The following is a 288358-nucleotide window of genomic DNA, read 5'->3' on the forward strand; positions in this document are numbered from 1 at the left end:
CATTGGTGTCAGTGGGAGGAATAGTGCCCCATCATTGATGTCAGTGGGAGGAATAGTGCCCCATCATTGATGTCAGGGAAAGGAATGGTACCCCATCATTGGTGTCAGTGAAAGGAATGGTACCCCATCATTGGTGTCAGTGGAAGGAATAGTACCCCATCATTATTGTTAGTGGGAGGAATAGTACCCCATCATTATTGTTAGTGGGAGGAATAGTGCCCCATCATTGGTGTCAGTGGGAGGAATAGTGCCCCATCATTGGTGTCAGTGGGAGGAATAGTGCCCCATCATTGGTGTCAGTGAGAGGAATAGTGCCCCATCATTGGTGTCAGTGAGAGGAATAGTACCCCATCATTGGGAGGAATAGTGCCCCGTCATTGGTGTCAGTGGGAGAAATAGTGCCCCATCATTGGTGTCAATGGGAGGAATAGTACCCCATCATTGGTATCAGTGGGAGGAATAGTGCCCCGTCATTGGTGTCAGTGGGAGGAATAGTGTCCCATTATTGGTGTCAGTGGGAGGAATAGTGTCCATCATTGGTGTCCGTGAAAGGAATGGTACCCCATCATTGGTGTCAGTGGGAGGAATAGTGCCCCATCATTGGTGTCAGTGGGAGAAATAGTGTCCCATCATTGGTGTCAGTGGGAGAAATAGTGTCCCATCATTGGTGTCAGTGGGGGGAATTGTACCCCAAGGGCCAGATAACGGCAAGCAAAGGGCCGCAGTTTGGAGACCGCTGAGTTTAAGGGATTGTTGAGTTACCTGGCCTGGGAATCCAAGCTTCTGACCACGAATGGGTTAGTGTAGAAAGGATAGGACCCATTCCTGCACCCATTTCTCCAGGAAGCCCCCGCAGGTAGATACCGAGAAATGTGATCCATAATTGCCCCCGATGTATTTTTTCTATATAATGATGTGGATGAAATGACGTAATCGGATTGTCTTTCCCTTCCAGCACGAGCGGGAGCAGATAATGACCACCAACGTGTGGCTTACTCAGGTAAACCCCTCATTGTAAATCATTCTGAATTATTTGAACCGTCTCCGCAGATGCCCGCCATGTACCGGTCGCCTCCCGCGGCCCAGAAAAGGTGAGCACGGGACGCAGCGGGGGATAGCGCCTGTGCTGCCGCTCCCTGAGGACAACCCGTCTCCTGCTTTGTCTCCATTATATAATTGCCCTTCACTGCTGCAAGGTGACCTGTCCCGGTAATTCTCCCAGCGCTGCAATGAAGGCAGCACCGCTCGATGCGTTTCATCTCTCTAGTCTTTTTTTTCCAGCGACGCAGACAATTCCTTCGTAATCTGATTTAAGAGGATTTGTAATCCCTTTTGTACTTCGTAATGTTTGAAAAAAGATAAAGGTTTTCATGTTATCAATAGTCGTGGGGGTGGGGGGGAGGGGGGGCCCGTCTGAAGTCTGTGATGTGGAGGATTAGGACCCATTCCTAGATCTACATTCTTCTAACCAGCTTCTTCTCCTCCAAAGGAGAAATGAACGGTGTGCTCTATAGAGGAGATTCAGTTCACAGAAATTACTTTGGTGTCACTGAGACAGGAAGTAAGGGTGCCCAAACTGGGGTAAAAATCTAGGGGTCTCCAAACCTTGTAAACAAAGGGCAAGTTTACTGTCCTTCAAAGTTTATGGGGGCCGGACTGTGAGTAGACTGCGAGTAGAAATTGTCCTGGCATCAGTGTGAGTAAACAATACGGCTTTGGTATTGGGGGAGGAATAGCGCTCCATCACTGGTGTCAGTGGGAGGAATAGTGCCCCATCATTGGTGTCAGTGGGAGGAATAGTGCCCCGCCATTGGTGTCAGTGGGAGGAATAGTGCCCCATCATTGGTGTCAGTGGGAGGAATCGTGCCCCATCATTGGTGTCAGTGGGAGGAATAGTGCCCCATCATTGGTGTCAGTGGGAGGAATAGTGCCCCATCATTGGTGTGGGTGGGAGGAATAGTGCCCCATTATTGGTGTCAGTGGGAGGAACAGTGCCCCATCATTGGTGTCAGTAGGAGGAACAGTGCCCCATCATTGGTGTCAGTGGGAGGAATAGTGCCCCATCATTGGTGTCAGTGGGAGGAATAGTACCCCATCATTGGTGTCAGTGGAAGGAATAGTGTCCCATCATTTGTATCAGTGAGAGAAATAGTGTCAGATCATTGGTGTCAGTGGGAGGAATATAGCCCCATCATTGGTGTCAGTGGGAGGAATAATGCCCTATCATTGTTTTCAGTGAGAGGGATAGTGCCCCATCATTGGTGTCAGTGGGAGGAACAGTGCCCCATCATTGGTGTCCGTAGGAAGAACAGTGCCCCATCATTGGTGTCAGTGGGAGGAACAGTGCCCCATCATTGGTGTCAGTGGGAGGAACAGTGCCCCATCATTGATGTCAGTGGGAGGAACAGTGCCCCATCATTGGTGTCAGTGGGAGGAATAGTGTCCCATCCTTTGTGTCAATGAGAGAAATAATGCCCCATCATTGGTGTCTGTGAGAGGAATAATGCCCCATCATTGGTGTCAGTTGGTGGTACAGTGCAACATCATTGCTGTCAGTAGGAGGAATAGTGCTCTATGGTTGGTGTCAGTGAGAGGAATAGTGCCCCATCATTGGTGTCAGTAGCAGGAATAATGCCCCATCATTGGTGTCAGTAGCAGGAATAATGCCCCATCATTGGTGTCAGTAGGAGGAATAGTGCCCCATCATTGGTGTCAGGGAGAAGAATAGTGCCCCATCATTGGTGTCAGGGAGAAGAATAGTGCCCCATCATTGGTGTAAGTGGGAGGAATAGTTCCCCATCATTGGTGTCAGGGAGAAGAATAGTGCCCCATCATTGGTGTCAGGGAGAAGAATAGTGCCCCATCATTGGTGTAAGTGAGAGGAATAGTGCCCCATCATTGGTGTCAGTGGGAGGAATAGTGCCCCATCATTGGTGTCAGGGAGAAGAATAGTGCCCATCATTGGTATCAGTGGGAGGAATAGTGCCCCATCATTGGTGTCAGTGGGAGGAATAGTGCCCCATCATTGGTGTCAGTGGGAGGAATAGTACCCCATCATTGGTGTCAGGGAGAAGAATAGTGCCCCATCATTGGTGTTAGTGGGAGGAATAGTGCCCCATCATTGGTGTTAGTGGGAGGAATAGTACCCCAAGAGCCAGAGAAAGGCAAGCAAAGGGCCACAGTTTGGAGACCACTGGTCTAAATCATGGTGGTGCTGTTGGATCCAAACTTTGTTGGTTGGAAGACAATTTTGTACTTACCATGGTGCTGATGTTCCATGACTCGTTCACCATTCACACATAGCTGAGGTTTCAGTTAGATGTTTTTCGCTGTGCTCTAGTTACTGACTCTTGAGATTGGTGTCTTAGAAGGATAAAGACCGTAGAGGTGTCCACCTTTTCTGACACTAACATTGCCCTTCTCAAGGTCTCTTTCCCATCATTGGTTCATACCAATTTCCAAGCCCACGCATGCTCCAACAATTGACCATTATGTAAGATGACTTGGTAGGTTTGAACTATCCAGAACAGCTGTCCATAATACATGCCCAGTTCATATGGACTTGACAAGGTTCCTCAAAATGGTGACATTGAACTGTTTTTTTACTTTAGGAATGGGAGGACTACCGGTTGACGTGGAACCCCTCCGAGTTTGACAACATGAAGAAAGTGCGTCTACCCTCCAAGCACATCTGGTTACCGGATGTCGTGCTCTACAACAAGTAAGTGCGCCTTCTGCAGAGTCATACCTTACAGGGCAACTGAGAAGAACCCACAGGAAGAAGCCGTACATCTACCAAACAAATGTTTTTAACTTTTTAAGCTGAATGACCATGAATGTTTCGCCATGGTTTGCCAGCTGTATGACCATGAATGTTTCTGCATGGTATGCCATCTGTATGACCATGAATGTTTCTACATGGTATGCCATCTGTATGACCATGAATGTTTCTACATGGTATGCCATCTGTATGACCATGAATGTTTCTCCATGGTATGCCATCTGTATGACCATGAATGTTTCTACATGGTATGCCATCTGTATGACCATGAATGTTTATCCATGGTATGCCATCTGTATGACCATGAATGTTTATCCATGGTATGCCATCTGTATGACCATGAATGTTTCTACATGGAATGCCATCTGTATGACCATGAATGTTTCTACATGGTATGCCATCTGTATGACCATGAATGTTTCTCCATGGTATGCCATCTGTATGACCATGAATGTTTCTCCATGGTATTCCATCTGTATGACCATGAATGTTTATCCATGGTATGCCATCTGTATGACCATGAATGTTTCTGCATGGTATGCCATCTGTATGACCATGAATGTTTCTGCATGGTATGCCATCTGTATGACCATGAATGTTTCTGCATGGTATGCCATCTGTATGACCATGAATGTTTCTTCATGGTATGTCGTCTGTATGACCATGAATGTTTCTCCATGATATGCCATCTGTATGACCATGAATGTTTCTTCATGATATGCCATCTGTATGACCATGAATGTTTCTTCATGGTATGTCGTCTGTATGACCATGAATGTTTCTCCATGATATGCCATCTGTATGACCATGAATGTTTCTCCATGGTATGCCATCTGTATGACCATGAATGTTTCTCCATTGTATGTCAGCTGTATGACCATGAATGTTTCTCCATGGTATGCCATCTGTATGACCATGAATGTTTTGCCATTTGCATGACCATGAATGTTTCTCCATGGTATGTCAGCTGTATGACCATTAATGTTTCTCCATGGTATGTCAGCTGTATGACCATGAAGGTTTCTCTATGGTATTCCAGCTGTATGACCATGAATGTTTCTGCATGGTATGCCATCTGTATGACCATGAATGTTTATCCATGGTATGCCATCTGTATGACCATGAATGTTTCTTCATGGTATGTCATCTGTATGACCATTAATGTTTCTCCATGATATGCCATCTGTATGACCATGAATGTTTCTTCATGATATGCCATCTGTATGACCATGAATGTTTCTTCATGGTATGTCGTCTGTATGACCATGAATGTTTCTCCATGATATGCCATCTGTATGACCATGAATGTTTCTCCATGGTATGCCATCTGTATGACCATGAATGTTTCTCCATTGTATGTCAGCTGTATGACCATGAATGTTTCTCCATGGTATGCCATCTGTATGACCATGAATGTTTTGCCATTTGCATGACCATGAATGTTTCTCCATGGTATGTCAGCTGTATGACCATTAATGTTTCTCCAAGGTATGCCAGCTGTATGACCATGAAGGTTTCTCTATGGTATTCCAGCTGTATGACCATGAATGTTTCTGCATGGTATGCCATCTGTATGACCATGAATGTTTATCCATGGTATGCCATCTGTATGACCATGAATGTTTCTTCATGATATGCCATCTGTATGACCATGAATGTTTCTTCATGGTATGTCGTCTGTATGACCATGAATGTTTCTCCATGATATGCCATCTGTATGACCATGAATGTTTCTCCATGGTATGCCATCTGTATGACCATGAATGTTTCTCCATTGTATGTCAGCTGTATGACCATGAATGTTTCTCCATGGTATGCCATCTGTATGACCATGAATGTTTTGCCATTTGCATGACCATGAATGTTTCTCCATGGTATGTCAGCTGTATGACCATTAATGTTTCTCCAAGGTATGCCAGCTGTATGACCATGAAGGTTTCTCTATGGTATTCCAGCTGTATGACCATTAATTTTTCTCCATGGTATGTCAGCTGTATGACCATGAAGGTTTCTCTATGGTATTCCAGCTGTATGACCAGTAATGTTTCGCCATGTTTTGCCAGTTGCATGACCATGAACCTTTCTGCATGGTATGCCATCTGTATGACCATGAATGTTTCTACATGGTATGTCAGCTGTATGACCATGAATGTTTCTCCATGGTATGCCATCTGTATGACCGTGAATGTTTCTCCATTGTATGCCATCTGTATTACCATGAATGTTTCTACATGGTATGTCAGCTGTTTGACCATGAATGTTTCTCCATGGTATGTCAGCTGTATGACCATGAATGTTTCTCCAAGGTATGCTAGCAGTATGACCATGAATGTTTCTCCAAGGTATGCCAGCTGTATGACCATGAATGTTTCGCCATGGTTTGCCAGCTGTATGATCATGAATGTTTTGCCATGGTTTGCCAGCTGTATGACCATGAATGTTTCTACATGGTATGCCAGCTGTATGACCATGAATGTTTCTACATGGTATTCCAGCTGTATGACCATGAATGTTTCGCCATGTTTTGCCAGTTGCATGACCATGAACCTTTCTGCATGGTATGCCATCTGTATGACCATGAATGTTTCTCCATTGTATGTCATCTGTATTACCATGAATGTTTCTCCATGGTATGCCAGCTGTTTGACAAAAACGTTTTTCCATGGTATGCCAACTGTTTGACCATGAATGTTTCTCCATGGTATGCCATCTGTATGACCATGAATGTTTCTCCATGGTATGCCATCTGTATGACCATGAATGTTTCTCCATGGTATGCCATCTGTATGACCATGAATTTTTCTCCATGGTATGCCATCTGTATGACCATGAATGTTTCTCCATGTTATGCCATCTGTATGACCATGTTTCTGCAGGGTATGCCAGCTGTTTGACAAAAATGTTTTTCCATGGTATGCCAGCTGTTTGACCATGGATATTTCTCCAGGGTATGCTAGCAGTATGACCATGAATGTTTCTCCAAAGTATGCCAGCTGTATGACCATGAAGGTTTCTCCAGGGTATGCTAGCAGTATGACCATGAATGTTTCTCCGAGGTATGCCAGCTGTATGACCATGAATGTTTCTCCGAGGTATGCCAGCTGTATGACCATGAATGTTTCTCCATGGTATGCCAGCTGTATGACCATGAATGTTTCCCCATGGTATGCCAGTGGTATGCTCATGAAAGTTTCTCCATGGTATGCCAGTGGTATGATCATGAATCTTTCTCCATGGTATGCCAGCAGTAGGTCCATGAACGTTTCTCTAAGGTATGCCAACTGTATGACCATGAATGTTTCTCCATGGTATGCCAGCTGTATGATGATGCTTCAGCCTGACACAAAGATCTTCACAATGTCTAGAATTAAGATAAATACTTTTTGGAAGGATTAGGATAGAAGTTGGAATGGTTTTAATGTCAAAGAGAAATTCAATTTAGGACAGTGAGATTGGAGTTCTGGTTGACTGGGCTGGCATAGTGTTCATTGCTCTTTGCAGGTAACCAACTCTTGCTCTAACCTCTTCTCTTTCTCGGCAGTGCCGATGGCATGTACGAGGTGTCCTTCTACTCCAACGCGGTTGTGTCATATGATGGAAGCATCTTTTGGTTGCCTCCAGCCATCTACAAGAGCGCCTGTAAAATAGAAGTCAAGCACTTCCCTTTCGACCAGCAGAATTGCACCATGAAATTTCGCTCGTGGACTTACGATCGGACTGAGATTGACCTGGTGTTAAAGAGTGATGTGGCTAGTCTAGACGACTTCACACCTAGTGGTGAATGGGATATTATCGCACTTCCAGGGAGGAGGAATGAGAATCCAGATGACCCCTCCTATGTAGATATTACCTATGACTTTATCATCCGCCGCAAACCTCTGTTCTACACCATAAATCTCATTATTCCGTGTATTCTGATCACGTCACTGGCTATCCTCGTCTTCTATCTGCCCTCAGACTGTGGAGAGAAGATGACTTTGTGCATCTCTGTCTTGCTGGCTCTCACTGTCTTCTTGCTGCTGATTTCCAAGATTGTGCCACCCACCTCGCTTGATGTGCCGCTAGTCGGCAAGTACTTGATGTTCACCATGGTTCTGGTGACCTTCTCCATCGTGACCAGCGTCTGTGTGTTAAACGTGCACCACAGATCCCCCACCACGCACACAATGCCACCGTGGGTCAAGGTGGTGTTTCTAGACAAACTGCCCACTTTGCTGTTCATGAAGCAGCCCCGGCAGAACTGTGCCCGCCAGAGGCTGCGTAAACAGAGGCAGAACCAAGAGAGAGCCACGGGGAGCTTCTTCCTCCGAGACAGCGCCAAATCTTGCACCTGCTATGTGAATCAGGCCACGGTGAAGAAATACGGGGGGCAGCTCCCCGATTTACCTGAGGGGGTCAACGGCTTCCGGGATCGGCAGGGGAAAGTGCGACAGTGTCTCTGTGGCCTGGAGGAGGCGGTGGAAGGGGTGCGCTTCATCGCAGATCACATGAAGAGCGAGGATGATGACCAGAGCGTAAGTAGATCCTTATGGTGGCGCTCTTAAATTTTGGGTAGAATGAGGAGTGGTTTAGCCCCAAAATGAAACCTTACTGTGTTCCCCGATATCAGCATGATAAGCTCCCCCAAGCTTGGCCCACTACCAGGGCCAGAACTCTGCTGTGGCCTGGACTTCCTGTTTCCTGACCTGTCCTGTATGTACAGTGTCACTGCCCCTTAGTGGATTTTCCACAGCATGCATTGGGTCTTTTGGAGTCTCCACCCATTAATTTGAATTCGAATAAACACAGATAGCCCGAAAGCAAACATCTTCTGTTATGCTCTTTCCCCTTATGTATGTCAATCCAAAAATGTTTCCTTTTTTTTTTTTGATAGAGTGGGGAAGGATTAGAACCCATGGCAAGTTTTTACTGATGTATAGGTAAAAATCAGGTGCGCTAACCCAAGATATGTGTATTAAAACATACAAAATTATGTGTTGGTGAAATCAACAAAAGATAGAAAATTAATTGGTTGGTGCATTCATATAAATTAATGACAAGTGCAAATCAAAAAAACTCAGTCCAGTGAAACACCAGTGGGTGTCAAACAATAATGTCCAAAAATGCTGATAAATAGTCCAAAAGGTGATTCCAAAATTCCATGCTACACACACAAAAAAAATCTGGAGGGTGCAAGCCTTGTGATAGGATAGTTCAGCGTCCCACCACCAGCTTAGCCTTTTACCAAAGAATAGAAGTTTTAAGGGCATGTAAAGATATCACTGCTCCGGAGATCATGCAGCTGCAGAGAGATTCCAAGAAACTCAGGTGACACTCTTACACACGGGTAGTACCTGGACTCTTACCAGACAAAGCAGAGATATAAGCCTGGAACTGTCACGTGTAGTGGTCCTGCAAGGAATCGCTGAGCGCTTGATGGCTGATGTGACCTCGGGTGTCAAGGGGGGCCATTTACGTTATTCATTGTAAATCAGTCTAGTCTGATGGAAACTCTCCAACCCAGCAAGGAAGACAAGTCACCTGATTTTTACCTATACATTCTACTATTTTTCACTCTAAGGTAGCAGCATACCCGATTTGAATCAGCGCACTTTTCTACACACCCCAAGTTTTTACTGATATCTGGGAAATTATAAAGAGATTTACCCTTACTTCCTGTCTTGCTGACTGTTTTAGCAGACAGGAAGTAAGGGGAACTCTCCAACAGAATCACAGATAGAAATAAATATGTCTTTTATAGAGTTCAGAAAGGCTAAAACCCCTGTAAAAAAAATTGTGGAACAGCCCCTAGATTAAAGTTAAGGTTCTAAGGTCAGAGTTATGGCTTAGGGTCAGAGTTAGGGTCAAAGTTAGGGCTTTAGAATCAAAATCAGAATTTTAGTGGCAGACTTAGGGTCTTAGGGAAAGAATTAGGGTTTTAGGATCAGAGTTAGGGCTCTTTTGTCAGAGTTTGGGTTTAAGAGTAAGGGTTTTAGGGTAAGAGTTAGAGTAGGGGGTTTGAGGATCAGAGTTAGGGTTTGAGGATCAGAGTTAGGGTTTGAGGATCAGAGTTAGAGTTTTAGAGTCAGAGTTAGGGTTTTAGAGTCAGAGTTAGGGTTTGAGGATCAGAGTTAGGACTTTAGGGTCAGAGTTAGGGCTTTAGGATCAGATTTAGGGCTTGAAGAGTAAGGCGCTTTAGGATCAAAGTTAGGACTCTAGAATCAGAGTTTTTGAGTTAAGAGTATTAGGATCAGAATTAAGGCTTTAGGATCAGAGGTAGCGCTTTAGAGACAGAGTTAGGGTTTTACAATCAGAATATGGGGCTTTATGATCAGAATTCGGGTTTTAGCGGCTGAGTTTGGGGTTTAGGGTCATAGTACAGTATAAGGCATTATGATCAGAATAAGGGTCTTTCGGATCAGAGTTAGGACTCTAGAGTCAGAATTAGGGATTTTTAGGGTCAGAGTTTGGGGTTTTAGAGTAAGATTTAGGGCTTTAGGATTAGATTTAGGGTTTTAGGATCAGAATTGGGGTTTTAGGATCAGCGTTAGGGCTTTAGGGTCAGAGTTAGCATTATAGAGACTGTTAGGGTTTTAGGATCAGAGTAAGGGACTTTAGGATTAGAATTAGGGTTTTAGATTCAGAATTAGGGCTTTAGGATCAGAGTTAGCATTTTAGAAACAGAGTTAGGGTTTTACAATAAGAGTATGTGGCTTTATGATCAGAAAAAGGGGCCTTTGGATCAGCATTAGGGTTTTAGGATCGGAGTTGGGGCTTTAGGAACAGAGTTGGGGCTTTAGGAACAGAGTTGGGGCTTTAGGATCAAGAGTTGGGGCTTTAGGATCAAGAGTTGGGGCTTTAGGATCAAGAGTTGGGGCTTTAGGATCAAGAGTTGGGGCTTTAGGGTCATAGTATGAGGCTTCAGGATCAGTTGGGGCTCTAGAGTCTAAATGAGGGTTTTAGGGCCAGAGTTACGGTTTTAGTATCAAAGTCAGGGTTTTGGGGGCCAAAGTTTGGTGCTTTAGTGACAAAGGTAGGATTTTACCATAAGACATACGTCTTTAGGGTCAGAGTTAGTGCTCTACTCCAAACCCTAAAAATGCAGCTTATTGCTGTTCTGGCTTAGAGGTGGCTTTGACGTAATAATGTAGCTCTAAATATAGCCATTTGTGAAAAATAATGTAGATCAGAACTTCAGAGGAATACAAAAACTGAAAATTCATTTACAACTCCTGACTTTGTTTGCACCTTGCAGGTAAGCGAGGACTGGAAGTATGTTGCCATGGTGATCGACCGCCTTTTCCTCTGGATCTTCATATTCGTCTGCGTTTTTGGGACGATCGGCATGTTCCTGCAGCCCCTCTTCCAGAACTACACCACAAACACTTTACTACAACTGAATCACGCTGCCCCCACCACCAACTAAGGTTGGCTGGGGGGGGGGGGGGGGGGCTTGTGAGCAAACACCATGCTGCAACCTTAACGTTACTGAACTTTAGTAGGACGAGGAAAGAAAAACATGGATGCCCTTCCAGCTAAAACTCTGTTGAGGTAACTTTTACGGAACCCGGGATTGGGCAAGAGGTCCCCCCTCAAAGCCACCACGCAATGATCGAGACCCAGCCAAGATCTTGAGAACAGACCCTTGCGCATTTAACTTCACGGCAAAAGAGGCGGCTTTGGAAAGCGCAAAGAGGTCATCTAAAAGGGGGAAATCACCACTTTTTTTTTTTTTCAAGCAATAAAAGCACGACAGAATAGCTGTATCCAAAGCCATGAGGTCTCCACATGTACAACGGGGGGTGGGGGGATCCCGAAATTTCATCTAGTTTTGAATATCATCCCCCTGGGTGGTGTAGAGAGAGCAGACCTCACCCAATGGCGACTTGTGTTATGACCGTGAACACAAAGTATTTATTAATATGCACTGAACTATATAGGAATGTGTCCTGTAAAAGATTTATTATGCAGATTTTATTATTTACTTGAGCTTCTATTCCCCCCTCCCCTCCCCCCAGTTTTATTTGTGTCCACCTTCACAGTTGCAATTAGGAATATTTTTGCACCAATTGTATTTTAAGATTAAAAAAAAAAAGGTCGAAAAAAAAAGTGTGCTTGCAGGCTGGCCCAACTCTCACCCACGCACTTACGCTGAGCGAGATATATCCCGCCTAACCTCATTATTTTTGGCATGTCATGCCATCAGGAATGCCAGGACTAGGATGGAATTGTAGCTATATTCCAAGGACTGTAAATTTTTATTTTTAAGATGAACTTTTTTTTTTTTTTTAGACGAGAAGCACAACGCTGTGCCCTATATAATAACTGTCTTACACTCCTTTATGAATCGACGCCTAATGTCTCTCCTAGCACCAACTCTCAGGGGTCGGGCATACACTGTTCACTGCTGGTTCTCATAAAATGAAAAAAAAAAAAAAAGATTTGTATCAAAAAAAAAAAAAAATTGTCACGATGCGTTTCTTTGTTACTCATTGGCCGAAATTTACAAAAATAATAAAACGGGTACACGTTGTTAGCTCAAATCTCGTCAGGAGGCAATTTACAAGATGATATACGGCCCTTTAGTTGCTAACCCCCCCTGGATAGTGAATTCCCTCTCTCCAGCTGGGAGATGCGAGGACACAACGTACTCAAACAAGGTGTAGACACATCTGATTTTATTTAAGTTTAGCTCATATTTAAGGCAAGTTTGAGCGGGAAAAACTGCCTTAAACTGATTACAATTCATCGGTCAAATTAACAATAGAGCATATCTCACAGAAACAGTACATGAAAAGGTTTTTGTGTTCCCTATACACCTGTGTATGTGTGGGGTGTCGTGTGTTGGAGATTGTGTTTGTGGGAGAGCCGCTCTGTCTGTGTTCAGCTGTCATGTGTTAATGTAAGCAATTGTCAAATGTGTTTAGGTGGTGTCAGTAACCTCTATGCGCAGACTTAACTTTGTCAAGTGTCTAAATGAATGAATGAAAAGGTGTTTGACATGTAAACTCCTATCAATGTCTTGTCATCTAAATGCAAAATATGGCTGTCTGATGTCCAAGGTGTATGAATGAGGTGTGTCAAATGGCTCGTTAATGACATTAGCAAGGGCCCACATTCCATCATAGAATGGGCCCTAGCTGAAATGTAATATTTTAGTAAGGAACGTTGATACACTCTTTCACACGTTTGGAGGTAGATAGTATATGGGGAAAATAATAATTTGATCCTCTGCAGATTGTGTAAGTTTGCCCACTTACAAAGAAATGGCGGGTCTATAATTTTTATCATAGGTGTATTTTATATGATAGAGACAGAATATCAACCAAAAATCCAGAAAAAAAAAAAAACGATACAAATGTTATAAATTTATTTTTACAATTTTATTGATAGTTTGTTCAGTTAGTAAAAACTGGATTTTTGTCTTACTGTAAAGCTCCATGTCTTCTTAGACCCTTGGGCTGCTCTCTCTTCGGGAGTAGGACTAGACGTAAACAATTTTGGCTATGCCCCTGGAGCTCCATGTCTTCTTAGACCCTTGGGCTGCTCTCTCTTCGGGAGTAGGACTAGGCGTAAACAATTTTGGCTATGCCCCTGGAGCTCCATGTCTTCTTAGACCCTTGGGCTGCTCTCTCTTTGGGAGTAGGACTAGGCGGAAACAATTTTGGCTATGCCCCTGGAGCTCCATGTCTTCTTAGACCCTTGGGCTGCTCTCTCTTCGGGAGTAGGACTAGGCGTAAACAATTTTGGCTATGCCCCTGGAGCTCCATGTCTTCTTAGACCTTTGGGCTGCTCTCTCTTCGGGAGTAGGACTAGGCGGAAACAATTTTGGCTATGCCCCCGAGGCAGTCCCAGGGGGTATACCAACACTTCCTGCTATAGGACTTCAGTTTTTTCTGCCTAGGCGGTGACTGAGTCGATTCGGAAATTCGATTGTTTGTGCAGGCCTATTCTATTAAGGGTCAGGTTCCTCCTTTCCCTGTCAAAGCACATTCTACGAGGGCCCTTAGTGCCTCCGTCATCAGGCGTCGGTGGTTCAGGTGTTTAAGGCGGCTACGGTTTTAGTGCCTAAAGTCCGGACAGAAAAATGATGTCCCCATCACCAGCAGTCTTGTGAAATAATCGCACACCCCACCAAAAAATGTTTCCAACAGAGGTTGCTTACCAGACTTCCATTGGCATGGAGCATGTAGAGATGTAGAGAAAAACACAAGGGGAGGGGGGGGGAGGGAATCAGCTGTGTGTAATACGATAATTCGTCCTGCTCCTCTCTCCACTCCTCAGAATACCATAGTGTTGGAATGAGATGCCATTTACCACTTCCAGCCTTCTCAATGGCTCGCTCACTGGGGCCACAAACTTCAAGATAGCAGTCCTCCTCCGCTTTTTTGCCAAGCAGACCACGGCTTGGTGGCCATCAGCTGTGTCTCCTTGCTGCAGGGTTCTGCTAGATTTGTGACTCCATTTCATATGTGGTGTTTGGCTTCTCTGTTCACCTACCCTCTGGGACTGCCTCAGGGGCGTTGCCAAAATTGTTTCCGCCTAGTCCTGAAGAGGGTTTCTGCAACTACTAAAGCCCCGTACACACGCACCGATTGTTGGCCGCAAATTTTCGGCCAACGTCCGATCGGCCTATTGTCGGCTTGTTAGTATTATGCTTCCGACAACCGACTGCGACTTTTCGGCCGAACAAAATCTGGTGTGCATGCTATAAAATTTTTGTTGGCCTTGTTGGCCGTCACCAGAAAGGCCGATTGTTCGTCAGTCAGTACAGATTTTGGCCGACAAAAGTCAGATGAGCAAGACTGGGCATGCTCAGAGAAGAAAAAACACACGAAAAGTAGACAAGAACATGACATCACTTCTGTAGTTGGTTGTTGTTGGCCGACAAAATTTGTGTGCAGTCTAGAGCACATTTCAACCAACACAACAACACTGGACAAAAGACGGCCGATCATTCGGCCGACAATCGGTGCGTGTGTACGAGGCATTAGTCATGTTTTGCTTGAGAAAGTAGTACTTGTTCCCCAAGCAAAACATGACTTAGTAGTTGCAGAAACCCTTGTTGGCAAGCACAGAGGTAAGACGTTTCTTGTAGTCGGTGACCAGGTTTGCACACCTCTCAGGAGGGATTTTCAGTCCACACTTCTTTACAGATCTTCTCTAAATCCTTAAGGTTTCTTGGCAACTCCAAGTTACAGCTCCCTCCATACATTTTTTTTTTTTTTTATATAGGATTAAGCACTGAAGTCTGGCTAGGCCACTCCATGACCCTAATGTCCTTCTTGAGCGACTCTTTTGGTATATTTTGGCCTATTGTCATGCTGAAAGACCCATACATGACCCATCTTCAGTGTTTTGGCTGAGGAAAGAAGGTTCTCATCCAAGATTTTACAATACATGGCCCCATCCATTGGCCCCTCAATGCAGCAGTTGGCCTGTACCTTTAGCAGAGAAACAGCCCCAAAGCATTATGTTTCCACCTCCGTGCTTGACTGTAGGGGTGGTGTTCTTAGAGTCATAGTCAGCATTTTTCTTTCTCCAAATACGGTGAGTCGAGTTAATGCCAAAGAGCTCAATTTTGGTCTCGTCTGACCACAGCACTTTCTCCCAATCCTTCCCTGAATGATTTAGATGTTCATTGGCAAACTTCAGATGGGCCTGTACATGTGCCTTCTTGAGGAGGGGGACCTTGCGGGTGCTGCAGGATTTCAATCCATGGCGGGGTATTGTGTTACCAATGGTTTGTTTGTTGGCTGTGGACCCAAATGCCTTGAGATCATTCACAAGCTCCTCCCGTGTAGTTATGGGCTGATCCCTCACTTTTCTCATGATCATCCTTACCCCATGAGGTGAAATCTTGCATGGAGCTCCAGACCGAGGGCCATTGATGGTCATTTTGTATTTCTTCCATTTGCAAATAATCGTGCCAACAGTTGTCCCTCACAAAAAAGCTTCTTGCTGATGGTCTTGTAGCCCATTCCAGCCTTGTGTAGGTCTACGATCTTGTCCCGGATATCCCTTGACAGCTCTTTGGTCTGCCCATGATGGTGAGGTTTGAATGGAGGAAAGAGATTCTGTGGACAGGAGCCTTTTATACACATAACAAGTTGTCGTTAGGAGCGCCTTCCTCAATTTACAGGACTAATCAATGTACCACATGAACACATGCTATAGCCAGTGTGTGGAAGCCAGAATTACTGTTGGTTTGTAGGGGACATCCAAGAAACCTTAAGGATTTATAGATCTGTAAAGAAATGTGGACCAAAAATCCCTCCTGAGATTTGTGCAAACCTGGTCTCTTTCTTTCTTTGTAAGTGGGCAAACTTACAAAATCTGCAGGGGATCAAATCATTATTTTCCCCACTGTAGAGGGTAAACATCAATCAAAGCAACCAATCCCCTCCTTAAATTTGAGGACAGGGCATTTGTGGGTGGGGCTTAGTCCAATTTGTCCATGGCTGGATTGGTGAAATCACTTCACTGGAACTCCTGGGTTCCTCCAAACGTTGATCGGGGTTCCTTGAGCTGTGGGTAATTGATGGAGCTTGCATTGTTCTACGACCAACACCACTTGGCACAATCAATGGCGTGACACCAATGATCTTTTTAACTATCTCTAAGGGGGCATTTTAAGGGTTCCTCTAAGGCAGGGTTTTTTTTAAGTCCATTTGATTTCAGGCTGAATCAGCATTATGGTTGCTCTCAAAGGGCTGGCTGTATCTGTAAGAGCACCCCCCCCCCTTATATCAGGTTTCAAGTGCCCCCCTACCTTCAGAAATCAAGAATCCCCCCCCAATCTCCCTTTCTTTAAAGTTCACCTCTCTTTCCCTGTGCTGCTGCTGAAAGTGCAGGGTTTGAAGGAGGACCAGAGTCAGCTGCTGGATGCTGAGACCAGGGGAGGTGGAGACAAGGGGAAGCAGAAAGTTCAGGGTCTGGAGAAGGACCCGAGGAGGGCTGGAGTCTACTGAATGCTAAGAGCAGGGTATGTGAAGACGAAAGTCAGCTTCTGGAGTCTCCTAAGACCAGGGGAGGTGGAGATCGGGGGTGAGGATGCCACGGCTGCACAGAGAAGCGCAAGATCTGTAGGAGGAATTCTAGCTGCCGTTTTCTGAGACAAGCTTCTCCGTGGCTGCATAGATAAGCGCAGGATCTGGTGGGGGAGTTCTGTCCTCTTCTCTGCTGTCAACTGCTGAGACAAATGGGAGTGTTGACAAGGGGGGAGGGAGGGTTTGGCAGCTGCAGAAGTGCGAGGGCCACCTGAAATGTGTTGGACACACTTGCACAAAGGTAAAAATATTGAGAAAGGCTACTTTAAAATGAGCTCTGTGGGGAATGAGCCATGGAATTTAGTATCATGGGGTTCCTACTTTGTTATGACTAGTTCAGTTTAAGTGCGATCATACTTGGTTATTATTTACAAATAAGCTCCACCCACTACAGTCAAACCCACCTTATAGAGCGGTGTCTTTCCTATAGACATTTCATGTGGCCCTCGCACCTCTCCTGCCGCAGCGACACCCCTCCGCCTCCATCTTGTCTCAGCAGTCAGTAGCAGGAAGGACAGAACTCCTGCAGAACCTGCGCCTCTCTGTGCAGCAGTACCCTCTTTGCCTCCCGTGGCAGAGAGGGTCCTCAGCTCCTATCTCAGCAGTTGGCCGCAGAAAGGGGGATAGAACCTCTCCTACAGAACCTGCGTGCCTCTGTGCAGCTGCAGCACCCCCTCATGCCTGCCTCCCCTGCTCTCGGCATTCAGCAAACTCCGGCAGCTGACTCCAGCCCTCCTCCAGAATCTGCATTTTATGCTTCCCAGCTCCACACCTAGATTCTTCCTGGCAGCAATACATGGTAAGCGGGTGCACGGTGATATAAGCGAGGGTGGGCAACTCTTGACTTCTGATTAAGGTGGGACAGAGTGCTCTGGCCATCTAGTCCAGGGATCCTAAAACTACGGCTCTCCAGCTGTTGTGGAAGTACACTTCTCATGAGGCATTGTAAAACTCTGACATTCACAGGCATGATGGGAATTGCAGCTCCTGAACAACTGGAGGGCCATAGTTTGAAGACCCCTGATATATATAGTCTTACAAATACCACTGGCCCTTTGAGGGCAACAATACTGCTAATATGGCCTGCAATGAAATGTAGTTTTACAGCCCCGTTGATGAGAAAACACATCACAAGGCTTTGCTTGTTTTGTTGGAAGCCAGCTCCCAGATTCAGACGGGCACCATGGAGAAAGCATCATTCTGAGTATTTTCCTATAGTGGATTCCCCCCCCCCCACATGTGCCACTCTTCCATTGGAGATTTTCACATTATTTACTATATGGAGGGGGGTGACGCCACTATTTGTCTTTGTAAGGGCAGTTGGCTGAGTTGGGAATTCTCCTGAAGCTTCTTCAATTGCTTGGAGGCCTCAAGAAGCCCACGTGGTTCAACATGCAGCTGGAGACATTCAAGACATGGCCAAAATCTAATGTAAGCTTACTAGAAGCTTCTGTGGAAGGCTTGGCCAGTGCCCAGCACATAAATCAGTATGCCCCATTAGCGGACAGCAGGAAGAAGAGTGGCTCCATTATTGATGTCACTGTTCAGAACATTGATTCACCATGGACCAGGCTTCCCTAATGACCATTTCAGCAGGGTTGAGTGGTCACTTGCCTTTCTATAGGGTTCCATGTCCCATACTGTTCCTTCAGAGGGATGGAGGACATCACAGCTGGAACTTTACAGGCACTATTAACACTCATTGTAAAAGGTTTCAGGAAGCGCTGAAATATGTTTAATAGTCCAGAACCAAATAAGGTTCAGTCATTGAGCCTGCTGAAGCCTTCCTACGTACATAGCTAACTGGGAGGAGGTTTTCAGCAGTTTTTGTCCATGCCAAGGGACACTCATGGTCTGCATATGAGAACATGTAGGCTGCTTGGCTTCCTCCAATATTTTGGAGTGGTACACTGCAAACCACTCTTCAAAGCAGCCATTCTTAACCAGGGTTCCTTCAGATGTAGCTAATTGCCCTCTCGTTTGATGGTTCCTGCATAGTTCCAGGGTCAACAGCGCTTGGCAAAGCCATCTGCCTGACACCAGTGCTCTTTTCAGCTGGGCCAGTAGCAGCAGGAGCAGTCCCGGCCCCACTGGACCAGCAGGAGCAGTCCCGGCCCCACTGGACCAGCAGGGAATAGGAATAGGTTTTAGCAGGGTGGTTTCCCCAAGACCTGCAGAGAACCCTCCCCCTCATCCCTGTGCACACTAAATCCTAGGACTCAGGAGCTCCTCTGCAGCTGTTGGTATGATGCTCTTGTGCTGTGCAGTTTGATCAGGTCTGCACACACATTTAATGTACATCTGGGTACTTGCCTTGTACTGTTCATATGTAGGCAAAGCTGAATGTGTTATGGCCACAGCCTGTCCCCTGCCCTGGATTTCAGTGCTTTCAACCTCAGAGGATCATCATCACATGGGGGCATTACCAATGCAAATACAGCCTGGCTGGGAACACCCACTCCTCCAGACTAACACCCCCCCCCCCCCTCATTTGACATATGCATAACTCCTCCCACTGTTTGCATCAGCGCTGAGGGCTCTTGAGGGGAGTACTGAGGCAGAATGCAGTGATGGTTCCCAGGAGCCCAAATACAGCGGCGGGGGGGGGGGGGGGTCCCCAAACGCCAGGCACAGCAGGGGTTGGCAATGGGCAGAGGAAGCCAGCACAACCTGCACTATCACCCTCAGACCACCCGCTCTCATCCTATCACAACTACTCCCTTTCCCTCTCGTGGTCACAAAGGAGAGGGAGGAAAGCTGGGATGGGGCCAAGATCTAAGAGCCCTGGTGAGACCCAGGCTGCAAACCCCCAACCTGCCCTGCCACCCTCGATCCAGCCGAAGACACCCGCTCCCCTTCACCTGGCACCACTACTTTCTTTCCTCTCTGCGGTCACAGAGGGAGAGGAAGAAAGTGGGGCTAGGGACAGGATCTAATAGCACTGGTGAGACCCCAGGCTGCAAAACCCCCAACCTGCACTGCCATTCTCCCAGCACCACTACTCCCTAGGAGGGAAGAGGAGGGAAGAGGAGGGAAGAGGAGGGAAGAGGAGCGAAGAGGAGCGAAGAGGAGGGAAGAGGAGGGAAGAGGAGGGAAGAGGAGGGAAGAGGAGGGAAGAGGAGGGAAGAGGAGGGAAGAGGAGGGAAGAGGAGGGAAGAAAGTTGGGCTGGGGACAGGCTCTAATAGCACTGGGGAGACCCACCCAGTGGGAGGGCACACACACTCCTCCCTTCCCTCTCAGTCACAAAGAAGGGGAGGGAGAGGAAGGAAAGCTGGGTCGAGGACAGGATCTGATAGCACTGGTGGGACCCAGGCTACAAACCCCTCAACCTGCACTGCCATCCACCAACCACCATAGGGAACATGCTCCCCTTCTAGCACCACTACTACCTTCCCTCTCGTGGTTGGTCAGAGGAGGAGAAGTGGAGGGAGGAAAGCCAGGCTGGGGACAGGATCTAATAGCACTGCTGAGACCCAGGTTGCAAATCCACAACTTGCATTGCTACCCTCCCAACTACCAGAGGGTACCCACTCCTCCCCTTCATGACTACAGTGAGGAAAGGAAGTAGTGGTGCTAGAAGGGGAATGGGTACCCTCTGGTAGTTGGAGGGTAGCAATGCAGGTTTGGATTTGCAGCCTGGGTCTCAGCAGTGCTATTAGATCCTGTCCCTGGCCTGGCTTTCTTCCCTCCCCTTTGTGGCCACAGAGAGGAAAGGGAGGGAAGAAAGCCAGGCCAGGGACAGGATCCAAAAGAACTGGCGAGACCCAGGTTGCAAACCCCCCAATCTACACTGCCACCCTCTGACCACCAGAAGGTACTCACTCCCCTTCTCCTAGGGCCACTACTTCCTTCCCTTTCATGTTCACAAAGGGGAGGGAGGAAAGCCAGGCTGGGGACAGGATCTGAAACATTGGTGAGACCCAGGCTGCAAACCCCCAATCTGCACTGCAACCCTTGACCATCAGAGGATACCCACTCCCCTTCTAGCACCAATACTTCCTTCCCTTTCGTGGTCAAGAAGGGAGGAAAACCAGGCTGGGGACAGGATCTAAAAGAACGCGAGACCCAGGTTGCAAACCCCTAATCTGCACTGCCACCCTCTGACCAGAGGGTACCCACTCCTTTCCTTGTGCTACTACTCCCTTCCCTTTCATGGTCACAAAGGGGAGGGAGGAAAGTCAGGCTGGGGACAGGATCTAATAGAACTGGTGAGACCCAGGCTGCAAACCACCAATCTGCACGGCCACCCTTGACCATCAGAGGGTATCCACTCCTAGCGCCACTACTTGCTTCCCTTTTGTGGTCACGAAGAGGAGGGAGGAAACCCAGGCTGGGGACAGGATCTAAAAGAACAGGTGGGACCCAGGCTGCAAACCACCAATCTGCACTGCCACCATTGACCATCAGAGGGTACACACTACCCTTCTAGCGCCACTACTTCCTTCCCTTTCATGGTCACGAAGAGGGAGGAAACCCAGGCTGGGGACAGGATCCAATGGAACTGGTGAGACCCAGGCTGCAAACCCCAACCTGCATTGCTACCCTTGACCATCAGAGGGTACCCACTCCCCTTCTAGCGCCACTACTTCCTTCACTTTCGTGGTCACGAAGGGGAGGGAGGAAACCCAGGCTGGGGATAGGATCTAAAAGAACAGGTGGGACCCAGGCTGTAAACCCCTAATCTGCACTGCCAACCTTGACCATCAGAGGGTACCCACTCCCCTTCTAGCGCCACTACTTCCTTCACTTTCATGGTCACAAAGGGGAGGGAGGAAAGTCAGGCTGGGGACAGGATCTAAAAAGAACAGGTGGGACCCAGGCTGCAAATCCCTAATCTGCACTGCCACCCTCAGACCAGAGGGTACCCACTCCTAGCGCCACTACTACCTTCCCTTTCATGGTCACAAAGGGGAGGAAAGCCAGGCTGGGGACAGGATCCAATAAGAACTGGTGAGACCCAGGCTGCAAACCCCTAATCTGCACTGCCACCTTTGAACATCAGAGGGTACCCACTACCCTTCTAGTGCCACTACTCCCTTTCATGGTCATGAAGGGGAGGGGGGGGGAGCCAGGCAGGGGACAGGATCTGATAAGCATTGGTGAGACCCCCAATGCTGCAAACCCCCAATCTGCACTGCCACCCTCTGACCACCAGTGGGTACCCACTCCTAGCGCCAATACTTCCTTCCCTTTTGTGATCACAAAGGGGAGGGAGGAAAGCCAGGCTGGGGACAGGATCTAATAGCAATAGTGAGACCCCAGGCTGCAATCCACTAATCTGCCCTGCCACCCTCCGACCACTATAGGGCACCAGCTCCCCCTACTCCCCCCCCCCCCCAGCAATGAAAAAAAAAAAAACAAACAAAAAAAAACAAAGGAAAAAATAAAAAAACACAAGCAGAATAAAACAAGCTATTAAAAAGGACCACAAAAGACCTTTAAGTAGATGAAAGTTTCTTTATTCTGTCACTTTAACTTATATACCAGCACAGACCTTCATTGTCACACACTGTACAAAGATCAGACACAGCGCAGGTTTGGTCGTCACTTAAAGAGCCACAATCAGATCGGGCGCCCCCCAGAGGGTGGGGGGGGGGGGGGAAATAAAATAACAGTGACCGAGCGGAGGAACCATCGGACTTCAGGATCAAAAAAATAAAATGGTCATGCACTCCATAGTCTACGACACGAGATTAAAGTCGATACGCAAAGCGGCTGTGACAGCTGAACTGCGATGACTGCGGCATCGTTAAAGTGATTTTTTTTTTATTTCTTTAGAAAAACAAGGAAAACAACTTTTGAAATCAGAAAAAAATGACAAAATTGAAAATCGCTCAAAATTTACGGAATGTGAAAAAAAAATTTCTATCACACTGCCTGTCAATGTCCGGCTGTCGTCTGACTTAAAAAAAAGTTTTCTACAGCAGAAATTAAATCAGCATTTACAGGGGGGACAGGAGCGGTCAGACATGCACTGGCTACAAATAAAAAGGCTTTTCTAAACCACAAAACATCAAAAATGCAAAAAATTAAGAAATAAAATAAAACCCTACTATATAAAAATAGTCTTGCACTAACATAAAAGCCGAGTCTGCCTCATGATTTGCAGCAAACCAGAATCTGCCAAGAGCGTCCCGGGGAGGGGGGGGGGGCAACAATAAGCTGCACCAGAGGAAAGGGGGGGAGGGGGGGTTGGCTAAGGAGGAGCCATTGGCTGTAGGAGGACTCTGCTGCCAGCGATTGGGTACGGTTAAGGCACGCTCGGCCTGTGGTTTTCTATTGCTTTAAAGAGGCTCTGTCACGAAGCAAGACACCTGTGTGAACAGGCTGCGGCGGAAGCAGTAGTTCCCTGACTTAAAAGGACTACTGCTTCTGCGGAGCCTTTGCCACACAGGCCTTTTGCTTTGTGGACAGTCCCTTTAAAAAAAGAAGGGATTACCTAAATCAAAGGCTGCCGCCTTTATCATTTATTGTAAAAGCATTAAAAGACTCATGGAGTCAAGACTGGCATAGCGGGATAAGGAAGAGTACAGCGGTGCCCTCAGAGCCACTCCTGGGTCCCATATTTTTTATTTATATATATATATTTTTTTTTAAGAGACCACACTGAGTAGGGAGATGAGGAATAGGTGTGACAAGACGCCAGGGCTGCAGGAATGACAGCTTGGCAGCCAGCGACCGCCCCACAACCGCCTGGCAGCCAGCGACCGCCCCACAACCGCCTGGCAGCCAGCGACCGCCCCACAACCGCCTGGCAGCCAACGACCGCCCCACACCCGCCTGGCAGCCAACGACCGCCCCACACCCGCCTGGCAGCCAACGACCGCCCCACAACCGCCTGGCAGCCAACGACCGCCCCACAACCGCCTGGCAGCCAACGACCGCCCCACAACCGCCTGGCAGCCAACGACCGCCCCACAACCGCCTGGCAGCCAACGACCGCCCCACAACCGCCTGGCAGCCAACGACCGCCCCACAACCGCCTGGCAGCCAACGACCGCCCCACAACCGCCTGGCAGCCAACAACTGCCTAACAGCCAACGCCTGCTTGGCAACCAACGACCACCCCCGGCCCCTGGCAGCCTACGACCGCCTGTCAGCCAACCACCTCACAACCAACTGGCAGCCAATAACTGCCTGGCAGCCAAGGACCACCCACGACCGCTTGGCAGCCAAGGACTGCCCCACAACCACCTGGCAGCCAATAACTGCCTAGCAGCCAACGGCCACCCCACAACCGCCTGGCAGCCAACGACCGCCCCACAACCGCCTGGCAGCCAACGACCGCCCCACAACCGCCTGGCAGCCAACGACCGCCCCACTACCACCTAGCAGCCAACGACCGCCCCACTACCACCTAGCAGCCAACGACCGCCTAACAGCCAACGCCCGCTTGGCAACCAACGACCACCCCCGACCTCTGGCAGCCTACGACCGCCTGTCAGCCAACCACCTCACAACCAACTGGCAGCCAAGGACCACCCACGACCGCTTGGCAGCCAATGACCGCCCCACAACCACCTGGCAGGAAATGACCGCCCCACAACCACCTGGCAGCCAATGACCGCCCCACAACCACCTGGCAGCCAACGAATGCCCCACAACTGCCTGGCAGCCAACAACCACCTCACAACCACCTGGCAGCCAATAACTGCCTAACAGCCTAATAGCCAACGCCCGCTTGGCAACCAACGACCACCCCCGGCCCCTGGCAGCCCATGACCGCCTGTCAGCCAACCACCACACCACAGCCACTTGGCAGCCAACACATCACGACCGCTTGGCAGCAAACGACCACCCCCGAGCCCCTGGCAGCCAACAACCACCCCACAGCCCCCCTGGCAGCCAACGACCGCTCCCTGACCGGTTCTCTTTGGGTTCAATGTCAGATGAGAAAACATGGAGAAACATAGGTTGAATTTCAATCTGCAACAAGAAAACTGCGACTATGATCTGCGCACATTTATACAGCACCCATGCAAGTGGCTATGAGTAACGACCGCTTCGCAGCCGACCGCCCCACGACCGCATGGCAGCCAATGACCGCCTCGCGATAGGTTCTCTTTGGGTTCAATGTTAGATGAGACAACATGGAGAAAACATAGGATGAGTTGCAATCTGCGACTATGGTCTGCACACATTTATACAGCACCCAAGCATGTGGCTATGAGTAACACAAAAATAAAAAAAAATGCAGAGGATGCTGCTTCCAAGCCCTAGATCAGGTCTCTCACGCACACAAAAGAAGCCGGTACTAAAAACCCCAGTGAGGGGGGGATGGGGTTGGTCTTATGCCCCACCAAGAACACGAGTCCAGAAAGGAGAAAAAAAGCCACCTGCACCTCTGGAAACAAACATTCAAAAGCTGGCAACTTTATTATTCCAGCCAAGAGTGCACATCTGGGACCTCCTTCGTTGACGATTTTCTCCCACAGCTCTGGGTTAAATCAAATAGGGACTCTTGTCTGTCCAGAATAAAGTTGCCAGCATTTGAACCTAACTGCAGCTGGCCTTTTTTCCTGCCTAGGCTGACAAAGCGATGTACAGGAACAATTTTGAAAATAAAAGCAACGTACAAATGGAGACTAAAGCCTTTTAAAGTAGACCGCCCAGTCAGGAAATGGGGGAGAAAATGCTTCCTGTAAAAGGGTGACAACAGTGAAGGCAGCCGTACTAATTCTCCACGGCGTTGTCACCCCAACGGTGGCCTCAGCCTCGTTTCAGCTTGGGCCCTATGGGATATGTAGTGTGGGTTCCCTTTCAAACCCTTTTTTTAACCCCAATACTTACCTTCAACTCTTGGGGTCTCACCGACTTGATAACTTCATTACCATCAGCCAGTGGCAGGGGGTGGGGCATTGTACTAGAACTGCTGCGAGGCCAGCAAGTGTGATAGCTCGCCGCCTAGAGGGAGGGTGTGTACATGACAGGCCAGGTTCACAAGAAAAGGGCAGAAAGACATTGTGTCGCTCCGCCGGTGCTGAACAGGAGGGAGCAGGGGCGTGGCTTGCTGGTGCTGTGTGTCTATGAATGCACACAGCCCGGTTTGGGAGCACATGCACAAGTGCCACCTTAGCATCCTGCTTGCCAAGGAAGCACCTGGAAGATGGAGGGTAAAAAGGTGTTAAAATAGAGCACCCTTTAGTATCACTTTAAAGCCGAATTTCAGGAATTCAGCCAATTTGTAAATGGCAGAGACACCATAGGTCCAACAAGGTACCTGCAACCTCCTGGACTTCTCTATTTACATCTGACAGGTTTATGGCTCTGCCAGAGGTCTTACTCAGGGCTGTCAGATGAGAAGCACACAGAGCAGGCTATGCCCACAAATCACCTCTGCTACCCATTCGCAGAAGCCTTTGTATTATGCGAACACAATTACAAAGGCTTCCGTTATTGGGCGGGAATGCATACCAGCGGGGTCGACTCTACTGCTGGATGAGTTCACATAATATAAAGGCTGCTGTGACTGGGCAAGTTGGATGCGTAGCAGTGGCACTGACTACTGTTGGAAGATGCCAAGATCAGAAAGTCCAGCGTGGGGCTCCCAAAGCACACAAAGCAACTATTCCCCAGCTTCCCATTAACAGAAGTCTTTGCATTAACAAATTACAAAGGCTTTGGGGATGTGGCGGTAATGCATTGCAATGGCGTCAACTCCTCTGGACGATGCAGAGACTAGAAAGTCAAGCGTACAGCTCCCGAACCACATAAAGCAGCTATACTCACGGATCCTCTCTGCTGCCCATTCAGAGAAGCCTTTGTATTTTGTGAATGAGTTCACATAATACAAAAGGGTTCCGTTACTGGGCAAGGAAGGGGGGGTGCATAACAGTGGCGTCTACACTACTGTTGGAAGATGTCGAGACCAGAAAGTCCAGCGTGGGGCTCCCAAACACCACAAAGCAGCTATACCTGCGGCTCCCCGTTCAAAGAAGCTTTTGTATTTTGTGAATGAGTTCACATAATACAAAGGCTTCTGTGATTGAATGGGGAAGTGCCGCTGCTATGCATTCACGCTCAATCACAGAAGCCTTTGTATTATGTGAACTCATTCACAAAATACAAAAGCTTCTTTGAATGGGGAAGTGCCGCTGCTATGCATTCACGCTCAAAGAAGCTTTTGTATTTTGTGAATGAGTTCACATAATACAAAGGCTTCTGTGATTGAGCGTGAATGCATAGCAGCGGCACTTCCTAATGCTGGACGATGCAGACTGGAAAGTTCAGCTTGGGGCTCCTGAACCACACAGAGCAGCTATACCCACCGCTCCCCCTCTGCTGCCCATTCAGAGAAGCCTTTGTATGTTGTAAATTAGTTCACATAATACAAAGGGTTCTGTGATTGGGCAGGCGGAATAATTGCAGTGGTGTCTACTCTACTGTTAGAAGATGCCGAGACCAGAAAGCCCCGTGCAGGGCTCCCAGGACTACAGCGATACCTCTATAAAAATGTCAGATGTAAATAGTCCAATAGAGGTCATGCATCTCAAAAAGACACTCATAAAAAAGGACCTGAATTCCTGTAGTTCAGCTTTAAACATATCCCATCTATGCGTGCCGACTGCCTCACCTCAGCAGCTGGCAGCAGAGTGGAGGACAGAACTCCTTGTACAGATGATCCTGTACCTCGGTGCAGCTGCAGCACTCCCTAATCTTCGCCTGCTTCCCCCCCCCCCCAGTCTCAGGCAGCGGACTCCCACCCAAATCTGGTCGTCCTCTGGACCCTGCACTTTCTGCTTCCCAGCTTCTTCCTGGCAGCAGGTAAGTGGGGCACACTGATGTAAGGGAGGTTTGAGGACTCTTGACTTCTGATTGTAGGGCGGGCCTCAACATCTGATGTAAAGGGGTGTGTCTTTGGACATCTAGTCTGTCAAATACTATTGTCTGAGGACAAACCTAATGCTGAAATTGAGTGACCCCCCCCCCCCCCGCTCTACAGACTACTCCAGGGACCTCTTGGGATACCGAGGTTGACAGGGACTTGGGGTCCCAGCACCCCCCACTAATGTCTACAAATTTGGAGAAAAAAAAGTTGCAAAATCAGAAAAATAACACAAAGCACCCCCGTGTTTTTCGCAGCCCAAGAACCGCTTTATTTATGGACAGGGGGTCAAAGATCAAAATCGATGAAGTCAGTTTAAAAAAAAATAAAGAAAAATAAAAAATGTCGCACAAACAAAATCAATTCGATCCAAACTACATTACAACAAGTTAATGAAAATGGCTTTGTGCGTGATGAAACATTTAACAGACATTATTAAAACCAAAAAAACTAAGACTCGGAGGAGGATGGGCGGGTCAGTCGGGGATATCGAAGTTGATGCTGGTTTTTTTCCCCCTCCTACGGGAGCCTGGCAGAATCCAATCACCCCCCCCCCCTTGTTTCAGTGCAGACTTGTGACATTCCATTACAAAAAACAAACAAAAAATAAAAATAAACCCAGAACAGGTTTTTCCGGCTCGTTACATCGCGTTTAAGTTAAAACTCTTCTCTTCTTGTGGTTTGCTGATCCAGTTCCCGTAGCCCATGTCTCGTAGGGCTCTGAAGAACAGTCCTTTGACTGATTGGTAGGTGGTGGCGGCGGCCTTGATGTCGCTGTAGGAGGCAAACTCTAGGAGGTCTTGGCGATCGCGCAGCGAGCAAAGTTCTTTGAACAGGTTGAACATGTGGAGTTTGGAGACGCGGGAGACGTCCAGTTTCCCCCTATGGAAAAGAGATGGGTTAAATGGCAGAAGTCCCATGGTGGGGCCCATTTAGGCATCTATAGCAAACAGACAGACAATGCTTCTACCTCCTCTCTGCAATGTGCTGGCGGTCAGGCTGATGGGGAACTGTAAGCCCAACGGATGGAAGGTCAGGCTGATGGGGCACCGTAAGCCCAACCGCATTCAAGGTCAGGCTGATGGGGCACTATAAGCCCAACCGCATTCAAGGTCAGGCTGATGGGGCACCGTAAGCCCAACCGCATTCAAGGTCAGGCTGATGGGGCACCGTAAGCCCAACCGCATTCAAGGTCAGGCTGATGGGGCACCGTAAGCCCAACCGCATTCAAGGTCAGGCTGATGGGGCACCGTAAGCCCAACCGCATTCAAGGTCAGGCTGATGGGGCACCGTAAGCCCAACCGCATTCAAGGTCAGGCTGATGGGGCACCGTAAGCCCAACCGCATTCAAGGTCAGGCTGATGGGGCACCGTAAGCCCAACCGCATTCAAGGTCAGGCTGATGGGGCACCGTAAGCCCAACCGCATTCAAGGTCAGGCTGATGGGGCACCGTAAGCCCAACCGCATTCAAGGTCAGGCTGATGGGGCACCGTAAGCCCAACCGCATTCAAGGTCAGGCTGATGGGGCACCGTAAGCCCAACCGCATTCAAGGTCAGGCTGATGGGCCACCGTAAGCCCAAAGCATGGAAGGTCAGGCTGATGGGCCACCGTAAGCCCAAAGCATGGAAGGTCAGGCTGATGGGCCACCATAAGCCCAACGCATGGAAGGTCAGGCTGATGAGCCGTTGTAAGCCCAACGCATGGAAGGTCAGGCTGATGGCTACTGTAAGCCCCAATACATGAACGTTCCTATAGAAAAGCCAGCACCTCGGTACAATCCACAGATATCCTTTATTCATGGAGGATGGTACCAAAAAAGCCACACAGGGCAACACGTTTCAGACAAGTTTCCCAGCCTTGACTAAGGCCCAGCGGCCGAAACACGTTGACCTTTATAAATGGAGACCAGTACATAAAGTGTACACAGGGCAACGCGTTTCAGACACCTTTCCCAGCCATGACTAAGGCCTAGCAGATGAAACGTGTTGTCATTTATTCATGGAGACTGCATTTCAGCTACTAGGCCCTAGTCGTGGCTGTAAAACCCATCTGAAATGCGTTAGCCTTCCATTTTATGCACTGGTCCCCATGAATAAAGGTTAACGCATTTCGGCTGCTAGGCCGTAGTCATGGCTGGGAAACTCATCTAAAAACTTTATTCCTTTAATCATGGAGAACACAATACAGTGGACGGCCAGCGCGGCGCAGGCCAGTGGACGGCCGGCAAGTGGTTAAGGGAGATGAGGAAAAAATGGGATTTTTTTTTGTACTCGTCTTAAAATCCCTTCCTCTGCGTTCATTGAAGGACACAGCTTTTCTTCGTGACAGATGGGTTTTGATGTCACCACCTACAGGTGCAGGACGCGCACGGTGCTGCCAAACTAAAAGTATGCACAGGGGGCGTGGCCAAACATCCCCAATCGACAAACAAGTCATGAAGAATGGCTGTGTCCTTCAATAAAGAGAAGAGGGAGGATTATCGCTTTTGCAAATGCTCTCGATTTTATTACAGAGGATAGAGACAGGAAGACCTTTGTCTGGCTTATTAATGGCTGGCAGGCGACAGTCTTGTACATAATCGCATCAATGGAGTCCTTGAGAGACAAGTGCTGTGGGTGGTAGAGAGCCGACCTTGAGAGACATAGAAAGAGCGCACACATCTAGCGCAATGTTAACCACTTGACGACCAGTAAATTGCTAGACTCCAAGTGGTTATACTGGGATGATATGCAGCTGCAGGCATCACCTTGATACTTGGTTTTTAGAGAGGCCGGTCGAATCTCTTGTAAAAGCAATCCAAGAGGTTAACTAGCCCCTGGATTATATTGAGGACCATGAGGAGGGAGCACTTCTCTATATGGCCTCTGCTTTAAAAAAAAAAAAAAAAAAATTGGTAAAATATATAATTTTTAGGGGTTCCAATTATTTTCTAGCAAAAAAAATAGATTTTAAACGTGAAAAAAAAAAGCCTGCAGCTTAAGTGGTTAAACACTTCACAACCGCTCTATAACAGATTTACGGCTACAGGGCGGCCGCTCTGTGCAGAAAACATATTGGCCCAAATTGAAGAATTTTATTTATTTATTTTTTTAAATTGGATGTGTTTTAAAGCCGAAAGTAAAAATAATTTTCAAAATAGTCGGTCTTCCTTGTTTATAGCACATAAAATAAATGCAGAGGTTATCAAATACCGCCAAAAGAACGCTCCATGTGTGGGGAAAAGATACCAATTTTCATTTGTGTACAGTGTTGCATGACCGATCAATTGTCAAAGTAACGCAGTGCCATATAGCAAAAAATGGAGTTAATCTTCTGGAGGTCAAGTGGATAACGGATCCCGTCTGGATGCAATGCCTCCCATAAACGGATCCCGTCTGGATGCAACGCCTCCCATAAACGGATCCCGTCTGGATGCAACGCCTCCCATAAACGGATCCCGTCTGGATGCAACGCCTCCCATAAACGGATCCCGTCTGGAGGCAATGCATCCCATAAACGGATCCTGTATGTATACGTATCCTATAAACGGATCCTGTATGTATATAATGCATCTTTCTCCTCATTCAGAAAAGGAAAAAAAAAACAAAACATGGGTGGGCTGCACCAGTGGCTGATCACCGTAATAGCCAATCAGAGGCTATCACAGGGAATAGGAACTTGGCAGTCCCAGTTTCAGATTAGTACGGGACCCGGGGCTCTCAGTGAGAGCAGCCTCATGGTAGACCACCCACTTCATTGAGGCCATATATAGGTGTACAGGCAGCACCAAGGGGTTATAACAAGCACTCCTTGTGATCCTATAAAAGCCTCTGCAAGGAGGGCCGGTGCTAGAGGAGCATCTCTCTTACCCGATGGTCTTTCCTGTGTGGAATTGATGAGCTATCGGTCTATCATTTCAGAAGGAGAACTGACCTCACAATTGGATTCGGCTTTGATCACTTACCCTTCTACTTTTCCTTTTGTTCCGTCCAAAACTTCGACCTCTTCATCAGCCAGACACCAGTTCACGCTGGTCTCCTTAGTCTTCCCAGTCTGCCGCTGGGAATCGTATACACTGACACGACCGACCTGAAGAGGCGAAAGGTGTTAGAGGGGTGAGGACCCAATATGTGACCTGAACAAAGAACTCTGACCTTAAAATGTACGGTACCCTAAATACATTTTTTTTTCCCCTTCTGTGCTCACATGTGTATTTTAAGTACTTCTTCCATCTGAAGTTCCTGGTTGATCCTGCCAGTCACCTTTCTTCCTTGGTCTAAACTGACCACACAAAGTACAGAAACTGATCGGTGTTAGGTGGTCAGTTTTTATTCTTTGGCTGACCATTCAGGGGTACAGGCCACTGCAGACAGCATACCTTGACTGGGCATTTGTTCAGCCATCATGTCCTCCATCCCGTCAAAGCCTGCATCCCGCCCCCATCCCATCATGCCTCTCAGCCCCTCCCGCCCCCATCCCAGCATGCCTCTTGGCCCCTCCCGTCCCAACCCATCCCAGCATGCCCCTCCCGTCCCAACCCATTCCAGCATGCCCCTCGGCCCCTCCCGTCCCAACCCATCCCAGCATGCCTCTGGGCCCCTCCCGTCCCAGCATGCCTCTCGGCCCCTCCCGCCCCCGTCCCAGCATGCCTCTCGGCCCCTCCCGCCCCCATCCCAGCATGCCTCTCGGCCCCTCCCGCCCCCATCCCAGCATGCCTCTCGGCCCCTCCCGCCCCCATCCCAGCATGCCTCTCGGCCCCTCCCGCCCCCATCCCAGCATGCCTCTCGGCCCCTCCCGCCCCCATCCCAGCATGCCTCTCGGCCCCTCCCGCCCCCATCCCAGCATGCCTCTCGGCCCCTCCTGCCCCAACCCATCCCAGCATGCCTCTCGGCCCCTCCCGTCCCAACCCATCCCAGCATGCCCCTCGGCCCCTCCCGTCCCAACCCATCCCAGCATGCCCCTCGGCCCCTCCCATCCCAGCATGCCCCTTGGCCCCTCCCCATCCCAGCATGCCTCTCGGCCCCTCCCATCCCAGCATGCCTCTCGGCCCCTCCCATCCCAGCATGCCTTTCGGCCCCTCCCGTCCCAACCCATCCCAGCATGCCTCTCAGCCCCTCCCGCCCCCCCATCATGCCTCTCGGTGCTACCCCTTCTGTCCAATCACAGTCTGAATTGACCATGCCCCTGTCCAATCACAGCCCGCCTCTTGGCCACACCCATCCAAACACAGCATGCCTCTTGACCATGCTCCCAGCCAATCACAGCCTGCCTCTTGACCATGCTCCGGGCCAATCACAGCCTGCCTCCTAAACACGGCTGAACAGACTATAGAATACAGGCATGCTTTGTGTCTGCACAGTGTCCTGTAACCCCCCCCCCCCCGAAGAGATGAACAGCCCCAATAATTATTTTTTTTACAAAATTAAAAAAGATAGATAATTTCTGAAACCAAGCAAAAGCCATTGTGTTGCTGGCATAGGTTGAGGTGTCTAACACTGAATGTTCACAACTACATTAGCCCCGAGACTGACCTCTGGATGGTTGACAAGGTAGAGGTCTGGCAACTCTTGCTGGAAACTATCTCCGTCCCGCGACATCCGGCAGCAGATCGCTCGAGTCAGGTGTCCTTTGCTGAACAGGTAACCTGCAACACAAATTATACATTAAAGATGGTGGATGGAGAGCTGGGACCAGGAAAAATAATGTAATTTATATCAGCTTCTCTGAAATAATAAAGGATTAATATATATAAATAATACGTGAAAGGTGAAGAGTTGGGACGGTGCAATATCATACCGAGAGTGACGGAGCCGAGATAGACGGGCTCGATGAAATGTGACAGGACGCCCCCCTGGAGGCCGAGAACATTCCAGCGCAGAATCTTATCGCTGCAAGACATGGTGCGAAGCCTCTCACCGTGCTGAATACCGTCCCAGGTAGGAACAATATCGCTGGACTCCACAGGAATCGTACCCTCACCTGCCAAACAGAAATTATAGTGAGTGCCTTCAGTGTCTGAGGATGTACTAACCTCTAACCCCACGACTGTTCCATCTCTTATGGATATAAGCAAGCTCCTGCTGTGCCCATTATGAGGGGTTCCCACCATCCCTATGCTGAGTTCCCGGGTCTGTACACCCACTGTGCCCATTATGAGGGGTTACCACCATCCCTGTACTGAGTTCCCGGGTCTGTACACCCGCTGTGCTCATTATGAGGGGTTCCCCCATCCCTATGCTAAGTTCCCGGGTCTGTACACCCGCTGTGCCCATTATGAGGAGTTTCCACCATCCCTGTGCTGAGTTCCCGGGTCTGTACACGCGCTGCGCCCATTATGAGGAGTTCCCCCATCCCTATGCTAAGTTCCCGGGTCTGTACACCCGCTGTGCCCATTATGAGGAGTTTCCACCATCCCTGTGCTGAGTTCCTGGGTCTGTACACGCGCTGCGCCCATTATGAGGAGTTCCCCCATCCCTATGCTAAGTTCCCGGGTCTGTACACCCGCTGTACCCATTATGAGGGGTTCCCCCATCCTTGTGCTGAGCTCCCGGGTCTGTACACCCGCTGTGCCCATTATGAGGGGTTCCCCCATCCTTGTGCTGAGCTCCCGGGTCTGTACACCCGCTGTGCCCATTATGAGGGGTTCCCACCATCCTTCAGCCTTGAACCCCAGCAGTACCTGACATATCACTTCTGAGTGATGCGAGATGACAGAACAGCACTATTTGTAACTAAACTTTCCGGAAAGTTCTGCTCCCACCATGAAACGGTTGATATGGGAATAGTTACCATTCTCCACTTTGGTGCGCAGTTTTCCTTGCTTGGGGTTCTCGAATAGCGGGTAGTGCTGCTTGTCTCCCTCCTGACACGGCTGGTCACTGCAGGACTTGTCAAAGAGCGCCCCATCTCCGCAGGGAGCCGTACTGCAAGGAATAGAGAAGTTGGAATCAGAAGAAAAAGAAAACCCTCAGCTCCCATTGGCTACGTGTCACCATATAGCATGGTAACCTATTCCATCCTTGAAACTCCATTGGTTTACATTCTGCAAGTCATGGATGAATGGATTTATTGAGTCACCACCCGCAGCTGATCAGCGACACCCCGCAGAGCAGAAAACCTTCATTTGTACTTCTGTCCTCCTAATTTTGGTTACCGTTATGCATTTTTTTTTTTTTTACAGCCGATGGTCGGCTCGCTCGTAAAAGCAATCCTAGTAGCCAACTAGACCGCTTGATCTCTCCATAAAGAGTACCTGTCACTGCCTATTGATCTCTCCATAAAGAGTACCTGTCACTGCCTACTGATCTCTCCGTAAAGAGTACCTGTCACTGCCTATTGATCTCTCCATAAAGAGTACCCGTCACTGCCTATTGATCTCAGATCTCTCCATAAAGAGTACCCGTCACTGCCTACTGATCTCTCCATAAAGAGTACCCGTCACTGCCTACTGATCTCTCCATAAAGAGTACTCGTCACTGCCTATTGATCTCTCCATAAAGAGTACCTGTCACTGCCTATTGATCTCTCCATAAAGAGTACCTGTCACTGCCTATTGATCTCTCCATAAAGAGTACCTGTCACTGCCTATTGATCTCTCCATAAAGAGTACCTGTCACTGCCTATTGATCTCACAAGGATGTTTACATTCCCTGTGACAGCAATAAATTAAAAAAAAAAAAAAAAAGCAGATTTTTACATGTAAACAAAAAGTGAGAAAAGGTTGGGTATTCAGACTTCTGTTGCCTTTTAACCACTTCAATACAGGGCAGTTACACCCCCTTCCTGCCCAGGCCAATTTTCAGCTTTTACCGCTGTTGCATTTTGAATGACAATTGTGCGGTCATGCAACACTGGACCTAAACCAAATTTGTGTCATTTTATTTCCCACAATTAGAGATTTCTTTTGGTGGCATTTGATCACCGCCAAGGTTTTTCTTTTTTTTCTACACAAATAAAAAGACCGAAAAGTTTGAAAAAATGTAATAAATTCAGAATTAGAAAGGCTATTATCAGCACCCTGGTCACTCACCTGATGTAGAGGTGGAAGGTGATGCCGGGGCGGATGCGCAGTAGTTCCTCGGATTCCTCGAATATGTTGCTTTCTGGTGTGTCGGGATTGTACTTCATCAGCTGGTCATACAAGAACCTGCAGAGACAGAACACTGATTGAGCGGAGACCTACTGGAGCCCCACGCGCCACCCCCCCAGACAGGGACGCGCCCCCCTTTCCCAGACAGGGACACAACCCCCGCCCCCCTTTCCCAGACAGGGACACAACCCCCCCCCCTTTCCCAGACAGGGACACAACCCCCCCCCCCCCTTTCCCAGACAGGGACACAACCCCCCCCCCCTTTCCCAGACAGGGACACAACCCCCCCCCCCTTTCCCAGACAGGGACACAACCCCCCCCCCCTTTCCCAGACAGGGACACAACCCCCCCCCCCTTTCCCAGACAGGGACACAACCCCCCCCCCCCTTTCCCAGACAGGGACACAACCCCCCCCCCCCTTTCCCAGACAGGGACACAACCCCCCCCCCCCTTTCCCAGACAGGGACACAACCCCCCCCCCCCTTTCCCAGACAGGGACACAACCCCCCCCCCCCTTTCCCAGACAGGGACACAACCCCCCCCCCCCCTTTCCCAGACAGGGACACAACCCCCCCCCTTTCCCAGACAGGGACACAACCCCCCCCCCCTTTCCCAGACAGGGACACAGCCCCCCCCCCCTTTCCCAGACAGGGACACAACCCCCCCCCTTTCCCAGACAGGCACGCAACCCCCGCCCCCCTTTCCCAGACAGGCACGCAACCCCCGCCCCCCCTTTCCTAGACAGGCACGCAACCCCCACCCCCCCTTTCCCAGACAGGGACACAACCCCCGCCCCTTTCCCAGACAGGGACACAACCCCCGCCCCTTTCCCAGACAGGGACACAACCCCCGCCCCTTTCCCAGACAGGGAACAAGAAATGATAAGTAACCATAATAAATGGAGACCAATCTGACCAGGTGAGGCGATGGGACTGTCAATATCTGGAACTTTGACAAATGAAGAACTGCAAGTGTCAGCGTGCCTACCGATCGGTCTACTCACCGTATAAAGCCTCTGCGGGCAATGATCTCCGCATGGCAGTCGTTGACAGTCTCCCCGTGCAGGCTCAGCTCCTCCCCCTTTACACAACGGTTACCTGGGAGAACATCACCCATTAGAAAAAAAGGGCCACCATTTGTCTCTACAGATTAAATTTAATGTGGAGAGTCGTCTACTTACCGGTGCCAATGCTCACCACCGTGCCCAGGTCATCGCTGTTCTTCTTCATGATTATGGCCGCCAAGATTTTCCTTCCAAGGAGACTATTATGGATTCGGGCTGTCAGGCTGTTGAACTTTTGATGGCTCAGCATGGCAATCTGATCATGGAGCGTGCTGCCGCCAACTGGGAGCTAGAAGCAAGAATAGACGATATTGCTCAACATCCGAGGCAAAAATAATTGCGCATTTGTAAAGATCAACAGAATATGGCCAACATGGTGGTCCGAAGCGGCTACGCAAAGCTCTGGCGACTTTGCCTCCAACCCCACACCAAGGAGTTCACCGAACCAGTCTAGATTCTCACCTCCGATATTGTGTCACCCTCTCTAATGGCTTTTTCTGCCTCTCCAATAAGGACCCTCAGAGCGGCGTCGGCTGCCTCCGCTTTTGCCAGTTTCTTATTGGATGCGGTCACCGCTGGGAACCACCGACCACCAACTTTGGCTTGGAACACAAACCTGTTGAAAGAAAAAAAAAAAAAAAAAAAAAAATTTAGACAAGGGGCTCCAAACGTACTAAAGAAGGGGCCAATTTACTGTCCTTCAGACTATAGAGGGGGCCAGTGGGAGTAAAAAAAAAAAATGTACTGGTGACCCCCCCCCCCCCCCCATAGAATTGGTGACAGTGGGAGTAAAAAAAAATGTACTAGTGACCCCCCCCCCCCATAGAATTGGTGACAGTGGGAGTAAAAAAAATGTACTGGTGTACATGGTAACTATGTAAGACAAGGGGCTCTAAACTTACTAACCAAGGGACCAATTTACTGTCCTTCAGACTTTAGGGGGGCTAGTGGGAGTAAAAAAAATGTACTGGTGACCCCCCCCCCCCCGGTGCCAGTGGGAGGGAATGGCGCCACTCCAGTATTGGTGTCCCCCCAAAGCGTCGATGCCAGTGGAAGGGAATTTCACCACCCCCCCCCAAGCATTGGTGCCAGTGGGAAGGGAAGAAAAGGAATGGCGACATGCCTTCACCCCAGCATTGGTGCCAGTGGGAAGGGAAGGAATGGTGACGCGCCCCCCCCCAGCATTGGTGCTAGTAGGAAGGGAAGAAAGGGAATGGCGACATGCCTCCCCCCCCCAGCATTGGTGCCAGTGGGAAGGGAAGGAATGGTGACGCGCGCCCCCCCCAGCATTGGTGCTAGTGGGAAGGGAAGAAAGGGAATGGCGACATGCCTCCCCCCCAGCATTGGTGCCAGTGGGAAGGGAAGGGAAGGAAGGGTGACGTCCCACCAACCAGCATTGGTGCCAGTGGGAAGGGGAGTAAAGGAATGGCGACATGCCTCCCCCCCAGCATTGGTGCCAGTGGGAAGGGAAGGAATGGTGACGCGCACCCCCCCCCCCCCCCCAGCATTGGTGCTAGTGGGAAGGGAAGAAAGGGAATGGCGACATGCCTCCCCCCCAGCATTGGTGCTAGTGGGAAGGGAAGAAAGGGAATGGCGACATGCCTCCCCCCCAGCATTGGTGCCAGTGGGAAGGGAAGGAACGGTGACGTCCCACCAACCAGCATTGGTGCCAGTGGGAAGGGGAGTAAAGGAATGGCGACATGCCTCCCCCCCAGCATTGGTGCCAGTGGGAAGGGGAGGAAAGGAATGGTGATATGCCCCCCCCCCCCCAAGCAAGCAATGGTGCCAGTGTGAAAGGAAGAAATGCTGATGCCCCCTCGAGATTGGTGCAATTGAGTATTGGCGCCCCCCCCCCCCCCAGCACTGGTGCCAGTGTGAAGGAATGGCGCTTAAAGGGCTGATAAAGCCAATCCGGCATCCGTATTGAGGGATCAATTTTACAGCCTCTCATTAGCAAATTCCATACAAATTACTTTTTGTATTCTCTAAGTAAAGGGTGAAACCAAAGAGGAGGGTGCTCAGAGGTGAGTGGAGGGCAGAGACAAGAGGGTCAATCAGGGGGGGGGGGGGGGGGGGGGGGGAGTAATTATATACAATGTATATATATTTTGGTGTATATTTTAGTACACATAATTAGTGATGAACTTACTTGGGGTCGTGTGGCGGACCGGTCTGGCTGACCATTTTAAATTCAGCAGCAAAACCCTTGGCGCGGGAATACTCCAGAAGGCCGCTGACAGGGTTGGCGTTAAGATACTTGATTAAATCGCCAACCCCAGAGGCCTGAGCCATCTTGATATCGTCCATGGAAAGTTCTGGCACCGTTGGATATTCCACAGCGGGCACATCAGGGGCAGGGGGTTCCACCTTCGCCAAAAAGAAGAAAAAAAAAAGTGCCATATTAGACTACGGAATCTCTGCACCCAACGAACATTCAATGGTAATAAAAAGTGACAACGGATCTCTATTTTACCTTCTCAGTGACAAGGGCGTTCTCAGCGAGGAGCTGCTTTACCGCTGACTCGGCAGCCAGCTGCTTGGCCATTTTCTTACTGTTAGCGACCACCGATGGGAAGGACTGGTCACCCATTCTAACGCAGTATGTGAACCTGGGAAATATACAAAAATATAAGTGATGCACATGTGGGGGGGGGGGGGGGGGGTTAGGGATAATGTGGTCAGGGATAATGTGGTCAGGGATAATGTGGTCAGGGATAATGTGGTCAGGGATAATGTGGTCAGGGATAATGTGGTCAGGGATAATGTGGTCAGGGATAATGTGGTCAGGGATAATGTGGTCAGGGATAATGTGGTCCATATCAGATGTAGGATCATTCTATATACTACATAACGGAGGGCTGCCTAGCTGCTGTGATTGTAAGGAATATAGTAACAGTCAGGTTGAAAAAACACACGAGTCCATCTGGCTCAACCAATAAAACACAACCATACAATCCCATATACACAATCCTATACCCGGCGGGGGGTGGGGGAGATTATACAATCCCATATACACAATCCTATACCCGGCGGGGGGTGGGGGAGATTATACAATCCCATATACACAATCCTATACCCGGCGGGGGGTGGGGGAGATTATACAATCTCATACACAATCCTATACCCAGCGGGGGAGATTATACAATCCCATATACACAATCCTATACCCGCAGTTGATCCAGAGGAAGACGAAAAACCCCCAGCAAAGCATGATCCAATTTACTAAAACAGGGGGAAAAAAAATTTCCTTCCTGATCTCCAATGAGGCAATCAGATATTCCCTGGATCAACTTTACCTATAAATATTAGTCCCCAGTTATATTTTGTACACCCAGGAAAGAATCCAGGCCTGTTTCTAAAGCAATCTACTGAGCTGGCCTGAACCGCCTCTGGAGGGAGTCTATTCCACATTTTCACAGCTCTTACTGTGAAGAAACCTTTCCGTATTTGGAGATGAAATCTCTTGTCCTCCAGACATAAAGAGCGCCCCCTTGTACTCTGATGACCTTAAAGTGAATAATTCAACACCAAGTTCACTATATGGACCCCTTATGTACCCGCTCCCACCTCAAATCGCCATGCCCCCCCCCCCCCCCCAGTCCTCTGGGACACATCACAGGTCCCAGAAGTTTACAAGACCATTCAACAAGAAGCAGCGCGATTCGTCTCCGCACAGTAGGAAACCGGCTTTGAAGCCGCAAGGCTTCCCGTTTCCCTTACTTCAGATGGCGGTGCCCGCATCCAAAGCAGATCAAAGAATCGGCTCTGATGAGGACATCGCTGGATCCAAGGACAGGTAGGTGTCCTTACACTAAACGACAGCAACTACAGTATTTGTAGCTGCTGACTTAATTATTTCGGGGGAGCCTGGAGCTTTAAATACAGTGCTCATTGGCTGAATAGTAGAACATCTCTCCCCCCCCCCCCCCATTCCCCTTCACAACACTCCCCCCTTCTCCTCATCCCCCTTCACAACACTCCTTCTCCACATACCCCATCACAACACTCCTTCTCCACAACGCTCCCCCCTTGTCCACATCACAACACTCCCCCCCCCCCCCGTCCACATCCCCATTCCCCTTCACAACGCTCCCCCCCCCTTGTCCACATCCCCATTCCCCTTCACAACACTCCTCCACATCCCCATTCCCCTTCACAACACTCCTCCACATCCCCATTCCCCTCCACATCCCCATTCCCCTCAACACTCCCCCCTTCTCTACATCCCCATTCCCCTTCACAACACTCCCCCCCCCCCACTCTCTACATTCCCCTTCACAACACTCCCCCCCCCAACCCCCTACATCCCCATTCCCCTTCACAACGCCCCCCCCCCCTTGTCCACATGCCCATTCACAACGCTCCTCCTACTCTACATCCCCATTCCCCTTCACAACACTCCTCCACATCCCCATTCTCCTTCACAACACTCCTCCACATCCCCATTCCCCTTCACAACACTCCCCCCTTCTCTACATCCCCATTCCCCTTCACAACGCTCCCCCTTCTCTACATCCCCATTCCCCTTCACAACACTCCCCCCTTCTCCACATCCCCATTCCCCTTCACAACACTCCTCCACATCCCCATTCCCCTTCACAACACTCCCCCTTCTCTACATCCCCATTCCCCTTCACAACGCTCCCCCCTTCTCTACATCCCCATTCCCCTTCACAACACTCCCCCCTTCTCCACATCCCCATTCCCCTTCACAACACTCCCCCCTTCTCTACATCCCCATTCCCCTTCACAATGCTCCCGCCCTCTCTACATCCCCATTCCCCTTCACAACGCCCCCTCTCCACATCCCCATTCCCCTTCACAACGCTCCCCCCCCTTCTCCACATCCCCATTCCCCTTCACAACACTCCCCCCTTCTCCACATCCCCATTCCCCTTCACAACACTCCCCCCTTCTCTACATCCCCATTCCCCTTCACAACGCTCCCGCCCTTTCTACATCCCCATTCCCCTTCACAACGCCCCCTCTCCACATCCCCATTCCCCTTCACAACGCTCCCCCCCTTCTCCACAACACTTTCTCCACATCCCTCCTTCTCCACATCCCCATTCACAACACCCCCCCCCTTCTCCACATCCCCATTCACAACGCTCCCCCCTTCCCCTTCACAACACTCCCACCCTCTCTACATCCCCATTCCCCTTCACAACACTCCTCCACATCCCCCTTCACAACGCTCCCCCCCTTCTCCACATCCCCATTCACAACGCTTCCCCCATTCCCCTTCACAACACCCCCTCTCCACATCCTCATTCACCTTCACAACGCTCCCCCCCCCTTCTCCACATCCCCATTCCCCTTCACAACGCCCCCTCCTCTCTACATCCCCATTCACAACACTCCCCCCCTTCCCAACATCCACATCACCCCCCCTTCTCCACATCCCCATTCCCCTTCACAACACTCCCCCATTCACCTTCACAACTCTCCCCTTCTCCACATGCCCATATCCAATGTGGAGAGGTTCTGTAGTTCAGTAGGGGAGAACTCAAGACGAGGCTGACGGTGGGGAAACATGGGTCACTTACTTGAGGTCATGAGAGGGTCCTTCTTGGCTCAGCAGTTGGAATTCACATAGGTTGCGCGTCTTCTGGCTGTGCTCCATAAGAACGCTGATCGGGCTCTTCCCTCCAACTATAGATGGCTGCTGAACATTCTTTTGCTAGAGAGCAAGGAAAAAAAAAAAAAAAAAAAAACGTTGACATGCAAAGCGGTACAATTCTTAGTATTTGGGTATAAAGAAGACAACATTCGGAAGGGGAGGGGCGCTTTTATTGGGGATATGAGAGACTTCCAACCTTTGCTCAGCAGATTTTATGGCGTTGGACTATGAAAGGAGAAGGGTTTATAATAGTGGAAGGTGGAGGTCTGCATAGCATGCACAACAAAGAAGTGAAACCGAACGCTCACCACTTCCTCCTGGCTTTCTGGGACGGCGGCCATGCGCTCGGCAAGGACCTCTGCTTCTGTCCCGCCTTGCTCCTCTCGAAGGAGAATGCGCAAGGCGAGGGAGGCGGCTTCTTTCTTGGCGGCTTTCTTGCTAGGGGCCTCGGCTGCAGGAAAGCGCCGGCTGTCGATCACTGTCTGGATCTTGAACCTGATTGTACAACAGATTAAAAGGTACATTAGAAAACGAGCTGGCGGCTTCAGCAATACACTTCATGGCCCCACCCAAGTCTACCTCCTGCCCAATCACAGAAGCCTTTGTATTTGTGAATTCATTCACAGAATAAAAAGGCTTCTCTGAATGGGACGCTGATGCTTCAGGTCTAAGCATCTTCAACATTAGAGCTTTAACTTTCCTGAGGAAAATGTTGCAGCAAGCTCCCTCCACTGCTGACCCCACATAGCACTTAGGCCCCCTTTCACACTCGTATGACCTGAAAGTCATGAGACTTTGCAACTACTTGAAGTAATGCCTGAGTAATCTTGGGGTTTATGTACCTCAAGTCGCATCAAAGTCTGACCAAAGTAGTGCAGGGACTACCTTGAAGTCACACAAAATATAAACGGTACTTCTTGGACATCGTGGAGTAAGACTTTGCAGTCCCAAATCGCACAAGTGTGAAAGGGGCCTTAGCTATGTGATCTGCACACAAGGATCAGCGTTTGCACTAGCTGCTCTACCTTCAGAGATCACGTGACAAGCAGCCTAGGCTTTTGGCCTTGATAAGTAGGGGGGGGGGGGTGGACCAGTAACTGGGTGGGATCCCCGCTAACATTCCTCCTCCCCAGGCCCACTTTCTGGACAGGAACTAAGCTAAACATGAGTTGAACTTAAGTAATGCCTTCAAATTGGGCTTCTGACAGGGGAGGAGCAGAGAAGCCACAAAGCATGGAAGAAAAGGGTTTTCTTCAAGGTTCAATTCTGTTTCATTGGAGAGGCTAATACAGGTACCCACACGTGCCCGCTCCTGAGCCCCACTCGGTTACTAGAACACTGATGCCATCTGCACCATAGCAACACACTGAGTAGCAGGGGCTTCCTGCATCCTAGCAACAAATAAAGACTATATGAGGAAGGGGGGGTGGACCAGGGTCAGGGTAACTGGGTGGGATCCCTTCTAACATGCCTCCACCCCTAGGCCAACTCCCTGGACAGGTACACTAAGCTTTACATGAGCTGAACTTTAGTAATGCCTACAAATCGGGCTGTCGCCAGGGAAGGAAAAGAGAAGCTGCAAAACAAGGAAGAAGGGTTTTCTTCAAAGTTCAATTCTATTTCACTGGAGAGGCTAATACAGGTACTCATGCGTGCTTGCTCCCAAGCCCCACTGTGTCTCCCATAAGACACAGAGCGGGGCTCCTCCCTGCTCCCTATATAAAGTAACGTTGGCTTTTTTTTGGTCTTTGCAAAGACAAATGCTGAGCCTTACCTGGGATCATGAGATGGTCCGCTCTGTTCTAACAGCACAAATTCGCATTGCTCTGAGAAGAAGTGGGTGAACTCCAGCAGCCCGCTCACCGGGTTCTTCCCCTGGCATGCTTGCAGCTTCTCCAATCGTGAGACTTGTTTTGTAGGCTCCCGGTACTGTGGCACCGGCAGGCTGAGGGAGTCAGTGCTGAGGCAGTTCTCGTCCATCGTGTTTACAAGCTCTCCAACCTCGTCGCCGGTCCACCTCCCGTTCTCGTAATCGTCGAAGCTGCTCTCCTTCATCCGCTTCGCAGGCGGCCCTTCCAGGTTCATCTCTGTCTCCACATTCATCTCCGTCTTCACATCTTCCTCCTTCGGTGTGACGTTGGTGGCATCCGGTGCCGCCCCCTGCTGCCCGTTTTCAACATTAACCGGCGCGGCCAGCTCAGTCTTTACTTTCACTTCCTCTTCACGAATTTCAGCCCCCCGCTTCTTAATGAACATCCTCTCCCGCTTCTTGTCTGTGAGCGACCATTTGACGGGATTACCCTGGCGGGAGACTTCCCCTTCCTTCTCCAGGGTGTTGAGCAGCTGGTTGACCTCAGTGATCTTGGGGACGCCTATGCTCTTCCGGATGGTGGCCGGCGTGGAGGCCGGAGACTGGAGCAAGAACTCGCAGATTTTCTCGCGGTTGTTGGCCATAATTTCAGCTGAGGTTTCGGACTCTGAACACGCAGAGGATTCCTCTTCCAAACGCGGTGCCTGGCGGGATGCGTGTGCTTGTTGTGCAGGCGGTTGCTCTGGGCGGCGATGGTGGGACACAAGCCTCCACAACGGTGGCTTCTCGCCTTCTTTGCACACAAGGTTACTATTTTCTAGTCTGTACAGATGGTGATTGATTAATTTTTTCTCGACTCTTAGGTGCCTGGCTAAGTCTCTTGCAGAGTGGCAGTTTCCCTCACCAAGCTCTTTGAAGCTTCTGACCAATCGGTCTACAAAAGGGTCGCCTGACAAGGAAAGCTGGTCAAACTGGTGGGCCAGATAATGGGTTTTCTGAGCGGAGCCCCCAGGAGATGGACGAGTGGGACGGGGTGGAGGGGGGTGGTGATGAAATAGCGGAGGTCTTTGGGGGTGCTTGAAGGCGGCGTGCTGCCTTGGCGGAGTCCGGTAAGAGTTCCAGGTAGGGGGGCAAAAAGGGATTTCCGGTTGACTGCCGAGCAGAAACTCTCGCTGTGCTCTGTGGAAGGCTTGCTGTTGTTCCTGTGTGAGGAAAGGGTTATTTAAAGAGACAAAATTAGCGGTGTGGTTGAAGCCATGGCTTTTGTGCACTTGACTAGCATGTCGCCCTCGGTACGACGTTGCACTCATTGCCAGACATGCAGAAAGAAATGGAAAAAAGGAGCGATGGGGAGCCCTCCTCTCATACAGCAGGCGAGCAGTGGCCCTGTCAAGACAAAACACACAAGGGACTGACAATCCACGGCACAATCCACAAGAGGCAGCACTACTCCATGCAAACTCTACTTCTCTTATATAAAAGGATAGATTATATATATATATATATATATATATATATATATATATATATATATATATATATATATATATATATATATATTAGGGCTGCCACGACACGGCGACTACAAAAAAATCGTCGGCGTTCGTGAAAGGCGTCGACGCGTGACGTCACACGCCCCCTGGCCGGACGCAGCGCCGCTTGAAGCATTGGCGGCCAGGTGAAACCCCCCCCCCCCCCCAAGCTCCGTCCACACCGATGTCTGAGACAAGAGGTGAGCGCTGACCGTCTCCAGCACCCCTGTACTCCGCCACAGCTTCCTTGGCAACACATTCGCCATCCTCCCCGATCACCCAGCTACTTAGAGATGTCACATGTGCGGCGCTACACCGGCTTGTGCTGTACTGTGGTGGCTTGTAATGGTCTGTACTGGGAGGGGGGGCTTACTGAGGGGTCTGTACTATGTGGGAGGGCTTACTGAGGGGTCTGTACTATGTGGGGGGGCTTACTGAGGGGTCTGTACTATGTGGGGGGGCTTACTGAGGGGTCTGTACTATGTGGGGGGGCTTACTGAGGGGTCTGTACTATGTGGGGGGGCTTACTGAGGGGTCTGTACTATGTGGGGGGGCTTACTGAGGGGTCTGCACTGGGAGGGGGGCTTACTGAGGGGTCTGCACTAGGTGGGAGGGCTTAGTGTGGGGTCTGTACTGGGAGGGGCTTACTGAGGGGTCTGCACTGGGAGGGGGGCTTACTAAGGGGTCTGTACTAGGTGGGAGGGCTTACTGAGGGGTCTGCACTGGGAGGGGGGCTTACTGAGGGGTCTGCACTGGGAGGGGGGCTTACTGAGGGGTCTGCACTGGGAGGGGGGGCTTACTGAGGGGTCTGCACTGGGAGGGGGGGCTTACTGAGGGGTCTGCACTGGGAGGGGGGGCTTACTGAGGGGTCTGCACTGGGAGGGGGGGCTTACTGAGGGGTCTGCACTGGGAGGGGGGGCTTACTGAGGGGTCTGCACTGGGAGGGGGGGCTTACTGAGGGGTCTGCACTGGGAGGGGGTCTGCACTGGGAGGGGGGCTTACTGAGGGGTCTGCACTGGGAGGGGGGCTTACTGAGGGGTCTGCACTGGGAGGGGGGCTTACTGAGGGGTCTGCACTGGGAGGGGGGGCTTACTGAGGGGTCTGCACTGGGAGGGGGGCTTACTGAGGGGTCTGCACTGGGAGGGGGGCTTACTGAGGGGTCTGTATTACAGGATTAATTAGCTAATCAAAAAAACTTGAGATAGATTAGTCGACAGACAAATTAATCGTTAGTTGCAGCCCTTATATATATATATATATATATATATATATATATATATATATATATATATATATATATATATATATATATATATAAACATTCTAACAGCCTAAAGCAGAGGTAGGCAACCTCAACACTCCAGCTGTAGTGAAAACTACATGTCCCATCATGCCTCTGCCTCGGAGAGTCATGCTTATGGCTGCGAGTCTTTCAATGCCTCATGGGACTTGTAGTTTCCCCACAGCCGGGGTGCTGAGATTGCCTACCCCTGGCATAAAATATAGTTTACCAATCATTTTATGTATTTTATTATCTGGTGGACGCTGTTGTACCAGTAATAGTACAGTTGAACCTAAACCACGAAAAACAATAAATTTGCCATTTAACCAGTTTTACTGCTTCAGGATAGCAGCGTTACGCAGGATCCCGTATAACCCTCCCAGCCTTCACTGCTACTGAAAATTCAGCCATGTATACAGGAGGCGCCCATACTGGGTAAGAAGAGTTCTCCAATGAAATCTATTGGGAAAGTGACAGGTGCTCTTTAACTACTTCTACACCGGGCCTATTTCTCACACTTGTTGTTAACCACTTGCCAACTGCCGCACGACTATTTACTGCGGCAGTCAGCCCCTCACAGGCAAAGCGACGTCGCTAGCCTGTGAGGCTCTAGGGAGCGGGCGAACTCCGCCGGAGGCGTGCTCCTGCTCGGTCACGGACCCCCCGCGTGCGTGCCCAGCGGACCCCATGTCTGCCGGGCACTCGCGATCGTCCGTTACACCGGGAGAAAGGCAGGCGGCTGATGTAAACAAAGCCGCCTGTCATTCTCCCCTGTGTAAGAATGGAGATCATACGGTTCTGCTATGTAGGACCGTTGATCATTGTTCTTACACATCAAGCCACAACCAATCACAGTAAGAAGCACGCCCCTAGGGACACTTAACCCCTCCCTCTCAAAAAAAAGTTAACCCCTTCACTGCCAGTGTCATTTTTACAGTAACAGTGCATATATATAGCACTGATTACTGCAGTAATGTCACTGGAAACCCCAAAAGTGTCAAAAATGTCAGTCAAGGGTCCGATCTGTCCGCCACAATGTCGCAAAAAAAAAAAAAAACGCAGATCGCCGCCATTACTCGTTAAAAAAAAATACAAAAATGACAAAAATCTTTCTCTTTGTTAGTAAACGCAATAACTTTTTATAATAAAAATTTTATAGCCTGCACACCAGATTTTATTCGGCCGAAAAGTCGGAGTCGGTTGTCGAAAGCATTATACTAACAAGCCGAAAATGGGCCGATCGGACGTTGGCCGAAAATTCACAGCCAACTATCGATGCGTGTGTACGAGGCTTTAGTTAGTAAACGCAATAACTTTTGCGCAAACCAATCAAAATACACTTTCTGCGTTTTTTTTTTTTTTTTTTTACCAAACATAGGTAGCATAAAACAAATTGGCCTAAAATGTTAAAAATTTAGATTTTTAAATTTTTTTGGGAATTTCATATACAAAAAAATGAAAAATATTGTTATTTTTGCAAAAATTACGCTCTTTTTTTTGTTTCTAGCGCATGATCATTTTTTATTCGTTATAACATTTTTTTTAATTTATTTTTTATTAACCACCCTTCATGGCCAGTCCATTTTTTTTTTTGGACTGGCCATGAAGGGTGGTTAATAAAAATAAAAAAATAAAAAAAAATGTTATAACGAAGAAAAAAAAAAAAATCAAATACCACCAAAAGAAAGCTCTGTTTGTGGGGGGGGGGAAAAAAAAAGGACGTCAAATTTGTTTAGGTACAGCGTCGCACGACCGCGCAATTAACCGTTAAAGTCACGCAGTGCCGAATTGCAAAATAGGACCTGGTCAGGAAGAAAGGGGAAAATCTTCCAGGGCTTAAGTGGTTAAAGAGGGTTTTAAACCTCAATTTAAAAAAAAAAAAATTTATATATATATATTTATATATATATATATATATATATATATATATATATATATATATATATATAAAACATGATGAAAGAAAAAGCAGAATGAGCTAGTATTGATCCCAAATAAAAAAAATTTGTTTATCAAAAAATTGCCGGTCTTGTTTAAAGGGCAAAAAAAAAAAAAAAATTAAATAAAAAATAAAATAAAAAAAATTAAATAAAAAAAAAAAAGACGCAGAGGTGATCAAATACCACCGAAAGAAAGCTCTGTTTGTGGGGGGGGGGGGGGGGGGGGGACGACATAAATTTTATTTGGGTACAGCGTCGCGCACACAATTTTCAGTTAAAGTAATGCAGTTGCATATAAGGAAAAAAAAAAAAAATGGCCTGGTCATGAAGGTTGGTTAATAAAAAATAAATAAAAACGCAGTTGCATATAAGAAAAAATAAAAAATGGACTGGCCATGAAGGGTGGTTAATAAAAATAAATTAAAAAAAAAATGTTATAAGGAAGAAAAAAAAAAAAAAAAAGAGCATTGCCACTGCTAATTCGTTTTTAGAAGGCCGCCATCCTCCGATATCGTCACAGAGATGGAATTTTACAAATTAGAGGTGAAAAGTGTAAATAAGCAACAAATATATTAAAAAATTCTATATAAAATTATAATATAGATATATAAATATAAACAAAAAATAGTAGAAGTAAAGCCGGCTGGTATTCCAGGCCGGGGGCTGAACAGGTGAGTATTCAGGGACAGCGGCGTCCAATTCTTACCTGGAAGCAGGTGAGAGTGCGGCCGGATGGGGTCCTGAGCAGCATAGGTGGGGTTAGCGGGGGTGGGGGAAGCAGAGAGATGGGGGGGGGGGGTCGGTGTCAGAGAGGAGAAAGCCGGAGAAGTTTTTAGGAGATTTCCTGGCTGTGATGAATCTCAAGTTTCAGTTTCCTTTCTCGTTCAGCCCCCTCCCTCCTGAATGAGCCAAGCTTGTGAAACAAAGCTGAAGGGAGGCGGACCTCTGAGGGCCTGTGCCCAATCCTGACCTGACAAGGGGGCGGGGTCACTGGGCACAGACGATGAATGAAGCAATACACACAGAGATTGACGTGAGCTGCAGAAAGTCCTGATTTCTGTTTCCAGCCGAGCGTCTCAAACTGCTAAGATCAGCGATTTAACCCATGAGTGGTGCTGACACGAGCCGGCGCGGATCTCCAGGCGACAAACCGACTAATGTGCAGAGACAACCGGCAGCCAAGAGTCCTGACATAATCTGAAAGCTACGGCATTGCTGGGGATTGTAGTCCCTCAACTGTCATACAGAAGTTTGCTGCTTTTCCTATATGCATAACAGCAGGAGCCACTGCTTACATCAACGGCCCTGTGATGGCCTTTATCTGGCCCCTGGGGCACCATTCCTTCCACTGACCCAAAAGATAGGGCACCGATTACTCCCACTGGCCCCCTCCACTGCCCAAGAATGCAGCAGCCCCCCTCAATTCACCCCCCCTCTGCTCAAGGGCGCTTGCAGCCCCCTCAACTCGCCCCCCCCCTCTGCCCAAGAGTGCTTGCAGCCCCCTCAACTCACCCCCCCCCCTCGGCCCAAGAGCGCGGAAACCCCTCAGCTCGGCCCAAGAGCGCGGAAACCCCTCAGCTCGGCCCAAGAGCGCGGAAACCCCTCAGCTCGGCCCAAGAGCGCGGAAACCCCTCAGCTCGGCCCAAGAGCGCGGAAACCCCTCAGCTCGGCCCCCTCGGCCCAAGAGCGCGGAAACCCCTCAGCTCGACCCCCTCGGCCCAAGAGCGCGGAAACCCCTCAGCTCGGCCCCCGAGCGCGGAAACCCCTCGGCTCGGCCCCCTCGGCCCAAGAGCGCGGCAACCCCTCAGCTCGGCCCTCTCTCCTTGGCCCAAGAGCTCGGCAACCCCTCAGCTCGGCCCTCTCTCCTCGGCCCTCTCTCCTCGGCCCAAGAGCGCGGCAACCACTCAGCTCGGCCCTCTCTCCTCGGCCCAAGAGCGCGGCAACCCCTCAGCTCGGCCCTCTCTCCTCGGCCCAAGAGCGCGGCAACCCCTCAGCTCGGCCCTCTCTCCTCGGCCCAAGAGCGCGGCAACCCCTCAGCTCGGCCCTCTCTCCTCGGCCCAAGAGCGCGGCAACCCCTCAGCTCGGCCCTCTCTCCTCGGCCCAAGAGCTCGGCAACCCCTCAGCTCGGCCCTCTCTCCTCGGCCCAAGAGCGCGGCAACCCCTCAGCTCGGCCCTCTCTCCTCGGCCCAAGAGCGCGGCAACCCCTCAGCTCGGCCCTCTCTCCTCGGCCCAAGAGCTCGGCAACCCCTCAGCTCGGCCCTCTCTCCTCGGCCCAAGAGCGCGGCCACCCCTCAGCTCGGCCCTCTCTCCTCGGCCCAAGAGCGCGGCAACCCCTCAGCTCGGCCCCCTCAACTCGGCCCAAGAACGCAGCCCCCCTCAACTCGGCCCAAGAACGCAGCCCCCCTCAACTCGGCCCAAGAACGCAGCCCCCCTCAACTCGGCCCTCTCCTCTGCCCAAGAGAGCAGCCCCCTCAGCCCAAGAGCGCAGTAGCAACCCCTCAACTCACCCCCCCTTCGCCCAGGAACGCAGAAGCAACACCTCAACTCACCCCCCCCTGCACCCCAGACTCTGGATAACACACCCCAGAGACGGGTAAGGTGTACCCACACAGGGCACTGCATTGGAGGCATGCAGACATTTGAATAGAATTCAGAAAGACTGGGCAGTATGGTCAGACAAACCCCCAGGGTCTGTGGGCTCCTGAACAATTCAGGGACCCCCCCACCATAAACCTCACACAAATATTCTATTTAAAGTAAATCTTGCAGGAAAATGTAAGTTCTGCTGATCTAGGAAACCTCAAAAAAGTGTAAACACCCCCCCCCCCCCCCCCTTTACACCCCACTTTCTGCTGCTCATGCATAGGCAGGGCTGGAGTCTCCTTATGAGGTTTTGGATCCTCAACTTTCCCGGAATCCCGCTCCCAACTGATAGACCACCACACCGTGTCCTCCACCGCTCCCCACTGATAGACCACCACACCGTGTCCTCCACCGCTCCCCACTGATAGACCACCACACCGTGTCCTCCACCGCTCCCCACTGATAGACCACCACACCGTGTCCTCCACCGCTCCCCACTGATAGACCACCACACCGTGTCCTCCACCGCTCCCCACTGATAGACCACCACACCGTGTCCTCCACCGCTCCCCACTGATAGACCACCACACCGAGTCCTCCACCGCTCCCCACTGATAGATCACCACACAGTGTCCTCCACCGCTCCCCACTGATAGACCACCACACCGTGTCCTCCACCGCTCCCCACTGATAGACCACCACACCGTGTCCTCCACCGCTCCCCACTGATAGACCACCACGCCGTGTCCTCCACCGCTCCCCACTGATAGACCACCACACCGTGTCCTCCACCGCTCCCAACTGATAGACCACCACACCGTGTCCTCCACCGCTCCCCACTGATAGACCACCACACCGTGTCCTCCACCGCTCCCCACTGATAGACCACCACGCCGTGTCCTCCACCGCTCCCCACTGATAGACCACCACACCGTGTCCTCCACCGCTCCCAACTGATAGACCACCACACCGTGTCCTCCACCGCTCCCCACTGATAGACCACCACACCGTGTCCTCCACCGCTCCCAACTGATTGACCACCACACCGTGTCCTCCACCGCTCCCCAGTGATAGACCACCACACCGTGTCCTCCACCGCTCCCCACTGATAGACCACCACACCGTGTCCTCCACCGCTCCCCACTGATAGACCACCACACCGTGTCCTCCACCGCTCCCCACTGATAGACCACCACACCGTGTCCTCCACCGCTCCCCACTGATAGACCACCACACCGTGTCCTCCACCGCTCCCCACTGATAGACCACCACAACGTGTCCTCCCCCACTCCCCACTGATACACCACCACACCGTGTCCTCCACCGCTCCCCACTGATAGACCACCACACCGTGTCCTCCACCGCTCCCCACTGATAGACCACCACAACGTGTCCTCCACCTCTCCCCACTGATACACCACCACACCGTGTCCTCCACCGCTCCCCACTGATAGACCACCACACCGTGTCCTCCACCGCTCCCCACTGATAGACCACCACACCGTGTCCTCCACCGCTCCCCACTGAGACCACCACACCGTGTCCTCCACCGCTCCCCACTGATAGACCGCCACACCGTGTCCTCCACCGCTCCCCACTGATACACCACCACACAGAGTCCTCCATATCTCCTCTTACAACCCTACCACTCCTCCGTGGATAGACCTTCAAAACCATGTTCTCCACATCGCATAAAACCCCCCTAAAAGACCAACAACACGTCTTCACACAAGAGGGACCGCCAACGCTCCAGGGTGCCATCACTTCACATGAGGGGACCCTGCAACCTACCACAGGGCCACACTTCATACAAGAGGCACCCCCATCGCTCCACGCAAGAGGGGACCCTGCAACCTAATTGCTACCACAGGGCCACACTCCATACAAGAGGGACCCCCATCGCTCCACACAAGAGGGAACTACCCCCCCCATCGCTCCACGGGGCCACACTTCACAGAAGAGGGAACTACCCCCCCCCCCCACATCGCTCCACACAAGAGGGAACTACCCCCCCACATCGCTCCACGGGGCCACACTTCACACAAGAGGGAACTACCCCCCCCCACATCGCTCCACACTTCACACAAGAGGGAACTACCCCCCCACATCACTCCACGGGGCCACACTTCACACAAGAGGGAACTACCCCCCCCCACATCGCTCCACACTTCACACAAGAGGGAACTACCCCCCCCCATCGCTCCACGGGGCCACACTTCACACAAGAGGGAACTACCCCCCCCCCACATCGCTCCACACTTCACACAAGAGGGAACTACCCCCCCCCCCCCCCATCGCTCCACGGGGCCACACTTCACACAAGAGGGAACTACCCCCCCCACATCGCTCCACACTTCACACAAGAGGGAACTACCCCCACATCGCTCCACACTTCACACAAGAGGGAACTACCCCCCATCACTCCACGGGGCCACACTTCACGCAAGAGGGAACTACCCCCCCATCGCTCCACGGGGCCACACTTCACGCAAGAGGGAACTACCCCCCCCCATCGCTCCACGGGGCCACACTTCACGCAAGAGGGAACTACCCCCCCCCCATCGCTCCACGGGGCCACACTTCACGCAAGAGGGAACTACCCCCCCCCCCATCGCTCCACGGGGCCACACTTCACGCAAGAGGGAACTACCCCCCCCCCCATCGCTCCACGGGGCCACACTTCACGCAAGAGGGAACTACCCCCCCATCGCTTCACGGGGCCACACTTCACGCAAGAGGGAACTACCCCCCCATCGCTTCACTGGGCCACACTTCACGCAAGAGGGAACTACCCCCCCCCATTTCTTCACGGGGCCACACTTCACACAAGAGGGAACTACCCCCCCATCGCTCCACGGGGCCACACTTTATGCAAGGAAGGACAACCCCCCCATCACTCACCCAAGAGGGGACTACCCCCCCCCATCACACAAAGACCCCCCATCGCTCCATAGGGCCACACATCATACAAGGAAGGGGCCACATAACACATTGTACATAGAATAGACTGCAGATACCATACATACAAACAAATCAGGACACACAGGACAGGGACTCAGGGGCCACATGATGCAGGAGGGGCCCCATACAATACAGACAGTCCCAGGGGCCTCCTCCTGTACAATGGGCCCCATATAGGGCAGAGAGGCCCCATATAATACAGACAGTCCCAGGGGCCTCCATATAGGGCAGAGGGGCCCCATATAATACAGACAGTCCCAGGGGCCCCATATAGGGCAGAGGGGCCCCATATAATACAGACAGTCCCAGGGGCCTCCATATAGGGCAGAGGGGCCCCATATAATACAGACAGTCCCAGGGGCCCCATATAGGGCAGAGGGGCCCCATATAATACAGACAGTCCCAGGGGCCCCATATAGGGCAGAGGGGCCCCATATAATACAGACAGTCCCAGGGGCCTCCTCCTGTACAATGGGCCCCATATAGGGCAGAGGGGCCCCATATAATACAGACAGTCCCAGGGGCCCCCTCCTGTACAATGGGCCCCATATAGGGCAGAGGGGCCCCACATACAATAGGAGATCCCACTACCACATGGGCCCTATAGAAGGGGCCCCAGGTGACCCGTATGAAGGGCCACACATCATACAGGAGAAGGCCTCATGGCTGCAGGGCCCCCAGCCGGCACAATGGGAGTGACTGACAATGGCGGAGTAATGAGGGGACCCCTCTACCGCACACACAGCCCGGCAGGAGGAGGACTCCGGGGGGGAGGGGAGTCTCCCTCCTCCATACACACCGACACAAACCGACTCACCGACCCCGTGATGGCAGCGGCCGGCAGACCTCAGCAGCTCCGACTCACGACCCGCACAGCTTCCGCTCGAAGAGTTTCCGCTTCCGGGGCACTCCCGCCTGAAGACAGCGCGCCACTGGACCGCCAATGACATCACACGCCCGGGGGTCAGGAACGTGGAGGGATGGGCGGGACTAGCGGGGAACGACGGAGATCATTGGACATGCGAGCGAGAGAAAGTGGCCGCTAGAGGAGAAGGCGGGAATTGCAGGGGACCGGAGCTTATTAGAGATAAAGATGGGAGAGGGCGGCCACTACAGGAGGGAGGTGAGTACTGCAGAACAATTGGGGGGGGGGGGTCAAGGGACAAAGGCGGGAAAAGGCGGCCACTAGAGGTTGGAGCGGCAAGAGCAGAGGAGCGCAAATTAATAAGGGGAGTGAGGGCGGCCACTAGAGGAGGAGACAGGAACTACAGGAACATTTCTCCTCATCACCCCTGTGTGTCACATTCATTGGTTTCCCCTCATCTCCCCCCTGTGTGTCACATTTATTAGTGTCCCCTCATCTCCCCCCTGTGTGTCACATTTATTAGTGTCCCCTCCTCTCCCCTCTGTGTGTCACATTTATTAATGTCCCCTCATCTCCTCTCTGTGTGTCACATTTATTAGTGTCCCCTCATCTCCCCTTGTGTGTCACATTTATTAGCGTCCCCTCATCTCCTCTCTGTGTGTCACATTTATTAGTGTCCCCTCCTCTCCTCCCTGTGTCACATTTATTAGTGTCCCCTCCTCTCCTCCCTGTGTCACATTTATTAGTGTCCCCTCATCTCCCCTTGTGTGTCACATTTATTAGTGTCCCCTCATCTCCCCTTGTGTGTCACATTTATTAGTGTCCCCTCCTCCCCCTGTGTGTCACATTTATCAGTGTCCCCTCATCTCCTCCCTGTGTGTCACATTTATTAGTGTCCCCTCATCTCCCCTTGTGTGTCACATTTATTAGTGTCCCCTCATCTCCCCCTGTGTGTCACATTCATTAGTGTCCCCTCATCTCCCCTTGTGTGTCACATTTATTAGTGTCCCCTCATCTCCCCCCTGTGTGTCACATTTATCAGTGTCCCCTCATCTCCTCTCTGTGTGTCACATTTATCAGTGTCCCCTCATCTCCCCCTGTGTGTCACATTCATTAGTGTCCCCTCATCTCCCCTTGTGTGTCACATTTATTAGTGTCCCCTCATCTCCCCCCTGTGTGTCACATTTATCAGTGTCCCCTCATCTCCCCCTGTGTGTCACATTCATTAGTGTCCCCTCATCTCCTCCCTGTGTGTCACATTTATTAGTGTCCCCTCCTCTCCTCCCTGTGTCACATTTATTAGTGTCCCCTCCTCTCCTCCCTGTGTCACATTTATTAGTGTCCCCTCATCTCCCCTTGTGTGTCACATTTATTAGTGTCCCCTCATCTCCCCCCTGTGTGTCACATTTATTAGTGTCCCCTCATCTTCCCTTGTGTGTCACATTTATTAGTGTCCCCTCATCTCCCCCCTGTGTGTCACATTTATCAGTGTCCCCTCATCTCCCCCTGTGTGTCACATTTATCAGTGTCCCCTCATCTCCTCCCTGTGTGTCACATTTATTAGTGTCCCCTCATCTCCCCTTGTGTGTCACATTTATTAGTGTCCCCTCATCTCCCCTTGTGTGTCACATTTATCAGTGTCCCCTCATCTCCTCCCTGTGTGTCACATTTATTAGTGTCCCCTCATCTCCCCTTGTGTGTCACATTTATTAGTGTCCCCTCATCTCCCCCTGTGTGTCACATTCATTAGTGTCCCCTCATCTCCCCTTGTGTGTCACATTTATTAGTGTCCCCTCATCTCCCCCCTGTGTGTCACATTTATCAGTGTCCCCTCATCTCCCCCTGTGTGTCACATTCATTAGTGTCCCCTCATCTCCTCCCTGTGTGTCACATTTATCAGTGTCCCCTCATCTCCCCCTGTGTGTCACATTCATTAGTGTCCCCTCATCTCCTCTCTGTGTGTCACATTTATCAGTGTCCCCTCATCTCCCCCTGTGTGTCACATTCATTAGTGTCCCCTCATCTCCCCTTGTGTGTCACATTTATTAGTGTCCCCTCATCTCCCCCCTGTGTGTCACATTTATCAGTGTCCCCTCATCTCCCCCTGTGTGTCACATTCATTAGTGTCCCCTCATCTCCTCCCTGTGTGTCACATTTATTAGTGTCCCCTCATCTCCTCTCTGTGTGTCACATTTATCAGTGTCCCCTCATCTCCCCCTTGTGTGTCACATTTGTTAGTTTCCCCTCATCTCCCCCCTGTGTGTCACATTTATTGGTTTCCCCTCATCTCTCCCTGTGTGTCACATTCATTAATGTCCCCTCATCTCCCCTCTGTGTGTCACATTCATTAGTGTCCCCTCATCTCCTCCCTGTGTGTCACATTTATTAGTGTCCCCTCATCTCTCCCTGTGTGTCACATTTATTAGTGTCCCCTCATCCTCCCCCCTGTGTGTTAGATTTATTAGTGTCCCCTCATCTCTCCCTGTGTGTCACATTTATTAGTGTCCCCTCATCCTCCCCATGTGTGTTACATTTATTAGTGTCCCCTCATCTCTCCCTGTGTGTCACATTTATTAGTGTCCCCTCATCCTCCCCCCTGTGTGTTAGATTTATTAGTGTCCCCTCATCTCTCCCTGTGTGTCACATTTATCAGTGTCCCCTAATCTCCCCCCCCCGTGTGTCACATTTATTAGTGTCCCCTAATCTCTCCCTGTGTGTCACATTTATTAGTGTCCCCTCATCTCCCCCCCCCTGTGTGTCACATTTATTAGTGTCCCCTAATCTCTCCCTGTGTGTCACATTTATTAGTGTCCCCTCATCTCCCCCCCCCCTGTGTGTCACATTTATCAGTGTCCCCTCATCTCCCCCCCCCTGTGTGTCACATTTATTAGTGTCCCCTCATCTCCCCCCCCCTGTGTGTCACATTTATTAGTGTCCCCTAATCTCTCCCTGTGTGTCACATTTATTAGTGTCCCCTCATCTCCCCCCCTGTGTGTCACATTTATTAGTGTCCCCTAATCTCTCCCTGTGTGTCACATTTATTAGTGTCCCCTCATCTCCCCCCCTGTGTGTAACATTTATTAGTGTCCCCTAATCTCTCCCTATGTGTCACATTTATTAGTGTCCCCTCATCTCCTCTCTGTGTGTCACATTCATTAGTGTCCCCTCATCTCCCCCCCTGTGTGTAACATTTATTAGTGTCCCCTAATCTCTCCCTGTGTGTCACATTTATTAGTGTCCCCTCATCTCCTCTCTGTGTGTCACATTTATTAGTGTCCCCTCATCTCCCCTTGTGTGTCACATTTATTAGTGTCCCCTTATCTCCCCCTTGTGTGTCACATTTATTAGTGTCCCCTAATCTCCCCCTGTGTGTCACATTTATTAGTGTCCCCTCATTCCCCCCCCCCCCCTGTGTGTCACATTTGTTAGTTTCCCCTCATCTCCCCCCTGTGTGTCACATTCATTAGTGTCCCCTCATCCTCCCCCCTGTGTGTTACATTTATTAGTGTCCCCTCATCTCTCCCTGTGTGTCACATTTATTAGTGTCCCCTTATCCTCCCCTTGTGTGTCACATTTATTAATGTCCCCTCATTTCCCTATCTCTCCTGTGCACTTCCGTGACCCCATAGAATCCGGTCTCCAGTGACTTCAGTGACCCTGAACAGCTCCATGACACCCCGGGCTCCAGGCACCATCAGGTACCCCTCCTGTATCTCATGGACTGTGTCTCTCAGTGGATATAGACTGCGGTCCGTCAGTCCTTGTCAGTCAAACTCTTTGACATTCAGCTCTTGCAGGTGTCTCGGATATCTGTGTCCCCCGTCACATGCCGTGGCTCCATCCCCTGACCCCCTACACCCCTGCTGTGTCCTGAGGTGAGTAAGGTGTCAGAGGACAGATTCACGGCACATGGAGGGGGGGGGGACACAGATATTGGAGACACCCGCCAGAGTCTGTAGTGGTCTCATCACTGGAAGGGAGGGGAGAGGCCAGACATCTCTCCAGAGAGCACCCCGCAGGGTCACTGGGAGGGCACTTCCTGTGCAATCTCTGCTTCCTGTAGCATCAATCACTCTTCTCCGAGACAACTCTCCTCACTTGGCATGAAGGGGGAGGGGGGGTGTCACTAGGATGCAGGCGTCCCCTGCTGCAGGGGCATCCTTGGTTGCTAGGACGCAGGCGGACAACCCCACATCATAACAACCAATGACAACTGTATGGCCGGCCACCCGTTTTCTTCCAACCAAGCATGCTACAGTAGGTGCCAGAGGTCACCTGTCCCTAGCAACCAGCAACGTCATATATGAGGAGTCTTCTGCATGCTTGGTTGCTAGGACGCAGGCAGACAATCCCACACTATGATAACCAATGACACTGTATGGCCCAGCCACCTGTTTCCTTCCAACCAAGCATGCTAGGTGCCAGAGGCCACCTGCATCCTATGAACCATCAACATCAGATAGAAGGAGTCCCCTGCATTCTTGGTTGCTGGGACGCAGGCGGACAACTTCACACCATAACAACTAATGAAACTGTATGGCCCGGCCACCTGTTTCTTTGCAACCAAGCATGCTTATTGGTCACTAGGATGCAGGTGACCCCTGTCACACAGCATCCTTGGTTGCTAGGACGGAGGTGGACAACCCAGCACCATAACAACCAATGACACTGTGCGGCCTGGCCACCTACTGCCTTGCAACTAAGCATGCTAGGTTCCAGAGACCACCTGCACCTTAGCAACCAGCAACGTCAGATAGAAGGAGTGCACTGCATCCTTGGTTGCTAGGATCCAGACGGACAACCCCACCCCATAACAACCAATGACACTGTATGGCCCAGCCACCTGTTTCTTTGCAACTAAGCATTCTTGGAGCCAGAGGCCACCTGTACCCCAGCAACCAGCAATGTCAGATAGTTGTTTGCCAGAACCCATCATAACAACCAATGATGCTGTGTGCCAGGGGCCACCTGAGTCCTAGCAACTAAGAGTCCACCTGCATCCTAGCCGGTGCTGGGACAAGGTCATCTAGAGCCCAGGGGAAACGTACCAAACGGTGCCCCCCCCCCAACATGTATGAGCATTATGTGTCAGCAAAACTCCCCCCCCCCCCCACAAAAAAAATTGAGCACTAATCTGCATGCTTACCCTCTAAGCATAAATTCCCCCTCCTCCCAGGACAAACCCGACCCTTGCTAAAATCCGCTTCCCAGAACAAATCTCTGCCCCCTCCCCCACCCCATACCCCTTCCTAGCTCAAATAATTTCTCTCCTCAAATCCCCACAGCATAACATCCCCCCCCCCCCAAAAAAAAATCACTTCTCCTAGCACAATTCCTCTACCCCTCAAATTTCTCCCCAAGTACACATCCCCCCTCCTAGCGCAACCTGTCCCCCAAACCCCACTTCTAGCACAAATCGCCCCTGATCAACCCTACAAACACACATTTCCCATTCACCCCCCAAAAAATGTCCCCTCCTAGCACAAATTCCCTCCCCCCTCTTCCATATCACCTCTTCTAGCATAAACCTCCCAAATCCCCCCTTCTAGCACAAATCCTCCCACCCCATCCCTCCTCCCCACACAAATCCCCCAAAATCACTACTCCTAGTGCCCCATCCCCATCAAAATGTCCCTCCTAGAACAATTATTACCTCCTGATGCCTCCTAAATTCCCCCTCCCAACACAAATCCCCCCTAATCTCCTTGTGGCCACCTCACGATGTTACGGTACTCAGGGCAGCAACGAATAAAGACAGAGGAAGTAGAACCGGGAAACTGGTTGGGAGCCCTCTAGCTAACACACCCCATTCCCCCTGGACACGCTCATTGAACAGGGGCCAGTGGCAACTGAGCTCAACCTTAGTAGCACCCGCAAATTGGGATTCCATCAGGGGAGGAGCACCCACAAATTGGGCCTCCATCAGGGGATGAGCACCTACAAATTGGGCTTCCATCCAGTAAGGAGCACCAAGAAATTGGGCTTCCATCAGGGGAGGAGCACCCACAAATTGGGCCTCCATCAGGGGAGGAGCACCAACAAATTGGGCCTCCATCAGGGGAGGAGCACCAACAAATTGGGCCTCCATCAGGGGAGGAGCACCAACAAATTGAGCTTTCATCAGGGGAGGAGCACAGAATCCGGAAAACAAAGATTTGACATTTTAGATATGAATGTATGTATTTAATTGAATATTTAATTATTATAAATGATTGAATACTTAGGCCTTGTACTACAACGTACACTCAAGCGAGGGTCATGTTTACCCTTAATGGGGATGCACAGGTATTCCATGCATCCACACATTAGTATCCCCTCGTCTCCCCCCTGTGTGTCACATTCATTAGTATCCCCTCGTCTCCCCCCTGTGTATCACATTCATTAGTGTCCCCTCATCTCTCCCCTGTGTGTCACATTCATTAGTGTCCCCTCATCTCTCCCTGTGTGTCACATTCATTAGTGTCCCCTCGTCTCCCCCTGTGTGTCACATTTTTTAGTGTCCCCTCATCTTCCCCCTGTGTGTCACATTCATTAGTGTCCCCCCCCCGTGTGTCACATTAATTAGTGTCCCCTCATCTCTCTCTGTGTGTCACATTCATTAGTGGTCCCCTCATCTCTCCCTGTGTGTCACATTCATTAGTGTCCCCTCATCTCTCCCTGTGTGTCACATTCATAGTAGTGCCCCCTCATCTCCACCCTGTGTGTCACATTTATTAGTGTCCCCTCATCTCTCCCTGTGTGTCACATTCATACTAGTGTCCCCTCATCTCCCCCCTGTGTGTCACATTCATTAGTGTCCCCTCATTTCTCCCTGTGTGTCACATTTATTAGTGTCCCCTCGTCTCTCCCCTGTGTGTCACATTCATTAGTGTCCCCTCGTCTCCCCCCTGTGTGTCACATTTATTAGTGTCCCCTCATCTCCCCCTGTGTGTCACATTTATTAGTGTCCCCTCATCTCCCCCCCTGTGTGTCACATTTATTAGTGTCCCCTCATCTCCTCTCTGTGTGTCACATTTATTAGTGTCCCCTCATCTCCCCCCCCTGTGTGTCACATTTATTAGTGTCCCCCCATCTCCCCTTGTGTGTCACATTTATTAGTGTCCCCTCATCTCCCCCCCCTGTGTGTCACATTTATTAGTGTCCCCTCATCTCCTCTCTGTGTGTCACATTTATTAGTGTCCCCCCATCTCCCCTTGTGTGTCACATTTATTAGTGTCCCCTCATCTCCCCTTGTGTGTCACATTTATTAGTGTCCCCTCATCTCCCCCTTGTGTGTCACATTTATTAGTGTCCCCTAATCTCCCCCTGTGTGTCACATTTATTAGTGTCCCCTCATTCCCCCCCCCTGTGTGTCACATTTGTTAGTTTCCCCTCATCTCCCCCCTGTGTGTCACATTTATTACTGTCCCCTCATCTCCCCCCTGTGTGTCACATTTATTAGTGTCCCCTCATCTCCTCTCTGTGTGTCACATTTATTAGTGTCCCCTCATCTCCCCTTGTGTGTCACGTGTATTAGTGTCCCCTCATCTCCCCCCCTGTGTGTCACATTCATACTAGTGTCCCCTCATCTCCACCCTGTGTGTCACATTTATTAGTGTCCCCTCATCTCTCCCTGTGTGTCACATTCATACTAGTGTCCCCTCATCTCCCCCCTGTGTGTCACATTCATTAGTGTCCCCTCATTTCTCCCTGTGTGTCACATTTATTAGTGTCCCCTCGTCTCCCCCCTGTGTGTCACATTTATTAGTGTCCCCTCATCTCCCCACTGTGTGTCACATTCATTAGTGTCCCCTCATTCCCCCCCGTGTGTCACATTCATTAGTGTCCCCTCATCTCCACCCCGTGTGTCACATTCATTCCATCAGGAGAGGAGCACCAACAAATTGGGCTTCCATCAGGGGAGGAGCACAGAATCCGGAAAACAAGGATTTTATATTTTAGACATGAATGTATGGACCTGTATTTAATTGAATATTAATATTACATTTTTTAATACTTAGCTAACACACCCCATTCCCCCCGGAAACGCTCATTGAACAGGGGCCAGTGGCAACTGAGCTCAACCTTAGTAGCACCCGCAAATTGGGATTCCATCAGGGGAGGAGCACCCACAAATTGGGCCTCCATCAGGGAAGGAGCACCTACAATTGGGCTTCCATCAGGGGAGGAGTACCAACAAATTGGGCTCCCATCAGGGGAGGAGTACCAACAAATTGGGCCCCCATCAGGGGAGGAGTACCAACAAATTGGGCTCCCATCAGCGGAGGAGCACAGAATCAGGACAACAAGGATTTTATATTTTAGACATGAATGTATGGACCTGTATTTAATTGAATATTAATATTACATTTTTTAATACTTAGGCCTTGTACTACAACGTACACCCATGCGAGGGTCATGTTTACCCTCATAGGGATGCACAGGTGTTCCGTGCATCCATGCACAGGCAGTCCGATTCTTGTTGATTGGGACACAGGGGTGCATAATTACAGCCTTGGCTCCCAATCCGTCCATCGTGCAGGTGTGGGCAAACACGGCCTTCGCACGGGTGTACAATGTGGCACGCATGAACGAGGCCTTATGAGACTTCTTTTTTCAGGAGGAAGACCAATCGCCACCATTGCTCCAGAACATTTTCTCACTCTCTCGATCACTCACACCAATAAAAGGACTCTGAGACAGGTTTTTATTTCATAGCAAATGTAGTATAGTTTATTTACCATGGATAAGAGTGACCGGGCCAGCCAGAGCCAGGCCGTATCACCAGCATTCTGCCTATATAGAAAGAGTAAAAAAGAGCTTGCTTAGTTAAGGATAATCTTTCTTTTCTTTTATTTTTATTTTTTTCTATAAAATATAAAAAAATACGTAGGAGGAAGATTAATATTTAGTAAAATAAAAGGTGACGAAAAAGCCTTCGACACGATTTTGTGGGGAGGACGATGGAGACAGAACATTCTACATTCTTCCGCAAGACAAATATGGCGTTTTTGTTTTGTTCTTGTTTTTTTTTTTTTTTGTTTTGACACGATAAACTCTCTACGCAACAGTCGGAAAATGCGTCCCCAACCGCGTTGGTTGGAGAAATCGCTCTGGACCTGTGAAGAGGAAGCAGAGGTTTATAGAGGATGCAAGGGAATGGCAGATGCCCGGCTGTTGTTGAACTTTATCTCTGCGTTTTTTACTCGACCATATCATACTGTACCTGTCAATACACTTTATCCGCTGTTGGGTCAGCCATCTTGGATGTGCTCAGAAGACTCTCATTCTAGTCCCTATTTTAGACAGAAGCCAATTAACCTACCAGCATGTCTTTGGAGTGTGGAAGGAAACCAGACTACCCAGCGGAAACCCATTCTAGCACAAAAAAAAATATGCAAACCCCATGCAGATAACGTCCTGGCTTGGACTCAAACCGAGGACTCCAGTGGAGCAAAGCTAACCACTAAGCCATTATGCTACCAAAATTCTTCAAGGTGTCTACAAATCCCTTTTAGTGATAAGCTGCTGTAAGAGGACTTTTACCAATAGATGCAGTGAATACATCAAGGTAAGGATGAGTAGGACTAGACAAGGACTGACCAGGACTCATATCGAGGACCCCAGTGGTGCAAGGCTTGCCACTAAGCCACTTTGCTACCCAAATTCTTCAAGGTGTCTACAGATCCCTTGTGTTGATAAGCTATATTGACTTTTACCAATTGATAAAGTGGATAGATCAAGGTAATATTGAGCAAAACTGTGAGTTTTCATTCTCCCAAAATTTCGGAAAACTTTTGCAACTCAAACCAAGAACCCCAGTCGAGCAAGACTAACCACTAAGCTACTTTGCTACCCACGTTCTTCAGTGTGTCTACAGACCCCTTTGTGATGATAAGCTAAGTGGACCTTTACCAACTGATGCAATGGATACATCCAGGGCCGCCATCAGGGGGGTACAGCCCATACACATGTAGGGGGCCCAGGTGTCCTGAGGGGCCCAAAGGAGCGTAGGGTTGCCACCTGTCCTTGCAATACTATTCAATTGTAATCTCCACTGTTTCCTTGCAGACTGGCACTATGTGGGGGGTCCTGCCCCTCACTAGCCCTCACACACAGCTGTAGGCCCCGCCCTCCCCTGTTCTCCTGCTGTTCACGCCTGGACAGAAGGAGGACCTGGGATGAAGGAGGATGTGGGACTGGAGGAGAAGGAGGACATGGGATGAAGGAGGACATGGGACTGGAGAAGAAGGAGGACATGGGATGAAGGAGGACATGGGACTGGAGGAGAAGGAGGACATAAGATGAAGGAGGACATGGGACTGGAGGAGAAGGACATGGGACTGGAGGAGAAGTAGGGCATGGGATGAAGGAGGACATGGGACTGGAGGAGGACATGGGATGTAGGGGGACATGGGACTGGAGGAGAAGGAGGACATGGAATGAAGGAGGACATGGGACTGGAGGAGGGGGAGGACATGGGATGAAGGAGGGCATGGGACTGGTGGAGAAGGAGGACATCAGATCAAGGAGGACATGGGACTGGAGGAGGATGATGACTTGGTAGGTGGGCCCTTGGGAATGTTGGTGGTCAGGCCCGGAGGATGCCCAGCCCTAAAACTCTGTAAGGGGCCCCAACATTTCTGATGGCTGCCCTGGATACATCAAGGAAGGAATGTACATAATTGAGAGTTTTCATTCTCCCAAAATTTTGAAAAAAGTTTGCAACTCAAACCCAAATTGAGGACCTCAGTGGTGCAAGTCTAATAACTAAGCAATTTGGCTACCCAAAGTCTTCAAGGTGTCTACAGATCCCTTACCAATTGATGTGGTGGATACATCAATGTAGGGATTACCAAAATTGTCAGTTTTAATTCTCCCAAATTTTGGCAAAATTTTGTAACTCAAACGCAAACCAAGGACCCCAGTGATGCAAGGCTAACCACTTATCCATTATGCTACCCAAAGTATCTACAAGTCCCTTGTGGTGATAAGCTAAGTGGACTGCTACCAGTTGATGCAATAGATACATCAAGGAAGTAATAAACAGAATTGAGAGGTTTTATTCTCCCAAATTTTTGGAAACATTTTGCAACTCAAACCAAGGACCCCAGTGGTGCAATCCTAACTACTAAGTCATTAGGCTACCTGAAGTCTTTGGTTTCTCTTTCGTTCATTGACGGACACCGCTCCTGATCTTCTTAACGATTGGGTTATACTGCCCTCTACAGGAGTAAGACACTAGGCAGAAAAAAAGTCTGGCTATGCCTATGGGCAGTCCCAGGGGGTAAACTCCCCCTCTCTGCGAGCCCGCCCGCAATTGGCTCTCAAGTCAGTGACAGGCGAGTGACGTATCCATACGTCACTCTGCCTGGCCGGGGCTGACCGCCGCAGTATATAGTCGTGCGGCAGTCGGCAACCGGTTAAAGGCCGGGGACACTTTACCTTGAATCATGGTTGCCTTGTTCAATCTGGAACAAGGCAACGTTCACTGACAAGGGGGCACAAAAAGTGTCCTGGCGGCTGTGGAGATAGCCGGCATTCTAAGGTGGGTAGAACAGTTTGTTCCAGCCCTCTCTGCTGTACACATTCCCGGCGTTGAAAACTGGCAGGCAGATTTCCTCAGATGGCAGGTGTTGGATCAAGGGGGGTGGTCCCTTCATCTGGAGGTGTTTCATCAGTTGTGTCTCCGGTGGGGAATCCCTGAGGTGAATCTGTTGGCGTCTTGGCTCAACAGAAAGGTGCAGAGGTTTTTAGCTCGGTCACAGGATACTCTGGCGGATGCCACAGACGCGCTGGTGGCCTCGTGGAGTCAGTACCATCTGATTTCCCTCCTCTCAAGCTTCAGCTAAGACTTCTATGTATGCAGGATCGAGGCAGAAGGGATTCTGGTCATCTTAGTGGCTTCGGACTGGCCCAGCTGGGCTTGGTACGCCAATCTGGTGTGGCTGGTTGCCGACGTTCCTTGAAAGCTTCCTCTCAGGGAGGATCTGCTGTCCCAAGGACCAATCTTTCATCCTGCTTTACAGTCACTGGCTTTAACAGCTTGAACGCCAGGTGCTGATGGATAGAGGTTTATCTGAGTCGGTGATTCCAACGCTCTTAAAAGCTAGGAAATCTACTTCTAGGAAGATCTATTATCGTACGTGGAAGAAGTAAATTGCACGGTGTGAGTCTCTCGAGGTTCATCCTCGCTCCTTCTGGCTCGGATCTTGACCTTTCTTCAACAAGGGGTTGAGCAGAAATTGGCCTTGAGTACTATCAAGGGTCAGGTGTCAGCCTTAGCAGTCGTATTTCAACAGCCCTTGGCCACATACTTTTCTTCAGGGAGTTAGGCACCTGGCCCCTTCAGTGCAGTCTAGGGTGCCGCCTTGGGATCTCAATTTGGTGCTCTCAATCCTCCAGAAGCCTCCTTTTAAGAATCTTTGGGAAATTCTCCTGCTTATGCTGTCCCAGAAGGTGGCCTTTTTGGTGGCTTTCACCTCTGCGCGCAGGGTGTTGGAATTGTCGGCGTTAACCTGTGGTTCACCATACTTGGTGGTTCACAGTGATAAGGTGGTTCTTCACTCCTGTCCGTCGTTCTTTCTTTCCTCAGGTCGTCTCTGATTTTCATTTGAATTAAAGACATTGTGTTGCCTTCCCTGTGTCCCAGGCCAAAACATCTGAAGGAAATTGCTTTGCATGCCTTGGATGTGGTCCGGGCGATTAGGGTGTACCTGGCAGCTACGGAGTTTTTTAGGAAATCAGATTCACTATTTGTGCTTACGGATGGTCCTCGGAAAGGGTTGTCTGCTTCCTCTGTGACCATTTCCAGATGGATCAGACAGACGGTGATTCAGGCTTATTCCATCAAGGATCAGGTTCCTCCTTTCCCTGTCAAGGCACACTCTGCTTGGGCGCTCAGTGCCTCCTGGGCCTTCCATCATCAGGCGTCAGTGACGTAGGTTTGCAAGGCAGCCAACTGGTCGCCAGTGCATACTTTCACAAAGTTCTATAAAGTGGATGTGTTGGCATCTGCGGATTCTTTCTTTGGCCGCAAGGTTTTGTAGGCTGCTGTTTGGAGGACCTGGTCCTCTTTGAGGGTGTATTGTTTTTTTCAGGTGAGCTCCAGTTGTTTTGGTTGAGCTCCTGTTTACCTGATTGGCTATAGTTAGCCTTAGGATTTTCTTTTTTGCTGTTCCCACCCCTTCATGTTTAACCACTTTACCACCGGAGGATTTTGCTGTCTTACATCCAGGCCAATTTTTGAGATTCGGCACTGCGGACAATTGTGCGGTCGTGCGACGCCGTACCAAAACAAAATTTACGTCCTTTTTTTTCCCATAAATAGAGCTTTCTTTTGGTGGTATTTGATCACCTGTGCGATTTTTACTTTTTGCGCTATAAACAAAAAAAGAGCGTAAATTTTGAAAAAATAACAATATTTTTCACGTTTTTTTATATGAAATTCCCCCCCAAAAATGTAAAAATTAAAATTTTTGGCCAATTTGTTTTCTGCTACATATTTTTGGTAAAAAATATCACAATAAGCGTATTTTGATTGGTTTGCGCAAAAGTTATTGCGTTTACTAACTAAGGGAAAGATTTCTGTCATTTTTGGTGTTTTTTTTTTAACGAGTAATGGCGGCGATCTGCGATTTTTTTTTTTGCGGGACTGCGACATTGCGGCAGACAGATCGGACCCTTGACTAACATTTTTGACACTTTTGGGGGTACCAGTGACATTACTACAGTAATCAGTGCTATAAATATGCACTGTTACTGTAAAAATGACACTGGCAGGGTAGGGGGTTAATTTTATTGGAGAGGGAGGGGTTAATGTATGCTTGGTGCTTACTGACATGTGTGGGGGGAGGTGACTGAGTGACACAGGGACAGATCGCAGGTTCAGCTAAGCTGAACCCTGCAATCTGTCACTGTTTGTCACTTAGGAGATCCGCCCGCTTTGTTTACACAAGCGGGCGGATCTCCACACTCGATTCCCAGACGATCAGGGAAGAGCAGCGGTGATCGCCGCTGCTCTTCCCCTGGCCCGACTCCCGCTGTGACTGAACACAGCGGGAGAGGGCCTCCGGCGGCGCGCACGCGCCGCCCACAAGGGGAGGAGACCAGCGACGTAGTACTACGTCGCTGGACGATAACGAGCCACATTGCTGCAGTAGCAGCAATGTGAGCAGACGTAAAGTGGTTAACACTGCTTTGGGACATCCCAATGGTTAAGAAGATCAGGAGCTGTGTCCATCAATGAACGAAAGAGAAAATGGGATTTTTGACTTAACGTAAAATCCATTTCTCTGATGTTCATTGACGGACACAGCACCCACCCCTCTGTGGAGTTGTAATTCTTCTGACACTGCTTGTAACAAAACTGAGTACCTATAGCAGAGAGAAGGAGTATACCCCCTGGGACTGCCCATAGGCATAGCCAGACCTTTTTTCTGCCTAGTGTCCTACTCCTGTAGGGGGCAGTATAACCCAATGGTTAAGAAGTTCAGGAGCTGTGTCCATCAATGAACATCAGAGAAATAGATTTTTTTTATGTAAGCTTTTGGGACATTTAGGCCAATCTCAACTTCAAGTACCAGCATGAGTTAGGAACAGGTGATATTCCGACCAGGCCTCCTACATTGTACGTGCCTTCTATAGCACTATACAAAGGAAATGCTTTATTTAAAATGCCTGGCTGAGCCTCAGCATAAAAAAGGGGGGCGGAAGGAGAGTCTCGTTTGTCATACCCAACTCTCCTTAACGCAACCTATTGGTAGTTCAACGACAGCCTGGGCGTGCTTTCCATGACCCAAAATAAACCTTTTGCCTTCCCCTTGGAGACAAGCTAGAGTATCCTTTCCTGAATCAGAAAATAAGGCTCGCCAGTATCCTCCAGACTGGCGATCTACTCAATCTATTAAATTTTTAGTGAAAAAAAAAAACTATTTAAAAAAATATCTACTACCTAGTATTGTCCACCTTGTCACCAAAATGGCTATGGAGACCGTCATATTCAAGGCATAGTCTCTTTTCCATCCAGAAAATGGTTGTCCCATTTAAAGGTTGTCCAAGAAATTTTCAAAAACTCAGTATTCCCTGTATACCCAAAAAAAAGGTGTCTTTGCCCCGTTCACCCCCCTTTTTGCCAAAAAGTGCAATTTGCACTCTCAACTTGGATCGCAGCCAAGGTGTCAAAGGGAGCGTAATTCTTCGTTTTGGCCACACGTATGGATAAGGTTGATGCAAAAAATTTTAGAAACACCAACATTTCATCTCCCTGACTTAAAAACAGATCCTAAAACAGACTGACATTAAATCACGCGGGATGGTTTTCGTAACTAAAATCTATGTCTCTGGGCCCCCCCAAGGAGCCAGCTAACGAAGAACGACAAGAGGGAGCTACAGCGGCGGGCGAGTCGTTAAAGCCCGTTCGGCACATTAGGCTAAAAGTCTACTTTACATGGAGGATGGATGACCACAGGATGTTTGGCAACTCAACACTGATACATTATTTTTTATTTATATTTCATAGTAATGCATTCTCGTTCTTTGTGGATAGAGGAGCAGTGAATGGGATCGTAAGCCCGACGCCTAATCAGAGTTGGCGGCATTTGTTTCCTAATGTCTTTGGGTAGGTCAAGAACAGTACTGGATTGAGATGAATAAAGCTACTCCTCTAGGTCTTCCACAGGATTGTAATAAAGGTGCCTTTATTCAAACTTCTGTATTCTAGAGAAATAGCAATAAAATACACCTGTCCTTCATGGAGGAAGCCATTTCGCTTCAGTATTCATGAGAATGCAGTCTATCTATTTACTAGAGACCAGTGACATCACTGAGAATGTAACCTACCCAACAACTAGAGACCAGTGACCTCATCGAGAATGTAACCTACCCAACAACTAGAGACCAGTGACCTCATCGAGAATGTAACCTACCCAACAACTAGAGACCAGTGACATCATTGAGAATGTAACCTACCCAACAACTAGAAACCAGTGACCTCACCGAGAATGCAGCCTATCCAACAACTAGAAACCAGTGACCTCACCGAGAATGCAGCCTATCCAACAACTAGAGACCAGTGACATCACTGAGAATGCAGCCTATCCAGTTACTAGAGACCAGTGACATCACTAAGAAGGCAGCCTATCCAGTTACTAGAGATCAGTGACATCACTGAGAAGGCAGCCTATCCATTCACCAGAGACTGGTGACATCACAGAGAATGCAGCCTATCCATCCACCAGAGACTGGTGACATCACAGAGAATGCAGCCTATCCATCCACCAGAGTCTGGTGACATCACAGAGAATGCAGCCTATCCATCCACCAGAGACTGGTGACATCACAGAGAATGCAGCCTATCTATCCACCAGAGACTGGTGACATCACAGAGAATGCAGTCTATCCATTTACTAGAAACTGATGACATCACTGAAGATGCAGTCTATCCATTTACTAGACACCGGTGATATCACTGGGGATGCAGCCTATCCATTCACTAGAGACTGGTGACATCACTGAGAATGTAGCCTATCCATTCAGAGACTGATGACATCACTGAGGATGCAGCCTATCCATTCACTAGAGACCAGTGACATCACTGAGGATGCGGTGACCAAGGACATCACTGAGAAGACAGCCTATCCATTGACTAGAGACGGGTGACATCACTGAGGATGCAGCCACTGGTGACATTACTGAGAATGCTACCTATTCATTCACTAGTAACCAGTAACATCACTGAGGATGCAGCCTAGCTAGTCACTAGAGACTGGTGACATCTCTGAAGATGCAGCCTATCCTTTTACTAGACACCAGTGACATCACAGAGGATGGAGCACCAATCTATTTATTAAAAGCCAATGACATCACAGAGTAAGCAGCTTATCCATTCACTAGAGACCAGTGACATCACTGAGAATGCAGCCACTGGTGACATTACTGAGAATGCTACCTATTCATTCACTAGTAACCAGTAACATCACTGAGGATGCAGCCTATCTAGTCACTAGAGACTGGTGACATCTCTGAAGATGCAGCCTATCCTTTCACTAGAGACCAGTGACATCACAGAGGATGGAGCACCAATGACATCACTGAGAATGCATCCTATCCATTCACTAGAGACCAGTGACATCACTGAGAAGGCAGGCTATCCATTTCCTAGAGACCAGTGACATCATTGAGGATGCAGCCTTTCCATTCACTAAAGACCAGGGATGTCACTGAAGATGCAGTCTATCCTTTCACTAGACACTAGTGACATCACTGAGAATGCAGCACCAATGACATCACTGAGAATGCAGCCTGTCCATTCCCTAGAGACCAGTGACATCACAGAGAAGGCAGCCTGTCCATTCACCAGAGACTGGTGACATCACAGAGAATGCAGCTTATCCATTCACTAGAGACTGGTGACATCACCGAGGATGCAGCCTTTGCCTTTACTAGAAACTAGTGACATAATTGAGGACGCAGCCTATCTATTCAGAGACTGGTGGCATCACTGAGGATGCAGCCTATCCATTCACTAGAGACTAGTGACATCACTGAGGATGCAGCCACCGGTGACATCACTGAGAAGGCAGCCTATCTATTCACTAGAGACTGGTGACATCACTGAGAAGGCAGTCTATCCATTCACTAGAGACCGGTGACATCACTGAAGATGCAGCCTTTCCATTCACCAGAGACTGGTGACATCACAGATAATGCAGCCTATCCATTCACTAAAGACCAGTGACATCACTGAATATGCAGCCTATCCATTCACTAAAGACCAGTGACATCACTGAGAAGGCAACCTATTCATTCACTAGAGACCAGTGACATCACACAGGATACAGCCTATCCTTTCACTAGAGACCCGTGACATTAGAATCATTTACCAGAGACTGAGCTCACTGAGATTACAGCCTGTCTATTCCCTAGAGAGCAGACATCTGCGCTCTCCTGAATACTGGCCGGCATACAGCATGGCTCTCACCAATACACATATTTGAAAGGTGCACTTAAAGGAGATACAGCATACGTGGCTAAATATTTCACTGCACAACTATAAAGCCCTACAGCACAAAACAGGCAGCTTTATGTATCTGCTTTATTCAGGTTTTATTAAGGAATAAAAAAAAAATGCCCTTAATTGGTGAATTTACCAAAAAAAAAAAAGTCCAAAAGGAAAGTTTAACACTGTGACGTACCATGGTCAGCGTAAGGTCAAAACAAATCCGGCATTGGGTTCTTGTGACTGGAAAGTAGCGGATGCTCTGCACAATATATCAATATATATCTTTCAGGAGGTAGATGGGCCAGAGCAAAGTTCTGCAGATCCGGAGAGGTCAGTGATGGAAAAATCTGCAGAATATATCAATATGTATCTGCCAGTGCGTAGATGGGACAGAGCGATGATCTGCAGATCTCCAGAGAGGCCAATAATGGAATATACTGCAGGTAGCATCAGTAAATATTGAGTATGGATAGAACAGAGGGCATTGATACATTCATCAATGGTAAAAAGTTGGAATTTGCTCCTGGAACATGTTCTGCATGGAGGCACAAATAGCCTCTCCTTGTTGCACAGAAGGCATGCTCCGTTACTGGCAGGTTGGGCAGTTTTTTTAGAGGATCATCAAGGCAATCTCTGAATGGTTGTTTTCACCGCACAGTCATGGTCTTTTTCTCTTTTAAGGTTAAAAAAATAATAATATTAATCAAATCTCCCTGAACTAGTGGTTTAGAAAAATCCCACATGTGTAACTTTACCTAAATCCATAAACTTGGAGGCTAGGCCATCTTAGAATTTCTTCTATCCCCTGCTGATTAGCCCATAAGAGGCAAGGTTTTGGTGAACCAAACTCACATTCAGGAAAGTACGGCTATCAGGTCACTAAGGACACCCATAGTCAGTGCCATTTTCCATTGATGTGACTCATCCAAGTATCGTCTATGCCGGCTTTTCTCAACCCTGGTTAACATAAAGTGACCATGCCAAAAGAACACCTAGCAACCTTTGGAGGAGCCCTTTAGTTCCATGGAACACTGTTTGAGAAAGGCTGGTCTATGGACCTTTGGAGGAACCCTTGAAGGAACCAAACTCACATTCAGGAAAGTACGGGCTATCAGGTCACTAAGGACACCCATAGTCAGTGCCATTTGCCATTGATGTGACCCATCCAAGTATCGTCTATGCCAGCTTTTCTCAACCCTGGTTAACATGAAGTGACCTTGCCAAAAGAACACCTAGCAACCTTTGGAGGAGCCCTTTAGTTCCATGGAACACTGGTTGAGAAAGGCTGGTCTATGGACCTTTGGAGGAACCCTTGAAGGAACCAAACTCACATTCAGGAAAGTATGGGCTATCAGGTCACTAAGGACACCCATAGTCAGTGCCATTTGCCATTGATGTGACCCATCCAAGTATCGTCTATGCCGGCTTTTCTCAACCCTGGTTAACATGAAGTGACCATGCCAAAAGAACACCTAGCAACCTTTGGAGGAGCCCTTTAGTTCCATGGAACACTGTTTGAGAAAGGCTGGTCTATGGACCTTTGGAGGAACCCTTGAAGGAACCAAACTCACATTCAGGAAAGTACGGGCTGTCAGGTCACTAAGGACACCCATAGTCAGTGCCATTTGCCATTGATGTGACCCATCCAAGTATCGTCTATGCCAGCTTTTCTCAACCCTGGTTAACATGAAGTGACCATGCCAAAAGAACACCTAGCAACCTTTGGAGGAGCTCTATAGTTCCATGGAACACAGGTTGAGAAAGGCTGGTCTATGGACCTTTGGAGGAACCCTTGAAGGAACCTTTGGTTCTGCGGAACACTGGTTGAGAAAGGCTGGTCTATGGACCTTTGGAGGAACCCTTGAAGGAACCTTTGGTTCCATAAAACACTGGTTGAGAAAGGCTGGTCTATGGACCTTTGGAGGAACCCTTGAAGGAACCTTTGGTTCTGCGGAACACTGGTTGAGAAAGGCTGGTCTATGGACCTTTGGAGGAACCCTTGAAGGAACCTTTAGTTCTGCGGAACACTGGTTGAGAAAAGCTAGTCTATGCCAATCAAGTCCTGTAGGTTTTAAAATGCACCTGTTTTTAGCAATAAAGATAATGCTCTGAATAGGGTGACCACCTCATCCCTTTAAATCAGAACACACATGAATTACAAAGGTTCTGAGGCTGATATAATGCACATAAGGCACTAAGTGAGTTTAATTACCACCTTAACCACTTAAGCCCCGGAAGATTTTACCCCCTTCCTGACCAGGGCCTATTTTGCGATTCGGCACTGCGTGAATTTAAGGGACAATTGCGCGGTCGTGCGACGCTGTACCTAAACAAATTTGGCGTCCTTTTTTTCCCACAAACAGAGCTTTATTTTGGTGGTATTTGATCACCTGTGCGATTTTTTTTTTGATCATGCGCTATAAACAAAAAAGGAGCGTCAATTTTGCAAAAATAACAATATTTTTAAATTTTTTTATATAAAATTCCCCCAAAAAAATGTAAAAATCTAAATTTTTTAACATTTTAGGCCAATTTGTTTTATGCTACATATGTTTGGTAAAAAAAAAATCGCAAAAAGCGTATTTTGATCGGTTTGAGCAAAAGTTATTGCGTTTACTAACTAAGGGAAAGATTTCTGTCATTTTTGTTGTTTTTTTTTTTAATGAGTAATGGCGGCGATCTGCGATTTTTTTTGCGGGACTGCAACATTGCGGCGGACAGATCGGACCCTTGACTGACATTTTTGACACTTTTGGGGTTACCAGTGACATTACTACAGTAATCAGTGCTATACAGATGCACTGTTACTGTAAAAATGACACTGGCAGGGAAGTTAACTTTATTTGAGAAGGAGTGGTTAAGTGTGTCCCTAGGGGCGTGCTTCTAACTGTGATTGGATTTGGCTTGAGGTGTAAGAACAGAGATCAACGGTCCTACATAGCAGAACCGTATGATCTCAATTCTTACACAGGGGAGAATGACAGGCGGCTGTTTTTACATCAGCCGCCTGCCTTTCTACCGCTGTAACGGACAATCGCGAGTGCCTGGCGGACATCGGGTCCGCCGGGCACACGCGCGGGGGGGTCCGTGAGCGTGCGGAAGCGCGCCTCCAGCGGCGGGTGCTCGCTCTCTAGAGCCTCACAGGCTAGCGACGTCGCTTTGCCTGTGAGGGGCTGACTGCCAACGTAAATAGCCGTTAGGCAGTCGGCAAGAGGTTTTAATCAGCCACAGAGAAAGGGAATACAATAAGACAGCCCTCGAAATTTCCACTCGCCTGCTCGCATTTTGCGAGTGGAATGATGAGGAGGGCGAGTAAGAAATAGGGCTGTAATTAATGTGTGTCCTGGTTTAAAGGGATGAGGTGGCAACCCTAGCTGTGAAAGAGGAGAGTTGGAGAGACAGGCTCTGAAACTTGGTTCATACAATCATCAAGGCTTTAACGTATATTGGAATTTGTAACGTTGAAGGCCTGGCCTACTCTTATACTGTGTGCCTTTATTTCTGTCCATTACTGCAGTAAAACGGCCTACGGTACTGATCATGACTTGTCTGTTTCATAAAGGATCTGATCCTGTAGGGTGCCATGGGCAGTAATCCCCCACATATTTGGATAACTTTGAAATATAAGACGGCATCCTTCCAAAATACTATGAAACCTTCATGATGAAGAACAAGGGCAACGCCCACCTTTCAAACAAGCCTTTGTGCAACGTAACTATTTTTTTTTTTCCATAACTGCAGGTATGATCAATAACAGGAGCATGTGCAACGTTCGGAAGCGCTTACTGACTATTTTGGAGGTTTCGTAAACATGTTGCAAGATTTAGAGTTGAAAGCTTGTTGCCCTTCTACCGTAGAAAATAGGTGACCCTTTCGCTACTTGTACATCAAGATGCAACATCTCTCAATTTATGCCAAGGTACACATGGGCCGAAAACGGTCGTTTTGGCAGGAAACGGCCAACTTTCGACCTGTGTGTGCAGCTGCCTGTTTCCACAGAGGCCGGTCTTGAAAAAGTAATGGCGCCCAATCACAAAGACAAAGGCAGTTCTAACATTTCGCTTTCCCTAAAGACGAGATAACTGCCGGTTGTGGGCCCCCTAGGACATGACACAGTTGTCAGTTATGCCCCTGTTTAGCATTTAGGGAGCTGATAAATATTTGGTTCTATCCTCAACATGGCTGCCCTCATGCTAAGAGGAAAACCACAACAAAAACGTCTCCCCTTTGAAATGGATGAACCAAATTCCTGTTAGGGCATTTGAAAAAAGGAGCAGGTGCTCAGATTTTGATTGTTTGTAGCATAAATGTACAATTATCACATTTTTTTTTTTTTTTTGGCAGTAGGGGTTTTGACAACGGCAGCTCAGAAGCTACAAAGAGAGCTACAGCGTTTATCCGGCAGCAACAAGCCTTGGCTGCAAATACACAGTGATTCCTAAAACACCCCCCCCCCCCTATAATTGTTTGCCAGACCTCTGAGCTGGTAGATACTCTCTATATATCTATATTTTATATATATATATATATTTAATTCTACTATTTGGTTGTTGTTGGTGCAAAAATACATAAAGAAGTGGCGTGTGCTCAAGTCTAACGCAGGTCGATGAACATGGCGCATCGAGAGACCGTTAATTTGCCGCCACCCCCCCAAAGCCTTCGGGACAACGCTGGGATGCCCCTTTTTGCGTGGAATTTGTCTGATACAGCAGTTTTGTTGAGTATAAATGTAGCATTCATATGCAAAGCACAGAATTTCAGAGTGTGAAAGCACAAAGGAGTTCCTATTCTGTTTTTTCGGTAAGCCCCGTTGACGATTTCTTCATCCACGTGGTCAACCACTACTGGATCCTTCTTTTTTTTTTTTTTTGTGAAACTTTTGCGGGGGGCGCACTTGGTTGTGACATTAACCACCTTCAATGTGCAGGCACTTGTTTTATAGATGTCTGGCGGAAGAAGAACAGGTCATGAATTTGAAAGTTTTTTCGAACTTGCCATCAGTGGCATTAGCCCCTATGGAAGTGCCCGGACATTGGAGGGCAGTAGAAGAATGGAAAAAGGGCAACATCAGGAAGATCACAGAATGTGTCAACTGGAGGAAGTAGGGTTGATAACCCTTGTTGTCTCCGCTAAGCATCGCAGGTCACTTGGCAGTGAATGGGTGGACACACCATACCGCTCTTCCAACTTCTCGAAGGTGTTCTGCTCCTTGACCGGTAGCCCGTCACAAGGGCAAGCTGCTTTCCTATGTTAAAGGCTATCCCATGTTAGCTGAGGAATACATGATGTTTTTTTTTCGGAAGCCAGCAGTCCCCGGATCCTCTCCTAAATATTCCTACTGAGGGCACATGTAAGTTTTGGGGGTTCTACCACCCCAGGCCAGTCCTTTCCTCTGCCCACTCAGCAGCTGCTGGAGCTGGTGTGTGGCGTCGGAAAAGACGCCGAACTTATTCCCATGGGGCTGTCAGAGAGAGGGGTTTGTGGCGTTCCCACTGCTACCCCCAGTGCCCGGGATTCCAGGATCACAGAGAGCAGGTGCTGCTGCTGTTGTCGGAGGGTATCCACAATGAGGACAGGAAGAGTGTTGAAGGTGGAAGTGATCTGGTCCAGCTTGGTCTCCAGGCTGCCGATCTGCTTCTCTAAATCCTCGCTGCGGTCGTTCAGTTCCGTTATGAGGTCGTACATCACACTTTGCATCTGCAGAGATTTTGGAACAAGCAACACTGGTCAGTGATTGTTCATAAACCCTAAAGTTTAGAAGAAACATAGTAGGACTGTTTAGTAGAACCTTCCTTATGTGTCAAGGAGAACATTTTCAAAAGTACATTTCTATGGAGTAGTTTTTGCCACCTAACTGTAAGCCTGACCATAAAATGACTAATCACCTCCCCAATTGAATGACTCAATGTGGTGTTTGAATGAAGATTGAGCAAATTAGCAGCTTGAACCTAGTGGAATTCCATTCCACCACCGTCAGCTCTCACCCTCCGCTCCCCACCCTTTACTTGTTAACACAGAAGCCTCCAGAATCTGAAAGAGAACGATCTGCATAGGGCACCCCTAAACTCTGCACTCTGTGCACAGAAAACCCCCAAACTCTGCACTCTGTACATAGCACACTCCTGAACTTTGCTCTCTGTATGTAGCGCACCTCTAAACCCAGCATTCTGTACAAAGCATACCCCTAAACCCTGCAGTCTGTACATAGTACACCCTGAACTCTGTACATGGCGCACCCCTGAACTCTGCACATAGCGCGCGCCTGAACTCTGCACATAGTGTGCCCCTGAACTCTGCACATAGCACATCCCTGAACTCTGCACATAGCGCACCCATGAACGCTGTACATAGCGCACCCCTGAACTCTGCACATAGCGCACCCCTGAACTCTGTACATAGCGCACCCCTGAACTCTGCACTCTGTGCATAGGACACCCCTGGAACTGCACTCTGTGCGTAATGCATGCCTCAACTTTGCACTCTGTATGTAACACACTCCTGAACCCTGCACTCTGTACATAGCGTACTCCTAAACCCTGAAGTCTGTACATAGCACACCCCTGAACTCTACACTCTGTGCATAGGGCACCCCTGAACTCTGCACTCTGTACGTAGCACACCCCTAAACCCTGCACTCTGTATGTAACACACTTCTGAACCCTGCACTCTGCACATAGCACACCCCTGAACTCTGCACTCTGTGCATTGGGCACCCTTGGAACTGCACTCTGTACGTAACACATTCCTAAACTGCACTCTGTACGTAATACACTTCTGAACCCTAAACTCTGTACGGAATGCACTTCTGAACCCTGCACTCTGTACATAATGGACTGCTAAACCCTGCACTCTGTAGATAAATGACTTCTGAACCCTGCACTCTTTACATAATACGCTTCTGAACCTTGCACTCTGTACATAATGCACCTCTGAATCCTGCACTCTGTACACAGCACACCCCTGAACTCTGCACTCTGTGCATAGGGCACCCCTGGAACTGCACTCTGCACGTAACATACTCCTAAACTGCACTCTGTACGTAATGCACTCTTGAACCCTGCAATCTGTACGTAACACACTCCTGAACTCTGTACTCTGTGCATAGCGCACCCCTGATACAACCATACTGCTAATACGGCCAGAAGTGAAATTAAGTTTGACACCCCTGGAGTGACATATTTAAAGTACCTGATATCACATAGAAAGGAAGTGAATGCATATGCGCAATTTCTCTCTGTCAGGCAAATTACGCGAAACAAAAAAAAGTCAAGTGATCCCCGACTCTATGGAGCAAAGCTCCAATCTATTCATAAATGTAATGAGGTATGGGCGCTGCTTAGTCCGCCAGTACCGTGAGCTCAGCCTGCGTGATGACGCCTCCCTAGGGAAGACGTTGACACAGGAAATGGGCAGAATGACGCAAGTGTCCTTCTGCCCAAAGTATACTGCCAATGCTGGACTGAGAAGGAAGTCTGGGACAGCACAGGAACATGAAGGGGGTGGGTAGAAATTGGATTTATTTCTTCAACACAGGAGGAGGGGGGGGGGGGTGGTGAAAGAAAACGATCTATTTAAAAATCTAGACTGAACGCTTGCCTTTCCCCCATCTGATGGTGTCTATGTTTATGATTTAAAAATGGTACGAGAAACATTTGATGGAGAAAGTAGAACTGATAGCTGTAGAGAAGGTTTTGTTCTGCATTTGTCTGGACCAGAAATGCCAAAGCAGGGGAGGACATGGCCAGGGGGCAGGGGGGGGGGGGGCACTCTGATGCTCCATAAAAAGGCTGCACAGCTTCTGCCAGACATGCCTAAAGGATTCCTGGTGAAGAGAAGTAAAAAGTCCCTGCCACTGACCTAATGTGTTTGGGTTGAAGACAAGGACAGAGCACAGGCCTCTCCCCCCAGCATGGCAGAGGCCGGTTCCATGTCCTACTGGCAGGGCAGCCATCAGGGGGAGACAGTCCGTACACATGTAAGGCGCCCATGCGTCCTGAGGGCCCAGCTGCCTGGGCCCTAACCAACTAGACCAAGTTGTTCCTGCTGTAGTATCCAGCAATTGCTAAAGTAGGGTGGCCACGGAGTGAGCCAATGTAGCCCACTTAGTTCCGGCTGCAAGGGGAAAGTGGAGTGATATTATTTGCACTCCGCCTCCCTGCAGGCCAGATGCTGGTTTGGGCGCCATGCCAGTCACCATGCCAGTCCCAGCTCAGCGGGACTGGCATGGCTGTAGCCTGCAGGACTGCTTAGTGCTCACTATGGACTGGTCTGGGGACAATTTGTTAGACGTCACAACGGTAAACTTGATTGATAATGTTGCTGGATGTGGGCCTGTGCTGTGACTGTCTCTTTCCTGAATATATGGGGACGTCTCTGGATTTATTTTATTTATTATTATTATTTATTATTATTTATTTATTTTATTGGATTTATTTTCATATATTAAGTTGTTAGAGTGTTAAAATAAAAGTGGGTGCACTGAAGGACTCGGAGGGATGGCCAGTGGGTGGATTCAGTGGGATAGCCAGTGGGTGGGCCCTGGCGAATTTTGGTGGTCAGGCCCAGAGGGGACCAAGGCTTTAGGTTGTGTAAGGGGCCCCAACATTTCTGATGGCTTCCCTGCCTACTGGAGACTATCCTTCCCCAGCCAGCCCCAACTGAGCTATCCCAGCTCCCCCCAACCGTCCCCTGCTGGCCAGGTCAGGAACCCAGATTGAGCCGGTGAGTAGAGAGTACCTGGAGCGGAGCTTCAGTCTGGAATAGGGGTCAGGAGGAGGCCGGGAAGAGGGAGAGTGGGAGGAGGGGCAAGTCGCTGCACCATGGGCCTCTGGTTTGTTCTTTTCCCCCTGGGCTAAAAGTTGCCGGCAAGCCTCTGTGCCGAAGCAATGGATGATCTCAAAGTTTTCCTTGACACCCGTCCTTAATGGACAATACAGACTTGTGCACAATTACCTTTGAGAGATCCACCAAAGTGTTTGCTTGGTCACTCAACTTTCTTTGTTCCATCTTCACACTCCGTAACCTGCAAAAGATAAAAAAAAATGTTTAAATTCACTCGCTACCTCTACTGGAAGTCTCTTCCAAGTGTCTGCCACTCTTTTGGTAAAATAACACTTTCTAAGCTTAGTTTTGAACTTTCCTCCTGCCAGTTTCAGGTCATGTCCACCATGTTCTTGATCTTAGATTCCTATTGAAAGTACTGCCCTCCTGAACCTTTTTCCCATGTTTTCTCCTAGTTCAGAAATGTCTGGTGACCCAACATGAGCATCTTCCATGATATACTTCTATTTCTCGGTGGAAGGATCCCAAGAACCATCAAAAAAGACCAATGTTCTGGAAGTTTAACCAAGCCTTCCTAACCCAACATGAGCCAACATGTGACCCAAGTGACCCAACATGAGCATCTTCCATGATACTTCTACTTCTCGGTGGAAGGATCCCAAGAAGCATCAAAAAAGACCAATGTTCTGGAAGTTCCACCAAGCTTTCCTAATCCAACATGAGCCAACATGTGACCCAACATGAGCATCTTCCATGATATACTTCTACTTCTCGGTGGAAGGATCCCAAGACACATCAAAAAAGACCAATGTTCTGGAAGTTCCACCAAGCCTTCCTAACCCAACATGAGCCAACATGTGACCCAAGTGACCCAACATGAGCATCTTCCATGATATACTTCTACTTCTCGGTGGAAGGATCCCAAGAAACATCAAAAAAGACCAATGTTCTGGAAGTTCCACCAAGCCTTCCCAACGGTACAGGTGTGAAGTTTGCTTAAAGTATAGTGTGCATGATGTATGTATCTGAAGCCATTTTTTTGGTGGTAGATGGAGTAGTTGACAAGGGTTTTGATTATTGTCTGTGTTCCTGCTGGGGAGATTCGCCTTATTTGTCCTGGAGGAACCTTTCAAAGGGTTGAAACCTCTCAATGGTGAAACTGTCCGACTGGAGACTTCCTCCCTCACGTCCTGTTGTGTCTCTATTTCCTACTCTACCCAGAACTACAAAAAAGTAGTGACGGGACAAGGTCATCTAGAGCCCAGGGCGAACATGCCAAACTGTCCCCCCCGCAAGATGTATAAGCATTATATGGCAGCAAAAATTCCCCCCCCCCCCTAAAAAAAACAAAAATTGGAGACTAATCTGCATGCTTATCCCCAAGAATAAATTCCCCCTCCTTGCAGGACGAACCCACCCCCTTGCTAAAATCCCCCCTCGCAGCACAAATCTTTGCATCTACATCCCCCCTCCTATCTCAAATCCTCACTCTCTCGACAAATCCCCCCTGGACAAATTGACACCCCCAAAAAAATCACCCCTAGCACAAAACCTCTACCCCTGATATTTCCCCTCCCAGTACACGTCTTCTCCCCCCCACTGCAAACCCCCCATTAGCACAAATTGTCCACCCTCCTAGCACAAATCCCCCGCGCCCAAAAAAGATATCCTCCACCATATCACCTCTTCTAGCACAAACCCCTCAAAATGAGCACAAATCCTCCCCCCTCCCAACACAAATCCCCACCCAAATCACAATGCCTAGCATCACCCCCTCCATTTCACCTCCTAGAACAATTGATATCCCCTGCCGCCCCCCAAATTCCCCCTCCCAACACAAATCCCCTCCCGCCGCCAATCTCCTTGTGGTACCCCCCTTCCTCTCATGATACCACAGGGCCCAGGGCAGTCACCCCTCCTGCCCACTCCTTGTCCCGGCCCTGCAAAAAAGGCTTTTGACTATATAACTTTAATGTTTTTTCCTTCTATCGTATAAACATGACAAAGGATTCCTGGATCACTATGGATTAGCTAAAGAGTGGAACCAGCAGTTGTCATCTGCTATCAACCAGACTTTTACTGAAACCTCTAGAGCAGCAGTCTCTGAACTGCAGCCCAGGGGCCAGGTGCAACCCTTTGTTTGCTTTTATCTGGCCCTTTGGGCACTTTTTTATCCACTGATACCAACGATGGGGCAAAATTCCCCCCCTCTGACACCATTGAAGGAGCACAATTCCTGCCAAAGACACCATTGATGGGGCACAATTTCTTCCACTTACACCAATAATGGGGCATAAATCCTCCCAAGGACACCAACAATGGGGCACAATTTCTCCCAATGACACCAACAATGGGGCCCAATGACACCAATGATGGAGCACAACTCCTCCCAAGGACACTATCGATGAGGCACAATTTCTGCAATGACACCAACAATGGGGCCCAATGACACCAATGATAAAGCACAATTCCTCCCACTGACACCAACAATGGGACACAATTCATACCACTGACACCACAAAACGGGGCACAAATCCTCCCAAGGATACCAACAATGTGGCAAACTTCTCCCAATGACACCAACAATGGGGCCCAATGACACCAATGATTGAGCACAACGTCTCCCAAGGACACCAATGATGGGGCACAATTTCTCCCAAGGACACCAACAAAGGTGCACAATGACACCAATGATGGAGCACAAGTCCTCTCACTGACACAAACAATGGGGCACAATTTCTTCCAATGACACCAACAATGGGGCCCAATAACACCAATGATGGAGCACAACTTCTCCCAAGGACACCCAACCATGGGGCACAATTCCTCCCACTGACACTAACAATGGGGCACAATTCCTCTCAAGGACACCAACAATGCGGCCCGATGACACCAATCATGGCGCACAATTCCTCCCAAGGACATCAACGTTGGCGCACAATTTCTCCCAATGACACTAACAATGCGGCCCAATGACACCAATGATAGAGCACAATTCCTCCCACTGACACAAACAATGGGGCACAATTCCTCCCAAGGACACAAACAATGGGGCACAATTCCTCCCAAGGACACAAACAATGGGGCACAATTTCTCACAATGACACCAACAATGGGGCCCAATGACACCAATGATGGAGCACAATTCCTCCCAAGGACACCAACATTGGGGCACAATTTCTCCCACTGACACCAACAATGGGGCACAATTCCTCCCAAGGACACAAACAATGGGGCACAATTCCTCCCAAGGACACCAACATTGGGGCACAATTTCTCCCACTGACACCAACAATGGGGCACAATTCCTCCCAAGGACACAAACAATGGGGCACAATTTCTCCCAATGACACCAACAATGGGGCCCAATGACACCAATGATGGAGCACAATTCCTCCCAAGGACACCAACATTGGGGTACAATTTCTCCCACTGACAAGAACAATGGGGCAAATATACTACCATTAATACAAAACATGGGTCATTATTTTTTCCCACTGACCTCAAGAACTTTTCTACTTCCAATAGCCGCAGTCCGCCCCCCCCCCCCTAAAGTCCGTAGGACAGTAAAATGGCCTTTGCTTAGATGGTTTGAAGACCCCTGCTCTAGGGGAACATGGGGTGGGGGAGGGGAGGAAGTCACTGCTCAGACTCATTCCTTGCAAACTTAGGTTTCAGCTTGAGCTACTGAACTGTATGAACAACTGGCATCTTTCTAGGAAATGGGATAAAGCCCTACTGTTTTGTGAGAGCTTCCTGTCCCTTCTCTAACTCCTCCCCCCCCCCTCTTCCCCAACCGTGCAACCCTATTTTTATGAAAACCTAAGTTACATGTACCTCAAATTCTGAGCTCTCATAGATGGTCAAACAATGTCATAAGCCCTTCTCTTTCTCTCCGCCTCTGTAGTAAAACCAGGTTGTTAACAGAGGTCAATACCTCAAGTTAACATTTACTGTACATACAAAACTGAATAAGTTGTAGGATAGACTGCATGTGGGGTTTTAACCAGACAATGCAAGCCCCAAGGCAGGCAGCTCTTTGGATACACCACAGTGCTTTGGTAATCCTTTCCCACGTATTACATTGGTCTAGTTTATCGGTAAAATGGACATTGCATTGTGGTGTCACATGGAAAAGGTCATTGGTTGTGAAATGTTCTCTACTCACTGATGAATGGCTTGCAGGAACTTCCTCTGGTGCTTGCGGACTTTGGCATGGTCAATCTTCTTTAGTAGTTTGGTGTGCTTGTAAATGAGCCATGTTTCTCGCAGGACATTCGCTGCCGCGTTCTTTATCTGCAAGTTGGGTATAAAATGTTAGAATTTAGGCTTCCCTGTGTACAAGACCTCATCTGCCCCCATCACACTGCACCCCCAGTATTATGTGTACTCCTCCCACATTCATTCCGTTCCCATGTAATTATCATTCCACCAACTCACACATGCTCATTCCTGTTACTCCTCACACATCCTCATTCCTCCCACTCTTTCTACAATGTCATTCCTTTTACTCCTCCTACGCCATCATTCCTCTTATTCCTCACACATGCTTATTTCTCTCATTCCCCCCACAATGTCATTCCTCTCACTCCTCCCACATTGTCATTCCTCTCACTCCTCTCACAATGTAATTCCCCTCACTCCTCCCACATTGTCTTTCCTCTCATTCCTCCCGCAATGTCATTCCCCTCACTCCTCCCACATTGTCATACATCCTACTCCTCCCACGTCATCACTCCTCTCACTCCTCCCACAATGTTATTCCTCTCAATCCTCCTACATCCTCATTCCTCTCACTCCTCCCACAATATAATTCCCCTCACTCCTCCCACATTGTCATTCCTCTCACTCCTCCCGCAATGTCATTCGCCTCACTCCTCCCACATTGTCATATGTCTCACTCCTCCCACGTCATCACTCCTCTCACTCCTCCCACAATGTTATTCCTCTCAATCCTCCTACATCCTCATTCCTCACTCCTCCCACAATGTCATTCCTCTCACTCCTCCCACATTGTCATTGCTCTCACTCCTCCCACATTGTCATTCCTCTCACTCCTCCCGCAATGTCATTCCCCTCACTCCTCCCACATTGTCATATGTCCTACTCCTCCCACATCATCACTCCTCTCACTCCTCCCACAATGTAATTCCCCTCACTCCTCCCACATTGTCATTCCTCTCACTCCTCCCACAATGTCATTCCCCTCACTCCTCCCACATTGTCATATGTCCTACTCCTCCCACGTCATCACTCCTCTCTCTCCTCCCACAATGTTATTCCTCTCAATCCTCCTACATCCCCTTTCCTCTCACTCCTCCCACAATGTCATTCTTCTCACTCCTCCCACAATGTAATTCCCCTCACTCCTCCCACATTGTCATACATCCTACTCCTCCCACGTCATCACTCCTCCCACAATGTTATTCCTCTCAATCCTCCTACATCCTCATTCCTCTCACTCCTCCCACAATGTCATTCCTCTCACTCCTCCCGCAATGTCATTCCCCTCACTCCTCCCACATTGTCATATGTCCTACTCCTCCCACATCATCACTCCTCTCACTCCTCCCACAATGTAATTCCCCTCACTCCTCCCACATTGTCATTCCTCTCACTCCTCCCGCAATGTCATTCCCTTCACTCCTCCCACATTGTCATATGTCCTACTCCTCCCACGTCATCACTCCTCTCACTCCTCCCACAATGTTATTCCTCTCAATCCTCCTACATCCTCATTCCTCTCACTCCTCCCACAATGTCATTCTTCTCACTCCTCCCACAATGTAATTCCCCTCACTCCTCCCACATTGTCTTTCCTCTCATTCCTCCCGCAATGTCATTCCCCTCACTCCTCCCACATTGTCCTACTCCTCCCACGTCATCACTCCTCCCACAATGTTATTCCTCTCAATCCTCCTACATCCTCATTCCTCTCACTCATCCCGCAATGTCATTCCCCTCACTCCTCCCACATTGTCATACGTTACTCCTCCCACGTCATCACTCCTCTCACTCCTCCCACAATGTTATTCCTCTCAATCCTCCTACATCCTCATTCCTCTCACTCCTCCCACAATGTAATTCCCCTCACTCCTCCCACATCATCATTCCTCTTACCCCTCCCACATCTTTGATATCATGTTGTCATTCTTTTAAGCCCACCTCCGTCTATCTGGTAATTTAGTCAGGTACAACAATAATTCATTTGGTAATACGTTTTTTTGTAAAGTAAGCCATTTTTTTTGTAGTCATACTGTACTGGGAAAAGTCACAGATTTGAGTTTCTCAATGGACCCCAAAGAGCCTATCTGTATCTCCCCACCTTTTTCTTCCCCATCACACCAGTCTGGTCCAGACAATAAATACTCGGTATTGGGGAACACATGACATGCTCCCTGCCTTCCCACAGTCAAAGTGATCAATGGCCAGTCCTGAATGCCCAGTCAAGCAATGGCAGGGGTGTTGAGGACCTAACCCTGTGCAAATTTTCACCGCCTCAGCAAGTCAAATCCTATACAGGAATCTTGACTGGAGCATGGTGGAGCCAACTAAATGCTCAGTATGCTCCATGAAGAAATGTTACCCAGTGTGGACAATGTACGAATTCCCTTGAGCTCTAAAGTTCTGTTATGTCCCTGTAGATTCCTAATTCACCCTAAAGGCCGAAGTCATGATAACAGCCATGAGAAACTTGTAGGTGAAGCACCCATCTTCCCAAAAAAGCCTAGAGCTCAAGCTGGAAAGCCAAACCCCTCAGGAGAGGCCAAGATGAGCCCCTTTTATTACTCCATGACCTCATAATACAAAACCATTGGGTTAAAAGAAACCCAAAGAAAGCGATTACTTCAGAGGACCAGGGAGGTTCTGTGGGGTAAATACTTTCTTTGGGTTCCTGATTGTTTTGTATTATGCCTTCTATTATTACCAGGATAGCACCAATATACAATTGTGAGCTAGTGGACATTTGCATAGGGTAGGGTTATATAAGAATATTTTCTTTAACCCTTGACATAACTGGGGGGGTCCTTTACTGTCTACTCCATGACCTCAACATCAAAAGCCAAGATGAAGTCTAGCACCTGTAGACTGTAGATGTAGCCAGGGGCTGACTGGCAACTTTCGGCCCAGGGGGCAAGTACAAACCAGAGGCCATGGTTCATTGACTCGGCCCCCCTCCCACTCTCCCTCTTCCTGGCCTCCTCTTGACCCCCATTCCAAGCTGAAGCTCCGCTCCAGGTACTCTCTACTCACCGGCCAAATGCAGGTTCCCAACCTGGCCAGCAGGAGGTGGTTGGGGGGAGCTGGGACAGCTTGGTTGGGGCTGGTTGGGGAGGAGAGTCCCCAGTAGGGCATGGAAGCGGCCTCTGCTCAGACACGGTTTACACCATCCATGGAGGGGGGGGGCTGCGCTCTGTCCTTGTCTTCAACCCACACTTAGGTCAGTGGCAGGGACTTTTTACTTCTCTTCACCAGGAATCTTTTAGGCATGTCTGTGGCAGAAGCAGTGCAGCCTTTTTATGGGGCATCAGAGCGGCCCAGGGGGCAATTGCCCCCCTGCCCCCTGGCCCAGTCCTCCCCTGGATGTAGCACCCTTCTTCCCAAGCAAAGAAGCAAAGAAGCCTGGAGCTCAAACTGGAAAGCTGAATGCCTCAACGGAGGCCAGAAAAAGTCCCTTTTGTTACTCCAAGAACTCATTAAAAGCAAAAATGAAATCTAGCATCAAGTCCACCCCCCTTTCCTCAAAACCTGAACCTCCAAACCCTCAAATAAATATTGTTCAGCATGAAGGAGCGCCACCACTTTCCAAAGTGGGGGCAACATCTGTTCGCTTTTGTTCTCACTTGGGCAACAAGCATCTCAGATGCTTAGGTGCCCATGGTGGTTTCCGGTATATCTCTGCAGATTCTTAATACAACCATTAGGTCCAAATCTTGATATTGGCCATGGGAGAACTGTAAGTGTAGCCCCCATCTTCCCAAAAAAATAAGTCTGGAGCTCAAGCTGGAAAGCTGAATCCCTCAATGGAGGCCAATAAGAGTCCCTTTTGTTACCCCAAGACCTCATTAAAAGCCAAAATGAAATCTAGCATCAAGTCCACCCCCCCCCCCCCCTTCCTCAAAACCTGAACTTCCAAACCCTCAAATAAATGTTGTTTAGCATGATGGAGCGCCACCAATTTCCAAAGTGGGGGGAACATCTGTTAGCTTTTGTTCTCACTTGGGCAACCAGCATCTCAGATGCTTAGGTGCGCATGGTGGTTTTCAGTATATCCCTGCAGATTCTTAATACAACCATTAGGTCCAAATCTCAATATTGGCCATGGGAGAACTGTAAGTGTAGCCCCCATCTTCCCAAAAAAGAAGTCTGGAACTCAAGCTGGAAAGCTGAATCCCTCAACGGAGGCCAAGAAGAGTCCTTTTGATACTCCAAGACCTCATTAAAAGCCAAATAAAATCTAGCATCAAGTCCACCCCCCCCCCCCCTTCCTCAAAACCTGGACTTCCAAACCCTCAAATAAATATTGTTCAGCATGATGGAGCGTGGCCACCACTTTCTAAAGTGGGGGGAACATCTGTTAGCTTTTGTTCTCACTTGGGCAACCAGCGTCTCAGATGCTTAGGTGCGCATGGTGGTTTCCGGTATATCTCTGCAGATTCTTAATACACCCATTAGGTCCAAATCTTGATATTGGCCATGGGAGAACTGTAAGTGTAGCCCCCATCTTCCCAAGAAAAGAAGCCTGGAGCTCAAGCTGGAAAGCTGAATCCCTCAATGGAGGCCAAGAAGAGTCCCTTTTGTTACTCCATGACCTCAGCATCAAAAGCCATAACTAAGTAAAGCACCAAGTCCACCCCCCAAAACCTGACCCTCCAAACCCTCAAATATTGTTCAGCATAAAGGGGCACCCCCAATTTCCAAAGACGGGGGGGGGGGGGGCCACGACGACATTTGTTAGCTTTTGTTCTCACTTGGGCAACCAGCATCTCAGATTCTTAGGTTCGGGAGATGGTTTCCGGTATATCCCTACAGATTCTAAATACATCCATTAGATCCAACTCCTGATAACTGCCATCTGGGAACTGTAGATGTATATGTAGATTCTTAATACACCCATTAGGTCCAAATCTTGATATTGGCCATGGGAGAACTGTAAGTGTAGCCCCCATCTTCCCAAGAAAAGAAGACTGGAGCTCAAGCTGGAAATCTGAATCCCTCAAAAAGAGGCCAATATGAGTCCCTTTTGTTACTAAATGACCTCTGCATCAAAAGCCATAACGAAGTAAAGCACCAAGTCCACCCCCCAAAACTTGAACCTCAATTAAATATTGTTCAGCATGAAGGGACACCCCCAATTTCCAAAGCGGGGGGGGGGGGGGGTTGCACAACGACATTTGTTAGCTTTTGTTCTCACTTGGGCAACCAGCATCTCAGATTCTTAGGTTCGGGAGATGGTTTCCGGTATATCCCTACAGATTCTAAATACATCCATCAGGTCCAACTCCTGATAACTGCCATCTGGGAACTGTAGATGTATCTACGTAATGTCATACGTCCCATTCCAGCAGGGGGAAATCACTCTGTCTCACATCATCCGTCAGCCTTCTTGATTACAATCGCCTGACATTTCAGCAAAGTCTTCTCAAGAGTTCACTGACTGAGATGAAGACATTGAAGTCAGACGAGTGGAAACTGGTGCATTTCCATGCACCTTGCAATGTTGAGAAAAGGCCGCTTTTAATGGGTATGGGTCACACAAACATGCTGCATGCAGCAGGAACAAAAATCCTGAGTGCTGCATTATGGAGTATTGACCATTTGGCCATTCAGGTCAGCTAAATTGGAATCCTTCAAAAATGCAATTTACTGAAAAGAATGCAACCCACGTCAACGTTTCTGCGCTGCTTCTCTGGTGCGGAGACCTTAAACAGCCAATTAAAGAGTTCATCTATTGGAAGTTACCAAAGATAAATGAGCGCACAGCTTTGAGTTTAAACATATCCATACCACAGCACACTCCTTGTCACACCATACAGCCAAAAGCTTGTGGTCCCCTAATTATAAGCTTGTTGGGTGTCCCATTCCAAAACATGAGCCATAATATACAGTTGTCCCCACCACTGCTTTGTGGCTATAAAATCAAAAAGCTTCTAGGAATTCTTTCCACATAGTTTTGCAGGGTGTCTGTGGGTATTTGTGCCCATTTGTGAGGTCAGGTACTGACCTGGATCACAATCAGCGTCATCCCAAAGATGTTCAGTAGGGTTGAGGTCCGGACTGTGTGCAGGACACTCAAGTTCCTCCACACCAAACTGGTCAAATCATGTCTTTCTGGAGCTGGCTGTACTCTTCTAGGAAGACTTTCCACAAGATGTCAGGTAGTGATGTTGGATGAGACGACCTTTCTCACATATAAGGCCCCACCTTGGGCACCAGTAACAAAAGACCTGGCTCTCAACTGTTGTTTAGTAGGGTTGAGGTCAAGGCTCTGTGCAGGACACTCAAGCTCCTCCACACCAAACTGGTCAAACCATGTCTTTTTGGAGCCTCTCCACACCAAACTGGTCAAACCTTGTCTTTATGGGGAGCCTCTACACCAAGCTGGTCAAACCATGTTTTTAATGAGCTGACTCTGCTCTTCTGGGAATGCTTTCTACAAGATTTTGGAAGGTGTCTGTGAAAATCTGTGCCCATCTGAGAGGTCAGGTTGGATTAAAATACTACCACACAATCGACATTCCAATGCATTCCAGAGTTATTCAGTACCGTTGAGCTCGGCTCTATACAGGGCACTTGAGTTCCTCTACACCAAACTGGTCAAACCATGTCTTTATGGAGACTCTCCACACCAAACTGGTCAAACCATGTCTTTATGGAGACCCTCCACACCAAACTGGTCAAACCATGTCTTTATGGAGACTATCCACACCAAACTGGTCAAACCATGTCTTTATGGAGCTGGCTCTATACTTCTGGGAAAGCTTTCTACATGAGTTTGTAAGGTGTTTGTGAGAATCTGTGCCCATCTGTGAGGTCTGGTACTGTTGGATAAAGAAACCATCTCACAGTCTTCATTCCAATGCATTCCAGAGGTATTTAGTAGGGTTGAGGTCTGGGTCCTGTACAGGGCACTCAAGTTCCTTTACACCAAGATTTTGTAAGGTGTTTGTGGGAATTTGTGCCCATTCGTGAGGTCAGGTAGCGATGTTGAATGAGAAGACCTGGCTCACATTTTGGCCCCACGTTTGGCGCCAATAAAAAAAGACCTGGCTCTCAATGGTTGTTCAGTAGAGTTGAGGTCAGAACTCTGTACAGGACACTCAAGTTCCTCCACACAAAACTGGTCAAACCATGTCTTTATGAAGCTGGCTATACTCTTCTGGGAAGGCTTTTCAAAAGATTTTGGAAGGTGTTTGTGGGAATTTGTGCCTATTTGTGAGGTTAGGTAGTGATTTTGAATGAGAAGACCTGGCTCACATATCAGGCCCCACGTTGGGCACCAATAAAAAAAGACCTGGCTCTCAATGGTTGTTCAGTAGGGTTGAGGTCAGAACTCTGTACAGGACACTCGAGTTTCTCCACACAAAACTGGTCAAACCATGTCTTTATGGAGCTGGATCTGTTCTTCTGGGAAGGCTTTCTACATGATTTTGGAAGGTGTCTGTGAGAATCTGTGCCCATCTGTGAGGTCAGATACTGTTGGATAAAAAGACCTTCTCACAATCGTCATTCCAATGCATTCGAGGACTATTCAGTAGAGTTCAGAATGACTATTCTGATGTAATGCCAATCATCACACCACATGAGAAAGTGACACCGCTCCATCTAGGTATTAAACTCACCAGAAATCTGGCCAAAATGCGCATATCCAACAAACCAGATAAGGAGCTGTGTATGGGTGTATATCCAACAGGGTAGTCAACAGCTCATAGGCATTCCATGAACATCATGCAATGGAAATAGATTGAAGAATACCATAGCGTGATACCGTAACAGCAAATTCATTGTGAGCAGAATATTCTCCACAGTTAAAACTAGCAGATCGTGGTAGCGGAAGATGCCTCAGAGACCGTTTCCGTGTCTCTGCTTGTCATCTCCTGGGTCCGAAACATCACTTCCAGTTAGACGTCAGTAAACAAAGCTAGTTGCCGTGCAGCCACGTCCCGACGCGTTTCGTCATCACAACTTCATCCTGGGATTGCTGATGTCTTTATGGAGCTGGCTATACTTTTCTGGGAAGGCTTTCGAAAAGATTTTGAAAAGCGTTTGTGGGAATTTGTGCCCATTTGTGAGGTCAGGTAGTGATGTCGAATGAGAAGACCTGGCTCACATATCAGGCCCCACATTGGGCACCAATAAGAAAAGACCTGGCTCTCAACTGTTGTTCAGTATTGTTGAGGTCAGGACTCAGTACATGACACTCGAGTTCCTCCACACTAAACTGGTCACATTATGTCTTTATAAGGCTGGCTTTGTACACAGAAGCACTGTCCTGCTGGAACAGAAAAGGGTCTTCACTATACTGCTACCACAAGGTTAGAGGAGCACATTTGTCTACAATGTCTTTGTATGTAGCAGTATTAACAGGGCTCTTCACCGGAGACACCTGAACTCAGTCTTTTGAAGGGGCTCCATTATATTTTTAGCCATACAGCACATCTAAGTGCATGCCCTCCCCTTTACAAAACATTTTTTGTTATACCAGCTCTTACCAGCAGAGGGCATTAGGTTACCAGCCACTGCCGAGGAAGACTATGAGGTCAGTGTTTGACTATTTAACCATTTAAATTACCAGCAATACTTTATCCACCTGCAGGCGGTGGTGTTGGGGTTCCCTATATTTACGAATGACTCATTTTGCACTTGTCTTGGTATTTGCTATTAATATATAAAGGCTATAACAGAGACACCGTGATGGAGAATCTGAGGTGATATCCTCTGCAATTAGTGCTATGCCGTGTGAAAAGTCTAACTATCATTATTAAAGCGTACTTTGGCCTAAAAATACTTTTCTTTTTATATTATTAAAAGGTCAAGCTGCTTCCAAACCAACCCATAGAGTACCTGTGATTTTGCCTGTTTGCCGTGCTGTCCAACCGGGCCAAAGATAAGGCAGAAGAGGGGGGCCACCTCAGGCACCGAGGCAGAAGGTGGGGGGAAATGGGGCACAAAAAGGACAGGACCTACAACCTATGCTGCTGAAATAGCTCATGGGTCATGTTGGGGGGGGGGGGCACACTTTGACCCTTTGTCATGGGTGCTAAAGGATCAGCAGTGCCCAGTTGCTCCATTCCTCCATCTGAACCATTGCAAATTCACAGTACTTTCAGGTATGGGGGTGCATGTGAGCTCCCCTAAACATGCAATGCCCAATCTCCAGCCCCAAACACTGCCATGCGAGGAAGGTGGTGATGTCATCAACCTTGTGTAAGCTCCCCAATCATCCTACATGGAGCTTACATAGAGATTGACTCCTTGGGGGTTTTGGGGTGCACATGAGCTCCTCCAAGCATGTGATACCCACTCACCACTCACCAGCCCTGAACACTGTCCTGGGAGGAAGACGGTGATGTCATTAACCCAATGTAAGCTCCCCCACCATCCTACACAGAAATTGACTCCTTGGGGGCATGGTCGTGTACGTGACCTCTTCCAAGAATGCAATGCCCAATCACCAGCCCTGAACACTGTCCTGTGAGGAAGGTGGTGATGTCATCAACCCAGTGTAAGCTCCCCTATCATCCTACATGGAGCTTACACAGATTCCTTGGGGTTTTGGGGGTGCACACAAGCTCCTTCCAGCTCCATCCTGCCCAGTTATGAGCCCCAAACACTGTTATATGCGGAAAGTGGTGAGGTCATCAACCAAGTGGCAGCTCCCTTACTATCCTACACAGAGATTGACTCCTTGGGGGTTTGGGGTGCACATGAGCTCCTCCCAGCATGCAATTCCCAATCATCAGCCCTGAACACTGTCATCAACCCAGTGTAGGCCCCCCCCCACCATCCTACATGGAGATTACAGCAACTACAACTAAAATATTTCAAATCCCATGCCAGCATCTTGGAGTTTCCAGGGGTGACATCTCAGAGTTCTCAGCTGTGCTCACCTGCCTTTGGGGTTTGACAGAGTTTTCAGCTAGAGTAGTGAGACACCTAAGAGCTCAACAATACCTCATATCGCTTGCAGTGTGCCTGTTTTTTTATTTTAATAAACCCACCCTTTCCCCCTGTTACTCACCCGTTTTGTTAGTTGCGTGTCCATCATGAAGTTATGGACGTGTTTTTCGGCTTTGGTGAGTTCCAGCTTTCGGGCGACGACGGCGACCACTAAGGCAGTACATCCGGCACCCTGGAGGGGGCGACAAACAGTTTAAAAGAATTACTGATTGGTGTAGAAACATTGTCTCCCGTTAATTGTACAAGAAAAGGCCAAAGAATACAAAAACATCGAAATAAAAATATGAGCGAGTGTATGTGATAGACTATGCCGAACCCCAACATACAGATAATACACCGAACCCCAACACACAGATAATACACCGAACCCCAACACACAGATAATACACCGAACCCCAACACACAGATAATACACTGAACCCCAACACACACATAATACACCGAACCCCAACACACAGATAATACACCAAACCCCAACACACAGATAATACACCGAACCCCAACACACACATAATACACCGAACCCCAACACACACATAATACACCAAACCCCAACACACAGATAATACACCGAACCCCAACACACAGATAATACACCGAGCCCCAACACACACACATAATACACCGAACCCCAACACACTTATAATACACCCAACCCCAACACACAGATAATACACCGAACCCCAACACACAGATAATACACTGAACCCCAACACACAGATAATACACTGAACCCCAACACACAGATAATACACCAAACCCCAACACACACATAATACACCGAACCCCAACACACTGATAATACACCCAACCCCAGATAATACACCGAAACCCCAACACACAGATAATACCCCGAACCCCAACACACACATAATACACCGACCCCCAACACAGATAATACACTGAACCCAAACACACAGATAATACACTGAACCCCAACACACAGATAATACACCGAACCCCAACACACAGATAATACACCGAACCCCAACACACAGATAATACACCGAACCCCAACACAGAGATAATACACCGAACCCCAACACACAGATAATACACTGAACCCAAACACACAGATAATACACTGAACCCCAACACACAGATAATACACTGAACCCCAACTTATAGATAATACACCGAACCCCAACACACAGATAATACACCGAACTCTAACACACAGATAATACACCGAGCCCCAACACACAGATAATACACCGAACCCCAACACACAGATAATACACCAAACCCCAACACATAGATAATACACCAAACCCCAACACATATCCTTATCAGTATACCCAGTATCACAGTATAATTGGGATCATAGTATCCGTAGTATCACAGTAGGATTGGGATCATAGTATCCGTAGTATCACAGTATGATTGGGATGATAGTATTCTTAGTATCACAGTATGATTGGGATCATAGTATCCTTAGTATCACAGTATGATTGGGATCATAGTAAAATCCGTAGTATCACTGTATGACTGGGATCATAGTATCCTTAGTATCACAGTATGATTGGGATCATAGTATCCTTAGTATCACAGTATGATTGGGATCATAGTATCCGTAATATCACAGTATGATTGGGATCATAGTATCCTTAGTATCACAGTATGATTGGGATCATAGTAAAATCCGTAGTATCACTGTATGACTGGGATCATAGTATCCTTAGTATCACAGTATGATTGGGATCATAGTATCCTTAGTATCACAGTATGATTGGGATCATAGTATCCGTAATATCACAGTATGATTGGGATCATAGTATCCGTAGTATCACACTATGATTGGGATCGCAGTATCCGTAGTATCACAGTATGATTGGTATGCTCCCCCTGTGTTTCGGCTTCCTCCGGGTACATCCCCGCCCACACACATACTGTCAGGTTAATTGGCATCTGGATGAGCCGGCTGCGGTCTGATTCTCCTGCATGGAGGAAAGGCCTGACAATTCTACATCCGAATTTACATCCAACGGACGCTCTCAGGACGACAGTTCTCCAAATCTACACTGACAGCACTGGCCAACATCTGCACAGAGCAGATCACAAACAGGGCCTGTCCCTCCAAATGAGGGACGGTTGGCGGCTATGTGCATGTGACGGGAGTCACTTTGGTTGGAGGGCCCGTGGAACCTAGCTTACTTTCAAGAGGTTGGGAAATCCCTCTCTCAGCTCCCTAAGCCCCTCTTATGTTTAAGTCACTCTGTGTCTATTAGGGACACAGGGTAACCAAGGAAATGATAGACAGCTACTTAATGGACACTGAGAACATGGTTTGAATTACTTCAAATGGGACAGTAATATTTATCAATCATATATCTCAAGAAATATATGAAGACTATTCCTTGCCTGTTTGATTCTGAACATGTTGATTGAAAGAGCTAACCACATTCCATGTTCTTCAATGTCAGAGATGGACAGTCTGTCACTGGTGGTCTCTTCCTATTGTCTGTGTATTAAGGTGTGATGTGGATTCTGTTAAGCCTGTCTGTCCCATTGTTAGCTGTTAATGAACTCACATATTGTTTCTGTGCAGATGACTAGATAATTAGTTCAGGTTATTTTGATTGCTGTACATAATTTCATGTGCATATGATAATGTAATCAGGCACCTGACCTGGTGGGGTAATTTGTTTAGGAGGGGGATGTCCTCATGTATGTATATATATTGTGTGAGATTGTTCAATAAAGTGGTTGTTGTTTTCAGATACATACAAGCTAATTTCAGGCTAGTTTTGTATGTAGGGCGGCTGGAATATCTGATATCTATGTCCAAGACTGGAGGAAGCCGTATACTGACCGAAGCCCACAAACACAGTGTGGGTCTCAGTTCCATTACAGTGCACATTATTGTTACCGTGGACCCGTCATCAGATATATGTGTCAGAGGAACCCTTCCAGGTAGAGAGATCACAGGACTCCCCCTGAGCCTTCATCTCCTTTTACTCCAGAATGACAGCACCATCTTCGTTTAAGCATCATCCAGGGTCACTACCCACTGAGATGCTAGGTCACGGATCCTGTGAATCCTGGTGCCTGTGTGGTTCTTAGCTGTGTTCCTTGTAGGGACCATAGATACAATTAGAGGGTTGTGGGTAGGCTGTACCCAGCCTGAGCTGCTATTTATCATTTCTGGGCTCTGCAGGCCTTCTCTAAGCTTGATGGGTCAATTAATTCTGCCTGTGGGGCAGTCAATCACTCTTCATGGGATCAGTGATGAAAGGGGGGATGGAGACCCTACGGTAAAGGGGGGTACTGATATAAGGTGCCCCCCTTGTATCAGTGTCCTTACTCCCCTCTTACATCAGTGAAGCCCTTTACTTTAGTGTATTCACTCTGCAGACTCTGGTGTAAAGGGGAGCTCTAATATAAGGGTCCCCCCACATCAAAATTCCCATAATTTCACCTTAAATTAGAGTCAGCAGAGTTCACTCTTACAGTGCAAGGGGAAACTTTGTGAACTCTGAGCTAAAGAGGAACTCTGAAGTAAGGGGGGCATTGGAGACCACCAGAATCTGTAGCATTCCCCTTTACATCATGGTCTGCAGAGTTCCACTTTACACCAGAGTCCACAGCATTCCCCCTTACATCATGGTCCATAGTGTTCCCCTTTACATCAGGGTCTGCAGAGTTCCTCTTTACATCGTGGTCCACAGCGTTCCCCTTTATATCAGGGTCTGCAGGAAACTCTGATGTAACTCTGAATGCCTAGAACGTTGCTCTGAATAACGTTGCTGCTAGGTGCTTAGTAGACCTTTGCCCAGTGGTGCCTCTGGTCCCTATACTTGGACAATGCCTAGAAAGTTGCTATGAATAACGTTGCTGCTAGGCGCTTAGTTCTTAAGTAGACCTTTGCCCGATCCAAGATGGATAGCTGCCCCTTGTTATTGCCAGAGAATGTAAAATAAAAGTGGACAACAAGGCCTGAAAACGGACATAACAGAGGAGCCTTGCCTTCTTCAGTTGGTGACGGCACAAAGCCAAGAGCTAATCTATTCACCAAGCTTGTCTGAAAACCAGCTGGTCAGGTCTATGAAACCCCAACCGTGGGAAGCGAGCGTCTAACAATCTTCCTTTGTCCAAACCGAATGACCTAACCGAGCCTACGGACGTGAAATCATGTCCCTCTCTCTCTTCTGTGTAGAGTTTGGATACTGTTTTGGCACAGAGAAGCTCTACTGGTGGCCTTGATGGTCGCAGAATTCCAGTTCCTCATTAGGGAGATCAACCCTCTCTATTTGTCCTGTTTACCATTATCACCAAGAGCAAAAGTGACAGAAATTCCCAAATGTTGACTTGTCCCCAGAACATCTTCCAATGGGGATGCTAGTTCTGGTGACAACCAGCGATTCCCTCATAAATAGTGCCTAATCATTGGTGTCCCAGAAGAAATAGTGCCCCAATGTTGGTTATCAGAGGGAAGAATGGTGCCTCATTGTTGGTGTTAGTGGAGGGATTAGTCCTTTATATCAGTGGAAGGAATAGTACCCCAAGGGGATAAAGGTAAACAAAGTGCTACATCCGGCCGCGGGCTGCAGTTTGGAGACCACTGGCTTAGACTAACCTTTTTCAAACATTCTACCCTTCAAATAATTTTTAGATCTCGGGGAACCCCTGATAAAACAAACTCATCTGGGGTCAATGGGAAAAAAAATGCCTTTTACAATGGTGGTCAGTGGGAAGAATGCCCCTCTTCCAGTGGTGGTTGCAATGACACCCTTACAGCTAAAAAGATCATTGGCATCGTGTCCTGGTCTGCCAGATGGCTATGGACTATGAAGACACCATCAGATGGGAGGTCAATCAGCCACAGCTCAAGGAACCTCAAGCAGCTTATTGAGCAGGGGTCTCCAAACTATGGCCCAGGGGCTGGATGCGGCCCTTTGCTTATCTTTATCTGGCCCTTTGGGTGCTATTCCATTTGCTGGCTCCTGCAATGGGACATAATTCCTCCCAACGACACCAACAATGGGCCACTATTCCTCCCTCTGACACCAATGATGGGGTACTATTCCTCCCACCGATACCAAAGATGGGGCACTATTCCTCCCATTGACACCAATGATGGGGCACTATTCCTCCCACTGACACCAATGATGGGACACTATTCCTCCCACTGACACCAATGATGGGTCACTATTCCTCCCTCTGACACCAATGATGGGGTACTATTCCTCCCACCGATACCAAAGATGGGGCACTATTCCTCCCATTGACACCAATGATGGGGCACTATTCCTCCCACTGACACCAATGATGGGACACTATTCCTCCCACTGACACCAATGATGGGTCACTATTCCTCCCACTGATACCAATGATGGGGCACTATTCCTCCCACTGACACCAATGATGGGTCACTATTCCTCCCACTGATACCAATGATGGGGTACTATTCCTCCCACTGACACCAATGATGGGGCACTATTCCTCCCTCTGATACCAATGATGGGGTACTATTCCTCCCACTGATACCAATGATGGGGAACTATTCCTCCCATTGACACCAATGATGGGGCACTATTCCTCCCACTGACACCAATGATGGGACACTTTTTCTCCCACTGACACCAATGATGGGTCACTATTCCTCCCACTGACACCAATGATGGGGCACTATTCCTCCCACTGACACCAATGATGGGGCACTATTCCTCCCACTGACACCAATGATGGGGTACTATTCCTCCCACTGACACCAATGATGGGGTACTATTCTTCCCATTGCCAGGGGGAGTCCTCTGACCTCTGTGAGAGGTAATAAATACTTGGAAGGGTTACACTAACACATTACTCAGCATAAACACAAAGAAGTACATTATCTCACAAAAGTGAGTACACCCCTCACATTGTTGTAAATATTTTAACATATCTTTTCATGTGAAGAAATTACACTTTGCTACAATGTAAAGTAGTGAGTGTACAGTTAGCCATTTTCCCTCCCCGGTGTCATGTGACTCGTTAGTGTTACAAGGTCTCAGGTGTGAATGGGGAACAGGTGTGTTAAATTTGGTGTTATCGCTCTCACTCTCTCATACTGGTCACTGGAAGTTCAACATGGCACCTCATGGCAAAGAACTCTCTGAGGATCTGAAAAAAAGAATTGTTGCTCTACATAAAGTTGGCCTAGACTATAAGAAGATTGCCAAAACCCTGAAACTGAGCTGCAGCACGGTGGCCAAGACCATACAGCGGTTTAATAGGACAGGTTCCACTCAGAACAGGCCTCGCCATGGTCCACCAAAGAAGTTGAGCGCCGTGCTCAGCGTCATATCCAGAGGTTGTCTTTGGGAAATAGACGTATGATTGCTGCCAGTATTGCTGCAGAGGTTGAAGGGGTGGGGGGGGCTGTCAGTGCTCTGACCATACGCCGCACACTGCATCAAATTGGTCTGCATGGCTGTCATCCCAGAAGGAAGCCTCTTCTAAAGATGATTGACAAGAAAGCCCACAAAGAGTTTGCTGAAGACAAGCAGACTAAGGACATGGATTACTGGAACCATCTCCTGTGCTCTGATGAGACCAAGATAAACTTATTTGGTGTCAGATGGTGTCAGGTGTGTGTGGGGGCAACCAGGTGAGGAGTACAAAGACAAGTGTGTCTTCCCTACAGTCAGGCATGGTGGTGGGAGTGTCATGGTCTGGGGCTGCATGAGTGCTGCCGGCACTGGGGAGCTACAGATCATTGAGGGAACCATGAATGCCAACATGTACTGTGACATACTGAAGCAGAGCATGATCCCCTCCCTTCAGAGACTGGGCTGCAGGGCAGTATTCCAACATAACGACCCCAAACACCTCCAAGACGACCACTGCCTTGCTAAAGAAGCTGAGGGTAAAGGTGATGGACTGGCCAAGCATGTCTCCAGACCTAAACCCTATTGAGCATCTGTGGGGCATCCTCAAACAGAAGGGGGAGGAGCACAAGGTCTCTAACATCCACCAGCTCTGTGATGTCATCATGGAGGAGGGGAAGAGGACTCCAGTGACAACCTGTGAAGCTCTGGTGAACTCCATGCCCAAGAGGGTTAAGGCAGTGCTGGAAAATAATGGTGGCCACACAAAATATTGACACTTTGGGCCCAATTTCGACATTGTCACTTATAGGGGTGTACTCAATTTTGTTGCCAGCGGTTTAGACATTAATGGCTGTGTGATAAATTATTTTGAGGGGACAGTAAATTTACACTGTTATACAAGCTGTACACTCACTACTTTACATTGTAGCAAAGTCTCATTTCTTCAGTGTTGTCACATGAAAAGATAGAATAAAATATTTACAAAAATTTGAGGGGTGTACTTACTTTTGTGAGATACTTTATATCCGATGACAGGTCTGCTTTAGGAGTAAAAGGAAAAGTCAGAGTCTACATTGTTACAATCTGCTCTACAGATTCGTTGCTGCGCGTCTGACACCTCAACTCTATTCTGTCTTTTCCACTCACTCGACAAGCCAAACATCCATAGATCTGCCGCTGCATTATCATACGCCCTTCTCTATTATAATACGCCCTTCTCTATTATCATACGCCCTTCTCTATTATCATACGCCCTTCTCTATTATCATACGCCCTTCAGGAGGACTTCTAATCCCGATATACGATGTATGCAGAATATCCTGCGAGCATTTATGTAACCAGCTGTGCATTGAAATGGAAAAGGAGCTTACACCACGACCTTTCCATCCTCCCCACATCAAACACAACCAGAGTCCAGTGGCGGCTGGTGCTCAAAATTTTTTGGGGGGGGGGCGCAAACAGAAAAAATGTAATAGGCATTGCTTTGCGGCAAAAAAAGTGGCAAAAAATTGCATGACTTTGACGTCACAAAAGCCTTCAATAATCAAAGTATAGTGTGCCCCCATCAATGCAGAGTTACTACAGTGTGCCCCCTTTCAATGCAGAGTTACTACAGTGTGCCCCCTTTCAATGCAGAGTTACTACAGCGTGCCCCCTTTCAATGCAGAGTTACCACAGCGTGCCCCTATTCAATGCAGAGTTACTAAAGCGTGCCCCCATTCAATGCAGAGTTACCACAGCATGCCCCCATCAATGCAGAGTTACTACAGCGTGCCCCATTCAATGCAGAGTTACTACAGCGTGCCCCCATTCAATGCAGAGTTACTACAGCGTGCCCCCATTCAATGCAGAGTTACTACAGCGTGCCCCCTTTCAATGCAGAGTTACCACAGCGTGCCCTCATTCAATGCAGAGTTACTACAGCATGCCCCCATTCAGTGGGGGCTGGTGCTCAAAATTTTGGGGGGGGGGGGCGCAAACAGAAAAAATGTAATAGGCATTGCTTTGCGGCAGAAAACGTGGTAAAAAATTGAATGACTTTGAAGTCACAAAAGTGTGAAAGGGGCCTTCAGTAATCAAAGTATAGTGTGCCCCCATTCAATGCAGAGTTACCATAGCATGCCCCCATCAATGCAGAGTTACCACAGCGTGCCCCCATTCAATGCAGAGTTACTACAGCATGCCCCCATGCAATGCAGAGTTACTACAGCATGCCCCCTTTCAATGCAGAGTTACTACAGCGTGCCCCCATTCAATGCAGAGTTACCACAGCATGCCCCCATCAATGCAGAGTTACTACAGCATGCCTCCATTCAATGCAGAATTACCACAGCGTGCCCCCATTCAATGCAGAGTTACTACAGCGTGCCCCCATTCAATGCAGAGTTACTACAGCGTGCCCCCATTCAATGCAGAGTTACTACAGCATGCCCCCATTCGATGCAGAGTTACTACAGCATGCCCCCATTCAATGCAAAGTTACTACAGCATGCCCCCATTCAATGCAGAATTACCACAGCGTGCCCCCATTCAATGCAGAGTTACTACAGCGTGCCCCCATTCAATGCAGAGTTACTACAGCATTCCCCCATTCAATGCAGAGTTACTACAGCATGCCCCCATTCAATGCAGAATTACTACAGCATGCCCCCATTCAATGCAGAGTTACTACAGCATGCCCCCATTCAATGCAGAATTACCACAGCGTGCCCCATTCAATGCAGAGTTACTACAGCGTGCCCCCATTCGATGCAGAGTTACTACAGCATGCCCCCATTCAATTCAGAGTTACTACAGCGTGCCCCCATTCAATGCAGAATTACCACAGCGTGCCCCCATTCAATGCAGAGTTACTACAGCATGCCCCATTCAATGCAGAGTTACTACAGCGTGCCCCCATTCAATGCAGAGTTACTACAGCGTGCCTCCATTCGATGCAGAGTTACTACAGCATGCCCCCATTCCATGCAGAGTTACTACAGCATGCCCCCATTCAATGCAGAATTACCACAGCGTGCCCCCATTCAATGCAGAGTTACTACAGCGTGCCCCCATTCAATGCAGAGTTACTACAGCGTTCCCCCTGTCAGGGTCCGGACTGGCGGCAGGTGATGGCACTGGAGGTGGATCCTCTGTGTCAGTGAGGGATTGGCGTGGACCGTACCAGGGGACCGGTTCTAAGTTACTACCGGTTTTCACCAGAGCCCGCCGCAAGGCGGGATGGACTTGCTGCGGCGGTAGCAACCAGGTCGTATCCACCGGTAACGGCTCAACCTCAAAGACAGCTGATTCAGACGCGGTACAGAAGGACAAGGCAAAGGCAAGGTCAGACGGAGCAAAAGGTCAAGGCAGGCGGCAAGGTTCGTAGTCAGGGGCAACAGCAGAAGGTCAGATACACAGGCAGGGAACGATACACCAAAAGCTTTCTCAAGGTACCAAAGGCAACAAGATCCGGCAAGGACAGGAAGGGGAAGTGGGTTTTTATAGCATTTGGAGTGATTGGACCAGGCACCAATTAGTGGTGCACTGGCCCTTTAAATTTCAGACCAGCGGCGCGCGCGCGCCCTAGAGAGCGGGGCCGCGCGCGCCGGGAGGAAACCGAAGGGGAGGTGAGTGGAGTCCGCGGGCGGGAACGTCCCGCCGCGCGGACCGACTGAGTGAGGAGTGCGGGGGAGCGGTGCTCACGGTCGAGGAAGGTGACCGGAGCGCTGCTACCCGCAGCATGCCTCGAGTGCTCCGGGGACGCTGCAGGACCCGGAGCGCTCGGCATGACACCCCCATTCAATGCAGAGTTACTACAGCATGCCCCCATTCAATGCAGAATTACTACAGCATGCCCCCATTCAATGCAGAGTTACTACAGCATGCCCCCATTCAATGCAGAATTACCACAGCGTGCCCCATTCAATGCAGAGTTACTACAGCGTGCCCCCATTCAACGTAGAGTTACTACAGTGTGCCCCTATTCAATGCAGAGTTACTACAGCATGCCCCCATTCAATGCAGAGTTACTACAGCGTGCCCCCATCAATGCAGAGTTACTACAGCGTGCCCCCTTCAATGCAGAGTTACTACAGGGTGCCCCCATTCAATGCAGAGTTACTACAGCATGCCCCCATTCAATGCAGAGTTACTACAGCGTGCCCCCATTCAATGCAGAGTTACTACAGCGTGCCCCCTTCAATGCAGAGTTACTACAGCGTGCCCCCCATTCAATGCAGAATTACCACAGCGTGCCCCCATTCAATGCAGAGTTACTACAGCGTGCAACCCATTCAATGTAGAGTTACTACAGCGTGCCCCCATTCAATGCAGAGTTACTACAGCATGCCCCCATTCAATGCAGAGTTACTACAGCGTGCTCCCATTCAATGCAGAGTTACTACAGCATGCCCCCATTCGATGCAGTTACTACAGCGTGCTCCCATTCAATGCAGAGTTACTACAGCATGCCCCCATTCGATGCAGAGTTACTACAGCATGCCCCCATTCAATGCAGAGTTACTACAGCGTGCCCCCATTCAATGCAGAATTACCACAGCGTGCCCCCATTCAATGCAGAGTTACTACAGCGTGCCCCCATTCAATGCAAAGTTACTACAGCGTGCCCCCATTCAATGCAGAGTTACTACAGCGTGCCCCCATTCGATGCAGAGTTACTACAGCATGCCCCCATTCCATGCAGAGTTACTACAGCATGCCCCCATTCAATGCAGAATTACCACAGCGTGCCCCCATTCAATGCAGAGTTACTACAGCGTGCCCCCATTCAATGCAGAGTTACTACAGCGTTCCCCCATTCAATGCAGAGTTACTACAGCATGCCCCCATTCAATGCAGAATTACTACAGCATGCCCCCATTCAATGCAGAGTTACTACAGCATGCCCCCATTCAATGCAGAATTACCACAGCGTGCCCCATTCAAGCAGAGTTACTACAGCGTGCCCCCATTCAACGTAGAGTTACTACAGTGTGCCCCTATTCAATGCAGAGTTACTACAGCATGCCCCCATTCAATGCAGAGTTAGTACAGCATGCCCCCATCAATGCAGTGACCAGCATGCCGTGCCCCCATCAATGCAGAGAGACTTACCTGCAGCGGCGGATTCTCCTCAGTCCCCCGGCGTCTCCTCGAGTCCTCCCGCCCCCTTCTCGGCCAATGGCATGCGTTCGCCTTTCGGCCAATCAGGAAGTGGGTTTCAGACCCTGATTGGCCAGGAGGAGGATCCGTGTGACAATAGTGAATTTTCATTCGCTATTGTCACACAATGGGTGGGCTCGGGGCGCACTGCTCTGCGCCCGGGCCCACCCTCTTCTGAAGCCTATTAGAGCTTTCTGGCTCTAATCAGGTGACAAAAAAAAATCCCATTGAACTCCATGTGTCTGGCGCCCCGCATGTAGATTAGGGGGCCGGACGCATGGATGGGGGGGGCGGCACCCCTGCGCCCCCAACACACCGGCCGCCACTGCCAGAGTCTGTATTTACACCACTACCTTTCCTTCCTCCCCACACCAAACACTACCAGAGTCTGCATTTACACCACTACCTTTCCTTCCTCCCCACACCAAACACTACTAGAGTCTGTGCTTACATTTCAAATGTGAAACGGAATTAAAGGGTCACTCCAGCTTAACTAAAGGGTCAGTCCACCTTAAGTAAGTAGTCAGTCCACCTGAATAAAAGGGTCAGTCCACCTGAACTAAAGGGTCAGTCCACCTGCATTAAAGAATCAGTCCACCTAAATTAATTGGTCTGTCCACTTTAACTAAAGGGTCAATCCACCTGAACTAAAGGGTCAGTCCACCTGAAGTAAAGGGTCAGTCCACCTTAACTAAGAGGTCAGTCCACCCTAATGAAAGGGTCAGTCCACCTTAAAGTGATAGAGCTAAAGGTGAGCTGAGTCATTGGCCTGTAACATGGGTGACTCAGGCAATTCCTTATCTATGGACTGATAATGGATGCTACCTATGAGAAGACCTTCCCTCCGTCTCTGCTACATCTCCCAATGGGGGGACCCTCCTGTCCTCAGAGTGCCTCCGGAAACCCTTCTCAATTTGAAGCTGATTTCTAATCTGCTCACTTTTGTCTACCTAGGGACAGTCAGTCTGGGGACGGGGAAGAGCTAGATGATGCTGGATGCCCTCCTGCCCGGAAATGAGGCGGGACTGACTTGCTGCAGCTTCTAATGCACATGATGAGAAGCTCGCAGTGTGCAGTGAAATCAGAGGAAGCCGTTTCAGTCTAGGGGGAGGAGCCGATACACCTGGAGGATGGGGGAGTCGGATTAAAGCTGATATTACATATACCCCCCCCCCCTCCAGTGACAGGGCCCATTTATTGGGCTGCGTGGGATTTTCATTTTCAGGCCCAGTGGCAGAGCGTCTCGCGGCACATCTGACCCCCTGAAATCTCTGCTGAATTGTAGGCGCTGCCTGCGTGTGCGGCAACCAGGCGATAAGTAGGTCAGCAATTGGAAGGGTGACAATTCATACAAAATTTATACCACTTCCAATTAAAGGGATGTGAGGAAGGGGGGGTGACTACATCTGAGAGCGATCGGCGCTCACCGTCAGCAGGCACAATGGCCGCATTCACTGGGCCCTTTATAGTGTGATGTGTAATCTTGGCAGCCGGAGCCCTGCAAAGGCACGCACAAAGGGGACCGCGAATAACGGAGAGGAACAGACTGACTGCACAGCCGAACAAAGCGCTATTCTATCCACCGAGAGCCACCAGACGGGGAGGGAGAGACGGAAAATAGGGAAAAATTAAAGGACCTGTACAACAGGTGTACAGACCCAGGAACTCAGCACAGGGATGGTGGGAACCCCTCATAATGGGCACAGCGGATGTACAGACCCAGGAACTCAGCACAGGGATGGTGGGAACCCCTCATAATGGGCACAGGAGGTGTACAGACCCAGGAACTCAGCACAGGGATGGTGGGAACCCCTCATAATGGGCACAGCAGGTGTACAGACCCGGGGACTCAGCACAGGGATGGTGGGAACCCCTCATAATGGGCACAGCAGATGTACAGACCCGGGGACTCAGCACAGGGATGGTGGGAACCCCTCATAATGGGCACAGCGGGTGTACAGACCCGGGAACTCAGCACAGGGATGGTGGGAACTCCTCATAATGGGCACAGCGGGTGTACAGACCCGAGAACTCAGCACAGGGATGGTGGGAACCCCTCATAATGGGCACAGTGGGTGTACAGACCCGAGAACTCAGCACAGGGATGGTGGGAACCCCTCATAATGGGCACAGCGGATGTACAGACCCAGGAACTCAGCACAGGGATGGTGGGAACCCCTCATAATGGGCACAGGAGGTGTACAGACCCAGGAACTCAGCACAGGGATGGTGGGAACCCCTCATAATGGGCACAGCAGGTGTACAGACCCGGGGACTCAGCACAGGGATGGTGGGAACCCCTCATAATGGGCACAGCGGGTGTACAGACCCGGGAACTCAGCACAGGGATGGTGGGAACTCCTCATAATGGGCACAGCGGGTGTACAGACCCGAGAACTCAGCACAGGGATGGTGGGAACCCCTCATAATGGGCACAGCGGGTGTACAGACCCGAGAACTCAGCACAGGGATGGTGGGAACCCCTCATAATGGGCACAGTGGGTGTACAGACCCGGGAACTCAGCACAGGGATGGTGGGAACCCCTCATAATGGGCACAGCGGGTGTACAGACCCAGGAAATCAGCACAGGGATGGGGGGAACCCCTCATAATGGGCACAGCGGGTGTACAGACCCAGGAAATCAGCACAGGGATGGGGGAAACCCCTCATAATGGGCACAGCGGGTGTACAGACCCAGGAACTCAGCACAGGGATGGTGGGAACTCCTCATAATGGGCACAGCGGGTGTACAGACCCGAGAACTCAGCACAGGGATGGTGGGAACCCCTCATAATGGGCACAGCGGGTGTACAGACCCGAGAACTCAGCACAGGGATGGTGGGAACCCCTCATAATGGGCACAGTGGGTGTACAGACCCGGGAACTCAGCACAGGGATGGTGGGAACCCCTCATAATGGGCACAGCGGGTGTACAGACCCAGGAAATCAGCACAGGGATGGGGGGAACCCCTCATAATGGGCACAGCGGGTGTACAGACCCAGGAAATCAGCACAGGGATGGGGGAAACCCCTCATAATGGGCACAGCGGGTGTACAGACCCAGGAACTCAGCACAGGGATGGTGGGAACTCCTCATAATGGGCACAGCGGGTGTACAGACCCGGGAACTCAGCACAGGGATGGTGGGAACCCCTCATAATGGGCACAGCAGGTGTACAGACCCGGGAACTCAGCACAGGGATGGTGGGAACCCCTCATAATGGGCACAACGGGTGTACAGACCCGGGAACTCAGCACAGGGATGGTGGGAACCCCTCATAATGGGCACAGCGGGTGTACAGACTCGGGAACTCAGCACAGGGATGGTGGGAACCCCTCATAATGGGCACAGTGGGTGTACAGACCCGGGAACTCAGCACAGGGATGGTGGGAACCCCTCATAATGGGCACAGCGGGTGTACAGACCCGGGAAATCAGCACAGGGATGGGGGGAACCCCTCATAATGGGCACAGCGGGTGTACAGACCCAGGAAATCAGCACAGGGATGGGGGAAACCCCTCATAATGGGCACAGCGGGTGTACAGACCCAGGAACTCAGCACAGGGATGGTGGGAACTCCTCATAATGGGCACAGCGGGTGTACAGACCCGGGAACTCAGCACAGGGATGGTGGGAACCCCTCATAATGGGCACAGCAGGTGTACAGACCCGGGAACTCAGCACAGGGATGGTGGGAACCCCTCATAATGGGCACAACGGGTGTACAGACCCGGGAACTCAGCACAGGGATGGTGGGAACCCCTCATAATGGGCACAGCGGGTGTACAGACTCGGGAACTCAGCACAGGGATGGTGGGAACCCCTCATAATGGGCACAGCGGGTGTACAGACCCGGGAACTCAGCACAGGGATGGTGGGAAGCCCTCATAATGGGCACAGTGGGTGTACAGACCCGGGAACTCAGCACAGGGATGGTGGGAACCCCTCATAATGGGCACAGCGGGTGTACAGACCCAGGAACTCAGCACAGGGATGGGGGGAACCCCTCATAATGGGCACAGCGGGTGTACAGACCCAGGAAATCAGCACAGGGATGGGGGGAACCCCTCATAATGGGCACAGCGGGTGTACAGACCCGGGAACTCAGCACAGGGATGGTGGGAACCCCTCATAATGGGCACAGCGGGTGTACAGACCCAGGAAATCAGCACAGGGATGGGGGGAACCCCTCATAATGGGCACAGCGGGGGTACAGACCCGGGAACTCAGCACAGGGATGGTGGGAACTCCTCATAATGGGCACAGCGGGTGTAAAGACCCGGGAACTCAGCACAGGGATGGGGGGAACCCCTCATAATGGGCACAGCGTGTGTACAGACCCGGGAACTCCGCACAGGGATGGGGGGAACCCCTCATAATGGGCACAGCGCGTGTACAGAGCCGGGAACTCAGCACAGGGATGGTGGGAACCCCTCATAATGGGCACAGCGTGTGTACAGACCCGGGAACTCAGCACAGGGATGGTGGGAACCCCTCCTAATGGGCACAGCAGGTGTACAGACCCGGGAACTCAGCACAGGGATGGTGGGAACCCCTCATAATGGGCACAGCGTGTGTACAGACCTGGGAACTCAGCACAGGGATGGTGGGAACCCCTCATAATGGGCACAGCAGGTGTACAGACCCGGGAACTCAGCACAGGGATGGTGGGAACCCCTCATAATGGGCACAGCGTGTGTACAGACCCGGGAACTCAGCACAGGGATGGTGGGAACCCCTCATAATGGGCACAGCAGGTGTACAGACCCGGGAACTCAGCACAGGGATGGTGGGAACCCCTCATAATGGGCACAGCGTGTGTACAGACCCGGGAACTCAGCACAGGGATGGTGGGAACCCCTCATAATGGGTGAAATAATGCTGGAAATTTACCATTTTTTACATCTGTTGCACATTTCTCTGAGTTACATTGAATCACTTTGTTGCAACTTATGGCCCCTCCCACTTTTATGATCAGTTTCCACATGGAGACCACCCTGTACAGAGATCTTCCCACCCGAACTGGGATGTGACCGCCAGCAGTCAGTACAGCACCATCATGAGAGAAGCCCCCAGGACAAGACCCCATAATGAGATAATACAAAGTCAAATACCGAAACATAAAGATAAAAGACTAACTAAAAGGCTACAAAGTATTAATCTCAATAAAATGTAAGAGCCCACGGGAAGCCTCCGAGATTATTTCGATTCTTCTGACCCTTGAGGGCGGATTTTATCCTTTTAGAGGCGCCCGGCGGGAGAGGTGGCGCTAATTGTACAGCTTGTGCCAATGGAACAGAAAAAAAACAGCCATTAAGTCCATTTTTTACAATGTGACAAAAGAACTCGAAAAACCTTAAAAAAAAACAAAAAAAAACAGAACATAACGTTCCAGTTCGTACGGGTCGCCGTTCCGCAGGCCGTGCCGTGGCCTACTCAGTCGCCATGGCAACGCAGCTGCGAGGGCCTTACCGCTAAGGGCTCATTACCCAGCAAAACAATAACAGCGTACGGCGGGGAGCCGGGGAGCCACCGGGAGAAGAAAGCTTGAAAGGGAAAACCCCTAAGATGAAATGACTCAGCGAGAAAATGACATTAATTATACAATAAAACGAGGAACGCGGGGCATTTCCGAGGCCCAGAACCGGGCGCCGAACGCACAGAGAGAGAGCAAAACCAGTGAATATGAATTCCGAAAAAAAGACGGAGGAAGAGAAAAAAAATCTGCAGAAATAATTACACTTGGATTCCGCTGAGGAGATAATTGGAGTCCCCGAATTAGAACGAGATATTTTTAATCAACGGGAGGCTGATTATACACCGCCGGTGATGCTGAGGCGGCTAAATCCAAAGAAGAAAAACCTCGGAAAAAATAAAAAAAAGGCGCAGGACGCCGTTCGCAGCAGACGTGGGAACATATTGAGAGACGGAACGATCGGCTGCGCTGGGCAGCTTCTGAATATATATATTTTTTTCATTCTTTTGTTGTTTTTGTTTCCATCGTGTCGAAGAAAACAATAAGCGCTAATTAAGAAAGAGATTTCAGATTTAGCAACGTGTCGGAAAACGGACCGAAAATGTTGGACTTTCCCCAGCAACTAGAAGAGAGGCAAAATGGATGCTCTTTGAAAGTTCTTGAAGCCGGACTTGGCATCTTTGATGGGGCATGGCTTAGGATTTAAGGGCTGTAGGGATAGGGTTAGGGCTGAGGGATTAGGGTTTAGTGAAGGCCAGTGCCGGCACAAGGTCATCCAGCGCCCAGGGCAAGGATGCCAAACTGCAACCCCCCCCTTCCCTTAGGTTTAAGGTCAAGGAGCCCTCCCCATCCCATCCCCAGGGCAACCACCCCTCCTGCCCACCGCTTGTCCCAGCCCTGGTGAAGGCTATAAGACTAGGGTTAGTACCACAGGGTTAGGACAACTTGGTAAGGAAAGGACTGTAGGGTTGTAAATAGAGCTAAGGGGTTAAATTTAGGATTGTAAGGCAAGGAAATATTTGGGAAGCTAGGGTGTAGGCCATTGGGTTGGGACTACAGGGTTGGGGGAGGGCTGTAGGGTTAGATTTAGGCTATGGGGTTAAGGTTAGTGCTGTAAGGTAAGGGAATACCTATGGAGCTAAGGTTAGAGTTGTAAGGTAAGGGTATGCCTGTGGGGCTAGGGTACATGCTATAGGGTTAGGAGAGGGTTGTAGGGTTAGAGTTGGGCTATGGGGTTAAGGTTAGAGCTGTAAGGTAAGGGAATACCTATGGAGCTAAGGTTAGAGTTGTAAGGTAAGAGTATGCCTGTGGGGCTAGGGTACATGCTATAGGGTTAGGAGAGGGCTGTAGGGTTAGAGTTGGGCTATGGGGTTAAGGTTAGAGCTGTAAGGTAAGGGAATACCTATGGAGCTAAGGTTAGAGTTGTAAGGTAAGAGTATGCCTGTGGGGCTAGGGTACATGCTATAGGGTTAGGAGAGGGCTGTAGGGTTAGAGTTGGGCTATGGGGTTAAGGTTAGAGCTGTAAGGTAAGGGAATACCTATGGAGCTAAGGTTAGAGTTGTAAGGTAAGGGTATGCCTGTGGGGCTAGGGTACATGCTATAGGGTTAGGAGAGGGCTGTAGGGTTAGAGTTGGGCTATGGGGTTAAGGTTAGAGCTGTAAGGTAAGGGAATACCTATGGAGCTAAGGTTAGAGTTGTAAGGTAAGAGTATGCCTGTGGGGCTAGGGTACATGCTATAGGGTTAGGAGAGGGCTGTAGGGTTAGAGTTGGGCTATGGGGTTAAGGTTAGAGCTGTAAGGTAAGGGAATACCTATGGAGCTAAGGTTAGAGTTGTAAGGTAAGGGTATACCTGTGGGGATAGGGTGCATGCTATAGGGTTAGGAGAGGGCTGTAAGGTTAGAGTTGGGCTATGGGGTTAAGGTTTGGGCTGTAAAGTAAGGGCATACATATAGGGTTGGCTGCGCGCTATAGGGTTAGGACAATAAGGTAAGGAGTGGGCTGTAGGGTTGGAGTTAGGGCCACGGGGTTAGGGTTAGGATTGTAAAGGTAAGGGTTTGCCTGTGGTGTTAAGGTGCAGGCTATAGGGTTAGGAGAGTTCTGTAGGATTCGATTTAGGCTATATGGTTAGGGTTAGGGCTTTAAGGTAAGGGTATACCTATAGGGCTAATGAGAAGGTTATAGGGTTACGACTATAGTGTTGGGAGAGGGCTGTAGGGTTAGATTTAGGCTATGGGGTTGAGGTTAGGGCTGTATGGTAAGGGCATACCTATAGGGCTAGGCTACTAGCTAGAGGGCTAGGAAAATAGGGTAAGAACAGGGCCGTAGGGTTGGAGTTAGGGCCATGGGGTTAAGGTTAGAATTGTAAGGTAAGGGTATACCTGTGGGGCTAGGGTGCATGCTATAGGGTTAGGCATATAGGGTTAGGAGAGGGTTGTAGGGTTAGATGAAGGCTATGAAGTTAAGGTTAGGGTTGTAAGGTAAGGGTAAACCTATAGGGCTAGGCTGCAGGGCTATAGATGCAGGACAATATGGTAAGGAGAGGGCTGTAGGGTTTGAGTTAGGACCATGGGGTTAGGGTTAGGGTTGTAAGGTAAGAGTTTACCTTAGTGGTTAGGGTGCCGGCTATAGGGTTAGGAGAGTTCTGTAGAATTAGATATAGATATAGGCTATATGGTTAGGGTTAGGGCTGTAAGGTAATAGAGTTAGGATGAAAGGCTTAGAATTGGGTTGCAGGGTTAGCGTTTGGGCTATGGCTTTAAGGCTAGGGCTGTAAGGTAAGGGTATATGGATAAGGCCAGGATTTTGGGCTATAGGGTGTAGGCCATAGCGTTAGAACTGTAGTGATAGGGATTAATTTTAGAATTTGGATAGGATTTGGGCTCTAGGGTTGGGATTAGGTTGTTGAGTTAGAGCTATAGGGTTAGGTTATGCCTGTGGCGTTGTGATTGGAGTTAGGACAATAGAGATATGACTAGTCCTAAAGGGATAGAGTTAGGGCTACAGGGTCATAGGTAGGACTATAAAATTGGAATATTTTTGCAGTGTTCGGATTATAGTTAGGGCTTGAAGGATAGGGCTAGTCCTAAAGGTCTGGGATTAGAACTATTGGGTAAGAATAAGGACCATAGGGTTAGAGTTAGAGATGTAAAGGTTATGGTACTTTTGTGGTATTGGGATTAGAGTTAGGACTACAAGATTGTTATACTTTTGTGCTGTTGGAATTAGGGCTATAATGATACGGTTAGTCCTAAAGGGCTAGAAGTAGGGCTATATGGTAAGAATAAGGACCATAGGGTTAGAGTTAGGGATGTAAAGGACATGGTACTTTTATGGTTTTGGGATTAGAGTTAGGGCTATAGTGTAAGCGTTAAGACTACAAGATCGGTATACTTTTGTGGTGTTGGGATTAGGGTTTTAAGGATAAGGTTAGTCCTAAAGGGCTAGAAGTAGGGCTATAGGGCTAGGATAAGGACCATAGGGTTAGAGTTAGGGTTGTAAAGGACATGGTACTTTTGTGGTATTGGGATTAGCGTTAGGGCTATAGGGTAAGCGTTAAAACTACGAGATCGGTATACTTTTGTGGTGTTGGGATTAGGGTTTTAAGGATAAGGTTAGTCCTAAAGGGCTAGAAGTAGGGCTATAGGGCTAGGATAAGGACCATAGGGTTAGAGTTAGGGTTGTAAAGGACATGGTACTTTTGTGGTATTGGGATTAGCATTAGGGCTATAGGGTAAGCGTTAAAACTACAAGATTGTTAGACTTTTGTGGTGTTGGGATTAGGGTTTTATGGATAAGGTTAGTCCTAAAGGGCTAGAAGTAGGGCTATAGGGTTAGAATAAGGACCATAGGGTTAGAGTTTGGTTGTAAAGGACATGGCACTTTTGTGGTATTGGGATTAGCGTTAGGGCTATAGGGTTAGTGTTAAAACTACAAGATTGTTAGACTTTTGTGGTGTTGGGATTAGGGATATAAGGATAAGGTTGGTCCTAAAGGGCTAGAAGTAGGGCTATTGGGTTAGAATAAGGACCATAGGGTTAGAGTTTGGTTGTAAAGGACATGGCACTTTTGTGGTATTGGGATTAGCGTTAGGGCTATAGGGTTAGTGTTAAAACTACAAGATTGTTAGACTTTTGTGGTGTTGGGATTAGGGATATAAGGATAAGGTTGGTCCTAAAGGGCTAGAAGTAGGGCTATTGGGTTAGAATAAGGACCATAGGAGTAGGTTATGGTACTTTTTTGGTACTGGGATTAGATCAATTGCAATTCTCAAATGTATGACTTCCAAAGCTACAATGCCAATTTTATTTGGACGAATACCCTCAACGTCCAATTTCACTTGCATTTTCTACACTTTTTTCAAGTCTGGTCTGGACGCCCCGCACTCCAGAGTCACTCACTCACCATAATGCCGGTTAAGAGACAGACGCCTTTCCCGCAGTAGGTGTTTGGCACCATGTCACCATAACCAATGGAGAGGAACGTGATGGAGATCAACCACATGGCACCCAGAAAGTTGCTGGTGACATCCTGCTGGTCGTGGTACCTGTGGAAGAAGGAAGAACAATGAGATGTTTGCCCAGCCATAGACCGATCTTTAACAACCATGGCCCAAATCCTTTGCTAATAGTGTGATAGTCCTTATGGTCCTTATTCTAACCCCATAGCCCTAACGTCCTAAAAGGAGAGTCCACCTGCCCTAAAACATTCACTTATGTGTTTAACATCGAGATAATACACTCAAGTGTAATGTTATTAAATTCTACATAAAAATGTTATAGTCCTTTTTCATTACCCAACGTGTGCCAGGAGCCCGTCTGGAGAACATCCTGGGACCTGTGTCCTTCTCTACATTTTCTACCCATTTATTTTTTATCCTTTTGCTCTGGGTTATTCCTTTTATTAGCTACCTTTTCCCTTCATGTCTGCACTCTGCTCCACCATACTTGGTCTGATTAACCACTTGCCTACTGGGCACTTCAACCCCCTTCCTGACGAGGCCTAATTTCAGCTTTCAGTCGTACTTTGAATCATGCAACAAGGTATCCATATGAAATTTGTATCATTTTGTGAGTCAGAACAAGCTTCCTTTTGGTGGTATTTATTCACCGCTGGGTTTTAAATTGTTTGCTAAATAAAAGAAAAAAGACCAAATTTTTTTTTTTCTTTGTTTCTGTTATAGAATTTTGCAAATGAGTGATTTTTATTTTTCACTGATTTGCGCTGATAAGACTGCACTGATGGGCTCTGATAGGCTGCACTGATGGGCACTGATAGGCTGCACTGATGGGCACCACTGATGGGCACTGATAGGCTGCACTGATGGGCACTGATGAGGCTGCACGGATGGGCACTGATGGGCACTGATGGGCACTGATAAGCCTGCACTGATGGGCACTGATAGGCTGCACTGATGGGCACTGATAAGACTGAACTGATGGGCACTGATAGGCTGCACTGATGGGCACTGATGAGGCTGCACTGATGGGAAATGGTGAGGCTGCACTGATAGACAGCACTGATGAGGCTGCACTGATGGCAACTGATGGGCACTGATGAGGCTGCACTGATGGGCACCAATAGACGGCACTGATATGTTGCACTGATGGATACTGATATGCTGTACTGATTGGCACTGATGGGGCTGCACTGATAATCAGGGCACTGATAATCAGTGTACATGTCCCCTTTCACAGGAAAGCCATATACAGTATATCCTCTCCCAGAATCCTCTGCGGCAGAATCTGCATCCCGGGGATACAAGCCTGAATGTATTTCTGATTGGGCTTCCTCCACTGCCCTATCAGGAGCCTCCTTTAGAGCCAGTGGGGGGACTCCCCTCCTCAGAAGACACACTTGGGAGTCATGACAACCTAAGTGACAAAAAGAAACATGGCCCTGCTGTTAGGCAGACAAGGCCTACTATGCTTTTACCTAGCACCTATATGTAGGGTGCTACACCAGCATGAGCGCTACCATCAAAAACCCAAAGAGAAAATTGTATACAATATGAATAGAAAAAAAACGAATATCCTCTAATAACCACATACAATCCATCACTAGAAGGGGGAAGAAATTGAATCAAACAGCTGCAACCTATCCCAACAGGGGATGAAAGGAATCTTCCAACCAGTGTTGGTCTTCAGGCAACCACCCAACCTCAGACATAAACAGTGGCCGCCGGTGTGTTGGGGGCGCAGGGGCGCCGCCCCCTCTATCCATGCGTCCGGACCCCTAATCTGCACGCGGGGCGCCGGACCCATGGAGTTCAATGGGGCTTTTTTTTTAGTCACCTGACTAGAGCCAGAGGCTCTAATAGGTTTCAGCAAAGGGTGGACCTGGGGCGCAGAGCAGTTGTCACACGGGTCCTCCTCCTGGCCAATCAGGAAGCGGGTCCCATACGCGCTTCCTGATTGGCCGAAAGGCAAACCCCATGCCATTGGCCGAGGAAGAGGCGGGAAGACTGAGGACACGAGGAGACGCCGGGGGACTGAAGAGAAGCCGCCGCTACAGGTAAGTGCACTTCAGGGGGGGGGGGCTTGGCACGCTGTTCACTCTTCATTGAAAGGGGGCACGCTGGCATCTGTGCATTGAAAGGGGGCACACTGGCATCTGTGCATTGAAAGGGGGCACGCTGGCATCTCAGCATTGAAAGGGGGCACGCTGGCATCTCAGCATTGAAAGGGGGCATGCTGGCATCTCTGCATTGAATGGGGGCATGCTGGCATCTCTGCATTGAATGGGGGCACGCTGGCATCTCTGCATTGACGGGGCACGCTGGCATCTCTGCATTGACAGGGGGCACGCTGGCATCTCTGCATGAAAAGGGGGCACGCTGGTATCTCTGCATTGAATGGGGGCACGCTGGCATCGCTGAATATTATTTTGAGGGTTCACCTGAGGACAGGGTTGAGAAAAGTTCCATCATACTGTCTAACAATGAGTGAAGTCACCTGACTTATTCAGGCGATTTCGGCTGGCTAATGCCGTTTTTTAAATTTGGCGACTCATCCACAGGTTTTATGAGATTTCCCCTCAAAGTGTACCTGCTTTTCAATTCCAACAATATAACTGAATAATGAAGTTTGATCGCTCTATCAGACTGCCACACGGCTGGCCATCTTTAAGAAAATTGTGCAATTCAACGGCAATTTGCAGGGAAAAGAAAGATTGCGACGATTCTGATGGTGCCATCACACTGGCATGGCGTTGGCGGACAGCATGATAATAGGAAGCGATGCCCCCTATTTACGTTACCGATTATAATTTCCGAAATACTAGCAAGTAATATGAGGCACCTTCGCTGGATGGAGAACCCTATTACTGCTCAGCTACGACATGTTGAAGAGGAGGCCTGCGCTTTTGTATATGTCTTTGAATGGGGGAGGATGTGTGGCCCTTAGGTTCCTTCTTCCCCTGCCTTGGGGGGGGGGGGGCCCTCTTTGGGAGAGCCCCTCACCTAGCAGTCGGCTTCGGCTGAGCATGAGGAACGAGGTCCACTAGGTGGACCTAGACGTGTCTTGTTCTCATCAGGGGGTCAATTCACAAAGCTTTACCACACGCGATAGGGGGATCCTATTACTAATTTGCATTAATTATTGCATGTGGAAAATTACCGGTAAGTCCAATTCACGAAAAAAAAAAAAAAAAAAAACAACGATTTTAATACCGTAAAAAAAAAAAAAAATGTGCCGGTAAATATCGCATAAAAAGCTCTTAAGACCAAGGACCAGAAAGTAAAAAACCAGGGTTTTGCTGGCGGTATTTGTTGTTTTTTGACAAATAACTGGTTGCTACGCAGCGGGCCGGGAAGCCAGCCACCGCGTCCTTAACAACAGATGACTTAGCTGCCAGCGGGCTTCCCCGCTAAAAGCTGATTGTAAAAAAAAAGAAAGAAAGTCGACAATTAAAAGTATGCAAAAAACAGCGTGGGGTCCCCCCCCCCAGTCCATACGCCAAAATTAAAAAAAAACAAAAAAAACAGCATGCAGTCTGGCAGGTCAGGAAATTGGGGGAAAGGAGGGAGGGGCCACCCGCCTGCCCAAAAGCCTCCCATCACTAGGGCCTCATCCCCACAACCTTGGCTTGTGGTCATGGGGGTCTGTATGCAGGCAGGGGGCTTATCGAAATCTGGAAGCCCCCTTTAAGAAGCCCCCCCCAATGTAAATAAGTATCGGGTACATAGAACCCCTCCCCTACCCATTCACCAAAAAAAGTATCACAAAACACACACAGTTTTCGACTAATGGCTAGGCATGTACAGTACAGAAACATTTGTTTAGTTTCGGATAGATTCGTTATGTTACTAATTTTGTTTTGATGATTCGTATCGGAATTTGTTTTTCGTTTCGTTTAACTGGATTTTATTATTCTCTAACGAATTTAAAATTTTCAGAATGATTTGAATTCGGATCGGTCCAAAAATGATCGACCGATTCAAATTCCGTGTGAAGAATAGCTGGTTGTTAAGGAGCGGGAAGCGGCTGCCGTGTCCTTAACAACCGGCTTACCCCACTGACAGCTGAATGTAAACAAAAAAATGCCGGCAATAAAAAAAAGTGGGGTCCCCCCGCAAAATCTATACCAGACCCTTATCCGAGCTTTCAGCCTGGCAGGCCAGGAAAGAGGGGGATCCCCCCCTCCTGAACCATACCAGGCCCTCAACATGGGTAGGGGTGCTTTGGGCACCCCAAAGCAGCTTGTCCCCATGTTGATGGGGACAAGGGCCTCTTCCCCACAACCCTGGTCTGTGGTTGGGGGCTTATCGGAATCTGGAAGCCCCCTTCAACAAGGGGGACACCCCGGACCCTGGCCTCCCCCCATGTGAATGAGTATGGGGTACACAGTATTATTTTTGGCATACTCATTCACATGGGGAGGAGGGCAGGATCTGAGGGCCCCCTTGTTGAAGGGAGCTTCCTGATTCCGATAAGCCCCCCCGCCTGCAGACCCCCACAACCACAGACCAGGGTTGTGGGGAAGAGGCCTTTGTCCCCATTAACATGGGGACAAGTTGCTTTAGGATGAGGGGGTGAAGCCCCCCCCACCCCAAAGCATCCCTCCTCTTGTTGAGGGTGTGGCCTGGTATGGTTCAGGGGGGTAAGCACCCCTTCCCTCAGACCCCCACAACCACAGAACAGGGTTGTGGGAAAGAGGCCCTTGTCCCCATCAACATGGGGACAAGTTGCTTTAGGATGAGGGGGTGAAGCCCCCACCCCCACCCCAAAGCACCCCTCCCCTTGTTGAGGACATGTGGCCTGGTATGGTTCAGGGGGGAGTAAGCACCCCCGCCATCAGACCCCTACAATCACAGAACAGGGTTGTGGGAAAGAGGCCCTTGTCCCCATCAACATGGGAACAAGTTGCTTTAGGATGAGGGGGCAATGCCCCCCCCCCACCCCAAAGCACCACTCCTCTTGTTGAGGGTGTGGCCTGGTATGGTTCAGTGGGGGTAAGCACCCCTTCCCTCAGACCCCCACAATCACAGAACACGGTTGTGGGGAAGAGGCCCTTGTCCCGATCAACATGGGGACAAGTTGCTTTAGGATGAGGGGGCGAAGCTCCCCACCCCAAAGCACCCCTCCCCTTGTTCAGGGCATGTGGCCTGGTATGGTTCACGGGGGAGTAAGCACCCCCGCCATCAGATCCCCACAACCACAGACCAGGGTGGTGGGGAAGAGGCCCTTTTCCCTATCAACATGGGAATTATACTCCAAATCATGACCAATTCAAGCAAATGGAGTCGCTCTGCAAGCATCCCGCAATGCACGTGGTAGTATGACGCCACCTGTCAAACACCTGAAAAGCGATCAAGGCACTTGAATTGCCCGCGGTTGCATAATAGCCCCATTCACTTGAATAGGTCACATTGGGCGGGCACTAAAGCTGCTGAAAGCAACAGGGGGTGGATAATTCCTGCCGCAAAGCATCGCAGCCGCTGTCTCTGCAGCTAAAAGATCTAGTGGTTTGGGGGACAGTAAAAGTGTCGCTCAACCGCTGGGTTTTACCCCCCCACACACACACACACTTCCCTCAAGTGCTACTGTGAATGAGCTCTCATTCTGATTTTGGCCTACCCCAGAATCCAGCTGTCGGCTTATTTTTACCTCCTTCTGTAGCAGCGATGAGTCCTATCACATGTCTGTTCTACCTGCAGATAAGGCTTAGTGGAGTCCTCCTTTAATGAGGGAACCTTGCGTGTAATTAGTCTGTTGACTGAAGTGCGATCTCCGTTAATTAAAGTGGGATTTACATTATTACCGCCCATAATCCCCTTTGTACATCCAGTCTCAACACAGATGGGTTCACTTATGAAAACAGCAAATAACAGCTCCAGCGGCCAATCAGGGCCTCCCGTCTGTTCCCTGTGGAGGAATGACGACGCACAGCCGGCGGATCGTTCCGGATACACAATCAGTCCGCCCCGTCACACACCTGTGCAATTATTACAGGACTGATAAAGAAAGCAGAGGTCACCTTCAGGGAAAACTCCATATGAAGATAAATGAAGAGACTGAGCAGCTGAAGTTCTGAGCAAATCTCAACCCTAAAAGGAAAAAACCTAAAATCTCTGCCCCTCCCACCTCTGACTCTAACTACTGCAGGATATCTCACCATTGTGGGAGGGGCAGAGACACAAACGACTGCAGGAAATCTCACCATTGTGGGAGGGGCAGAGACACAAACGACTGCAGGAAATCTCACCATTGTGGGAGGGGCAGAGACACAAACTACTGCAGGGAAATCTCACCATTGTGGGAGGGGCAGAGACACAAACTACTGCAGGGAAATCTCACCATTGTGGGAGGGGCAGAGACACAAACTACTGCAGGAAATCTCACCATTGTGGGAGGGGCAGAGACACAAATTGCTGGGGGAAATCTCACCATTGTGGGAGGGGCAGAGACACAAACTACTGGAGGGAAATCTCACCATTGTGGGAGGGGCAGAGACACAAACTACTGCAGGGAAATCTCACCATTGTGGGAGGGGCAGAGACACAAACGACTGCAGGAAATCTCACCATTGTGGGAGGGGCAGAGACACAAACTACTGCAGGAAAACCTTACCATTGTGGGAGGAGCAGAGACACAAATTGCTGGGGGAAATCTCACCGTTGTGGGAGGGGCAGAGACACAAACTACTGCAGGAAATCTCACCATTGTGGGAGGGGCAGAGACACAAACTACTGGAGGGAAGTCTCACCATTATGGGAGGGGCAGAGACACAAACTGCTGGTTGAAATCTCATCATTGTGGAAGGGGCAGAGACACAAACTACTGGAGAGACATCTCACCATTGTGGGTGGGGCAGAGACACAAACTACTGGGGGAAATCTCACCATTGTGGGAGGGGCAGAGACACAAACTACTGGAGGGATTTCTCACCATTGTGGGAGGGGCAGAGGCACAAACTACTAGGGGAAATATCACCATTGTGGGAGGGGCAGAGACACAAACGACTGCAGGAAATGTTACCATTGTGGGAGGGGCAGAGACACAAACTACTGGAGGGAAATCTCACCATTGTGGGAGGGGCAGAGACACAAACTACTGCACGACATTTCACCATTGTGGGAGGGGCAGAGACACAATCTACTGCAGGGAAATCTTACCATTGTGGGAGGGGCAGAGACACAAACTACTGAGGGAAATCTCACCATTGTGGGAGGGGCAGAGACACAAACTACTGTGGGCAGTTAGGGCTTATTACCTAAACAGGCCCCAGCATCTATAATACCCTTCTCACCTCTCACAGACACGTACGGTCCAGGCAGCGATAATCCACAGCGATATGCTGAAGACCAGCAGCACGGTTCCAGGGCAGATGGTCATTAATGTCTTCATGACGAAGCGGGTGTTAAAGTTGATCTTGTTGAGCGCCCCGATGCTGCGGGAAGAGGCGTCCGTAAAAAGTTTACTGTGCAAGAGCATGACGCGGGCGATCAGGTAGAGCCTCAGAAACATGGGGATGGAGAGGATAATGTCCACGTCGGCCTCGGCCTGCGATGGGGCGTAGGAGAAGGCCAGGCGGGCGTTCCAGAAAAACTTGTACTCCCCGGGAATGGGGTGGATGGCACAAATGAGCAGCTCCAGGCTGATGTAGAATATCCGCTCGTAAGTCATCGCGATCCGCCAGTCGTCTGCGCCGTTGTCGATGACGAATAGCTGGAGAAGAACGAAAGAGACAAATGTAAGAAAATTAACATTTAAAAGATCGCTACACCCAAAACTTTTTCACAGCCACTGATCATCCCCCACACCATGTCCGCAGCCACTGATTACCCCCTGCACCATGTCCGCAGCCACTGATTACCCCCTGCACCATGTCCGCAGCCACTGATTACCCCCTGCACCATGTCCGCAGCCACTGATTACCCCCTGCACCATGTCCGCAGCCACTGATCATCCCCCACACCATGTCCGCAGCCACTGATTACCCCCTGCACCATGTCCGCAGCCACTGTTCACCCCCCGCACCATGTCCGCAGCCACTGATCACCCCCTGCACCATGTCCGCAACCACTGATCACCCCACCCCGCACCATGTCCGCAGCCACTGATCATCCCCTGCACCATGTCCACAGCCACTGATCACCCCCCCCGCAACATGTCCGCAGCCACTGATCACCCCCCGCACCATGTCCACAGCCTCTGATCACCCCCCCCAGCACCATGTCCGCAGCCACTGTTCACCCCCCGCACCATGTCCGCAGCCACTGATCACCCCCTGCACCATGTCCGCAGCCACTGATCACCCCCTGCATCATGTCCACAGCCACTGATCACCCCCCCCCCCCGCACCATGTCCGCAGCCACTGATCACCCCCTGCATCATGTCCACAGCCACTGATCACCCCCCCCCCCCCGCACCATGTCCACAGCCACTGATCACCCCCTGCATCATGTCCACAGCCACTGATCACCCCCCCCCCCCCCGCACCATGTCCACAGCCACTGATCACCCCCCCCCCCCCCCGCACCTGCCCTATTTAAAGCCCTGTTCCATGTGCCCCTTTTATACTTTGAGCACATGCCCCTCCAAAGGTCTCTGCACGGCCCTGCTGAGGGCCCTTGAGAGGAGTACTGAGGCAGGGTGCTGTGATGGTTTCAGCAAGCTATGCTCTGCACCCATTTGGCCCTTCCTACCAGCCATGCATTACATAGAGAAGCACAGAGACCCAGTGATGACATCACTGGGTCTAAAATAGGATATGCAATGAATTCATACATTTTATTAGCATGTTGATGAGGGGGGAGGGAGGGAAGGCAAATGAAACTTCACCTTTAATGTAAGAGAGATATGTGAAAGGAAAATAACATTATCCCTGACGATAGATCCGAAGCATATGATTGGCTTGCAGCCTTCAAGGTAACAGCAGAGAGGCCTGGCTGGCGATAGGGCTGCAGACGGAAGGGTAAAGCACGACTTCCTGGCATTTATTTTTAGGCTATCTCAGCTTCTGTTCAGTGAGATCCACAACCTAATAATTAGAATGAGAACAAACGCAGAGTTTTTTTTTTTTTTTTTTTTACTATTTCCTCCCATCTGTGAGAACGCGTCTGCATCCCTTCAGTGATTCCCATATAAAATCTTTTTTTTTTTATCTCGGAATTTGTACGTCTTTCCCTATTAATTGTGCCTTTTTACAGCTGCTTCATTAAACCCACCTGTTCTCTATGTAAATAGCACTTTTTCCCCCCATTATTTAATACAGATGAAGCGGCAGATTCATCAGACGCGGCTGTTTATGGAGCTGATTGTAATTATGCGCATTAATGTGCACGCTTTGTCACCAGAACCTGCGATGATGATGATGATGGAGTGAGAGCGGGAGGTTGAGAAACTCTTGCCGAGGTTTTTTTTTTTGACAGGAACCTGTCATTTTGACCGAGGGGTAGGCAGAAGTGGCAGCTGCCTTGGGCGCTTCGGCAAGACTAATACGGGGAGGTGAAAGGATGGAGAGGACAATCAGGAAGCTGAAGGGATACAGTCTGGTGAGTGGAGCTGAAGAACAAAGGTTAGTCAATGGATTTTGAAGAATGGAAGATGATCAGTGGGGTGGGAAGGATGAAAAAAAACTAAAAGAATGGAGACTAGTAAGGGGAGGTGAAAGGATGGAGGTTGTTGGTTGGTTCTAGAAAGGTACAGGCCAATTAGGAAGCTGAAGGGATAAAGTCTGGTGAGTGGAGCCGAAAAACAAAGGCCAGTTAGTGGAGTTGGAAGAATGAAAGATGATCAGTGGTGCCCGAAGGATGAAGGCCACCCAAAGATACTAAAAGAATGGAGACTAGTAAGGGGAGGTGAGAGGATGGAGGTTGTTGGTTGGTTCTAGAAAGGTACAAGCCAATTAGGAAGCTGAAGGCATAACGTCTGGTGAGTGGAGCTGAAGAAAAAAGGCCAGTCAGTGGAGTTGGAAGAATGGAAGATGATCAGTGGAGCGGGAAGGATGAATGCCACCCAAAGATAATGAAAGAATGGAGGAGGTGAAAGGATGGAGGTTGTTGGTTGGTTCTAGAAAGGTACAGGCCAATTAGGAAGCTGAAGGGATAAAGTCTGGTGAGTGGAGCCGAAAAACAAACGCCAGTCAGTGGAGTTGGAAGAATGGAAGATGATCAGTGGTGCCCGAAGAATGAAAGCCACCCAAAGATACTAAAAGAATGGAGACTAGTAAGGGGAGGTGAAAGGATGGAGGTTGTTGGTTGGTTCTAAAAAGGTAGAGGCCAATCAGGAAGCTGAAGAGATGAAGTCTGGTGAGTGGAGCTAAAGAACAAAGGTCAGTCAGTGGAGTTGGAAGAATGGAAGATAATCAGTGGTGTCTAAAGGATAACGAAGGCCAGCCAAAGATACTGAAAGAATGGAGACTAGTAAGAGGAGGTGAATATATAGAGGTTGTTGGTTGGTTCTAGAAAGGTACAGGCCAATTAGGAAGCTGAAGGGATAAAGTCTGTTGAGTGGAGCCGAAGAACAAAGGCCAGTCAGTGGAGTTGGAAGAATGAAAGATGATCAGTGGTGCCGGAAGGATAAAGGCCACCCAAAGATACTAAAAGAATGGAGACTAGTAAGGGGAGGTGAAAGGATGGAGGTTGTTGGTTGGTTCTAGAAAGGTACAGGCCAATTAGGAAGCTGAAGGGATAAAGTCTGGTGAGTGGAGCAGAAGAACAAAGGCCAGTCAGTGGAATTGGAAGAATGGAAGATATTCAGTGGTGCCCGAAGGATGAAAGCCACCCAAAGATACTAAAAGAATGCAGACTAGTAAGGGGAGGTGAAAGGATGGAGGTTGTTGGTTGGTTCTAAAAAGGTAGAGGCCAATCAGGAAGCTGAAGAGATGAAGTCTGGTGAGTGGAGCCGAAGAACAAAGGCCAGTCAGTGGAGTTGGAAGAATGAAAGATGATCAGTGGTGCCCGAAGGATGAAGGCCACCCAAAGATACTGAGAGAATGGAAATTAGTAAGGGGAGGTAAAAGGATGAAGGTTGTTGTTTGATTATAGAAAGGTAAAGGACAATCAGGAAGCTGAATGGATAAAAGAAGCGTAGTTGATAGAATGGAAGATGATCAGTAGTGCCCACAGGATGAAGGCCACCCAAAATTACTGAAAGAATGGAGACTAGTAAGGGGAGGTGAAAGGATGGAGGTTGTTGGTTGTTTCTAGAAAGATAGAGGCCAATTAGGAAGCTGAAGAGATAAAGTCTGGTGAGTGGAGCTGAAGAACAAAGGTTAGTCAGTGGAGTTTGAAGAATGGAAGATGATCAGTGGGGCGGGAAGGATGAAGGCCACTCAAAGATAATGAAAGAATGGAGGAGGTGAAAGGATAGAGATTGTTGGTTGGTTCTAGAAAGGTACAGGCCAATTAGGAAGCTGAAGGGATAAAGTCTGGTGAGTGGAGTCGAAGAACAAAGGCCAATCAGTGGAGTTGGAAGAATGGAAGATAATCAGTGGTGTCTAAAGGATGATGAAGGCCACCCAAAAATACTGAAAGAATGGAGACTAGTAAGAGGAGGTGAATAGATCGAAGTTGTTGGTTGGTTCTAGAAAGAAACAGGCCAATCAGGAAGCTGAAGAAATAAAGTCTGGTGAGTGGAGCTGAAGAACAAAGGTCAGTCAGTGGAGCTGAAAATGGAAAATGATCAGTGGTGCCCAAAGGATGAAGGCCATCCAAAGATACTGAGAGAATGGAAATTAGTAAGAAGAGGTGAAAGGATGGAGGTTGTTGGTTGGCTTTAAAAAGGTAAAGGCCAATCAGGAAGCTGAAGAGATAAAGTCTGGTGAGTGGAGCTAAAGAACAAAGGTCAGTCAGTAGAGTTGGAAGAATGGAAGATGATCAGTGGTGTCCAAAGGAAGGTGAAGGCCACCCAAAGATACTGAAAGAATAGAGACTAGTAAGAGGAGGTCAAATGATGGAGGTTGTTGGTTGGTTCTAGAAAGATACAGGCCAATCAGGAAGCTGAAGGGATAAAGTTGGTTGAGTGGAGCTAAAGAACAAAGGTCAGTCAGTGGAGTTGTAAAAAATGGAAGATGATCAGTGGTGCCCAAAGGATGAAGGCCACCCAAAGATACTGAGAGAATGGAAATTAGTAAGGGGAGGTGAAAGGATGGAGGTTGTTGGTTGGCTTTAAAAAGGTAAAGGCCAATCAGGAAGCTGAAGAGATTAAGTCTGGTGAGTGGAGCTAAAGAACAAAGGTCAGTCAGTGGAGTTGGAAGAATGGAAGATGATCAGTGGTGTCCAAAGGATGATGAAGGCCATCCAAAGATACCGAAAGAATAGAGACTAGTAAGGGGAGGTAAAAGGATGGAGGTTGTTGTTTGATTCTAGAAAGGCACAGGACAATCAGGAAGCTGAATGGATAAAAGAAGCGGAGTTGATAGAATGGAAGATGATCAGTGGATGAAGGCCACCCAATATTACTGAAAGAATGGAGACTAGCAAAGGGACGTGAAAGAATGAAGGTTGTTGGTTGGTTCTAGAAAGGTACAGGCCAATCAGGAAGCTGAAGGGATAAAGTCTGGTGAGTGGAGCCGAAGAACAAAGGCCAGTCAGTGGAGTTGGAAGAATGGAAGATGATCAGTGGTGCCCGAAGGATGAAAGCCACCCAAAGATACTAAAAGAATGGAGACTAGTATAGGGAGGTGAAAGAATGGAGGTTGTTGGTTGGTTCTAGAAAGGTAGAGGCCAATCAGGAAGCTGAATAGATGAAGTATGGTGAGTGGAGCTAAAGAACAAAGGTCTGTCAGTGGAGTTGGAAGAATGGAAGATGGTGCGGGAAGGATAAAAGGCTATCCAAAGATACTGAAAGAATGGAGACTGGTAAGGGGAGGTGAAAGGATGGAGGTTGTTGGTTGGCACCAGAAAGGTAAATGCCAATCAGAAAGCTGAAGGAATAAAGTCTGGTCAGTATAGCTGAAACAGTGGTGACCAGTCAAGAGTTGGAAGGATGGAGGTTGTTGGTTGGTTCTAAAAAAATACAGGCCAATCAGGAAGCTGAAGGGAAGGAGTCTGGGGAGTGAAGCTGAAACAGCAGAGTTGGAAGGATGGAGGTTGTTGAGCGGTGAATTGGTGTGAATTTTACTCTTACAGGTTTGGCCCTTTACTGATCTCACACGATGAGCCCTACTAAGGCCCTGGCTGATGGCTGTTACTTGGAACTTCTTTATTAAGCCTTGCACTAAGCGTCAGCTCTGCAGCCAGCCAGGGGTGTAATAGCTCAAATGTGACATAATCCTTTATCTGATTGGAACGGAGCTCACACGGCCTAATGCAGCACTTATACTGCAGTCCTGGCACCATCTCGGCACTTGGCTAATTCCCTGTTCTTCACATATCTCATGTTGGATCATCCCGAGATTTGTGCTGAAACTCTCAGACATCTTCTCCTTCCCCCGTATCTGACCCCATCAGTCATCGAAAACTAAACACAAATGTTCTTCTTGAGGCCAGGATGAAGATTTGTACGAAATGCAAGGGTAAAAATTACATTAAAGATGGAAGTATTAGAGTTTGGATGCTGTATCAGAAGTCAGAGGCGCCGCTGTGTCCCCTTTGGATAAAACGAAGGTACGCTCTTCTTCAGCTACAAAAACATTCAGACTTCTCTTCCTTGCAGGCATGGCAACTGTACTCTGTAGACAGGAGATTATTGAATACTCATCCCCCTGCTTTTGTAATTGACAAATTAACAACAATACAAACAGGTCCCTAGTTTGAAATTCAGGTCGTTGTGATTTATGACCACCCACTAATACTCACCTGCGTCATGCTCCAGCATCGCTCTAATCATCTATTGGAACCTTTGGAAATGCATAGCGCACCCCTTAAAACCTGCACTCTGTACACGGCACACCCCTAAACTCTGCACCTTGTACGCAACACACTCCTGAACCCTGCACTCTGTATGAAGCGCACCCCTAAACCCTGCACTCTGTATTTTCATTCCTGAACCCTGCACTCTGTATGAAGTGCACCCCTAAAACCTGCACTCTGTAGGTTATGCACTCCTGAACCCTGCACTGTGTATGAAGTACACCCCTAAACCCTACACTCTGTACATAGCACACCCCTGAATTCTGCACTCTGCACGTAACACACTCCTGAACCCTGAACTCTGCACACACCACACCCTTAAACTCTGCACTCTGTACACAACACACTCCTGAACCCTGCACTCTGTATGAAGTACACCCCTAAACCCTGCACTCTGTATTTGCACTCCTGAACCCTGCACTCTGTATGAAGTGCACCCCTAAAACCTGCACTCGGTATGTTATGCACTCCTGAACCCTGCACTCTGTATGAAGTACACCCCTAAACCCTACACTCTGTACATAGCACACCCCTTAATTCTGCACTCTGTACGTAACACACTCCTGAACCCTGCCCTTTGTATATAGTGAACCCCTAAACCCTGCACTCTGTGCATACGGTAGCACACTCCTGAACTCTGCACTCTGTATGTAACGCACTCCTGAACCCTGCACTCTGTATGTAGCGCACCTGTAAACCCTGCACCCTGTACATAGTGCACCCCTGAGCTCTGCTCTTTGTACAAAGGGCACCCCTGGAACTGCACTCCGTATGTAGCACACCCCAGATACAACCAACCCTTTGAGGGGCAACCATACTGCAGCCCACAACTAAATTGAGATTGACACCCCTGGAACTGCAGTCTGTACATAGTGCACCCCTAAACATTACACTCTATACATAACACACCCCAGAACCCTTCACTCTGACATAACACATTCCCTGAACCCTGCACTCTGTACGCAGCATAATCCCAAACCCTGCACTCTGTACGCAGAGTAATTCTGAACCCCGCACTCTGTACGCAGCGCAATTCTGAACCCTGCACTCTGTACACAGCATAATCCTGAACCCTGCACTCTGTACGCAGCGTAATCCTGAACCCTACACTCTGTAGGCAGTGTAATTCTGAACCCTGCACTCTGTATGCAGCGTAATCCTGAACCCTGCACTCTGTACGCAGCGTAATCCTGAATCCTGCACTCTGTACGCAGCGCAATTCTGAACCCTGCACTCTGTACACAGCATAATCCTGAACCCTGCACTCTGTACGCAGCGCAATTCTGAACCCTGCACTCTGTACACAGCATAATCCTGAACCCTGCACTCTGTACGCAGCGTAATCTTGAACCCTGCACTCTGTAGGCAGTGTAATTCTGAACCCTGCACTCTGTAAGCAGCATAATCCTGAACCCTGCACACTGTACACAGAGTAATCCTGAACCCTGCACTCTGAACGCAGTGTAATCCTGAACCCTGCACTCTGTACGCAGTGCAATTCTGAACCCTGCACTCTGTACACAGCATAATCCTGAACCCTGCACTCTGTACGCAGCGTAATCTTGAACCCTGCACTCTGTAGGCAGTGTAATTCTGAACCCTGCGCTCTGTAAACAGCATAATCCTGAACCCTGCACACTGTACACAGCGTAATCCTGAACCCTGCACTCTGAACGCAGCGTAATCCTGAACCCTGCACTCTGTACACAGTGTAATCCTGAACCCTGCACTCTGTACACAGCATAATCCTGAACCCTGCACTCTGTACGCAGCATAATCCTGAACCCTGCACTCTGTACGCAGTGTAATCCTGAACCCTGCACTCTGTACACAGCGTAATCCTGAACCCTGCATTCTGTACGCAGCGTAATCCGGAACCCTGCACTCTGTACGCAGTGTAATCCTGAACCCTGCACTTTGTACGCAGCGCAATTCTGAACCCTGCACTCTGTGCATACAGTACCACACCCCTGAACGCTGCACTCTGTATGTAATGCACTCCTGAACCCTGCATTCTGTATGTAGCGCACCTGTAAACTCTGCACCCTGTACATAGTGCACCCCTGAACTCTGCACTCTGTACGTAGCACACCCCAGATACAAGCAGCCCTTTATTCATAGGGCACCCCTGGAACTGCACTCTGTACATAGTGTACCCCTGAACCCTGCACTCTGTACGTAGCACACCCCAGATACAACCAGCCCTTTGAGGGGCAACCACACTGCTGATGTGGCCTGCAATGAAATTGAGTTTGACACGCCCACTCTAGCAGAAGCAGTGGATGCTCAGCTATCTTCATCAGGCCAGTACCCTTTAATCTATGCCCCCCCCCCCCCTCCGAAACAGCCGATGCTCATATCCAGCACCAGAGGTGGCATCAGTAACAGGACAGGCCCTCCACCATGCGCGATGACGCAGTGGCGTGACATACCACTATTCCCAGGAGTTGGGGGGCGGCGGCAGGCGAGAACGCTGCCTGGGAGATTTGGAATGCGGCAGCTGTCCTGACAGGTCCCCCATTCCAAAAGGAAAATCGGTTTGCATGGCATTCCCAATAGAGAGAGAGAGAGAGAGAAAGTTCATTTAACACAGTCGCCTCTGACCAGATGGAGTTACCATGGGAACTGCCTCAAAGACCAGCACTCATCTAATTAAGATCCCCCCAGAGGAATAAGGACACAGCCTGCCTTCCTTCCTGAACCTTTCCGCCAGGCGGCAGGGACCGCGGGGCAGCTGATGGTGGAGGAGACATCAACCAACGAACCTTTTCATTCCCCTTCAAAGCTGATATCAAATGAAAAGAATAAAACGATAAATAGTATATTTTATGTATTGTTATAAAGTAACGTCTTTCTGTTTTACGTGCTGATGTAGGGATTCCGACCCCGTTCCATGTTCCATGTGGTCAGACCCAGCTTGGCATGAACAATGCCCAAATGATAAGACGTGCCACACTTCCTGGTCTGCTGATCACGTGATGTCATCATCTCTTCCTATCCCAAGTCTCACTAGAGTGCCAAAGGCGAAAACGGGAAGTGAAGTCTCTCTCCCGCCTGAGGGCAATTCCAGAATCGACTTCTTACAGGGGAGGCGGATCATACGTGGTACCGGCAACTAGACATGTGCAGAACCAAAACACTTGCTTCTCTTCAATTCGTTCTTTACATAAATTTGTTTAATTAAATTAATTTATTTCATTTTTCATTGAAATTAAATTTGAATTTTTCTGAATTTATTTAATTGGACTTGATTTGACCGAATTCGGGAAAGTGGAACGGCATTCTAATTCGAATCGAATTCCATTTGAATTCTAATTTATCCTATTCGAAAATTTGAATTTTGGAGGATGGTTATGGTCTTCCCATTGTGACAAAGAGAGTAAGGCGCCTCGAAATGCAATAATAGAAGGTTTATTGTGGAGCACAAGGGGTTATCCTATTCGAAATTTGAATTTCGGAGGATGGTCATGGTCTTCCCATTGTGACAAAGAGAGAAAGGCGCCTCGAAATGCAATAATAGAAGGTTTATTGTGAAGCACAAGGGGTTATCCTATTCGAAAATTTGAATTTTGGAGGATGGTTATGGTCTTCCCATTGTGACAAAGAGAGAAAGGCGCCTCGAAATGCAATAATAGAAGGTTTATTGTGGAGCATAAGGGGTTATCCTATTCGAAATTTGAATTTCGGAGGATGGTCATGGTCTTCCCATTGTGACAAAGAGAGAAAGGCGCCTCGAAATGCAATAATAGAAGGTTTATTGTGGAGCACAAGGGGTTATCCTATTCGAAATTTGAATTTCGGAGGATGGTCATGGTCTTCCCATTGTGACAAAGAGAGAAAGGCGCCTCGAAATGCAATAATAGAAGGTTTATTGTGGAGCACAAGGGGTTATCCTATTCGAAATTTGAATTTCGGAGGATGGTCATGGTCTTCCCATTGTGACAAAGAGAGAAAGGCGCCTCGAAATGCAATAATAGAAGGTTTATTGTGGGGCACAAGGGGTTAAAAACACTTACAGGATCGTGGTTAACCTCTTCTGGACCGGAAGGATTTTCCCCCTTAATCCATTGTGTACGATTCGGCAATGCCCACCAAAAACTGGCTCTTAGACTCTTACCATGGGGCAAAGACCAGTAGAAAGACCCATTAATGATGTCATTGGGTCTCAAAAGAGGTATTTCATGAAAGCGAAGTGATCTGATTGGATCGTTTTTTTTAATGGCGGACTAATCAGGGTTGGGAGGAGGGTAACAGAGGAAGCAGGGGAGGACTTCTTCTCTAGAGCCTTTCCCATCCTCTGGAAGTCCCAACCCCAATGAGTCTGGCTATCCCTTACTGTGTAGACGATCCATGAAACCTCATCTTTTCCGGGAAGTCTATCCCGCTTCTACCTAATGAGGAGTTTTACTTTCTCTATCAGTTCATCCCTACACAATTATTACCTCTCGTATCACTTGCCCCTCCCTTTTAGATTGCAAGCTCTCACGAGCTGCCCTGACCCTCTAGTATTGAATTGTATTGTAACCCCTGTATAATAATAATTTAGGTCGGTATTGTAAGAATCTCTCCATGGGCCACTGATGAAGTCGGGGAAGAACCGGTGATATGGGAACGTGCCAAGTTTGGTTAGTTAACATTCTGGATGCTGCATTGTGCACGGAGTGTAGGCGGCGTGCAATACTCTCTGGGAGGACCAAGTAAAGTGCACCACGGTAAAGCAGCCGTGAGGCCGCAGGAGCCCTAATTAGGGTGGCCAGTTATTCTGATAAAGTTTTTAAAAGGTCTGTCCTCCCAGAACTAATATTTCCAGGTTTGGCAGAGGCTAAAGAGGTACACCCCCTGAGAGTGACTTCTTCCTCTAGGGAACTAGGAATTCTGCACTCTTGTGTTCATTAAGGGGTTCCCACCATCCTTGTGCTGAGTTCCTGGGTCTGTACTCCCGCTGTGCTCATTATGATGTGTTCCCACCATCCCTGTGCTGAGTTCCCGGGTCTGTACACCTGCTTTGCCATTATGATGGGTTCCCACCATCCCTGTGCTGTGTTACCGGGTCTGTACACCCGCTGTGCCCATTATGAGGGGTTCTCACCATCCCTGTGCTGGGTTTCTGGGTCTGTACACCCGCTGTGCCCATTATGAGGGGTTCCCACCATCCCTGTGCTGGGTTTCCGGGTCTGTACACCCGCTGTGCCCATTATGAGGGGTTCCCACCATCCCTGTGCTGAGTTCCTGAGTCTGTACACCCACTGTGCCCATTATGAGGGGTTCCCTCCATCCCTGTGCTGAGTTCCTGGGTCTGTACACCCGCTGTGCCCATTATGAGGGGTTTCCAGCATCCCTGTGCTTAGTTCCCGGGTCTGTACACCCGCTGTGCTCATTATGAGGGGTTCCCACCATCCCTGTGCGGAGTTCCTGGGTCTGTACCCCCACTGTGCCCATTATGAGGGGTTCCCTCCATCCCTGTGCTGAGTTCCTGGGTCTGTACACCCACTGTGCCCATTATGAGGGGTTCCCTCCATCCCTGTGCTGAGTTCCTGGGTCTGTACACCCGCTGTGCCCATTATGAGGGGTTTCCAGCATCCCTGTGCTTAGTTCCCGGGTCTGTACACCCGCTGTGCTCATTATGAGGGGTTCCCACCATCCCTGTGCGGAGTTCCTGGGTCTGTACACCCGCTGTGCCCATTATGAGGGGTTTCCAGCATCCCTGTGCTTAGTTCCCGGGTCTGTACACCCGCTGTGCTCATTATGAGGGGTTCCCACCATCCCTGTGCGGAGTTCCTGGGTCTGTACCCCCACTGTGCCCATTGTGAGGGGTTTCCACCATCCCTGTGCTGAGTTCCCGGGTCTGTACACCCACTGTGCCCATTATGAGGGGTTCCCCCTATCCCTGTGCTGAGTTCCGGGGTCTGTACACCCGATGTGCCCATTATGAGGAGTTCCCACCATCCCTGTGCTGAGCTCCTGGGTCTGTACACCCAATGTGCCCATTATGAAGAGTTCCCACCATCCCTGTGCTGAGTTCCTGGGTCTGTACACCCGCTGTGCCCATTATGAGGGGTTCCCACCATCCCTGTGCTGAGTTCCTGGGTCTGTACACCCGCTGTGCCCATTATGAGGGGTTCCCACATCCCTGTGCTGAGTTCCTGGGTCTATACACCCGCTGTGCCCATTAACCATTCGCCGACCATGCTATAGCAGAACGACGGCTACAGCGTGGTTTCCCAGATCTGGGAGGGTATCATATGACGTCCTTTAATGATTGCCCCCACCCTGTGCCTGCTGCGGTGTATGGGTGGTGCACTCTGTTATTGCTGTGCCCTCCATTCCTCATGCTGTCACAGGGTGAGGAGAGGAGAGAGTCGGTAACCTGCTGATGTGAAAGGGACATCTAAACTAATAATCAGGGCTCTAATCATCAGTGTGCTGATGATCAGTGTCACCCCAACAGTGCCCATCAGTGCTGCCTATCAGTGTCCATCAGTGCAGCCTATCAGTGCCCATCAGTGTCCATCAGTGCAGCCTCATCAGTGCCCATCAGTGCAGCCTATCAGTACCTATCATAGTTACATAGTTAAGTTGGAAAAAAAGACACAAGTCCATCCGGCTCAACCAATAAAAAACAAAAAACAGTAAAGAAATCACAATCATACAATCCCATATATACACAATCCTATACCCACAGGTGATCCAGAGGAAGGAGAAAAATCCCAGCAAAGCATGATCCAATTTACTCCAGCAGGGGAAGAAATTCCTTCCTTATCCCCCGAGAGGCAATCGGATATTCCCTGGATCAACTTTACCTATAAATATTAGTACCCAGTTATATTATGTACACCCAGGAAGAATCCAGGCCTGTTTCTAAAGCAATCTACTGAGCGGGCCTGAACCACCTCTGGAGGGAGTCTATTCCACATTTTCATTGCTCTTACTGTAAAGAAACCTTTCCATATTTGGAAACAAAATCTCTTTTCCTCTAGACGTAAAGAGTGCCCCTTGTCCTGTGTGTTGACCTATAAGTGAATAACTCTGCACCAAGTTCACTATATGGACCCCTTATGCATTAATACATGGAGATCATATCCCCCCTTATGTATTTATTCATGGAGATCATATCCCCCCTTATGTATTTATTCATGGAGATCATATCCCCCCTTATGTATTTATTCATGGAGATCATATCCCCCCTTATGTATTTATACATGGAGATCATATCCCCCCTTATGTATTTATACATGGTGATCATATCCCCCCTTATGTATTTATTCATGGAGATCATATCCCCCCTTATGTATTTATACATGGAGATCATATCCCCCCTTATGTATTTATACATGGAGATCATATCCCCCCTTATGTATTTATACATGGAGATCATATCCCCCCTTATGTATTTATACATGGAGATCATATCCCCCCTTATGTATTTATACATGGAGATCATATCCTCCCTTATGTATTTATACATGGAGATCATACCCCCCCCCCTTATGTATTTATACATGGTGATCATATCCCCCCTTATGTATTCATTCTTGGAGATCACCCCCCCCCCCTTATGTATTTATACATGGTGATCATATCCCCCCCTTATGTATTTATACATGTTGATGATATCTCCCCTTATGTATTCATTCTTGGAGATCACACCCCCCCCCCCTTATGTATTTATACATGGTGATCATATCCCCCCCTTATGTATTTTTACATGGAGATCATATCCCCCCTTATGTATTTATACATGGAGATCATATCCCCCCTTATGTATTTATACATGGAGATCATATCCCCCCTTATGTATTTATACATGGTGATCATATCCCCCCCTTATGTATTTTTACATGGAGATCATATCCCCCCTTATGTATTTATACATGGAGATCATATCCCCCCTTATGTATTTATACATGGAGATCATATCCCCCCTTATGTATTTATACATGGAGATCATATCCTCCCTTATGTATTTATACATGGAGATCATACCCCCCCCCTTATGTATTTATACATGGTGATCATATCCCCCCTTATGTATTCATTCTTGGAGATCACCCCCCCCCCCCTTATGTATTTATACATGGTGATCATATCCCCCCCTTATGTATTTATACATGTTGATGATATCTCCCCTTATGTATTCATTCTTGGAGATCACACCCCCCCCCCTTATGTATTTATACATGGTGATCATATCCCCCCCTTATGTATTTTTACATGGAGATCATATCCCCCCTTATGTATTTATACATGGAGATCATATCCCCCCTTATGTATTTATACATGGTGATCATATCCCCCCTTATGTATTTATAAATGGAGATCATATCCTCACTTATGTATTTATACATGGAGATCATATCCCCCCTAATGTATTTATAAATGGAGATCATATCCTCCCTTATGTATTTATACATGGAGATCATATCCCCCCTTATGTATTTATACATGGAGATCATATCCCCCCTTATGTATTTATACATGGTGATCATATCCCCCCTTATGTATTTATACATGGTGATCATATCCCCCCTTATGTATTTATACATGGAGATCATATCCCCCCTTATGTATTTATACATGGAGATCATATCCCCCCTAATGTATTTATACATGGTGATCATATCCCCCTTAATCTCCTCTTCTCAAGAGAGAATAAATTCAGTTCTTCTAATCTCTCCTCATAGCTGAGCTCCTCCATGCCTCTTATCATTTTGGTTGCCCTTCTCTGGGTATCAGCGCCACCTCATCAGTGCAGCCTATCAGTGCCCATCAGTGCCCCCTCATCAGTGCAGCCTATCAGTGCCTATCAGTGCAGCCTCATTAGTGCACATCAATGAAGGAAAAAATTACTTGTTTGCAAAATTTCATATCAGAAACGTTTATTTTCTTATTTTTGTCTTTTGTTTGTTTTTTTTAGCAAAAATTAAAAAACTCAGCAATGATTACATACCTCCCCCCCCCCCCAAAAAAAAGTTCTATTTGTGTGTGAAAAAATGATAAAAATGTCATATGGGTACAGTGTTGCATGACCGCGCAATTGTCATTCAAGGTGCAACAGCGCTGAAAATTGGCCTGGGCAGGAAGGGGGTGAAAGTGCCCAGTAGACAAGTGGTTAAAAGAGGCTCCCACCATCCGGTCCTGAAATGTATACAGCTCTGTCACATAGCACAGCCCTTTCTGGCAGGGAAGGAGGCCTGATTTTTTTTTTTTCTGCTGCAATTCAATAACACTTACAGGTCCTGTCCCTCCCCCAGTCTGTGACTGGACAGTGGAAGAAGAAGCAGCACAGCGATGAACTCACCTGTCACTCTGCTCTCTCAACATCCTTGTTGTCAATACATGAACCGATTGGCTCCTTGTGCTGCTTCTCCCTCCCCTAGTCCAGGGGAGGACTGGGCCAGGGAGCAGGGGGGCAACTGCCCCCTGGGTTGCTTTGATGCCCCGCAAAAAGGCTGCACCACTTCTGCCAGACATGCCTAAAGTTTTCTGGTGAAGAGAAGTAAAAAATCCCTGCTGCTGACCTACTGATTGGGGGTTGAAGACAAGGACAGAGTGCAGCCCCCCCCCCCCCCAAAGCACGAATAATGTAAACTGTGTCTGAGCAGAGGCCCGTTCCATGCCCCACTGGAGACTCTCCTCCAGCCCCGACTGAGCTGTCCCAGCTCCCCCCAACTGCCCCCTGCTGGTCAGGTTGGAAACTGGATTGAGTAGAGAGTACCTGGAGCGGAGTTTCAGCCTGGAATCGGTGTCAGGAGGAGGCTGGGAAGAGGAAGAATGGGAGGGGGGCCGAATCGCTGCACCACGGGCCTCGGGTTTGTACTTGCTCCCTGGGGCAAAAGTTTGAAGTCAGCCCCTGTCCTAGTCTGAGCTTTGCTGAACAGGGGATTACATGAGGCTGATACCAGGTGAGATTCAGGTACTTACAGCGCCTGTTTTAATAAAATAACTAGAGTTCAGCTTTAAGGGCAAATGGGGTCCTCGCATCTCCTGGCAGATTGCAAAAAAACACAAAAAAAACCAAGATCAGATTTGGTCTCTGTGTTCAGCTGGAAGGCACCGCAGGCGACATTGCTTTCCTGAGCACCGAACAATCCATTTAAGAAATGACTCGCTTCCAGCCTCACATCCCCCCCGAAATGATTTACGGCTCTTTTCTGCTCGCTAAGTCAGCATTTACAGCGGCGAAAACACATCAAATAAAACGTATCAGAATTATCTAAAAGCAAATAAAAATATCCATCTCATTTATTATCACTAATAGATCGGAGCGAATAAAAGGGACCTGGGCGAACGTGGCGGAAAAAAAACAAAAAAGCCCTTGGATGGGAGGCTATGCCGTCCTCTCCGCCTCCGAGAGCTCAAAATTGTACAAATTTCTATTTTTGGAAGGAGGGGGAAGGTGAGAGGGATGGACGAGCTGGACGGATGTTGGCTGGAGGATGACTTTTTAATATGAGTGATATTTGCTTTAGAAGATACAAAATTACACATTAGAAAGGTTACAGAGTAAAATCAGAAAATATCATCTCATAAACTCCACCAATTGCGGTCCAGAGGAATTCATCCAGACAGCAGAGGGCCACTCACATCAGTGGGGTCCTATTTACTTGGGGGAGTCAACTGCAGCCCTTGGAATCCCCAAGGGGCCACACATAATGTTTTGTATATGTAATGCAAGAGAAGGTTTGAGACTGAGGATATGCTACAGGGGTGTCTGGAGAATGGGGACATGCTATAGGTGTGTCTGGAGAATGGGGACATGCTACAGGTGTGTCTGGAGAATGGGGACATGCTATAGGTGTGTCTGGAGAATGGGGACATGCTATAGGTGTGTCTGGAGAATGGGGACATGCTATAGGTGTGTCTGGAGACTGGGAAAAGCTACAGGTGTGTCCATAGACTAGGGAGATGCTACAGGTATATCTGAAGACTGGGCACATGCCACAGGTGTGTCCGAAGAATGAGGACATGCAACAGGTGTATCGGGAGACGGGGGACATGCTACCGGTGTGTCTGGAGACTGAGGAAATGCTACAGGTGTGTCTGGAGACTGGGGAAATGCTACAGGTGTGTCTTGAGACTGGGGACATGCTACAGGCATGAATTGAGACATTATACAGGTGTGTTTGGAGACTAGGGACATGCTATAGGTGTGTCTGGAGACATGCTGCAGGTGTATCTGGAGACTGGGGACATGCTACAGGTGTGTCTGGAGACTGAGGACATGCTACAGGTGTGCCTGGATACTGAAAATATGATACAGGTGTGTCTGGAGACTGGGGACATGCTACAGGTGTGTCTGGAGACTGGGGACATGCTACAGGTGTGCCTGGAGACTGAAAATATGATACTGGGGACATGCTACCGGTGGGTCTGGAGGCTGAGGACATGTTACAGGTGTGTCTGGAGACTGAGGACATACTACAGGTGTGTCTGGAGACTGGGAAATTGCTTTAGGTGTGTCTGGAGACTAGGGACATTCTACAGGTGTGTCTGAAAACTGGGGACATGCTAAAGGTGTGTCTGGAGACTGGGGACAAGATACAGGTGTGTCTGGAGATTAGGGACATGCTACAGGTGTGTCTGGAAACTGGAGACGGACATGATACAGGTTTGTCTGGAGACGGGGGACATGCTACAGGTGTGTCTGGACTTTGGAGACATGCTACAGTTATATCTGGAGACGAAGGACATGCTACAGGTGTGTCTGGAGACTGGGGACACGCTAAAGGTGTGTCTGGAGAGATGCTACAGGTGTGTCTGGAGAGGGAGGACATGCTATAGGTGTATCTGTAGACTGGAGACATGCTGCAGGTGTATCCGGAGACTGAGGACATGCTACAGGTGTGTCTGGAGACTAGGGACATGATACAGGTGTGTCTGGAGACTAGGGACATAATACAGGGGTGTCTGGAGACTGGGGACATGCAACAGGTGTGTCTGGAGACTGGGGACAATCTACAGGAGACAGGTAGATACTAGGGATATATTACATGGACTGGTAGGGATCACTGCCATTATTAGCCTTTTACACATTAATGGTTCCACTCCCAGTACTGCCCAATGGGGCCCAAAGGCTGGACAAGAAACACCTAAGGGCCCCTATTGCCCTCAGGGCCCCAGGTCAGGTGACAAAGCTGTGACTATAATATCACATTTCAGTGGTGCCAATGCTACCTCATTCTCTAGGGCATTTCAAAGCTTAAGGGGGACATGTCATCAGATGTATTTTTGACATGTTAAGTACAGTACATGTACGCTCAGTAATGTAACACTTCCAAGTATGTATTACCTCTCACAGACCACCACTGTACTCCCTTTAACAATGCCTTCATCTGCTGTTCTCTCCAGAAGGACGGTGCAGTCCTTTTTGTTTATGTCCCTTGCTTTTTGTACAGTTCTTCGGTTAAAAGGGTTGGCATATTTTTATGATTGCCATAATGGCATCATGCTTGCCAAGGCCTCCCTGAATCCAGATCGGTGGCCTGTAATCCACAGACAGGAAGGCTGGTCGGTGGAGAACCTACAGGCCCACCAAAAAGCCTGCTGAGCCTGCCTTCAATAGATAATATAAAAACTTAGATTAAAGGTGCATTGAGTGGGTTAACTGACAGTTCAAGCATTTCCTTAATCGCATTCAAAGTTCAGTGGCTGCCTGACACTATCCTTTACACTTGCCAGAATCTGTAAAGAGATTTCCTTGGAAGGAATGAATGTGTAAAAGCTGGTCTCTCCAGCTGGAAATGATAATCACCATGTATTAGGCTAGAGAATAACTGCTGCTTTGTCAGCATTATATTGAGGAGTATAGAAGTCTCCCCTTCCTACCACACTGACAGGGCTGCTTCCTCGTCCCATGCAAAACAAAGCAGCAAGCTGTACCTCTTCTGGACCTGAACCTAGAGCCAGGTCAAGGGGTAAGTAGGTAGAAGAGGTGGTCGCCTTGAATGCTTCAACAGAACTGGAAAGGTGCCTGCAAACTATGCTCCTGAAGTATTGCACAGCTCACGGAGGGGGTACACTCTGGCCTTGGATCTGGGACAGAGCTGGGACAAGGCCTAAAGGACCTTGTCCCAGCTCTACCTGAACCCCCTTGTTTTCCTTTCTTCACAGCTGTCCCTCTTTCATGTAGAGATCTGAAGAAATAAATTCCTTCACTGTACTTTATCATTCCTGTCCTGTACCAAAAACCACAAAGATCCCATATCACCCATTTTACTAGCTGTAAGAATAAACATGACTGGATCATGGCAACATGAAAATATCTGTTTCAGTTACTATATTGAATCAGTTACATCTTATAAATAAAAAGCCTAATAATTATCTTCAATGGACCACATGCAGACCCCATTAAGGACCCAAAAAAGAATCCCTTAGGCAGATTGTTCCTTATAATGCTAGTCTACTCAAAGCTTTCTTAATTATCACAATAAGCAAACTTCATATTAAAAGTATTTATAGGCAAATTGATAAGCTATTCACCTCTCATGGCAGATTAATATCTGTGGGCCACTGGCTGGTGAACTAATCATGGGGTCTCCTGGACCCCTTACTAGTCCAAATTCTTTGTTGCATGCTCCAACGTGGAGGATCCATCCTTCTCATGGCCACTCACACTGACCTCAGCTGATCTCCCTGTCAGGGAGTAATTGGCCCATGCGCCATACCAGCTATATATAATAGAATCACCTAGTTGTTCATTTACATACTGACCTCTAGACCTTTCTTATGGATGGACCTATAGGAGGGAAAGGGGGATTCATTCATAGTCTCCATAACAGAACGATTGTTAAGGGTTCCAAAGAACCAATTACTAGTTTACCATATCAACAAAATCCCATCCTATGTCTGAAATTAGAAAACAAATATGCAAATTATGCTTTGAAAATTGTGACAATCTCTAGTGTGTGAAAATCAGCAACAATTATATATATAGGACATACAAATCAGAGCAATAAAAAATACTTTTTGGAAGAAACTAGACCTTCAATCTATACAGATCTAGCATGAGTCCAGGAACTTGGTTGGAGACCCTCTAAGACGGCCATTGCCAACCAGGGTTCTGTGAAAAGTAGGTAGAGATACCCAGAGGCAGCAGCCCAGGCCCCAAAAGGACTCATCTTCACCTTCTTTCAAGTGGGGCGCAAATCATTGTAAGGAAATCCTTTATACTCCCCACTTTATTACCCACCCACGACCAGTGACTGATCCAGTGAGTCCAGAGTGGTCTCCAACCCTAACGAGCTACCACCCAGGGTTCTGTAAAAAGTAGAAAGAGGTACCCAAAGGCAGCAGCCCAGGCCTCAAAATAGCTTACCATCACCTTCTTTCAAGTTGGGCACAAATCATTGGAAGGGAATTCTTCCTACTGGCCACTTTATCACCCACCCAAAACCAGTGACTAATCCAGTCAGTCCAGCGTGGTCTCCAACCCTAACGAGCTACCAACCAGGGTTCTGTGAAAAGTAGGTAGAGGTACTCAGAGGCAGCAGCCCAGGCTGCAAAAGGGCTCACAATCACCTTCTTTCAAGCTGGGCGCAGATCATTGGAAAGGGAATTCTTCCTACTCGCCCACTTTATTACCCACCCATGACCAGTGACTGATCCAGTCAGTTCAGCGCGGTCTCCAACCCTAATGAGCTATAAACCAGAGTTCTGTGGAACCCTAGGATTCTTCAAGAGGATGCTAGGGGTTCCTTGAGCTGTGGCTGACTGACCTTCTATCTGATGGTGTCTTCTTAGATCCAGGTCCATCACTGCTTGGCAAAGCCAGTAGCGAGACACCAAAGAGTTTTATAGCTGCAGTAAGGATGGCATTCTAACCAGCACGTAAGGGGGCATTATTCCCACTGGCCGCCAAGGGCAGTAAGGGCAATTTTTCCAAATGATCCCCCATCGTCTAATCCTAGCAGTGGTTCCCTGAAACGTGAAAATTATTTCTAGGGCTCAATTCAGGACTGCAGTAGGATGACCTTCAACAGTCTTCGTTGTTGAGTATCAAGACTGAGCTCTTTGAGTTGACTTTCAACTCCAGAGTTAGTAACGAAAGTAAAAAAAAAAAAAGGGGGGAAATATGAATCTTTTATAAGAAGATCTACTTGATTATGATTTAGAAATGGATATTTAGATCTTTAAGGTGGCATCTGTGAAGCATTGTCCCATATAGGCTAATGATGGCTATATCATATATAGGGGCTCATGCATCGTCCACCAAGTATCTTCTACCAATTGGGGTAGAGGAAGGGCCTGCTGACCATATTCTTTATTTTGTTAAACAGTAAAAAGTCATTGCCCTGAAACATTTCTGGACATTAAATTTCTTTCAGTTCATTAAATGATAATCTGGGTACGATGCAAACCGCAGCTCTGGTGTGAATCAGCCCCAGCCCCCTTCCCGGCTGTGCGCATCATCGCAGGGCTCCAGAATTCACAGGCCTTCCGCCGAAGTGCCTCAGAGTCTTATTGAAAAGGAGAATGCCGGGAACAATTGATAAAGTAGGTAATTTTCCTTTCCCTGATTACACCTACGCTGCATTATACAGGACACAGCGGCGGATCGGGAAATCCTGCCCCCCCCACCTCCATTTCTAGCCGTACAGTACGAGGAATCCGATCTCTGCAGGGCATCTTTGTCCTGGCAGAGCGTTCAGAACAATCTCATACTAGAATTAGACAGAAGGCGTTTGATAGAAAAGCCTTTTATACAGAACAGCGGTGTTGTGCGGGAGGGTGGGCGTGCGCGGCGTGCCACTGAACATGCCTGTTCTGTTTTGTAAAAAATAAAAAAAAATAATAAAAAAAAACAAGAATAAGAAAACTCCTAGGATACCGAGGCAGCGCCAGGCCTCCATTACATTGTATGGCCCCGATATTAAAGGGGAATAAAGAAATGTAGGATTGTGCATTCTCGCCCCCTATCACCCACAATGGTTACTTATACCTACAGTAGTTTGTGTCTCTGCCTCTCCCACAATGGAAGGATTTCCCTTCAGTAGTTCATGTCTCTGCTCCTCCCACAATAGTGAGATTTCCCCCAGTAGTTTGTGTCTCTGCTCCTCCCACAATAGTGAGATTTCTCTGCAGTGGTTTGTGTCTTTGCTCCTCCCACAATGGGGAGATTTCCATGCAGTAGTTTGTGTCTCTGTCCCTCCCACAATGGATATCCCTTCAGTAGTTTGTGTCTCTGCCCCTCCAACAATGGGGAGATTTCCTCCAGTAGTTTGTGTCTCTGCCCCTCCCACAATGGTGAGATTTCCCCAAGGTAATTTGTGTCTCTGCCCTTCCCACAATGTGGAGATTTCCTCTAGTAGTTTGTGTCTCTGCCCCTCCAACAATGGGGAGATTTCCTCCAGTAGTTTGTGTCTCTGCCCCTCCCACAATGGTGAGATTTCCCCAAGGTAATTTGTGTCTCTGCCCTTCCCACAATGTGGAGATTTCCTCTAGTAGTTTGTGTCTCTGCCCCTCCCACAATGGTGAGATTTCCCCACGGTAGTTTGTGCCTCTGCCCTTCCCACAATGGTGAGATTTCCTGCAGTAGTTTGTGTCTCTGCCCCTCCCACAATGGTGAGATTTCCTGCAGTAGTTTGTGTCTCTGCCCCTCCCACAATGGTGAGATTTCCCTTTAGTAGTTTGTGTCTATGCCCTTCCTACAATGGTGAGATTTCCATGAGTAGTTTGTGTCTCTGCCTCACCCACAATGGTGAGATTTCCTGCAGTAGTTTGTGTCTCTGCCCCTCCCACAATGGTGAGATTTCCCTGCAGTAGTTTGTGTCTCTGCCCCTCCCACACTGGTGAGATTTCCTGCAGTAGTTTGTGTCTCTGCCCCTCCCACAATGGTGAGATTTCCTCCAGTAGTTTGTGCCTCTGCCCTTCCCACAATGGTAAGATTTCCTGCAGTAGTTTGTGTATCTGCCCCTCCCACAATGATGAGATTTCCCTGCAGTAGTTTGTGTCTCTGCCCCTCCCACAATGGGGAGATTTTCTCCAGTAGTTTGTGTCTCTGTCCCTGTAAAGTTTCAGCAATGATAACCAGTCAGACTCTTTAGTAATAGACAGTCCAGCGGTGTTCCCCTTTAAGCCTCTACCAATGTACACTGGTCTGGTCCCCGGACGCCATGTATTTTTGGACACAGTGTGATCATCCACGAATCATGCGGGCCCCGTATCCAACATCATGACATGGCGCGGACTCCGGACTTCACGATCTGTTTATAGAAGGAGGCCACACGAATACCTTCCCAGCTTAGGATACACCGGAGACCCTCATGGCTTACCCACAATCCTCCCCTCCTTCGCCGCCTACCCCGGGAGCTCATTATGGGCGTAATAATTTACGGCGGTTAGCGTTTGCCAGGTCTCAATGTACCACCGGCTCCTGCCAGATGTCCTGTACCCTTCCAGTGCATTTCCATTCGCAGAGTCTCCCCTACTTGACGTTCTTGGCACAAAGCGGCATTTCCAACTAAATTTCTATTTATAAGACTCAAAACGACCGCGCTTCGCTTCCGCTTCACCTTGAAGAGAGCGGTTAGAAGACGTGACACGGAGCGAAACTCACCGCCTGGCGGTTCTTTACTGACCTGCCAAGTCTTCCAGCACGTTCTCCAAGGACCTTTGATTTTGAGTTGCTCATTTTACGGCACCTTTCACATGGCTGACGCTGCTGACTCGCGGTCCGCGGTGCAACGCTTCGTCTGGCCTGCGCTGAGCTGGCGATCAGGAAGCGATCAGGAGGTGACATGCCATTACCCGCACACACCTGAGAGGGATTTTGCACTTCACCGCGCTGCAAGGTGTCTATTGGACACGTTCCTCAGGGCTTAACCGCTTCAATACCGGGCCCTTTCCTGTGATAACCCCTTTGATGTAAATGACAATTGCGCAGTCATGTGACACTGTACCCATATGACATTTGTATCTTTATTTCCCCCACGAATAGAGCTTTCTTTTGGTGGCATTTGATCACCACAGGGTTTTTTTATTTTTTGCGCTATAAATTAATAAAGACTGAAAATTGAGAGAAAAAACGTTTTTCTTTGTTTCTGTTAAATTATTTTGTAAATAAGTAAGTTTTCTCCTTCACTGATGACCACTGAAGAGGCTGCACTGACCAGCACTGAAGAGGCTGCACTGACCAGCACTGAAGAGGCTGCACTGACAGGCACTGAAGAGGCTGCACTGACGGGCACTCAAAAGGCTGCACTGACGGGCACTGAAGAGGCTACACTGATGGGCACTGATGAGGCTGCGCTGACGGGCACTGATGATGCTGCGCTGACAGGCACTGAAAAGGCTGCACTGATGGGCACCGAAGAGGCTGCACTGACGGGCACTGATGAGGCTGCGCTGACAGGCACTCAAAAGGCTGCACTGACGGGCACTGAAGAGGCTACACTGATGGGCACTGATGAGGCTGCGCTGACGGGCACTGAAGAGGCTGCACTGATGGGCACCGAAGAGGCTGCACTGATGGGCACCGAAGAGGCTGCACTGATGGGGACAGAAGAGGCTGCACTGATCGGCACTGATGAGGCTGCACTGATGGGCACTGAAGAGGCTGCACGGATGGGCACTAATGAGGCGACGCTGATGAGGTGGCACTGATGGGCACTGATGAGGAGGCATTAACATGCAGCACTGAAGGACACTGATAGGAAGCACAGATGGGCACTGATAGGTGGCACTGATGGGTGCTAAAAAGGTGGCACTGATGGGCACTGATGAGGAGGCACTAATATGCACCACTGATGGTCACTGATATGGAGCACTGATGGGCATTGACAGGTGGCACTGATGGGCACTGATAGGTGGCAATGATGGGCACTGATGGGCAGCATTTATGGTAACTGATGGGCAATGATGGGCGGCACTGATAGATGGTATTGATGAGGAGGCACTGACAGGCAATACTAATGGGCACTGATTGGCATTCCTGGTGGGTATTACTGGCGGGCATCGCTGATGGGTCTACACCAATAATCAATGCGCTGACCTCACCCCGATAGAACACCTTTGGGAAAAATTAGAGCAGAGACAGTGACCCAGGCCTTCTCGTCCAACATCACTGCCTGACCTCACAAATGCGCTTCTAGAAGAATGGTCAAACATTCCCATAGACACTCCTAAACCTTGTGGACAGCCTTCCCAGAAGAGTTGAAGCTGTTATATCTGCAAAGGTTGGGCCAACTCAATATTGAACCCTACGGACTAAGACTGGGATGCCATTAAAGTTCATGTGTGTGTAAAGGCAGGCGTCCCAATACTTTTGACAATATAGTGTATTTCTGCTGACAGGTCCACTTTAGAGTGGAGCAATCACATTTCTGCAGACGTCTGGGCCTCGCCATTATGGTGGAGGACCGGGATCTTTCTTAGTTTTGATGACTTCCTCTGAAACAAGGCAATGCGGTGACAACGTGTCTCTTGGCTCCCCCTTTCCTACTCCGAACGGCGGGCGGTGTGCCGCCATGACGGGTGCGGGAGGGTGAGTTTAGGAAGACACGCGGTGGGTGGGAGTGAATTGGCAGCTTGGCAGACAGTCAGACATTGACAAACAATGTACGGCTATATATAACACGGTACACAGCTGTGCGCGATTATTCACACGCCGGAGCCGTACGCTCCTCAGTCACATGACCAACACCTGCCCCAATGCAGAGAATAGAGCGCGGCGACACAAAGGTTCTGACCGGAGGAGGCGGCGGGGCAAAGAATTCTGTCTAAAATACTTCAAAAGGGGTCAGAGGATGGGACCCCGGGGAGCCACGCTACACAATAGTGTGACGTGCTGATGGAGCGATGGCGTCCGTGAGGTTTAGTGACAGCTGGAACACATTCTGATGGTGGGGAAAGACCAGACGATGTATGAGAGGGACCTAACAGTGAACCAGGAGCAAAGGATTATGGGAAATGTGTATAAAGTAAAGAGCTGAGGATTATGGGATAAGTCCAGTGGGGAGTGCAGAATTATGAGATGGGAATATCAGGGAGCAGAGGATTATGGGATGGGAATATTGTGGAGCAGAGGATAATGAGATGCAATGGTATAGTGGATAGCTAAGGATTATGGGATGATATAGCGGGGAGCAGAGCATTATGGGATAGGTATAGCAGGGGGAGCAGAGGATAAGGGGATGGGTATAGTGGGTAGCAGAGGATTATGGGATGGGTATAGTAGGGGGAGCAGAGGATTATGGGATGGGTATAGTGGGTAGCAGAGGATTATGGGATGGGTATAGTGGGTAGCAGAGGATTATAGGATGGGTATAGCAGGGGGAGCAGAGGATTATGGGATGGGTATAGCAGGGGGAGCAGAGGATAATGGGATGAGTATATTGGGAAGCAAAGGTTTATGGGATGGGTATATTGGGGAGCAGAGGATTATAGGATGGGTATATCAGGGGGAGCAGAGGATTATGGGATAGGTATAGTGGGTAGCATAGGATTATGGGATGGGTATTTTGGGGAGCAGAGGATGATGGGATGGGTATAGTGGGTAGCAGAGGATTATGGGATGGGTATAGCAGGGGGAGCAGAGATTGATGGGATGGGTATATTGTGGAGCAGAGGATTATGGGATGGGTATATTGGGTAGCAGGGGATTATGGACTGGGTATAGCAGGGGTAGCAGAGGATTATGGGATGGGTATAGTGGGTAGCAGAGGATTATGGGATGGGTATAGCGGGGGTAGCAGAGGATTATGGAATGGGTATAGGGGGGGGGTAGCAGAGGATTATGGGATGGGTATAGCGGGTAGCAGAGGATTATGGGTTGGGTATAGTGGGGGGTAGCAGAGGATTATGGGATGGGTATAGCAGGGAGCAGAGGATTATGGGTTGAGTATTACGGGGGTAGCAGAGGATTACGGGATGGGTATAGCGGGTAGCAGAGGATTATGGGTTAGGTAAAGTGGGGAGCAGAGTATTATGGGTTGAGTATAGCGGGGGTAGCAGAGGATTATGGGATGGGTATAGCAGGGGTGGCAGAGGATTATGGGATGGGTATAGTGGGTAGCAGAGGATTATGGGATGGGTATAACGAGGAGCAGAGGATTATGGGATGGGTATACCTGGGGTAGCAGAGGAGTATGAGTTGAGTATAGCGGGGGTAGCAGATGATTATGGGATGGGTATAGCAGGGGTGGCAGAGGATTATGGGATGGGTATAGCAGGGGTAGCAGAGGATTATGGGATGGGTATAGCAGGGGTAGCAGAGGATTATGGGATGGGTATAGCGGGGGTGTCAGAGGATTATGGGATGGGTATAGCGGGGGTAGCAGAGGATTATGGGATGGGTATAGCTGGGGTAGCAGAGGATTATGGGTTGGGTATAGCGGGGGTGTCAGAGGATTATGGGATGGGTATAGCAGGGGTAGCAGAGGATTATGGGTTGAGTATAGCGGGGGTAGCAGATGATTATGGGATGGGTATAGCAGGGGTGGCAGAGGATTATGGGATGGGTATAGCAGGAGTAGCAGAGGATTATGGGATGGGTATAGCAGGGGTAGCAGGGGTAGCAGAGGATTATGGGATGGGTATAGCGGGGGTGTCAGAGGATTATGGGATGGGTATAGCGGGGGTAGCAGAGGATTATGGGATGGGTATAGCTGGGGTAGCAGAGGATTATGGGTTGGGTATAGCGGGGTGTCAGAGGATTATGGGATGGGTATAGCGGGGGTGTCAGAGGATTATGGGATGGGTATAGCGGGGGTAGCAGAGGATTATGGGATGGGTATAGCTGGGGTAGCAGAGGATTATGGGTTGGGTATAGCGGGGGTGTCAGAGGATTATGGGATGGGTATAGCGGGGGTGTCAGAGGATTATGGGATGGGTATAGCGGGGGTAGCAGAGGATTATGGGTTGGGTATAGTGGGGGGTAGCAGAGGATTATGGGTTGGGTATAGCGGGGGTGTCAGAGGATTATGGGATGGGTATAGCAGGGGTAGCAGAGGATTATGGGATGGGTATAGCAGGAAGCAGAGAATTATGGGTCAGCTTTGTTCCGTCAACTCTTCGGCTCACGCACAGTAAAGAGGGATCTGCCTCAGGGTCACCTACCTGCACCTCCCTGGCGTGATACGCGATGATTAGTCCCAGCAGAATAATGGAGGATAAACTTATAAGGCATTTCAGGGCCAACGAGAACATGGAGTCCTGCAAGAGAAAAGCTCAGCGTTAGACTGAAGGGGAAATTCACACTTTTCATCAGCATTTGTTTTATTGCGTCTTTAATTTTTCAGAAAGGAATCTGCAGCCTGGCTCTCACACCTGCCAGCAGCATTGCATTTTATTGTGTTTTTTAGGCAGCACCATGCTGCAGGTTTGACCCGAATCTGTCTCAAAGTGTTCTGGATGAATGGCCAGGAAAACTCACGTTCTTACATACCAGTACCCCGGTATTATCGTTCCCTTTGCTAGGGAAGGGGACTAAGCACAAATGTTCCTTCACTACCAGAACTTCTATCACCTTTGCCAGGTCACCGCTTCCTGACTGGCTGGCTGCTTAAGCACCCGACACTAGTACTGCACTCACATGACCTCCTTCGAATAGCTCCACTGCACGTTAGACATTGGTACTGAATCGTCTCTCGTCTTGACCTCAAGCCCTGCTCTTTGTGATACGCCATACATGCATTGCCCCCCTTGAAGATTGTCCCCAGATAACTTTAGACCGGGCCAAGCTGCTAACAATAAATGTTATTTTACTGAAGTTGTTCAGAAAGTAACAATAAACATTTCACATGTATCTTAAATAGTACCCCTGAATACCCATGGGGTAGTCATACCTTTATAAAGGTGAGAAAAGCCTTTAGTCCATTTAGCAGTGGAAAAAGGTCCCTGGAACCCTGACTGGGGACTGAGCTCCCACAGGGGGTGATCAAACGCAAGAGAAGTAGTTCCCATCTTTAGGAGCATTCTGTTCCGTAAGCGGGGAGACCTGGAACCGTACCTTTGTCCGCCTTACTAATGGCGCTTTTCCACTGCATGAAACGGAACGGTTCGGCTCGCTTTTGTGCTTTTCCACTGCTGGTACCGGATGGTACGGTGTAGGAACGGTTCAGTACGGTACGGTACGGCGGCGCTTTTCCACTGCATGGAACCGAACTGTATGACTCTCAAAAACAGTACCACCTCGATTGTGGTTCCAAGAGGTACCATACCCGGTACCATATCCCACAATCCTTTGCATGCAGTCACTACTAGCCACTGATTGGTCAGAGAATCGTTGTTATCCCACCCACTTAACTTTAGTACTACTTTCGTGGAAAAGCAAACCATACCGTACCGTACCATACCGAACCGTTCCAACACCGTACCATGCGGTACCAGCAGTGGAAAAGCAAACCGGGCCAAGCAGGGCCGAGTAGAGCCCAGCCGGTACTTGCAGTGTAAAAGTGCCATTACTGCGGCGCCCCTGAGAGGTGATTCCCTCCCTTTTTACGTGTTTGTCCCAGCAGAGGGCAGTACTTCCCCAAAAACCCCGGGAAAACCTGGCCAGCAGTGTTAACCCTTACGTCTCAGGGAGTACCACCTCAGCAGGGCAAGCACAGCCAAACAAGTGCAATCAACTCACATTAGGATATACAGTTTTACAAAGAAATGCAAACAAAGTAATTAAACCCATAATAGTCAAAAACATATAAAAGAAAACAACAGAACAGCAAACCCCTTGGAAGCACCTGCTTACAACCCCGAGCAACCTCTTGAGGAAAGTTCGTTGAGAAAGGCTGGATGGACACCAGCTCCCTAGAGATTTTGACCAGTGCACATACAGACATGAGGTGGCATGCATCGATCCCCCTTGTTCCCATCTTGATCCCTTTGAACACACACAATACGGTAAACCCCCTGGAAGAACCTGCTTACAGCCCCGAGCAACCTCTTGAGGAAAGCTGGTTGAGAAAGGCTGGATGGACACCAGCTCCCTAGAGATTTTGATTAGTGCACATACAGACATGAGGTGGCATGCATCGATCCCCCTGGTTCCCCTCTTGATCCCTTTGAGCATACACAATACGGTAAACCCCCTGGAAGAACCTGCTTACAACCCCGAGCAACCTCTTGAGGAAAGCTGGTTGAGAAAGGCTGGATGGACACCAGTTCCCTGGAGATATTTTTGACCAGTCACTGCCGGTTCTCACAGGACTACTTTGGTAGCTAATGCACATACAGACATGAGGTGGCATTCATTGATCCCCCTGGTTCCCCTCCTGATCCCTATGAGCACGCACAATACAGTAAACCCCTTGGAAGCACCTGCTTACAACCCTGAGCAACCTCTTGAGGAACCCTGGTTGAGAAAGGCTGGATGGACACCAGCTCTCCAGAGATTTTGACTGGTCACAGCTGGTTCTCACAAGATTACCTCAAAAGCTAATGCACATACAGATATGGGGTGGCATTCATCAATCCCCCTGGTTTCCCTCTTGATCCCACTGAGCACACACAATACGGTAAACCCCTTGGAAGCACCTGCCTACAACCCCGAGCAACCTCTTGAGGAACCCTGGATGAGAAGGGCTGGATGGACACCAGCTCCCCAGAGATTTTGACTGGTCACAGCTGGTTCTCACAGGACCAGTGGCGGCCCGTCCATTGGGGGCACAGGGGCGTCGCCCCCCCTATCCATGCGTCCGGCCCCCTAATCTACATGCAGGGCGCCAGATGCATGGATTCCACTGGGGGATTTTTTTTTTTTTTTTTTAAGCACGTGAATAGAGCCAGTGGCTCTAATCATTACATTTTGTAAATTTTAAAACTTTCGATTAGAAATGTATTGAAAGAAAACAATGTGAACCATTCACACGGGTCCCTGTTCCAGAAGGAGTTTACAATCTGATGTCCCCACGCACACACATAAGGGACCATTGTGGGCGGAAGCCAATTAAACTGGAACTCATTAGAATGTTTCGTAGATTTTTTTTTTTTTTACATGCTTGAAAATTATTGAAGAAAAGAATGAATTAAAAATACTGCGGTCCGCGTACAACAACCACATCCGAAGCCGGCTAAAATCTTCTGATCTGTCTCATCATTTCCCGTTTCGATGAATCCAAAAAATAAGATGATCCGAAATGGCAAAGAACAATCGTGAGAACAAGGAAGTATTTTATCAAACGAGCGTGTGTTGTGCAAATTTGGATTCCGTCGTATAATTGTGCTTTTTTCCCCAGAAGTTTAGTCATTTCACAGCATGTAAACATCGCTCAAATTAACATTTTTAATGAAAATAAAATAAAAGTTCTGATCAGACATTTTAGTAAAAAAGTTGCAAAAATTAGACACTTATTATTTAATATTTATATATATTTGAAAATTCAGGAACTGGTACTCACCCCCCATGGCAGTGCCTGGCTTCCTATACCCTTTTGTTTGACAATATCTTGCTTTTAACCCTACAAATGGTCAGAATTAAATAACAAGATTGTTCCCGTTTCTCCAGTGACCCCTGTGTCTCCAGTGACCCCCATGACGCCTGTGCACTCCTGTGTCTCCAGTGACCCAGCGATCCCTGTGCACTCCCGTGTCTACTGTGTCTCCAGCAACTCCTGTGTCTCCAATGTCTCCTGTGTCTCCTGTGACCCCTGTGCGCTCCTGTGACCCCTGTGTCTCCAGTGACTTCTGTGTCTCCGGTTACGCCTGTGTCTCCAGTGACTCCTGTATCTCCAGTGACCCAGCGATCCCTGTGCACTCCCGTCTCTACTGTGTCTCCAGCGACTCCTGTATCTCCAGTGATTTCTGTGTCTCCTGTGACCCCTGTTTGCTCCTGTGACCCCTGTGTCTCCAATGACCCCTGTGTCTCCAGTGACCCCCATAACGCCTGTGCACTCCTGTGTCTCCAGTGACCCAGCGATCCCTGTGCACTCCCGTGTCTACTGTGTCTCCAGCGACTCCTGTGTCTCCTGTGTGCTCCTGTGACCCCTGTGTCTCCAATGACTTCTGTATCTCCAGTGACTCCCGTATCTCCAGTGACCCCTGTGTCTCCAGAGATCCCGGTGATCCCTGTGCGCTCCTGTGCCTCCAGTGACTTGTGGGCCTCAAGTGACTCCTGTCTCTCCAGTGACCAATGTGCACTTCTGTGCCTCAAGTGACACCAGTTACCCTCTGTGCCCCTAATGATCTCTGTGCCTCCAGAGACCCCCATAGCTCCTGTGCTTCCAATAACTCCTGTGTCTCCAGTGATCCTCATGATTCCTTTGCATTCCTGTATCTCCAGTGACCCCTGTGTGCTCCTGTGCCTCCAGGATCTTCTGTTACCATTGTGTACTCTTGTGCCTCTAATGAGAACTGTGTCTTCAGTGACCCCTCTGTGCTCCTGTGTCTCCAGTGCCTCATGTGTCCCCATTGACCCCTGTGTGCTCCTGTGTCTTCAGTGCCTCGTGTGTCTCCATTGACCCCTGTGTGCTCCTGTGTCTCCAGTGCCTTGTGTGTCTCCATTGACCCCTGTGTGCTCCTGTGCCTCTAGTGACTTCTTTGTCTCCAGTGACCCTGGTTACCCCTGTGCACTCCTGTGCCTCCAGTGACTTATGTGCTTCCAGTGATCCATGTGTGTCCAGTGACCCATGTGTGCTCCTGTGCTTCTAGTGACTTCTGTGCCTTCAGTGACCCCATAACTCCTGTGTCCCCAGTGACCCCCATAACTCCTGTTCTTCCAATGACTCCTGTGTTTCCAGTGACCCTCATAACTCATGTGCTTCCAATAATTCCTGTGTCTCCAGTGACCCTCATAACTTCTGTGCTTCCAATGACTCCTGTGCCTCCAGAGACTCCTGTGTCTCCAGAGACCCCTGTGTCTTCAGAGATCCCTGTGTCTCCAGAGACCCCTGTGTCTCCAGAGACCCCTGTGTGCTCCTGTACCTCTAGTGACTCCTGTATCTCCAGTGACCATTGTGTGCTCTTATGCCTCTAATGACATCTGTTTCTCCAGTGACCCCTCTGCGCTCCTGTGCCTTCAGTGCCTCCATTGACCCCTGTGTGCTCCTGTGTCTCCAGTGCCTCATGTGTCTCCAGTGACCCCTATGTGCTCCTGTGTCTCCAGTGCCTCATGTGTCTCCAGTGACCCCTGTGTGCTCCTGTGTCTCCAGAAACTTGTGTGCTTCCAGTGACCCCTGTATGCTCCTGTGCTTCTAGTAACTTCTATGTCTCCAGTGACCAATGTACACTCTTGTGTCCACAGTGACCCCTGTTCACTCCTGTGTCTTCAGTGACCAATGTGCACTGATGTGTCCCCAGTGACCCCTGTGCGCTCCTTTGTTGCCCCAGTGACTCATGTGTTTCCAGTGGCTCTTGTGTGCTCCTGCACCTCCAATTACTTTAATGCCTCCAGTGACCCCTGTATTCCCCAGAGACTCCTATGCCTCTAGTGACCTCTGTATGCTCTTGTGCTTCCAGTGACTCCACTATCCCCAATGATCTCGATGATCCATGTGAGGTCCCATGTCTCTAGTAACTTTTATGCTTCTAGTGACTCCTGTGTCTCCAGTCTCTTTAGTGGCTACTGTGCACTCCTATGTCTCCACTGACTCCTGTGTATCTAGTACCTGTATGGTCCTGTGCCTCCTGTGACTCCTATGTCTCCTGTGACCCCAATGCCTTCAGTGAACACTGTGTCTACAGTGACCTTTGTATGTTCATGTGCTTCCAGTGACTCCTGTGTCTCCTGTGACACCAATGCCCTCAGTAACCCCTGTGTCTCCAGTGACCTTTGTATGTTCCTGTGCTTCCAGTGCCTCCTGTGCCTCCTGTGACCTCAATGCCATCAGTGACCCCTGTGTCTCCAGTGACCTCTGTATGTTCCTGTGCTTCCAGTGACTCCTGGGTCTCCTGTAACCCCGATGCCCTCAGTGACCCCTGTGTCTCCTGTGACCTCTGTATGTTCTTGTGCTTCCAGTGACTCCTGTGACCTCAATACCATCAGTGACCCCTGTGTCTCCTGTGATCTCTGTATGTTCCTGTGCTTCCAGTAACTCCTGTGTCTCCTGTGACCCCAATGCCCTCAGTGACCCCTGTGTCTCCTGTGACCTCTGTATGTTCTTGTGCTTCCAGTGACTCCTGTGCCTCCTGTGACCTCAATACCATCAGTGACCCCTGTTTTTCCTGTGACCTCTGTATGTTCTTGTGCTTCCAGTGATTCCTGTGACTCCAGTGCCTTCAGTGACCCCTGTATCTCCAGTGACCTCTGTATGTTCCTGTGCTTCCAGTGACTCCTGTGTCTCCTGTGACCCCAATGCCTTCAGTGACCCCTGTATGTTCCTGTGCTTCTAGTGACTCCAATGCCTTTAGGGATCCCTATGTCTCTAGTGACCTCTGTATGTTCCTGTGCTTACAGTGACTCCTGTGTCTCCTGTGACCCCAGTGCCTTTAGTGACCCCTGTGTCTCCTGTGACCTCTGTATGTTCCTGTGCTTGCAGTGACTCCGGTGTGTCCTGTGACCCCAATGCCTTCAGTGACCCCTGTGTCTCCAATGACTTCTGTATGCTGCTGTGCTTCCAGTGACTCCTGTGCCTCCTGTGACCTCAATGCCATCAGTGACCCCCTGTGTCTCCAGTGACTTCTGTATTCTCCTGTGCTTCCAGTGACTCCTGTGCCTCCTGTGACCTCAATGCCATCAGTGACCCCCTGTGTCTCCAGTGACTTCTGTATTCTCCTGTGCTTCCAGTGCCTCCTGTGCCTCCTGTGACCTCAATGCCATCAGTGACCCCCTGTGTCTCCAGTGACTTCTGTATGCTCCTGTGCCCCTGGTGACCCTGATGTGGTGTGCTTATACGTCCCCAGTGAACCTGTTAACTTCTGTGCACTTCTCTGCCTCCAGAGCATTCCATGTCACCCAGTGGCCTCCAAGCCTCCTGTATGACCCGTGCGATCCAGTGACTCCAGTGCACCCTAACACATACTATTACAAGAACCGAGGTGCAGTGAGACGCACACATCCCCATCACACCACCAAAAAAGGAGGACAGTCTGTCATAACCTGTGACAACTCATTAAAAAATGAATGGACTTCCTTCCCATGTGAGCTGCCTGAGACGCATGGTTACTGGGAAAATTTGGGCGTAAAACACCCCCAGCTCATGATGGTGGGGGGGGGGGGGGGTAAACAAGGATCTCTATAGAGGGGCTGACTGTCACTTTACTCAAGCTGCTAGCGGCTTCAGCGCCACTCGTAACCTGCATGTACATTGACAATCAGCTCTATTATGAGTTGAACGGCCTTAAAGAGCTGAAGGGTGCTTGAGAGGCTTCAATGGGCCGCTTGAATTCTGTGGAAATCTTCCTGTAAAAGCTTCCTGTCCTCATCTTCAAAGCCCCGGGGCCCATCCAGGCTTGTGCACTGCCGCAATGTGTGCCAATGCATCTCGCCAACCGCGGCGTGTTACAGTGACGTCCATCCTGCATGTCACCCTATGCACTTCGAAGCAGAGATCAATCCACAGCGCAAAGCACCACAAAGCATACTGTATATCATGTATGGTGGTGTACTGCATGGGAAATAAGGGGTTGTGCGCCTTTTTTTGGGGGTACTATTCCTCCCACTGACACCAATGATGGGACACTATTCCTCCCACTGACACCAATGATGGGGTACTATTCCCCCCACTGATACCAATGATGGGACACTATTCCTCCCACTGACACCAATGACGGGGTACTATTCCCCCCCACTGATACCAATGATGGGACACTATTCCTCCCACTGACACCAATGACGGGGTACTATTCCCCCCACTGACACCAATGATGGGACACTATTCCTCCCACTGACACCAATGATGGGGTACTATTCCCCCCACTGACAGCCAATGATGGGGTACTATTCCTCCCACTGACACCAATGATGGGACACTATTCCTCCGACTGATACCAATGATGGGGCACTATTCCTCCCACTAACACCAATGATGGGGCACTATTCCTCCCACTGACACCAATGATGGGGCACTATTCCTCCCACTGACACCAATGATGGGACACTATTCCTCCCACTGACACCAATGATGGGGCACTATTCCTCACACTGACACCAATGATGGGACACTATTCCTCCAACTAACACCAATGATGGGGCACTATTCCTCCCACTGACACCAATGATGGGGCACTATTCATCCCACTGACACCAATGATGGGGCACTATTCCTCCCACTGACACCAATGATGGGGCACTATTCATCCCACTGACACCAATGATGGGGCACTATTCCTCCCACTAACACCAATGATGGGACACTATTCCTCCCACTGAGACCAATGATGGGGCACTATTCATCCCACTGAAACCAATGATGGGGCACTATTCATCCCACTGGCACCAATGATGGGGCACTATTCCTCCCACTGACACCAATGATGGGGCACTATTCCTCCCAGTAACACCAATGATGGGGCACTATTCCTCCCACTGATACCAATGATGGGGAACTATTCCTCCCACTGACACCAATGATGGGGCACTATTCATCCCACTGACACCAATGATGGGGCACTATTCCTCCCACTGACACCAATGATGGGGCACTATTCCTCCCACTGACACCAATGATGGGACACTATTCCTCCAACTAACACCAATGATGGGGCACTATTCCTCCCACTAACACCAATGATAGGACACTATTCCTCCCACTGACACCAATGATGGGGCACTATTCCTCCCACTGACACCAATGATGGGACACTATTCCTCCCACTGACACCAATGATGGGGCACTATTCATCCCACTGACACCAATGATGGGGCACTATTCCTCCCACTTACACCAATGATGGGACACTATTCCTCCCACTGACACCAATGATGGGGCACTATTCATCCCACTGACACCAATGATGGGGCACTATTCCTCCCACTGACACCAATGATGGGGCACTATTCATCCCACTGACACCAATGATGGGGCACTATTCCTCCCACTAACACCAATGATGGGACACTATTCCTCCCACTGATACCAATGATGGGGCACTATTCCTCCCACTGAGACCAATGATGGGGCACTATTCATCCCACTGAAACCAATGATGGGGCACTATTCATCCCACTGACACCAATGATGGGGCACTATTCCTCCCACTGACACCAATGATGGGGCACTATTCCTCCCAGTAACACCAATGATGGGGCACTATTCCTCCCACTGATACTAATGATGGGGAACTATTCCTCCCACTGACACCAATGATGGGGCACTATTCATCCCACTGACACCAATGATGGGGCACTATTCCTCCCACTGACACCAATGATGGGGCACTATTCCTCCCACTGACACCAATGATGGGGCACTATTCCTCCCACTGACACCAATGATGGGGCACTATTCCTCCCAGTAACACCAATGGTTGGGAACTATTTCCCCCACTGATACCAATATTAGGGTACTAGTAGGGTAAACGGGGCGCTTTACTGCGGGCTCCCTGCAGGTCTGGGTACAGGTCGTGCATGCATTCCCATGCCGGCGTCCCATTTATTTCTATTGGGACATGCGTTTGTATGGGCACAGCAGCTGTGTCCTAATTTGTATGCGTTTCACGGCCCCTCCCCCTGCATTTCATATTGTGTCCATTTATAGAAATAAATGGGACGCCGTCACAGGGAAACACAAAAAACCTGCGCTTCCCCGTGCCGGGAAAACACGGACCTGCACACGGCCCATTCACACCTACGCGTTTCAAAGCTCTAAAAATTTAGTTATTCTCTATGGAGACAATTCACATCTCCACTACAAGTCACCTGACGCCAAACGCCTGAATATCAATAATATTGCGGAGCTTTTTTCGTAGTTCGAATCGGGCAGATTGGTGCGTTTTTTTTTTTGTTCGATAGAAATGCATGGAAGCGATTGATTCCAGCGCTTTTAAGCACTTTAGTGTGTTTATTGTGTGATTTTGAGCGTTTTTCTGCTCAAATGCAAAAATAAATAAACATAAATAATAAATAAATAATAAATAATAATCGTAACTAAATAAAATATATAAAAAAATAAAATAAAACCCTAACATTATCCCCGAATGTTAACCCCTAACCCTAATCTTAAACCCTCGCCCCTAAGAATAACCCCTAAACTTAAACCCCATCCCTAATATTGACCCCTAATACTAATATTAACCCCCTATCCCTAAACCTTAACCCTAATATTAACCCCTAACCCTAATCCTTACCCCTAACCCTAACATTAACCCCTAAGCCTAACCATTAAATATTAACCCCTAATCCTACCCCCTAACCCTAATATAAACTCCTAACCCTTAATTTTACCCCTAGCCCTTATATTAACCCTTAACCCCTCATATTAACCGCTAACCCTATTTCCTAACCCCCTAATATTGACCCCATCCCTAATCCTAACCTCTAACCCTAATATTAACCCTTAACTCTAATATTAACCCCTATCCCTAATCCTAACCCCTAACCTAATACTAACTCTAACATTAAGCCCTAATCCTAACCCCTAATATTAACCCCTAACCCTAACCCATAATATTAATCCCTAACCCTAACATTAACCCCTAATCCTAGCCATTAAATATTAAACCCTAATCCAACCCCCTAACCCTAATTTACACTCCTAACCCCTAATTTTACCCCTATCCCTAATCATAACCCCAATCCTAACCCCTAGCCCTAATATTAACCCCTAACCTCTAATTTTAACCGCTAACCCTAATCCTAACCTCTAATATTGACCCCTACCCCTAATCTTAACCCTTTATCCTAACCCTAATATTAACACCAAACCCTAATCCCTAACCCTAATATTAACCCCTAACCCTAATCCTAACCCCCAACCCCTAATCCTAACCCCTAATATTAACCCCTAATCCTAAACCTCAATCCTAACCCCTAATCTTAAATATAAACCCTAGCCCCTAATCCTAACCCCTATCCCTAATCCTAACCCCTGAACCTAGCCCCTAACCCTTATCCTAACCCCTAATATTAAACCCATAACCCTAATCCTAATCCCTAATATTACCACCTAACCCTAACATTAACCCCTATCCCTAACCCCTAATCTTAAACCCTTATCCTAACCCCTAATCCTAACCCCTAATACTAACCCTAAACCTAACCCCTAATATTAAACCCCTAACCCTTATCCTAACCCCTAATATTAAACCCCTAACCCTTATCCTAACCCCTAATATTAAACCCCTAACCCTTATCCTAACCCCTAATATTAAACCCCTAACCCTTATCCTAACCCTAATAATAACCCCTAATATTAAACCCCTAACCCTTATCCTAACCCCTAATATTAAACCCCTAACCCTTATCCTAACCCCTAATAATAACCCCTAATATTAGGCTCTATCCCTATTCCTAGCCCCTAACCTAATCAAATAAATAAATATTAATAATGAATAATAAATGCATAAAATTAACCCCTAACCCTTAACCCCTCACAAAATAATAAAGAAAATTAATAAATAAATATAATAAAAAATAATATAAAAAATTGAAAACAGAAAAGCGGAACAACCGAGCAGCAAATGATGAAACAGATGATATTTTTCTCTATCGGCTAATTAAAAACAAAACGACAAAGCTCAAAAACGTTATACAAAAACACGCATATAAACACTTGAAAAAACGCACAGAAGACGCAGCGTTCAGGTGTGAATGCAGCCTATGCAGTGGGGGGCATCTTTGACTGCATTCCGAATGCATGGGCAGTCCAATATCCAGGGGGGTCCTATGGGCGTCGTTTGCACCATTGCAGTGCGCAATGAAAAAATAAATAAAAGTACCGCGACGCCCACAAATGCATGTAAATTTGCAAAAATGCATCGCAACGCAGTGCACATAAAAGCCCAAAGAAGATGGAAGCGATCTCAAAGGAAATGCAAGGCTTAGGAGAAATACACATCAATAGGTGCATCAGATGCAGGTCACAGTAAAGGTGCATTTTCTGGGGTGAATGGGCCCTAAGGCGCCCCGTGTGAACAGGCCCCAACGTATGTCAACGCGCAAAGGAAACGCACGCTGAAACATGCCCAACGCTACAACCCCCTCCCCCCACCTCAGCACACACATGGCTCCCTGGCTGTCAGATTGGCCACCTGCTGCACTCCTCGTTACTCCCACAGCTGGGGATGATCAGAGCTGCAGGAAGAGGACGGGGCTGAGGCTGAACCTCTACATCCAGGGGCTGCATGGACTGATTTTTGGTGAGTAGGCGGCATTGCTGGTACTTGTAGTTCACCGCATTCCATGCATCTTTGTGATTTCTGAGACTCAGATCAGAAGGGAACATCCTGAGGACAGTCTGGGGGGTGGAATCTTCGGATCAGCTCCTGCAGATGCTTCCCAGGGTGTTCAGGGCCCATTAGGGATGTGCGCAGAGGTGCGTTGGGCAGATGTGGGCGTTGATATGCGTATATGAAGTATTTGGATTGGGCAAAAGCCAAAGCTTGGCAATACCTGTTGCAAAACGCATCAAAACGCACGCTCTGTCCTGACATTGACTTCTATGAGTCGCCCATCGCACTAAAGCGCATAATAAAATAAAATTGCGCATTTGATGTTTTCCAGAATGTCCTGAGATGGGAACAGGCGCTATATTTGTATCATGGGGAAGTTGGAAGCAGGTATTTTAACGCTTTAAAATGCAACAGTGTAAATGGCGTCTTAATGTACGGGGGGATATGCGCACCACATTGAATGACCCCCCCCCCCCCAAATCATACGCTGTACGATATATGAGAAGAGCCTCCTAACAGGCGTGGTGTTCGCTTGTCGGTATTATTACTCTGTCATCATGCTGATCCGGCTGCTTCACCACTTTCTGAGTCGCTGACCTGCGGCAAGCGTGCAGATAGGGGGGCTGAATTAAAGAGACCCTGTCACCAGACCAAATCACCAGTACGAGCCGCCCCACAACCAAAACTCTGAGCGACCGCGTGACCTCATGATGTTGGCTCTGAGCGATCGCATGACCCCATCGCATCAACTTGGAATAATAGCATTACCTCACTGGGTTGGCTTTGGGCGATTGCATGACCCCATCGCTTTGGCCCTGAGGGATCGCGTGACCCCTTAGTGTCGGCCCTAAGGGATCGTGTGACCCCCTTTGCGTCGGCCCTAAGGGATTACATGACCCCTTAGTGTCGGCCCTGAGGGATCGCGTGACCCCCCTTTGCGTCGGCCCTAAGGGATTACATGACCCCTTAGTGTCGGCCCTGAGGGATCGCGTGACCCCCCCCTTTGCGTCGGCCCTAAGGGATCGCGTGACCCCCCCCTTTGCGTCGGCCCTAAGGGATTGCGTGACCCCCCCTTTGCGTCGGCCCTAAGGGATCGCGTGACCCCCCTTTGCGTTGGCCCTAAGGGATCGCGTGACCCCCCCCTTTGCGTCGGCCCTGAGGGATGGCTTGACCCCCCCCCATTGCATCAGCCCTAAAGGGATGGCGTGACCCCCGTCCCTTTGCGTCGGCCCTGAGGGATGGCGTGACCCCCGTCCCTTTGCGTCGGCCCTGAGGGATCGTGTGACCCCCCTTTTGCGTCGGCCCTGGGGGGATCGCGTGACCCCCCTTTTGCGTCGGCCCTGGGGGGGGGATCGCGTGACCCCCCCTTTGCGTCGGCCCTAAGGGATCGCGTGACCCCCCCCTTTGCGTCGGCCCTAAGGGATCGCGTGACCCCCCCCTTTGCGTCGGCCCTAAGGGATCACGTGACCCCCCTTTGCGTCGGCCCTAAGGGATCGCGTGACCCCCCCCTTTGCGTCGGCCCTGAGGGATGGCATGACCCCCCCATTGCATCAGCCCTAAAGGGATGGCGTGACCCCCCCCCCCTTTGCGTCGGCCCTGAGGGATCGTGTGACCCCCCCTTTGCGTCGGCCCTGAGGGATCGTGTGACCCCCCCCTTTGCGTCGGCCCTAAGGGATTGCGTGACCCCCCCCTTGCGTCGGCCCTGGGGGATTGCGTGACCCCCCCCCCTTTGCGTCGGCCCTGGGGGATTGCGTGACCCCCCCCTTTGCGTCGGCCGTAAGGGATCGCGTGACCCCCTTTTGCGTCGGCCCTGGGGGGATCGCATGACCCCCCCTTTTGCGTCGGCCCTGGGGAGATCGCGTGACCCCCCTTTTGCGTTGGCCCTGGGAGGGGGATCGCCTCACCCCCCTTTGCGACGGCCCTGGGGGGGGATCGCGTGACCCCCCTTTTGCATCGGCCCTGGGGGGGGGATCGCGTGACCCCCCTTTTGCGTCGGCCCTGGGGGGGGGATCGCGTGACCCCCCTTTTGCGTCGGCCCTGGGGGGGGATCGCGTGACCCCCCTTTTGCGTCGGCCCTGGGGGGGGGGGGATCGCGTGACCCCCTTTTGCGTCGGCCCTGGGGGGGGGATCGCGTGACCCCCCTTTGCGACGGCCCTGGGGGGGGATCGCGTGACCCCCCTTTGCGACGGCCCTGGGGGGGATCGCGTGACCCCCCTTTTGCGTGGGCCCTGGGGGGGGGATCGCCTCACCCCCTTTGCGATGGCCCTGGAGGGGGATTCGCGTGACCCCCCTTTGCGTCGGCCCTGGGGGGGGATCGCGTCACCCCCCTTTGCGTCGGCCCTGGGGGGGATCGCGTGACCCCCCTTTGCGTCAGCCCTGGGGGGGGGATCGCGTGACCCCCCTTTGCGTCGGCCCTGGGGGATTGTGTCACCCCGTCGCGTTGGCCCTGAGCGACGGCGTGACCCCATCGCGTTGACTCTGAATAATAGCATGACCTTACTGGGTTGGCTTGGGGTGATTACATGACCTTTTTGCGTTTGGCTCTGAGCAATCGCTTGACCCCCATCACCTTGGCTCTGAGCGACTGCGTAACCCCCTTTACGCTGGCTCAGAATAATAATAATAATAGCATGACCTTACTGGGTCGGCTTGGAGTGATCGCATGACCACACCACGTTGACTCTGGGTCTTCACATGACCTCACTGCATTGACTCCGACCTCTGCACTGCTAGCTTTCAGCACACTGGTTCTGAGCGATGGCCTGGCCTCGCCACATTGGCTCGGGGTGATCGCCTGGCTTCGCCACATTGGCTCGGGGTGATCGCCTGAGCTTGGAGCGTTGGCTCAGGGTGATCGACTAACCTCACCGCGTTGGCTCGCGTGATCAGATGGCCTCACCATATTGGTTCGGGTTGGTCACATGACCTCACCACTTTGGCTCGGGGTGACCACCTGACCTCCCTGCGTTGGTGCCACATTCTCAGGGGATATTCGGGAAGTCGATCGATGCGTCTTTATTCTGCAGACCGCACAGAGTGAAGGGAGAGGTGTAGACCGCAGCCTGGGCACAGCCGCTGTCTTTCGCCGTCCTGTGGAAGGAGATAAATGATGATCTGTCTCTGGAGGTGGCGCTGAGGTCACAATGCGGTGATGTAATTATGAAATGGATTTTCACAATACAGAAAACCTCAACCGCAGAGAACAAGAGAACCCCCGCCATCGTCCTGAGAAATGAAGGATCGCCGCCTGCCCCAATATGGCCGCCATTACATGGCGGTGTGCTGAATAAATCCTCCCTCCATTCTCCGGGTGTATCGGCTCATCTACTGACGGAAACAGATTCCTCTGATTTCACTGCACACTGCGAGCTTCTCACAATGTGCATTAGAAGGTGCAGCAACTCAGATAGAGCCCCGCCTCCTTTCCTGACTGGAGGATGTCCAGCATCATCTAACTCTTTCCTCCCTAGGCTGACTGTCCTGGCCCCACCCCTCTCAATCATTGGATTTCAGTTCTTACAGTCATGGAGGCTCAACATCACGTGTGGGCGTTACCTATGCAAATACAGCCTGCCTAGGGACGCCCACTCCTGCAGACTGTTTCCCACCCATCGAGGCATTTTGATATTTGCATAACTCCTCCCACTTCCTGCATCAAGGCTGAGGGCTCCTGAGAGGAGTACAGAGGCGGGGTGCTGGGATGTGGTCAGGAAGCGATGTACAGCTCCTCCCACCAGCCATAATCTGCCTGCATTGCATAGAGAAGCACAGGGACCCAGTAATGACATCACCGGGACTAAAATAATGTAATGATAATAGAAAGGTTTAATTAAAAAATGTTCATTAGCATGTTGATGAGGAAGGAACCCCGGAAGGCAAAATACAAACAGAGAAAACTTTAGTGGTTTTCATGTTATCGCTCACCCTATGTCTGCTGATGGATACGGGTGCAGCTTATGTATGAAGAACATGGTGGACACTGTACCCTTCCCCAACCCTGATCAATGCAGAGGGACTCTCCCTTAAGACTCTGGAAACAAACTATACTAGAATTCTAAATATGTTACACTATATATACTAGATGTCTCTGGCCCCTCCCCCATACCTGTGTGTCTGGCCCCCTCCCACACACTTGTGTGTCTCTGGTCCCTCCCACATACTACAGGTGTCTCTGGACCCTCATTCACGACACATTCATGTATAGTACACACTGTATACCCATTCAAGTGCACAATAACCCAGGCACACACCACAGGAATACGGTAGATACTTATTCTAGTATCATACCTATTTTCTGATTTGTGACACTAGTGAATTTAGCGCACCTGATTTCTTTTCTTTATTCTATATGTACAATTATTTCTGACTCTAGCAGTATGTGGGAGGGGCCAGAGACACACAGTATGTGGGAGGGGCCAGAGACACACACAGTATGTGGGAGGGGCCAGAGACACACAGTATGTGGGAGGGGCCAGAGAAACCTGTAGTATGTGGGAGGGACCAGAGACACCAGTAGTAAGTGGGAGGGAACAGAGACACCTGTAGTATGTGGGAGGGACCAGAGACACCAGTAGTAAGTGGGAGGGAACAGAGACACCTGTAGTAAGTGGGAGGGAACAGAGACACCTGTAGTAAGTGGGAGGGAACAGAGACACCTGTAGTAAGAGGGAGGGACCAGAGACACCTGTAGTATGTGGGAGGGGCCAGAGACACCTGTAGTATGTGGGAGGGGCCAGAGACACCTGTAGGATGTGGGAGGGGCCAGATACACCTGTAGTAAGTGGGAGGGACCAGAGACACCTGTAGTAAGCGGGAGGGACCAGAGACACCTGTAGTAAGCGGGAGGGACCAGAGACACCTGTAGTAAGCGGGAGGGACCAGAGACACCTGTAGTAAGCGGGAGGGACCAGAGACACCTGTAGTATGTGGGAGGGATCAGAGAAACCTGTAGTATGTGGGAGGGACCAGAGACACCTGTAGTAAGTGGGAGAGACCAGAGATACCTGTAGTAAGTGGGAGAGACCAGAGACACCTGTAGTAAGTGGGAGGGACCAGAGACACCTGTAGTAAGTGGGAGGGACCAGAGACACCTGTAGTAAGTGGGAGGGACCAGAGACACCTGTAGTAAGTGGGAGGGACCAGAGACACCTGTAGTAAGTGGGAGGGACCAGAGACACCTGTAGTAAGTGGGAGGGACCAGAGACACCTGTAGTAAGTGGGAGGGACCAGAGACACCTGTAGTAAGCGGGAGGGACCAGAGACACCTGTAGTAAGTGGGAGAGACCAGAGACACCTGTAGTAAGTGGGAGGGACCAGAGACACCTGTAGTAAGTGGGAGGGACCAGAGACACCAGTAGTAAGCGGGAGGGACCAGAGACACCTGTAGTAAGTGGGAGGGGGCCAGAGACACCTGTAGTAAGTGGGAGGGGGCCAGAGACACCTGTAGTATGTGGGAGGGGGCCAGAGACACCTGTAGTAAGTGGGAGGGGGCCAGAGACACCTGTAGTAAGTGGGAGGGGGCCAGAGACACCTGTAGTAAGTGGGAGAGACCAGAGACACCTGTAGTAAGTGGGAGGGACCAGAGACACCTGTAGTAAGTGGGAGGGACCAGAGACACCTGTAGTAAGTGGGAGGGACCAGAGACACCTGTAGTAAGTGGGAGGGACCAGAGACACCTGTAGTAAGTGGGAGGGACCAGAGACACCTGTAGTAAGTGGGAGGGACCAGAGACACCTGTAGTAAGCGGGAGGGACCAGAGACACCTGTAGTAAGCGGGAGGGACCAGAGACACCTGTAGTAAGCGGGAGGGACCAGAGACACCTGTAGTATGTGGGAGGGATCAGAGAAACCTGTAGTATGTGGGAGGGACCAGAGACACCTGTAGTAAGTGGGAGAGACCAGAGACACCTGTAGTAAGTGGGAGAGACCAGAGACACCTGTAGTAAGTGGGAGGGACCAGAGACACCTGTAGTAAGTGGGAGGGACCAGAGACACCTGTAGTAAGTGGGAGGGACCAGAGACACCTGTAGTATGTGGGAGGGACCAGAGACACCAGTAGTAAGCGGGAGGGACCAGAGACACCTGTAGTAAGTGGGAGAGACCAGAGACACCTGTAGTAAGTGGGAGGGACCAGAGACACCTGTAGTAAGTGGGAGGGACCAGAGACACCTGTAGTATGTGGGAGGGACCAGAGACACCAGTAGTAAGCGGGAGGGACCAGAGACACCTGTAGTAAGTGGGAGGGGGCCAGAGACACCTGTAGTAAGTGGGAGGGGGCCAGAGACACCTGTAGTAAGTGGGAGGGGGCCAGAGACACCTGTAGTAAGTGGGAGGGGGCCAGAGACACCTGTAGTATGTGGGAGGGGGCCAGAGACACCTGTAGTAAGTGGGAGGGGGCCAGAGACACCTGTAGTAAGTGGGAGGGGGCCAGAGACACAGGTTTCTTTATTCTTTATCACCATTTGGCTCTAAGGTAGCAGCTTATTCACATTATTGATCCTGCGCACATATATTCTTTATACACAATTGTACATATAGAATCTGATAAAGATCGGAGCAGAAAGCACATGTGTAGACGGCAATTAATAATATTTATTATAGACGATCGATTTTACTTTCTGGGATATAAAGTGGAGTTTCCCTTTAAGTCATGAGAAATCCGGTCGGAAGGAAGCCTTCAATAGCGCAGTTAATTAGCGCTCGTCCGTACCGCCATGTGACGGCTGAGCCCTGGAAATATCTCCCGGACTAATGCCAGGCGATGACGCCAGCTCTGCCATTAAATGACACCGCATTAGGAAATGGCAATAATTAATTGTAATTAAACATTTGCTTCTGCCATCCCAGCCCCCTCCTTAACCCTGTCCTGGGCGATCGCCTCCCGCCCGCTTCGCAAGGCTCCGATTGGACGTAAAACGGTCACATAAACCAGGGGGCGCGGATTTAAGGGGGGGAGGGGGGAATTGGGTGCTGAAGGGCGAACTTGCATTGTAGTTCTAACAACAATTGTGCCGGAAAACGCTCATAAATGTGACTTCACCCAAAAAAAAGATAATCGCGGCGTCCACCTCGCCCTTGTTTCCTATTAGGGCGACATGAATAACGCTCTTTATACTGACTGCTGCTAAGAATCTATAAATTGCCTTTCTTATTGGATTAATTAAACCATATTAATAATAAATATTATTCAAAATAATAAAAAATATATATATATATATTATACAGTATCTCACAAAGTAAGTACACCCCTCACATTTTTGTAAATATTCACTTTTGTTGCCAGAGGTTTAGACATTAATGGCTGTGTGTTGAGTTATTTTGAGGGGACAGTAAATTTACACTGTTATACAAGCTGTACACTCACTACTTTACATTGTAGCAACGTCTCATTTCTTCAGTGTTGTCACATGAAAAGATAGAATAATGGGAGGGGTGTACTTACTTTTGTGAAACACTGTGTGTGTGTGTATGTATGTATGTGTGTGTGTGTGTGTGTGTGTGTGTGTGTGTAATATATATATATTTATAGATCTCAGGAGGGATTACAGAATGGAGGAGGGGAGGGAAGAGGAGGGATTACAGAATGGAGGGGAAGAGAAGAGGAGAGATTACAGAATGGAGGAGGGGAAGGAATAGGAGGGAATACAGAATGGAGGGGGAAGGGAAAATGAGGGATTACGGAATGGAGGGGGAGGGAAGAGGAGGGATTACAGAATGGAGGGGAAGAGGAGAGATTACAGAATGGAGGGGGAGGGAAGAGGAGGGATTACAGAATGGAGGGGAAGAGGAGAGATTACAGAATGGAGGGGGAGGGAAGAGGAGGGATTACAGAATGGAGGGGGAGGGAAGAGGAGGGATTACAGAATGGAGGGGGAGGGAAGAAGAAGGAATACAGAATGGAGGGGGAGGGAAGAGGAGGGATTACAGAATGGAGGGGGAGGGAAGAGGAGGGATTACAGAATGGAGGGGGAGGGAAGAAGAAGGAATACAGAATGGAGGGGGAGGGAAGATGAGGAATACAGAATGGAGGGGGAAGGGAAGATGAGGAATACAGAATGGAGGGGGAAGGGAAGATGAGGAATACAGAATGGAGGGGGAAGGGAAGATGAGGAATACAGAATGGAGGGGGAAGGGAAGATGAGGAATACAGAATGGAGGGGGAAGGGAAGATGAGGAATACAGAATGGAGGGGGAAGGGAAGATGAGGAATACAGAATGGAGGGGGAAGGGAAGATGAGGAATACAGAATGGAGGGGGAAGGGAAGATGAGGAATACAGAATGGAGGGGGAAGGGAAGATGAGGGAAAACAGAATGGAGGGGGAAGGGAAGATGAGGGAAAACAGAATGGAGGGGGAAGGGAAGATGAGGGATTACGGAATGGAGGGGGAAGGGAAGAGGAGGGATTACAGAATGGAGGGGGAGGGAAGAGGAGGGATTAAAGAATGGAGGGGGAAGGGAAGAGAAGGGATTACAGAATGGAGGGGGAGGGAAGAAGAAGGAATACAGAATGGAGGGGGAGGGATTACAGAATGGAGGGGGGAGGGAAGAAGAAGGAATACAGAATGGAAGGTTGGAGACAGTAGGGATTAGAGAACAATTGGAGGGAGGCAATAGGGATGGGGGGGGGGGTGCAATATGTGGGACTTCAGGAAAAGGGGGGGGTGATACAGAAGGGGGGAGGAAATAGAGAAAGGGAGGAGGAGGGCATTCGGTGGGATTTCATGGGGGTATCGGCATCCCTCATCTCTGGATGGGCGGTTCGGCCGGCGCTGTCTCTTAATTCTGATCTTTTTCCCAGATAATTGATTGCGATTCTTCTCTTCTCATCCCGTCTGCGACCAACCGAATTGACCTGTCCTTGCTGCAGAGACCAGTTACAGGTGTGGGCAGTAACCAATTGATTGATCTCACCCCCCCCCCCCCCCATGAGGATCACCTGTCCCGTCCATCATCAGTTTTGTTGCATCAATAAAGCGGTCGCTGACATTGAAGCCGCCATGTTGGACGCTCTTAATGGATATTTTTAATTATCTAATGTGAAGGAACGGCAGGATTGCACATCTCTGATATTGAGGGTTGGGTCCCGGCCAAAGCCGCGGGATCGGCTCCAATGATAGTAAATGTGTTGATCTGGAGAGGTCGTTATACCCCCGTCATGTCCGGGATCGATCGGCAAGGCCCCTCCGGCCTGCCACCACGGGGGGTGTTTTCTGGAAACCAAACGCTCATTTTCTCCATAAATAAAGTGGACCTGTCAGTGTCGGTATAAATCAATTCCTGACAAGACACTCGGCGCCCGTCCCTTCCACCATCCGTTTTCCTCACACACTCAGACTGGAATTCATTGCCAGCACACCAGTCCTGATAAAGTGGTAGTTGGCCCGAAACCCGTTGGATGCCATCTTTGCATCATGTTCAGAAAACTGTCTTTGAGCTTCAGTCAGTGACTTTGCCCAAACTGAGATGATGTCATCAGTCTGCTGCGGGCACGAGGAGGCATTTCCTCAGTCTCCCCTCCCCCAGTGATCAAACTGTGCATTGTAACTTTGTAGAAGGAGGAGGAGGCATTTCCTCAGTCTCCCCTCCCCCAGTGATCAGACAGTACAGTGTAACTTTATAGAAGGAGGAGGAAGCATTTCCTCAGTCTCCTCTCCCCCAGTGATCAGACTGTACATTGTAACTTTGTAGAAGGAGGAGGTGGCATTTCCTCAGTCTCCCCTCCCCCAGTGATCAAACTGTACATTGTAACTTTGTAGAAGGAGGAGGAGGCATTTCCTCAGTCTCCTCTCCCCCAGTGATCAGACTGTACATTGTAACTTTGTAGTAAGAGGAGGGGACATTTCCTCAGTCTCCTCTCCCCCAGTGATCAGACTGTACAATGTACCTTTGTAGGAGGAGGCATTTCATTTAAAGTGATTATTACTATTATTCACTTTTTATTAAATATATATAATTATAATAATATAAAGAAAAAATATATATATTTTTTTGTTATGATGTATAAAATGAAGTGCTTTGTAATAATAATAATAATAATAATAACTATATGATAAATCGCTTTATTTTATATAGATATTTTTTTTTCCGGGGGGGGGGGGGGGGGGACCGCGCTTAAACAAACTTTAAACCAATATTTTACAAAGCAGCAACTTGGGGTTAGGTAGGGTTAGGGGTTGGGGTTAGGGTTAGATAGGGTTAGGGGTTGGGGTTAGGGTTAGATAGGGTTAGGGGTTGGGGTTAGGGTTAGGGGTTAGATAGGGTTAGGGGTTATTGTTAGATAGGGTTAGGGGTTAGGGTTAGATAGGGTTAGGGGTTAGATAGGGTTAGGGGTTATTGTTAGATAGGGTTAGGGGTTGGGGTTAGGGTTAGGGGTTAGATAGGGTTAGGGGTTATTGTTAGATAGGGTTAGGGGTTAGGGTTAGATAGGGTTAGGGGTTAGATAGGGTTAGGGGTTAGATAGGGTTAGGGGTTAGATAGGGTTAGGGGTTAGGGTTAGATAGGGTTAGGGTTTGGGGTTAGGGTTAGATAGGGGTTAGGGTTAGATAGGGTTAGGGTTAGATAGGGTTAGGGTTAGATAGGGGTTATGGTTAGATAGGGGTAGTTAGGGTTAGATAGGGTTAGGGTTAGATGAGGTTAGGGTTAGATGGGGTTAGGGTTAGATAGGGTTAGATAGGGTTAGGGTTAGATAGGGTTAGATAGGGTTAGGGGTTATTGTTAGATAGGGTTAGGGGTTGGGGGTTAGATAGGGTTAGGGGTTAGATAGGGTTAGGGGTTAGGGTTAGATAGGGTTAGGGGTTAGATAGGGTTAGGGGTTATTGTTAGATAGGGTTAGGGGTTAGATAGGGTTAGGGGTTAGATAGGGGTTAGGGTTAGATAGGGTTAGGGCTTGGGGTTTGGGGTTAGGGTTAGATAGGGGTTAGGGTTAGATAGGGTTAGGGTTAGATAGGGGTAGTTAGGGTTAGATAGGGGTAGTTAGGGTTAGATAGGGTTAGGGTTAGATGAGGTTAGGGTTAGATGGGGTTAGGGTTAGATAGGGTTAGGGTTAGATAGGGTTAGGGTTAGATAGGGTTAGGGGTTATTGTTAGATAGGGTTAGGGGTTGGGGGTTAGATAGGGTTAGGGGTTAGGGTTAGATAGGGTTAGGGGTTAGATAGGGTTAGGGGTTATTGTTAGATAGGGTTAGGGGTTAGATAGGGTTAGGGGTTAGATAGGGTTAGGGGTTAGGGTTAGATAGGGTTAGGGCTTGGGGTTAGGGTTAGATAGGGGTTAGGGTTAGATAGGGGTAGTTAGGGTTAGATGGGGTTAGGGTTAGATAGGGTAAGGGTTAGATAGGGTTAGGGGTTAGGGTTAGATAGGGTTAGGGGTTATTGTTAGATAGGGTTAGGGGTTGGGGGTTAGATAGGGTTAGGGGTTAGGGTTAGATAGGGTAAGAGCTTGGGGTTAGGGTTAGATAGGAGTTTGGGTTGGATAGGGTTAGGGTTAGATAGGGGTTATGGTTAGATAGGGTTAGATAGGGGTTGGGGTTAGGGATAGATAGGGTTAGGGTTAGATAGGGTTAGGGGTTGGGGTTAGGGTTAGTTGGGGTTAGGGTTAAATAGGGTTAGAGTTAGATAGGGGTTAGAGTTAGATAGGGGTTAGGGTTAGATAGGGTTTGTGGTTGGGGCTAGGGTTAAATAGGGTTAGGGGTTGGGGTTAGGGTTAGCTTGGGTTAGGGTTAGATAGGGGTTATGGTTAGATAGGGGTTGGGGTTAGGGTTAGATAGGGTTAGGGTTAGATAGGGTTAGGGGTTGGGGTTAGGGTTAGTTGGGGTTAGGGTTAAATAGGGTTAGAGTTAGATAGGGGTTAGAGTTAGATAGGGGTTAGAGTTAGATAGGGGGTTAGGGTTAAATAGGGTTAGGGGTTGGGGTTAGGGTTAGCTTGGGTTAGGGTTATATAGGGGTTAGGGTTATATAGGGTTAGGGTTATATAGGGTTAGGGGTTGGGGCTAGGGTTAGCTTGGGTTAGGGTTATATAGGGGTTAGGGTTATATAGGGTTAGGGTTATATAGGGTTAGGGGTTGGGGCTAGGGTTAGGGTTTTTTTTTGGTCGAAAAAAAAAATTTGGAACCCCCAAACATTTTATTTATATATATATATATCAAATAATAGAAGATGCAATCCAATTGTTGTTGCAAATATCCTTTTACTTCTGATCTTCATGCATTAATAAGTAAACATACATTTACAAGTGATCACACAGTTTCCGACACGCATTTGTCCTTCATCAAGCTATGTTTACTTATTAATTCATGAAGATCAGAAGTAAAGGATATTTGCAACAACAATTGGATTGCATCTTCTATTATTTGATGGATACTTTGTGGCAAGAAGGGATCAGCAGAGGTGTCCCACCTTGAAATTGTGTATATATATATATTTTTTTATTATTATTATTATTATATATTTACTGTGTGTATGTATGTAAGTATTTGTCTGTATATATATATATATTTTTTTTTTTTCTTTTTTTTTAGCAAAGACTCTGGAAAATAAAATTGCGGTTGTTGCAATATTTTTTGTCATGCGGAATTATTTGCGCAGCAGTCTTTCAAAAGCATTTTTTTGGGAAAAAAAAACTACATAGTAAAGTTAACCTAATTTTTTTGTATATTATGAAAGATGATGTCACGTCAAGTAAATATGATACCTAACATGTTACAGTTTAAAATTGCGCACGCTCGTGGAATGGCGACAAACTACAGTGCTTAAAATTCTCCATAGGCAAAGCTTTAAAAATTTTTAATGGTTACCAGTTTAAAGTTACAGAGGAGATCTTTTTTTAGAATTATTGCTCTGGCTCTGGCGATCGCGGTGATACCTCACATGTGTGGTATAAAACACTGTTTTCATTTGCGTGCGAGACTTATGTATGCGTTTTTTTCTTTCATACGCGAGCTCATGGGGGCGGGGGCGCTTTTAGATTTTTTTTTTTTCCTATTTGTTTTATTAAATTTTTTATGTTTTTAAGAAAAAAATCTGATCACTTTTATTGCTGTGAGAAGGAATGTACTCATCCCCTGTGACAGGCAATAGGCAGTGACAGGTACTCTTTATGGAGGGATCGGGGGGGGGGGGGGGGAATGTGACAGTAATAGGCAGTGACAGGTACTCTTTATGGAGGGAACGGGGGGGGGGGGAATGTGACAGTAATAGGCAGTGACAGGTACTCTTTATGGAGGGATCGGGGGGGGGGGAATGTGACAGTAATAGGCAGTGACAGGTACTCTTTATGGAGGGAACGGGGGGAGGGGAATGTGACAGTAATAGCAGTGACAGGTACTCTTTATGGAGGGATCGGGGGGAATGTGACAGTAATAGGAGTGACAGGTACTCTTTATGGAGGGATCAGGGGGAATGTGACAGTAATAGGCAGTGACAGGTACTCTTTATGGAGGGAACGGGGGGGGGGGGGGAATGTGACAGTAATAGGAGTGACAGGTACTCTTTGGGGAGGGATCGGGGGGAATGTGACAGTAATAGGAGTGACAGGTACTCTTTATGGAGGGATCGGGGGAATGTGACAGTAATAGCAGTGTCAGGTACTCTTTATGGAGGGATCGGGGGAATGTGACAATTAATAGGCAGTGACAGGTACTCTTTATGGAGGGATCGGGGGGGGGGGGGGGAATGTGACAGTAATAGCAGTGACAGGTACTCTTTATGGAGGGATCGGGGGGAATGTGACAGTAATAGGAGTGACAGGTACTCTTTGGGGAGGGATCGGGGGGAATGTGACAGTAATAGGAGTGACAGGTACTCTTTATGGAGGGATCGGGGGGATGTGACAGTAATAGGCAGTGACAGGTATTCTTTATGGAGGGATCGGGGGGGGGGGGATGTGACAGTAATAGGAGTGACAGGTACTCTTTATGGAGGGATCGGGGGGAATGTGACAGTAATAGGCAGTGACAGGTACTCTTTATGGAGGGATTGGGGGGGAATGTGACAGTAATAGGAGTGACAGGTACTCTTTATGGAGGGATCGGGGGGGAATGTGACAGTAATAGGAGTGACAGGTACTCTTTATGGAGGGATCGGGGGAATGTGACAGTAATAGGAGTGTCAGGTACTCTTTATGGAGGGATTGGGGGGAATGTGACAGTAATAGGAGTGACAGGTACTCTTTATGGAGGGATCGGGGGGAATGTGACGGTAATAGGCAGTGACAGGTACTCTTTATGGAGGGAGCGGGGGGGGGGGGGGGGGGGTAAGTGACAGTAATAGGCAGTGACAGGTACTCTTTATGGAGGGATCGGGGGGGGGGGGGTAAGTGACAGTAATAGGAGTGACAGGTACTCTTTATGGAGGGATCGGGGGGAATGTGACAGTAATAGCAGTGACAGGTACTCTTTATGGAGGGATCGGGGGGAATGTGACAGTAATAGGCAGTGACAGGTACTCTTTATGGAGGGATCGGGGCTCTAAAAGACACCAAACCCCTCCACTGCACTTCAAAAAATTTATAACGCCAAAATTGGCATTTTTTAATACTGACAGTTTTTTTAATTCGGTTAGCCCCTCCACTGCACTTCAAAGTATTCAAAATGTCGAAATCTACATTTTTGAATACTGACATTTTTTTTTTTTTAATCGGCGCCATTGGCAGCCGAGTAAACTGAAAGTGACGTCGTGACGTCGCTTCCGGGGTTACATGATCGGATAACCGATCAAAGCCAAATCTGGCTTTGTTTGGGACTCCAACCAGCCGGCGGACGAGTCGGCTGGTTGCTTGGGTCTCCTGGTGGGACGTCCCCTCCCACTCGCAGGGACAACGGCCAAGCGGCTGCTGAGCCACATCGGCTGTTATCTCCTAAAAGCCAACCACCAGCAATAAAAACGGTACCGGGGTGATGCCTGCAGCTGCAGATCATCCCGCTACAACCACTTCTCTGTGCCAACGTACAGGTATGTTGGTTTGCGGGAAGTCCTTAATACCAATAATATATTTGAGTCACCAGACAAGAAGAGAGGGTTCGTCCATGTTTGTTCATTCACGTTGACCCAGCATGGAAGATTTAGTGCGGTTGGTCACTCTTTGGTCAGCGGATGTGGACACAGATCTCTGAATAGTATTATTGGAGGAAATCGTCCCTTCCGGTGTTTTGCCGAAAACTCTAACCTGCCGAGATCTCCAACTACGTTATTTCCGGTGAGGGTACACCAGAAAGAATTGGAGATTTCGAGCACTTGGTGTTTTCACAGAACACCGGCAGCCTTTACACTCCGGTAGATGATATAATTAGTGGAGATCGTTAGTCCACCCGGAAGTAACCAAAAACATGGCCACCTCCAAAGGCAGCAACAACTAGCGGACGGACTAACGTTCTGCACTAATTATAGCATCTACCGGAGTGTAAAGGCCGCCGCTGTTCTGTGAAAACGCCAAGTGCTCGAAATCTCCAATTATTTCTGGTGTACCCTCACCGGAAAAAACGTCGTTGGAGATCTCGGCAAGTTAGAGTTTTCGGCAGAACACCGGCACACACAAGGCTCTAGAGCAGCCTTTCTCAACCTTTTCGACGTGGAGGAACCCTTGAAATAATTTTCAGGTCTCGGGATCTTCGGGAACCCCTGCTAAAAGTGAATATATCTACAACTCATGATACATTCGTGTGATGGGCAGTGGGAATGAATGCTCCTTACACTTGTGGACATTGGGAAGAATGACCTTCTTCCAGATAGCTAAAAAGATCAATGGTGTCGGGGGAACTTATCTGAGAGGCAGAAATTGCTCATTGCTCAAGGAACCCATAGCAACCTCTGGAGGAACCCTAGGGTTCCACGGAACCCTGGTTGAGAACCACTGCTCTAGAGCACATGTGTCAAACACAAGGCCCGTGGGTCGAATCTGGCCCTCAAGGCCATTTCATGTGGCCTTCACACCTCTCCTAGAGCTGCAGTAGAGCTCCAGCCCTCCATTGGACCTCCTAGTGCCCCTGCACTTACTGCTTCCCTGCAGAAATTGCTCATTGCTCAAGAAACCCCTAGCAACCTCTGGAGGAACCCTAGGGTTCCACGGAACCCTGGTTTAGAACAACTGCTCTAGAGCACATGTGTCAAACACAAGGCCCGTGGGCCGAATCTGTCCCTCAAGACCATTTCATGTGGCCCTCACACCTCTCCTAGAGCTGCAGTAGAGCTCCAGCCCTCCTCTGGACCTCCTAGTGCCCCTGCACTTACCGCTTCCCTGCAGAAATTGCTCATTGCTCAAGGAACCTCTAGCAACCTCTGGAGGAACCCTAGGGTTCCACAGAACCCTGGTTGAGAACCACTGCTCTAGAGCACATGTGTCAAACACAAGGCCTGCGGGAGGAATCTGACCCTCAAGGCCATTTAATGTGGCCCTCACACCTCTCCTAGAGCTGCAGTAGAGCTCCAGCCCTCCTTTGGACCTCCTAGTGCTCCTGCACTTACTGCTTCCCTGCAGAAATTGCTCATTGCTCAAGAAACCCCTTTCAACCTCTGGAGGAACTCTAGGGTTCCACATAACCCTGGTTGAGAACCAATGCTCTAGAGCACGTGTCAAACTCAAGGCCCGCGAGCCGAATCTGGCCCTCAAGGCCATTTAATGTGGTCCTCACACCTCTCCTAGAGCTGCAGTAGAGCTCCAGCCCTCCATTGGACCTCCTAGTGCCCCTGCACTTACTGCTTCTCAGCTCTTCCCCCAGCTTCTTCCCAGCAGAAACACAAGGTGAGGTGCACTATGATGTAAGGGAGGGGGGGACTCTTGACATCTGATGTAAGGGAGTTGGGATACTCTGCACATCTAGTATTACAGATACAACTGGCCCTTTGAGGGCAATCGTAATGCTGATACGGCCCTCTATAAAGTTGAGTTTGACACCCCTGCTCTAGAGATTGGTGTACTTCTAGTACAGGGGTCTCCAAACTATGGCCCTCCAGTTGTTCGGGAACTACAATTTTTCATTCTTGCCTAGTCATGTCTGTGAATGCCAGAGTTTTACAATGCCCCATGGGACGTGTAGTCCCGCAACAGCTGGAGGGCCTTAGTTTGGAGATCCCTGTTCTAGTAGGACTATTTCCTGTGTGTCCCTGGAGTCTTCCTCCTCTTCCCAGGAGCCACAATTACCTGCCGGTATTTCCACACAATCCAGAGCGGAGTCCTGTCCCGTAGAGGAGACTTTCTTTGTTTGATGAACAGTTCAATTTTCAGGACAAGCTTTGGGGGTTCTACAGCTCCGTCATTCTAAGGGACCTGAAAGTGTGACTGTTGGTCGAAATAAAGAATGGAGCTCAGCACCAGTATAGAAAAGAAGAAATCTCTACAATCAGTCCCTGTTATCTCCGGTGTCAGAGATGTATCATTCACAGTTTGAAGGTTTCCCTTTCCTGAGTATATGGTATACACCGAGCAGCCATAACATTCTGACCACTGACAAGTAAAGTGAATAATACTAAACTCACATGTAAACAATGAAAATGCGCTTGGAAAATTCCACAAGATGGTCAGGGCATCTGGCGTGATGACGTCACAAGCCACTGTTCCCTCCCTACGCGTTTCATCGTCAACTGACGTCATCAGTGATTAACATTGATTATCCTGTTACAGTGGCATCTGAAAATGGGTTGGATATGAGGCAGAAAGTGAACATGTTGTCCCTGAAGTTGGTGTCTTGAAAGCAGAAAAACTGGACAAGTGTAAGGATTTGAGGGAATTTGGCAAGGACCAAATTGTAATGGCTGGATGGCTGGGTCAGAGCAACTTCAAAAGCGCAGCTGTTTTCGGACGTTCCCAGTCTGCAGTGGTCAAGACCGACCACAAGGAGTCCAAGGAAGGAGAACTGGCCAACCGGTGACAGGGTCATGGGGGGCTAAGGCTCATTGATAGAGGTATGGAGGTGGGGAGGGAATGCTCATTGATGGGGGGGAAGGCTCATTGATGAAGGCAGGGAGGGAAGGCTCATTGATGGAGGCGGGGAGGGAAGGCTCATTGATGGAGGCGGAGAGGGAAGGCTCATTGATGGAGGCGGGGAGGGAAGGCTCATTGATGGAGGTGGGGGAGGAGGAAGTCTCATTGATGGAGGTGGGGGAAGGAGGAAGTCTCATTGATGGAGGTGGGGGGGGAGGAAGTCTCATTGATGGAGGTGGGGGGGAGGAAGTCTCATTGATGGAGGTGAGGGGGGAGGAAGTCTCATTGATGGAGGTGAGGGGGGAGGAAGTCTCATTGATGGAGGTGAGGGGGGAGGAAGTCTCATTGATGGAGGTAGGGGGGAGGAAGTCTCATTGATGGAGGTGGGGGGAGAGAAGGCTCATTGATGGAGGTAGGGGGGGGGGGTGAGGAAGTCTCATTGATGGAGATGGGGAGGGAATGCTCATTGATAGAGGTATGGAGGTGGGGAGGGAAGGCTCATTGATGGAGATGGGGAGGGAAGGCTCATTGATGGAGGTGGGGAAGGAGGAAGTCTCATTGATGGAGGTGGGTAAGGAGGAAGTCTCATTGATGGAGGTGGGGAGGGAAGTCTCATTGATGGAGGTGGGGGGGAAGTCTCATTGATGGAGGTGGGGGGGGGGAAGTCTCATTGATGGAGGTGGGGGGGGGTCTCATTGATGGAGGTGGAGGAGGAAGTCTCATTGATGGAGGTAGGGGGGGGGTCTCATTGATGGAGGTGGGGGGGAGGAAGTCTCATTGATGGAGGTGGGGGGGAGGAAGTCTCATTGATGGAGGCGGGGAGGGAAGGCTCATTGATGGAGGCGGGGAGGGAAGGCTCATTGATGGAGGCGGGGAGGGAAGGCTCATTGATGGAGGTGGGGGAGGAGGAAGTCTCATTGATGGAGGTGGGGGGGGGGTCTCATTGATGGAGGTGGGGGAAGGAGGAAGTCTCATTGATGGAGGTGGGGGGGAAGTCTCATTGATGGAGGTGGGGGGGGGGAGGAAGTCTCATTGATGGAGGTAGGGGGGGGGTCTCATTGATGGAGGTGGGGGGGAGGAAGTCTCATTGATGGAGGTGGGGGGGAAGTCTCATTGATGGAGGTGAGGGGGGAGGAAGTCTCATTGATGGAGGTGAGGGGGGAGGAAGTCTCATTGATGGAGGTGAGGGGGGAGGAAGTCTCATTGATGGAGGTGAGGGGGGAGGAAGTCTCATTGATGGAGGTAGGGGGGAGGAAGTCTCATTGATGGAGGTGGGGGGAGAGAAGGCTCATTGATGGAGGTAGGGGGGGGGGGGAGGAAGTCTCATTGATGGAGATGGGGAGGGAATGCTCATTGATAGAGGTATGGAGGTGGGGAGGGAAGGCTCATTGATGGAGATGGGGAGGGAAGGCTCATTGATGGAGGTGGGGAAGGAGGAAGTCTCATTGATGGAGGTGGGGAAGGAGGAAGTCTCATTGATGGAGGTGGGGAGGGAAGTTTAATTGATGGAGGTGGGGAGGGAAGTCTCATTGATGGAGGTGAGGGGGAGGAAGTCTCATTGATGGAGGTGAGGGGGGAGGAAGTCTCATTGATGGAGGTGGGGGGAGAGAAGGCTCATTGATGGAGGTAGGGGGGGGGGAGGAAGTCTCATTGATGGAGATGGGGAGGGAATGCTCATTGATAGAGGTATGGAGGTGGGGAGGGAAGGCTCATTGATGGAGATGGGGAGGGAAGGCTCATTGATGGAGATGGGGAGGGAAGGCTCATTGATGGAGGTGGGGAAGGAGGAAGTCTCATTGATGGAGGTGGGGAAGGAGGAAGTCTCATTGATGGAGGTGGGGAGGGAAGTTTAATTGATGGAGGTGGGGAGGGAAGTCTCATTGATGGAGGTGAGGGGGAGGAAGTCTCATTGATGGAGGTGGGGGGGAGGAAGTCTAATTGATGGAGGTGAGGGGGAGGAAGTCTCATTGATGGAGGTGGGGGGGAGGAAGTCTCATTGATGGAGGTGAGGGGGAGGAAGTCTCATTGATGGAGGTGGGGGGGGGGGAAGTCTCATTGATGCATGTGGGGGGAGGAAGTCTCATTGATGGAGGTAGGGGGGGGGGGAGTCTCATTGATGGAGGTAGGGGGGGGAAGAAGTCTCATTGATGGAGGTGGGGGGGGGGGGAAGTCTCATTGATGGAGGTGGGGGGAGGAAGTCTCATTGATGGAGGTAGGGGGGGGGGAAGTCTCATTGATGGAGGTAGGGGGGGGAGGAAGTTTGATTGATAATGGTAGGGGGGGGAGGAAGTCTCATTGATGGAGGTGGTGAGGCAAGGCTCATTGATTAGATCTTAGGGGTTCATGCTGGAACTTGTAGTCCTTCAGTTGTGGGGATGTAATGGTGAACCCCCCCTCCCCCCAAAAAAGTGAGAGAATACAGATCCCAGCATGAATTTTCTGACTGCATGGCTTAAAATATATAATGAAAACTGCACCCTGGCGGCCCCTCCCACCAGCCATGATCTGCCTGCATTACATAGAGAAGCACAGAGACCTCCAGAATGCCACCCACCCATTAATGCATTTTGATATTTGCATAAGTCCTCGCACTTTTCTCATGGGAGCTGAGTGGAGTACTGAGGCGGGGTGCTGGGATGTGTTCAGGAAGCTATATACAGCCCCCTGCCGGCCCCTCCCACTAGCCAAGATCCGCCTGCATTGCATAGATAAGCATAGGGACTCATCAATGACATCACCGGGTATAAGTTAAGGTATAAAAACAGCACCCTGCCGGCCCCTCCCACCAGCCCTGATCTGCCTGCATTGCATAAAGAAGCACAGTGACCCATAGATGACCTCACCGGGTATAAATTAATGTATGAACACAGCACCCTGCTGGCTCCTCCCACCAACCATGATCTGCCTGCATTGCATAGAGAAGCACAGAAACCTCCAGAATGCCACCCACCCATTAATGCATTTTGATATTTGCGTAACTCCTCCCACTGCTCGCATCAGGGCTGAGAGGAGTACTGAGGCAGGGTGCTTGGATGTGTTCAGGAAGCAATGTACAATCCCCTGCTGGGCCCTCCCACCAGCCATGATCTGCCTGCATTGCATAGAGAAGCACAGGGACCCAGTGATGAACATGGGGATGAGTGAGATGTTGCCGCTGGTAAACTCTGAGCAATGGAGGAACAATCCGAACTGCGTTGGGGGAGGGTCTCGGTTATATTCGGCAACAACATGAAAACCTGTAAAACGCAATCCCTTTGTCTATCGATTGGCTGGAGGTCCCTTTAGGCGGAGGACCCTTTTCTGTGTTTTGTATCTTTCCATAGCCGACTCCTCGCAATCTGTCCTCCATCTTGGATAAATTCCGCTCGGCAGCAGAGCTGATAATTATTGTTTGGCATCGATCTCCCCTCAGACTCGTTATCTGCGCCCTGCACAGGCTCCTCCCCCCCTCTATTGGATAAGCCCTCGGGGGTTCACTCAATTAATTACATCTAAACAACGCGCCGCTTCTGATAGACGTGCGATAGCGCCCGGCGCAGCGCCTCAACCTCCGGGACAAAGTCATCCTTATTCTAAGGTGGAACCCCGGGGGAAGAAAGAAAAGCGCCTTCTGCAGCTGTTCTGCCTTCCTCTAAAGCCTCTCCGAGGCGAGACTCTCATTTCTGAGTCTGCAATGACAGGAATACGCTGTTCCAGCAACTTAGGGACAATGCACAGCGTAGGTCATGTGACAAGAGGCTGCAGACCTAACCCAGGAGCACTTTTCCTGAGTTGAGCGCAGCTGCAGTGTTTGCGGGACTGCGCTGGCGGGTCGTTGGATACACTGCAGAACGTGAGACTCTGACATCCGGAAGACTCTGATTTCTAAAAATCGATCATCTGTTCCAGGAAAGTCTCCAGCTAATGCTTTACCATGGTAATCCCCTAATGTCATTATATGGGGGGGGGGGGGGTTACAAGACTCTTACCATGGTAACCCCCCTAATGTCATTATATGGGGGGGATACAAGACTCTCCCACTCCTGGCAATGACATGTCTGCCAGATAATGCTGCTGCATATTACAGGAAACTGCTAGAGGCTGGTGCCTAGTTAGGGGGAGACTGCTAGAGGCTGGTGTCTAGTTAGGGGAGACTGCTAGAGGCTGGTGCCTAGTTAGCGGAGACTGCTAGAGGCTGGTGTCTAGTTAGGGGAGACTGCTAGAGGCTGGTGCCTAGTTAGGGGAGACTGCTAGAGGCTGGTGTCTAGTTAGGGGAGACTGCTAGAGGCTGGTGCCTACTTAGGGGGAGACTGCTAGAGGCTGGTGCCTAGTTAGGGGAGACTGCTAGAGGCTGGTGCCTAGTTAGGGGAGACTGCTAGAGGCTGGTGCCTAGTTAGGGGAGACTGCTAGAGGCTGGTGCCTAGTTAGGGGAGACTGCTAGAGGCTGGTGCCTAGTTAGGGGGAGACTGCTAGAGGCTGGTGCCTAGTTAAGGGAGACTGCTAGAGGCTGGTGCCTAGTTAGGGGGAGACTGATAGAGGCTGGTGCCTAGTTAGGGGAGACTGATAGAGGCTGGTGCCTAGTTAGCGGAGACTGCTAGAGGCTGGTGCCTAGTTAGGGGAGACTGCTAGAGGCTGGTGCCTAGTTAGGGGGAGACTGCTAGAGGCTGGTGCCTAGTTAGGGGAGACTGCTAGAGGCTGGTGCCTAGTTAGGGGAGACTGCTAGAGGCTGGTGCCTAGTTAGGGGGAGACTGCTAGAGGCTGGTGCCTACTTAGGGGGAGACTGCTAGAGGCTGGTGCCTAGTTAGAGGAGACTGCTAGAGACTGGTGACTAGTTATAGGAGACCACTAAGGGGTGGTACCAAGTTATAGGAGACTGCAAGTGACTGGTACCTCATTAGAAGAGACTGCTGGAGACTAGTGTCTAGTTAGCAGAGACTGCCGGAGACTGGTGCCTCACTAGAAGAGACTGCCAGAGAGGCAGTAGTAACATATCTGTGTGTAATAATCAATATGGCCGCTCACATGTGTATAATAAATTGTAAGATATAAAAAGAAACAAAGTGTCTATAATGTAAACACTCCTTGATCAGATTATTTACAGTGAGCTGATCACATTCACATAGATAGCTAATCAATATGAATAAGATGGAAGGGGTCCCTCAAAGTGGGGTTGAGGGTTGGTTCCCTCGGAGTGTGTGTGAGGGTTAGTTCCCTCGGAGTGTGGGTGAGGGTTGGTTCCCTCGGAGTGTGGGTGAGGGTTGGTTCCCTCGGAGTGTGGGTGAGGGTTGGTTCCCTCGGAGTGTGGGTGAGGGTTGGTTCCCTCGGAGTGTTGGTGAGGGTTGGTTCCCTCGGAATGTTGGTGAGGGTTGGTTCCCTCGGAATGTTGGTGAGGGTTGGTTCCCTCGGAATGTTGGTGAGGGTTGGTTCCCTCGGAGTGTGGGTGAGGGTTGGTTCCCTCGGAGTGTTGGTGAGGGTTGGTTCCCTCGGAGTGTTGGTGAGGGTTGGTTCCCTCGGAGTGTTGGTGAGGGTTGGTTCCCTCGGAGTGTTGGTGAGGGTTGGTTTCCTTGGAGTGTTGGTGAGGGTTGGTTTCCTTGGAGTGTTGGTGAGGGTTGGTTCCCTTGGAGTGTTGGTGAGGGTTGGTTCCCTTGGAGTGTGGGTTGGTTCCCTCGGAGTGTTGGTGAGGGTTGGTTCCCTCAGAGTGTTGGTGAGGGTTGGTTCCCTCGGAGTGTTGGTGAGGGTTGGTTCCCTCGGAGTGTGGGTGAGGGTTGGTTCCCTCGGAGTGTTGGTGAGGGTTGGTTCCCTCGGAGTGTGGGTGAGGGTTGGATCCCTCGAAGTGTGGGTGAGGGTTGGTTCCCTCGGAGTGTGGGTGAGGGTTGGTTCCCTCGGAGTGTGGGTGAGGGTTGGTTCCCTCGGAGTGTTGGTGAGGGTTGGTTCCCTCGGAGTGTTGGTGAGGGTTGGTTCCCTCGGAGTGTTAGTGAGGGTTGGTTCCCTCGGAGTGTGGGTGAGGGTTGGATCCCTCAAAGTGTGGGTGAGGGTTGGTTCCCTCGGAGTGTGGGTGAGGGTTGGTTCCCTCGGAGTGTGGGTGAGGGTTGGTTCCCTCGGAGTGTTGGTGAGGGTTGGTTCCCTCGGAGTGTGGGTGAGGGTTGGTTCCCTCGGAGTGTGGCTGAGGGTTGGTTCCCTCAAAGTGTGGGTGAGGGTTGGTTCCCTCAAAGTGTGGGTGAGGGTTGGTTCCCTCGGAATGTTGGTGAGGGTTGGTTCCCTCGGAATGTTGGTGAGGGTTGGTTCCCTCGGAATGTTGGTGAGGGTTGGTTCCCTCGGAGTGTGGGTGAGGGTTGGATCCCTCGAAGTGTGGGTGAGGGTTGGTTCCCTCGGAGTGGGGGGTGAAGGTTGGTTCCCTCGGAGTGGGGATGAAGGTGGGTCCCTCGAGGTGAGGGTGGGTTTCCCGAAGTGGGGGTGAGAGTTGGTTTCTCAAAGTGGGGAATGAAGGTGGGTCCCTCAAAGTGGGGTGGTATACAGAACAGGCTAGGAGGGATTCTGGGAGTCCAGGGGGGATGGTAATAAGATTTGCTCGGCCTGACAGATCCCCCCCCTCTCAGTATTCCGCCGGCGATGGTGACAATGGAGACTATTAATAGAGCGGGGAAGCAATTTTCAGCTCTCCGAGTCTTAATCACACAACCAGTCCCTCCGGCCACTTCCCCGCCTCGCCCGTCCTTGACCCCGAAACATAAAAAAAAGAGCGCAAACTAGGCGCCCCGCTGACAGTCGCCACACACAACGCACCCCTCCCCCCCCCCCCACCGCACCACACCGCGTGAACACGGAGAACGTTGTTATGTCCTGCAGGTCATCGCACAGCAGGTGCTAAACTCCAGGCGCGAATATTTCTCCGCAACTCGGCGTCCGATCGAGACTCAGATGAAGAAAACAGATTCTCTGTTGGCTGATGGAGATTACGGCACACTTCCTGTGTTGTCACCGGGACCATGGGGACAGGAAAGACCATAAAACCCAGACAGGGGCTCTAACCCTCCCCCCCCCCCCATTCTAAACTAAAACTTAGGGGCTCCACTTTACAGGTTTGCTGTTCTGTGCTTGTACATTTCTTGTACCGGCATGCCAAAGTGATCTCTCCATTGACGTTATCTCTCGTACAACTGATTGAGGCCACTTCAGCATGCCTTCAGCGCCATCGCAGCTTCTTGAATCAGACAATTGTTTGTAAATCTAGTGATTCAAAGACCCCCCCCCTCCCCATGTCCATTGGAAAGGGTAATCTTCCAATGGGGACACTAGTTCTGGTGACCTAGTGGTCCCCAAGTGATTGCCTTAATTTGGAGGGATTTCCTCTCACTTCCTGTTGTGACTATGGGAAAGGAAGTGAAGGGAAATCTCCAAATGGGAGATAAAAAAATCACACCTTTTGGGTTGTCACCAGAACAGAAAGAGAACGGTTGTTCTTCCAGTGGGGACACTAGTTCTGATGACCTGGGGGAGCCCCAAGAGATTCCCTTATTTTCAGGGATTTCTTCTCACTTCCTGTTGTGGCTATGGCACATGAAGTGAAGGGAAATCTCCCTAATAGGAGAAGGAAATCACAAATTATAGGTTGTCACCAGAACAGGAGGAAAGAGGAAATTTTCTAATGGGGACACTAGTTCTGGTGACCCGGAGGGGGGATTCCCTTAAACTGCAGGGATTTCCTCTCACTTCCTGTTGTGACTATGGGACAGAAAGTGAAGGGAAATCTCCCCAATAGAGGAAGAAAATAACACATTTTGGGTTCTCACCAGAACAGGAAAAGAAGGGGAAATCTTCCAGTGGGGACACTAGTTCTGGTGACCTGGGGAGCCCCCAAGGGATTCTCCTAATTTTCAGGGATTTCTTCTCACTTCCTGTTGTGACTATGGGACAGGAAGTAAAGGGAAATCTCCTCAATATGAAAAGAAAATCACAAATTTTGGGTTCTCCCCAGAACGGGAAGAGAAGGGGAAATCTTCCAATGGGGACACTAGTTCTGGTGACCTGGGCCCCCCCCCCCCCCCAAGGGATTCCCTCATTTTCAGGGATTCATTCTCACTTCCTGTTGTGACTATGGGACAGGAAGTGAAGGGAAATCTCCAAATGGGAAATAAAAAATCACACCTTTTGGGGTTGTCACCAGAACAGAAAGAGAACAGTTGTTCTTCCAGTGGGGACACTAGTTCTGATGACCTGGGGGAGCCCCAAGAGATTCCCTTATTTTCAGGGATTTCTTCTCACTTCCTGTTGTGGCTATGGGACAGGAAGTGAAGGGAAATCTCACCAATAGGAGAAGGAAATCACAAATTATGGGTTGTCACCAGAACAGGAGGAAAGAGTAAATCTTCTAATGGGGACACTAGTTCTGGTGACCCAGGGGGGGATTACCTTAAACTGCAGGGTTTTCCTCTCACTTCCTGTTGTGACTATGGGACAGGAAGTGAAGGGAAATCTCCCCAATAGAGGAAGAAAATAACACATTTTGGGTTCTCACCAGAACAGGAAAAGAAGGGGAAATCTTCCAGTGGGGACACTAGTTCTGGTGACCTGGGGAGCCCCCAAGGGATTCTCCTAATTTTCAGGGATTTCTTCTCACTTCCTGTTGTGACTATGGGACAAGAAGTGAAGGGAAATCTCCTCAATGGGAAAAGAAAATCACACATTTTGTGTTCTCCCCAGAACGGGAAGAGAAGGGGAAATCTTCCAATGGGGACACTAGTTCTGGTGACCTGGGGGCCCCCCAAGGGATTCCCTCATTTTCAGGGATTTATTCTCACTTCCTGTTGTGACTATGGGACAGGAAGTGAAGGGAAATCTCCAAATGGGAGATAAAAAAATCACACCTTTTGGGTTGTCACCAGAACAGAAAGAGAACGGTTGTTCTTCCAGTGGGGACACTAGTTCTGATGACCTGGGGGAGCCCCAAGAGATTCCCTTATTTTCAGGGATTTCTTCTCACTTCCTGTTGTGACTATGGCACCGGCACCAATAGGAGAAGGAAATCACAAATTTTGGATTCTCACCAGAACAGGAAGAAAAGGGGAAATCTTCCAATGGGGACACTAATTCTGATGATTCCCTTAATTTGGAGGGATTTCCTCCTACTTCCTGTTGTGACTATGGGACAGGAAGTGAAAGTAAATCTCCTCAATAGGAGGAGAAAATCACACATTTTGGGTTTTCCCCAGAACAGGAAGAGAAGGGGACACTAGTTCTGATGATTCCCTTAATTTGGAGGGATTTCCTCCTACTTCCTGTTGTGACTATGGGACAGGAAGTGAAAGTAAATCTCCTCAATAGGAGGAGAAAATCACACATTTTGGGTTTTCCCCAGAACAGGAAGAGAAGGGGACACTAGTTCTGATGACCTGGGGGAGCCCCAAGAGATTCCCTTATTTTCAGGGATTTCTTCTCACTTCCCTAAAGGGAGCGCTCCCTATAAGAGAGTGCTCCTAATCTCAGCTTGTTACCTGTATAGAAGACACCTGGGAGGCAGATATCTGCTGATTGGTCGGGGATCAAATACTTATTTCACTCATTAAAATGCAAATCAATTTATAACTTTTTCTGAAATGCGTTTTTCTGGATATTTTTGTTGTTTTTCCGTCTTTCGCTGGTAAAATAAACCGACCAATAAAATTATAGACTGATTATTTCTTTGTCAGTGGGCAAACGTACAAAATCAGCAGGGGGGGGGGGCAAATACTTTTTCCCCTCACTGTATGTAATGAAAATGAAAAATGAAAAATGTTGATGGGGGAGGGGGGAACCAGGGAATGGAAAATCTAATCAGATTAAACTCGGGGGGGGGGGGGGGGCGAGCAATGGAAGCGATCCTCCGGGACAATCCATGGAAGGTCCCCGGGACGTGTCGGCTTGTCTGGATATTTATAAAGGGACTCTATGGGAAGGTGTGAATAATCCTTGTTGGGGGAGGGGCTCAGCATCTGTTTGGCTGTCTGTGATTCACGCTGGGGACTGACAGCTGCAGATGTCTCACATTGGAGGATCACTGAAGATTTCACTGGCTAAACCAGCAATTTTACCCCCCTTACACAGCCTGTGCCACCCCTGCCAGCCCTCCGTGCCAGGCTGGTTCCCCCCGCTTTGTACAGTTGGCAGCTGGAGACGTTTCCCAGGGGGGGGGGGGGGGGGACCGGTGATGGGATGGTGGCCAATGTGTGTTCAAAGAGTCTCCTCTCCCCCAGTGATCAGACCGTACATTGTAACTTTGTAGAAGGGGGAGGAGACATTTCCTCAGTCTCCCCTCCCCCAGTGATCAGACTGTACATTGTAACTTTGTAGAAGGGGGAGGAGACATTTCCTCAGTCTCCCTTCCCCCAGTGATCAGACTGTACATTGTAACTTTGTAGAAGGAGGAGAAGGCATTTCCTCAGTCTCCCCTCCCCCCCAGTGATCAGACTGTACATTGTAACTTTGTAGAAGGGGGAGGAGACATTTCCTCAGTCTCCCCTCCCCCAGTGATCAGACTGTACATTGTAACTTTGTAGAAGGGGGAGGAGACATTTCCTCAGTCTCCCCTCCCCCAGTGATCAGACTGTACATTGTAACTTTGTAGAAGGAGGAGGAGACATTTCCTCAGTCTCCCCTCCCCCAGTGATCAGACTGTACAGTGTAACTTTGTAGAAGGAGGAGGAGACATTTCCTCAGTCTTCCCTCCCCCAGTGATCAGACTTTACATTGTAACTTTGTAGAAGGAGGAGGAGGCATTTCCTCAGTCTCCCTTCCCCCAGTGATCAGACTGTACATTGTAACTTTGTAGAAGGAGGAGAAGGCATTTCCTCAGTCTCCCCTCCCCCAGTGATCAGACCGTACATTGTAACTTTGAAGCAACTCGCAAGCAGAGAGGCAGCAGCAGGGGGCTGATCTGTGTCAGACAGTTGTGAACACAGCTAAGAACTGCACAGGCACCGGTATTTCCATGTTGGAGTGATCTCTGAGGCAGGAGGTGGAGATTTTCCACTGCTGATTGCTCAGCGACGCGTCTATGAATGGAATAAAGTGACTCCTATGGTGTTTCAGTCTGTAGAACGCCGGGACTTCTCATCCCACCAATCAGAGATTATTATGGTGATGTTTGTGGGCGTGTGCATAGATTTCTATATCTGATCAATATTATTATTCTATATCCTTTATTTATGTAAATATTCATCTAATGTCAGAATCTATTATTTATTTATTTGTGTATTGAATTACTTTTCTTTATTGTTTTGCATTTGTATTTTTTATTATTATTATTATTATTATTATTTGTGTATATAAATATCATTTTTAGTTATCAGTGTGTATAAACATATTATCAATATTGTTTGCAGACTGAACGATTATTCGTCGGTCGAAAGTGAATTGGCCACTTACTGACAGAATAAACTCTTTTACATAATCCTTTTCATGATCGTTCGATAACATGCGCAATACGAGTCAGAATATTATTTTCCTTTCAGTTTTACCATAAGGCTACATTCACACCTGAGCGTAGCGTTTTTCGCGCGTTTTTTTACCGCGATTTTACCGCGATTTTTGCGGCGTTTTTTACCGCGATTTTTACCGCGATTTTTGTGCAGGCGTTTTTAGATTGAATAGAGATCAATGGAAAACGCCTGTAATCTGCCCAAAAAGAAGCTCATGTACTTTTTAGAGCGTTGGGCGTTTTGTAAACAGCGTCAAAACGCTCAGATGTGAACAGGGGCCATTGAAATGAATAGGATTTGTCTTGTTGGGCGTTTTGAGAGCTGATCCTAGAGCAGAAAAACGCCCCAAAAACGCCCCAAAACGCCTAGATGTGAACGGAGCCTAAAACGTAGAAGATAAAGGTTTTCGCTATGGATCCATCCACATTAGCCGGGCACACGATCGAAATCATCGGTAAACTTGTGTTCACTAACGGCCCAATTTTCAAACGATCTTTCCTAAAACGACCCATTTTCGGCCGAAATTCTGTGCGTCTATGGCCAGCATAAGTCCGTAGGGTTCAATAATTGGATTGGGATGAATTAAAGTGGAGACTGAGCCAGGCCTTCTCGTCCAACATCAGTGCCTGACCTCACGCTTCTGGAAGAATGGTGAAACATTCCCATAGACACTCCTAAACCTTGTGGACGACCTTCCCAGAAGAGTTGAAGCTGTTACAGCTGCAAAGGGCGGAGCCAACTCAATATTGAACCCTACGGACTAAGACTGGGGGGTCATTAAAGTTCATGTGTGTGTAAAGGCAGGCGTCCCAATACTTTTGACAATATTGGAATTGGCGCGATTCAGAATCGCGGCAAAACACGTGACATGTTGGCAAATTTTTTTATTACTATTTGTTGTATGTATACTTATATAAATATATCAAATTTAATTATGGTTTAATGCATGCGTGTGTGTATATATTTATATATATATATATATATATATATATATACATACATACATACATACATACATACATACATACATATATATATATATACACAACAAATACTAATGGAAAAAAATATATATATAATAATAATAAATTAAACCATAATTTAAATATATATTAACATACACACACATGCAACATATATTAATACAAAAATTAATAATATATATATATATATACACATACAGAAAAAAATAATATAAATAATTATATATACATACAGACGCACACAAAAATAATAATAATTTTATTTTTTTATATACATATATATACACACACAACAAATTCTAATGAAAAAAAAATAAATTTTATATATATATATATATATATATATATATATACACACATGCATTAAACCATAATTTAAATATATATTAACATACACACACATGCAACATATATTAATAATAATAAAAAAAACATATATATATATAATATACACACATACAGACAAAAGATAATATTAATAATTATTGATACATACAGACACACACAAAAATAATAATAATTTTATTATATATATGTATATGTGTGTATGTATGTATATATATATATATATATATACACATATAAGTATGTATAAAAAGATACATACTCACACACGAAAAAATATACACATATATTCACACAACCAAAATGTGTTTTTTTTTTTTTTTTTTTAAATAGATTTATTTACACAAGCAATATAAATCATATATGTATTATTTATTTTATTTTTTTCTATTTATTTGTTAATTATTTATTTACATTTATTTGTGTATATGTATGTATGTGTGTGTGTATATATATATATATATATATTCTTGTATGTGTGTATATATAATTTATTTTCATCAGCCATTTGCACTCCCTGTCACAGTGGTGAGATACAATAATATAAATATGGAACAGCAAACCGACCCCCGGGGTGACATGAAATCTGTACTTTGGGTGAATGTTACCAATGGTGAAAACGTCTTATCAGGGGAATCCTTTTCACCTATTTATAAATGATCTGTTTTCCAGAAAAAGAAACAAATAAAAGTTGGGCTGTTCATGATAACTCTGGCCATAACCCTGCACACTCTCTGCCCAATCTCTGCACACTCTCTGCCCAATCTCTGCACACTCTCTGCCCAATCTCTGCCCACTCTCTGCCCAATCTCTGCCTAATCTGTGCACACTCTCTGCCCACTCTCTGCACACTCTCTGCCCACTCTCTGCACACTCTCTGCACACTCTCTGCCCAATCTCTGCCCAATCTCTACCTAATCTCTGCACACTCTCTGCCCAATCTCTGCCCAGTCTCTGCCCACTCTCTGCCCAATCTCTGCCCAATCTCTACCTAATCTCTGCACACTCTCTGCCCAATCTCTGCCCAGTCTCTGCCCACTCTCTGCCTAATCTCTGCCTAATCTGTGCACACTCTCTCTGCCCAATCTCTGCCCAATCTTTTCCCAATGTCTGCACACTCTCTGCCCAATCTCTGCCTAATCTCTGCACACTCTCTGCCCAATCTCTGCCTAATCTCTGCCTAATCTGTGCACACTCTCTCTGCCCAATCTCTGCCCAATATTTTCCCAATGTCTGCACACTCTCTGCCCAATCTCTGCCTAATCTCTGCACACTCTCTGCCCAATCTCTGCCTAATCTCTGCACACTCTCTGCCCAATCTCTGCCCAATCTCTGCCCAATCTCTGCACATTCTCTGCCCAATCTCTGCCTAATCTCTGCCCACTCTCTGCCCACTCTCTGCCCACTCTCTGCCCACTCTCTGCCCAATCTCTGCACACTCTTTGCCCAATCTCTGCACAATCTCTGCCCAATCTATGCACACTCTCTGCCCAATCTTTTCCCAATGTCTGCACACTCTCTGCCCAATTTCTGCCCAATCTCTGCACACTCTCTGCCCAATGTCTGCACACTCTCTGCCCAATGTCTGCACACTCTCTGCCCAATCTCTGCCCAATGTCTGCCCAATGTCTGCACACTCTCTGCCCAATCTCTGCGCACTCTCTGCCCAATGTCTGCACACTCTCTGCCCGCTCCCTGCCCAATCTTTGCCCAATGTCTGCACACTCTGTGCACACTCTCTGCTCACTCTCTGCCCAATCTCTGCACACTCTCTGCCCAATCTCTGCCCAATCTCCTCCTTTATGCTGGCCATAGACGCACAGAATTTCGGCCGAAAATGGTCGTTTTAGGAAAGATTGTTTGAAAATCGGGCCGTTAGTGAATAACAGCGATTTTGATCATGTGCCCGGCTATCCATAGCGAAAACTATTATCCTTTCACCAAAAGTTTATACATGTATGGTAAAACTGAAACAAAAATAATATTCTGACTCGTATTGCACATGTTTATCGAATGATTATTATGATCATGAAAACGATTATGTAAAAGAGTTTATTCTGTCAGTTAGTGGCCAATTCGCTTTCGACCGACGAATAATCGTTCGGTCTGTAAACGGCCGAAAGTCTGTGCGTGTATGGCCAGCATTAGGCCAGCCATACACGTACAGATTTTTTGGACGAGACTATTTGGAGGAACATTCGTACGAAAGTCCTTTGAACATTCGATCAATTTTTTGTTCGAAATTATTTTTTTTTTGCTGTTCACATTCAATTTTAAATGGAAAAGAATGGAATCAATTCATTCAACTGTGCTATATAGTGTGGATGGAGGAGCCACTGCCGTGCCACACATTTCACAGAGCCCGCCTTCTGAGAGGAGGAGTTTCAGGAGGCGTGGTCAGCACAGGAATCTGCAGGGTACCATGGGATATGTAGTCCTAAGAAATGAAGCTGCAAAGCATGCTGGGTATCCAGGAAGTATGGGGAAAAGACAACCAGCAGACAGACAGCGCAGCCTTAGTAAAGGATTGAGGAGTGATAACTATTCCCCGTATGGATTTCACAGCATCGCTATGGGGCGGGGCAGTCTCCTGTAAGGTGGTAAGGGCCAGGGAGGTGATTGCCCAAGGTGGCTCCCAACAGGGGGCAGCACTGAGGCCAAAGTGTACATACATCCTCACTGCAGATCAGTAACATTGCCCAATATGCTGAGGGCTACATTACCAAGCTGGTTGCTAAGACGCCGCTGCCACGTGCACCATAACAACCAATGACAAGCTGCCTGCATCCTAGGAACCAATGATGATGTGTAGCCTAGACATCAGTGTCCTAGCAACCAGTGACGTTGTGCACTCCAGCAACCTGCATCCTAGTGACCAATAAAGTTGTGTGGCACAACCACCAGCGTCCTAGCAACCAATGAAATTGTATGGCCCAGCCAACAGCATTCTAGCAACCAATGACATTGTACGGCCCAGCCACCAACATTCTAGCAACCAATGACATTGTACGGCCCAGCCACTAGCATTCTAGCAACCAATGACATTGTACGGCCCAGCCACTAGCATTCTAGCAACCAATGCCATTGTATGGCCCAGCCAACAGCATTCTAGCAACCAATGACATTGTACGGCCCAGCCACCAACATTCTAGCAACCAATGACATTGTACGGCCCAGCCACTAGCATTCTAGCAACCAATGACATTGTACGGCCCAGCCACTAGCATTCTAGCAACCAATGCCATTGTATGGCCCAGCCAACAGCATTCTAGCAACCAATGACATTGTACGGCCCAGCCACCAACATTCTTGCAACCAATGACATTGTACAGCCCAGCCACCAGTTTTTCAGCAGCCAATAACATTGTGTGGCCCAGCCGCCAACGTCCTAGCAACCAATTGATTTTGTGTTGCCCAGCCATCAAGGTCTTAGCAATGAATTAGTGTGGACCAGCAAACAATGTCACTGTGCACCCCAGCCACCTGAGTCCTAGCAACCAATGATGTGCATTGTAGTCACCAGCGTCCTAGCAACCAAGGATGCTGTGGCCCAGCTGCCTGTGTCCTAACAACCAATAAAGTTGTGTGGCCAAACCTCCAGCGTCCTGGCAACCCATGATTTTGTGATGCTCGGCCAACAGCGTCCTAGCAACCAAAGAATTTGTGTTGCTCAGGCATCAGCATCCTAGCAGTCATTTATGCTGTGTGGACCAGCAACCAAATATGGTGTGCAGTTCAGCCACCTGCATCCCAACAACCAATAACATTATGTAGCCCAGCTGCCAGCATCCTAGCAACCAATGAATTTGTGCAGCCCAGCCACCAGTGTCCTAGCAACCAATGATTGTGTTGCCAAGCCATTAGTGTCTTAGCAATGAATTATGCTGTGTGGACTAGCAACCAAATCTGCTGTGAAGTTCAACCACCTGCATCCTAACAACTAATGATGTTGTGCAGCCCAGCCGCCATCATCCTAGCAACCAATCATGTTGTGCAGCCCAGCCACCTGCATCCTAACAACTAATGATGTTGTGCAGCCCAGCTGCCAGTGTCCTAGCAACCAATGATTTTGTGCAGCCCAGCTGCCAGCATCCTAGCAACCAGTGATTGTGCTGCCTAGCCATTAGCGTCTTAGCAATGAATTATGCTGTGTGGACCAGCAACCAATGAGGCTGTGTGGCCCCAGCCACCTGAGTCCTAGCAACCGATGATGTTGTGCATCGCAGTCACCATTATCCTAGCAACCAAGGACGCTGTGGCTCACCCACCTGTGTCCTAGAGACACACAGCATCATTGGTTGCTAGGACGCTGGCAGCATAGCCACAGCATTATTGCTTGCTGCCAGCAACCCAAAGGTGTGTGGGGGTGGAAAGGTGACAAAAATGGCCATATTGGGGCGGTAAAAATTGGGGTTGCAACCGGAGTGTCTATGGAACACCGTACACCACCAGAAACATGCAAAAGCCAACGAGAATTCCAGATTATTGTAGCAAACCACCAAACAAGAAGATGAAACAATGTTTCAAATCAATGGTAAAAAGGGGACCACCCCAGGCGGCAATTAACCGCGGCGCCCTCCTGAGGAAAGGAATGGCGGTGGATGGATTTTGTCTATTGGTCTGTTTTATTATCCAGACCTGATTACGGTGAAATCTAATCACCGTTTCTGAGAAACGCCAATCTGCCTCCTGCTCTGCGCAGGATACGAGAATAGCGAGGGCGGCCAATACAGATTCTATTATCCAATTAAATGTCTGGGGCCAGGATGAGCGGGATTCCCTGCGGTGGAGAACCCGGAGGATCTCCATTATTCATTGCCATTGCGTGATTCTTCTCTGCTGCAATTCAGGAACACTTACAGGCCTTGTCCTCCCCCCACCCCCCCCCCCCCAGCCTGTGATTGGACTATGAAAAGAGAAGCAGCAGATTGATGAGCTCATCTCTCTGTCACCCTGCTCTCTCCTCCTGTCAGCATGCTCTGTGTTAGCAGATGAGTACCGCAGCACAGCTGATTGGCTTCTCATGTTGCTTCTCCCTTCCCCAGTCTGAGCTCTGCTGTACAGACACAGGTCAAATTCAGGTACTCACACCGCTTGCATTTAAAAATAAAAGTGATGTATTAATAATTACAGGGCTGCATAAATTTGTGTTTATTATATCTACCCGGAGCAGGACCAGGAGAAGGGGTGGGTAGGAGGGGACGGCTGCCCCGGGCGCAATATTTTATTACAGGGATGGGTGGCGCCCTGTGCCAGTTGCTTCCATTATAAGGCTGACAGTAACATTACTGCTAACCCTAAGGGGAGGGGGAGCAGTTTGGCATCTTTGCCCTGGGCGCTGAATGACCGTCTACTGGCACTGACCCAGAGTCCAGCTGCAGACAGGACCTTTAGGGCCCACTGACCGCTGGGGCCCTTTCCATTGGTCCCGGGGCCCTCTCCTCTAAGCTCAGGGCCCTTCCCTCCGAGTGTGGGGCCCTTCCCTCTGAGTCTGGAGCCCCTCCTCTGAGTCTGGGGCCCTGTCCATTGGTCCCGGGGCCCTCTCCTCCAAATGTGTGGGGCCCTTCCCTCCGAGTGTGGGGCCCTTCCCTCCGAGTGTGGGGCCCTTCCCTCCGAGTGTGGGGCCCTTCCCTCCTCCGAGTGTGGGACCCTTCCCTCCTCCGAGTGTGGGGCCCTTCCCTCCTCCGAGTGTGGGGCCCTTCCCTCCTCCGAGTGTGGGGCCCTTCCCTCCTCCGAGTGTGGGGCCCTTCCCTCCTCCGTGTGTGGGGCCCTTCCCTCCTCCGTGTGTGGGGCCCTTCCCTCCTCCGTGTGTGGGGCCCTTCCCTCCTCCGAGTGTGGGGCCCTTCTCTCTGAGTGTGGAGCCCTTCCCTCCTCTGAGCGTGGAACCCTTCTCTCCTCCGAGTGTGGGGCCCTTCCCTCCTCCGAGTGTGGGGCCCTTCCCTCCTCCGAGTGTGGGCCCCCCCCCCCCCCGAGTCTGGGGCCCTTCCCTCTGAGTCTAGAGCCCTTTACAAGCCCATCGTCACACACACCGAGTCAACGCACATTTATTTCAATGGGTGGCGTTTTAATCGATGAAACTCAAGTCGCAGTGACAAAAAAAGGTCCCTACACGACTTTTCTGCGAAATCACAAAAATCGCAAGCAAGTCGCATGAATTTGGGGTCGCAGTGGTGTGAACAGAGCCTTACGATCCCCCCACAGTGGCGGGACGCCAGGGCCTTGTCACAAGTGTGACCTTTGTGACCCTGGTAGTTCTGCCACTGCTTCAGTGTATTTAGGTTGTGCACCCCTTTTTAGCTGTTATTACCCTGAAAGCCCTCAATGGGCAGACGGTTTATATCTGCTGTTCCATATTTCAGATATTGTATCTTATATACAGATCTGCTCTGGCTCCCTCTAGTGGTTATCTGAGGGAATGGACTCACCATGTGATTAACCTGTGAAGCACCATGCGATACAAGAGATCAGACTTGGCACTGTTGAGTCACTGACCTGTGGCAAGCATGCAGCCAGTGAAATTGGCTTAATGTGGCCATACACATAGAGATTGTTAGCCAATTGCAACCACTCTCAATCTTTATAGCAGTTGAAACTGAAAGTACGAGGAGGACCTACTGATAACGCATTTGATTGACCAGAAATACGTTGTCTACAGTATATGTAATGCTACAAGAGACGGTCAGAGACTGCAGACATACCACAGGAGACGGTCAGAGACTGCAGACATAGTACAGGAGACGGTCAGAGACTACAGACATAGTACAGGAGATGGTCAGAGACTGCAGACATACTACAGGAGACGGTCAGAGACTGCAGACATAGTACAGGAGATGGTCAGAGACTGCAGACATAGTACAGGAGACGGTCAGAGACTACAGACATAGTACAGGAGATGGTCAGAGACTGCAGACATACTACAGGAGACGGTCAGAGACTGCAGACATAGTACAGGAGATGGTCAGAGACTGCAGACATAGTACAGGAGATGGTCAGAGACTGCAGACACACTACAGGAGACGGTCAGAGACTGCAGACACACTACAGGAGACGGTCAGAGACTGCAGACATAGTACAGGAGATGGTCAGAGACTGCAGACATACTACAGGAGATGGTCAGAGACTGCAGACATAATACAGGAGATGGTCAGAGACTGCAGACATAGTACAGGAGATGGTCAGAGACTGCAGACATAGTACAGGAGATGGTCAGAGACTGCAGACATCCTACAGGAGACAGTCAGAGACTGCAGACATGGTACAGGTGACAGTCAGAGATTTCAGCCATAATACAGGAGACGGTCAGAGACTGGGGACATGTTACATGAGACTGTTAAAGATCACTACTGTTACTGTCTCTTTGCAGATCTGTGATGTATTGTCTCTACTGCTTGCTGGGGGCCGAGAGTTGCACCAAAGGGCCCCAGGTCGGGCACAATGGCTATAAATTGGTGCAGTTTTTTTGTGTTTGATTTTTGTTACTTTGTTGCCATTTCCACGTCAAACTTTTAAAAACGGAAGAATTTGACAGCAATACAGGAAGAGCCGCGACAGGACAGCAAGCGATTTTTAGCCCACCCCCCGATCGCCAGACGCCTTACAGGGAAGCGATCTGTGCTTTACAGGGAAGCGATTGGTGCCTTACAGGGAAGCGATTGGTGCCTTACAGGGAAGAGATCGGCGCCTTACAGGGAAGCGATTGGCGCCTTACAGGGAAGCGATTGGTGCCTTACAGAGAAGCGATTGGAGCCTTACAGGGAAGCGATTGGTGCCTTACAGGGAAGCGATTGGTGCCTTACAGGGAAGCGATTGGAGCCTTACAGGGAAGCGAGTGGAGCCTTACAGGGAAGCGATTGGAGCCTTACAGGGAAGCGATTGGTGCCTTACAGGGAAGCAGTTGGAGCCTTACAGGGAAGCGATTGGTGCCTTACAGGGAAGCGATTGGAGCCTTACAGGGAAGCGATTGGAGCCTTACAGGGAAGCGATTGGCGCCTTACAGGGAAGCGATTGGTGCCTTACAGGGAAGCGATTGGAGCCTTATAGGGAAGCAATTGGAGTCTTACAGGGAAGTGATTGGCGCCTTACAGGGAAGCGATCGGCGCCTTCCACAAAATCAATACATCCGCCGCTGATTGCTTCCAACCTTTAACAAAACAAAAACCTGTTGGGATCGTAGCGGCACTTAGCAGACGTGGGCCCATCAGCTGCAAATTGCCCCCATTGACCGGCTCTGAGCCGTAATCTGATTTTGCCTTTTCCTGCCGGCTTGTTAATGGGCGCCGGCGTCCTCTCCTCCAAGATCCTCGCAGATCTGAAGATTCACAGGCAGATGGTGCTTCAGGCTGCAGGGGGGGGGGGGGGGGATAAAAAAAAAAGAAGCCTTTCAAGGGAAAAAAAAAGAGCTTATTATGACTGCAGAACGAGAGGCGAGCTCATTGTACATTCCGCCCGCTTCCCGCGAGCCGCGTTCCTGAGACGAGCAAAGAATAGCACCAGTTAATCTGCGGCGGGGCCCCCCTTGACACAGCTGCAAGATGCACGCTCGCTGGTGCCAGACAGCTCCGATCCCTTTTCTTCCTCGGCGGCGCTCGCATCTAGCTCACGCTCTCGCCTTGCCTCCTTGACACCTGTAGCCATCTTTTTCTCCCTATCGTCCCCGAAATGCAATCCCAGAGCAACAACCCAGCACCTCTAGGCTGGGATGGAACGGGAAGCTGACATTCCCGGCTCTGAGAGACTTCTGGGCAAATACCAGGAGCTTTGATTTCCTCGGGTTAGGAAGCCAGCAGCCAACACGTTAAGCGTGCGCGTTACACAAAACACTTAACTCTCTTCTGGCAGCGAAGGAGTCGCTCGCTTGCAATCAAGCAAGCTGAGCGAGATCCAAGGGTTTTCCAGTCTCACCATCTATTGCACACAAGGGGTTGGGAAGAAAGGATACAGGGAAGATAAAAGAGGAATCAAGAAGCTATTTCCCTGATGATACAATGTAACAAATACAACCCCCCAACGCCCAACCATCCCCAACCTTGCCAAACCATCCCCAACCATCCTCAACCATTCCCCATCCTTCCCAAATAATCCTCATCCTTCCTCAACCATTTCCCAACCTTCCCCAACCATTGCCCAACCCTCCCCAACCATTCCCCAGCCCTCCCCAACCTTCCCCAACCCTCCCCAACCTTCCCCAACCCTCCCCAACCTTCCCCAACCATCCCGAACCATTCCCAAACCCTTCCCCAGCCAGCCCCAACCTTCCCCAGCCTTCCCCAACCATCGACGTGTCAGTGACCCTACCTTTTCATACAATCCCCAAGACAGTTCGGTCTCAATGACCATGACCACTATCCCAAACATTCCGAAGATGAGAGCGTAGTCGCTGAGCCTCTTCCTCTTCTCGAAGAGCGCCCGCCGGTGCCCGAGCTTGTAGCCGATGTTCTGGTGCTTGCGCTTGTTGGCTTTCGGGTAGGTGTTGGTGCTGTTATTGCCTGAGTGTTGGTGGTTGTGGTGGGTGGCGTTGGGGTGGTGGTGTAAAGTCTGGTTGGAGTGGTGCTCGCTTTTGGAAGAGATGACGATCTCGGGCGGGTTGCTGGAGTTGAAGATCTGGAGCGGCTGGCTCTCGGGCTCAGAGTCGATCAGGTTCCTCCTGGAGGCACTTAGACGGCTGAGGGGCTTCATGACCCCTCCGGTGTATTTACAGGAGCTCATGGCTATTTCGGTGAAAGGGTTGCTGTCCCTCCTGTGGACCAGAGGGCTGGCTTGTCTGTGCTTGCAACCTCCGCCAGCCCCACTTGTAGACGCCGAACTTGGAGAGTGTCCAACTAAGTGGTCACTTAAATTGAGCTGGCTCCCCTGCCTGGAAGAAGGGTGGAGAGCCGTCGAATTGGCGCAAGGAGGGGCCCTGAACGCAGTTGGGGAGGAATGCAACAGGCTGTGCTGAAACGGCTGGCTCTGCAGCTGGTTAGTGGGGTCGCCAGACAACGGGCACTGGCACTTGGGCTCGTCCTCCATGTCTCCGACCCCGGAATCATGAAAATGACCCGATGAGTCCATGGTCTGGATGTGATTGATTACCTTCGGCCCCCCAATTCTGACTCCTGTTCCAGGTTCGGTCTACGAGGGGGCAACGGGTAGGGGCATTGGCGGTCCAGATCCCGGCTGGCAGGCCTTTCTCCAGGGGGGGGAAGGCCGGTGGTCCCTCAGGTCTTTGGCGCAAGTTCCTGGCTCCCGTGTTTCATTTTCTGGTGAAGGTAGGCTCATCTGCCGAGCTATCTTTTTTTGCTTCCCTTCGCCTCGGCTCTCTGTAACTAGCTCCCTCTCCTCTCCGTTACCAAGCCAAGCCCACCTCTGGCAGCTCCCTCTCATTGGCTTGCCTGGCAGCTGAGACGTGCTGAGACAGCCCCATAACACCGTCACTTTAACCTCTCCACGGCGACAGAGGTGCACAGGTGGCCTTCAAGCATCCACGCCGGCAGTTGCCGAAATTGCGGGATGTTGGTCCCCAGAAAGGAGCTCCATCTCTAATTGGTCCCCCTCCCCTCTCCTTCTCAATCATTACATGCTCCATCAGCTGCTGGGAAAGGCTTTATTTTATGGGTCCTACAGTGAATGATGGGATGGGGGGGGGGGTCTATGGATCTTACACGGCTCGTTAGCGGTCTGTACTAATAACGAGGGTCGTCAATCTTCTTCCAGGCCAACAAAGCGTCAACGGTAACAGGACGCGCGTCAACGTTACCCGCCATACACGCTGCAAATTATGATCGGGTTCAACACCAGCAGTTGCAAGATTTTTGTCTGACTTATCGAGACGACCCCCCCCCCCACCTACAATCGATCGAACTTCGATGCGCTATTTCGTCCCGTAATCGACCACCGAACGGCATGCAATCCGTTCAGAACGGTCAATAAATCTGGTTGGGGATTTCTATTCCTTGGTCAGTCAAATGATCCGATCGCCGCGTCCCCCCGTTCACTCCTGAGCGTAGCGTGAAAATGCACGTCGCGCGTTTACTTGAACAGGATGCTCTATGCGCGACAAGCAGCTCCAGAACCTTTTCGGTCGCACTTTTTTTTTTTTTCGTTAAAGCTCCATTCACATCTTGGCGTCTCTGATCGACTTTGCGTCCCACGGTTCTGTTTGCGCGATTTTACCGCGATTCGTCGGGTGAAAATCTCGTCAAAATCGCCAGATTTGGGGTCCCATTGCAAGTCGCAGGAATCGCACAGGGCGTCCCGCGATCTGCAATGATTCGGGATCGAGATCTGAGACGCCGAGATGTGAACGCAGCCTAAACATTTTGCCGCCCGACAAACACGCGTCTGCGATCCGCGTTTGGGGACAACCAACAAAATTAAAGGCAACACAAGCGCGACTCGTGTGCACAGCGCGTTTCCAAAACGTGCGGCTAAACGCGCATATCTGTGCGTGGCGTGAATGCAGTCTTAGGCCCCTTTCACACTCGTGCGACCTAAAAGTCGCACAATTTTGCCGCAAATTTGACTAGACTTGAGGCAATGCCTGTGTAATCATGAGGTCTATGGACCTCAAAACGCATCAAAGTCGGACCAAAGTCGTGTAGGGACTACTTTGAAGTCGCTGTGACTTGAAGTCGCACCGATATAAGGGGTACTTATTGGAAATCATGGAGTACGACTTGTCATGCGACTTTGCAGTCCCAAATCGCACAAGTGTGAAAATGGGCCTTGGAGTGCAAGCTCTTTGTCCAGTGCAGTGTACCTGATTTGAAAACCGCCTCCTGCCTGTGCGTGACACATGTGATCGGAAAGCAATAATCGCACAAATGCGTGATCGGACCGCATTGGAGCAGAGAGACCTCCAGCACCGCCATCGGATTGCATGCGTAAATCTGAGCGCGCCACAGATGGCGTTATTATTTCATCAATATTACAGCTTACCCAGCATCCACACCTGTTACCTTTTGCGCAGTGACACGCGTTATTGACACGCATTGACGCATTTCCAATGTATTTTTTTTTTAATTAGGATTTGGAGTGGATACGGTTATCGGTCATCGATCGCGGTTGTCGCTGACACACCTTGATGTGTTGCCATTGAAATCTGCAGCAATGCAATGAACTGCGGCGATATCATATTTATATAAACGCACTGCAGCACCGCATCAGAGAAAGGACCCATTTTTATTATGGGGATATTGAACAGATGCATTCTAGCGCATTGTAACGCATGCGTAAAAACTCAACACAGTGTAATACCCCCCCCCAAACAAAACTGTCATCAGAAACCCGCTGACAGCTGATCTCCTTCCAACTGAGTGTTTGTCATTCTTCTTCTTGCCTCGTTCACACCTTCATGTGCCGGATCGAGTGATTTCTGATTATGCTAAAGACGCACGTATGGGCGCCATTCATTCCTAATGCACCCGAAAAACGCCAAAGAAAGAGTGTTTTATCACACTGTCCAACACAACCCATCCACCCCAAAAATGCGCAAATAATGTGACGCACCCGTGACACTCAGATGTGAGCGGACCTCACTGGGCATTTATACGCATGGTAACGCAAAATGCTGCAATGCACGGCACATGCGTTATGGTGCCAGTTCTTTTGAATGGCATCCCAATGCATGAAGGTAACACACTTGCATATACCACACCATACACACCACATCATACACACCATACAATACACACCATACAATACACACCATACCATACACAGCACACCACATCATACATACCACACCATACACACCTTACAATACCATACACACCATACCATACACACCATACCATACACAGCACACCACATCATACATACCACACCATACACACCTTACAATACACACCATACAATACACACCATACCATACACACCATACAATACACACCATACCATACACACCATACAATACACACCATACCATACACACCATACCATACACACCATACCATACACAGCACACCACATCATACATACCATACACACCATACAATACACACCATACCATACACACCATACCATACACACCATACCATACACACCATACCATACACACCATACAATACACACCATACCATACACAGCACACCACATCATACATACCACACCACATCATACATACCACACCACATCATACACACCATACAATACACACCATACCATACACACCATACCATACACACCACACCATACACACCACATCATACCATACACACCATACCATACACACCATACCATACACACCATACCATACACAGCACACCACATCATACATAACACACCTTACCATACCACATACACCACACCACATCATACATACCATACCACATCATACATAACACACCTTACCATACCACATACACCACACCACATCATACATACCACACCACATCATACATACCACACCACATCATACATACCATACACACCATACCATACACAGCACACCACATCATACATAACACACCTTACCATACCACATACACCATACCACATCATACATACCATACCACATCATACATACCACACCACATCATACATACCATACACACCATACCATACACACCATACCATACACAGCACACCACATCATACATACCATACCACATCATACATACCACACCACATCATACATACCATACACACCATACCATACACACCATACCATACACAGCACACCACATCATACATAACACACCTTACCATACCACATACACCACACCACATCATACATACCATACCACATCATACATAACACACCTTACCATACCACATACACCACACCACATCATACATACCACACCACATCATACATACCACACCACATCATACATACCATACACACCATACCATACACAGCACACCACATCATACATAACACACCTTACCATACCACATATACCACACCACATCATACATACCACACCACATCATACATACCACACCACATCATACATACCACATCATACACACCACATCATACATACCACACCACATCATACACACCACATCATACATACCACACCACATCATACACACCACATCATACACACCACATCATACATACCACACCACATCATACATACCACACCACATCATACATACCACACCACATCATACACACCACATCATACATACCACACCACATCTTACATACCACATCACATCCCACATACCACACCACATCATACATACCACACCATACACACCTTACCATACCACATACACCACGCCACACCACTTCATACATACCATACATACCATAAACACTATACCATACACACCACATTATACATACCACACGGTACACACCACATCATACATACCACACCACATCATACATACAATAAACACCATACCATAACACACTTTGCCATACCATACCACATACACCACACCACATCATACATACCATACACACCTTACCATACCATACCACATACACCACACCACATCATACTATACCACACCATACACACCACATCATACATACCATAAACCCCATACCATACACACCATACCATACCATATCACACCACACTATACCATACATACCACCATACTATACCATACACACCACACCATACATACCACACTTTACCATACCATACTATACTACACCATACTTTACCATATCATACTACACCATATTAAAGCACACCACACCATACTATACCACAGCACACTATACCACACCATATTATACCACACCATACCATACTGTACCACACCATATTATACCACACCATACTGTACCACACCACACTATACCACAGCACACTATAGCACACCATACATACCATACTGTACCACACCACACTTTACCATTCCACACCACTTTCCATTAAAAAAAATTGTGAAACGTTTGATTTTCGGGCTGTTTTTGGTGTGCTGGCACGCGGTTGACTTAATTAGGATTGTACACACAGATTGTATGGTGTATGGCCAGCCCAATTCTCCACCCTCATCATCCAGAGCGCCGGGAATGTTTCGGGAGATGTGTGGTGGATACTCTGTAACTTTTTACTGTTTTTGTGGAGTTTCCAAGCTTCGGACCCAAAGAAGAAGCTTCCTACGGAGACCTTTATAAAATAGAAGAATCTTTTGGCGGATATTTTCCAGCATGCTGGAGACCATTCAGCAAAACTGACCCAAGATTTTCTGGCGCTTCAGCACAACTTTTCCTGCCCGAGGGACGATTTCTCCCTTTTCTACGTAGGGTGAGAGAGAATAAACTTTCGCCACCCATTGGCCCCCCTAGTGGGAAAGGTGGCGGCAGCTGTCCTTGCCGCTGCTTACTTCAAATTTGGCGTATGGACCAGGAGGCACGAAGCGCCTCGTGCCTCTGCAGCAAGGCTGATGCCTTATTGAGGGGCTGCGCCTCTTTATGTGTACAATGGCAACGCATGGCCCATTGTTATATTTCCAGGCACGGTTGCCATGGACACAGCGAATCCTTGACATGCGGCGACGGAGGGAGCAGCCACAAGTGTATATTAGTCAGCATTCCTCATCACTTCCCTGTAATTAATCCTGCGGGGAGGCTGTGCAACCTCACATGAGCCTGCAGGGGGGGCTACAGCACCTAATAAGGCTCCCTGCTGGGCGTTGAGTCATAGCCGCAGCTGGGGGGGGGAGGGCCTTTAAGAAATAATTGGGTTCAGAGGGCGCGGGGGGGGGGGGTAATAGAGATGGAAGCAAATATTCAAGAAGTTGGATTTTTATTTTATTTATTCTTTCTAATTTTATTTTACTTGGTAAAATCCGCCGCCGTTCGTGAGCGCAGTCAGACCCCCCGTACAATCGGAAGATCTTCCCTCTTACATTTTACCTTTCCGTGGCCCCCCCTGACCATGATCAAAGATGGCGGCACCGGTGAGAGGGCGGGGCCAACGACACGCGGGACCGCAGTTCCTCTTTACCATAAAATTGTAGCCGGAGGGGAGTGTACACGTGCTGCCGCCACCGTGGTGGCGCCACAAAACGCGACTCGTTTAAGTAAACGGGGGCCGTGTAAAGCGTGAAGTTGTGTCGTACCGTGGCGGCTTTTCAAAGGGTTAAAACAAGCAGCGATAAGATATCAGTTTTTATGGTGGACACAACCGCGCTCTCATTACCGCCTCCATGCGCAAAATCCACCAACGCCGGGCGCGATGCAATCCCGCCGTTACCTTTTTATAGCAAGTCTTATTTTTTTTTTTTTTTATTGAATTTCAATTCTGTATATTAAGGGTTTGCACCTCTGCGGAATTCATAATATTGCGTCAAAATCAATTTCGCTCCCGCTCGTCCCGGGTGTTGTATTTTTGGGAAACCAGCGAGATCACGCACCGCACCTCACAGCCCCGCCCTGTCCCGTCCGGCACCGCACCGCACCTCTGAAATTATTGGCTGTTAGGTGGCGTTTTAGATCAATTTTGCTATTAAATGTTCCAGGTGTGTAAAGTGATGCTGAACGCACTTCAACTGAGTATATCGGAGTATATTAGAGTACTGTACAGTATATCCGAGTATATCTGATTCTATAGGAGTATATTGGAGTGTATTTGGGGATATCGGAATATATCTGATATATATAAGAGTATGTCGGAGTATATTTGAGTATATCGGAATATATCTGATTATATATACGTATATAGGAGTATATCGAATTATATCGGAGTATATTTGAGTAGATTGGAGGATATCTGATTATATAGGAGTATTTCAGAGTATATCGGAGTATATCTGATTATATAGTAGAATTTCAGAGTATATCGGAGTATATCTGATTATATAGGAGTATTTCAGAGTATATCGGAGTATATCTGATTATATAGGAGTATTTCAGAGTATATCGGAGTATATCTGATTATATAGGAGTATTTCAGAGTATATCGGCGTATATCTGATTATATAGGAGTATTTCAGAGTATATCGGAGTATATCTGATTATATAGGAGTATTTCAGAGTATATCGGAGTATATCTGATTATATAGGAGTATTTCAGAGTATATCGGAGTATATCTGATTATATAGGAGTATTTTAGAGTATATCGGAGTATATCTGATTATATAGGAGTATTTCAGAGTATATTGGAGTATATCTGATTCTATAGGAGTATATTGGAGTGTATTTGAGTATATCGGAGTATATCTGATTATATAGGAGTATATAGGAGTATTTCAGAGTATATCGGAGTATATCTGATTCTATAGGAGTATATTGGAGTGTATTTGGGGATATCGGAATATATCTGATATTTATAAGAGTATGTCGGAGTATATTTGAGTATATCGGAATATATCTGATTGAATTGGAGTATATAAGAGTATTTCAGAGTATATCGGAGTATTTTGGAGTGTATCGGAATATATCAGAGTATATAGAAGTATTTCAGAGTATATTGGATTATATTGGAGTAAATCTGAGTATTTTGGAGTGTATCAGCGTATATCTGAGTATGTCGGAGTATATCAGAGTATGTTGGAGTATATTTCAGTATGTTGGAGTATATTTGAGTATATAGGAGTATATCAGAGTATGTTGGAGTATATTTGAGTATATAGGAGTATATCAGAGTATGTTGGCGTATATCAGAGTAGATCGGAGTATTTTGGAGTATATCGGAATATATAGAAGTATATCAGAGCATATTTGAGTATTTCGGAATACATTGGAATATATCTGATTATATCAGAGTATGTCGGAGTATATTTAAGTATATCGGAATACATCTGATTATATCGGAGTATGTCCGAGTATATTTAAGTATATCGGAATACATCTGATTATATCGGAGTATATAGGAGTATATCAAAGTATATTGGAATATATCTGATTATATTGGAGTATATAGGAATATATCGGAGTATATTGGAATATATCTGATTATATCGGAGTATATAGGAGTATATTGGAGTATATTGGAATATATCTGATTATATCGGAGTATATAGGAGTATATTGGAGTATATTGGAATATATCTGATTATATCGGAGTATATAGCAGTGTATCGGAGTATATTGGAATATATCTGATTATATTGGAGTATATAGGAGTATATTGGAGTATATTGGAATATATCTGATTATATCGGAGTATATAGGAGTATATCGGAGTATATTGGAATATATCTGATTATATAGGAGTGTATCGGAGTATATTGGAATATATCTGATTATATTGGAGTGTATAAGAGGATATCAGAATATTTCAGAGTATATCAGAGTATGTCGGAGTATATTTGAGTATATCAAAGTATATTGGAATATATCTGATTATTTTGGAGTATATAGGAATATATCGGAGTATATTGGAATATATCTGATTATATCGGAGTATATAGGAGTATATTGGAATATATCTGATTATATCGGAGTATATAGGAGTATATCAGAGTATATTGGAATATATCTGATTATATCGGAGTATATTGGAATATATCTGATTATATAGGAGTATATCTGAGTATATTGGAATATATCTGATTATATAGGAGTATATCGGAGTATATTGGAATATATATGATTATATCGGAGTATATCAGAGTATATTGGAATATATCTGATTATATTGGAGTATATAAGAGGATATCAGAATATTTCAGAGTATATCAGAGTATGTTGGAGTATATTTGAGTATATCGGAATACATCTGATTATATCGGTGTATATAGGAGTATATCTGGAGTATATTGGAATATATCTGATTATATAGGAGTATATTGGAATATATCTGATTATATCGGAGTAGAGGATTTCGGAGTATATCACTCTTATATACTCTGATATACTCCGATTATTATTTTTGTTACTACTACTATATTATCAGTTAATATGTTGTTATTATCTACATTATTATTAAAAGTTTTATTATTTTCTAATAATAATTATGTATATAATAACAACAACTTATTAATGTATAATATAGCAGTAGTAGTAGTAACAACAATGCATTATAATATAATAACAATAATAATAATATTTATGAAGAGTGATATATTGAATAATTTAATAACAATCTATTTATAATATAATACTATATTAGTTGTAACAATTTATAATAATATTACCGATAATTAATATTTTATTATGATAATTATTTTTTACTACTATTATAAATTAAAAAGTTATGTAAATTATTATTATATAACAATAAATTCTTAATAATATAACAACTTACTAACTTATAGTAGTAATAGAAGTAACATTATAACTGTTATTATTAATACTTTTTTATTATTGTTATTATTAATAATATTCTTTATAAAATACAACAACAACGTGGGACATTGCGATAGCCCCCGATCTTCGCGCTCTCGCAGCTCCTGGCGATCCTGGTGACCTATCAGCAGGCTTCTGGTGAAGCAGAACTCCGATGTGTTAAAAATAAAAATAAAGAAGGGATTTTGTTGGATTTAAAATGAGGAGCTGCCAAAAGGGCTAAATAAAACCAGCCAATCAGCACACGGTATGAGATCCCCTAACGAAGTACATGCCGCAACACCCCTCCCCCCACCTCCTAATACATCACGTGAAAGGGGCTCAGTTTTATTTTTCCTCCTCAGTGTGAGACTCCGGGGCATCATGCAGCTGTCAGCAGTCCCGGGGGTCACAGGTCGGGGTCATGTGACCCGGCTGCACGGGGCTCAAGCCTTATTGGTCACGGTGGATATTTGGGATAGTTGATCCGTCCTGCCACTAGAGGGACGAAACATGTAGGGTCCAGCGCAGCAACACGCCTCACATTGTGTGCATTGGCCTTTTTTTTTTTTTTTGTGGGGTCCACCTTAAAATTTATATCAGACCCAAAAGGCCCAGTATAGATTTTAAGGGGCACCCCACAGATGTATTCACTTTTTTTTTTGTTTAAACTATCGGGGATTCCCACCTATATAAGTGAATGGGGCCGATGACATCACTGGTTAAGGACTTTTTCTCTTTGAATCCCCCCCCCCCTCCAAACTCCTCCAAAAACCTGTTGATCCTGCCACAGATAAACTGAATAATACATCTTTCTGTGATGGGGTGACAACAATTCTTTGCTCCCCCTGAATTCGAAGCTGAGTTGTCACCCTCCTGTAGGCGGTGCCTGGTTGCACTGTAGTGGGAGGAGAAGATGTTTTTGGGGGTGCGTGACCATCAACCTTGTAACTGCTAAACCACAAGCCTGTAGCCGGCCACACCTAGCCCCGCCCACTACTTATCTGGATTTGTAGATGTTGCTGAGCCCCTCCCACTGTGAGCTGCAGTGTCTGGGAAGGCGGAGCGTGTGAGACATAAAGTAAAGGAAATTTGGCTCCATTGTGGGAGGAGAAGATGTTGCAGGGGGCGTGGCTAACGGCACTGTCCCTACTAAAACAAAAGCCTGAAACAGGCCTATTAAGCCCCGCTCACTGTTTGTCTGGATTGTCATCTGTTGCTAAGCCCCTCCCACAGTGTCTGGGAAGGGGGAGCGTGTGAGACATAAAGGAAGGGAGATTTAGGGCCTGTTGTGGGAGGAGAAGATGCTGCAGGGGGGGGCGTTGCAATTGGCATTGTCCTTGCTAAATCACAAGCCTGTAGCCAGCCAAGCATAGCCCCTCCCCACTGCTTGTCTGGATTGGCAGCTGTTGCTGAGCCCCTCCCACTGTGAGCTGCAGTGTCTGGGAAGGGGGAGTGTGAGACCTAATGGAAGGGAGATTTGGCTCCCTTGTGGGAGGGGGAGATGTTGCGGGGGCGTGGCTAATGGCATTGTCACTGCTAAATCACAAGCCTGTAACCATTCCCACCTAGCCCTGCCCACTGCTTGTCTGGATTGGGAGCTGTCACTGAGCCCCTCCCACTGTGAGTTGCCAACCTTTCCTAAGCTGTGCCTGCTTGCACTAAAATGGGAGGAGGGGATGTTTTGGGGGGAGTGGCTATCAGCATTGTCACGCTAAATAACAAGCCTTTAGCTGGCTTTAGTCCCACCCGCTGCTTACCTGCATTGGCAAATGTTGCTGAGCCCCTCCCACTGTGAGCTGCAGTGTCTGGGAAGGGGCAGCGTGTGAGACACAAAGGAGGGGAGATTTGGATCAGTTGTGGGAGGGGGAGATGTTGCGAAGGGCGTGGCTAATGGCATTGTCACTACTAAAACACAAGCCTGTAACCAACCCCACCTAGCTCCACCCACTTTTGGTCTGGATTGGCAGATGTTGCTGTGCCCCTCCCACTGTGAGCTGCAGTGTCTGGGAAGGGGGAGCGTGTGAGACACAATGAAAGGGAGATTTGGCTCTATAGGGGGAGCTAAAGGAAGAATGTTTGCTACATAGGGGGGTCGATCACATTGGACATGAATGTAAGATTGTTTTATTAAGCCCCCCCCCCCCCATTATCTACCCTTGCTGAGATTTTTTTTTTTTTTTTATTTCTTCACTTCCTGTTGCAGAAGCATGACCGGAAGTCTAACTAAATGTCTCCAAAGTTGTCAACGGAACAGGTGACCCCATTGGGAGATTTCCCATTTATTTCCTGTTCTGGTGACCACACATTTTTAGATTAATAAAATAAATTTAATAAAAAAATAAAATATATTGGCTAATACATAAAAAAAAAAAAAAAAAACAGAAAAAGTCAAAATGACATGAAAAAAAAAATCCTCTTTCACATGGGCTTCCCTGTACTGTATATAGCCCCCCCCCCCTCCATCCCCCATCCCCCGCTGAGAGCCTGTGACAGCGAACCTACGCATTTCAGGCGCAGGGAAGGTGTGAGATCTGCGAGGTGCGATCACACGGGAGGACGGCGTGAAGGCGTCGGATTAGCGCGACAAATAAAACCTAAAACCTTCAATGTATATTTTACACCTCGCCGCGCCACGGTCGCTGGGGGTTGCCGGATAAATATATCGGGGGTGACACCCCGCGCCAGTGACACCTTCCGGAGATTCGCGTACGCATTCCTCGGTGTGCGGCGGAGGGAATCCATCGTCTCCGATACGAGTGAGCGCCGCCGGCTTACAAAGGACGCCTAATCTGATTGTATTCATTGCATCCAATCATCACCCGGGATCGGCCCCCAACTGAGCAACCTGGCCCTTCCGAGGCCTAGATTACCACGCTATGCCTGCAAAGCCCTCATATTGATGTGCACCCCACCCCCATCACTGTGTACCCCACCCCCAAACCCCCATTACTGTGCACCCTGCCCCCAAACCTCCTATTACTGTGCACCCCGCCCCCAAACCCCCATTACTGTGCACCCCTCACAGCCCCCCATCACTGTGCACCCCTCACACCCCCCCATCACTGTGCACCCCTCACACCCCCCATCACTGTGCACCCCTCACACCCCCCATTACTGTGCACCCCTCACAGCCCCCCATCACTATGCGCCCCTTACACCCCCCATCACTGTGCACCCCTCACACCCCCCATCACTGTGCACCCCTCACACCCCCCATCACTGTGCACCCCTCACACCCCCCATCACTGTACATCCCTCACACCCCCTCCTCATCACTGTGCGCCCCTCACCCCCATCACTGTGCGCCCCTCACCCCCATCACTGTGCGCCCCTCACACCCCCCCATCACTGTGCACCCCTCACCCCCCATCACTGTACACCCCTCACACCCCCCATCACTGTGCGCCTCTCGCACCCCCCATCACTGTACACCCCTCACCCCCCCATCACTGTGCACCCTTCACACCCCCCCATCACTGTGCACCCCCCGCACACCCCCATCACTGTGCACCCCTCACACCCCCATCACTGTGCGCCCCTCACACCCCCCATCACTGTGCGCCCCTCACACCCCCCATCACTGTGCGCCCCTCACACCCCCCCATCACTGTGCGCCCCTCACACCCCCATCACTGTGCGCCCCTCACACCCCCCATCACTGTGCACCCCTCACACCCTCCATCACTGTGCACCCCTCACACCCCCCCATCACTGTGCACCCCTCACACCCCCCCATCACTGTGCACCCCTCACACCCCCCATCACTGTGCACCCCTCACACTCTCCCATCACTGTGCACCCCCACACTCTCCCATCACTGTGCACCCCTCACACCCCCCATCACTGTGCACCCCTCACACCCCCCCATCACTGTGCACCCCTCACACCCCCCATCACTGTGCACCCCTCACACCCCCCATCACTGTGCACCTCTCACACCCCCCCTATCACTGTGCACCCCTCACCCCCCATCACTGTGCACCCCTCACACCCCCCCTATCACTGTGCACCCCTCACACCCCCCATCACTGTGCACCCCTCACACCCCCCATCACTGTGCACCCCTCACCCCCCCATCACTGTGCACCTCTCACACCCCCCCTATCACTGTGCACCCCTCACCCCCCATCACTGTGCACCCCTCACACCCCCCCTATCACTGTGCACCCCTCACCCCCCATCACTGTGCACCCCTCACACCCCCCCTATCACTGTGCACCCCTCACACCCCCCCTATCACTGTGCGCCCCTCACACCCCCCCATCCAGCGCTTCGGCTGTATAAGCTGATTCTACTCAATCATTATTATTGACGGAGCGATGAGAGTCCAACACAGCGGGAGAGGATTGTCAGATCATCTCTGGTCAAGGTCGTCCTACTGAGCTGATGGCGGCTTACAGAGTCCATCCCCCGATACTGAGATCCGTATATACCGAGAACAGATACTGAGAGGAGAGTTATAGAGGAAGGAGCAGAGTCCTCCAGCAGTGCAGAGTATTTCAGGAGAGGAGATTTATAGAGGAAGGAGCAGAGTCCTCCAGCAGTGCAGAGTATTTCAGGAGAGGAGAGTTATAGAGGGAGGAGCAGAGTCCTCCAGCAGTGCAGAGTATTTCAGGAGAGGAGAGTTATAGAGGGAGGAGCAGAGTCCTCCAGCAGTGCAGAGTATTTCAGGAGAGGAGAGTTATAGAGGAAGGAGCAGAGTCCTCCAGCAGAGCAGAGTATTTCAGGAGAGGAGAGTTATAGAGGGAGGAGCAGAGTCCTCCAGCAGTGCAGAATATTTCAGGAGAGTTATAGAGGAAGGAGCAGAGTCCTCCAGCAGTGCAGAGTATTTCAGGAGAGGAGAGTTATAGAGGAAGGAGCAGAGTCCTCCAGCAGTGCAGAGTATTTCAGGAGAGTTATAGAGGAAGGAGCAGAGTCCTCCAGCAGTGCAGAGTCAGGAGAGGAGAGTTATAGAGGAAGGAGCAGAGTCCTCCAGCAGAGCAGAGTCAGGAGAGGAGAGTTATAGAGGAAGGAGCAGAGTCCTCCAGCAGTGCAGAGTCAGGAGAGGAGAGTTATAGAGGAAGGAGCAGAGTCCTCCAGCAGGGCAGAGTATTTCAGGAGAGGAGAGTTATAGAGGAAGGAGCAGAGTCCTCCAGCAGTGCAGAGTATTTCAGGAGAGGAGAGTTATAGAGGAAGGAGCAGAGTCCTCCAGCAGTGCAGAGTATTTCAGGAGAGGAGAGTTATAGAGGAAGGAGCAGAGTCCTCCAGCAGAGCAGAGTCAGGAGAGGAGAGTTATAGAGGAAGGAGCAGAGTCCTCCAGCAGTGCAGAGTATTTCAGGAGAGGAGAGTTATAGAGGAAGGAGCAGAGTCCTCCAGCAGTGCAGAGTATTTCAGGAGAGGAGAGTTATAGAGGAAGGAGCAGAGTCCTCCAGCAGTGCAGAGTATTTCAGGAGAGGAGAGTTATAGAGGAAGGAGCAGAGTCCTCCAGCAGAGCAGAGTCAGGAGAGGAGAGTTATAGAGGAAGGAGCAGAGTCCTCCAGCAGTGCAGAGTATTTCAGGAGAGGAGAGTTATAGAGGAAGGAGCAGAGTCCTCCAGCAGTGCAGAGTATTTCAGGAGAGGAGAGTTATAGAGGAAGGAGCAGAGTCCTCCAGCAGTGCAGAGTATTTCAGGAGAGGAGAGTTATAGAGGAAGGAGCAGAGTCCTCCAGCAGAGCAGAGTCAGGAGAGGAGAGTTATAGAGGAAGGAGCAGAGTCCTCCAGCAGTGCAGAGTATTTCAGGAGAGGAGAGTTATAGAGGAAGGAGCAGAGTCCTCCAGCAGTGCAGAGTATTTCATCGGTGTGAATGTGAGGTGCGATGTTCTGCGGTGCAGTAGAGAAGAGCTCCGTTCCTTCTCGCAGATCATCTTCCCGGCCTCCCTCGGTCCCGGCAGATCCTCTTATTGATGGAATATCAGATTAAACTTTATTATATGATCTGTTCATGAAGGCCACACCCCTTCCTGAGATACCACACCCTTTTTGTGACCACACCCCTCTCTAGATTCTATGCTGTATATTGATCTCTATTTCTTGGCTCTGCAGCATTTCACTAATTAGAGTGGATCTGGGAAATCGGTTTGCAGTGAATGGCGCTAAAAATGGGTTTGGATTGACTGCAGTGATCAATTACACTACATTACCAAAAGTATTGGGACCCCTCTCTATATACACTATATTACCAAAAGTATTGGGACCCCTCTCTATATACACTATATTACCAAAAGTATTGGGACCCCTCTCTATATACACTATATTACCAAAAGTATTGGGACCCCTCTCTATATACACTATATTACCAAAAGTATTGGGACGCCGGCCTTTACACGCACATCAACTTTAATGACCCCCCAGTCTTAGTCCGTAGGGTTCAATATTGAGTTGGCTCCGCCCTTTGCAGCTATAACAACTTCAACTCTTCTGGGAAGGCCGTCCACAAGGTTTAGGAGTGTCTATGGGAATGTTTCCCGTCTCCGAGATCCACTAAGGGAAAGTGCTAAGTTTCACCCCCCCCCCCCTTTTCCAGAAGGGAGAAGAGGATAGACAGGGGAAAAAAGGAGGGGGGCGCTGTTTCCTTTTACTGATACTTTTTTTTTTTTTACTAGTTTGTTTCCCTTGCTGATTCTTTGTTTCCTTTTACTGATACTGTTGTCTTTTACTGGTACTTTTACTGATTCTTTGCTTTCTTTGATTGATACTTTATTCTTTTTGTTTCCTTTTACGATTCTTTGTTTCCTTTACTGATAATTTGCCTCCTTTTACTAGAACTTTGATACTTTTACTGATTCTGTGTTACTTTAGTCCTTCTTTATGTTCGTTATTGATACTGTGTTTCCTTTTACTGATAGTTAGTAAGAGAAAAAAAAAGAATCAGTAAAAGGAATCAAGAGTATCAGTAAAAGGGAAACAGAGTATCAGTAAAAGGGAAACAGAGTGTCAGTAAAAGGGGAACAAAGAAAACAGAGTATCAGTAAAAGGGGAACAGAGTATCAGTAAAAGGGAAACAGAGTATCAGTAAAAGGGAAACAGAGTATCAGTAAAAGAGAAACAGAGTATCAGTAAAAGGGAAACAGAGTATCAGTAAAAGGGAAACAGAGTGTCAGTAAAAGGGGAACAAAGAAAACAGAGTATCAGTAAAAGGGGAAAAGAGTATCAGTAAAAGGGAAACAGAGTATCAGTAAAAGAGAAACAGAGTATCAGTAAAAGGGAAACAGAGTATCAGTAAAAGGGAAACAGAGTATCAGTAAAAGGGGAACAGAGTATCGGTAAAAGGGGAACAAAGAAAACAGAGTATCAGTAAAAGGGGAACAGAGTATCAGTAAAAGGGGAACAGAGTATCAGTAAAAGGGGAACAGAGTATCAGTAAAAGGGAAACAGAGTATCAGTAAAAGGGGAACAGAGTATCAGTAAAAGGGGAACAGAGTATCAGTAAAAGGGGAACAAAGAAAACAGAGTATCAGTAAAAGGGAAACAGTATCAGTAAAAAGGAAACAGATGATCAGTAAAAGGGGAACAGAGTATCAGTAAAAGGGGAAAAGAGTATCAGTAAAAGGGAAACAGAGTATCAGTAAAAGGGGAACAGAGTATCAGTAAAAGGGGAACAAAGAAAACAGAGTATCAGTAAAAGGGGAACAGAGTATCAGTAAAAGGGGAACAGAGTATCAGTAAAAGGGGAACAGAGTATCAGTAAAAGGGGAACAGAGTATCAGTAAAAGGGGAACAAAGAAAACAGAGTATCAGTAAAAGGGAAACAGTATCAGTAAAAAGGAAACAGATGATCAGTAAAAGGGGAACAGAGTATCAGTAAAAGGGGAACAGAGTATCAGTAAAAGGGAAACAGAGTATCAGTAAAAGGGGAACAGAGTATCGGTAAAAGGGGAACAGAGTATCGGTAAAAGGGGAACAAAGAAAACAGAGTATCAGTAAAAGGGGAACAGAGTATCAGTAAAAGGGGAACAAAGAAAACAGAGTATCAGTAAAAGGGGAACAGAGTATCAGTAAAAGGGGAACAGAGTATCAGTAAAAGGGGAACAAAGAAAACAGAGTATCAGTAAAAGGGGAACAGAGTATCAGTAAAAGGGAAACAGAGTATCAGTAAAAGGGGAACAGAGTATCAGTAAAAGGGGAACAGAGTATCAGTAAAAGGGGAACAGAGTATCAGTAAAAGGGGAACAAAGAAAACAGAGTATCAGTAAAAGGGAAACAGTATCAGTAAAAAGGAAACAGATGATCAGTAAAAGGGGAACAGAGTATCAGTAAAAGGGGAACAGAGTATCAGTAAAAGGGAAACAGAGTATCAGTAAAAGGGGAACAGAGTATCGGTAAAAGGGGAACAAAGAAAACAGAGTATCAGTAAAAGGGGAACAGAGTATCAGTAAAAGGGGAACAAAGAAAACAGAGTATCAGTAAAAGGGGAACAGAGTATCAGTAAAAGGGGAACAGAGTATCAGTAAAAGGGGAACAGAGTATCAGTAAAAGGGGAACAGAGTATCAGTAAAAGGGGAACAAAGAAAACAGAGTATCAGTAAAAGGGGAACAGAGTATCAGTAAAAGGGAAACAGAGTATCAGTAAAAGGGGAACAAAGGAAACAGAGTATCAGTAAAAGGGGAACAGAGTATCAGTAAAAGGGAAACAGAGTATCAGTAAAAGGGGAACAAAGGAAACAGAGTATCAGTAAAAGGAAGCAGTGTGATTCCTTCACTTATTCTTTGTTTCCTTTATTGATACGGTGCTTCCTTTTGCTGATACTTTTCTTTTCTTTAATTGATACTTTGTTACTTTTTAATGATACTTTCCTTTACTGATCCTTGTTTGTTTGTTTGTTTTTTTTTTACTGATACTTTGTTTCTTTGTTTTTATTTACTGATTTTTTTTTATTTCCTTTATTGATACTCAGTAAAAGAAAACAAAGAATCAGTGAAAGGAAAGTGAATATCAGTAAATGGAAACAAAGAATCAGTGAAAGGAAGCGGTGTGTTTCCTTTCACTGATTCTTTAAGTGTCGGTTCCCACATCGCATTCAACTCGCAGGCAGTTCACACGGCCGTATGCGACTCGCTGGGGGTGTCCATACAAGGTTAATGACACCCCCAGATCAGTTCTCATATCGCAGTGTGAACGGTCAGTTGGGACAGGAATCGGATCGCATAGATTCTAGGCGAGTTGGGTCGCACCAATGTCATTTAGCTAAAGGTGGGCTACCCATCCCCCCTCCCCTGTGTCACCCTGGTGGGTGTCTGATCATATATAAGGGAGGGAATAATTTGTATTTTCCCAGATTGGGACTTCTCTGCTGTTACTGTGGATTCAGATTCCGGGGATTTATTTTGCCGCACTCTTCTTTCAGATGATGCCGGTTGTTGGATCCTCACCAAGCGCTCAGCAGTAGATGATGGGGAACGCGGAGCGCCCTCTTCTGGGATGATGGGGAACGCGGAGCGCCCTCTTCTGGGATGATGGTGAGTCACATTCAATTAATATTTCAAATTAGGATCTCCATTAAAGCTGAAGTCTATCCATATTTGCCTTCCCTCCCCCATCAATATAATGCACTTTTACAATAAAACCTTTTGATTTTCATTACATGTCTTATTTTACACCCAGTGATGTCATCACTGGGTCTCTGTGCTTCTCTATGCAATGCAGGCAGCTCATAGCTGGTGGGCGGGGCCTTATTGTACACCCAGTGATGTCATTGCTGGGTCTCTGTGTTTTATCTATGCAATGCATGACTGGTGGGAGGGGTCTTATTTTACACCCAGTGATGTCATCACTGGGTCTCTGTGCTTCTCTATGCAATGCAGGCAGATCATGGCTCGTGGGTGGGGTCTTATTGTACACCCAATGATGTCATTGCTGGGTCTCTGTGTTTATCTATTCAATGCAAGGTTGGTGGGAGGGGCCTTATTGTACACCCAGTGATGTCATCACTGGGTCTCTGTTCTTCTCTATGCAATGCAGGCAGATCATGGCTGGTGGGAGGGGCCTTATTTTATACCAAGCGATGTCATCGCCGGGTCTCTGTGCTTCTCTATGCAATGCAGGCAGATCATGGCTGGTGGGAGGGGCCTTATTTTATACCAAGTGATGTCATCGCCGGGTCTCTGTGCTTCTCTATGCAATGCAGGCAGATCATGGCTGGTGGGAGGGGCTGGCACGCACCCGGTATCAGTACGCCTCTCAAGGGCCCTCAGTCCTGATGCAAGCAGTGGGAGGAGTTATGCAAATATCACAATGTCTTGTCTGGAGGAGTGAGTGTTGTTAGGCATTTGTATAGGAAACGCCCACATGTGATGCTGCACCTTTTATGATTGAACTGAAAGCCAATGAATGAAAGGGCTGGGGGGAGAGACAGTCAGGCTGGGGAGGAAAGGGGGGAGATGATGCTGGATGTCCTCCAGCCAGGAAATGGGGGGTGGGGCTCTATCTGACCTGCTGCAGCTTCTAATGCACATTGTGAGAAGCTCAGAGTGTGCGGTGAAATCAGAATAAGGGTATTATGTCATTCGCTTGGAACCGGGGACCTCCAGAGATATTCATATGGAGTGATAGACTAGGATGGATTTCACTGTATATTGTGAGTGGAGCAATGCTGCCCTCTGCTGGCTACTTATGAACAATGCACCTCCAGGATTCTGAAATATCATATACAGAATATCCATAATGAAATAATCTGCAGAATATATCAATATGGATCTGTCAGGAGGGGGATGGGAGGGAGCGATGTTCTGCAGATCTCTAGAGAGGTCAGTGATGAAATAATCTGCAGAATATATTAATATGGATCTGTCAGGAGAGGGAGCAATGTTCTGCAGATCTCTAGAGAAGTCAGTGGTTGGATAATCTGCAGAATATATCAATATGGATCTGTCAGGAGGGACAATGAGGAAAGGCCAGAAGCATGCAATGTACAGCACAGTATACAATGAGGAAGGGTCAGTGGGTATGTAACCTACAGTGCAGTATACAACAAAGAACGGCCAGGAGTATGTAACGTACAGTGCAGTATACGGGAAAGGGCCAGGAGTATGTAACGTATAGCGCAGTATACGGGGAAGGACCAGGAGTATGTAACATACAGCACAGTTTACGAGGAAGGGCCAGGGGTATGTAACGTACAACGCAGTATACAATGAGGAAGGGCCAGGGGTATGTAACGTACAGCACAGTATACAATGAGGAAGGGCCAGGGGTATGTAACGTATAGCGCAGTATACAAGGAAGGGCCAGGAGTATGTAACGTATAGCGCAGTATACAAGGAAGGGCCAGGAGTATGTAACGTATAGCGCAGTATACGAGGAAGGGCCAGGGGTATGTAACGTACAGCGCAGTATACGAGGAAGGACCAGGAGTATGTAACGTATAGCGCAGTATACGAGGAAGGGCCAGGAGTATGTACCGTATAGCGCAGTATACGAGGAAGGGCCAGGAGTATGTACCGTATAGCGCAGTATACGAGGAAGGGCCAGGAGTATGTACCGTATAGCGCAGTATACGAGGAAGGGCCAGGAGTATGTAATGTACAGTGCATTTAACAACGAAGAAGGGCCAGGGGTATGTAACGTACAGCACAATGTAATACAGTGAGAGGAAAAAGTATTTGACCCCCTGCTGATTTTGTAGGTTTGCCCACTGACAAACGATCAGTCTATAATTTTATTGGTCGGTTTATTTTACCAGTGAGTGACAGAATAACAACAAAAATATCCAGAAAAACGCATTTCAGAAATGTTATAAATTGATTTACATTTTATTGAGTGAAATAAGTATTTGATCCCCGACCAATCAGCAAGATTTCTGGCTCCCAGATGTCTTCTATACAGGTGACAAGCTGAGATTAGGAGGACTCTATTAAAGGGAGTGCTCCTAATCTCAGCTTGTTACCTGTATAGAAGACTCCTGTCCACAGAAGCAACCAATCAGATTCCAATCTCTCCACCATGGCCAAGACCAAAGAGCTGTCCAAGGATGTCAGGGAGAAGATTGGAGACCTACACAAGGCTGGAATGGCTACAAGACCATCGCCAAGCAGCTTGGTGAGAGGTGACAACAGTTGGTGCGAAGAAACAGAAAATAACTGTCAGTCTCCCTCGGTCTGGGGCTCCATGGAAGATCTCCCCTCGTGGAGGTTCAATGATGATGGAGAACGGTGAGGAATCAGCCCAGAACTACACAGGAGAATCTTCTCAATGATCTCAGCTGGGACCATAGTCACCAAGAAAACAATTGGTAACACACTACCCCATGGAGGACTGAAATCCTGCAGCCCCCGCAAGGTCCCCCTGCTGAAGAAAGCCCATGTACAGCCCGTCTGATGTCTGCTAATGAACATCTGAATGATTCAGAGGAGAACTGGGTGAAAGTGTTGTGATCAGAGGAGACCAAAAATCGAGGTCTTTGGCATCAACTCAACTCGCCGTGTTTGGAGGAGGAGGAATGCTGCCTATAACCCCAAGAACATCATCCCCACCTTCACACATGGAAGTGGAAACATTATTCTTTGGGGGGGGGGTTTCTGCTAAGGGGACAACTTCACCCATCAAAGGGACGATGGATGGGGCCATGTACCATCAACTCTTGGGTGAGGAACCTCCTTCCCTCAGCCAGGGCATTAAAAATGGGGCTTGCGTGGGTATTCCAGTAGGACAATGACCCAAAACACAAGGCTACTAAGGAGTAGCTCAAGAAGAAGCACATTAAGGTCATGGAGTGGCCTAGACCTTTATGGATGGAGCTGAAACTTCAGAGTGGCCAAGAGACAGCCAAGAAACCTTAAGGATTTAGAGAAGATCTGTAAAGAAGAGAGGACCAAAATCCCTCCTTAGATGTGTGCAAACCTGGTCACCAACTACAAGAAACGTCCAGTCTCCAGACCTTAATCCCATAGAAAATATGTGGAGGGAGCTGAAGGTTGGAGTTACCAAACCTCAGCCTCGAATCCTTCATGAATTGGAGAGGATCTGCAAAGAGGAGTGGGAGAAAATCCCTCCTGAGATGTTTGAGAACCTGGAGGCCAACTACAAGAAACGTCTGACCTCTGTGATTGGTGGAGAAACCCTTGTTGGCAATCACAAATTCATGTTCTGTGAAGGGGTCAAATACTTATTTCACTCATTAAGATGCAAATCGATTTTATAACTTTCCTGAAATGCGTTTTTCTGGATATTTTTGTTATTCCGTCTCTCACTGGTAAAATAAACCGACCAATAAAATTATAGACTGATCATTTCATTGTCAGTGGGCAAACCTACAAAATCAGCAGGGGGTCAAATACTTTTTTCCTCTCACTGTATATGTAACATATAGCACAATGTAAGTGGGGCAGTCCAGGATATGTAACATGCACTAGAATGGAGTGGTCAGGAGTATGTAACCTACAGCACAATATACTAAGTGGGGCAGTCCGGTGTATTTAACTTACACTAGAGTGAAGCAGTGTGAATATGTAACGTATAGCACAATGTAAGTAGGGCAGTCCGGTATATGTAACATGCACTAGAGTGGAGTGGTCAGGAGTATGTAACCTACAGCACAATATACTTATTGGGGCAGTCCGGTATATTTACACTACACTAGAGTGAAGCGATACATTGTGCTGTACATTACATATTTATATCGCTTCACTCTAGTGTAGTGTAAATATACCGGACTGCCCCAATAAGTATATTGTGCTGTAGGTTACATACTCCTGACCACTCCACTCTAATGTAAGTTACATATACCGGACTGCCCTACTTACATTGTGCTGTACATTACACATCCAGATCGCTTCCCTCTAGTGTAGTTTAAATACACCGGACTGCCCCACTTAGTATATTGTGCTGTATGTTACATACTCCTGACCACTCCACTCTAGTGCATGGTACATATCCTGGACTGCTCCAATTACATTGTGCTGTACGTTACATATCCAGATCGCTTCAATCTAGTGTAGGTTAAATTCCCCCGGACTGCCCCACTTATTATATTGTGCTGTACGTTACATATCCAGACTGCTTTACTCTTGTGTAAATTAAATATACCGGACCTCCCCACTTAGTATATTGTGCTGTAGGTTACATACTGCTGACCACTCCACTCTAGTGCATGTTACATATACCGGACTGCCCTACTTACATTGTGCTGTACATTACATATTATAAGTGCGGGCAGCCCGGTATATGTAACATGCACTAGAGTGGAGTGGTCAGCAGTATGTAACCTACAGCACAACACAATATACTAAGTGGGGAGGTCCGGTATATTTAATTTACACAAGAGTGAAGCAGTCTGGATATGTAACGTGCTGCACAATGTAAGTGGGGCAGTCCGGTATACTTGACCTACACTAGAGTGAAGCAGTCTGGATATGTAACGTACAGCACAATGTAAGTGGGGCAGTCCAGGATATGTAACATGAACTAGAGTGAAGCAGTCAGGAGTATGTAACGTACAGCACAATATACTAAGTGGGGCAGTCCAGTATATTTACCCTACGCTAGAGTGAAGCAATATAAATATGTAATGTACAGCACAATGTAAATAGGGCAGTCCGGTATATGTAACATGCACTACAGTGCAGTGGTCAGGAGTATGTAACATACAGCACAATATACTAAGTGGGGCAGTCCGGTGTATTTAACTTACACTAGAGTGAAGCAGTGTGAATATGTAACGTATAGCACAATGTAAGTAGGGCAGTCCGGTATATGTAACATGCACTAGAGTTGAGTGGTCAGGAGTATGTAACCTACAGCACAATATACTAAGTGGGGCAGTCCGGTGTATTTAATTTACACTAGAGGAGAAGAGTGTGTATTGTATAGCACACTACAGCATACACGGTGAGGTGCTCAGGAGCACAGTATAAAAGTCATGTTGGGGTAGCAAGGTACAGCACAGCATACAGGGGTATGTAATGAACAGCACAGCATACCGGGTGGGGTGTTCAGGATTATTTAAGGTTACAGTACGGTGTAACAGAGTGGAGAAGGCAGGAGGAGTATGTAATGTACAGCACAGCATACAGGGTGGGGTGGTCAGGATTATTTAGGCTTACAGTATGGTATAACAGAGTGGAGAAGACAAGAGTATGTAATGTGCAGCACAGCATACATGGGGGGGGGGGGGGGGGTGGTCAGGAGTATGTACTGCACAGTAAAATTCATGGTGGGGTGGCAAGGTGCAGCACAGCATATGGGAGTATGTAATGTACAGCACAGCATACAGGGTATAAGAAAGTGGAGAAGACAGGAGTATGTAATTTTACAGCATACATGGGGGGGTGGTCAGGAGTACGTACTGCACAGTAAAGAAGTCATGGTGGGGGAGGAACGGTACAGCACAGCATACAGGGTGGGGTGGTCAGGATTATTTAGGGTTACAGTATTAACAGAGTGGAGAAGACAGGAGTATGTAATGTACAGCACACATGGTGGGGTGGTCAGGAGTATGTACTGCACAGTAAAGGATTAATAGTGGGGTGGCAAGGTATAGCACAGCATACAGGAGTATGTAATGTACAGCACAGCATACAGGGTGGGGTGGTCAGGAGTATGTACTGCACAGTAAAGCAGTCATGGTGGGGTAAAAAAGAACAGAATATAGAACAGAATAAAGTAGAATAGAATATAAAAGGCTAGAATAAAACATAATAGAATAAAGTATAAAAGGATAGAATAAAACAGAACAGCATTTAAAAGAATAGAGTAAAACAGAATACAATATAAAGGATTGAATAAAAAAGAACAGACTATAGAACAGAATAAAACATAACAGAATATAAAAGAATAGGAGTAAAACACAATAGAATATAAAATGATTGAAAAAAAAAAAACTGAACAGAATATAGTATAAAGTAGAATAGAATGAGGATAGAATATAAAAGGATATATAATAAAACATAATAGAATAAAGTATAGTAGAATAAAAAAGGGATAGAATAAAACAGAACAGCATTTAAAAGAATAGAGTAAAACACAATGGAATATAAAAGGATAAAATAAAACAGAATAGAATATAAAGGATTGAATAAAAAAAGAACAGACTATAGAACAGAATAAAGTAGGATAGAATATAAAAGGATAGAATAAAACATAATAAAATAAAACAGAATAGAATATAAAAGAATAGAGTAAAACACAATAGAATATAAAAGGATAGAATAAAACAGAATAGAATATAAAAGAATAGAGTAAAACACAATAGAATATAAAAGGATAGAATAAAACATAATAGAATAAAACAGAATAGAATATAAAAGCACAGAATATAAAAGAATAGAGTAAAACACAATAGAATATAAAAGGATAGCATAAAGGATAGAATATAAAATGATTGAAAAAAACAGAACAGAAAAAAGTAGAATAGAATGAGGATAGAATATAAAAGGATAGAATAGAATAAAGTAGAATAGAATATAAAAGGATAGAATAAAACAGAATAGATTTAAATAGAATAGAAAGAATATAGCCATCTTCCGAAATTCAAATTTTTATAGAATAGAACAAAACAGAATACAATAGAGTAAAACAGAATAGAAAAGGAAATATAAGAATAAAAATAGAATAGAAAATAAAGGAATAGAATAGAAAATGAATAGAATGGAAAAAAAATTGAATAGAACAGAACGGTCTTCCAAAATGTGAATCCAGTATATAATTGAAATCAGATTCAATACCTTTTTATTCGGTCCAATTTAAAAATGAAGAAACAAAACTAAACAAATTCCGAAAATGAATTCAACAAATTTAACTAAACAAAATTATTGAAATGATGAATGGAAGGAAATCTTTTTGTTCTGCACATGTGTAGATGGAGGAGGGATCCCCTATGTGACACGCCCCTTTGTTATGCACATGTGTAGATGGAGGAGGTATCTCATGTGACTCGCCCCTTTGTTCTGAGGTTTATGTGTGTCTGTGAAGCTGTGGCACAGCAATTGTGGAGTATGTTGCAGTTACAAGGACCGCCTCCTTTGGCACTGGTACCGGTTGGGGGCGGGGGTGAACAGAGCAGTACAATAGCAGACATAGTAATACATTGTTGCAGACCAGAATAAGACGCGACACACGTGGTACCGGAACCCCCGACAGAGGCGGGGCATTTAATCACTTATAAATATTAAAAAACAAAACAAAAAAACGTACAGACTTGGCAGTAACTTCATGCACACATCGCCCCCTATAATACTGATACGGTACTGCGACAACAGGAGACAAACTTCTTCACCCCCCCCTCCCCCCTTCATAGTCCACACACCACAAGATATCACAGCAGCATACGATTGGACACGCGTACACATGTGACGTGCTGCATGGAGGGTGATTGGTGGACACACATACACAAACAATGCGGTCACATTTTACACTTTTGTCTCACGTGTTCCACATGCACAGATCACGGCCCGTCACGTGGGCTGGCGGTTAGAAAACGTCCTTGTGTGCTCCAAGGTGGGAGGGGTGGAGCTTGCTCTTACCCCCTCCCCCCACTTAAAGGCTGGATCTGTTATGGGTGTCCACAAGTGGGGTCATGTCTGGATAGAAATGTGGGCGGGGCTCACTGCTGACGGAAGCTGTCCCTCCTTACCATAGCTCACTATATATTGAGTCCTTGACCCGGAACCGGCAGAGATTTCGGGGCTCCGGGTTCCAGATGCATAGAAAGGACGAGGATGACCCTCCCGGAGTTGCACATTCAAGAACAAGACAACAATTGCGGTCACCAACCCTGGCTGATATGGTTTCGGGACCCCCAGTGGTGAAATCCCCTAAATGGATTTCCTCGGTTTCCCACCTGCCAAGGTAGGTTCAAAGCCAAGAGTGTCACTTCTCCCGTTGTATTAGCTGGGCACTGAGAACTTGACCTCCTTACAATGATGGCGGTAGGTGAGCAGTAGCGGCAACTCAAGGGCCCATGAGTGATAGATGCCTTTTGGGTGGTGAATCCACCCAGCATTTTTTTTTTTTTGGGGTGAATGTTCGGAGCCCAATCCCAGACGCCGGTACTTTGTACACTCATGGGGACAATCCCAGAAGCCGGTACTTTGTACACTCATGGGGACAATCCCAGGCGCTGGTACTTTGTACACTCATCGACATGGAAAGTTCGGCAGTAAAGGCTGCATTCAGGTCCTTGATAGATATTTATAAAATTTACAGCGGTGTTCACATTGTAGGAGAGCTCCCAGGACACCCCCCACCAAAGGGCTTTGGTCCTCCTGGAAGTAGACGGTTGAGGCTTTTCACAAAGTCCTCTCTGTTGAAGGATTTAGAAGTCTCGCTTTTTTTGGTCGGAGAGCTTCCAGTTCTTTTTACAAACCTTAAAAGGAGCCTACAGAGACTCCCAACATGCCAAAAGGGGCCACCATGGAATGTGCGGAGTGAGCAAAACCGTTCTTGGGTCTTTGAGGTAGCCCAAAGCCGGCAGAGATGATCAGGGTCCCAAGACGAGAGCGTCAGCGGGCAACAAAGTGCTTAGACATCTGAAGAGGCCGCACCTGACGGTCCACCGTTGGGCATCAGGTTCACGCTGTTGTTGTCCAAGTCCATTTTCCCGTCAGTCCCACCAATTGGCACGCAGCACGGTTTGGCGAAGTTCCTGGCGTGCTTATAGAAGCCATTGAGCGGGGTGTTGTCCGGCTGTTTGGCGGCGGACAGCTTCTCGGTTTCCGGCGTGCTGCAGCCCTGGATCTTCCGGTTGGCCTTGATTTTGTCCAGGCTGCTGTAGAGGACCATGATCACACAAGCGCCCAGCGTCAGGGCCAGCAACACCGTCACTGCCACAAAGGGTTTGTAGTAGTTGGGCTCATCGGTGCTAAAGGATGTGCCGTTCTCAGAGTCATCGCCTCCCCCATTGGGGTCCTTGACCCAGTATTGGGCAACCTTGTACTTGAACCCGTTTTCGTCAGCCCAGCACTCGTATAAGCCCAACGTGCCGTCCCTCACAATGATAATCAGGGTGTCCTTCGAGGTGACTATCTCCTTCCCTGCGGCCAGGATTGGGATTTTCCAGCTGTAGGTGGCCAGGGATGACATCTGAGGGCACTCCAGATTCAGGATGCTGTTGTACTTCCTTGTGTAGTTTACAGCTGAAAAAAACAAAAACATTGAGAACATGTACAACAACTAAACTCAAACACCCCCCCCATATATCGACCCCCCTCGTAAGTCGGCTGAGCCCAAACCCCCCTCCCCTCTGTATATTGACTGAGCCCAAACAACCCCCCGTACATTGACTAAGCTTGAACAATCCCCCCGTAAATCGGCTCAGTCCGAACGCCCCCGCACAACCAACGGCTCAGTCCGAACGCCCCCGCACAACCAATGGCTCAGTCCGAACGCCCCCCGCACCACGGCTCAGCCCGAACGCCCCCCGCACCACGGCTCAGCCCGAACGCCCCCCGCACCACGGCTCAGCCCAAACGCCCCCCGCACCACGGCTCAGCCCAAACGCCCCCCGCACCACGGCTCAGCCCAAACGCCCCCCGCACCACGGCTCAGCCCAAACGCCCCCCGCACCACGGCTCAGCCCAAACGCCCCCCGCACCACGGCTCAGCCCAAACGCCCCCCGCACCACGGCTCAGCCCAAACGCCCCCCGCACCACGGCTCAGCCCAAACGCCCCCCGCACCACGGCTCAGCCCAAACGCCCCCCGCACCACGGCTCAGCCCAAACGCCCCCCGCACCACGGCTCAGCCCAAACGCCCCCCGCACCACGGCTCAGCCCAAACGCCCCCCGCACAACGGCTCAGCCCAAACGCCCCCCGCACCACGGCTCAGCCCAAACGCCCCCCGCACCACGGCTCAGCCCAAACGCCCCCCGCACCACGGCTCAGCCCAAACGCCCCCCGCACAACGGCTCAGCCCAAACGCCCCCCGCACCACGGCTCAGCCCAAACGCCCCCCGCACCACGGCTCAGCCCAAACGCCCCCCGCACCACGGCTCAGCCCAAACGCCCCCCGCACCACGGCTCAGCCCAAACGCCCCCCGCACCACGGCTCAGCCCAAACGTCCCCCGCACCACGGCTCAGCCCCAACGCCCCCCGCACCACGGCTCAGCCCCAACGCCCCCCGCACCACGGCTCAGCCCCAACGCCCCCCGCACCACGGCTCAGCCCCAACGCCCCCCGCACCACGGCTCAGCCCCAACGCCCCCCGCACCACGGCTCAGCCCCAACGCCCCCCGCACCACGGCTCAGCCCCAACGCCCCCGCACAACGGCTCAGCCCCAACGCCCCCGCACAACGGCTCAGCCCCAACGCCCCCCGCACAACGGCTCAGCCCAAACGCCCCCCGCACAACGGCTCAGCCCAAACGCCCCCCGCACAACGGCTCAGCCCAAACGCCCCCCGCACAACGGCTCAGCCCAAACGCCCCCCGCACAACGGCTCAGCCCAAACGCCCCCCGCACAACGGCTCAGCCCAAACGCCCCCCGCACAACGGCTCAGCCTCAGGATCTCATCAGTTGGTAACAATCAAACACTACTAATGGTGGAGAATTATTTTATCAATTGAAGTTAAAGGGCATCCCAAAGTTTTTGTGATAGATTTGGGGGGGGGGGGCATAAACAAATTGCGGTTTGATTCCCCATAGGAGAATTCCCCTCACTGCCTTTAAAGTTGTCACCAAAACAGGAAGTGAGGGTAAATCTATGGGAAAGGCAGACTGGCACTCTAATAGAGAAATTGTGCATTTTATTAATTAGCAGTTTTTTGAGGTGGGGGAATTGTAGCAAAGTTTTGTAATGAGGTGGTCACGGGGGATTTTAATAAATGTAAGGAGGTCATGTAGTCTTGGGGCATTTTATTAAATATAAGGGGGTCCTGGGGCATTTTATTATTTATAAAGGAGATCATGTAGTCCTGGGGCATTTTATTATTTATAAAGGAGATCATGTAGTCCTGGGGCATTTTATTAATAATAAGGAGGTGATGTAGTCCTGGGGTATTTTATTATTAAAATACCCCAGGACTATATGACCTCCTTATAATAAATAAAATGACCCAGGACCCCTTTATAGTTTATAAAATGCCCCAGGACCCCCTTATATTTAATAAAATACCCCAGGACTACATAACCTCCTTATAATTATTAGAATGCCCCAGGACCTCCATTATATTTAAAAAAAAATACTCCAGGACTACATGACCTCCTTTATAAATAATTAAATGCCCCATGACCCCCTTATATTTAATAAAATACTTGTAGGCATTTAATTAATTATAGGGAGATCCTGTAGTCCTGGGGTATTATATTGAATATAAGGGGGTCATGGAGCATTTTTTTGTAAATATAAAGGAGGTCCTGGGGTATTTTTTTTAATTAGGAGGTCATGTAGTCCTGGGGCATTTTTTTATATATATATGGGGGCCCTGGGGCATTTAATTAATTATAAAAGGAGGTCATTTAGACCTTTGGTATTTTATTATATATAAGGGGGGGGGATTCTGGGGTATTTTATTATATATAAGGGGGTCCTGGGGTATTTTATTAATTAGGAGGTCATGTCGTTTTGGGGCATTAAATATAAGGGGGTCCTGGGGCATTTTATTATTTATAAGGAGATCATGTAGTCTTGGGGCTTTTTATTAATTATAATAGGGGTCACGGTCATTTTAATAATTATAAGGAGGTCGTGTAGTCCTGGGGTATTTTATCAAATATAAGGGAGTCCTGGGGCATTTTATTATTAAAATACCCCAGGACTACATGACCTCCTTATAATAAATAAAATGACCCAGGACCCCGTTTATAGTTAATAAAATGCCCCAGAACACCATTATATTTAATAAAATACTCAAGGACTACATGACCTCCTTTATAATGAATTAAATGCCCCAGGGCCCCCTTGTATATAAAAAAAAATGCCCCAGGACTACATGACCTCCTTCTAATTAATAAAATGCCCCAGGACCTCCTTTATATTGAAGAAAATGCTCCATGACCACCTTATATTTAATAAAATACTTGTAGGCATTTAATTCATTATAGGGAGGTCATGTAGTCCTGGGGTATTTTATTGAATATAAGGGGGTCCTGGGGCATTTTATTAATTAGAAGGAGGTCATGTACTCCTGGGGCATTTTTTTTTATATATACACAAGGGGGGCCCTGGGGCATTTAATTTTAAAGGAGGTCATTTAGTCCTTTGGTATTTTATTATATATAAGGGGGGTATTCTGGGGTATTTTCCCTGCAATGTGCATTGATCACCCAGAGGGGAGCGTGTTCCCTGCACTGTGCATTGATCGCCCAGAGGGGGGCGTGTTCCCTGCACTGTGCATTGATCGCCCAGAGGGGGGCGTGTTCCCTGCACTGTGCATTGATCGCCCAGAGGGAGCGCTGATCACCCAGAGGGGGGCGCGTTCCCTGCAATGTGCATTGATCACCCAGAGGAGGGCGCGTTCCCTGCAATGTGCATTGATCGCCCAGAGGGGGGGCGCATTCCCTGCAATGTGCACTGATCGCCCAGAGGGGGGGCGCATTCCCTGCAATGTGCATTGATCGCCCAGAGGGGGGGCGCATTCCCTGCAATGTGCACTGATCGCCCAGAGGGGGCGTGTCTCCTGCAATGTGCATTGATCGCCCAGAGGGGGGTGCGTTCCCTGCAATGTGCATTGATCGCCCAGAGGGGGCGTGTCTCCTGCAATGTGCATTGATCGCCCAGAGGGGGGCGCGTTCCCTGCAATGTGCGCTGATCGCCCAGAGGGGGCGCGTTCCCTGCAATGTGCGCTGATCGCCCAGAGGGGGGGCGCGTTCCCTGCAATGTGCATTGATCGCCCAGAGGGGGCGTGTTTTTTCCCTAAGAGGGGAGTAACACTTGAAGTGTGCCGGGGAAGCCGCCATGTTGCCAGTAGAGCCATTCACTTTACTAGGACTGTAGGGGGCGTCATTGCTACACAATGAGATGCAGCGACGGAGGAGAGCCCAGAAAAATGGCGTCCCCCATATGTGAGCTCACCTCTTAGTGGCGGGTTGTCGGGGTCCTGGGCGGGTTGCAGCTTTTTGCCTTTTATCGGGATTAGGCACGTGGTGTTGGGGTTGCCCGTCTCGATATCTTGTAGCCACTCGCTGGAAAGACAAAAATGGAAGATATTTCTTTGCTCTGAACTCTGTTCTATGAGATCAAGGAACGTCAAATCCCCAAATCATTAAAATCCCACAAACATGAACAGGTAAAGTGGAAAAAAAAATTCTAAAAATAATAAAATAAAAAATATACATATATAAAAAATATAAAATAATAAAATAAAAAATATAATATAAAAAAATAAAATGGATATATATATATAAAAAAACCTAATTTTTATATATATATATATATATAAAAATCAAATAAAAAATATATATATAAATCAAATAAAAAAATATAAAAAAATAAATTCAAATAAAAAAAAAAGATAATATATATATAAAAATCAAATCTAAAAAAAATAAAATAAAAATATATATAAAGTAAAATAAAAAAAAAAAATATATATATATATATATATAGTATATTAAAAAATCCATAAAAAGCTATTAAATAAAATAAATATATAAAAAATAAAGTAAAACTAGATATAAAAAATAAAATAAAAATATAAAGTAAAAATATAAAAAATAAAACAAAGTAAAAAATATATAAAAAAGCTAAATAAAAATATATAAAAAATAAAGTAAGAAAATATAAAAATAAAGTACAAAAAAATATAAAAAAATAAGAGAGTAAAATAATATGAAACAAAACTAAATAAAAATATTTAAAATAAAATAATATATATAAAAAATAAAATAATGCAATGCTTTACTTACACTGTGTAAGGATTGGTTGGGAGGCTCTGACATTGGTTGGCATTCTTGTTCCAGGCGCAGTACGGGTCCCGGGCCAGGACGCACTCGAAGCAGCTCCTGTAGACGCTGCAGTTGGCTACGGGGACCTGGAGGATGCCGGCCGTCGTGCCCACGTACAAGATCTTCTGCAAGAGGAGATATTGGTCACCTTGGCTGGGAACCGATCACCAACATTGGCACACAGGAATACTCATGTTCCGTTTTCTTTTCCTAATCACTAGACTCCCCAACCAGTACTGGGACAGCACCCCAAGGCAAGAGTCCAAAGTTGTGGAAACATCTAAAGGATGATCAGTGGAAACAGGGTGGACCTGAGCTCAATTTTGAGTGTCATGGCAAAGGGTGTGAATACTTATGTACATGGGATTTTTATTTTTAATAAATTTGCAAAGATTTCAAACAAACTTCTCTCATGTTTTCATTATGGGGGAGGGGTTTGTAGAATTTTGAGGAAAATAATGAATTTAATCCATTTTGGAATAAGGCCGTAACATAAAATGTGGAAGAAGTGAAGCGATGTGAGTACTTTCCGGATGCGCTGTAATACATGCTGTAGAATGGGTGAACCATCAACACGTTCATATTTTGGCACCCAGGACAATTTTCTCTCCTGCCCCCCTCACCTTGTTTGGTACCATCAGAAGAGTCTCGATGGGATTTGGCTCTTTTAGAAGCCTCAGCTCTTCAATAATATGCGACTCCGTGCCGTTCTTTACGAGGACGACCTTGTGCAACGCACCCGCACCTGGAACAACGAGGGAGTATTGGGTATTTACAAAAAATAATAAATAATAATAATAAATACAATTTTTTAATTGAATACTTAATTGAATAAATAAACAAATAATAAAAAATAAAAATAATATTTTTTTAATTGAATACTTAATTAAATAAATAAAAATAATCAAAATTTTTAATTGAATAAATAATAAAAAAATAAAATAAAAATAATATTTATAAGTATTCAATTAAAAATGAATAAATAAAATAAAAATAATAATTTTTTTAATTGAATACTTATGAATTATCGTGTGTCTCTATTTTATATTTCACTACCTGCTCTCCATTTTTCCTGCTGTCTCATTTACTAATATGTTGTGAATAGCCCATGATATTTACTTATTTACTATGTTCAACACACACACACTTGCAAGTAGGAGCTCACGATTGGCTAGATGTTGGCGCCAAGAGTACAAGTCCTGATGAGGCTGTACCCTGTGCCACTCCATGTCAGAGGCCTCCTCCCGACATCCCCAGCTGTTTATATCCCCAAAGGATGGAATGTCCACACACAGAGGTGCTGCACCCTACTGGTCGTGTTTGGAAAATACCACAAACACGATATACTGTCCGGGGTCACTTAACAGTACATTGTCAATCACATTTGTTGGACGGTCTGCAGAAGTCTCATGTGAAAGCAATAGGCAGCTATTAAAGTAAGCCATCTTTCCCTAATAGTCTTTCCACCCAGGGTCATTAATACTCACTGGGATTGGATCTCTGCAGTCACCTCTTCCATAGGTACACCGCTCCTGGGATAGCCCCAAACTTAGGGAACTCTTGGCCTGGTCTGAAAAACCTTTCTCAACCTGCCCCCCCCCCCCCCAAAAGATTTAAGAAGTATGCTGCCACATTGTCTGGGTTCAAGTCTATCTCCCTCCCCCTAACCTCCTACCCTGTCCAGGGCCTCCCTTTGTTGGCTACATCAGCATAGGTATGGGGGGGGGGGGGGGCGATAGGCTCCTGTACACCAACTGTACTAGGACTTGTATGTGGGCCCAGACTCCCCCATTTCACTTCTACAGGAGGGCTTTAACTAAAAGGGGCCTAACACCTGATGACACTATATTCTGTAACCAGACTACTTTTCTGGAACAGAGCCACCTAGTGGCAGACTAGCTAAATGCACCTGCCCACACACTGATTATTAAGAAATATACCCTCTCTCCCCTCACAGGGAGCAGCTACAGCAGAAATGACATTGTATGGTCTGAAAATAATCTTTCAAATGGTATACTGTGTTAAGAGTTTGTAAAATAAATATAAAAATCATAGAAAGTTCAACTTTTAAAGTGAAGAATCAATTAAAAGCTATATACACACACACACACACACACACACACACACACACACACACACCATTGAATTCTGCAGTATTACATTTGACCAGTAGAGGGAAGCATAAAAGAGAAAACGCTGCAATGCTCAATGCCACCAGCAGATGGGAGCAGAATGCAGTTGCATCACAATGACAGCTGCTGCTACCAGTCTTGCACTCTTAGCGGGACAAGGTATCAATAAAATACTTTTTGTTTTAATGAGCTGAAATAAACCGCTCAGGGAATGCATGGTGCACCTACTCAATTCTTAGAAGAAACTGACAATGGCTACCTCACGGGTCACCATCAGAAATCGTGAGGCCCCATACAGCCTGCCCTCCTCCACCTCACACAGAAAAGAGACTTTAAACACCTTTGGGTGCAGAATATTCCCACCAGCTGCGGCTCCAAACAAAGGTCCCCAGGCCTCATTGATAGGGGCCAATGATAGAGAAGGGACTCATTTACTCATTTTTGGGATCAGATGGAGCAATCCTCTGTGCTGCATATCCCAAAAATTAAATGTAATTGTCTGTACCCGCGCCCCAGAGGGTTACTCCCAAAAAAAGGGAAAACAGTCCCCTCTCAGGCCTCTGCTGCTTAGCTGATGGGGCACTGGGAGCTTTTATTTCATTGCTGGGTGTCGCAGCCTGCAGAATTACTGTGCATGTACCCAAAGGTATTAGAGTCCCCTCTCTGGCCCTGGGCCCCAGATGAACAAATGGGTCACAGGATCAGGGCCGGGACAAGGGGTGGGCAGGAGGTGGCGGCTGCCCTTGGCACTGTGGTGTCATTTGAGTTGAGGGGACACCTCAAGGAGTTTGGGGGGCATGGGATGTGTGTTGGGAGGAGATAATTGGGGGTGGCAGATGGTAAGAATGGTTCCAGGAGGGTAAATTTGGGGGGGATTTGTGTTGGGAGGGGGGAACAGAGGACTTGTGCTAGGCGGGGGATTTGGGAGATTTGTGCTAGAAAACGTAGGGGGGGGGGGGGAGAAATTTGTGCTAGGAGAAATTTTTTTGGGGGGGGGGGGGAATGTATGCTATTTGGGATGATTGGGGGGTATTTGTGCTAGGAGGGGAACTTGGGGGGGGGTTGTGCTATGATGGGAAATATTAGGGGAAGGGGAATTCGTGGTGAGGGGATTTAGAGTGGGAAGGGGAGAGAGGAACTGTGCTCGAAGAGGACATTTGAGGGGTAGAAGATTTGTGCTAGGAGAGAGACATTTTTTTTTTGGGGGGGGGGGGTTTGTGCTGAGTGCATATGGGGAGTGAGGATTTCAGCTGGGGGGCAAAGATGCGTGCATGCAGATTAGTGCTTGATTTTTATGGGGGGGGGGTTTGACACAATGCTCATACGTCTTGGGGGGCTCAATTAGGCATGCTCGCCCTAGGCTCTAGATGACCTTGTCTCATCACTGCACAGGATATTAACATTGTTGGCTACCTCTAGTACTGGATGGGTGTTTTAGCTCTGCCATTTACCTGATGTCCTGATAAAGTTCTCTTTATGTCTAGAATGGACACTGTAATGCTGAAGAGAACCAGGAGAGGGCCAAGCATTACAATTTGCTGTATTGCAATACCACATATGACCAGCAGATGGTAGCATTAGGCATCCCTGAATAGCACTGTAGGATCATTGCAATACCACATGTAACCAGCAGATGGTAGCCTTAAGCATCCCTGAATAACACTACAGGATCATTGCAATACCCTGGGCATCCAGCAGAGAGCAGCATTACAACAATACGTTTTATTGCAATACCCCATGTGAACAGCAGATGGGAGCATTAACCACTTCTGGACCAGAAGATTTTCCTGCTTAACCACTTAAGCCCCAGGCCTATTTCGGACACTTTTTGTTTACAAGTTAAAATCAGTATTTTTTCCTAGAAAACTACTTAGAACCCCCAAACATGATATATATATTTTTAGCAAAGACTCTGGAGAATAAAATGGCGGTCATTGCAATATTTTTTTGTCACGCAGTATTTGTGCAGCGGTCTTTAAAACGCCATTTTTTTGGGAAAAATTGCGAAAAATCACATTTCACTGCATTTAAAAAAAAAAAACAGTAAAGTTAGCCCATTTTTTTTTGTATATTGTGAAAGAAGATGTCACGCCGAGTAAATAGATACCCAACATGTTACGGTTTAAAATTGCGCACACCCGTGGGATGGCGACAAACTACGGTCAATAGAAATCTCCATAGGCGACGCTTTAAGTTTTTTTTAACGGTTACCAGTTTAGAGTTAGAGTGTAGCTCTTTTTTTTTAAATTATTGCTCACTCTCTGGCGATCGCGGCGATACCTCACATGTGTGGTTTGAACAGCGATTTCATTTGCGGCTCGACTTCCATATGCGTTTTCTTTCATGCGCGAGCTAACGGTGACGGGGGCGGCTAAATTTTTTTTTTTTCTTATTTATTTATTTTTTTTTTTTTAACTTTATCACAGGTTTTAAAAAAAAAAAAACGAATCACTTTTATTGTAAACATCCCTTGTGACAGCAATAGGCAGTAACAGGTACTCTTTATGGAGGGATCGGGGGGGGGGGCAATGTGACAGTAATAGCAGTGACAGGTACTCTTTATGGAGGGATCGGGGGGAATGTGACAGTAATAGCAGTGACAGGTACTCTTTATGGAGGGATCGGGGGGAATGTGACAGTAATAGGAGTGACAGGTACTCTTTATGGAGGGATCGGGGGGGGGATGTGACAGTAATAGGCAGTGACAGGTACTCTTTATGGAGGGATCGGGGGGAATGTGACAGTAATAGCAGTGACAGGTACTCTTTATGGAGGGATCGGGGGGAATGTGACAGTAATAGGAGTGACAGGTACTCTTTATGGAGGGATCGGGGGGGGGATGTGACAGTAATAGGCAGTGACAGGTACTCTTTATGGAGGGATCGAGGGTCTAAAAGACACCAAACCCCTCCACTACACTTCCATGTATGCAAAATGCTGCAAACTGCATTTTTGAATACAGTGGTTTTTTAAATTTGCCGCCTTTAGCAGCAGAGTAACCCGGACGTGACATCATGGGTTACGTCATCGGAGACCCGATCAAAGCCACTTCCGGCTTTGATCCGGACTCCATCCAGCCGGCCGACGCGGTGGGTGTGTGCTCAGGTCTCCCGGTGGGACGGGAGACCCGGGCAAAGCTGCGGGAGGGGGGGCGTTCCCTCCCGCTCGCCGGGGTAACGACCGAGCGGCTCCCGAGCCGCATCGGTCATTACCGCCGGAAAGCCGACCGCCGGCTCTAAACAACGGTACTGGGGTGATGCCTCTAGATAGAGGCATCACCCCGGTATAACACCGCAAAATCAGCCGACGTAGCCCTACGTCACTTTGCGGTAAGTGGTTAAGCATGCAATACCCGGGGTAACCAGCAAAGGGCAGCAGGGCTGACAAAGAATAATGATCCCTGTAATTCCAGAGGCCCCCAGAGAGGGCAGCATTTCAACAGTTACAGATGTATTGTAATAGGGACCACTGCAATTCCACATGTGACCAGGAGATGGAAGCATTAAACATCCCTGTGTAGCATTGGAGGATTGTGGCCGTATACTATACAACCAGCAGAGGGCAGCACAACACTCCAGGTGCACAGCAGGGGGCAACATTATAAATGTGGGAAAGGTCTGAGTGCTTACTTGTGCCCAGGAACATCACGGTGTAATTGTCTCCAGATAGTGCAGGTACAGAATCGATGGCAATGCGGCTGTAGCTGACACTCTGTTGGATCAGCAGGGGGCGCTTGCCGACTGGTAGAACCTTCTCGTCCATCAGGAAGTGGTCTTTCATGAAATTGAGATCTGTGTCGGAGAATTTCCCAGATGAGCACTAAAAGGGATAGGAAAAAGTTTGCATGAAACTGGGAAAAACACGTGACAGTGCCACCTTGTGGCTGCCTAAAGCAGTGTGACACAGCCACCACGTGGCTGCCTAAAGCAGTGTGACACAGCCACCATGTGGTTGCCTAAAACAGTGGGACACTGCCACCATGTGGTTGCCTAAAACTGTGCGCCACTGCCATCATGTGGTTGCCTAAAATAGTCGGACACTGCCACCTTGTGGTTGCCTAAAACAGTGCGCCACTGCCACCTTGTGATTGCCTAAAACAGTGGGACACAGCCACCATGTGGTAGCCTAAAATTGTCAGACACTGCCACCTTGTTGTTGCCTAAACTAGTGCGCCACTGCCACCTTGTGGCTACCAAGAACATCACAACACTGCCAATTTGTGGTTGCCTAAAACAGTGCGACGCTGGCCCCCTGTGGTTGCCTAAAACAGTGCGAGACTGCCATCATGTGGTTGCCTACAACAGTGCTACACTGCCACCTTGTGGCTGACTAAAGTATTGCAACACTAACACCTTGTGGTTGCCTAAAACGGTGCGACACTGCCACCTTGTATCTCCTTGAGGTTGCCTAAAATAGTCGGACACTGCCACCTTGTGGTTGCCTACAACAGTGCAACACTGCCACCTTGTGGTTGCCTAATACAATGCGACACTGCCACCATGTGGTTGCCTAAAATAGTCGGACACTGCCACCTTGTGGTTGCCTAAAACAGTGTGCCACTGCCACCTTGTGGTTGCTTAGGGTACTAGAGTCTAGAACTACCAATGCAGTTGATAGGTGAGGTGGTGGTACCATGTACTTACACTGCCTGGCCGGGGATTGGACACGGGTCCGGTGTATCTGGTCCACTTCGAACTCTCTTTGTTTTGCTCTTTGTAGTTGCCGTTGAAAACCACCTCGATGTCCGCGAGCTTGAAGGAGCAGATGGCGGAACTGTTGGAGCTGCCTGACTGCCTGTGGGGACGAAATAAGAGAGTCACATGACTCTTCTTAGCCCACAGAAAGCTCAAAGGCCTGAGGGTGGAGCAAAGGATTAAACCACAACGCTGGTTGAACAGCTACATACATCGGAGAATCCCTGCTCTGTCTACCAAGCCAACACTATGTAAATCTTCCACTGATTACCATAAGGAGGGTGACAACACTTTTCAAAACTTGCATACTCCATGCCACTGGCCCCTGCTTATTCTTAACCAATGCTCTACCATCCCCCCATGATTGTTCGTGGCCACTGCTCCACCCCTGCTTATTCGTGGTCACTGCTCCACCCCTGCTTATTCTTGGCCACTGCTCCACCCCTGCTTATTCTTGGCCACAGCTCCACCCTGGCTTATTCTTGGCCACAGCTCCACCCTGGCTTATTCTTGGCCACAGCTCCACCATTGCTTATTCTTGCCCCTGCGCCACCCCTGCTTATTCTTGACCACTGTTCTACTATGACCCAGATGATTGTTTTTGGTTATTGCTCCACCCTTGCTTATTCTTGCCCCTGCGCCACCCCTGCTTATTCTTGCACTGCTCCACCCTTGCTTATTCTTGACCACTGCTCCACCCCTGCTTATTTTTTGACCACTGCTCTACTATCCCCCCAATGATTGTTCTTGGCCACTGCTCCACCCCTGCTTATTCTTGACCACTGCTCTACATTTTCCCCAATGATTGTTCTTGGCCACTGCTTCACCCCCTGCTTATTTTTGACCACTGCTCTACCATTCCCCTCATTATTGTTGTTGGCCACTGCTCCACCTTCACATGATGATTGTACATGGCTACTGCTTCATCCCTCAGCTTGTTTTTGGCCGCTGCTCTGCCCCCTTTGCTTGTTTTTGGCCACCCAAGTCGCTTTCTGTCCAGCCCATATATTTAAACCACAGACACTGCGATAGCAAGCCTGATTTCTGCTTTCAGCCAGTGAAAGGCAATTTAACATAAAGTGTGATTGCAAAAGATTACATTGTATGATTTGAAAAAAAAGGATATTTCAGGGATCACATAAGCGAGCTAAAGAGAGATTTATTATTATTTATCTGTAACACATTTTTTATTGTGCTTTTTGTCCCCTTATGTCTTCACAGGCTCTTGGAGTATCCATGATGGCTGCATACTTCTCCCAGAGTCAGGAAACTGTCCCCCCCCCTCTCTCCTGGGACGGCCCGCCATGAACCCTCTGCTGACTGATATTGGATGTCTTGTTCTTGACTAACGGCGCCTCATGTTACCCGTCCTTACAAATCATTATCGACCTGAATACCGGAGAACAAATCCTTCCTGTACAAATATAATGGACTTCATCCCGATGGATTCCTGGACAGAACATCAACTGCATGGAAACAAACGGCCGCACCCCCACGCTCCGCCGGTGTAATCATCGATCGGCTAATGTATGGAGAGCGAGCCAAACACGGAATATAGATCATCATTACTGAACAATTATATATCTTCACCGCAACAAATCCCATACACAGGATCAATACCAAGGATAGAACATCCTGGAGCAGCAGGGGGCGCTCTACACACTATTTATAAATAAAAATTCATTCCAGATATAAGATATATTATACAGAGTGACATCACCGCTCTCCAGATATAAGATATATTATACAGAGTGACATCACCGCCCTCCAGATATAAGATATATTATACAGAGTGACATCACCGCTCTCCAGATATAAGATATATTATACAGAGTGACATCACCGCTCTCCAGATATAAGATATATTATACAGAGTGACATCACCACTCTCCAGATATAAGATATACAGGAATGATATATATATATCAGTCTCTGGTACTCACCACTGTGAGCTGAAGACCCCATAGAAGACGCTGTGTTCGGGGTCCTCGGGGTTCACTAGCGCTACGTGATGCATGATGTTGAAGGGGAAGTTGTTGGCGTTGGAGCAGACCAGTTGTGCTTTCAGGAAGGTGGTCCATTTCTTCTGTAGGACTTTATCTCCTCCGATGTCATTCTGGGGGAGAGCAGAGATAATAATTGGTTAAACACAATACTACACAAACCCTCCTGCTCCATATCCGCTCTCCTGCCCTACTCCTCCATATCCGCTCTCCTGCCCTACTCCTCCATATCCACTCTCCTGCCTTCTTCCTCCATATCCGCTCTCCTGCCCTACTCCTCCATATCCGCTCTCCTGCCCTACTCCTCCATATCCGCTCTCCTACCCTACTCCTCTTCCAGATCCGCACTCCTGCCTTCTTCCTCCTCTTCTTCCTTCCCCCTTTACATCCACTTTCTTGCCTTCCATCTCCATATCCGCTTTCCTGCCCTCCTCCATATCTGCTCTCCTGCCCTCCTCCTCCACATCCACTCACCTGCCCTTCTCCTCCACATCCACTCACCTGCCCTCCTCCTCCACATCCACTCACCTGCCCTCCACATCCACTCACCTGCCCTCCTCCTCCACATCCGCTCACCTGCCCTCCTCCTCCACATCCGCTCACCTGCCCTCCTCCTCCACATCCGCTCACCTGCCTTCCTCCTCCACATCCGCTCACCTGCCTTCCTCCTCCACATCCGCTCACCTTCTTCCTCCTCCACATCCGCTCACCTGCCTTCCTCCTCCCCCAGATCCACTCTTCTGCCCTCCTCCTCTTCCAGATCCGCTCTCCTGCCTTCTTCCTCCATGTCCCCTCCCCTGCCCTCCTCCAGATCTGCTTTCCTGCATTCCTCCTCCATTCCTTCCTGCTTCAGATCCGCACTCCTGCCCTTCTCCATATTCGCTCTCTTGCCCTCCTGCAGATCCATTCTCCTGCCTTTCTCCTCCTCCTCCCAATTCACTCCCCTGCCTTCCTCCTCCTCCTCCAGTTCTGCTCTCCTGCCCTCCCCCAGATCCGCTCCCCTGCCCTCCTCCTCCAGATTCGCTCTCCTGCCTTCCTGCAGATCCACTATTCTGCCTTCCTCCTCCAGATCTGCTCCCCTGCCTTCCTCCTCCTCCAGATCCGCCCTCCTCCAGATCTGCTCCCCTGCCTTCCTCCTCCTCCAGATCCACTCTCTTGCCCTCCTCCTCCATATCCGCTCCCCTGCCCTCCTCCAGATCCTCTCCCCTGCCCTCCTCCAGATCCGCTCCCCTGCCCTCCTCCAGATCCGCTCCCCTGCCCTCCTCCAGATCCGCTCCCCTGCCCTCCTCCTCCTCTAGAACTGCTCCCCTATCCTCCAGATCCTCTCCCCTGCCCTCCTTCTCCTCCAGATCCTCTCCCCTGCCCTCCTTCTCCTCCAGATCCTCTCCCCTGCCCTCCACCTCCTCAGATCCACTCTCCTGAACTCCTCCATATCTGCTCTCCTGCCTTCCTCCTGCACACCTGGTCCCCTGCCCTCCTCATCGAGTCCATCCAGAGCTGGAGGTTGGTTTTCTAGGATTTAGATTAAATTAGTGCCATGGCAGACGTTCAGCGCCCCCTATCACCATAAGCTGGGAACTTGCTGGATCTCAGCCATGTGGTTTACCGGCTTTAATCCAATCTGTATTTAACATGGTTTGGGGGGGGGGGGGGTTGTGATGGAGGTGGGAAGAGGTGGAGGGAGGTTTTTCCACCATAGGTCCCCATTAACCTATGGTGGGTAAAAAATGTTTTTGGTAAACTTCCAATCAGACCAGATGGTAATGCGATTTCTATCTTCTGGTTCAGTGGTGGCGCCTCCTCACCTTGCAGACTCGGGCCACGCGGGGAACCATCAGCTTGTCGAAGAAGTCAAACTCTTTGCCCGTTTCATCGAAAAAGAAGTAGACTTTCCCATCAGAGGGGATGTAAAAGGATCCAGCGAATGAGGTGTCAGCTGTGGGAAGAGAACGCATGTCAGGAACGCCGACATAAAGGGAGCTCTTCTCTACCGACCATCAATATAAAGGGGGCCTTTCACTACCAACCATCAACATAAGGGTGCTCTTCTCTACCAACCATCAATATAAGGGGGCTCTTCTCTACCAACCATCAATATAAGGGGGCTCTTCTCTACCAACCATCAATATAAGGGGGCCTTTCACTACCAACCATCAACCTTCTTTACCAACCATCGATATAAGGGTGCTCTTCTCTACCAACCATCAATATAAGGGTGCTCTTCTCTACCAACCATCAATATAAGGGTGCTCTTCTCTACCAACCATCAATATAAGGGGGCTCTTCTCTACCAACCATCAATATAAGGGGGCCTTTCTCTACCAACCATCAATATAAGGGGGCCTTTCTCTACCGACCATCAACATAAAGGGTGCTCTTCTCTACCAACCATCAATATAAGGGAGCTCTTCTCTACCAACCATCAATATAAGGGGGCTCTTCTCTACCAACCATCAATATAAGGGGGCCTTTCTCTACCAACCATCAATATAAGGGGGCCTTTCTCTACCGACCATCAACATAAAGGGTGCTCTTCTCTACCAACCATCAATATAAGGGGGCTCTTCTCTACCAACCATCAATATTAGGGGGCCTTTCTCTACCAACCATCAATATAAGGGTGCTCTTCTCTACCGACCATCAATATAAGGGGGCCTTTCTCTACCAACCATCAATATAAGGGGCTCTTCTCTACCGACCATCAATATAAAGGGTGCTCTCTTCTCTACCGACCATCAACATAAGGGGGGCTTTCACTACCAACCATTAACATAAGGGGGCCCTTCTCTACCGACCATCAATATAAGGGGGCTCTTCTCTACCGACCATCAACATAAAGGGTGCTCTTCTCTACCAACCATCAATATAAGGGAGCTCTTCTCTACCAACCATCAATATAAGGGGGCTCTTCTCTACCAACCATCAATATAAGGGGGCCTTTCACTACCAACCATCAACCTTCTCTACCGACCATCAATATAAGGGGGCCTTTCTCTACCAACCATCAATATAAAGGGTGCTCTTCTCTACCAACCATCAATATAAGGGAGCTCTTCTCTACCAACCATCAATATAAAGGGTGCTCTTCTCTACCAACCATCAATATAAGGGGGCTCTTCTCTACCAACCATCAATATAAGGGGGCTCTTCTCTACCAACCATCAATATAAGGGGGCCTTTCACTACCAACCATCAATATTAGGGGGCCTTTCTCTACCAACCATCAACATAAAGGGTGCTCTTCTCTACCAACCATCAATATAAGGGAGCTCTTCTCTACCAACCATCAATATAAGGGAGCTCTTCTCTACCAACCATCAATATAAGGGGGCTCTTCTCTACCAACCATCAATATAAGGGGGCTCTTCTCTACCAACCATCAATATAAGGGGGCCTTTCACTACCAACCATCAATATTAGGGGGCCTTTCTCTACCAACCATCAATACAAGGGGGCTCTTCTCTACCAACCATCAATATAAGGGGGCTCTTCTCTACCAACCATCAATATTAGGGGGCCTTTCTCTACCAACCATCAATATAAGGGTGCTCTTCTCTACCGACCATCAATATAAGGGGGCCTTTCTCTACCAACCATCAATATAAGGGGGCTCTTCTCTACCGACCATCAATATAAAGGGTGCTCTTCTCTACCGACCATCAACATAAGGGGGGCTTTCACTACCAACCATTAACATAAGGGGGCCCTTCTCTACCGACCATCAATATAAGGGGGCTCTTCTCTACCAACCATCAATATAAGGGGGGCTCTTCTCTACCAACCATCAATATAAGGGGGCTCTTCTCTACCAACCATCAATATTAGGGGGCCTTTCTCTACCAACCATCAATATAAGGGGGCCTTTCTCTACCGACCATCAACATAAAGGGTGCTCTTCTCTACCAACCATCAATATAAGGGAGCTCTTCTCTACCAACCATCAATATAAGGGGGCTCTTCTCTACCAACCATCAATATAAGGGGGCCTTTCACTACCAACCATCAACCTTCTCTACCAACCATCAATATAAGGGTGCTCTTCTCTACCGACCATCAATATTAGGGGGCCTTTCTCTACCAACCATCAATATAAGGGGGCTCTTCTCTACCAACCATCAATATAAGGGTGCCCTTCTCTACCGACCATCAACATAAGGGGGGCTTTCACTACCAACCATCAACATAAGGGGGCCCTTCTCTACCGACCATCAATATAAGGGGGCTCTTCTCTACCAACCATCAATATAAGGGGGGCTCTTCTCTACCAACCATCAATATAAGGGGGCCTTTCACTACCAACCATCAACCTTCTTTACCCACCATCAATAGAAGTGAAGGCATTTCTCTCCTTACAACCAATGTGAGACAACGCAATCATTTTCAATGAGCGTTTTTTTTTTTTTTTTTTAGGGTTCCAGCATGTTAAAAACAAAAGTTGAGAAATGCGGATTTTGGGGGTTCTCATACAGAAGAGGAAACTTACAGTGCAGCCATCCCAGAGAGGTGTCCATCTTTAGCGAATTTCGACTACCGAGCGTCCGGTAGATGATGGGTTCATTCCCTCTGAAATTATTCATCGTGCCCGTGTACAGCTCACCATCTACAGTGGAGGAGGAGAAGAGGAAGAGAAGAGAAGAGTACAGGAAGAGGAGATAAGAGGAACAGGAGAGAAAGAGGAGAGAGAAAGAGGGGGGGGGGGCAAGAGAGGACAGGAAGAGGGTATAACAGGAACAGGAGAGAAAATGGAGAGAAAATGGAGAGGAGTGAAAGGAGGAGAGGAACAGTAAGAGTAAGTGGACAGGAGAGAAAGGGGAGCGGGCAGGCAGAGGAGAAAGAGGGGAATAGTAGGAGATAAGAGGAGCGGGAAGAGTAAGTGGAGAGGAGATAAAGGGGAGTGGACAGGAAGAGGAGAGGGGAGGGGAGGAGAGGAGAGGAGAAGGGAGGGGAGGAGGGGAGAGGAGAGAAAGAGGGGAGAGGAAAGAAAGAGGAGAAAGTGCGAGAGAAAGTAAGAGGGGGAGGGAGAGAGGGGGGGGGGAGAGAGAGAAAAGAAAGAGGAGATGGGGGGGAGAGGAGAGAAAGAAAGAGAGAAGAGAAAGAGGTGGGAGAAAGAGGGGAGAGGAGAGAAAGAGGGGAGAGCAAACAAAGAGGAGAGAGAGTGAGAGAAAGTAAGAGAGGGGGGGAGAGAGGGGGGGGAGAGCGAGAGAGAAAAGAAAGAAAGAGAGGAGAGAAAGAGGGGAGAGCAAAGAAAGAGGAGAGAGAGCGAGAGAAAGTAAGAGGGGGAGGGAGAGAGGGGAGGAGAGAGAGAGAGAGAGAGAGAGAGAGAAAAGAAAGAGGAGAGGGGAGGGGAGGAGAGGAGAACAGAGAAAAGAGAAGAGAGGGGCGAGGAGAGGGGAGAGGAGAGGAAGAGAGGAGAGAAAGAGGGGAGAGAGAAAGAAAGAGGGGGGAGGAAGGGGGGGGGGAGAGAGAGAAAAGAAAGAGGAGAGGGGAGGGGAGGAGAAGACAGAAGAGAAAAGAGAGGAGAGAGAAAAGAAGAGGAAGAAAAAAAGAGGAGAAATGGGAAAGTTATGGAGGAGACACTGTAAGTATATTTAGTAACGTATTCTACACGCTTCCTACACATATATATATATATTATATATATATATATATATATATATATATATATATATATATATATATATATATATATATATATATATATATATATATATAGAGTGATTTTTGCTTTTATAGACACAACTCAAGCTCAACCACCCAACCATCCATGACCTCATCCCTGCCTGTCCACCAGAGAACTATAAGACACTGCAACCCAGGCTGATTCGCTGTCAGCTCCACATGCCTCTTGCCTCAGCTCCACATGCCTCTTGCCGCAGCAGCTCATCACACGCTCAAAAAGCGGGCCGCCTTCTCTAAAATCGGGGATCCGGCTGCTCTCTTACCTTCCTGATGGCAGTCTCCTCCGGGGAAAATCGGCTTTTAGTGATCCAATCTGGACTAAGTCTTTTGGCATAAATGAAGAATAACCAAAGTATTTATTATATGCAAGCCTATGGAGAGGAGGGGGGAGAGAGCACAGCCCGTTTCCTCCTCCTGGCTAATATCCTCCTCAATCTACCGCATCCAGCACTGGGCTGATAAAAGTTGTGATGCCACCATCACTTCTCCTGTCAGGCTTAATGGAAGGGATTGGCCGTGCCCCCATCCCCCCTTCATTTATGTGTGAGCCTATGAGAAGGGGGAGAGAGAGCACAGCCACTCCTAGTCCCCGCTCTATCCTCCTCTATCTGTCGCTTCCAGCGTTAGGCTGATAGAAGTAGTGATGCTGCTGTCACTACTCCTGTCAGGCTTACAGTAGAAGGAACTTGCAGCGCCCCCCCCCCCATTCATTATGTGTGAGCCTATGAGGAGGAGGGAGCAAGAGAGCACAGCCTGCTCCTCCTCCCGGCTCTATCCTCCTTTATCTGCCACACGCTGCGCTGATAGAATTAGTGATGCGGCTGTCACTACTCCTGTCAAGCTTACAGTAGAAGGAATTTGCTGCGCCCCCCCCCCCCTTCATTATGTGCGAGCCTATGAGGAGGAGGGAGCAAGAGAGCACAGCCTGCTCCTCCTCCCGGCTCTATCCTTCTCCATCTGCCACTTCCAGCGCTGGGCTGATAAAAGTAGTGATGTGGCTGTCACTACTCCTGTCAAGCTTACAGTAGGAAAAACTTGCAGCGCCCCCAATCCCTATAATACACATTGCACCCAGGGGCAGCTGCCCCTTTTGCCCAGCCCTGGAACAATGTGACCTCATCTTCAGCAGACACCTGCAGTTTTATATTGTGATCATTGGTGGCCTCAGGTTTGGGTTATGGGGGGGGGGGGGGGGTGAAGAGCAGGGTTATGTTTGTATTGCACGGCTGCTCTCTAACAGTCACTGAGCATACAGACCCGCGCTACCGAAGCCACACATTACTGAACTTCACATTAAGAGGTAAACCTTTTGTGTTGTACTCACCCACTAGGATCTCGGTATGTGTATGCTGAGGATCGAAGGGCGACTGTCCTCGTCCATCCAGGGTCTCGTTGTTATGGTTGGTCCACAAAGAGAAGGTGTCCAACTTCTAACACAAAATTCAAAACCACAGACAATTTTTATTCTTTAGTTATGGACAGACACCCCACCACACACCCACCCATGGACAGACACCCCACCACACACCCACCCATGGACAGACACCCCACCACACACCCACCAATGGACAGACACCCCACCACACACCCACCAATGGACAGACACCCCACCACACACCCACCCATGGACAGACACCCCACCACATACCCACCAATGGACAGACACCCCACCACACACCCACCAATGGACAGACACCCCACCACACACCCACCCATGGACAGACACCCCACCACACACCCACCCATGGACAGACACCCCACCACATACCCACCCATGGACAGACACCCCACCACATACCCACCCATGGACAGACACCCCACCACACACCCACCCATGGACAGACACCCCACCACACACCCACCCATGGACAGACACCCCACCACACACCCACCCATGGACAGACACCCCACCACACACCCACCAATCGACAGACACCCCACCACACACCCACCAATCGACAGACACCCCACCACACACCCACCCAGGCTTCATCTCTGATCCCCATCATGAGATTTCTCAACCCAGGACTGGTATACTGCAGGGGAGCCCAGGCCAGGCCTGGCCACCAGGCAACTCTGAAGCCCAAGCCAGGCCTGGCCACCAGGCAACTCTGAAGCCCAAGCCAGGCCTGGCCACCAGGCAACTCTGAAGCCCAAGCCAGGCCTGGCCACCAGGCAACTCTGAAGCCCAAGTCAGGCATGGCCACCAGGCAACTCTGAAGCCCAAGCCAGGCCTGGCCACCAGGCAACTCTGAAGCCCAAGCCAGGCCTGGCCACCAGGCAACTCTGAAGCCCAAGCCAGGCCTGGCCACCAGGCAACTCTGAAGTCCAAGCCAGGCCTGGCCACCAGGCAACTCTGAAGTCCAAGCCAGGCCTGGCCACCAGGCAACTCTGAAGTCCAAGCCAGGCCTGGCCACCAGGCAACTCTGAAGCCCGGGCCAGGCCTGGCCACCAGGCAACTCTGAAGCCCGGGCCAGGCCTGGCCACCAGGCAACTCTGAAGCCCGGGCCAGGCCTGGCCACCAGGCAACTCTGAAGCCCAAGCCAGGCCTGGCCACCAGGCAACTCTGAAGCCCAAGCCAGGCCTGGCCACCAGGCAACTCTGAAGCCCAAGCCAGGCCTGGCCACCAGGCAACTCTGAAGTCCGAACCAGGCCTGGCCACCAGGCAACTCTGAAGCCCAAGCCAGGCATGGCCACCAGGCAACTCTGAAGCCCAAGCCAGGCATGGCCACCAGGCAACTCTGAAGCCCAAGCCAGGCATGGCCACCAGGCAACTCTGAAGCCCAAGCCAGGCATGGCCACCAGGCAACTCTGAAGCCCAGGCCTTAACAATACAAGGCATTCATGAACTGATAATTGGGATCCACTCACCACGTAGGTGCAGGAGGGGCTGAAGGCATTGGTCCCGCAGACGTAGAGGTGCGTGTCGTTGATGGGCTGCAGAACGCGGATGAAGTTATGACATTCGGCCTGCGGGAGAGGTAAAAGGGGAACACAATGAGTAATTGAGGCATGTATGGTGGTGACCACATTGAGTGGTGACAAGGAGGTGCAGGTTACCTCTTTTCGGGCCTTGCTCCGGCAGTTTGTAATTTGCTCTGTACTAGACAGCCAGGGAACCTGTAAAGAAAAGGAAAACAGTCAATGGGGAACTTGGATCGAGCCCATTTCTTGGCTGGAGGATGTCCAGCATCAACTCGCCCCCTTTCCTCCCCAGCCTAACCGGCCCCATCCTTTTCATTCATTGGATTCAATTATGGAGGCTCAGCGTCATCTGTGGCAAATGGGTTTCCAGGGGATTATACCAGATTTGGGGGCCGGCAGGGAGGACGGGTGAAGCTTACCTCTTGGAGGAACTGGAGATTCCCGGAGTCCCGACTACTCAGCTTCAAGATGTGTCCTCTGGCACCAACATAGACCGTCTCCTTGTTCTCAACCAGAAGGAGCCGATCAAAATTCTGGACGCCGGGCCGGCTGAAGGAACTCACCGATCTGGCCGGATCACCTGGAGAAGACATCGGAAACTATCACAGTGATGTCACACCTGGTGCTGGGACAAAGTCATCTGGAGCCCACGGCAAACACGCCAAACTGCCACCCCCCTCAAGATGTTTGATTATGTGTCAACAAAAATCCCCCCTCAACAAAAATAATTGAGCACTAATCTGCATGCTTCCCCCCTAAGCATTATTTACCCCTACCTCCCAGTCCGAATCTCCCCCTGCTGAAATCCCCCCTTCTGACACAACTCATTGTCCCGTCCCCCCCAGCTTAAATCCCCCCCCCAAAAAAAGGGGATTGGTTGCTCTATATGCCCCCCTTCCCCCCCCTCCTATCCAGGTGTACAAGGGGGCAACACAGGCCCACTGGAGAACAGGGTTGCGTAATGTGACCCCCTATAGTTACACCCCTGATATTTCTTATATGTGATGTCACTCTGTATAATATATCTTATATCTGGAGAGCGGTGATGTCACTCTGTATAATATATCTTATATCTGGAGAGCGGTGATGTCACTCTGTATAATATATCTTATATCTGGAGGGCGGTGATGTCACTCCTGTATAATATATCTTATATCTGGAGAGCGGTGATGTCACTCCTGTATAATATATCTTATATCTGGAGAGCGGTGATGTCACTCCTGTATAATATATCTCATATCTGGAGAGCGGTGATGTCACTCCTGTATAATATATCTCATATCTGGAGAGCGGTGATGTCACTCTGTATAATATATCTTATATCTGGAGAGCGGTGATGTCACTCCTGTATAATATATCTTATATCTGGAGAGTGGTGATGTCACTCTGTATAATATATCTTATATCTGGAGAGCGGTGATGTCACTCTGTATAATATATCTTATATCTGGAGAGTGGTGATGTCACTCCTGTATAATATATCTTATATCTGGAGAGCGGTGATGTCACTCTGTATAATATATCTTATATCTGGAGAGCGGTGATGTCACTCTGTATAATATATCTTATATCTGGAGAGTGGTGATGTCACTCTGTATAATATATCTTATATCTGGAGAGTGGTGATGTCACTCTGTATAATATATCTTATATCTGGAGAGTGGTGATGTCACTCTGTATAATATATCTTATATCTGGAGTGCGGTGATGTCACTCTGTATAATATATCTTATATCTGGAGAGCGGTGATGTCACTCCTGTATAATATATCTCATATCTGGAGAGCGGTGATGTCACTCTGTATAATATATCTTATATCTGGAGAGTGGTGATGTCACTCTGTATAATATATCTTATATCTAGAGAGTGGTGATGTCACTCCTGTATAATATATCTTATATCTGGAGAGGGGTGATGTCACTCTGTATAATATATCTTATATCTGGAGAGCGGTGATGTCACTCCTGTATAATATATCTTATATCTGGAGAGCGGTGATGTCACTCTGTATAATATATCTTATATCTGGAGAGCGGTGATGTCACTCTGTATAATATATCTTATATCTGGAGGGCAGTGATGTCACTCTGTATAATATATCTTATATCTGGAGAGCGGTGATGTCACTCTGTATAATATATCTTATATCTGGAGGGCAGTGATGTCACTCTGTATAATATATCTTATATCTGGAGAGCGGTGATGTCACTCTGTATAATATATCTTATATCTGGAGAGGGGTGATGTCACTCTGTATAATATATCTTATATCTGGAGAGTGGTGATGTCACTCTGTATAATATATCTTATATCTGGAGAGCGGTGATGTCACTCCTGTATAAGCGGTGAGAGTATTGGTGGAATGTCTCGGTGATGGGAGGTTCGGGTTGATCACATGAAATACGAGACTTCAGAACCTGCTCGGCCGGTTTGCCATTATTGGCAGACTATTCGGGAATTATAATTGCAGATCTTCGGAGTGACAAACATTTCTCTGAAGGTTTGAAGTTGAAAGATGAAAGCTGCTAATCTGACCACATAATAGAATATAATCCTCTCACTCCAGGAAGGATAATAATAATAATAATAATAATAATAATATCTCGCACGCTCCTATACAGACGGAAAATGAACTCACCGTATGGAAATACAATCCTCGGCAGGAGCTCGGCGGGTGATTGGGGCACAAAGGTGACCAACAGCAGCGTCAGCCAATGAGGGAACGACGCCCATGGTGACATGATGAGAGAGGCCAATCACAGATCACCAAACGCAGCTCTTCCAACACTGCAACAACAAATACAACACAATGTATACAAATAAACACAATGTATACAAATATATCAATAGACATTTTGTAAAGTGCTGAGCAAAAACTTATAATAACAATAATATTTATATGGATCTGTCAGGAGGGGGAGGGGAGGGAGCGATGTTCTGCAGATCTCTGGAGAGGTCAGTGATGGGATAATCTGCAGAATATATCAATGTGGATCTGTTGGTCGGGGGGGGGGGGGGGGTAATGTTCTGCAGATCTATTATTATTTTTGGTCTATTATTAGATTTATTGTCTATTTATAATCAGCATTGGAAGGAAATCTCAGTAAATTTTATCGCTCGGGGTTCCGGTTTCGGGGGATTTCCTGTAGAAATATTTGCTTTGTCAGATTTCTGGGAAAGTTCCGGAATTGCTCTCCCGGGGGTTTTGGCTCATTACTTTGAATCATTATTTTATTTTCCGGTTTGGTTTCTCTGGTTGTAAAAGGTTACAAAATATTTTGCACTTCTATGATGGAATGATCCTTTAAGTGTGGGAATTTCCATCATCTTCTATAACTCCGCCCCCTCAAACTTTATGGTGGCCGAACTGTGGCTATTGGAAGTAGAAAAAGTCCTGACGTCAGAGGGAAAAAATAATGCCCCATCATTGATGTCAGTGGGAGGAATAGTGCCCCATCATTGGTGTCAGTGGGAGGAATAGTGCCCCATCATTGGTGTCAGTGGGGGGAATAGTGCCCCATCATTGGTGTCAGTGGGAGGAATAGTGCCCCATCATTGGTGTCAGAGGGAGGAATAGTGTCCCATCATTGGTGTCAGTGGGAGGAATAGTGCCCCATCATTGGTATTAGTGGGAGGAATAGTGTCCCATTATTGGTGTCAGTGGGGGGAAAAGTACCCCATCATTGGTGTCAGAGGGAGGAATAGTCCCCCATCATTGGTGTCAGTGGGAGGAATAGTGTCCCATCATAAGTGTCAGTGGGAGGAATAGTGCCCCATCATTGGTGTCAGTGGGAGGAATAGTGCCCCATCATTGGTGTCAGTGGGAGGAATAGTGCCCCATCATTGGTGTCAGTGGGAGGAATAGGGCCCATCATTGGTGTCAGTGGGAGGAATAGGGCCCCATCTTTGGTGTCAGTGGGAGGAATAGTGCCCCATCATTGGTGTCAGTGGGAGGAATAGTGTCCCATCATTGGTGTCAGTGGGAGGAATAGTGTCCCATCATTGGTGTCAGTGGGAGGAATAGTGCCCCTCATTGGTGTCAGTGGGAGGAATAGTGCCCCATCATTGGTGTCAGTGGGAGGAATAGTGCCCCATCATTGGTGTCAGTGGGAGGAATAGTGCCCCATCATTGGTATCAGTGAAAGGTAATTTTTAGGGAAGCTGTGAATATGAAGGTGTCCTTGAAGCCCCAAATGTAGCAACCTTTCCCCTTTCATCACTTTCAATGTCACAAGTTATGTAAACTGTGAGAAAAAGAGAAGAGCGAACCGCAGCCCTGCCCTCCCCAACCCCAGATTGCACCAGACACGACCTTTAGCAAAGGATTATGGGAAATGACCGAAGAAGATCTAATATTTATCTTTACACTATATTACCAAAAGTATTGGGACGCCTGCCTTTACACACGCATGAACTTTAATGGCATCCCAGTCTTAGTCTGTAGGGTTCAATAATGAGTTGGCCCACCCTATGCAGCTATAACAGCTTCAACTCTTCTGGGATGGCCGTCCATAAGGTTTAGGAGTGTCAGGCACGGATGTTGGACGAGAAGGCCTGGCTCGCAATCTACGCTCTAATTCATTCAAAAACTGTTAAATCGGGTTGAGGTCAGGACTCTGTGCAAGCCAGTCAAGTTGTTCCACCCCAAACTCTTTATGGACCTTGCTTTGTGCACTAGTGCCTACTCATGTTGGAACAGGAAGGGGCCATCCCCAAACTCCTCCCACAAAGTTGGGAGCATGAAACTGTCCAAAAAGTATTGGTATGCTGACGCTTTAAGAGTTCCCTTCACTGGAACTAAGGGGCCCAACCCCTGAAAAACAACCCCACACCATAATTCCCCCCCCCACCAGTGCACAAAGCAAGGTCCATAAAGTCATGGATGAGCGAGTTTGGGGTGGAGGAACGGGACTAGCCTGCACAGAGTCAGAGCCATTGGTATCTGCAGGTGGCTGTACGCAGCACCAGTGGCCACACCCGAATTTTACGTCAAGGGGCCCCAAGGTGCCTGCGTGCATGAAGCTGTACTCTATGGCCTTCAGGGACAGGTGCTGTGGATAGCCCAGGGGGCTGCAGGCTGCCCGTCACTACGTCACTTTAACCTAGGCAAGGAAAATATTAATTTGGGGGAAATGCGAAGATTCTGCAGAGAAGGTGAAGGTGAGAATGATCGAGAAGTTCGTTCAGTGATGAAATGTCTGCTTCTAGGAGGAAGTAAACATCTTCTCTTATCTGATACTTTGTAACTTTCATAATGTTCAGTTTGGCACAGACAATCCGTCTGCCACCCGCCGTGTCGTAATTCTATTTACAAGAGCCATCCGCTTCCTTAAACCGGTTCCCCCTTGTCAGCCTGCATGTTCTCCATAGACCATCAATGCAGGAACCGATATTTTCCGGTGACGGCGCAGAAGTTCCCTTATAATATACCAAAATGACAATAATAATATCAAAACATGGAAACGAAACTAGAAAGCAACAATCACACGTTGGATCTTACCCCACATTGTAAAACGCTGCGCAAACTGTTGGCGCCATATAAATCCTGTATAATAATAATAATAATAATCAAAAGGCCAAAGTTCCCATATTTCTTGTAGTACATCTCTGCAAACCAACCATGGCGTTGATGAAGAAGGAGGGGAATACACCAAGATGGGCAACTACGTTCTATGGTGGGCAGCTACTCTTTATGGTGGACAACTAAGCTCTATGGTGGTGGGCACCTACACTCTGGGGTGGGAAACTACGTTCTGTGGTGGGAAACTACGTTCTGTGGTGGGAAACTACGTTCTGTGGTGGGCAGCTACTCTTTATGGTGGACAATTAAGCTCTATGGTGGTGGGCACCTACACTCTGTGGTGGGCAACTACACTCTGTGGTGGGCAACTAGCCAACTACACTCTGTGGTGGACAACTACACTCTGTGGTGGGCAACTATGTTCTGTGGTGGGCAACTATGTTCTGTGGTGGGCAACTACACTCTGTGGTGGGCGTGGAGGGCAGCTACACTCTGTGGTGGACAACTATGTTCTGTGGTGGGCAGCTACACTCTGGGGTGGGCAGCTACACTCTGGTGGGAAGGAGCTACAATGGGGCCGATTTTTGCCACCTGAAGTCTACAAAAAGCCAGTAGGTGAGTTGGGACCGAAGTATTGAAATTTTGAGTACCACCGTGGAGATAAGGGGGGCAGAATCGCAATGAGGCTCACGCGAAGCAAACATTTAAAGCATACACTAGTAGAATTTTGTTGGAAACATTATGGTGGACAACTAAGCTCTATGGTGGTGGGCAACTACACTCTGTGGTGGGCAGCTACACTCTGTGGTGGGCAACTACACTCTGTGGTGGGCAGCTACACTCTGTGGTGGACAACTATGTTCTGTGGTGGGCAGCTACACTCTGTGGTGGGCAGCTACACTCTATGGTGGGAAGGAGCTACAATGGGGCAGATTTTTGCCACCTGAAGTCTACAAAAAGCCAGTAAGTGAGTTGGGACTGAAGTATTGAAATTTTGAGGACCACCATGGAGATTAGGGGGGCAAAATCGCAATGAGGCTCACGCGAAGCAAACATTTAAAGCATACACTAGTAGAATTTTGTTGGAAACATTATGGTGGACAACTAAGCTCTATGGTGGTGGGCAACTACACTCTGTTGTGGGCAGCTACACTCTGTGGTGGGCAACTACGTTCTGTGGTGGGCAACTACGTTCTGTGGTGGGCGTGGTGGGCAGCTACACTCTGTGGTGGGAAGGAGCTACAATGGGGTGGATTTTTGCCACCTGAAGTCTACAAAAAGCCAGTAAGTGAGTTGGGACTGAAGTATTGAAATTTTGAGGACCCCCGTGGAGATTAGGGGGGCATAATCACAATGAGGCTCACGCGAAGCAAACATTTAAAGCATACACTAGTAGAATTTTGTTGGAAACAATTTTGTTCCAAGAATGTTCTTTTGATTTCTAATCGTTATTCGGGACAAAGCAACGTTTGTTTTTGACTACTGTGACTAGAAAAGTCAAGGAGCGGGACTAAAATTTTCCTTTTCGAACGAACACATTTCTATAAGCGTATTCAGTTTTTGATCAGTAAAGTCCATTTGCTCCAAAAGCGAATGTAAAAAACAAACAAAATTTTTAAGTATTTTTTAACAACGTTTGTCAAGTCATCGAATGTACAGAGAATTTTAATACAAATTTTCATATTAATGTTTGTATAAACATTTGTTCGAAAACCTACTAGTATATGGCCAGCTCAAAGAGCAACATTAAGGGTCAGGGGGAATGGACCATAAGGAGGAACACTGAGGGCAGGAGATGTTGGCTTACTGAGGATTGAACCTTTAGGGATCAAGGCATATGGATCATAAGAAGGAGCATCAATGTTTGGGGCAGTTGGACCACAGAATGGTCAAGGCAAGGAAGAGCACCAAGGATAGATACGGCTGAACTACGGAGGATCAATGCAGATGAACCACTAAGAGGAACATTTAGGGTTGGAACAGAGAGACCATTAAAGATCAAGGCAGATTAACCATAAGGAGGAACACTGAGGGTTGGATCAGTTGGACCACTGAGGATCAAGGCAGATGGTAAGGCGGAACACTGGAGGTCAAAAAAGTTGGAAACACCAAAGGTCAAGGGAGAAGGATCATAAAGAGGACCACTGAGGGCTAGGACAATTGAACCACTCAGGGCAGGGGCTGTTGAACCACCAATGGGTGAGGCAAATGGACTATGAGGGGGACCAAAGAGAGTTGAGGTGGTTAGACCACCATGGGTCAAGGCAGATGAACCATAAGGTTTAGAGCAGTTGGGCCATATGGAGGAACATTGAGGGTCTAGAAAGTTGAACCACTCGGGGCAGGAATGTGAGGGGGGCCACAGAGGGTGGAGGTGGTTGCACCACCAAGGGTCGAGGCAAATAAACCATGGTGAGGCACACTGAGTTTTGGAGCAGTTGGACCACTGAGGATCAACGCAGATGAACCATGAGAAAAACACTAAGGTTTGGAACAGGTGGATCACCAAGGATCAAGGCAGATGAACCATGTGGATAAACATTGAGGGTTGGAGCTGTTGGACCACTGAAGATCAATGCAGATGAACCATGAGGAGAACACTGAGGGCTGTTGGACCACCAAGGATCAAGGCAGATGGATGGTAAGCAGGAACGCTGTGGGTCACAAAGGTTGCCACATAAAAGGTCAAGGCTGAAGGACCATAAAAAGGACAAATGAAAGTTAAGACCACAGATGGATGAGGCGAATGGACAGTAAGTGGGACCACAGAGGGTTGAGGTGATTGCAACACCAAGGGTCGAGGCAGATGAACCATGTGGAGGCACACTGAGGATTGGGGCAAGCAAACAAAGGGTTGGGGGGGGGCACACCCTGAACATGTATTTCTAAAGATGGTGCAGCTATGAAAACCAATATACATATATGACGGAAGAGAATAGCGCACACATGCAAAAGAAATAACTAAGACCTGAACAAAATAAGCAAAAACGGGGATTTGGTCCCACCATATGGCCATATCGTGCTCAAGCCCACCGCTACATGAAGTACCCCATTGTCAGTGGGTCCTACACTATCCATAAAATGAAGGATAAATCCAACCTCTCTAAACCATTGGAGATGCTTACTCCTTACATGGAAGAGATGTACTTGAACTGCACTAAACTCCTCCTATATCTTCTTACTGGTGGACACTGATAACGAAGTACAGGTGTGGGAGGGAGGGTTGGGGCAGTTGGACCACCAGGGATCAATACAGATAAACCATAAGGAGGAACACTGAGGGTTGGAGCAGTTGGACCACTGAGGATCAAGACAGATGGATGATAAGGGAGAACACTGAGGGTTAATCAGGTTGCACCACCCAGAGTCAACACAGAAGGACCATAAAGACGACCACTGAGAGTTAGAACAGTTGAACCACTCAGGGCAGGGACTGTTGGACCACCAACGGATGAGGTAAATGGAATATAAGGGGGACCACATAGGGTTGAGGTGGTTAGACAACAATGGGTCAAGGCAGATGAACCATGAGGAAGAACACTAAGGGTTTGGAGCAGTTGGACCATCAAAGATCTAGGAAAATGAACCGTAAGGAGGCTGCAGATGAATAGTAAGCAAGGTCAAGGCTGAAGGATCAAAAGGAGAACCAATGAAAGTTGAGACAGTTGAACCACCAATGGATGAGGCGAATGTACAGTAAAGGAGATCACAAAGGGATGAGGTGGTTGCAGCACCAAGGGTCGAGGCAGATGAACCATAAGGAGGAATACTGACGGTTGGAGCAGTTGGACCACTGAGGATCAAGGCAGATGGATGGCAAGGAGGGTTAATCAGGTAGCACCACCCAGGGTCAACACAGAAGGATCATAAAGAGGACCACTGAGGGTTGAACCACTCAGATACAAGGCAGTAAGACCACAGATGATTGAGGCAAATGGACTTTATGGACCAGAGAGGGTTGAGGTGGTTGCACCACCAAGGGTCAAGACAGATGAACCATAAGGACGACCACTAAGAGATAAAGGGGTCTGACTGCAGCACATCTTAGGACTCCTAATTCCAGCACATGGGGTCTGGAATGAATTTAGGAACTTTCTATGGAAGCATCTCCAATATATGTTACATAATTATGGCCACTTTCAATAAAACATTCTCATTTCCTCATTTTCCGAGGTTTGTAGAGAAGTCCCCCAGGGCACTTACTCAGCTTTTAACGTGGGAAAAGCGGATCAATGGCTGGTTGTGGGTCGGAAAGTGAAGTAATCCCTTGTTGTGTAGTGTTGTTTTAGGACGGCACGCACGTTGGACGAGGTGGGGTGAGGAGGAGGACAGGTGTCAGGTGTCAGGTTACCAGCTGGAATCATCTCAGGTCTTTGTTATCCATCCAGTTTCTGGAGTGTTGCCACCTATGAAAAGAGAACGTCAGCGGCCCCAACTCTCCAGCGTCCACCAAAGAACGAAATATCAATTCTAAGTGGAATAACGCTTTAAAATAACGTCTGTTTGCTGCGGTTATAGCCGTCTGATTGTTTACTAAATGTTCTGCAGCGATCCGGCATATTCCGAGCCATCAACGAGGAAACGAGGAGCTGTGGAATAATAGATTTACCGGTAGAGAGCCTCAACGGATGCTTAACCCGGATTAATGAGAGAGAGAAGAGCCGCTGATGGCGGAGCTCCCCCCCAGAGTCCCGATCTCTGAACATTAACTCGCCATCTCCGCTCAACTGTTCACACCAACTGTGTACGATAAATACCCCGCATATCCGACAACGTCCAATAAATACCCCGCATATCCAACAACGTCCAATAAATACCCCGCATATCCAACAATGTCCAAACACTACCCCGCATATCCGACAACGTCCAATAATTATCCCACATATCCAACAACGTCCAATAAATACCCCGCATATCCAACAACGTCCAAACGCTACCCCGCATATCCGACAACGTCCAATAAATACCCCGCATATCCAACAACGTCCAATAAATACCCCGCATATCCAACAATGTCCAAACACTACCCCGCATATCCGACAACGTCCAATAACTACCCCGCATATCCAACAACGTCCAATAAATACCCCGCATATCCAACAACGTCCAAACACTACCCCGCATATCCGACAACGTCCAATAAATACCCCGCATATCCAACAACGTCCAAACACTACCCCGCATATCCGACAACGTCCAATAACTACCCCGCATATCCGACAACGTCCAATAACTACCCCTCATATCCAACAACGTCCAATAACTACCCAGCATATCCGACAACGTCCAATAATTACCCCACATATCCGACAACGTCCAATAACTACCCCGCATATCCAACAACGTCCAATAACTACCCCGCATATCCGACAACGTCCAATAACTACCCCGCATATCTGACAACGTCCAATAACTACCCAGCATATCCGACAACGTCCAATACCTACCCAGCATATCCGACAACGTCCAATAACTACCCCGCATATCTGACAACGTCCAATAACTACCCCACATATCTGACAACGTCCAATAACTACCCCGCATATCCGACAACGTCCAATAACTACCCCGCATATCCGACAACGTCCAATAACTACCCCACATATCCGACAACATCCAATAACTATCCCACATATCCGACATCATTCAATAACTACCCCGCATATCCGACAACGTCCAAAAACTACCCCGCATATCCGACAACGTCCAATAACTACCCCGCATATCCGACAACGTCCAATAACTACCCCGCATATCCGACAACGTCCAATAACTACCCCACATATCCGACAACGTCCAATAACTATCCCGCATTTCCGACAGCATCCAATAACTACCCCACATATCCAACAATGTCCAATAACTACCCCGCATATCCAACAACGTCCAATAACTACCCCGCATATCCGACAACGTCCAATACCTACCCCACATATCCGACAACGTCCAATAACTACCCCGCATATCCGACAACGTCCAATAACTACCCCGCATATCCGACAACATCCAATAACTACCCTGCATATCCGACAACATCCGATAACTACCCCGCATATCCAACAACGTCCAATAACTACCCTGCGTATCCGGCAACGTCCAATAACTACCCCGCATATCCGACAACGTCCAATAACTACCCCACATATCCAACAACGTCCAATATCTACCCCGCATATCCGACAACGTCCAATAACTACCCCTCATATCCGACAACGTCCAATAACTACCCAGCATATCCGACAACGTCCAATAACTACCCCGCATATCCGACAACGTCCAATAACTACCCCACATATCCGACAACGTCCAATAACTATCCCGCATTTCCGACAGCGTCCAATAACTACCCCACATATCCAACAATGTCCAATAACTACCCCGCATATCCAACAACGTCCAATAACTACCCCGCATATCCGACAACGTCCAATACCTACCCCACATATCCGACAACGTCCAATAACTACCCCGCATATCCGACAACGTCCAATAACTACCCCGCATATCCGACAACATCCAATAACTACCCTGCATATCCGACAACATCCGATAACTACCCCGCATATCCAACAACGTCCAATAACTACCCTGCGTATCCGGCAACGTCCAATAACTACCCCGCATATCCGACAACGTCCAATAACTACCCCACATATCCAACAACGTCCAATATCTACCCCGCATATCCGACAACGTCCAATAACTACCCCTCATATCCGACAACGTCCAATAACTACCCAGCATATCCGACAACATCCAATAACTACCCCGCATATCCGACAACGTCCAATAACTACCCCGCATATCCGAAAACGTCCAATAACTACCCCACATATATGACTATGTCCAGAAATTACCCCACACACCCAACCATGTATAATAATTACCCCACACATCTGACCATGTCCAATAATTACCCCCTACTCCCAGCAATGTCCAATAATTACCCCACACATCTGACCGTGTCCAATTATTACCCCGCACATCTGACCGGGTCCAATAATTACCCCACACATCTGGCCATGTCCAATAATTACCCCACACACCCAACCATGTACAATAATTACCCCACACATCTGACTATGTCCATTAATTACCCCACACACCCAACCATTTACAATAATTACTCCACATGTCTGACTGTGCCCAATAATTACCCCAGACACCCAACCATGTCCAATAATGACCCCACACATCCAGCCATGTCCAGTAATTACCCCACACACCCTGCAATGGCCAATAATGACCCCACACATCCAACCATGTCCAGTAATTACCCCACACATCTGACCATGTCCAATAATTACCCCACACATCAGAACACTTTATTTCCCATGGATGGGTGTAGTGCAGTTATTAGACTCTCCTCTATTCACAGACATTTTCTGCTTCACTTCACATCCAATGTCAACATTTACAATTCAAATCATAGAAATGGTGCAGGTGTTCCATAGAGGAGGAGTCTACCAGAGATTTCCCCTCCCCCTACATCCTTCATTACCCAGAGCCACAGATACTGAGAATTACACCCGGCATACAGGACAGGAGAAGTAGTACTGTGCAGAGTCCATACATACAGAATAAGAACAGATACTGAGAATTACACCCGGCATACAGGACAGGAGAAGTAGTACTGTGCAGAGTCCATACATACAGAATAAGAACAGATACTGAGAATTACACCCGGCATACAGGACAGGAGAAGTAGTACTGTGCAGAGTCCATACATACAGAATAAGAACAGATACTGAGAATTACACCCAGCATACAGGACAGGAGAAGTAGTACTGTGCAGAGTCCATACATACAGAATAAGAACAGATACTGAGAATTACACCTGGCATACAGGACAGGAGAAGTGGTACTGTGCAGAGTCCATACATACAGAATAAGAACAGATACCGAGAATTACACCCGGCATACAGGACAGGAGAAGTAGTACTGTGCAGAGTCCATACATACAGAATAAGAACAGATACTGAGAATTACACCCGGCATACAGGACAGGAGAAGTAGTACTGTGCAGAGTCCATACATACAGAATAAGAACAGATACTGAGAATTACACCCGGCATACAGGACAGGAGAAGTAGTACTGTGCAGAGTCCATACATACAGAATAAGAACAGATACTGAGAATTACACCCGGCATACAGGACAGGAGAAGTAGTACTGTGCAGAGTCCATACATACAGAATAAGAACAGATACTGAGAATTACACCCAGCATACAGGACAGGAGAAGTAGTACTGTGCAGAGTCCATACATACAGAATAAGAACAGATACTGAGAATTACACCTGGCATACAGGACAGGAGAAGTGGTACTGTGCAGAGTCCATACATACAGAATAAGAACAGATACTGAGAATTACACCCGGCATACAGGACAAGAGAAGTAGTACTGTGCAGAGTCCATACATACAGAATAAGAACAGATACTGAGAATTACACCCAGCATACAGGACAGGAGAAGTGGTACTGTGCAGAGTCCATACATACAGAATAAGAACAGATACCGAGAATTACACCCGGCATACAGGACATGGGAAGTGGTACTGTGCAGAGTCCATACATACAGAATAAGAACAGATACCGAGAATTACACCCGGCATACAGGACATGGGAAGTGGTACTGTGCACTCTGCTCTCTCCTCCTATCAGCATGCTCCTTATAAAAACATGAACAGATTGGCTCATTGTGCTGCTTCTCCCTCCCTCAGTCTGAGCTCTGCTGTACAGGGACACCAGCTCACATTCAGGGACTACGAATGTAATAATGGGCGCAGAGCTGCGTTGTTTGGGTGTTGTCCTCCTGATGGGTCATAAACATCGCCTGCCAACTGCCATCGGTGCCTTTTACACAGATTCTTCCCCCCATATAATCAGGGCGGCCCCTCCCCCAGCGCCGTCACATGCGATCCGGGTTCAGGAAATTTCAGGTTTATAAGGAGTCAGACAAATACGGCTCCTTGTAAGACAACATTACAGGAGTCACATGAACTGTGACGGGGGAGGGGGGGGGGGTCATTATAGATATTCATAGTTCACATTCTGCTGTTTATAAACATCGCTCCGGGACTTTCCTCCAATCATTCTCCCCGATTTCAGCCCAATAAAATAAATCTGATACATTGTTATTTATTAGTAAACAATGGGGGATATAAACAAAGCCCTAAGATGGGTCCATACATGGGGGTTATAAACAAAGCTCAGAGATTGGTCCATACATGAGGGATATAAACAGAGCCCTAAGATGGGTCCATACACGGGGGTTATAAAGCCCTAAGAGCTTCCCTCTCCTTACATATTATATACTTTGAGCTGATACCCCGACCATCTAATGGACTTCGGCTGGATACCCCCCAGACCATCTAGTGGACTTCCGCTGGGTACCCCCCGGACCATCTAGTGGACTTCGGCTGGATACCCCCCAGACCATCTAGTGGACTTCCGCTGGGTACCCCCCGGACCATCTAGTGGACTTCCGCTGGGTACCCCCCGGACCATCTAGTGGACTTCCGCTGGGTACCCCCCGGACCATCTAGTGGACTTCCGCTGGGTACCCCCCGGACCATCTAGTGGACTTCCGCTGGGTACCCCCCGGACCATCTAGTGGACTTCGGCTGGATACCCCGACCATCTAGTGGACTTCCGCTGGGTACCCCGACCATCTAGTGGACTTCCGCTGGGTACCCCGACCATCTAGTGGACTTCCGCTGGGTACCCCGACCATCTAGTGGACTTCTGCTGGATACCCCGACCATCTAGTGGACTTCCGCTGGATACCCCGACCATCTAGTGGACTTCCGCTGGATACCCCGACCATCTAGTGGACTTCTGCTGGATACCCCGACCATCTAGTGGACTTCCGCTGGATACACCGACCATCTAGTGGACTTCCGCTGGAAACCCCGACCATCTAGTGGACTTCTGCTGGATACCCCGACCATCTAGTGGACTTCCGCTGGATACACCGACCATCTAGTGGACTTCCGCTGGATTCCCCGATCATCTAGTGGACTTCCGCTGGATACCCCGACCATCTAGTGGACTTCCGCTGGAAACCCCGACCATCTAGTGGACTTCTGCTGGATACCCCGACCATCTAGTGGACTTCCGCTGGATACACCGACCATCTAGTGGACTTCCGCTGGATTCCCCGATCATCTAGTGGACTTCCGCTGGATACTCCGACCATCTAGTGGACTTCCGCTGGATACCCCGACCATCTAGTGGACTTCCGCTGGATACCCCGACCATCTAGTGGACTTCCGCTGGAAACCCCGACCATCTATTGGACTTCCGCTGGAAACCCCGACCATCTAGTGGACTTCCGCTGGATACCCCGACCATCTAGTGGACTTCCCCTGGATACCCCGGACCATCTAGTGGACTTCCGCTGGATACCCCGACCATCTAGTGGACTTCCGCTGGATACACCGACCATCTAGTGGACTTCCGCTGGATTCCCCGATCATCTAGTGGACTTCCGCTGGATACCCCGACCATCTAGTGGACTTCCGCTGGAAACCCCGACCATCTAGTGGACTTCCGCTGGATACCCCGACCATCTAGTGGACTTCCGCTGGATACCCCGACCATCTAGTGGACTTCCGCTGGATACCCCGACCATCTAGTGGACTTCCGCTGGATACCCCGACCATCTAGTGGACTTCCGCTGGATACCCCGACCATCTAGTGGACTTCCGCTGGATACCCGCACCATCTAGTGGACTTCCGCTGGATACCCCGACCATCTAGTGGACTTCCGGAGATCAGAAGCAGGCAGAACAGGGAGGGGGGATCGGTTTTGGAGAAGCAATTACAGGAATGATGCCCTGTGTCTGTGTCTCTCCCTGCAGCAGCTGAAAGTTGGCAGGAGGGGGGATGTAAACAGAGCCCTAAGATGGGTCCATACATCCTCAATACTAATGTTCATAAAGTGGATCCCATCCCCCATATTATAAATAAAGGAGCGGTGGATCCCATCCCCCCATATTATTATAAATAAAGGAGCGGTGGATCCCATCCCCCCATATTATTATAAATAAAGGAGCGGTGGATCCCATCCCCCCATATTATTATAAATAAAGGAGCGGTGGATCCCATCCCCCATATTATTATAAATAAAGGAGCGGGGGTGTACAGGTAGAAGTCAGCTATGTGAATTATTAATCATGGCAGTTATGTGAGGTGCGGAGGAGGGGCCTCGCTCTGGTTGTCACCTCCTGGCCCCGGGTGGGATTTTGGGGGGGGGGGGGGGGTGACACATTTCTCAGGTCAGGAAGTGGAGATTTCCTGCGAGTTACAACAAGTCGCATTCTGCAGATTCTCTCACACCGCACAACGTGCTGCGATATCGGAGCCCGCGCCGCGCTCCCAGCTTCTCCTGCCAGAAAGAGGAGTCACAAGAGTCCCTGCAGGAGGCAGAGCCACCGGTGACCCCAACCTAAGATCATGTGTGCTCCACAATCCACATAACATCCCGGAACACGCAACCCCTATAAGAGGACAATGAGACTACAGATCCCCCCCCCCCCCCCCACCCAGAATCATTGCAGATATGTCAAAGATTGGGGGATGGGAGGGAGCGATGTTCTGCAGATCTCTAGAGAGATCAGTGATGGGATAATCTGCAGAATATATCAATATGGCTCTGTGAGGCGAGGGATGGGGCAGAGCGATGTTCTGCAGATCTCTAGAGGGGGTCAATGGTGGAATAATCTGCAGAATATATCAGGAGGGGGATGGGACGGAGCGATGTTCTGCAGATCTCTAGAGGGGGTCGATGGTGGGATAATCTGCAAAATATATCAATATAGATCTGTCAGGAGGGGGATGAGATGGAGCGATGTTCTGCAGATCTCTAGAGGGGGGACAATGGTAGAATTATCTGCAGAATATATCAGGAGGGGGATGGGAGGGAGCGATGTTCTGCAGATCTCTAGAGAGATCAGTGATGGGATAATCTGCAGAATATATCAGGAGGGGGATGGGACAGAGCGATGTTCTGCGGAGGAAATGAAGATGATACAATGTGTTTGTTGTTTCCATCTGACAAGCTCAGCCCTGATCTGGCATGGCTCTCGGTGTTTCATAATTTTCATAAAATGGGTCCTAGGGGCACGCCGCAGTGCACGCCGCCTATGGTGTGAGAAGTGTAAACACGGCGGTGACATTGGCTTCTTATATATACAAAGTCCCCAAGGACTTTTATTTTAACCCTTTCTTTACCTCCACTAAAGTCCTGAGGGTCCAGAAGCAGAAGGAGAGTTCAGTGTGAACCCCGAAAGCAGGGCCGTCTTTAATATTGATTGGACCCTGGGCAAACATTTTCCCAAATTCCCATATCAACTATTTGCAAACAGTGAGGGCTCAAGGGGCAGCTGCTTTGGGCCCCACAACAATGACTGGGCCCAGGGGCAGCTGCCCCTTTTGCCCTGTGTTAAAGACAGCTCTGCCCGAAAGAGACATCAACTAACCAGAGTCCCCTCCTGGTCCTTCATTAACATGGCCATCACACACAATGCAGAAGAGTCTGAACCCCCAACTCATGGAGAACACTCTGTGAGAGACCCGAGAAGATGACTGAGATCTGAAGAACCGACCAACCGCAGACACACAATCTTCTACTGACCACTAAGAACATCCATTGTTCAATAAATGTGACATATGGGGGTCTCAGAACAAGGACACACTGACACTTGGGGATCAAGAACTAGGACACACTGACACTTGGGGATCAAGAACTAGGACACACTGACACTTGGGGATCAAGAACTAGGACACCCTGACACTTGGGGATCAAGAACTAGGACACACTGACACTTGGGGATCAAGAACTAGGACACACTGACACTTGGGGGATCAAGAACTAGGACACACTGACACTTGGGGGGTCAGGAACTAGGACACACTGACACTTGGGGGATCAAGAACTAGGACACCCTGACACTTGGGCATCAAGAACTAGGACACACTGACACTTGGGGATCAAGAACTAGGACACACTGACACTTGGGGGATCAAGAACTAGGACACACTGACACTTGGGGATCCAGAACTAGGACACACTGACACTTGGGGATCAAGAACTAGGACACACTGACACTTGGGGATCCAGAACTAGGACACACTGTGTCTTGGGGATCAAGAACTAGGACACACTGACACTTGGGGATCCAGAACTAGGACACACTGACACTTGGGGATCAAGAACTAGGACACACTGACACTTGGAGATCTCAGAACAATGACACACTGACACTGGGGGATCCCAGAACAATTACACACTGACACTTGGGAGACCAGAACAATAAACCCGTGACACTTGGGGATCCAGAACAATAAACCCGTGACACTTGGGGATCCAGAACTATGACACACTGACACTTGGGGGTACAAAACAACAAAACTCTGACACTTGGGGATTCCGAATTATGACACACTGACACTTGGGGGACCAGAACATTAAACCCGTGACACTTGGGGATTCAGAACTGACACTTGGGGGACCAGAACAATTATACATTCTGTGAAAGACCCGAGAAGGTGACTGAGATCTGAAGAACCGACCGACCGCCAACACACAATCTTCTACTGACCACTAAGAACATCAATTGTTCAATAAATGTGACATATGGGGGTTCAGAACATGTACACCCTGAGACTTGGGGGTCCCAAACAATGACACCCTAAGACTTGGTTGTCCAGAACAATGACACCCTAATACTTGGGGGTCCAGAACAATAAAACCCTGACACTTAGGGATCCAGAACAATGACACCTTAAGACTTGTGGGTTCAGAACAATGACACCCTTATACTTGTAGGTTCAGAACATTGACACCCTGAGATTTGGGGGTTCAGAACAATGACACACTGAGACTTGGGGGTTCAGAACAATGACACCCTAATACTTGTATATTCAGAACAATGACACCCTGAGACTTGGGGGTTCAGAACAATGACACCCTGAGACTTGTGGGTTCAGAACAATGACTCCCTGAGACTTGTGGGTTCAGAACAATGACACCCTAAGACTTGTGGTTTCAGAACAATGACACCCTGAGACTTGTGGGTTCAGAACAATGACACCCTGAGACTTGTGGGTTCAGAACAATGACACCCTAAGACTTGTGGGTTCAGAACAATGACTCCCTGAGACTTGTGGGTTCAGAACAATGACACCCTAAGACTTGTGGGTTCAGAACAATGACACCCTAAGACTTGTGGGTTCAGAACAATGACTCCCTGAGACTTGGTTGTCCAGAACAATGACACCCTAAGACTTGGGGGTCTAGAACAATAAAACCCTGAGACTTGGGGGGTTCAGAACAAAAAATCCTGACACTTGGGTGCAGTGGTGTATTTTGGTTTTGTGCTGCCCTAGGCAAGACTAAAATTGGGTGCCCCCCCCCCCCACCCTCCCCCTCCAAAGTAAATTTGCCCCACTCCTTCCTTAACGGATGTGACTCCCTCCAAAATTGAAGTCAAGTCCCAGCGTGAACCCCTGAGATCTCACGGGGGGGGGGGGGGTTGTGAGAGAGAGAGGGGGGTGGGTGAGAGAGAGGGGGTGGGTGAAGGAGAGAAAGAGGGGGGTGGGTGAGGGGGGATGAGAGAGAGAGTGGGGTGAGAGAGAGAGAGAGGGGGATGAGAGAGGGGTGAGACAGGCAGCTCTAGCAGCCAGTGGCCAGTAGAGTCTCAGGTGGAGGGGGGTGGCTTTTTGCTGCCCCCCTGCAAAGTGCCGCCCTAGGCCTGGGCCTTGTTGGCCTAGGCCAAAATACAGCACTGCTTGGGGGTCTAGAACAATGACACATTCTGTGAAAGACCCGAGGTGGTGACTGAGATCTGAAGAACGGACCGACCACAGACACACAATCCTCTACTGACCACTAAGAACGTCCATTGTTCAATAAATGTGACATATGGGGGTCCCAGAACAATGACACTCTAAGACTTGGGGGTCCAGAACAATAAAACCCTGACACTTGGGGACCCAGAACAATGACACCTTAAGACTTGGAGGTTCAGAAAAATGACACCCTGACACTTGGGGGTCCAGAACAAGGACATCCTAACACTTGGGGGTCCAGAACAATGACACACTGACACTTGGGGGTCCCAGAACAATGACACCCTGAGACTTGGGGGCCCAGAAAAAAAACCCCTGACAATTGGGGGTTCAGAACAATAAAACCCTGACACATGGGGGGTTCAGAACAATGACACACTGACACTTGAGGGTCCATGACAATAAAACCCTGACACTTGGGGGTCCAGAACAATGACACACTGACACTTGAGGGTCCATGACAATAAAACCCTGACACTTGGGGGTCCAGAACAATTACACCCTGAGACTTGGGGGTTCAGAACAATAAAACCCTGACACTTGGGGGGTTCAGAACAATGACACTTGGGGGTCCAGAACAATGACACCCTGAGACTTGGGGGTCCAGAATAATAAAATCCTGACACTTGGGGGGTTCAGAACAATAAAACCCTGACACTTGGGGGTCCAGAATAATGACACACTGACACTTGGGGGTCCAAAACAAGGACACCCTGACACTTGGGGGTCCAGAACAAAAAACCCTGACAATTGGGGGTTCAGAACAATAAAACCCTGACACTTGGGGGGTCCAGAACAATAAAACCCTGACACTTGGGGGGTCCAGAACAATAAAATCCTGACACTTGGGGGTCCCAGAACAATGACACCCTAAGACTTGGAGGTCCAGAACAATGACACACTGACACTTGGGGGTCCAGAACAAGGACACACTGACACCTGTGGTCCCAGAACAATCACACCCTGACACTTGGGATCCCAGAACAATGACACCCTGACACTTGGGATCCCAGAACAATGACACCCTGAGACTTGGGGGTCCCAGAACAATGACACCCTGAGACTTGGGGGTCCCAGAACAATGACACCCTGAGACCTGTGGTCCCAGAACAATGACACCCTGAGACTTGGGGGTCCCAGAACAATCACACCCTGACACTTCCCAGAACAACCCCAGAGGGTTGTGGTGTCACTCACCGTCACCGGTTGCAGATTCAGGACCCCCCTGTGGCGTTGTTGCTGCGTTGGGTTGTTGTCACTCTCTGTGACTCGGAGGAATGAGGAAGACTTGGCAGTTCACAATCCTCCTCAACAAGTTCTAACAGTTCAGCCCCTGCAGCACTGCCTGCCACTTCTTAAAGGGACAGTACATCAATAACACCACGCTGCGCCACAGCACTGCCTAGGAGCACACACGGAGAGGACTAATTCCTCCAGAACCAGACTGCCTATAACTATAGACGATGGGGGTGCGGATATTTGTAATCCACCGGGACATGAGAACCCCGTTGGTACTTTTCCTCACACTCCAACATATAAATTCCAAATAACGATGTACCGTATCAGCGAAAAGCCTTCCAAAAACGCACAACGTGAACCGACAACGCCACGTTTTTATTTACTTTTATGGGAGATTTTAGGTTTCCTTCTCTTTTTATGAGCCTTCAGATCTGGCGGATGTGGGAGGCAGGCGGACATTTTTGTAATATTTTGATATTTATAAACAGATGGTTACATTTTGCAACAATTCTAATAAAACATCCTGAAATTATTTCATAACAAACAACAAAAAAGATCCAACGATGGCAACAAAAAGGACAAAAAGATCCAACGGTGGCAACAAGAACAAAAATGATCCAACACTGGGGGGTCCCAGAACAATGACACCCTGACACTGGGGGTCCCAGAACAATGACACCCTGACACTGGGGGGTCCCAGAACAATGACACCCTGACACTGGGGGGTCCCAGAACAATGACACCCTGACATTGGGGGGGGGGGGGGTCCCAGAACAATGACACACTGACACTGGGGGATCCCAGAACAATGACACACTGACACTGGGGGATCCCAGAACAATGACACACTGACACTGGGGGTCCCAGAACAATGACACCCTGACACCTGGGGGTCAAGAACAATAACACACTGACACTTGGGGGATCCCAGAACAATAACACACTGACACTTGGGGGTCCTAGAACAATAACACACTGACACTTGGGGGTCCTAGCACAATGACACACTGACATTTGGGGATCCCAAAACAATGACACCCTGACACTGGGGGGTCCCAGAACAATGACACACTGACACTTGAGGGTCCAAAACAATGACACCCTGACACTTGGGGGTCCAGAACAATGACACCCTGACACTTGGGGGTCCCAAAACAGTGACACACTGACACTTAGGGATCCAGAACAATGAAACCTGACACTGGGGGTCCCAGAACAATGACACACTGACAATTGGGGATCCAAGAACAATGACACACTGACACTTGGGGTCCCAGAACAAGGACACACTGACACTTGGGGTCCCAGAACAAGGACACACTGACACTTGGGGGTCCCAGAACAATGACACACTGACACTTGGGGGTCCCAGAACAATGACACACTGACACTTGGGGGTCCCAGAACAATGACACACTGACACTTGGGGATCCCAGAACAATGACACACTGACACTTGAGGGTCCCAGAACAATGACACACTGACACTTGCAGGTTCCAGAACAATGACACCTTGACATCGGGGGACCCCAGAACAATGACACCCTGACATATGGGGAGTCCCAGAACAATGACACCCTGACACTTGGGGGTCCCAGAATAATGACACCCTGACACCTGGGGGTCCCAGAACAATGACACACTGACACCTGGGGGTCCCAGAACAATGACACCCTGACACCTGGGGGTCCCAGAACAATGACACCCTGACACTTGGGGGTCGATTGGACCCAATGTCAAAGATTGGGGTTTCAAATAGTTAATTGTGAACGTATTTACAAATTCCGGTGGCTCAAAAGTGGTTGAAAATTGCCACATCTGACCAGTTGGCTTGACACACTTTCCACACTCGGCAATGTTGTTGCTTTCAACCACAAACAAGATCCTCGTTTTGAAACCCGGGCGGCCAGCGATTGGAAATGCTTTTTCGGAACACTTCGAGGTGGTTTCCATAGATTCCCAGCATGTTGGGTCACTGTAATCCAGGGAGGGGATTGTGGTTGAAAGCCACCTGATTGTCCAGTGTGTGGCCAACCTTCGACTTCCCGTACAGATACAATGTGCGACCTTGGGACGTATTCCTTGCAACCTTTAGTTAAAGCGATCCTCGCAACAGGCCATAAGAAGAATCCCGTGTCCGGTTGTAGGAACGGTCTTTGGTTTGGACTTCCGACGACTGAACGATCGCACGCGATTCTCGCAAAATGCGTTTTCTGTATCTCCAATGACCATTCAGATATTGCCGACTCCGCGCGGAACTTTTTAGTCAACAGAACGTTAAAGAATCGGTTCGGTGAATTCGGTCTCAGATCTACGGCTCACCTAACACTCAATATCGGAGAGACGAGGACAAGAGACGTCCTTACCTGTACCAAGCCGGTCAAGGATTGGCTCAGATCCACAACGTGGGGCGACTCTACGCCGTGTCCCCCTGACTCATGACCCACACACGTCTGACACACAGGAAGAGATCCAGCAGATCAGAGAACGAAACCAATCAGGTCCGGGAATGCCTCGCCCTGCTCTGCAGGTAAACTAGAGACATCAAACATGGGAGGACACACCCACCAGCTCCGCCTCCAAACATTCCAAATCCAACAGATGCTGTGACCTCACTGCCTCTGGTCCCTCCCAGAAAAGCCCGAACATTGGCAAACAGCACACCTGATGACAACAGAAAAATGCCAGAAAACGCCACGCCAACGATCAATGCGACACACCGGACTCTCAATCCATCTACACATGGGGGGGCCTTTCCTCGGAAACAGCAACTTTTATTATTTTTATTAAGAAAAAAGCGACAAGCGTCCCTCATCCCTAAAAACGAAAAAAAACTGATAGCCCCCGACGCGTCAATTTTTTTCTAGATTCGATCCGAAGGTTTAATCGTATGTAGGAAAAGTTACTCTTTACGTGGCCACTTTGCTTTTATTATTATTTAAAAAAAAAACAATACACTATATAAAATACAAATAATAAAATATATAATAAAAATACTACTAATAAACAAATACAATAAATAATTAAAATACAAATAATAAAAATTAAATATATAATAAAAATACTAATAATAAACAAATACAATATATAATTAAAATACAAATAATAAAAATTAAATATATAATAAAAATACTGCTAATAAACAAATACCATATATAATTAAAATACAAATAATAAAAATTAAATATATAATAAAAATACTACTAATAAACAAATACAATATATAATTAAAATACAAATAATAAAAATTAAATATATAATAAAAAAATACTAGTAATAAAAATGAAACAATATAATAAAGTACTATAATAATAATAAAAAAACAATATAGAGCACAATAAAAATACTACTACTAATAATAAAAATGAAATAATAATAAACAATATAATAAAAGTACTACTAATGAGAATATTTAAAATGTAATAATAATAATAATAATAATAATAATAATAATACTACAATATGTATAATAAAAAATACAAATTAAAAAAATAAATATAATAATAATAATAATAATAATAATAATAAATTATATCAACCCCAAACCCTAATATTGACCCATAAACCTTTATCCTAACCCTAATATTACCCCTAATCCTAACATTAAACCTTATCCCTAATCCTAACCTCTAACTATAATATTGACCCTTAACCCCAATATTGACTCCTAATATTAATGCCTAATCCTAACACCTAATATTGACCCCTAACCCTAATTCTATCCCCTAACTCTAATATTAACCCCTAACACCTCACTATAATATTGACCCTTAACCCCCATATTAACCCCTAATTTAATCCCTAATCCTAACCCTAATATTAAACTCTAATCCTAACCCCCCCCCCAAACCTAATAGTAACCCCTAACCCTAATATCAACCCCTAATTCGAACCCTTAATCCTAACATTAACCCCTAATCCTTAGACTAAACCTTATCCCTAATCATAACCCATAACATTGACCCTCTAACCCTAACTCTATCCCCTAACCCTAATCTTAACATTAACCGCTATCCCTAATCCTAACCCCTCACTATAAAATTGTCCCTTAACCCCAACATTAACCCCTAATTTTAACCCCTAACCCTAATCCTAACCCCCAATCCCAACCTCTAATGCCAATATTAACCCCAAATCCTAACATTACCCCTATCCTTAATCCTAACCCCCAACTAGAATATTGATTCTTAACCCTAATATTAACCACTAGTAATAATCCCTAATCCTAACCCTAACATTAACCCCTATCCCTAATCCTAACCCATAATCCTAATACTAAACCCTAATCCTATCATTAACCCCTAATCCCAACTCCTAACATTAACCCCTATCCCTAATTCTAACCCCTAACTAGAATATTGACCCTTAACCCCAATATTAACCCCTAATAATAATCCCTAATCCTAGCCCCTAATATTTACCCCTAACCCTAATCCTAGCCCCTAACCTAACAAAATAAATACATGAAATGAAGTAAATAAATAAAAATAGAAAACTAAAATACTAACCCACTAACCATCATTTTTAACCCCTAACCCCTAAGAGTAAAAAATAAAGAAATAAATGAATAAAAAATGTATAAAAAAAAGCTGAAAAACATTGCAAGAAATGATGAAACCGATGATATATTTTTTATCTATTGGCTAATTTAAAAAAAATGCTCTAAAACGCGACGCTCAGGTGTGAGTGCAGCCTAAGCTCTGATTCACACCGGTGCGCCTTTGAACTCGGGCTACTTTTTAGCCATCGATCAGTGCGATTCAGATCAGCGATTTCATTGCAGCTTTCGACTTCATTTAAACGGAAGTCAATGCAAGTCGCAATGAAACTGCAGGAACCTTTTGCTAAAGTCTCGAGTGGCTCCACTGACGTAAATCGGGTGCGATTTTGAACCGACAAATCGCGTTGGTGTGAACAGGGGGCCGTACAGTGTGTGGCCAGCTTGTACAAGAGTTGACGTTCGTCATTCCTGGTATTTTTTCCTGTTAGCATCCATGCAATACTTTGTATCTCCTCAGTGATCACACTACTCATTGTTTTTATACAATGTATCGATATTTCACAATGATGTATCAAAAATCTTCATTATACAAATAAAAAATGACCGGCCCGCCCAATCGCCTCCTTTTTTTTTTTTCAAATCCCATCGACTGGCTCGGCGAAGACGCCCTGTTCTTCCACAAAAGGGACGGCGCAAACGCAGGAAACCGGCCAATCAGCCGCATTCTAGGTCTCTACAATGCCCAGTGAAGAGTTAACAGAAACTCAGCCGTGCTAGAAAGTAGAGACGCGGACCGGTCACCCGGCCAAGGTGGCAGCGGCTTACTAATCGCAGAAACGCGTGCACGCCGCAGATGGGTGCGTGAGTCAGGGAATTGCGCCCGTGGGCAGCCAGGAAAAAAAATAAATTGGTGACGAGTTCAGAAGGTCAGACGTATGGAAGTGGTGGAACCAGTTTGGGACGATCGTTAAGCTTAGAATAAATAAACATTAATGTATACAGAGAATGTGACGATCGCACGGGCGGCGGTGACTGTACGCTTCGTTTCTCCACGCTACCCCAGACCTGCCGCCACCCCCACGGACCGACCGGGTGACCCGCCTCCTCCAATCACCCCTGAAGAGTCAGAAAAAAAAAAAACTAAAAAAAAAATTAAATAAATAAAAAATAAATATATATATATATATATATATATATATATATATATATATATATATATATATATATACACATATACACACACATACACACACACAATATATATATATATTAAAAAAAATGTGTATATATATATATATATTTTTTTTTTTTTTATCAATAACAGACAAAACATGTCCTATGCGCCGCACATCACTGCAAGACCCTATTAATATGCAATATGTCAGCCTCAGCCCGTGCGCCAGCCAAGCCACGCCCCCAACGCACTTTACTCCGCCCACGGAGCTCAACAATGGGGGTCATCATAAATCAATAAATAAGCGCTACTAAAATATTTAAAAGGTTCTTTCGAGAATTTGAAGATAAAAAAATCATAATGTCGGGCTGCGGTTACCATCATTACATCCAACTCAAACGCAGCGGCGCCAAATCCGATTCGGTGGTCCCTCCCAAATTGCTTGATGTTTTTTTTAGACTATAATCGCCCCGCCTGCTGAACAATTGGGACTAGGTTTTCTTTTTTTAAAAAAAATTATTTCCAGCGTGCTGGTAAATTTTCCGGTTGTACCTGGAATGCCGCCACTGGAAAAATCAACAATGGGGAAAAAACAAAATCATTGAGAAATTTTGCAAAAATTTCCCAGATTTTTCAAGAAAGTTTTTCAAAAATCAACAGTGGGAATTTTTTTTTTCTTTTTTTGCAGTAAGTTAGAAAATAAATTCTGATTAATATTTACCATTGTCTGCAATGTTTTCGTACCAGAAAGTTTGCAACGTTGCTCGCATTTTCGTTGCCGCCGCTGGAAAAATCAACAATGGGGGGGGGGGGGGGAAACATTTTTTTAGAAATTTTGTAAAAATTCCTCTGATTTTTCAAGAAATTTTTTCAAAAATGATAAACGGCGGGAATTTTTTCTTTTTTTAAGTAAGGTAGAAAGTAAATTTTGAGGAATATTTCCCATTGTCTGCACTGTTTTCGTACCAGAAAAGTCGCAACGTTGCTCATGTTCGCGAGCAATTTTCCGGTTTTACCTGGAATGCCACCACTGGAAAAATCAACAAAGTAAAATGAGAAATTTGGCAAAAAATTCCTCTGATTTTTCAAGAAAATTTTTCAAAAATGATCAACAGTGGGATTTTTTTTTTTTGTAAGCTAGAAAATAAATTTTGATGAATATTTTCCATTCTGGTTATACCTGGAATGCCGCCACTGGAAAAATCAACAATGGGGGGAAAAAAATATCTTTTGAGAAATTTTTTCAAAAATGATAAACGGCGGGAATTTTTTTTTTTTTTTTTTAAGTAAGGTAGAAAGTAAATTTTGAGGAATATTTCCCATTGTCTGCACTGTTTTTGTACCAGAAAGGTCGCAACGTTGCTCATGTTCACGAGAAATTTTCCGGTTGTACGCCGCCGCTGGAAAAATAAACAAACAATGGGAAAAAAAATTTTTGAGAAATTTTGCAAAAATTCCTCTGATTTTTTAGGAACATTTTTCAAAAATTATCAACGGTGGGAATTTTTTTATTTTGTTTTTAGTAAGCGGGAAAATAAATTTTGATTCATATTTCCCATTGTCTGCACTGTTTTCATACCAGAAAGGTCGCAACGCTGCTTGTGTTCGCCGGATATCCTTTGACCCCAAAAGTGGGCCACCAACGGTCCAATCTACACCCCAAAAGTGCGTCATAAATAGAGTTGTGCTGTAACAAACCATAGTAATGACGTAGTAGAGGGCTGACATACTCCATGGTGTAGTACAAAGCATCCTTTCTACCGGTTTCTGGGGAGGGGGCGCAGCGTAACGACCCCATCCTCCGCCTTTCTGTCCTCACCTGAGGCTACGTTTGTGGAGGGAGTGAAACTCCAGCTTTGTCTGAGGGCCACCACCTGTGGAGACCAAGGCTGGTGATGAAACCACAAGGCTGGAATGTCCGTCAACGGCTGTTTTTTCCGGAACCTAATTATTACTGGAGGCCACCATTTTTTTTTTCCTTACAAAAATTTCCATTTTGTTGCAATTTTAACCACTCGAAGACCAGGACTTTCCCAGGCACTTTTTGTTTACAAAATAAAAATCAAGTTTTTTCCATTCTCTTGTTAAAACTATTAAATCGATTAAATAGAATATAAAAAGTAAAAAAAAAAAAACAAAAAAAACAAAAGAATAATTTTTTGTTAGAAAATTACCCCCCAAACATTATTATTTATTTAGCAGAGACCCTAGAGAATAAATAATAAAATAGTATATTTTATTTAAATATTTAAAATCTTTGGAAATTTTTAGAACACAAGGTATTTGCGCACAATATATATATATATATATATATATATATATATATATATATATATATATATATATATATATATATATATATATATATATATATATATATATATTTTTTTTTTTTTATTTATTTTTTTTTTTTAATTATAATTTTAACCACTTTAGGACTGGGCCTTTATCTGCAACTTGTTGTTTACAAGTTAAAATCTGTTTTTTTTTGTTTTTTTTTGCTGGAAAAAACCCCAAACTTTATAGATTTTTTTTTTTGGTAGAGACCCTAGAGAATAAAATGGAGATCATTGCAATAATTTTTATTACACCGAATTTGCGCAGCGGTCTTACAAAACGCAATTTTTTGGGAAAAAAATACACTTTTTTTCATTAAAAAATAAGAAAACAGTAAAGTTAGCCCAGTTTTCTATAATGCGGAAGATAATGTTATGCTGAGTAATTTGATACCCAACATGTCATGCATCAAAATTGCGCATATTTGTGGAATAGCGACAAACAATAGTACTTAAAAATCTGCATAGGCAACATTTAAAAAATGTCTACAGGTTACCAGTTTAGAGGTACAGAGGAGGTCTAGGGCGCAAATTATTGCTCTCGCTCTAACGATCGCGGGGATACCTCACATGTGTGGTTTGAACACCGTTTACATATGTGGGCGCGACTTGCGTATGCGTTCGCTTCTGCGCACAAGCTAACAGGGATGGGGTGCTTTCATTTTTATTTTATTTTCCTATTTATTTTATCTTTTATTTTTACACTGTCCTTTTTTTAAAAAAAAAAAAAGTTGATCACTTTTATTCCTATTACAAGGAATGTAATCATCCCTTGTAATAGAAATAGGCAGGACAGGACCTCTTTAATATGAGATCTGGAGTCAAAAAGACCTCACATCTCACATCTGCACTAAAAAAGAAAAAAAAAAAAAAAAAAAAAAAAGTAATTTTTTTTTCGTGATGAAAAAAAAAAAAAAAAATGGGCTCTTTAAAACTGTCCTCTCAGGCAGGATATCGAGTGAGGGCAAGATGGCCCCCACTCCACTCTATGGCCTTGTCACGCTTTAAAATTGCGCACACTCGTGGAATGTCGACAAACTACATCACATAAAAATCTCCATAGGTGACCCTTTAAACATTTTTACAGGTTACCAGTTCAGAGTTACAGAGTAGGCCTAGCGCTAGAATTATCGCTCTTGCTCTAACGATCGCGGCGATACCTCACATGTCAGTTTTCCGGAACTCATTATTACTGAAGGAAGCCATTTTTTTTTCCTTACACAATTTTACAAAATTTCCATTTTGCTGCAATCTTATCCACTTGAAGACCAGGCTTTTTCCTGCCACTTTTTGTTTACAAGAAAAAAAAAATCTGTATTTTTTTCCACTCTTGTTTAAATTACTTATCAATAAAATACATAATATAGAAGAAAAAAATAGCAATTTTTTTCATGTCACATGGTAATAATTATTTTAATTATATTTTTCTAATTTAATAAATTTTAATACAACAAAGCACAATATATAACGAAGTTTTTTTGTTAGACTACGAAAGAGGATGTTACACCGCGTAAATTGATACCTAACCTGTCACGCCTTAAATTTGCGTACGCTTGTGGAATGGCGACAAACTACCTTACAGAAAAATCCCCATAGGCGATGCTTTAAACATTTTTACTGGTTACCAGTTTAGAGTTACAGAGGAGCTCTAGTGCTAGAATTATTGCTCTCAATTTAACGTTTGCGGCGATACCTCACATGTGTAGTGTGAATACCATTTACATATGCATGCGCTCGCTTCTGCGTGCGCGCACGGACTTTTTATTTTTATTTTTTAAATTTTTTTTTTAATTTTTAATTTTTTTTATTTTAATCACTTTTATTTCTATTACAAGGAATATAAACATCCCTTGTAATATAAATAAGGGATGACAGGTCCTCTTTATGGAGAGATCTGGGGTCTA

At 48.1% G+C, this 288358-nt stretch overlaps 4 protein-coding genes across 4 annotated transcripts in view; 1 reads left to right on the top strand and 3 right to left on the bottom strand.

The window, feature by feature from the left end:
- The window catches only part of CHRNB2 (cholinergic receptor nicotinic beta 2 subunit), a 37198-nt gene extending 25852 nt beyond the window's left edge, over positions 1-11346 (top strand). The window contains exons 3-6 of the mRNA XM_082275186.1: positions 956-1000; positions 3612-3721; positions 7323-8295; positions 11016-11346. Of these exons, the coding sequence (XP_082131312.1) occupies positions 956-1000; positions 3612-3721; positions 7323-8295; positions 11016-11186 (1299 nt within the window). The 3' untranslated portion in view covers positions 11187-11346. The remainder of the gene's footprint in view (positions 1-955; positions 1001-3611; positions 3722-7322; positions 8296-11015) is intronic.
- A 16807-nt stretch (positions 11347-28153) lies between these two features.
- ADAR (adenosine deaminase RNA specific) lies at positions 28154-45653 on the bottom strand. Its single transcript, XM_082242929.1, is given in 15 exon segments — positions 28154-28517; positions 31580-31704; positions 33147-33259; positions 33412-33594; positions 34405-34538; positions 35645-35761; positions 36708-36801; positions 36885-37056; positions 37230-37383; positions 38917-39134; positions 39241-39376; positions 42317-42450; positions 42699-42885; positions 44165-45528; positions 45531-45653. Coding segments are annotated over 15 exon segments (3408 nt in total). The 5' UTR covers positions 45567-45653; the 3' UTR covers positions 28154-28276.
- A 32542-nt stretch (positions 45654-78195) lies between these two features.
- Positions 78196-206746, bottom strand: KCNN3 (potassium calcium-activated channel subfamily N member 3). The gene is made up of 8 exons (XM_082275169.1): positions 205691-206746; positions 153586-153681; positions 124982-125400; positions 117638-117779; positions 96367-96477; positions 86293-86420; positions 82296-82365; positions 78196-79040 (listed from the first exon to the last, which is right to left on the bottom strand). The coding sequence occupies exons 1-8, from the start codon at positions 206444-206446 to the stop codon at positions 78744-78746; spliced, it is 2019 nt and encodes a 672-aa protein (XP_082131295.1). The 5' UTR covers positions 206447-206746; the 3' UTR covers positions 78196-78743.
- Positions 206747-233829: 27083 nt separating this feature from the next.
- SEMA4A (semaphorin 4A) overlaps positions 233830-288358 on the bottom strand; it is a 75116-nt gene continuing 20587 nt past the window's right edge. Inside the window, exons 2-15 of the mRNA XM_082275178.1 lie at positions 259468-259616; positions 257249-257409; positions 256965-257024; positions 256776-256874; positions 255229-255334; positions 252709-252825; positions 250031-250161; positions 248166-248338; positions 246172-246322; positions 245158-245347; positions 240020-240141; positions 239358-239521; positions 238525-238634; positions 233830-234648 (exon numbers count right to left, since the gene is read on the bottom strand). Coding sequence (XP_082131304.1) covers positions 234035-234648; positions 238525-238634; positions 239358-239521; positions 240020-240141; positions 245158-245347; positions 246172-246322; positions 248166-248338; positions 250031-250161; positions 252709-252825; positions 255229-255334; positions 256776-256874; positions 256965-257024; positions 257249-257409; positions 259468-259570 — 2301 coding nt within the window. The 5' untranslated portion in view covers positions 259571-259616 and the 3' untranslated portion in view covers positions 233830-234034. The remainder of the gene's footprint in view (positions 234649-238524; positions 238635-239357; positions 239522-240019; positions 240142-245157; positions 245348-246171; positions 246323-248165; positions 248339-250030; positions 250162-252708; positions 252826-255228; positions 255335-256775; positions 256875-256964; positions 257025-257248; positions 257410-259467; positions 259617-288358) is intronic.

The sequence above is a fragment of the Pelophylax lessonae genome (genome assembly GCF_965119305.1).
Source record: "Pelophylax lessonae genome assembly, chromosome: 13".
Lineage (NCBI taxonomy): Eukaryota > Metazoa > Chordata > Amphibia > Anura > Ranidae > Pelophylax > Pelophylax lessonae.

Coding starts and splice junctions, on each gene's coding strand:
- KCNN3 (XM_082275169.1), bottom strand. CDS start 206,446: ATGGACTCATCGGGTCATTTTCATGATTCCGGGGTCGGAGACATGGAG. Junction 153,682..205,690: donor CTTGGGGATTGTATGAAAAG/GTAGGGTCACTG, acceptor TTTCTCTTGCAG/GACTCCATGTTCTCGTTGGC. Junction 79,041..82,295: donor CTTTGGTGGATCTCTCAAAG/GTAATTGTGCAC, acceptor AAATCTCTGCAG/ATGCAAAGTGTGATGTACGA.